This window comes from Pongo abelii, chromosome 2, assembly GCF_028885655.2.
Source record: "Pongo abelii isolate AG06213 chromosome 2, NHGRI_mPonAbe1-v2.0_pri, whole genome shotgun sequence".
Taxonomy (NCBI): domain Eukaryota; kingdom Metazoa; phylum Chordata; class Mammalia; order Primates; family Hominidae; genus Pongo; species Pongo abelii.
The window spans coordinates 193,694,119-193,915,976 of NC_085928.1; the positions used below are offsets into that span (position 1 = coordinate 193,694,119).

General features: G+C 44.8%; 4 protein-coding genes and 1 pseudogene across 18 annotated transcripts; 2 read left to right on the forward strand and 3 right to left on the reverse strand.

Annotated features, from left to right (window-relative positions):
• Window positions 1-5,322: 5,322 nt before the first annotated feature.
• YEATS2 (YEATS domain containing 2) lies at window positions 5,323-117,477 on the forward strand. Of its 13 annotated transcripts, none has more exons than XM_054553060.2 (32): window positions 5,323-5,453; window positions 12,553-12,672; window positions 22,283-22,401; window positions 24,786-24,883; window positions 25,640-25,732; window positions 29,030-29,275; window positions 31,548-31,660; window positions 35,836-35,997; window positions 44,762-44,873; window positions 53,642-53,686; window positions 57,727-57,907; window positions 59,752-59,994; window positions 62,165-62,326; window positions 64,519-64,622; window positions 67,161-67,268; window positions 67,754-67,936; window positions 77,988-78,246; window positions 79,303-79,464; window positions 81,585-81,784; window positions 83,208-83,366; window positions 91,399-91,575; window positions 96,057-96,240; window positions 103,151-103,279; window positions 104,072-104,170; window positions 105,330-105,432; window positions 106,317-106,390; window positions 108,227-108,306; window positions 108,900-109,101; window positions 111,774-112,000; window positions 112,910-112,984; window positions 113,970-114,043; window positions 115,331-117,477. In XM_054553060.2, the coding sequence occupies exons 3-32, from the start codon at window positions 22,302-22,304 to the stop codon at window positions 115,437-115,439; spliced, it is 4,263 nt and encodes a 1,420-aa protein (XP_054409035.1). In that variant the 5' UTR covers window positions 5,323-5,453; window positions 12,553-12,672; window positions 22,283-22,301; the 3' UTR covers window positions 115,440-117,477. The 13 variants fall into 13 exon arrangements, 12 of the variants coding, with proteins under 12 accessions (XP_054409035.1, XP_063578433.1, XP_009237865.2 ...); XM_063722363.1 differs by having other exon boundaries at window positions 59,755-59,994; XM_054553061.2 differs by lacking the exon at window positions 12,553-12,672 and adding an exon at window positions 18,523-18,738 and having other exon boundaries at window positions 5,376-5,453.
• A 3,223-nt stretch (window positions 117,478-120,700) lies between these two features.
• On the reverse strand, window positions 120,701-130,327 carry MAP6D1 (MAP6 domain containing 1). Of its 3 annotated transcripts, none has more exons than XM_003776372.5 (3): window positions 129,887-130,327; window positions 122,839-122,956; window positions 120,701-122,284 (listed from the first exon to the last, which is right to left on the reverse strand). In XM_003776372.5, exons 1-3 carry the CDS (start codon window positions 130,285-130,287, stop codon window positions 122,204-122,206), a joined length of 600 nt encoding a protein of 199 aa, XP_003776420.4. In that variant the 5' UTR covers window positions 130,288-130,327; the 3' UTR covers window positions 120,701-122,203. The 3 variants fall into 3 exon arrangements, with proteins under 3 accessions (XP_003776420.4, XP_054409040.2, XP_063578436.1); XM_054553065.2 differs by having other exon boundaries at window positions 120,701-122,233; window positions 129,887-130,322; XM_063722366.1 differs by having other exon boundaries at window positions 122,824-122,956; window positions 129,887-130,322.
• Window positions 130,328-134,126: 3,799 nt separating this feature from the next.
• PARL (presenilin associated rhomboid like) lies at window positions 134,127-194,171 on the reverse strand (the record flags this gene model as incomplete). The annotated part of the gene is given in 10 exon segments (NM_001133296.1): window positions 134,127-134,446; window positions 138,241-138,338; window positions 138,473-138,574; window positions 144,948-145,018; window positions 146,674-146,823; window positions 148,648-148,743; window positions 171,434-171,482; window positions 175,313-175,453; window positions 176,561-176,756; window positions 193,996-194,171. Coding segments are annotated over 10 exon segments (1,140 nt in total). The 3' UTR covers window positions 134,127-134,334.
• Window positions 194,172-194,988: 817 nt separating this feature from the next.
• Window positions 194,989-197,723, forward strand: LOC100438737 (small ribosomal subunit protein uS2-like; annotated as a pseudogene).
• A 4,783-nt stretch (window positions 197,724-202,506) lies between these two features.
• Window positions 202,507-212,390, reverse strand: LOC100442009 (cytochrome P450 2J5-like). Its single transcript, XM_054551172.2, is given in 6 exon segments — window positions 202,507-202,724; window positions 202,822-202,963; window positions 209,734-209,921; window positions 211,001-211,142; window positions 211,575-211,775; window positions 211,914-212,390. Coding segments are annotated over 6 exon segments (1,368 nt in total).
• Between the last annotated feature and the right edge of the window lie 9,468 nt (window positions 212,391-221,858).

Sequence of the window (221,858 nt, forward strand, 5' to 3'; positions counted from 1 at the left end):
CTCTAAGTAGGACTGCAGCTTTCCAGCTGCTTCCTGGTATGGCCGCTAAACTCTCAGGCCCTGGGGGGCAGACTGCCTGGGTCTACAACCCAGCTCCACTCTTAGCTGTCTGACACAGCTAAATTACTCAACCTTTTCATGCTTTATTTTTCTCTTATTTAAAGAAGGAATGATGGCCGGGCGCGGTGGCTCACACCTGTAATTTCAGCACTTTGGGAGGCCGAGGCCGAGGCAGGCGGATCACGAGGTCAAGAGATCAAGACCATCCTGGCCAACATGGTGAAACCCTGTCTCTATAAAAAATATATTTAAAGAATTAGCTGGGCGTGGTGGCATGCGCCTGTAGTCCCAGCTACTCGGGAGGCTGAGGCAGGAGAATCGCTTGAACCCAGGAGGCGGAGGTTGCAGTGAGCCGAGATCACGCCATTGCACTCCAGCCTGGGCGACAGAGCGAGACGCCGTCTCAAAAAATAAATAAATAAAATAAATAAAAAATAAAATAAAGTAGGAATGATAATAATAAAGTTGTTACAAAGATTAAATTTGTGAAGTGCTTGGAGCACTGCCTGGTAAGTAGTGTTATTAATAGCTAATATCCAATTATAACAATGTATGGGTTGGGAGCGGTGGCTCACACCTGTAATCTCAGCATTTTGGGAGGCCAAGGTGGGCAGATCACCTGAGGTCAGGAGTTCAAGACCAGCCTGGCCAACATGGCGAAACCCATCTCTACTAAAAATACAAAAATTAGCCAGATGTGGTGGCATGCACCTGTAATCCCAGCTACTCAAGAGGCAGAAGCAGGAGAATTGCTTGAACCTGGGAGACAGAGGTTGCGGTGAGCCGAGATCATGCCACTGCACTCCAGCCTAGGTTACAGAGCAAGACTTCGTCCCCCAAAAAATAACAATAAAATAAAAAATAACAGTGTATGGCCAGGTTACCACAGTTTCTGATTTTCCATAGAAGCAGAAACTCAGGGTATTATGTGAAATTTGTCAATGTTTGAAATGTTGGCTTGTTTAAAACCAAATGTGACATCTGTAGGCTGTGAATATGCAATCTCTCTGAAATGTACTCTTTCATGGCAACCTCACCAGTGTTCATTAACTACCTGTTGACAACAGTACGTTGACAGTGCCACCCATCAGGTCTCTTCTGAGCCCCAAAGCCTTATATACAGATTTAATATCTTCAGGGCCAGGTGCGGTGGCTCATGCCTGTAATCCCAGCACTTTGGGAGGCCAAGGCGGGTGGATCACCTGAGGTCAGGAGTTCGAGACCAGCCTGGCCAACATGGTAAAACCCCGTCTCTATTAAAAACATGAAAATTAGCCGGGTGTGGTAGTACACGCCTGTAATCCCAGATACTTGGGAGGCTGAGGCAGGAGAATCGCTTGAGCCCGGGAGGCAGAGGTCGCAGTGAGCAAAGATCGCACCACTGCACTCCAGCCTGGGCGACACAGCGAGACTCTGTCTCAAAAAAAAAAAAAAGTCTTCGAGTGGATGCCTCAAACTTAAAATGTCCCAAAGGGAATTCTTGATTCTCCCACCCCAACATTCAAATCTGTTCTTCCTTCAGTCTCCCTCCTTTCAGGAAATGACACCATCATCCACAATCAGCCACTGATGGAAACCTGTGAGCCAACCCCAGTTCTCCTTCCTAACGTTCTCCCTCCAGGTCCACCTCCACTGGCTGTGCAGGTGAGTGCTGCCTAAGGGAGCCTGGCTAGCCAGGAGCCCAAAACCAGCCTCTAAACACTTGCCAAGCTCCAGAGCAGAGCTGAGTCTGCCTGGAGGAAGGGGCAGTTTATCTAAGAGGACATTTTGACTTAGCAGAGGCCAGTCCCCTTCCCTTCTCTTCCCAGTCTCCTCCCAGTTCATCGTCGTCAAGTCTTCTGGTATTTTCTCCATAGTTCTTGTATCTATCCCCTTCCCACCATCTCCACTGCCAGGGTAAGCCACCCTCATTTTTTTTTTTTTTTTGAGACGGAGTTTCCCTTTTATTGCCCAGACTGGAGTGCAATGGCATGATCTTGGCTCACTGCAACCTCTGCCTCCTGGGCGCAAACGATTTTCCTGTCTCAGCCTCCCAAGTAACTGGGATTACAAGCCACCATGCCCAGCTAATTTTTTTGTATGTTTAGTAGAAACGGGATTTCACCATATTGGTCAAGCTGGTCTCGAATTCTTGACCTCAGGTGATCTGTCCATCTCCATCTCCCAAAGTGCTGGGATTACAGGTGTGAGCCACCATGACCAGCGCCACCCTCAATTTTTGCTTGCATGACTGAAATTGCTTTCCAACTGTCTCACTGCTTCTATGTTCACACACCTCTTCAGTCATTCCCCACCTACTCACTGGGGCAAATGATTTTTTTTTTTTTTTTTTTTTGAGACAGAGTCTCACTCTGTCACCTAGGCTGGAGAGCAGTGGCATGATCTCAGCTCACTGCAACCTCCACCTCCCAGGTTCAAGCCTCCGGAGTAGCTGGGATTACAGACATGTGTCACCACGCCCAGCTAATTTTTGTATTTTTTTTTTTAGTAGAGATGGTGTTTCACTGTGTTGGCCAGGCTGGTTTCGAACTCCCAACCTCAGGTGATCCACCCGCCTCGGCCTCCCAAAATGCTGGGATTACAGGCGTGAGCCACCGCGCTTGGCCGCAGGTGATGTTTTTAAAAGGGCAAATAGGCCAGGTGTGCTGTCTCACGCCTATAATCCCAGCACTTTGGGAGGCCGAGGCGGGCAGACTGCGAGATGAGGAGATTGAGACCATTCTGGCTAACATGGTGAAACCCCGTCTCTACTAAAAATACAAAAAATTAGCCGGGCATGGTGGCACGCGCCTGTAGTCCCAGCTACTTGGGAGGGTGAGGCAGGAGAATCACTTAAACCCAGGAGGCGGAGGTTGCAGTGAGCCAAGATCATACCACTGCACTCCAGCCTGGGTGATAGAGTGAGACTCAGTCTCAAAAGAAAAAAAAAAGTTTCATTTTGGTGAATATTTGGATAAACAGTTCAAAGTTGCAGTCTTATCAGAACTTTACCCTTCTTCCCCTTGACTTCCCAAGGTGGCCTATAGGACAAAGGGGAAGCCTCAAGGCAGCGGTGGGAGAGGAGATCTGTGTGCAGGATTGCGAGCTGTAGCCTGGGTTCTCACTGGCCTCTGCTGCTATGTCTCTGGTGACTTCTGGTCTCCACTGCCCTGCAGGCATCAGCTGCTGAGGTGGTTGGCTGGCAAGCTCATGACCTGTTGCTTTAGCAACTTCAGAGATTGATGTCTCATCTTTCATCCCCACTCCTCCATCCCCACTCCTCTCACCAGCTGACTTAGGGGTGCTTCAGCTCCACTGGTATCTTCAGCACTGCCCATCCTTGGGGTCTTAGCTACATTCTGTAGCCATTCCCTGGCCATCAGCCCACCACAAGGCCTCTGCTTTAGGAAACCTGCCCCCTGGCACAGTGCCTATTGGTCTGTCCATGGCTCTTAACCATGCTACTTTCTGCATGCCTGGCAGGGAGCAACAAGAGAAGTCTGGAATTCTGATATACCTAATGTGCAAGCTGCAGCGCTCCAGCAGCACTATTGCAGACTCCTCCCAACGCCATGGCCTGCTCCCGAGCCCTACTGTGTGAGCCTTCTCACAGACTTGGACAGCCTTCCAAGCTAGACCAAGGGAAGTCAACTTCTAGCTTCCTTGGCACTTATCTGGGTATTTCTATGCTTTCGACCTCACTGTTAAACCCTAAGAGTAGGGGAACATCAACACACTCATCCTGACCTCTGACTTCACCCCCTTCTCCATGAAATTTATGTTTATCTCCCCAGTTCCTATTATCTCTTGAGTCTTAGCTTAAGGTTCAAGGAAGCATTTCTTAATTTTTTTTTTTTTTTTGAGATGGAGTTTCACTTTTGTTGCCCATGCTGGAATGCAATGGCTCACTGCAACCTCCCCCTCCCGAGTTCAAGCAATTCTCCTGCCTCAGCTTCCCAAGTAGTTAGGATTACAGGCATGCCCAACCACGCCTGGCTAATTTTTGTATTTTTAGTAGAGATGGGGTTTCACCATGTTGGCCAGGTTGGTCTCGAACTCCTGACCTCAGGTGATCTGCCTGCCTCAGCCTCCCAAAGTGCTGGGATTACAGGCGTGAGCCACCGTGCCGGGAGGATCTCTCGAGCCCGGAAGTGTGAGACTAGCTGTGGTGATAGTGAGACCTGTCTAAAAAAAACAATATTAGGCTGGGGGCGGTGGCTCACGCCTATAATCCCAGCACTTTGGGAGGCTGAGGTGGGTGGATCACCTGAGGTCAGGAGTTTGAGAGCAGCCTGGCCAACACGGTGAAACCCTGTCTCTACTAAAAATACAAAAATAAGCCAGGCGTGGTGGCGTGCGCCTTGTAATCCCAGCTACTTGGGAGGCTGAGGCAGGAGAATCGCTTGAACCCGGGAGGCGGAGGCTGCAGTGAGCCAAGATCATGCCACTGCACTCCAGCCTGGCAACAGAGGGAGACTGTGTCTCAAAAAAAAAAAAAAAAAACCCACAAAAAACAAAACACCATTTACATTTATTATGTGTTGATAAAAACATTAAATACATAAAAATTTGGTAACATGTATGTAAAGTATAAAAAAAAAAAGTGAACTTCCTAAACCCACCACTCAGCTCCCGTAGTAAATCTTTATACAGTGAGAAGGGATTGAAGGGGAGCAGAAGATCCCCGAAGACCAGCTGGGAGGCTATTCATAGTCTTGGGCAGACAGATTACAGGGTCTTGGGTAGGGTGGTAGAGTTACAATGAAAGAGAATGTTGGCCTCAAGAGATATTTAGATGGAAAACTGGACTTGGATTGTCACTAGCTAGTGTGACTGAGATAAGTCTCACGCCTTCCCTGCCTCAGTTTCTTCATCTGTAAAATGGGCTAGCAATAACTATTGTTATTTGTATACCCAGCACTTAGCACATGGGTTGGCACAAAGATGGCACACACAAACATCATAGTTACTATTGTGATTAATAGGGAAGCTCATACATGCCGGCAGAATGAATATTCTGTCAAACTTGGGGTTGAAATTCGCCATCTTCTGGGGCAGGAAAATGATGGACGACGGTGCCTTTGCGAGAATCGACGCCCACACTGCCCAGGAAGTGGCCTCGCGGGCCGGGGTCGCAGCCTGGACCAGCCCCGCCCCGCCCCGCCCTCATCCCTGCGAGCTCCGCCCCGAGGCCGCGCGCGCCGCCGCGCGCGCCCCGACGCGCCCGGCTGCTGACGTGCGGTGCGGAACGGGCCGGGCAGGCTCCACCGCGCCGTGTGCTTCCGCAGGTTGCGGGGGTCGCTGGGGCCTCGTGGCGGGGCAGCTCCGCGGGGCTTCGCCCGCTCTCTCACCTCGCCTTGCTCTCCCGCGGCGGCCGGCGGGGCCCGCGCTGCAGCCGGAGACCCGGAGAAAGGGTGAGTGTTGGCGCGCGCAGGAAGGGACCGGCCGGGAGCGCGCCCCGCTCTCCGGGGCATTGTTTGGGCGGGGGCGGCGCGGGCACGTGCGCGCCCCTCCCCCATCGGCCGGCAGCGCGGCGGCGGGACCCGTTGAGGCCCCGGGGCCGAGGGGAGGCTCCCAGGTGCGGGCCGGGTAGCCGCAGAAGCGGGATTCTGGAATTGGAACGTGAGTTGGGGGCTTCCTCTTCAGCGGGGCGCTGCGCTGAGGGGATGCGGGTCCCCGAGCCACAGCGGCCGGAGCTTTTAGGATGTTAAGCTCTTGGCCTTGGAGGCAAGATTTGGCCCCAGCACCAGAAAGTCGTGGGTTTACCGAAAGGATCTTGGAATGCCCCTCCAACCTGTCGCCATCCCCACCGGCCCTCCCTGGGATAGAGGGGAGGGATCAGAGAGGCTTTGGGGGTCCAGGAATGGGGCCGGGGCCAACGCGCCGGAGCTGCGGGCAGTGCGGGGCGGAGTGGAAGCCTCGGAAAGTGAGGACTCCTGCAGGAAAGGCTGGCTTGAAGGGCTGTGGCCAGACTGCAGAAGACAATGAGGTTCTCTCCATCATGAATGTGATTATGTTAAGAAATAGAAACCAGAGGAAGAGAAATGCCATCAGCAATCTTACAGGCCTGACACATCATTTTTTTTAGTTTGATGTTCGCTAGTATTTTCATCTAAGCATTCAACAGTTACAGAGTTGACCCACGTTTTCTATTCGCTTTTCTCGCTCACATGTAAGAAATGCGATATAATATTACATAGTATTCAGCAATATCATTTCCCCTTTCTTAATGAGTAGAGGGTATTCAGCGTAGAAAAATTTAAAAATACAAGCAAAGCCAGAGAAAAATGCCCGCAGTTTTACGGTCTAGAGATACTACCCTTGGATGTATATTCCTGTTTGTGTATACTCTTGAAAAGATAGGGCAGGTGATGCCCTGATTAGGAGTTTAGTTTTCCCGGGAAGCCTTTGAAGGTTTTGAGAAGGCGAGTAGCATGATCCGACTGCTATGTAGAGGAAGAGGGCTGGGGAGGAACCTACGAGGTCAGTTACTGTGCTCTTTGCAGTAGCTTGGACTAGGCCCATGGCAGGGAGATGGGGAAGTATAAACAGATTTTTAAATGTTTTAAGGTAGAATGAACAAGACTTGGATTGGTGAGGGAATGGTGGGAATCTTTGCTTTTTTGATTTTTGTTTTGAGCAACTGAGTAGATGGTGGTGCTGTTTACTGAGATGAAGAATGGAAGAGAGAAATTTGAGGTGTGAAAAACGAATTCTATTTTAGATGTATTAAATTTTAGATGTATGTTAGTTATGAAGTCGGTGTGTTGAGACAGTTGGATGTAGAGGGCTGGAACTCAAGGAAGAGAGAGGCTAGAGCTAGAGATAAAAATCTGGGAGTGGCTGGGCGCGGTGCTCACACCTGAAATCCCAGCACTTTGGGAGGCCGAGGCGGGTCGCTTGAGCCCAGAAATTCTAGACCAGCCTTGGCTACAAGGCAGGAATGACCCCGTCTCTTAAAAGAAAAAAAAATTGGGAGCGATCAGTACGTAAATGATATTCAAAGGTATGGTGCTGTGTGAGATCACTGAGGGGAAAGAGTGTAGAGAAGTGAAAAGGGCTCAGACACTCAAATACCTCTAGGTCTGGTAGAGGAAGAAGGTTGAGGAAAGGACACAGGAAACAGCAAGTGAGGTAGGAGAAAAAGCTGGTATCATGGCAGCCAAAAGAGGTGTTTCTGGAAGATGTTGAATTGGTCCTTTTATCAGGGCTTCTGAGATGTTCATTAAGGTTGTCAATCGGATTTGGCAACACGGAGGTTATTGGTTTTGGTCATTGGTCTTCCTGTCCATAGTTCTGGAAGTGGGAGGTGGGAACCAGATTAGAATAGTTTAATGGGATGTGAGGAAATGAAACTAATGAGTGCAAATTAGAAAAAAAGTGCCCCATTTCCATCTGCCCCAAAACTAAACTTGATCGATGAAAAATGGTGTCTTGTGTTTTTTTTCATTTATCGATTACTAGTATGTTTGAACTTTTTTTCACATTTATTGGCTATTTGTGAATTTCTTTTCCTGTTCTCTGGCATCTTTTGTTATTTCCTAATTGATTGTCAAAAGTTCTTTAGATATTAGAAATAGGTAGCTTGACATACAGCATGCAGAGTTCTCCCCACATGTTTCTCAGTTTCAAATGCTTCATGTTCATTCAATGGATGCATGATAGTTTGCTGTGGGTTATTTTTAATTATAAAATCCATAGGAAGAGGAGAACTAACATTTAGGTTGTTGATCTCTGAGTGCAGCCCACATATGATGTACATTACCCTGTATTTTCTTAGGATAGATTCTCAGAAATAGTTGGTCCTGTCCTCTTCTCATCAACCACGGATTTTTATTTGAATGTTCATTGCCACGTTCTTGGATTGTTCCCCATCTCCCTGCCTTTGCTCCTGCTCTGCTTTCAGTCTGTTTTCTATCGTGATACCTAGTAGACGGTGGGAGTTGATGCAGTTTTCTCACAGAAAACAAGACTTATGAAGCAGATTTTTTCTTTTTTCTTTTTTTTTTTTTTTTTTTGAGACAGAATCACAGTCTGTTGCCCAGGCCTGTAATCCCAGCTACTCGTGAGGCTGAGGCAGGGGAATTGCTTGAACCCGGGAGGTGGAGGTTGCAGTGAGTGGAGATCGCACCACTGCACTCCAGCCTGGGCGACAGAGGGAGACTTCGTCTCAAAAAAAAAAAAAAAAAGGCAGATACAAAAAGCCACGGGCTGTATGATTTTATTTATACTAAATGTCCAGAAACAGGCAAGTTTATTCACACAAAAAGTAGTTGCCAGGGGGATGAAGGGAGAGGAGAATTGAGAGTGACAATTAAGAGGTAAGCGGTTGCTTTTTGGAGTGATGAAAACATTATGGAATTAGATAGTGGTGATTGTTGTGCAACTTTGTGAATATACTGAAATCCACTGAATTGCACACTTTTAACTGGTGTGTGTGTATGTGTGTGTGTGTGTGTGTATATATATATATATATTTTTTTTTTTTTTTTTTTTTTGAGAAGGAGTCTTGCTCTGTCATCCAGGCTGGAGTGCAGTGGTGCGATCTCAGCTCACTGCAAGCTCCGCCTCCCGGGTTCACGCCTTTTCCTGCCTCAGCCTCCTGGGTAGCTGGGACTACAGGCACCCACCACCACGCCTGGCTAATTTTTTTTGCTTTGTATTTTTTATTAGAGACGGGGTTTCACCATGTTAGCCAGGATGATCTCGATCTTCTGACCTCATGATCTGCCTGCGTTGGCCTCCCAAAGTGCTGGGATTACAGGCTTGAGCCACCGCGCCCGGCCGGTCAATATATATGTTTTTTGAGACAGGGTCTGTCTCTGTCGCCCAGGCTGGAGTGCAGTGATGCAACTATAGGTCATTGCAGCCTTGAACTCCTGGGCTCAAGCGATCCTCCCACCTCAGCCTACCAAGTAGTTGGGACTACAGGTACACACCACCATGCCCAGCTGATTTTTTTCTTTTTCTTTTTCAGTAGAGAGAAGGTCTCTGTATGTTTTCCAGGTCGGTCTTAAACTCCTGGGTTCAAGCAGTCCTCCTGCTTTGGCCTCCCAAAGTGCTGGGATTACAGGCACATGAGCCACCACGCCTGGCCTAAAACAGTACCTTTTAAGTTAAGTGAATTATATTTCAATTAAAAAAGTATATCCACACTCTCAAATAAATTAAAACTTAAAAACAAAATACATAACAGTCGCCAGTAGAAGCACTGCAGGTAAAGTTCAAGCCCCTCCCCACTGCATTCTCCTCACCCTCAGCTTTCATTACAACCACTTAACAGGTTCCCCCACAGCTCGCTCCTCAGACAAGCAGGATAAACAGCCCTTGCCTAGAACTAGTTCTACCTCTCCATGTCTGCAGTCATCAAAGTTTACATGCCTGAACATCTCACAGTTACTTTCCAGTGGGCTCATATTTCACCTCTACCTTCTCCGCTTACCGAAATGCTCTTCATCTTTCAAGAATCAAATTCCGACTCATCCATGAAGTGAATTCCAGCCTTTGAAAGCTTTTTTTCCCCCCTAACTACCACAAAACAGATGATATGGAAACAGTCTGCATCAGGCCAGGCGCGGTGGCTCATACCTGTTGTCCCAGCACTTTGGGAGGCCAGGGCGGGTGGATCATTTGAGGTCAAGCATTCGAGACCCGCCTGGCCAACACGGAGAAACCCCGTCTCTACTAAAAATACAAAAATGAGCCGGGTGTGGTGGTGCGTGCCTGTAACCCCAGCTACTTGGGAGGCTGAGGCTGGAGAATCGCTTGAACACGGGAGGCAGAGGTTGCAGTGAGCCAAGATTGTGCCATTGCACTCCAGCCTGGGTGACAGAGTGAGACACTGTCTCAAAAAATTAAAAAAAAAAAAAAAAAAGAATTTACCTTAAAAATCTCAAAACCCTTAAACATCCCCCATACCTCATTCTTCCAGAAAAAGTATGTTGAACTGGTGGGGTAAAGGAATGGTAAAAGTGGCCGGGCGCTGTGGCTCACGCCTATAATCTCAGCACTTTGGGAGGCCGAGGCGGGTGGATCACCTGAGGTCAGGAGTTCGAGACCAGACTGACCAATATGGTGAAACCCTGTCTCTACTAAAAATACAAAAAAATTAGTCAGACGTGGTGGCGTGTGCCTGTAGTCCCAGCTACTCGGAGGCTGAGACAGGAGAATTTCTTGAACCCGGGAGGCGGAGGTTGCAATGAGCCGAGATTGCGCCACTGCACTCCAGCCTGGCTGACAGCAAGACTCTCTCAAAAAAAAAAAAAAAGGGAATGATAAAAGTTACCTAAAGTCAGCTCTCCAGGTGCATTAATGGATAGAAGCAGTGGCATGGATAATTTAGAAGAGCTGTTTTATCCTACAGTCTTCTGTGTGCTAGTTTGCAAGGTTGTAGACAGAGTACTGGCCAGAATGGATTCTGGGGGCTGACCATATTAGCAAATTGTGTAGTCTTAAAGCCGTTTTATTTATAGGAAAGTTGGTGTTTTTGACCTGGAAATATATAAGACTGAAATAATGAGACAGTGTTTTTAGAGCTCAGCTGTCTTTTGCTCAGCTCTTTACATGTCGTTAGAAACGTCCCACATCACGTCAGTCCTAATTACCAGATCTCTCAGCTTCTTGCCATTCAGGTCCAGTATAAAATTGTGATTATTTTTACGTAAAAGACCTGTTTTTGTTTTGGATGCCAGATGAGTTAAAGAAAAAGTGATATGTTAGCCAACAAATGGGAACATATTCAAAAGGTTTTGTGTGTCAGACCTGACTTAGAATAATTAGCATAGCATTTTTTTGTCGGTACTAACTCTGGTGAAAATCGTAACAGAATCTTCTGTCTCCTAGAGTTCCCTTGGTCTGAGTCTTTCCTTTAATAGAGGTTGGTGCAAAAGTAGTTGTGGTTTTTACTTTTGCGCCAACCTAATAGATAACTTCTCGTTGCTTCTGTTATAAAATGAGCATAATTTTGGAAAGACGATCAGGTGTATTTTATTTTTTCAGTTCTTTGTATCAATGGGAGGTGACAGTGTTATAAGTAATGGTTAAATGGAGAAATTTTAATTGACATTGAAATATACATTTTGATTTCTTTGGTAGGGCTTCTGCATGCCTAATGATTTTCTCAGTATAATATTAAAATGGATATATATTCTTAGAGTGTACATTGAACAGTCTCTGCGAGGAGTGGATGTTGTTGGGGTGAAGCTGCTGCCGTATTTAGTTTTCAAAATAGAATTCAGGAAACGGATCATATGTATTTGGATTACTGAAAGTCAGTTTCATTAAAATGTTCCTAAAGGGGCCAGGCGTGGTGGCTCACGCTTGTAATCCCAGCACTTTGGGAGGCCGAGGCAGGCGGATCACCTGAGGTCAGGAGTTCAAGACCAGCCTGGCCAACATGGCAAAACCCTCTCTCTACTAAAAAAAAAAAAAAAAAAAAAAAAACCAAGCGTGGTGGTGGGTGCCTGTAGTCCCAGCTACTCAGGAGGCTGAGGCAGGAGAATCACTCGAACCTGGGAGGCAGAGGTTGCAGTGAGCCCATATTGCGCCACTGCAATCCAGCTTGGGCAACAGAGTGAGACTCCATCTCAAAAAAAAAAAAAGCTTCCTAAAGCTTCAACAGTAGACTTGTGTAGTACAAATCCCCTTCATTCTGGATCTCCCCACTTTGGTTTTAGGATTTAGCCTTTGTTCGTTCTGCTTGTTTCTTTTTCTGTTGCTGGCAATAAAACTTTCCAGTTATGATGCCTTATGCTTTTAATACCCTGCTGGATTGGATTTGTATGTGTATTTGCAATGAAAGCTTGTCTGCCATTTTCCTCTGATGGTGACTTTTGACCACATTTCCATAGGTTTGGAGATACTGTGTTCTCATTGTTGTTAGTTTTTAAATAGTCTGTTACTTTAGTTTTAATTTCTTCTTTGAGTCATGAGTTATTAGAAGAGTGTCTTATTTTCCGTATCATGGTGAGCTAATATTAATTTTTATGAAGATCAGAATGTGGCTGTAATATTTCTACATTTTGCAGTAATTGAGACTTTCTTCATATCTTATTATATGATTTACATTTTATGAGCTTTTTTTTTTTTGAGACAGAGTCTCACTGTGTTGCCCAGGCTGGAGTGCAGTGGCGTGATTTTGGCTCACTGCAACCTCCACCTCCTGGGTTCAAGCAGTTCTCCTGCCTCAGCCTCCCAAGTAGCTGGGATTACAGGTATCCACAACCATGCCCAGCTAATTTTTGTATTTTTAGTAGAGACGGGGTTTTACCACATTGGCCAGGCTGGTTTCAAACTCCTGTCCTCAAGTGATCCACCCGCCTCGGACTCCCAAAATGCTGGGATTACAGGCATGAGCCACTGCGTCCGACCTTAATGAACTTTTATAGATATTTTTAAAAGATTTTTTTCTGTTGGGTTCAGAGTTGTGTGTATTTGTTAAATCTGGCTTGTTAATTACCAGATATATATCTATATCATCTTTTTTGTTTGTTGTGTTTGTTTTGTTTGAGACAGGGTCTGGCTCTTGTCACCCAGGCTGGAGGTGCAACGGTGCGATCTCAGCTTACTGCAGGCTTCATCTCCTGGCCTCAAGCAATCCTCCTGCCTCAACTGCTCAAGTAGCTGGGAGTACAGGTGCTCACCACTACTCCTAACTAATTTTTGTATTGTTTGTAGAGATGGGGTTTCACTGTGTTGCCCAGGCTGGTCTTGAACTCCTGAGCTCAAGCGAGTCACCTGCCTCAACTTCCCAAAGTGCTGGGATTACAAGCGTGAGACACCACGCCTGGCCTATCATCTGTATTTTTATAAATTGTCTTAATCTTTTAAATTTTATATAGAGATGTGTGATTTCTTAAACTTTCCTTTTTCTGTTTGAGTGTGTGTATTTTGATATTATATTGTTGGATGTATAGTTTAAGATGTATTTTTGTGATTGTGCCTTTAAATAATAACATCATCTTTATCATGTTTTTTTGTCTTGAATTCTATTATTAATATTGCCTTGCTTACTGTCTTTTTGTTTGCATGTGTCTGTGTATAATAACTTTGTACATTCTTTTAAACATTTAGCTAGAGAGCCTTTGAAGATGTAGCAATATCAACAAATAGATTAATGATGAAAACTAATGTAAGGTAGTAGTTATGTTCCCTGTGGGCATTTATATTTTGGCAGATATTTTGGTTAATCCTTCATTTATGGCTGGGCGCGGTGGCTCACGCTTATAATCCCAGCACCTTGGGAGGCCGGGGCAGGTGTATCACAAGGTGAGGAGATCGAGACCAACCATCCTGGCTAACATGGTGGAACTCCATCTTTACTAAAAATACAAAAAAATTAGGCGGGCATGGTGGCGGGCGCCTGTAGTCCCAACTACTCGGGAGGCTGAGGCAGGAGAATGGCATGAACCTGGGAGGCGGAGCTTGCAGTGAGCCAAGATCGCGCCACTGCACTGTAGTCTGGGTGACAGAGCAAGACTGTTTCAAAAAAAAAAAAAAAATTCCTTCATTTATTTATCCAGATAGTAATATTGAGCGCTTCCAGGAACTTTGGAGGGAGAAGGTAGGGAGAGCTGTGTTGGATGGGGCACGGTCAAGGAAGGCCCCTGATAAGGTGGAGATTTCAGCTGGAATCTGATAAAGCTAACCTAAGGAAAGAGCATTCCAGGTAGAAGGAACCATAATTCCAAAAGCTCAAAGGAAAATTGGGAGTATATTTGAGGGATAGAAAACCAACCTGTCTGGATCTTAAAGATTAAGGATGGAGAGGGAAACGGTGCAGTTCACATCTCTTAGGTCATGTTAAGGAATGAAAATTTGTTCTAAATGTTATGAGAAGCTATTTGAAGGATTCAAGCAGGGGATGACATGATCAGAGAAATAGTCTTACAGTCCTTTTCTAAAGTGAGGTATAGTTTACAGACAGTGAAATACAGATTTTGCGTGTACAGTTGGGTGTTTTTGCAGTTGCGTATACATACCCATCTAACCTACACTCTCATTAAGATTAGTGGAGCAGTGTGGGAGGCCAAGACGGGCAGATCACCTGAGATCGGGAGTTCGAGACCAGCATGACCAACATGGAGAAACCCTGTTTCTACTAAAAATACAAAATTAGCCCGGCGTGGTGGCGCATACTTGTAATCCCAGCTACCTGGGAGGCTGAGGCAGGAGAATCGCTTGAACCCGGGAGGCGGAGGTTGCTGCAAGCCGAGATTGTGCCATTGCACTCCAGCCTGGACAGCAAGAGGGAAACTCTGTCTCAAAAAAAAAAAAAAAAAAGGTTAGGTGGAGCATCAGTAACGTCTTAAGCACCAACATGATGCCACAGTGGAAAATTTCACACCTGACCTTGTGACTGGTCACAGTTAAAACATAGTCAAAACTTTGTTATGTTTTGAATTATTTAAAATATTGTATAAAATTACCTTCAGGCTCTGTGTGTAAGATATTTATGAAGCATAAATGAATTTCATGTTTAGATTTGGGTTCCTTCCCAAAGATATCTTATTATATATATGCAAATATTCCAAAATCCAAAACAGTATGAAATCTGAAACAATTCTGGTCCCAGGCATTTTGGGTAAGGAATACTCAACCTGAATAAAATATTTCTAAGAAAAAGCCTTCATTCCTCTTCCCAGTCAGTCCCTAACACCAGCACCCCCAACTATGATTCTCATTTCTTTCACTATAGATTAATTTGCCTGTTCTAGAACTTAAGTGGGATAATTTAGCTTGTACTCTTGTGTTTGCCTTCTTTGGCTTGCCATAATCATTTTGAGGTTCATTTCTGTTGTTTCCTGCATCAAGAGTTCATTGAGTATACCACGATTTGTTCGTCTATTCTTCTGGTTTGGATTTTTGAGACATTTTTGAAATATCATTGGCTAATGGAAAATGGATTATAGAGTCTTATTCAGATATTTAATAAAGGAACACTGGTTGTCTTGTTTACAAAGGAGAATATATTTTGTTTTAAGACTGTAGAAAGGACAGGGCCAGGAACTATAAAATCATTATCAGCATCTTAGGAATGCCTGTCTGTATGGAAGCAGATAGAAAATGATTGTACTATTCCTCTTCCCCACCTTTTTTTTTTTTTTTTTTTTTTTTTACGAAGTCTCACTCTGTCACCCAGGGTGGAGTACAGTGGCGCAATCTCGGATCACTGCAACCTCCGCCTCCTGGGTTCAAGCAGTTCTCCTGCCCTGAGTAGCTGGGATTACAGGCGCATGCTACCATGCCCAGCTAATTTTTTGTATTTTTGGTAGAGACGGGGTTTCACCGTGTTGGTCAGGCCGGTCTCGAACTCCTGACCTCGTGATCCACCTGCCTTGGCCTCCCAAAGTGCTGAGATTATAGGCGTGAGCCACCATGCCCAGCCTTCCCCTCCCCACCTTTAAACCAGATGGGAAGTCTTGAGTGAGAGCCCAAAGTTCAGTGGTTCTGATACTCAAATGATGTGAGGCGCATAGAATTATTGAGATGATACCTCATATGATATATGGCAAATCTTTCGTGTCTAATTTATCAGATTTTACTCCTTTCTCCTCAAGAATTGGCCACTTTTTTTTTTTTTTTTTGAGACGGAGTCTTGCTCTGTCACCAGGCTGGAGTGCAGTGCACGATCTCTGCTCACTGCCACCTCTGCCTCCTGGGTTCAAGCAGTTCTCCTGACTCAGCCTCCCGAGTAGCTGGGACTACAGGCACGCGCCACCACGTCCAGTTAATTTTTGTATTTTTAGTAGAGAAGGGATTTCACCATGTTGTTGGCCACATCTTATATGTGTTTGCAAAACAGAATGGTAGAGTCCTGGGACAAGCTTCTAGGGTTGCACATCTTCCCTGACTCGAGAGCTAAGACTTCGAATTTCCAGTGACTGTACATTACATCATCTTTATGGTTTTTATTATACAATTTTCTTTTCAAAATTATTTTTCTCTTGGGGTTTATTTTAAAGTAGAAAACATTAAATGTTTTGTTTGGGGCCAGGGGTGGAGGCTTACAAATCTCAGCTCTTTGGAAGGCCAAGGCCAGAGGATCTCTTGAGGCCAGGAGTTCAAGACCACTCTGAGCAACAATTTGAGACCCCCCCCCCCCGTCTCTTCAAAAAATAAAAAGATTAGCAGGTATGGGCACACACCTGTAGTCCCAGCTACTCGGGAGGCTGAGGCAGGAGGATCACTTGAGCCCAGGATTCCAAGGTTGCAGTGAGCTATGCTTGTGCCACTGTACTCCAGTCTGGATGGCAGAGTAAGACTCTGTCTCTAAAAAAATTATTTTTGGCCGGGCGCAGTTGCTCACACCTGTAACCCCAGCACCCTGGGAGGCCGAGGTGGGCGGATCACAAGGTCAGAGATTGGAGACCAGCCTGGCCAACATAGTGAAATCCCGTCTCTTCTAAAAATAAAAAAATTAGCTGAGAGTGGTGGCACACACCAGTAATCCCAGCTACTCAGACAGTTGAGGCAGGAGAATAGCTTGAACCCAGGAGGCAGAGGTTGCAGTGAGCCAAGATCGTGCCATTGCAATCCAGCCTGGGTGACAAAAGTGAGACTGTGTCTCAAAAAAAAAAAAAAGTTTGGTTTTCTTTTTGGTTTCTAACCTTTGTCAAAAACTCAGACTTGGTTGTTATTTGAATGGAAATGATATGTTTTAATTGATAGCATTTACTTCTATAAAGCTTTGTTTTCTTGTGTTACTTATGGAAAAAATCATTTATTTTCTATATTTAAATTGACAGCATTTACTCTTTTTTTTTGAGATAAAGTTTCTGTCACCCAGGCTGGTGTGCAGTGGCGTGATCTTGACTCACTGCAACCTCTGCCTCCTCGCAGGTTCAGGAGATTCTCGTGCCTCAGCCTCCTGAGTAGCTGGGACTATAGGCATGCACTACCATGGCCAGCTAATTTTTGTGTTTTTAGTAGAGATGGGGTTTCACCATGTTGGCCAGGTGGGTTTCAAGCTCCTAACCTCAAGTGATCCACCCGCCTTGGCCTTCCAAAGTGCTGAGATTACAGGCCTGAGCCTCTGCATCTTGCCCACATTTACAGTTTATAATGAGGCTGTTTTAATGAGACAAAATTTTTTTTTTTTTTTTTGAGACAGAGTCTCGCTCTGTCGCCCAGGCTGGAGTGCAGTGGCGCGATCTCGGCCTCACTGTAAGCTCTGCCTCCTGGGTTCATGCCATTCTCCTGCCTCAGCCTCCTGAGTAGCTGGGACTACAGGTGCCCGCCACCACGCCAGGCTAATTTTTTGTATTTTTTTTTTTAGTAGAGACAGGGTTTCCCCATGTTAGCCAGGATGGTCTTGATCTTCTGACCTCGTGATCCGCCCGCCTCAGCCTCCCAAAGTGCTGGGATTACAGGCATGAGCCACCGCACCCGACCCGAGATAAAAAGTTTGAATTGGAGAAATGGATGACGGTAGTCTTATTTTAGTCGCAGCATTACATTTATTTCCATATTCAGTTTTTGTCTCAGAGTATAGAGAAAATTCTTTCTCACAGTCAAATTGTATATGGTAACAGATTTTTTTCCTAACAGTTCGTAGTACCATCTCAGTATTTTCAATTTCAGCTGATTCAGAAACTAAAGAGGATTAGCTGGACATTTTGTTTCAAAGTTGAATTGACCATATCTAACAACCGCTTATGTTTCTTTTCATAAAATCTACAAGTCAGACAAGAAGAGTCCAGAAGGTAATATTATCATTGGTCATTTGTTACACATTCTATTCACTTATTTGTTATATCACCATAAGAGCATGCCTCAGCAGATGTGCCTAGTCTTAGCTAGCTAGCATTTACTTGCATGTGACATGTACACATTACACATTATTATTCTTGTGAGACAGAAGCAGACCTGGATTATTTTTAAATGCCCAATACAGAGCTAAATCCTCTTAAAATGTGTTCATAAGAAGCTCAAATATATGCCCAAATGTGACAAGAAAAGCTTTATTCTAAAGGCTGCATAAAAAATGAATTATCTTGGCAGCACAAATGAAGTCATTGTTGGTTTCTTCCTTTCTGCCCACCCCCTCCCCAAATTCCTCTCTTTTCTCTTCCTAGTCTTCCAGTTTTACACCAAAAGTCAAAGAGAGGGTTTTTTTTAAGTCCCTCAAGTGAGGATAAAATAAAAATAACCTTTGTTCAAGGATCCCCAGCCGTTTTAGGGGGAGCCACCGTTATTCTTGAGATTACTTGGGAGGTAGGATAAGAATATACAGATTATGAAGTCTGTAGAATGGATAAGTGAAGATGTTGCTGGAGAGGGACTCATCTTTGTAGATAATCTCCTATGACTCTTGGCAAACTGTGGAAGACAGGTGCCTGCTGAGGAAGTAGTATGGTACAAGGACAAGTTTAGGTATCTGCTGGGCTGTATCCACCTCTGATTCTAGGTTTATGTGTAATTAGGTGTTTTTAGATTCCTATCTGCATTAAGGAAGAATAAATTAAGTTTATTTTTTTTTTTAAGGTTGTCTTTTTTATGTAACAGCCCAAGATGTTCTGAGGCTGTCTAAAATTAATTGCAGACCAAATGGAGAAGGCTGAAGAAAGAAGACCGTACTTTTACTTTTTAAAAGCTTTAAACAGCCGGGCACAGTGGCTCATGCCTGTAATCCCAGCACTTTGAGAGGCCAAGGCGGGTGGATCACGAGGTCAGAAGATTGAGACCATCCTGGCTAACACGGTGAAACTCTGTCTCTACTAAAAATACAAAAAAAAAAATTAGCCGGGTGTGGTGGAGGGCACCTGTAGTCCCAGCTACTCGGGAGGCTGATGCAGGAGAATGTCGTGAACCTGGGAGGTGGAGCTTGCGGTGAGCCGAGATCACGCCACTGCACTCTAGCCTGGGAGACAGAGCAAGACTCCGTCTCCAAAAAAAAAAAAAAAAAATGCTTTAAACATAGAACATAATAGTTGGGTTCTGGGCCTGTCCAAAAATAGTCATTTATATTCTGAATTATAGCAGGTAACAGATGAATATGAACAAACATTAAATGGCTTGATTCATGATGTTTATAAATGCTGGGGGGTTTTAGAATATTTTTAAGGTTAGTGATATAACAGCAGATAACAGCTGTAGGAAAAGTGTTCTCTCAGATGTGGGACTTCCATATGTAACATTACATAATGAGCCACTCTCCTAGCTGAATCAAGTGAGTCTGTTTTTGAGATGGGTGAAAGAACTGGACTAAGAGCTGAGGGACTTTTAAATTGTATTTTTTGTTTGTTTGTTTGTTTGTTTGCGATGGAGTCTTGCTTTGTCACCCAGGCTGGAGTGCAATGGCACGATCTCGGCTCACTGCAGCCTCCACTTCCCGGGTTCAAGTGATTCTCCTGCCTCAGCCTCCTGAGTAGCTGGGATTACAGGCTCACGTGGCCACGCCTGGCTAATTTTTGTATTTTTAGTAGAGACGGAGTTTCACCATGTTGGCTAGGCTGGTCTCGAACTCCTGACCTCATGATCCGTCTACCTTGCCCTCCCAAAGTGCTGAGATTACAGGCATGAGCCACTGTGCCCGGCCTAAATTGTTATTTTTGTTTTAACTTTGAGTGAATACAAAATGAGTATTTTTGAGTTAGCATTTTATGTTCTTTTATTTTTTATTTTATTTATTTTTTTATTTTTTGAGACAGAGTCTCACCCTGTCTCCCAGGCTGGAGTGCAGTGGTACAATCTCGGCTTACTGCAGCCTGCCTCCTGGGTTCAAGCGATTCTCATGCCTCAGCCTCTCGAGTAGCTGGGATTACCGGCATGAGCCACCATGCCCAGCTAATTTTTTTGTATTTTTAGTAGAGATGAGGTTTCACCATGTTGGCCAGCCTGGTCTCGAACTCCGGACCTCAGGTGATCCACCTGCCTGAGCCTTCTAGAGTGCTGGGATTACAGGCCTGAGTTACCGCACCCGGCCTAATTTTATTTTAAAACATATTGTTACCTCAGTAATTCTGCCTCTGGCTAGGGAATCTTCCTTAGTGGTAGAGCAGAGGTTTGGAAATCAGAGAGCTATTCTGGTCTCTTTCATAGATTAACACTGTAAGGGATAATCTAACCACCCTGGACCTGTTTCCTTATCTTAATCAATAGATCCAGGCTGCGAAGAAAGGGAGCCACCAGCCTCAAGTAGTCATTGAGCCTTAGGATTGTGGCTAATACTAATACAAATTTTTTTTTTTTTTTTTTTTTTTTTTGAGAGTTTCGCTCTTGTTGCCGAGGCTGGAGTGCAGTTGTGTGATCTTGGCTCACTGCAACCTCTGCCTCCTGGGTTCAAGCGATTCTTCTGCCTTAGCCTCACAAGTGGCTGGGATTACAGGAGCCCGCCACCACGCCCAGCTAATTTTTATATTTTTAGTGGAGACGGGGTTTCACCATGTTGGCCAGGCTGGTCTGGAACTCCTGACCTCAAATGATCTGTCTGCCTCAGCCTCCTAACGTGCTGTGATTACAGGCGTGAGCCACCATGCCCAGCCGCTAATACAAATTAAGATGTCCTGTAAGTGTAAAATACACACCAGATTTTAAAAACTTGGTAAAAATATAACGTAAAATCTAATTGCTGATTTATTTATATCAATTACATTGTTGAGGTGATAATATTTTAGATATATTGGTTAGGTAAAATATATTGTTAAAATTAGTTTCACCCATTTCACTTTCCTTTTTCAAATGTTGCTGCAGCTGGACACAGTGGCTCACACCTGTAATCCCAGAACTTTGGGAGGCCAAGGCAGGCGGATCATGAGGTCAGGAGTTTGAGACTAGCCTGGCCAACAAGGTGAAACCTTGTCTATACAGAAATTACAGAAATTAGCTGGGTGTGGTGGTGCATGCCTGTAATCTTAGCTACTCAGGAGGCTGAGGCAGGAGAATTGCTTGAACCCAGGAGGCGGAGGTTGCAGTGAGCCGAGATTGCGCCACTGCACTCCAGCCTGGGCAATAGAGTGAGACTCCGTCTCAATCAGTCAATCAATCAATCAGTAAGAAACCTGGCAGCTAGAAAATTTAAATTCTGTATGTGGCTCATGTTATATTTTTATTGGACAGCACTGGTTTGGATATTTCTGAAACTGACTCATGAAATATGTATCATTGCTTAATGAAGCACTTTGAAAGAGGAGCACTATCCAATAAACTCGTGCAGTGATGTGAATGTTTCGTATCTACACTGAGCAATGTAGTTGCTACTAGCCACGGTGGCTCTCGAGCACTAATTTTTTTGAGACGGAGTATTGCTCTGTTGCCCAGACTGGAGTGCAGTGGCACGATCTCGGCTCACTGCAACCGCTGCCTTCCGGGTTCAGGCAGTTCTCCTGCCTCAGCTTCTGAGTAGCTGGGACTACAGGTGCCCACCACTATGCCTGGCTAATTTTTGTAGTTTTAGTAGAGACGGGGTTTCACCATGCTGGCCAGGCTGGTCTCGAACTCCTGACCTCGTGGTCCATCCACCTCTGCTTCCCAAAGTGCTGGGATTACAGGCATGAGCGACCACGCCCAGCCCAGAATTTTAAATTTTTTTAAATTTTAATTTAAACAGCCACATAAGACTAGTGGCTAATGTACTGGGACAGTGAAGATCTGGAGGATTTATGGGATTTTTTTTTTAATGGGATTATTTTATTCAAAGACTTGTGTATGTGGGACTTGTTTACCGTATTGCAGACTTGTTAATTAGTTTAATATAAGTCTATAGATTGTGTTTATTGTAATAATGATCAGTAATAGTGATACCTGCTAAGTACCAGAGAAAGGATCTGTATAATCAATTATTTATTGAGCCTTTAACTATGTTGCTTATATTTTCTAATATGCTGAATGCTTAGTGCATTCTAAGACACTGTGTGGGCTAACCATGTTTTCATCAAAGTCTGGTTCCTTTTTTTCCCTTATGAGGGCTCTTCTGTGAAAGCCAGGCTCCTTTTGAAAAGTCTGAACAATGTGCTACTTTGTTCAAGGATTTTTCTCTTGAAAGGGAAACCCATGCTTGTTAACAGATGATTGTGATTTTTTTTTTTTCGTGGAAACTTTTAAACTTAGGCTTTTGACCTTAAAAGAAATATGTATATGTGTGTATGTACACATACACACAGACTTGCAAGTACCAGTATTATGTAATATTTATTTATTTTGTTTGTACACACACATTTGTAAGTACTGTTATGCAGTGTTACTTACTACAACCCAACTATTTAACTTAACAATTAAAAATTATTAATTTATCCTTGCTTCACAGTGAAGAACTGAATGTCATCATGTCTGGAATCAAGCGAACCGTCAAAGAAACCGACCCTGATTACGAGGATGTATCTGTGGCCCTTCCAAATAAGCGGCATAAAGCAATTGAGAATTCAGGTAGAAATCCTGCCTTAGGAAATTATTTCTTTATTGACATATGCCTCTGCTAGAAAACTTATAGGAACTAGAATGAAATGAATTTCCACTGTTGTGTATAATTTGAAGGGGTTTGTGAGAGAGATTAGCTAAGGGATCTCTTTAATAGTAATACACCATGTTTGCTGTAAAAAGTGGAAGAAGATCTGGCAGGAACATGATCAAGCAGACGGTGAAAGCGAGACAAACTGAGTTTTAGTGATCACTGTATGTTAGGTGTGATCATAAAGTCTATGATATGTATAAAGGTGTGCTATAATCGTGAGATGGTCATAGGTGGTACATGGATTAAGGTTTTTAATTTTAATAGGTAACATTTTAATGTGTATAGAAAAAAGAATGATCTCATCAAACTTGTAGTTTCATAGCTACAAGAATAAAGCTAAAATTATTTTTAAATGCTTAATTGTGTTAATTAAATGTGTCATATGGTTCTCAGATGTGGGTAGGTATCTTGAAGGCATATGAATGGTAGAAGATTAGGAAACATTGATCTAGTTCAACACCTGTACTTAGCTAATGGTAGGTAAATTAAGGTTCAGAGACATCAGATTACTTACCTAACATCGTATATGTAGTTGAAGAGCAAATCATCAACTGGTTGTCTATTGTTCCTCAGAATGTCTTAAGCAAGCTTAAAAAAATTGCTAAATTTACTTTTTTTTTTTTTTTTGGAAACGGAGTCTTGCTCTGTCCCCCAGGCTGGAGTGCAGTGGCGTGATCTCAGCTCACTGCGAGCTCTGCCTCCTGAGTTCACGCCATTCTCCTGCCTCAGCCTCCCAAGTAGCTGGGACTACAGGTGCCCGCCACCACGCCTGGCTAATATTTTGTATTTTTAGTAGAGACGGGGTTTCACCGTGTTAGCCGGGATGGTCTCGATCTCCTGACCTCGTGATCCGCCCGCCTCGACCTCCCAAAGTGCTGGGATTACAGTCGTGAGGCACCGCACCTGGCAACACTAGATTTACATTATTAAAACAAATTATTACCGAACTTCATTAATGTTTATTTAAATAATCTACGTAAGTTAATACTTTTAGCAGGGTAAAGAAGGCGTCAGTCATAGCTCAGATGTTGCAGTTCCGCATAGGATCTGTAGAATGAAAGTGGTGAAGAAAATCCCTGTTTCTGTAAGAGCAGTGAAGTCCTCCATATCCCCAGAAGATCTGTATGAAGGAAAATTGTTAAATCCAATCCCAAATAATGAAAACATTTCATTGCAACTTTCCCTCCTCATTCAGCTCTAATTTTAGAGGAAATACCATTTCCTTTCAGTAACAAGCCAAATAAATGTTAGAGTGTTATGTAACTTAATTCATTACCCAAGAGCTTCACGTGGCATAACTTTTTAAAATAATAACAAGAATAGGGAAAAGTGATTGTTTTAATAACACGGTAACTTCAGTTTAAATTGAATGTAAGTTCCAAAATACCCCCATTCAAGCAGGGGCAGTTTTTTGTCTGTTACTGAGTGACAATCTGCTATTCTTTTTCTTCGTGTCCATGCTCTACCTAATGCTAACCTTCCCCCCCCCCCAGAATTTTTCTCAAAGTAGATTTAGTGGGATGCTTCTCTTTGCATGTTACTTTGTTTTGTTTGTGTCTTTTTTTTTTTTCACTCTGTCACCCAGGCTGGAGTGCAGTGGCACGATCTCAGCTTACTGCCACCTCTGCCTCCCAAATTCAAGCGATTCTCCTGCCTCAGCCTCCCAAGTAGCTGGGATTACAGGTGCCCCCCCACTAAGCCCAGCTAATTTGTGTATTTTTGGTAAAGACGGGGTTTCACCATGTTGTCCAGGCTGGTCTCAAACTCCTGACCTCAGGTGATCCACCTATCTGGGCCTCCTAGAGTGCTGGGATTACGGGTGTGAGCCACCGTGCCCGGCCCCTAGTATTGTATTTTATAGCTATTTCCCTCCCCGCAGGATCCAGTCCAGGACATACAGGGCATTTAGCTGTCATATCTCTTTAGTCTCTCTCAGTCTCCTCAACCCTTTCCTTGTCTTTCTTTCTTGTCTTTAATATTTAAATAGCATAGGCCAATAATTTTATAGAATGTCTTTCAGTTTGAGTTCGTCTAATCTTTCCTTGTGAGTAGATTCAGCATTTTTGACAGGAATACCATAGAATGGTGTCTTTTTAGGGCATGGTACTAGAAAGTACACGAGATCACTTTACACCAATATTAGTGATTTCAGTTTTTAATCACTTGTTTAAGGTGATGTCCACTAGGTTTCTCCACTTTGGAGTTACTATTTCTTGGATTTCTTTTGTTGCTTGCTGACTTAAATAAAGACAGTCACTGATTAATTAGACCTTGGATGTATTTTATGTTCTTTGTACAGCTCGAGATGCTGCTGTGCAGAAGATTGAGACTATTATCAAAGAACAGTTTGCTCTTGAAATGAAGAATAAGGAACATGAAATTGAAGTCATTGACCAGGTATAATGATGATAAATTGAAATAAACACCAAAGCTGTTGAAAAAAATGTATACATGGTTGAAAAATAATCTATTGAGATGGAGTCACAGTTAGCTTTATCCTCCTCTTTGCTTTTTTTTTTTTTTTTTTTAATAGCTTTCTTGTTTTGGGGAGAGAAAAATGGTATTTTTTAAATAATGCAATTGCAGAAAGGATTGAAAAAATATTACCTGGAATTCCATTCAAAAAGATAATCTTCTGATAGCACAGCAGGGTGACTACAGTCAACAATAACTTATTGTACATTTAAAAATAATTAAAAGAGTAAAATTGGATTGTTTGTAACATAAAGAAAGGATAAATGCTTGAGGTAATGAGTATCCCATTTACCCTGATGTGATTATTATGCATTGTATGCCTCTATCAAAATATCTTACGTATCCCATAAACATGCACACACTGTACCCACAACAGTTAAAAATAAAAAGTGTTTTTAAAAAAGATAATCCCTCTTTGCTCTTGTGTTCAGTGTCTTTGTGGATTTTTCTCAGTGAATATACACATAAATGTACATATTCATTGCAACACTTTTGTCTTTCTCGTAAATCTTTGCGAATCTGATGGGTGGAAAAGGTCACTTTTATTTGTTTTTCTTTTGATTGTTAGAGAAGTTGAGCTTTTTTTTCAGTCATTCACGTTTCTTATTTTGTGAATTGTTTGTACATCTCTTTTATAATTGCCATTTTTTAAAGTAATGAGTTAACATTTGTTTTTAGCGACTGATTGAAGCAAGAAGGATGATGGATAAACTGCGTGCCTGCATTGTAGCAAACTACTATGCTTCTGCAGGTCTTCTAAAAGTTTCTGAGGTAAGCATTCCTCATACTCAGTCATTTTCCAGCCACTCATATTTGTTGTCTGAGGGGAAATTATGTCAATATGGAATCCCTTGCATCTGAAACATTTCTTTTTGTTTGTTTGTTTTTTGTTTTTTTTTTTGAGACGGAGTCTCGCTGTGTCACCCAAGCTGGAGTACAGTGGCACTTGGCTCACTGCAACCTCTGCCTCCCGAGTTCAGGTGATTTTCCTGCCTCAGCCTCCTGAGTAGCTGGGATTACAGGCGTGTGCCACCATGCCCAGCTCATTTTTGTATTTTTAGTAGAGACGAGGTTTCGCCATTTTGACCAGTCTGTTCTCGAACTCCTGACCTCAGGTGATCCACCCACCTTGGCCTCCCAAAGTGCTGGGATTACAAGCATGAGCCACCGTGCCTGGCCTGAAACACTTCTTACGTTGACCTTCAGAATCCAAGAAGCCTAGCCTACTTCCTGGGAATATACATAGACTATACATAGACTTATCAGTCATTGTGTTCAACCATAGTCCTTCAGTTGTGACTTTCCGCATTGTCAATAATCCTAAGTAATATTTTTTCCTTTTTTTTTTTTGTTTGTTTTTTTGAGACGGAGTTTCGCTCTTGTTGCCCAGGCTAGAGTGCAATGGCGTGATCTCGGCTCACCGCAACCTCTGCCTCCCAGGTTCAAGTGATTCTCCTGCCTCAGCCTCCCAAGTAGCTGGGATTACAGGCATGCGCCACCAAGCCTGGCTAATTTTTTTGTACTTTACTGGAGACAGGGTTTCTCCATGTTGGTCAGGCTGGTCTTGCACTCCCAACTTCACGTGATCCGCCTGCCTTGGCCTTCCAAAGTGCTGGGATTACAGGCGTGAGCCACCGGGCCCGGCCTTTCATTTTTACGTAATTCTTTTACTCCTAATTGTTAGCATTATGCTAGACTTTGCAGATACAAAGATGATTGAGACCTCATTGAACTGGCGCTAATGCCTCACTTGATTATGGCCCACTTTGGAGTAATTTATAAATTGATTGAGTTTTCTTTGACCTTTTAGTCTAGTGAATGGCAATGCCAATTTTTAGTTTCAGATTTACCCTGTTTAATGAGCCCTGAGTTCTCCTACTTTTTCTTTTCTTTCTTTGTTTTTTTAAAGAGACATGGTATGTGGCCAGGCTGGAGTGCAGTGGCTGTTCGCAAGCACGATCATAGCTTCACTGTAGCCTCCAACTCCTGGGCTCAAGCAGTCCCCCTGCCTCATCCTCCTGAGTAGCTAGGACTGCCGCTTTGTTTCTCTAGTTTTTTAAGATTTAAAATGGTCCTCCTGTCTTTTTCCCTCCATGATCTTGACTTTTCGAAGAAGCCAGGCCATTTACGAATAGCTCAGATTTTGGATTTATGTTTTCTTTGGATTACTTTTTCATCCTCTCTATTTTCTTGTAAACTGGAAGTCAAGTCTAAAGGCTTGGTTATTATATATATTATATATAGATTTGGGTTAAATATTTCTGGCAAGAATACTTCATAGTGATGCTGTGTATTTGATGTTCTAGCATATCAGCAGGCACCTAGTTCCAGGTTGTCCTGCTGGTGATACTAAGTTTGACCACTTGGTTAATGTGATCACCACTAGATTATTCCAATTATAAAGGAATGTTTTTTCCCAATTTAGTTTTTGACATGTAAATGAAAAATATCTGCTCTTTTATCCTAGTAATCTGTCTAAATTCAGGCATAGGGGTTAGGATTGACCTGAAATAGGAGTATTTCTTCCTATTTGATATTTTGATAGTTTCAGCATAATTTTCGTTTGTTTTTTTCTCTTTTTACTTTCTTTTTCCTAAGTGTTTTCAGCTGGAATTAGTCTCAGCTGAATCACCTCTGGAGCAGTGCTGGCTCACTGGGAACCAGGGAAGGGCTGGAGGGTAACAGTAAATGGTGCTTGTCATGTTTAGGCCTTCATGTTACCCTTCGTGCTCTAGAGACACCTGGTATTGGTGCTGTTCCTGATGCTGTCTTATAGAAACTAGAGCATTGTTTGAGTTGAATTTTAAACGGTAGACAGGTGCTTCTTTTAGTGTGGCACAGTTTCCCTGATGCATGTTAGAATCGTATTCATTTTCCTAGGGCTACCATAACAAATTACCTACCATAAGGTTCGTGATGTATAAGGACGGGTTTATTATCTCACTATTCTGAAGTCTAGAAGTCCAAAATCAAGGTGTCAACAGGGCAGTGCTCCCTCCGAAGGCTCCGGGGAAGAATCTTTCCTTGCCTCTTCCTAGCTTCTCGAGGTTGCTGCCAATCCTTAGTATTTCCCAGCTGTGATTTCTGCCTCTGTCATGATGTGGCTGTTTTCCCTGTGTGTGTGTCTTCTCTGTATGTCTCTGTCCATGTTTCCCTCTTCTTATAAGCGAGGAGGACTTCATTGACTTCACCTTAACTTGATTACATGAGTAATGATTCTATCTTTGAATTGTTAGCAGTTCTGATCTGTGCTATTTGATATTCTGGAAATATGCTGATTTTATCCTCTTATGTTTTGATTAGGATTTATTCAAGGATATTTAGGTATGCTTTTGTCTGGTGATCAACCATTTAATTATTTTTAGTTTTCAGTGGCAAAACATTTATAGCTCTGAAAAACCTTTATTATTGAAATTCAAGAACTTTGTTGCTTTGAAACACTAGCTTCTACCTCCTTTTTTCTCTCTAGAACCATTAGTTTAATAACACAGTTTTTAAAAGCTAGGCTTCCTAGGAACATAACTACAGTGTTATCACATAATAACAGAATACACTGTATTTTGTATGCAAGTAACTAAGACACAGAAAAATTCCACAGATGTCTGTACTGAACTGAAGGCAAACTTTATCATTCAAAAATATTCTCTATTACATTTTACTGCTCTGTGGGGACCATTTTATATATACAGCTTTTTATTTTTATTTTTATATTTCTTTCAGGGATATTTTATTTAGAGCAGTTGATATGTTTGTGTAAAGCAATGTGAGACTTTTAAAGTCAGATTTTATTTTCTGTGTTAACATGTATTATTTCTCATTTACCTCCGGAAGACCCTACATCTCTAGCTGTTAGTGTTAGAAACTTTACATAATTATTCATCATTCTAGTTTTTGTTTTGTTGGTTCAGGCTGTGCTAAGGGGTTGGGATATCATTTTATGGATGTGGGGAGATTTTGAAAGATTTTAAGCATGATCCTGTAATAGATAAGGTTTTGGAGAGATCAGATTTTTGCCTGCTTTTGATGGATTTGATTAAAAATTTATTTGCTTGCTTTCATTTTTTGTAGGGATCAAAGACATGTGATACAATGGTTTTTAATCATCCTGCTATCAAGAAATTTTTGGAATCACCATCTAGATCATCATCTCCTGCCAATCAGAGAGCAGAAACACCATCAGCCAATCATTCAGAAAGTGATTCTTTATCTCAGCACAATGACTTCTTATCTGACAAAGATAATAACAGCAATATGGATATAGAGGAAAGATTCTCAAACAACATGGAGCAGAGACCAAGCCGAAATACTGGAAGGGTATATAGATGGGTGGATGTGGGAGAGAGCCACAGGACAAGGGAACTAGTATTTACTAAAGTATGTGCTTGTTATCTCACTGAACTGTCACAGGAATCTTAGGAAATAGGTTTGTTTTCCTTTTATAATGGGGAAACCAAATTTTTTTTTTTTTGAGACAAGAGTTTCGCTCTGTTGCCCAGGCTGGAGTGCAGTGGCATGATCTCGGCTCACTGCAACCTCTGCCTCCCGGGTTCATGCCATTCTCCTGCTTCAGCCTCCTGAGTAGCTGGGACCACAGGCGCGTGCCACCACGCCCAGCTAATTTTTTTGTATTTTTAGTAGAGACGGGGTTTCACCGTGTTAGCCAGGATGGTCTCGATCTCCTGACCTCATGATCTTCCTGCCTCGGCCTCCCAAAGTGCTGGGATTACAGGCATGAGCCACTGTGCCCGGCAGGAAACCAAATCTTGATGTGGTTTTACTTGCCCAAAAGTGTCAGAACTGCGAATTAAACCTGAGTGTTTCTTTTTTTTTTCTGAGACGGAGTCTCGCTTTAAAACCCAGGCTGGAGTGCAGTGGCACAATCTCGGCTCACTGCCACCTCTGCCTCCCAGGTTCAAGCTGTTTTCCTGTCTCAACCTCCCAAGTAGCTGGGATTAGAGGCATGTGCTACCACGCCTGGCTAATTTTTTGTATTTTTAGTAGAAACGGGGTTTCACCATGTTGGCCAGACTGGTCTCGAACTCCTGACCTCGTGATCCGCCTGCCTCGGCCTCCCAAAGTGCTGGGATTACAGGCGTGAGCCACCACGCCCGACTTAAACCTGAGTGTTTCTGATTTTACAGCCTGGAGATTCTGCACAGCACAGCTCCTGGATGCTGTTTATGTAGGTGTGAAGGAAACCTTCCAGCTTGGCAGTTCTGTGGTCTTGCTCAAGGTCTTTCCACTCTGTCATGTTTATTCTCTCGAAAGCAGCCGCTCTTCAACGGTTTCCTCTGTGAGACTTTATATTCCAAGACGCTTTAGTACTTTAGTAGATGGAGGAAATTTGACAAATAAACAGAATTGAAAAACATTGCTCTTTGATCCTGCCAGTTTGTAATTTGAGCTCCCTTCTCAAGCTACTGTGAACTTCTTGAAAAATATGGCTATAGAGTCGTCATTGGATTAGAGCAGCGATTTTTCTCAGCCAGGTGTTCTGTGATACAGAAAATTTCCAAGTTACTTTCCACATACTTAGACGTCAAGGGTTTGATTTATTTTTGATAAAAATAAGTTTATATTTATTTTTCAGATTATAAATTCATATGTGTTTATTGTGTGAGAATTGTTAAATACAGAAAAGTAAAAAAGAATAGAAAAGTTCATTTGTGAGGCTGCCACCCCCAAAATCAGAACTCTTCACTGTTTGGATTTACCTTACCTTTCCAATATTATTCCTGAGCAAATATTACATGTGTTTTTCTTTTTTTTAGTTAAAAAGAATTTAGGAGGCTGGGCGCGGTGGCTCACGCCTGTAATCCCAGCACTTTGGGAGGCCAAGTGGGGGATCACCTGAGGTCAGGAGTTCGAGACCAGCTTGACTAACATGGTGAAACTCCGTTTCTACTAAAAATACAAAAATTACCCAGGCTCAGTGGCGGGTACCTGTAATCCCACCTACTCGAGAGGCTGAGGCAGGAGAATCGCTTGAACCCAGGAGGCGGAGGTTGCAATGAGCCGAGATCGCGCCATTGCATTCCAACCTGGTTGACAGAGCGAGACTCTTGTCTCAAAAAAAAAAAAAAAAAAAGAATTTAGGGCATAATGGTCATAGAAACTTAACATGTTTTATACAATACATGGTCATTTCTATATGTTTTTATATAGCAAACATTTAGCATTTACTATGTACCAGGCACTTATTTCTCATTGAACAGGTTTGAATACTACAAAAGGTTAAAAAGAGGGTAAATTCCATTGACCCCTTTCTCTCTTTCTATTCCCATTCCCAGAAGTAACCATTGTAATAGTTTTTTGTGTATCCTTCCAAATCCTATTTGGATATCCAAAGCAGATGTATATGACTATTAAAAACACACCGGGAGTTACAATATATAAACTTTGTATAAATTAAGGCAGCATTTATAGTAATTTTTTTAATGCTTTGAGAGGTGCTATGAAGCCAGAAAATTTTGTAATTTTTTAAAAAAACTTAGTTATTCCATTTATACTTTTTACGATTTTGTGGTTTCTGTCCTATTTAAAATTGTTCAAAATGAGAATGGATGTTGATTATGATTTTTTTCAGGATGCTTCTAGTGTTACTGGCTCCCATAAAACAGAACAGCGGAATGCTGATCTCACAGATGAGACTTCACGACTTTTTGTAAAGAAAACAATAGTAGTGGGCAATGTGTCCAAGTGAGTATCCAGTTGAATTTATTTTTATTTGTCCATTTATGTTAATATTTTGGCATTAATACTCTTATTATAGTATTACAGTAGGAAGCAGCCTCAGGGATTCTTTTTCCCAAGCCCTTAGTTATTTAAAAAGTAAACCACAGTCTAGAGACTTTATTAGGGTAATTTTGCTCCTTAGTGAGCAAAGTCAGAATTTGAATCTAGGTCTCCTGTTTTTCTTTTCCTTTTTTTGAGACAGAGTTTCGCTCTTGTTGTCCAGACCGGAGTGCAATGGCATGATCTTGGCTCACCGCAACCTCCCCCTCCCAGTTTCAAGCGATTCTCCACCCTTAGCCTCCCGAGTAGCTGGGATTACAGGCATATGCCACCACGCCTGGCTAATTTTGTATTTTTAGTAGAGACGGGGTTTCTCCATGTTGGTCAGGCTGGTCTCGAACTCCCGACCTCAGGTGATCCATCCGCCTTGGCCTCTCAAAGTGCTGGAATTACAGGTGTGAGCCACCGTGCCTGGCCTTTTTTTTTTTAAATCACTTTATTATTCTTTTTATACAAATAGCCACAGGGTCAGGGGACCTAGGTCTCCTATTTTTCATTTGGATATTATTTTCTCTGTACTGCCTCTATACTGTGCCATTCTGCCTTGCCTTGCACAATATCCACAAAGGATAAATAAGGGGGGAAGATGTTTGTTCCAAACTATTGCTAGAGAAGAGGCAGTATAATAACCCCTTCATTTGCTTGTGTAGTTTGTAGAATATGCTAATTGTTAGGTATTTGAAAGCCAGTAGAGAATGGTAAATCCTCAGATACTGTCCTCAGCTCGAATGTTCAAATCTTCATTTTGTCTCTCCATTTACATTCCTGCATTTGCCATTGTATTAGTCTGTTTTCACACTGCTAATAAAGACATACCTGAGACTGGATAATTTATAAAGGAAAGAGGTTTGATTGACTCATAGTGCCACATGGCTAGGGAGGCCTCACAATCACGGCGGAAGGCAAGGGAGAAGCAAAGCCATGTCTTAAGTGGAGGCAGGCAAGAGAGCTTGTGTAGGAGAACTACCCCTTATAAAACCATCAGATCTTGTGAGACTTACTTATTATCACGAGAACAGCATGGGAAAGACTCGCCCCCATGATTCAATTACCTCCCACTGGGTCCCTTCCAGGACGTGTGGGAATTCTGCAAGCTACAATTGAAGATGAGATTTGGGTAGGGACACAGCCAAACCAAATCGGCCATTTACTTGTGATTGGCACGTCCAAAGCTGAAACCAGATTCTTCTCCCTGGAAAACCTATTTCCTGTTCTTTTGTTTTGTTTTGAAATGGGAGGATGTAAGTGTGATGGGTTCCTTTGACTTTTTGTTGTTCTTCAAAATCTTACTTCAGGTCTTTTTTTGGGACTCTAAGGCAAACCAGAGAAGTTTGTATCTAACAAGTCATTGGGACATGAGAATAAAGTAGATAAGTCTTTTCGGTCACCCATTTATGTTAATATTTGGGCGTAATACTCTTATTATCCTGCTGTTACAGTAGGAAGAGGCCTCAGGGAATGTTTTTCCAAGCTCTTTGTTGCTTCAAAAGTGAACCAACGTCCAGAGATTGGAGTCTCTGCGTTAGTGTGTCTGTCAGTCTTTCCCTGAGAATAAAATAGGGCTTGGTAAAAATTTCTAAGACATGAGCTCTTACACAAATATATTTCACCAATTGTGTCAATGTGTGTAAGTTTGGAAGAACTTTTGACTACTCTGAACCAGTTCTGTCTTTAGGGGCCTTAGCGAATTCCTAAAAATGTTGATTTGGTTGCCCAAACTGAAATGTTTTTAGTTCGTAACAAAAGGTTGCTGAGCAGATCTTAAAGGCAGAATTCCTCCAAGCTCCAGAGCCACGTACTTGAACAGTATGATCTCAGGCTGTCTTGGAGCAGCTTCATCATTTTTGCCAAGTGTCTAGGGGTAGATTAGGATGTTATAAATCCTCTAAAAACATAAAAATGTTAAGTAAATATTTGGCCCAGATGTAAATAGGTGGAAGGGATTAAATTAATTTGATGGAGGAAAATTGATTACAGTGGCTAGGATTCTAACTGGTAGCATTTAAAACTAATTTTCTCATGAAGTTTTATTTGCTGATCCCCTCCCTCATTAGGCGTATTCCCTCTATGCTTTCTCTTTGTGATTTTTATCAAATTATATGGCCATTTTCTATTTTCATATATTTTTCTCAAATCAGACTAGAATCTCTTTAGGGTAGAAACTATGTCTTGTCTGGTTTTCTTTTGTTTTGTTTTTTTGAGACGGAGTTTCACTCTTGTTGCCCAGGTTGGAGTACAATGGCGCAATCTCAGCTCACTTTACCCTTCACCTCCAGGGTTCAAGCAATTCTCCTGCCTCAGCCTCCCAAGTAGTTGGGATTACAGGCATGCACCGCCACACCTGGATAATTTTGTATTCTTAGTAGAGATGGGGTTTCACTATGTTGATCAGGCTGGTCTTGAACTCATGAACTTGGGTGATCTACCCGCCTTGGCCTTCAAAAGTGCTGAGATTACAGGCATGAGCCACCACGCCTGGCCTTGTCTGGCTTTGTACCTTAACAGTATATATTTAGTAAGTATTTGATTGATGAATACATTGATATATGTATGAAAGGAAAAAATAAACATAACATACACAAACCTGGCGAAATTAATTTTAAAAATTACTCAAAAAGAGAAGGCACAAATAATATTAGAAATACAAAAGAAGATGTAACTACAGATGCTGTACTATTAAAGAGATAAGAAACTATTAACTTCTTTATGCCAATACATTTAAAAATTTAGATGAAATGATTGTTTAGCCCCAATTTTCTTGTGGCCTAGTGGGTCTGCCTGAACTTCCAGGCCTGGCTTTTTCTGGGCCGACCTGTCTTGTAAAGTTGTCATCTCTCCCCAAATTGATCTATAGGTATTCCTGTTAAAATCCCAACAGGGTTCATGACTTTCATAGGCTGGAAGAATAAAGGGCCAAGATTGGTCAAGAACACTCCTCAAGAGCTAGGCTGGGCAACTTGGCCCCCCCATATCACTAAGGATTAGCACTAGGCATAGATGAGCATATAGAAGGCCTGACCATATTTTCTACATGAATCTACATGAAGGGGGCCTCATACTGAAATAAAGACAGGACCCATAAAGGGGAGCGCTAAAGATGCTAATTTTACCATGATCAGAGGGCTTAAGGGAAATGGCACGTTTTGGCTTTCAGAGGGCAGGAAACTAGGTGCAGTCTTCTTGGCAACCATGAGAGTCACCGGAAAGGTGCAAAGCTCTAGCACCCTGAAACCTGAATGAAATCAACCCGAAGACTAGAGGTTCCCTAACCTAGGAATAAAAATATGTCAGTTTATTTCCACCTTACGTCTTTATCTGGCAGGAAAAACAAGTTTGCCTTTTTTTTTTAAATTGCACACCGAATAAGTAGAACAACACAAACTTTTAACAGAACGTCCCTTAAACCAAATTCATGTTTTATTTATTTTATTATTTTGTTTTAGTTCATTAATTTTATTTTAATTTTTTGAGGTAGGGTCTTGCTCTGTCACCTAGACTGAAGTGCAGTGATGTGATTGTAGCTCACTGCAGCCTCGAACTCCTGGGCTCAGGCAGTCCTCCCACCTCATCAGCCTCCCAGCAAGCTGGGACTACAGGTGTGGGCCACCATGTCCAGCTGAGTTTAAAATTTTAGGTGGGAGGATTGTAGTTGTAGTTCACTCTTTGAGATTACTGTCTCACTGAGCAGGCATTGTCTTCTTCTATCCAATTGTTACCACACTAATTATATTAGCTGATTTTGCTCCCCTCTGGAAATAGCTAAACATGGTGATGGGGTCTTGCTACGTTGCCCAGGCTGATCTCTAACTCCTGACCTCAAGCAGTCCTCCCATTTCAGCCTCCTGAAGTGCTGGCATTACAGTGTGAGCCAGCCACTGCATCCAGCCCCAACTATGTTTTAGAAAGAAAGAAAAACAAAATGGTTAACTTGCAAAGACTCATTTTGCTTGTTTAGGTGATGTAGTTGTTAAATATTGCAGGAATTTTAACCTTGTTTTTAAGTTTAAGTAGGACTTAATTATTTTGTTAGGTTTTTGAAGGACAAAAAGAATTCAGATTTCTTTTTTCTTCTTCTCTAGGTATATACCTCCGGATAAGAGGGAAGAAAATGACCAGTCAACTCATAAGTGGATGGTATATGTCCGAGGGTCCCGTAGAGAACCCAGCATTAATCATTTTGTCAAGAAGGTTTGGTTCTTCCTTCATCCCAGCTATAAACCAAATGACCTTGTGGAAGTTAGGTAAGCATGCTTGAGGTATTTAACCTAAATTGAAATACAGACTTATTTTTGAAGTGGAAGAAAAGTGATTTAACTTCAAAACATTTCCTGGAAATGCAATAGTAATTGAGAATTGGCTCTTAGTCAAAATGTAGTTGGAGGCCGGGTGGGGTGGCTCACGCCTATAATCCCAGCACTTTGGGAGGCCAAGGCGGGTGGATCATGAGGTCAGGAGATTGAGACCATCCTGGCTAACACGGTGAAACCCGGTCTCCACTAAAAATACAAAAAATTAGCTGGGCGTGGTGGCAGGCGCCTGTAGTCTCAGCCACTAGGGAGGCTGAGGCAGGAGAATGGCGTGAACCTGGGAGGCGGAGCTTGCAGTGAGCCGAGATCGCGCCACTGCACTCCGGCCTGGGCGACAGAGCGAGACTCTGTCTCAAAAAAAAAAAAAAAATGTAGTTCACTCTCTCAGATTACTGTCTGACTGAGCAGGCATTGTCTTCTATCCAATTGTTACCACACTAATTATATTAACTGGTTTTGCTCCCCTCTGGAAACAGCTAAACTTGTTTATATAGATATAGATGCATGTGAAAATGTTACTTCTTTTTATGAATATCAGAATGTAACAGAATTAAATATAGTATTCTAACGTGGTAGACTAATTAATGTTGAAAGTTTCCCATCCATGATCTCGCTCTCTTAGAAGCAACTCCCAATCATATTTGTTCTGTACATATTTAAATATAGTATAGTTGTTTCTTGTGATTATTTCACCAAGATGGAATGATTATATATATTGTTGTGAAATTTGCTTGTATCATTTAGGTGTGTTCTTTACATTTTTTTTTTTTGAGACGGAGTTTCACTCTTGTCATACAGGCTAGAGTGCAATGGTGCGCTCTTGGCTCACTGCAACCTCCGCTTCAGGTTCAAGCGATTCTTCTGCCTCAGCCTCACGAGCAGCTGGGATTACAGGTGCCCGCCACCATGCCCGGCTAATTTTTTTGTATTTTTAGTAGAGACGGGGTTTCACCGTGTTGGCCAGGCTGGTCTCGAACTCCTGACCTGACCTCAGGTGATCTGCCCGCCTTGGCCACCCAAAGTGCTGGGATTACAGGTAGGTGTGAGTTACCATGCCCGGCCTTATTCTTTACATCTTTATATGATGTTACACATATACATATTAATTGTGTGTTTTTTTGTTTGTTTGTTTGGTTTGTGTTTGTTTGTTTGTTTTTTTTTTTTTGGAGACACAGCTTGTTGTCCATGCTGGAGTGCAGTGGCATGATCTTGGCTCACTGCAACCTCCACCCTCCAGGTTCAAGCAGTTCTCATGCTTCAGCCTCCCAAGTAGCTGTGATTACAGGTGCACACCACCATGCCCAGCTAATTTTTGTATACTTTGTAGAGATGGGGTTTTGACATGTTGGCCAGGCTGGTCTTGAACTCGTGAGCTCAAGCACCCTGCCCGCCTTGGCCTCCCAAAGTGCTGAGATTATAGGCATGAGCCACCGTGCCTGGCCCATATTGATTGTATAAATGCACTGTGGAAGTGGTTGTTGGTTATTATCAGTGAAATCTCTATTCTCTGCTCTGTTCAGAGCCTTTCTTCACCCCTGACACTTAAACAAAACATGGCTGCCTCCTGAGAACTCTGCTTCTTGTTTAACCCTTTCAAGCGATTGTGGCTGTTTTTTTTTTCTGCCACACACCACTGGGCCTGAGGGTGGGGTGGATGTCTTCCTTGATCACATTTATGGCTTCCAGACCACCTTTCCCTGCCAAGGGTGACTGGAGAAATTAGTAGATAATTGCAACAGAGGACGAGCAGCAGCCTCAAAGGAGTTGAGGCTTTTTGGAAAAGGGGGAAAGTTTCAACACCTGTTTTACTGATTTTTCTCTCTACCATAACTCTTGCTGTCATTCTTAAGGACTTTGCATACATACAGACAATTCATCCAAAACCCTGGTCTCTTGGTTCTTTGATTTCTTCACTTTGATGCTTAGGTTATTGTAGTGATATATCATAGACTCCAAGCTGAGTAAGGAGAGAAGATACATATATAAGAGCAGTGATGGCTGGTGAAAAGTTTCGTGGGCAAGAAATAGAAGTCTCCGTGAAGTCAAAGAATAGTTGGATTGGGGTGAAACTAGAAAGATAAGGGTAGGTGGTCAGAAAGTGGAATAGGCTGGGCGCGGTGGTTCAGGCCTGTAATTCCAGTACTTTGGGAGGCTGAGGCGGGCGGATCACGAGGTCAGGAGATCGAGACCATCCTGGCCAACATGGTGAAACCCGTCTCTACTAAAAATACAAAAATTAGCTGGGCATGGTGGCTGGTGCCTGTAATCCCAGCTACTCAGGATGCTGAGGCAGGAGAATCGCTTGAACCAGGGAGTCAAAGGTTGCAGTGAGCCAAGATCGTGCCACTGCACTCCAGCCTGGAGGCAGAACGAGAGTCTGTCTCAAAAAAAAAAAAAAAAAAAAAAGTGGAATATTTGGAAATAAGATTTTTGTAGATAGGTACAGTATGTTTTTCTTCTTATGTATTAATTATATTTTTATTGATGATAGAAATCTAATATACCCAAAAGGATGGGATTAAAAACTAATTACATAAAATACTTAAAAATGCAACACAAGTGCCTGTTTTATTTCTCTGTTCTCATACCATAAATGAGAATTTGTAAAACACATTATTTCTTTTAAATTGCAAAGACTATAACCCTGCAGTAATTTATGAGATTTATTTGCTAAGAAGTCTTTATTAATCTGCGGGCAGAGGTATGGCAAGTCACTTATCAAGATGTATTGTAACAGTGAGAAAATCCAAAGAAAGAATTGTGCTGCAGCTCCTTATCCAGTTTCTCTTTCATCCTGGACATCTGGAGTGTTTTCTGCTAATAGTGAATGAACTTTGTTTCATTACGTGTATGAGGTTTGACATCATCGAAATAGCCTGTGTCTTGTTTTCAGCCTGATCTGTGCCACTCTGACAGTGTTGCAAAGATTGTCTGCTGAGCCACGCCTGAGCAGTTAGCTGTTCACAGCCTGGTGGCACACACCTTTACCACATACCTTTTCCCACAGCAAACCAAACTTTATTAACAACGTTAGGATTCGTAAATAGTATTTTAAAAGAGATTATTGCTTACGTGCTTCTGGTTTTTAAAACTCCTGGAGAAATCATATGCTGTGATCGACCATAGCTCTGTGTTTTTTTTAATAGCAGGTAATGTATATAAGTCTATTACTGCCCTTACTCATTTACATGTATGTCTCACCAGATTTAGAACTTCTCGATGTTTAGGACCTTATCTTGTCTTAATACCCCAGGGTCGGCCTGGCACGGTGGCTCATGCCTGTAATCCCAGCACTTTGGGAGGCTGAGGCAGGTGGATCACGAGGTCAGGAGTTCGAGACCAGCCTTGCCAACATGGTGAAACCTTGTCTCTACCAAAACTACAAAAAAAAATTAGCCAGGCCTGGTGGCGTGTGCCTGTAGTCCCAGCTACTCGAGAGGCCGAGGCAGGAGAGTTGCTTGAACCCGGGAGGCGCAGGTTGCAGTGAGCCAAGATCATGCCACTGCACTCCAGCCTAGGTGACAGAGTAAGACTCTGTCTCAAAATAAATAAATAAATAATAAATAAATAAATAAATAAATAAATAAATAAATATCCCCAGAGTCTAGCATAGTTCCTAGCATGTAGTAAATGCTCATTTTGTGGTTTTTAAAATTTTATTTTTTTATTTTTATTTTTATGTTTTTTGAGACAGAGTCTCACTCTGTTGCCCAGGCTGCAGTGCAGTGGCGCAGTCTTGGCTCACTGCAAGCTCCGCCTCCTGGGTTAACGCTGTTCTCCTGCCTCAGCCTCCTGAGTAGCTGGGATTACAGGTGCCTGCCACCACGCCCAGCTAATGTTTTTGTATTTTTAGTAGAGACGGGGTTTCACTTTATTAGCCAGGATGGTCTCAATCTCCTGACCTGATGATCTGCTCACCTCGGCCTCCCAAAGTGCTGGGATTACAGGCATGAACCACTGCACCTGGCCAATTTTGTTTATTTTTTTAGAGACAGAGTCTTGCTGTGGCACCTAGGTGGGAGAACAGTGCCATGATTATAGCTCACTGCAGCCTGGAACTCCCGGGCTCAAACTATCCTCCCACTTCAGCTCCTGAGTAGCTAGGACTATAGGTGTGTGCCACCTATGTCCAGCTAATTTTTTTACCCAGGCTGGTCTCAAACTCCTGGCCTAAAGCAGTCCTCCCGTCTTGGCTTCCTAAAGTGCTGGGATTACAGGTGTAAGCCATGTACCCAGCCTCATTTCATGTTTGATACTGAGTGAATTATTGAATTCATGAAATGGGCCATTCCATTTGGAGGTGGCTGGTTTTGTTTGGAAGTTTTTAATTATATTGAGCAGAGATCTAACTTCCTCTAACTTCTAAACAGTAAGCTTTTCATATGCTTTGTGTACCACTCGGAATCATCATAATCCCTTTTCCTTGTACAGTTGTTTAGATATTTGAAAGCAGTTATTGGGTCTCATCCATATTTGTTTCAGTTGTCACTCGTGTGACTCTGTTTTATGTTCCTTTGCCATTCAGGTTATATTCTTTGGCATACTCCAGCTTATCTATATTCCTTTTAAAATAACCTTTTTAGAACTGAACCTAAAACTCCAGATATGGTGTAACCAATATAAAGTAGGTGAGGACTATTAACATATGTCCTAGGTTTAATTATAACTCTTACATTCTTTGCAGGACTCTTAAGGTGTTTGTTGTGTTAGGTATCTAAAGTAATTTAACGAATAAGGGAGGATTTTTGCAGCTGCCTTGAAACTTGGGGCTAATCTTATTTCTGGATCAAAGCACAAATGTTTTTCTTACACACCCTGAATCTCTTCATCACAGCACATTACCTGACAAAGAGGTGGGTGGATTCTGCTCTTGTTGAAGCACTTTTTTCCACGTTTGTTCAGTTGTCAGGACGACCCTTAGCCAACTTCCTAAAAGCCGTGATTGTAAACTTTGCTTTTTTTTTTTTAGGTACAAGATAGTGACTATAGGTACAAGATAGTGACTAGATATGTGCTAGGCTCAGGGCTTGATACAGGGATTATAAAGATGAACACGGGGCCTTGCCTTTGGGAAACCCCCTGGAGTGTTCCTGCCCTTGGTGTGTGTGAAACTGGAGCAGGCCAGCTCCCCAGAGGAATCCTAGTGAGCCTCTTCCAAACCTTCGTATCTGTTTTATTTCACTCAAATGTAGGAACTCTCTAGAGCAGCACTGTCCAATAGAAATATACTGTGAGCCACATCTGTAATTTGAAATTTTTGAGTAGCCACATTAGAGAAGTAAGTACCCAGAAGAAGTGATGTAGGCATTCCATGCCCTGCACAGTCGGACAATGCCCAGTCATACTACTGTGCGCATTGGGGAGAGTGGTCTGGGAAGTGAGGTCTGTCACCTTGGGGACATGGATTAGCACACAGTGGCTAAAGCATGGCCCTGGAGCCTATTGCTTGAGTTTGAATTCTGGTTCCATTGCTTATTTGCTGTGTGACCTTGGCAAGTTAGTTATTCAGCCTCACTGTGTCTCAGAGGGGATATTTCATAGTGTGGTTATAAGGATTAGGTAAGTTAATAGTTCTAAAGGGCTTAGAACACTGGTTGGGTCATAGCAAACCAATTCCTGGGTGAAACGCAGGAATGCAGTGTTTGCTGCTGCTGCTGTTGCTGTTGTGAGGAACAGAGATGTTCATTCCGAAAAGACTTGAGGGAATGCTTTGGTTCTTTTAAAGGGCTTTCATGTGGAGGAAGAATTTACTCTTTGTGATTCCAAATGGCATATCTAGAATTAACATGCAGGAGGTAGAAGAAGTCATTTTGTAATAGTGCTGTTCAGAAATGTAACAGAGGGTCTCATGAAGTGGTGAGTTCAGGGTCACTCAGAGTGATGCTAAAAGAATGATTGGCCATATGAATAAACTAGTTGAGCAGGGAGCTGTACTCCATTCTGCGTTTCTAATAAAGCCATTTTTGTTTAATCCCCATAGTCTTACGGTTTTTCCCTCTTGGTGTCAATGATTTATTTCACCTTCTATGAGGAATCTAGAAATACTGAAGTTTGTTTGGGGGAGGCAGTCCTTTATTGTGTGAAGTAATGTCTTTTGAAGTATACCATTTCCATAAATAATGTTGTAGGTCTTAGATTCTTTTTTTGCTTCTAAATATATGGTTATGGAGGAATTTCCTGTTAAAAAGCATTGTTCATTTTTCCTAACTTTGTACTGTTTGTCTGTCTTCTCTGGCAGCACTCTTTCCTGTCTATTCACTAAAGGTTAGGCCATGTACATAAATTGAGAAACATACCTAATTTATCATATTCATTGTGAGAGAAGTTCTGCATTCAGTGTGATTGAGGCATATTGCAAATGAGTTTAGACTTACCATTTAGCTTTACTGGAATTTAAATGACCAAACTTCACATCAGTAGAATTTCCATTAATTGACTCAAGTCCACCATGCCTCTAGGCTCCACTGTATCTCTGGCTGTGGGTCCCGTTTCAGACTGTCTCAAGTCTGCCTTCTCCTTTGACCCCAAGCATGAATCTATACCAATGTCACAGCTGCTTCTCTTAGCTCCTTTGCAGCTGGTTTCTTCCATCCAGGGCACTCTAGTTTTCTTTGCTTTCTTTTCTCTTTGGTTTATAAGGTATTTATTAATTTCTCTGCTTTCTAGGCTCTCCTCATAACTCAGGGATTTTTCCTGTCCTGGGCTCCGTTGTTAGCTGCTGGCTCTGTGCTCGTTAATTCACATCTGTTACACTCTTCTCAGGTTGTGTTCTTGAACTCTGCACTCACTCAGTTCAGTTTTCCAAAAACACGATCTGTTGAGTTTCTTTCTCCTTGTCATTTTCTTTTTTCTTTTTTTTTTTTGAGATGGAGTCTTGCTCTGTCTCAGGCTGGAGTGCAGTGGTGTGATCTCAGCTCACTGTTGCCTCCGCTCCCCGGGTTCAAGCCATTGTCCTGGTCTCTCAAAGTGCTGGGATTACAGGCATGAGCCACCGCACCCAGCCTCCTTGTAATTTTGATCTTCTCTCATTACTAATTCTAAGCCAGTATTCATAACAAATGTTTTCATTTTAAAAGCATTCTCTCTCTTCCCTATGCACTTAAACCATATTGTTTTGAGTACTTAATGATATCTCAATTAAATTTCTAAATTTTTTTATTATGGAAAATTTCCGACATATATGGAAGTAAAGAATATGATGAACCCTCATGTGCCCATCACCAGTTATTAACAATTTGCTCTTTTCCATCAGTTCCCGCCCCCCCCTTTTTTCTTCCTTCACAAATTCCATTGTGCTGAGAATTCTGCAGTCCAGTTAGCATGCACACACATTCCTTCCTGCCCGCTCAAATCAGTCGTAGTCACTATTCAGGGCAGGACATTGTGCTGAGAATTCTGCAGTCCAGTTAGCATGCACACACATTCCTTCCTGCCCGCTCAAATCAGTCGTAGTCACTATTCAGGGCAGGACATTGTGCTGAGAATTCTCCAGTCCAGTTAGCATGCACACACATTCCTTCCTGCCCGCTCAAATCAGTCGTAGTCACTATTCAGGGCAGGACATTGTGCTGAGAATTCTGCAGTCCAGTTAGCATGCACACACATTCCTTCCTGCCCGCTCAAATCAGTCGTAGTCACTATTCAGGGCAGGACATTGTGCTGAGAATTCTCCAGTCCAGTTAGCATGCACACACATTCCTTCCTGCCCGCTCAAATCAGTCGTAGCCACTATTCAGGGCAGGACATTGTGCTGAGAATTCTGCAGTCCAGTTAGCATGCACACACATTCCTTCCTGCCCGCTCAAATCAGTCGTAGTCACTATTCAGGGCAGGACATTGTGCTGAGAATTCTCCAGTCCAGTTAGCATGCACACACATTCCTTCCTGCCCGCTCAAATCAGTCGTAGCCACTATTCAGGGCAGGACATTGTGCTGAGAATTCTGCAGTCCAGTTAGCATGCACACACATTCCTTCCTGCCCGCTCAAATCAGTCGTAGTCACTATTCAGGGCAGGACATTGTGCTGAGAATTCTGCAGTCCAGTTAGCATGCACACACATTCCTTCCTGCCCGCTCAAATCAGTCGTAGTCACTATTCAGGGCAGGACATTGTGCTGAGAATTCTCCAGTCCAGTTAGCATGCACACACATTCCTTCCTGCCCGCTCAAATCAGTCGTAGTCACTATTCAGGGCACGTCATATTGTGAACATACGATCTTTCTTTAAGTCTTCTTAGCAGAGAGTTTCAAATACATTGTCACTCTCAGTGGAGCATGTTCATGATTCATTTTGTTTCTGCCTCGGTGGAGGAATAAATACAAGGGTTTAGGGTAGGGAACATATACCTCATGGCCTGTATCTGTCAAATGCCAATTAAACATCCTGGCTCTCTAGTGACATTCATCAGATCAACCTAGTTCCCTCGTCTGTGAAAATGACATTGGATTATATGGTCTAAGTTTACTCTAGCTCTCAGCATTCAATAATTGAAAGTTTAATAGAGGTTTGAGTTGAATTTTTTCTTTTATAAGTTAGCATTTTAGTAAAATTTGGCATGTTGATATAGTTTTAAACGAGGAAACCTCAATGATTCTCAGAAGACAGTGAATTTCTGATTTATCCATTATCAGGAAACTTTTCCTGTGTAGGATGAGAGAGTGAACATGGATGAACGTGTTAATATCTGCTTTTCCATAGAGAGCCTCCTTTTCACCTGACCAGAAGAGGCTGGGGTGAGTTTCCCGTCAGAGTTCAAGTTCACTTTAAGGACAGCCAGAACAAGCGGATAGATATCATACATAATCTGAAGGTATTGTAACAAAACATCGCTCCCTAGTTTTGAAGTCTCTTTTTACCAGCTACAATTGATCCTTGAACAACATGGCGGTTAAGGGCCCCCTCGCATTAAAAAATTCACATACAACTTTCGACTCCCCCAAAACTTAACTATTAATAGCCTACTGTTGAGTGCAAGCCTTACTAATAATGTAAACAGTCAATTAACACATATTTTGTATCATATATATTATGGACTATATTCTTGCAATAAAGTAAGCTGGAGAAAACTGTTATTAAGAAAATTATAAGGAATAGAAAATATATTTACTATTCATTAAATGGAAGTGGATCATCTTAAAGATCTTTATCCTCGCCATCTTCACATTGAGTAGGCTGAGGAAGAGGAGGGATTGGTCTTGCTGCCTCGGGTGGCAGAGGTGGAAGAAAATCCATGTATAAGCAGATCTGTGCAGTTCAAACCCATGTTCAAGGGTCAACTGTATTCAAAGTGGGAGTGTTAGGTCTTCTGCAAGAAGTGGCTAAGAATAGTGGTGGGAAGAGATACTATTTCTGAGTATGTTTATGCTTACTGCTACAACACTACTTTGTCCTCTGATGCAACCATCAGAGAGAGAATCACTTTACAGGACAATGCATATCCTTTAAAAAGATGAACAAAGTGGTCAGATAATCAGAACACATGAATCTTTGATCAGACTTCACCATCAATGTGTTTCTTGGGGCTAAGTTACTGAAATCTTTTTAAAATCTATTTACTTTTCTATAAAGTGGGGCAAATAATAACGTTTGTCTGTAAAGACAGAAGTGAACGTGTTTTGGAAATGATAAAGTACTATACAAGATTATAATGCTTTTGTATTATAAGAAATCCTTTAACGATAAATGTAGCCATGTGGTTTATGGTGCAGCCATTGTAAATTATATCTTATGAAGTGTTGTCTTTCCATGGGGAGAACTGCCCTTATAAGAAGTGAAACACAGAGTACAGGCATACTTTGTTTCATTGCACTTTGCTTGTTGCTCTCAGTGGATACTTGATTTTTTTAAAAATTGAAGATTCGTGGCAACCCTATGTCAGACAACTCTGTGAGTACCATTTTTCTAACATCATGTGCTCATTTTTGTCTCTCTGTCACCTTTTGGTGATTCCTGAAATATTTCAAACTTTTTATTATTAAATCTGTTTTGATGATCCTGTGATCAGTGGTCTTTGATGTTACTATTATTTTGGGGCACGAGATGAATGTAATTGATCAGTGTTGTGTGGATTCTGACTGTTCCAGCAACCAGTCATTCCCCATCTCATTCCCTCTTTTGGGGCCTTCGTATCCTCTGAGAACAACAATATTGAAATTAGGCCAATTGATAACCTTATAATAGTTTCCAAGTGTTGAAGTAGAAGGAAGAGTCACACATCTCTCACTTTAAATTAAAAGCTAGAAAGGATTAACCTTAGTGAAAAAAGCATGTTGAAAGCCAAGATAGGCTAAAAGCAAGGCCTCTGTGCCAAACAGCCAAGTTGTAAATGCAGTGGAAAAGTTCTTAAAGGAAATTAAAAGTGCTACTCCATTGAACACACAAATGATAAGAAAGCAAAACAGCCTTCTTGCTGATTTGGAGAAAGTCTCAGTGATCTGTATAGAAGATCATACCAGCCATAACATTCCCTTAAGCCAAATGCTAATCTAGGGCAAGGCCCTAGCTCTTCAATTCTGTGAAGATTGAGAGGGGTGAGGAAGCTTCAGAGGAAAAGTTTGAAGCTAGCAGATGTTGGTTCGTGAGGTTTAAGGAAAGATGCCGTCTCCATAACATACAAGTGTAAGGTGAAGCAGCAAGTGCTGATGGAGAAGCTGCAGCAAGTTATCCAGAAGATCCAGCTAAGATCATTGATGAAGGTGGCCACACCAAACAACAGATTTTCACTGTAGGTGAAACAGGCTTCTGTTGGAAGAAGATGCCATCTAGGACTTTCATAGCTAGAGAGAAGTCAATGCCTGGCTTCAGAGCATAGGATTGACTTCTTGTTAGGGGCTGGTGACTTTATTTATTTTTATTTTTATTTTTTGAGATAGAGTCTTGGTCTGTGACTCACGCTGAAGTATAGTGGCGTGATCTCTGCTCACTGCAACCTTTGTCTCCTGGGTTCAAGCAATCCTCCCACCTCAGCCTCCCAAGTAGCTGGGATTACAGACGCCTGCCACCACGCCTGGATAATTTTTGTATTTTTAGTAAAAATAGGGTTTTACCATGTTGTCCTGGCTGGTCTCAAACTCCTGAACTCAAGTGATCCACCCACCTCAGCCTCCCAAAGTGCTGGGATTACAGGCATGAGCCACTGCGCTTGGCCACAGCTGGTAACTTTAAATTGAAACCAGCACTTATTTACCATCCAGTAAATCCTAGGGCCCTTAATAATGATGCTAAATCTACTCTGCCTGTGCTTTATAAATGGAACAAATAAACCTGGGTGACAACACATCTGTTTATAGCATGGTTTACTGAAAATTTTAAGCCCACTGTTGAGACCAACTGCTCAGAGAAAAAGATTCCTTTCAAAATATTATTGCTCATTGATAATTCACCTGGTCACTTAAGAGCTCTGATGGAGGCCAGGCACGGTGGCTTATGCCTGTAATCCCAGCACTTTGGGAGGCCGAGGTGAGTGGATCACTTGAGGCCAGGAGTTCGAGACCGGCCTGGCCAACGTGGCAAAATCTCGTCTCTACTAAAAATACAAAAAGTAACTGGGCATGGTTGGTCACACCTGTAGTCCCAGCTACTCGGGAGGCTGAGGCAGGAGAATTGCTTGAACCCAGGAGGCGAAGGTTGCAGTGAGCCGAGATCGCGCCACTGCACTCCAGCCTGGTAACAGAGTGAGACTCCATCTCAAAAAAAAAAAGAGCTTTGATGGAGATATACAGGGAGATTAATGTTGTATTCATGCCTGCTAACACAATATCCGTTCTGCATCCATGAGATCAAGGAGTAATTTCAACATTCAAGTCTTACTGTTTTAAGAAATATATTTTGTGGCCAGGCACAGTGGCTCATGCCTATAATCCCAGCCCTTTGGGAGGCCAAGGAGGAAGGATTGTGTGAGCCCAGGAGTTTGAGACCAGCCTGGGTAACATAATAAGACCTCATCTCTACAAAAAAAAAAAAAATTAGCTGGACATGGTGGCGCTTGCCTGTAGACCCAGCTACTTGGGAGGCTGAGGTAGGAGGATCAGCTTCGTGGTCCCAGGAGGTTGAGGCTGCTGTGAGCCACGATCAAGCCACTGCCCTCCAGCTTGTGTGAGAGAGGAAGCCCCATGTCAAAAAAAAAAAAAAAAAAAAAAAGGAAAAGAAAAAAATATATTTTGTAAGGCTATAGATGCCATAAACAGTGATTTCTCAGATGGATTTGGTCAAAGTAAATTGAAAACCTTCTGGAAAGGACTAACCATTCTAGATGTCATTGAGAACATTTGTGATTCATGAGAGGTGGTCAAAGTAGCAACATTAACAGGAGTTTGGAAGAAGTTGATTCCAACCTTTGTGGATGACTTAAGTTCAAGACTTCAGGGGAGGAATTAGCTGCAGGTATGGTGGATATAGCAAGCGTACAAGAATTAGAAGTAGGGCCTGACAGTGTGACTGAATTACTGCAATTTTATGATTAAACCTTAATGCATGAGGATTTGCTTCTTATGGATAAGCAAAGTAAGTGGCTTCTTGAGATGGAATCCACTCCTGGTGATGATGCTGTGAACACTGTTGAAATTGACAACAAAGGATTTAGAATATTACATAAACTTACTTGATAAAGCAGCTACAGGGTTTGAGAAGATTGACTCAAATTTTGAAAGAACTTCTCTTGTGGATAAAACACTGTCAAACAGCATTGCATGCTACAGAGAAATCTTTCATAAAAGGAAGTCAGTCGAGGCAGCAAAATTCATTGTTGTCTTGTTTTAAGTAATTGGCATAGCCACCCAAACCTTCAACAAACAGCCATCAACATCAAGGTAAGACCCTCCACCAACAAAGATATTACAGTTCACTCAAGGCTCAAGGTGATCATTAGCACTTTTTAGCAAGAAAGTATTTTTAAATTAAGGTATATATATTATTTTGTTAAACATAATGCTGTTACATACTTAATAGATGACAGCATAGTATAAACATAATTTTTATAAGCACTGGGAAACAGATTCATTGTGACTTGCTTTATTGCAGTATTCACTTTATTGCAGTAGTCTAGAATTGAATCTGCAATTATCTCTGAGGTATGTTTGTATAAAACTGTATGTACATGAAGTCAACCACGATCTTTGAAAGGTAGAAAAAAATCCAAAAGAAATATACCAAAATGTTGGAGCAACTAAAATAACGACATTATGAACTGTTTCTCATGCCCTGTTTTTGGTTGGTTTTCTCAAATATTTTTGGAATTTTATATAAATAAACGTTTATTTTTTATTTTTTTGAGACAGAGTCTCACTGTTGCTCAGGCTAGAGTGCAGTAGCATGATCACGGCTCACTGCATTCTTGACCTCCCCCGGCTCAGGTGGTCCTCTTATCTCAGCCTCCCAGGTAGCTGGACCACAAGCGCATGCCACTACACTCAGTTAATTTTTTTATTTTTTGTAGAGATGGAATTTTTTTCACTGTGTTGTCCAGGCTGGTCTCAAACTCCTGGGCTAAAACAATCTACCCTCCTCAGCCTCCCAAAGTGCTGGCATTAGAGGCGTGAACCACCTTGCCCGGCCCATATTTAATTTTTATAGTGGAAAGACCATTTCTTAGTGTTCCCTTAGACCCTTTTTATAGTATTATAGTTTCATGTACATTTTCTCTACATGTGACATAATACTGATACTGTACATCTCCAAAGCACCCTTCATGGTTTATCACATTGTTCCCACTAATGGCTCCCAAAACTGGGTAACTAAAGCTGAGTGTATCTGTAGAATTCCTTTTTCATTCCCTTTCTTCTGCAAATGCACCTCTTTCAAGCTTAAGGCATGCTGAAATTTCCCTTCCATTGGTGATAGGTGGGACTGCTTAACCTGCGGCTTAAGTTCTTTTCCAAAGATTAGCATAAGACTAGGTTGCCTTATGACCTCAGAGAAGCACTGAAACCAAATAAAAGGGCACACAGCCACTTTGTTAAGGGGCGGAGTACTGTCCTGTTACTTAGAGGAAAGTCTTAAAATAGTTTTGCTTTTTTTTTTTTTTTGAGACAGAATCTCAGTCTGTTGCCCAGGCTGGAGGGCAGTGGTGTAATGTCAGCTCACTGCAACCTCCGCCTCCCAGGTTCAAGCGATTCTTCTCCCTCAGCCTCCCAATTAGCTGAGATTACGGGTGCCCGCCACCACGCACGGCTAATTTTTTTTTTGTATTTTTAGTTGAGATGGGGTTTCATCATGTTGGCTAGGCTGGTCTCAAACTCCTGACCTCAGGTGATCCACCCACCTCGGCCTCCCAAAGTGCTGGGATTACAGGCGTGAGCCACTGCACCCGGCCAGTTTTACTTTCTTTTAATCTTATTTTTAACGCAGCACATACTACCTTATGTTGCACTGGGCTCAGACCTAGTCTCTAAACAAAAGGAATTCTTCACGTACTTTTCACATCTTATATTGTACATACCACTTAGAGCTCTTGGTGGAAGATTATTGGAGACAGTGTTTTAAAATGACAATAAAATGTTTCTTACCAGTTTTCTGGAAAACATCATTTTATTGTTTTGCTGTATATTGGCCTTGAGACCCTAAACACCTGTGTTGTAGCCTTGTGATCCTTATTTGTACTGTAGTATTATTTTTCCTGTTATTTTTTAGTTAACTCTTGGAGCCATCTTTGATTCTTCCCTCTTCTAAATATTTGTTTAGTTGCAGACCATTATTCTTTCTTCATAATCTCTTTTACATTCCATCCTCCGCCCTTCTCACTATTCTTTTTTTTTGTTTTTTGTTTTGAGACAGTCTCACTCTGTCACCCAGGCTGGAGTGCAGTGGCGCAATTTTGGCTCACTGCAACCTCTGCCTTCTGGGCTTAAGCAATTCTCCTGCCTCAGCCTCCCAAGTAGCTGGGACTACAGGTGCACGCCACCATGCCCAGCTGATTTTTGTGTTCTTAGTAAGAGACAGGGTTTCACCATGTTTGTCAGGCTGGTCTCAAACTCCTGGCCTCCAGTGATCCATCTGCCTTGGCCTCCCAAAGTGCTGGGATTACAGGCGTGAGCCACCGCGCCCTGGCCCCTGCCCACTATTCCTAGGCTGCTATTCTGCTGTCTCCTGATAGGCTTTTAAAAATCCATCTCCTTTCTTCATAGGGCATCCTACACAACAGTATCTGATCGGTCTGCTTAAAACCTCAGAACCCTTCTGCTATCCCTTTCAGAAAACTTGATTGAATTCTTGTTAAAGTGCGAACGCCCCCGCCTGCTCTCAGGGCTCATTTTGACTCGATTTACTTCCCCTATATTGTCTCGCACAAATCCCCTGATGAACATTCTCCTCTAGCCATGGCAGTCTATTCATGTCATAGAGATGCCTTGGGCTGTCTTTCCTTGGGTCTTTTTTAATGCTCTTCCCCTCCTCAGATGCTTGTCTGAATTCTTTGCATTCTTCCAGTTCTTATGTAGCTTTTCCTGGCTGTTAAAGCCTGAAGTGATCTTTGTACAGTAAATAATTATGTGTATTTGATTCTGTAAATACATTAAATATTAAATACTCTAAATATTAGAGTTACGTAAAATTTAAAGTTCCTAGAATGTGTGAAATTACTATATCCTGCATTTCTGACGGGTAGTCATTTACTCTCTCCTTACCCATCACCCTAGAGCACAGCACTTCCCAAGCCAACACATTGATCCATTTAGTAAAACCTTGACCCCATTTGCCCTTTTGTCCTAGTGTTTCTTTTTTCTGTTTTGTTTGTTTGTTTGTTTGTTTTGAGACAGGATCTTGCTTTGTCACCCATGCTGAAGTGCGGTGATGCGAACAAACACAGTTCACTGCAGTCTCAACTTCCTGGATTCAAGCAATCCTCCCGCATCATCCTCCTGAGTAGTTGGGACCACAGGCATGCGCCACCATGCCTGGCTAATTGTTTAATTATTTTTTGTAGAGTTGAGGTCTCACCATGTTGCCCAGGCTGGTTTTTTTGTTTGTTCGTTTGTTTTTTTTTTTGTAGATAGGATCTCCCTTTTTCACCCAGGCTGGTGTGCAGTGGGGCGATCATGGCTCACTGCAACCTCAACCTCCTGGGCTCAAGAGATCTTCCTGCCTCAGCCTCCTGAGTAGCTGAGACTACGGGAACATGCCACCACACCTGGTTAATTTTTGTATTTTTTGTAGAAACAGGCTTTCACCATGTTGTCCAGGCTGGTATTAAACTCCTGGACTCAAGCAATCAGCCCGCCTCAGTCTCCCAAAGTTCTGGGACTACAGAAGTGAGCCACCGAGCCTGGCCTCAGGCTGTTGATTTTTGAAATAATACAGAATAAGACTTTGTTTTTATAAGAACGCTAAAAATGTTTGATGATAGCCTTCATGTCTCCTGAAATCATTTCTACTCCAGGCAAAACCTGTTCCTGTTACATTTCTTGTATGCTTTGTTTTCCAATTCCTCTTGTTTTGATACTAGTTCTGTCCTATCCAATGTCGCTCTTAAAATTCGGTCCCAACAATGAAACATACACCCGTGCGGATTACAGAGAGACTATTATTTCTATGCTCTGGAGACTGTGAAAATGGATGTAACCTAAAATTGCCTTTTTTTTTTTTTTTTTTTTTTTAGCAATCATACTGTTGGCTAAGGTTTAAATATTAAAACTCCAGATTTCTTCCATGGAACCACTATTAATCCACCCTGTATTGCTTTTTATCTTGTGAACACTAAATCTCATAACTGACTGAGTTGTCCTCTCTGTGTTGGCTGCTAAGAAACTCAGCCAGACATGACACCTACCTCTCATAAGCCTTTAAAACCTTGTATTTACTAACCTACCCTGGCTTCATTTTTTCCCTCTCTTTTTTTTTCTACCCAATTTAATACTTTTCCCTGTTAATCTTACTGTATATTGTTATCACAAGTTCTTTTTTTAGTGGTGGAATATAAATTTACAAATAAGAACTTAACCTTTTTCTGTGTAATTGTAAACTCCTGTTTATATTATTAACATTCCCTCAGTTTGTATTCCTCTCTCAAAAAACAAATCATGATGCCAGTATATTTGAAGTCATTAGCATTGCCTCTACTGCCTATATTTTCGTTCTTTTTTTTAAGTGCATAGTAAATATACTCTGATTATATAATTGTGTCCAAGAATGTATGCATTTAAAATTTGTATAGCCTGTCATTTAAAATATCTGTACACAGGCTTTGTAAACCTCATCTATGTGGCTGCATGATATTTCAGAGATTGATGGTCCATGGTTTACTTACACATTCCTTTATTCTGGATTTTTATATTGTTTTTAGTTTGGTTATAGATAATGCTGCAGTAAACATCTTTTTGTGTAAAACTTCCTCCATTTTTACATTGTCCTTAGAATAGGTTTTTTAAAATGTATAATTTATATTAAAAATATAGTAACTATATGTCTGAGGTTTTTATTGATTTTACTCAATTTTTTATTGAAGTGATGAATTTATATTTTACATTATGAAAAAGTAGATCTTGTGGTATGAAGACTTGCAAAAGAGCTGTAGATAAGATTGTATCCTGTGATAATATGTAAGTAAGTGCAGTGAAATTTAACACTCTCCCTTTTGTCTTTCCATAGCTCGATAGAACTTATACTGGCTTGCAGACTCTTGGAGCAGAGACGGTAGGTTTTTTTTCCTACAGTATTATCTGGGAATGAGTAGGATGAAAATTGGTCTTCATTTTTTGTTTGTTTGTTTTGAGACGGTGTTTTCGCTGTGTCACCCAGGCTGGAGTGCAGTGGCATGATCTCGGCTCATTGCCACCTCTGCCTCCCAGGATCAAGTGATTCTCCTACCTCAGCCTCCCGAGTAGCTGGGATTACAGGCACGCACCACCATGCCTGGCTAATTTTTATATTTTTAGTAGAGACGGGGTTTCACAGGTGTGTGCCTCTGCACCTGGCCGATCTTCATTTTTAATTAGGGAAAAAATTAGTGTTTTTTTTTTTAAGTTTGTCTTTTTGTGTTAGTCCATTGTCACACTATTATAAATAACTACCGAAGACGGGTAATCTGTGAAGAGGTTTAATAGACTCACAGTTCCACAGGCTTACCAGGAAACGTGTGGCTCCTCTCTCCTTCTCTCCCCTCCCCTCCTCTCCCCTCCCCTCCTCTTCCCTTCCTCCTCCCTTCCCTTTCCCCTTCCCCTTCTCCCCTCCTCTCCCCCCCTCCCTTTTTTTTTTTTTTGAGAGGGACTGATGCTCTGTTGCCCAGGCTGGAGTGCAGTGGCGCGATCTCGGCTCACTGCAACCTCCTCTTCCTGGGTTCAAGCGATTCTCCTGCCTCAGCTTCCTAAGTAGCTGTGACTACAGGCACGTGCCACCACGCCCAGCTAATTTTTGTATTCATAGTAGAGACGGGGTTTCACCATGTTGGTCAGGCTGCTCTCGAGCTGCTGATTGCTCTCAAACTGCCTGACCTCAGGTGATCCACCTGCCTTGGCCTCCCAAAGTCCTGGGATTACAGGCGTGAGCCACCACACCAGGCTTTCTCCTTTTCTCTTCTCTTCTCCTCTTCTTTTTCTTTTGCTGTCTTCTCTTCTCTTTTTTTAATTGAGACAGGGTCTTACTCTGTCAGCCAGGCTGGAGTACAGTAACATCATGGCTCACTGCAACCTTGAATTCCTAGACTCCAGCCATTCTCCCCCCTCAGCCTCCAAAGTAGCTAGGACTGTACACCTGCACTAGCAAGCCCAGCTAATTTTTACATTTTTTATAGAGACAGTGTCTTACTGTGTTCACAGGCTGGTCTCGAATTCTTGGCCTTAAGCAATCCTCCCACCTTAGTATCCCAAAGCACTGGGATTACAGGCATGAACCACTGTGCCCAGCCTTGGTTCATATATTTTTAAAAAATTGTTAAAAAACACGTAACACAAAATTTACCGTCTTATCCATTTTTCAGTGTACGGTCTAGTGGCATTAAGTACATTCACATTATTGTGCAGCCATGATCATAGTCCATCTTTAGAACTATTTTCATCTTGCAGAGCTGAAACTCTGTACCCATTAAACAATGACCACCCACTCCTCCCGCCCCCCAGCACTGGCAACTGCTGCTCTGCTTTCTGTCTCTGTGAATTCGACTACTCTAGGGTACCTCATAAAAGTGGAATCATACCATATGTGTCTCTTTGGGGTTGCCTTATTTCACTTTGCATAATGTCCTCAGATTTCATCCATGTTGTAGCATATGTCAGAATTTCCTTCCTTTTTAAAAAAATTTATTTTTATTTATTTATTTTTGAGAAAGGGTCTTGCTCTCTCTCAACTAGCCTGAAGTGCAAGCACGGCTCACTGCAGCTTTGAACTCCTGGGCTCAAGTAATCTGTCCTTAGCCTGTCAGGTAGCTGGGACTGCAGGTGTGTGTCACCATGACCAGCTAATTTATTTACTTACTGGTTTATGTATTTATTTATTTTTTGAGATGGAGTCTCGCTCTGTTGCCCAGGCTGGAGTGCAGTGGTGCGGTCTCGGCTCACTGCAAGCTCCACCTCCCGGGTTCACGCCATTCTCCTGCCTCAGCCTCCCGAGTAGCTGGGACTATAGGCACCTGCCACCACGCCCGGCTAATTTTTTTTTTTTTTTTTTGTATTTTTAGTAGAGACGGGGTTTCACCGTGTTAGCCAGGATGGTCTTGATCTCCTGACTTCATGATCCGCCTGCCTCAGCCTCCCAAAGTGCTGGGATTACAGGCGTGAGCCACCGTGCCCGGCCTACTCGTTTATTTTTTGTAGAGACAGGGTCTCACTATGTTGTCCAGGCTTGTCTTCAACTCCTGGGCTCAAGCCATCCTCCTGCCTTGGCCCCTGAAAGTGTTGGGATTATAGGCATGAGCCATTGTGCCCTGCTCCCTTCCTGTTTTAGGCTGAATAATACTGCATTGTATGTATATATCACATTTTGTTTATCCATTCACCTGCTGATGGACACTTGCGTTGCTTCCACCTTTTGGCTGTTGTTAATAGTGCTGCTATGAACGTAGGTGTACAGCTATCTATTCAAATCCTTGCTTTCAGTTCTTTTGGGTATATACCCAGAAATGGAATTGGCTGGATCCTATGGTAATTCTATTTTTAGAGGAACCACTGCTGTATTTTTTTTCGTGGTAGCCGCACCATTTTACATTCTCAGCAACAGTGCACACGTATTCCAGTTTCTCCACATCTTCACCAGCATTTGTTAATTTTTTTTGTATTTTATAGTAGTTATTCTGTTGTTTGATGTGGTATCTTGTGGTTTTGATCTGTATTTCTCTAATCATTAGTGATGTTGAGGATCCCTTCATGTGTTTGGTGACCATGTGTTTATCTTCTTTGGAGAAATGTCTATTCAAAGACATTCAGAAAATGTCTTTGCCCATTTTTTAATTAGATGGTTTGGTTTTTGTTGTTGCTGAGTCACAGAAGTTATTCATATATTCTGGATAGTAACCCCTTACCAGATAGATGATTTGCAAATATTTACTTCCATTCTATGATAAATTTTTGCCTTTTCACTCTGTTGATTGTGTCCTTTGGTGCACAGAAGTTTTTAAGTTTGATGTTCCGTTTGTCTATTTTTTATTTTGTTGCCTGTGCTTCTGGTGTCATGTCCAAGAAACCATTACCAAATTCAGTGTCATGAAGCTTTTCCCTTATATTTTCTTCTAGGAGTTTTATTGTTTTAGCTTTTATGTTTCGTTCTTTGATCCTGAGTTAATTTTGGTATATAGTGTAAGGTAAGGGTCCAATTGCATTCTTTGGCATATGGATATCCAGTTTTCCTAGCACCATTTGCTGAAAATACTGTCTTTTCCCCCACTGAATGGTCTTGGGACCCTTGTCAAAGATCATTTGACCATATATGTGAGGATTTATTCTGTTCCATTGGTCTGTATGTCTGTCTTTATGCCAGCAGCATACTGTTTTGATTACTATAGCTTTGTAATAAATTTTGAAATCAGGAGTCTGAGACCTCCAACTTTGTTCTTCACCTTCTCCCCCTTTTTTTGTATTCATCATATAATATCAGCAATAGCCATTTAATCAGAGTTCACTAATTAAATCTTACTCTGTCTAGAGAAATCTGCTGTATTATATCAGAAGGTACTTATTGAGCACTGGTCCAGGTGCTGGGAATACAGAAATGAACACGGTAGCTTCTTCCTTCAAAGAGTCAAATTCTTACTGGCTTTGAAAATGGGGAGGGTAGACAGTAAACACAAAAGCAAATAAAATTACTTCAGTTACAAATAAGTGCTGTGAAGATAAGAGTAGCTGGGGGATAAGGAAGTAGCTTATTCTTGGGTGGTTAGGCATGGTCTCTCTGAGAAGGTGATACTTCATTGAGACCTGCTGGTGAGAAAGGCAGCCATGCAAAGATTTGGAGGAATAGTGTTGTAAGGAGTAGCAACAGCAAAATCAAGAGGCCCCAATTTTGTGAATCATTTCACTGAGATTTGTGTGTTAAACCAGATTAGATTTTCACTGAGGTATGTCTCTGTTAAGCCAGATTAGATTACCTTCTAGAATAAATCCTTTAGTTCTTCAGATTGAAATTGCCTTTGAAGTGTGATTAGAAGTTATCTCTCACATCCCTGAGATCACATTCTTGGACAGGACTTGAGCTTTCTGTGACATTGATGATGGACTCATGAGCCTGATTGTTGCCCAATTGTCTAGGTAGTGGATGTTGAACTCCATCGCCATTCTCTCGGAGAAGACTGTATCTATCCTCAGTCCTCGGAGTCTGACATCTCTGATGCTCCTCCATCTTTGCCTTTGACCATTCCAGCCCCAGTGAAAGCTTCTTCACCAATAAAGCAGTCACATGAGCCAGTACCCGATACCTCTGTGGAGAAAGGTAATACAGCAGTTTTCCTTGTATAGCATTGTTCTGAGGCATTCCTTTCCCATTTGCTGCTTTCAGAGACCTATAGTGTATGGAAAATAACTTTGCCATAAGTAGACATGCTGCCTCTACTGCACAGTTCTGTTATGAAAGCCAAATCTCCACTCTTGTCAAAAATATTTTTCCGGCTGGGCGCTGTGGTTCACACCTGTAATCCCAGCACTTTGGGAGGCCAAGGCGGGTGGATCATGAGGTCAGGAGATTAAGACCGTCCTGACTAACATGGTGAAACCCCATCTCTACTAAAAATACAAAAACTTAGCTGGGCGTGATGGTGGGCGCCTGTAGTCCCAGCTACTCGGGAGGCTGAGGCAGGAGAATGGCTTGAACCTGGGAGGTGGAGCTTGCAGTGAGCTGAGATGGCACCACTGCACTCCAGCCTGGGCGACAGAGCGAGACTCTATCTCAAAAAAAAAAATTTTTCCGTGAAATTCTACTGACATTTTATAAAATGTAAAAATTGCTAAAAAACTTTAGGTTTTTAAATTTATTTTATTTTATTTTATTTTGAGATGGAGTCTTGCTCTGTTGCCCAGGCTGGAGTGCAGTGGCGTGATGTTGCCTCACTGCAACCTCCACCTCCTGGGTTCAAGCAATTCTCCTGCCTCAGCCTCCCTAGTAGCTAGGATTACAGGCGTGCAAGGCTAATTTTTGTATTTTTAGTAGAGATGGGTTTTCACCATGTTGGCCAGGCTGGTCTCGAACTCATGACCTCAGGTGATCCCCACCTTGACCTCCCAAAGTGCTGGGATTGCAGGCATGACCCACCATGCCTGGCCTAAAACAGATTTTTATCACTTGATAATTCCTTATAATGTATTACAGGAAGACTTTATAGTTCAGCTTCTGATTGTGCGAGCAAGAAACTTGAATATTAAATACCTGATTTTACTTAAAAAAAGATTCATCACCAACAATGTATTTTGACCATGCCATTTTTAAATTTAACAAATATGTAAATGTATAAATACATATTTAAATGTTCCCATATATAAGCATGAAAGATATACAATTGATCTTAAATGTTTTATTTCTAAGCCTATATTTTAATGTGATGTTAGTATTATAGTTCTTTTATAAAATCTCAATTTTATTCCTCTTTAGATTTTTATAGGCATTTAATAAGATAGGAGAGGGGCCGGGAGCGGTGGCTCATGCCTGTAATTCCCAGCCTTTTGGGAGGCTGAGACCGTCAGATCACCTGAGGTCAGGAGTTCAAGACCAGCCTGGCCAACATGGCGAAACCCCCGTCTCTACTAAAAATACAAAAATTAGCCAGGCATGGTGGTGCATACCTGTAATCCCAGCTACTCCGGAGGCTGAGGCACGAGAATTGCTTGAACCCGGGAGGCGGAGGTAGCAGTGAGCTGAGATCACACCACTGCACTCTAGACTGGGCGACGAGTGAAACAATGTCTCAAAAATAAATAAATAAGATAGGAGGATATCATTAGATTTAGTGAATGCTTTCTTTTTAAGATTTTTTCTTCTCTAAACAGTTTTTCAGTTTATATATTAAAAAACGGAGGAACATAAGAATTTTCGTTCTTTTTATGTTATATATGGTTTATAGTTAATAATGTTTTCAAATTTCTTTAAAAAAGCACTTTAAACATTATTCTAAGCATATATATTTTTCACCAAAAATATGAAGGGATGATTGATTGAATTTATTTTGCTACCAGTACATGGTTTAAAATGGGTGTTAAAATAATGCATTTTTATTCTTTTTCCACAATGGTAAGGTTTTATTTCAAAGCGATTGATGACTTGCCATTTGCCTGTTTCATCTCAAGCAGGATTCCCGGCTAACACTGAAGCTGAACGGCACACTCCGTTTTATGCTTTGCCATCTTCATTGGAAAGAACACCCACCAAAATGACAACATCCCAGAAAGTTACCTTTTGTTCTCATGGCAATTCAGCTTTCCAGCCAATAGCATCAAGCTGCAAAATTGTGCCACAAAGTCAGGTTCCTAATCCTGAGTCACCTGGAAAATCCTTCCAGCCCATCACCATGAGCTGCAAGATTGTGTCAGGTATGCAGATGTGTTGAAGACAGTGTATATGGAGTTGACTGTATGTTAAAATTGTTGGAACAACAAAACAAAATACTGTGGCTTTTTTTCTCTTAAGTTCTTCTAAGCAGTGTTTGTTTAACAAAAGGAAGTTTATCACTTGATTGGCAAAGCTGTCACAAGGCAAAAACAAAGCTCATTCATATGGAAATGAATGGAGGAGATAAATGAAACTCAAATGGTCAAATTTTTGTCTCCTAGAATCAGCACAGGTAAAATGTTTGCTAGGATATATGGCTGAAACTAAGGTATAGGAATCATGTTTGGGGATTATATACATGGAAACCACAGTGACTAGTAATAGAACAAATTTAGAGGCCTTTGGCATGGAGTTAAATTTTAAGGGTTAGAGTTGGTTGGGAATTGAAATGCTTTGTTCTGTCTGTAACCACACCAGAAAATTATTCATTCCTATTGTCAGTAGGTAGTCCTGAGTCATCTTTTTCACTAAGGTTGGATTATCTTTTGCCTTGTGACAGTTTCGCATTATGTTACGTAAAATTTAGTAGGAATATATACTTTGTGGTTTTGACTATTCCACCTTAGAACAAAACATGTTTGTTAAAAGGCAATTGAAAATATCCAGGAAGTATGAGGACTTCTGTACAATACTTAAATGAAGGGGGGGAAAAAAGGAATGTTTGGTGTTATAAGTAGACAGCTAAGCAGAAATAGGATCCAAATCTTTGATGAGAGATAAATAGCTTCTAATTGGTAGGCAATTTTTTTTTTTTTTGAGACGGAGTTTCATTCTTGTCACCCAGGCTGGAGTGCAATGGCGCGATCTCGGCTCACTGCAGCCTCCACCTGTCTCAGGTTCAAGCGATTCCCCTGGCTCAGCCTCCCAAGTAGCTGGGACTACAAGCACGCGCCACCACTCCCAGCTAATTTTATATTTTTAGTAGAGACGGAGTTTCACCATATTGGCCAGGCTGGTCTTGAACTCCTGACCACAGGTGATCCACCCACCTCGGCCTCCCAAAGTGCTCGGGTTACAGGTGTGAGCCACTGTGCCCTGCCATTGGTAGGCAATTTTACCTACCAGGTAGAAAAATTTTGAAACTTGCTACTTCAGAGGTGGAATAGGCTGAACATGTAAATTGATTTGAAGTTTAGAGAAATTCATGGATGACAAGTTTGATCAATAAAAGACAGTAGAGGATGTTTAACTGTCAGTAATTTTTGAGAGTATTTTGCGGGAACACGAATCTTTCTGGGTTATGACTGTGACATAGTATTGACAGAGACTTTTGCTCTGGGTAGGTGAATTTCATATTTTCCTATTCAAAACAAGACACCAGGTTCTTAAATCTAGCTGTTTACTTACTGATTTTCTTCCTTTCTTTCTTTCTTTTTTTTTTTTTTTTGAGACAGAGTTTTGCTCTTGTTGCCCAGGCTGGAGTGCAATGGCACAATCTTGGCTCACTATAACCTCCGCCACCCGGGTTCAAGCAATTCTCCTGCCTCAGCCTCTCGAGGAGCTGGGATTACAGGCATGCGCCACCACACCCAGCTAATTTTGTATTTTTAGTAGAGACAGGGTTTCTCCATGTTGGTCAGGCTGGTCTCGAACTCACAACCTCAGGTGATCCGCCTGCCTCGGCCTCCCAAAGTGCTGGGATTACAAGCATGAGCCGCCGCGCCCGGTGTCTCATGCCCGGTGTCTAATTTTAATGTCTTCGAGTATAACCAGTACTATAAAAGCCTGCCTATGGTGTTAAAAGATTTATCATATCAAGATTCAGCAGTTACAAAAAAAGGTTCAGCAGTTTCACACTGCTGTGTAAAGCACTGCTTTCTGAACTATAAAGGTGCATACCAGGAGATCTTGTTGAAGTGAGATTTATGTTTAGTAGGTCAAGGATGGGACCATAAAATCTGTTTCTTACAATTTCCTCAATGATACTGATGCTGTTGGTCCATGGATAAGGATGCAGAGCATGAAACATACATCCTCTGCCTCCCCTGTACCTCTGTTGCTGCTCAGTACCGGGAGCACGCAGTTCCATTTTATTTTCCCAATTTGTTACCTTTGTCCTGGTGGCACTGACCTTCTTCCTTGTCCTCAACATCTTCTTACGTGAGTTGAATATGTGTATTTTGTTTGTATTCTCTCTTTTTAATTAATAAGGTTCCCCAATATCAACTCCAAGCCCATCACCATTGCCTCGAACTCCGACTTCCACTCCAGTCCACGTGAAGCAAGGCACTGCCGGCTCTGTTATTAATAATCCTTATGTTATCATGGACAAGCAGCCGGGGCAGGTGATTGGAGCCACCACTCCCAGTACAGGTGTGTATTAGATCCATATTTGTACCATCTAAAGGGTTTGATCTTTTATTAAAAATGTAATCCTGCCATGACTTGGTAGCCATATAATTGGAGAATGAAATCTCCCATAAACGAGAAGCGAGAATACGTAAAAGGAAAGCCAATACTGTTCCTCTGAGGGGAGATTTACTCTGTAAAAGTTGCATTTTTTAGAATTTACTTGAGTTTTCTTTTAATTTCTAAAAATTCAAAATAAGCCATAATGAATGTTCTTAAAAGAATAGTTGATTTTGTTTTCATTTGGAAGACTTACTCTTTGGGGACTGTAAGCAATGTGGTTACTACCTCTTCCAAAGAAGCTTTTGCTAACCTTGTGGGCCACATACAGTTCCCCCCAGTCAAATAAAAAAATGATATTATTTTCTTCAAGGAACACCCATTGTGCTTGTGGGAGAGGAAATTGAAACCTGCAGTTTTAAAGAGAACTCTAATAGGAAAAAGTCATCCTTGGGTTCACCGTGTTCCTCACTGTAATCCCATGCAACTATGTCATGCTTTTTAGGTTTTTTTGAAATGCTTTCTCTAACATTATTTTATTTATTCCCTTCAGTTAACCTGTATTTATTATTAATTAATTAATGTATTTATTGAGACAGAGTCTTTCTCTTTCACCCAAGCTGGAGTGCAGTGGCGTGATCTCGGCTCACTGCAACCTCCACCTACTGGGTTCAAGCAATTCTCCTGCCTCAGCCTCCCATGTAGCTGGAATTACAGGCATGCGCCACCACACTCAGCTAACTTTTGTGTTTTTAGTGGAGATGGGGTTTCACCATGTTGGCCATTCTGGTCTCAAACTCCAGTTCACCCGTCTCAGCCTCCCAAAGTGCTGGATTTACAGGCGTGAGCCACCACGCCTGGCCCATTCAACCTGTATTTAAACAGACGCTCCTAACTATAAACTTCCCTGAAGTTTTCACTTCTAATTAAGAGAAATAGAAGATAAATAAATGAAATAAAAGGGATGATTATAATATAATGAGACTGATTTTTTTGTTATTTGTTTAACCTATTGAATTTAACACATGAGTATATGTTGGGCTTTTCCAAGCAGTTTTTTTTTTTTTTTGGAAAGGCTAAATTTTAATAATGATTATAATTGTGGAATGCCCTTAAAAATTACTGTGTTCAAGGCTTACCCAGTACCTTTCGAACATACTTAGGGATGCCAAATAGGTGTTATTTCATGATATTTTGTTTTAGGAATCAGCCAGAAGTCTTTGGAGGCAAATTTGGTAAATGGAATAAATGATTAAATACTATTTGGGGTCTTGACTTGTTGACTATAGATACTATGACTAAATTTTTTTCAGACTCTAAAGGCAGTTGTACAAATGGAGTATAAAATGTTTAATGTTGGCCAGGCGTGGTGGCTCATGCCCATAATCCCAGCACTTTGGGAGGCCAAGGTGGGTGGATCACCTGAGGTCAGGAGTTCGAGATCAGCCTGGCCAACATGGCGAAACCCGTCTCCACTAAAAATACAAAAATTAGCCAGGTGTGGTGGCGCACGCCTGTAGTCCCAGCTACTGGGGAGGCTGAGGTGGGAGAATCACTTGAACCCGGTAGGTGGAGGTTGCAGTGAGCTGAGATCAGGCCACTGCACTCCACCCTGGGTGACAGAGTGAGACTCCGTCTCAGGAAAAAAAATAATAGTAATAATAATGTTGGCAGCATTTTGGAATAGGCGTAACTTTCTGGTGAAATTACTTTGAAGAAGCTAGCAGAATGCATATATTCTGGCACATTTGTTAAACAGTATCATTATGTTGTAGTGTCTTATTGTATGAGGAGCAGAACATACAAGTAGAATATGTTATAGTGTCTTTTATTGTATAAGGAGTAGAATATACAAGAATATGCTACTGTTTATTGTACACGGAGTAGTCTAAAACAAGTGACTTTACTACTTACTCTTCTGCATGTCCTTACCAGCTTCTTACCTTCTTCAGGTTGAGCATGATATCAGCTTCACAGGGATGGGTCCTTAAGGGTTTTTTTCCATACTAGTTTCAGCCTTAACAATGAGTTTTCAACCCTTAAACGTGAAAAATAAATAGTGGGAAAGAGGGGAGGATGGTGGAAATGCTTTACAATTACATTTTGTAAATTTTACTTTGTTTATATTTTACTTTTAATTGTGCCTTGCTTATCAGGAAGTCCTACAAACAAGATCTCCACGGCTTCTCAGGTCTCCCAAGGAACAGGTTCCCCTGTTCCTAAAATTCATGGAAGTAGTTTTGTAACATCTACTGTCAAGGTAACATTCTTACTACGTTATTACACTTTGCTAGCTTCTTTTTCTTTTCATTTTTAAAAAATAATTTTTCAAATGGAGATGGGGTCTCCCCATATTAACCAGGCTGTATTGAACTCCTGGCCTCAAGAGATCTCCCACCTCACCTACCAAGGTGCTGCGGTTACAGGCATGAGCTGCACCCAGCCACTTTGCCAGTTTCTGAACATAGTATGTTCACCCTCAGCAAGAATGTGTCAGTTGATGATGCAAATTTCATAAAATGGAATCTTCAAGCTGTTAAGTGTCTCTAGACTTTACTACCCCCAGACTTTACTAACTTACTTGGATCTACTGCAGACTTTACTACCTCACTTGGATCTTTTCATAGTGTCACAAATGCTTCACAACACTTGTGTCAAATAGTCACCCAGTATCAATTTAAAAACTTACTGTGGTAAGATTATTTATTTACTTATTTGAAAAGTTTGTTAAAAATATTTCCTTATAAAAATACTCATCTGACCTCTTCCCGTTTGGACACCTCTCTCTCTCTCGCAACAGAGAGCTGCTGTCCTCTCCCCTTTCTTTTGCTTATTAAACTTTCTGCTCCTTAACCCATAAAAAATAAAAATAAAAATTTAAAAATATAAAAACATTCATCTGACAGCACATTCCTATATTTGCACCACGAAGAAGTAAATATACAAATGGCTCCCAACTTACAGTGGTCCAACTTAACGATTTTTCGACTTTACCCTGGTGCAAAAGCAATATGCGTTTAGTGAGCCCTCAGCTTATGCTGGGGTTATATTCAGATAAACCCACCATACGGTGAAAATGTAGGAAGTCAAAAATGCACTTTTGGCCTATGATGTTTTCCCCTTACGAGTTTCTCAGACGTAACCCCATCCTAAGTCGGGGAGCATCAGTGTTTCCTTTTCCATGTGTTAACCGTTTAGTTATTTGAAAATAATGCTTACCTCCACAGAGTCTCTCCCCTGCTCCCCTTTTTCTGGGTAAGCAGTCCTTTAAAATTTACAACTCCAAATATGATCTGACCTGTTCCAGTCAAATGACTGGTGCCTGACACAGCATTTCTTTTATTTAGACACTAATGATGATATTGAATGACTTCCTGGTCCAAGGCGAGGCTGTTCTCTAAATTCTGTGCAGTGTGTTGGCACTGTTATATGAATGTCTGAATTATAGTAATCTTGAAAGTCTTAACTCTGCTGGTTTAATTTTTGTTGTTTGTTGGTGATCATTTTACTTTACAGCCTAGAAGTGTTCTTCATTTCCAGATTTTGACAGATTACCTCTGAGATTTGCATTTTGTGTTTGAGAATTAAAGAGAAACTACAGGAGTTTTTTTTTTTTTTTTTTTTTTTTTGAGACGGAGTTTCGCTCTCGTTGCCAAGGCTGGAGTGCAGTGGTGCAATGTTGGCTCACTGCAACCTCCTGCCTCCTGAGTTCAAGCCATTCTGCTGCCTCAGTCTCCCAAGTAGCTGGGATTACAGGCATGCGCCACCATGCCCGGCTAATTTTGTATTTTTAGTAGAGACGGGGTTTCTCCACGTTGGTCAGGCTGGTCTCGAACTCCCGACCTCAGGTAATCTGCCCGCCTCAGCCTCCCAAAGTGCTGGAATTACAGGCGTTGAGCCACTGCGCCCGGCCAGAACTACAGAAGTTTTGAATGTTGACTTTTGTTGTCTTTGCCTGTGCTAGATTATTCAAGTTTTTTGTTTTGTTTGTTTTTTAAGTTTTTATTGAAAAATTTTCCTTTGTATTCTAGGTGTTCATTGAGTAAATTTTGCAAATCAGTTGTGAGTACTTTTAAAAGAGAGTATATACTGAAACATTGCAGCTGCCCGTTTCTTTCATTTATTTATTTAGTGCCTAGGCTCCAGGGATATAAAATTAAATACAGTCCCTGTCCTTTAGTGGTTTACCAACTATCGGGGAAGACCAATAAAGTCAACCAAATGTTAGGGGTAGTAAGTTAGAAGTCTTTCCAGTGTACAGCAGGACACAGATGAGTGGATTCTTGCCAAGTTACAGCTTTTCTTTGCATTTGTTTTCTAAAACAATATTAAAATGCAGGTGTAGAGGCTTGGAAGACCCCAAGGAATTCTAGGTTTTTTTTCTTTCTTTCTTTTTTTTGTCGGAGTTTTGCTCTTGTCGCCCAGGCTGGAGTGCAGTGGCGTGATCTCGGCTCACTGCAACCTCTGCCTCCTGGTTCAAGTGATTCTACTGCCTCAGCCTCCCAAGTAGCTGGGATTACAGGCACCCGCCACCACCCCCGGCTAATTTTGTATTTTTAGTAGAGACAGGGTTTCTCCGTGTTGGTCAGGCTGGTCTTGAACTCCCGACCTCAGGCGATCCACCCACCTCTGCCTCCCAAAGTGCTGGGATTACAGGCGTGAGCCACCGCGCCCACCCAGTCTTTTTGTTTCTTTATATTGCTAGAGAATGTCACAGGTTTGTATTAAATATAAGTGACTAGATATCTGAAATCACCCATTTCTCCTGATTGTAAAATATGTATTTTTACACACACAGCAGGAGGATTCTTTGTTTGCATCTATGCCACCTCTTTGCCCAATTGGGAGTCACCCTAAGGTTCAAAGCCCCAAACCTATAACAGGAGGACTTGGAGCTTTCACAAAAGTGAGTATGTATTAGGGCATTGTCCCACAAGTCATAATACTTTTTGTGGCATGCTGGAGTTCATTGCCACTACCCCTACAACATGTTACTTTTTAGTGGGTCTCAACTCCTCATTCTGAGACGTGCTTCCATGTATTTAATGATGTCCTCAGGGCAGCGCTTGGAGTCCAGCAAGATGGGGATTCATGGAGCACAGCGTGTTTGTTTCTGTCTGCTGTCATTTGCCACAGTCTCTAAAACAAGTGACTGTGTTATTACAGGAGCACAGGATCAAGTTCAGATCCTACTTTTGGTCCCTTTAATAGCTGGTATGGACTGTATTTAAGCAGTATGTATATTTACCCTTCTGGTGGAGTCATTCTTTATGTATCAAGTTTCATCAATTCATTAATCCCTGCAAACGGAAAAGAGTCAGATATTAGCAGCTTTATAAAATGGGATGTTTATGGATGTTTATTCAGTGTCATTATCATTTTTGTCGCAAGGTGATCATCAAACAGGAACCTGGTGAAGCCCCTCACGTGCCCGCAACAGGAGCTGCTAGCCAGTCACCACTGCCGCAGTATGTGACTGTGAAAGGGGGTCACATGATAGCTGTGTCCCCTCAAAAACAGGTCATAACTACTGGAGAAGGGATTGCCCAGTCAACAAAGGTTCAGCCCTCCAAGGTTTGTGTTGGGTAGAGATGGGAAAGTTCACTTGTAAATGATGTTGTTTGCCTAAATAATTGACAAGTGCTGAAAAGATTCAGGGTGACAGGGTTGCTAATCCCATAAGAACCTGTGGGTGAAAGCCCAGTTGGAAAAACAAGGCTGTTGGTGTGAAAGTCTTCTACTCCTGTAGTAATCGTTGGCAAGAGCTGGGTTATGTATTACAAAGGATCCCGGAATGGTCCAAGAGGCAGGGGAACACTGCTGTCTCTGGCAGTGGAGGCAGAGCTGACTCATGGGCACAGCTTTCTACTTGATTCATCTCTAAAAGGTATCCGCTGTTGACTTGTTTATTTCTGGTAGGAGAATGCTGTAGTTTATACCTCTGATGTTTGGGCTGTTACCTATTTAATGATTCTTAGCTTTCTGTAGAGTTCTTTTTTTATAATTTGGAGGTACAGGGGAATTAATGTATTGAGAGAATGTTAAAATAGCACATAGAGGCCGGGCATGGTGGCTCACGCCTGTAATCCCAGCACTTTAGGAGGCTGAGGTGGGCAGATTACCTGAAGTTGGGAGTTCGAGACCAGCCTGACCAACATGGAGAAACCCCGTCTCTACTAAAAATACAAAATTAGCTGGGTGTGGTGGCACATGCCTGTAATTCCAGCTACTCGGGAGACTGAGGCAGGAGAATCGCTTGAACCCGGGAGGCAGAGGTTGCGGTGAGCTGAGATTACGCCACTGCACTCCAGCCTGGGTGACAGAGCAAGACTCCATCTCAAAAAAATAAAAATTTAAAAATTTAAAAAAAAATAGCACATAGAGCCATGTTTTCCTGAATCAATTGGAAATGTAGCCATGCATCACCTGATGATGGTACATTCTGAGACATGTGTCATTAGGTGATTTTGTTGTGTGAACATCACAGTGTACTTAAATCCAGATAGAACAGCTAACTACAGACTTAGGCTGTATGGTGTGGCCTACTGCTCCTAGGCTGTAAACCTGTTTGGCATGTTACTATTGAATACTATAGGAAGTTGTAATAGAACAATAAGTATTTGTGGATCTCAACATATTTAAACATAGAAAAGGTACTGTAAAAATACAGTGCTATAATCTTAGGGGACCACTGTTATATATGCAGTCTGTCATTGACTAAAACATCATTAATGTGGTAGATGACTGTGGTATCAATATTGAGTGCTTTTGTATATGCCATGCTTGTATTTATACATTATCTATAATCCACACACAACCCTGGAGGTTGGGGATTTTCATCCCTGTTTTACAAATGAGGAAACTGTGGCTCAGAGGTTAAACAGCTTCCTTGGGAGCATTACAGCTAATAAATGACAAAGTGTTTAAAGTCAGGCCTGCTAACTCCAAGCTCCCCATTCCAGAACTAATGAAAAGTGGTTGTCTCTAACCTCGGTATGCTTTCAGAACATTGGGGTTAAATTATCTCAACTTTTGGCAGGTATACTCTAAAGCTATTAAGAATATTATATGGGCTGGGCGCGGTGGCTCACACCTGTGAGCCACCTAACACTTTGGGAGTCCAAGGCAGACAGATCACTTCAGGAGTTTGAGACCAGCCTGTCCGACGTGGTGAAACCCCATCTCTACTAAAAATACAAAAACCGAGTGTGGTGGGTGGCATGCACCTGTAATCCCAGCTACTTGGGAGGGTGAGGCAGGAGAATCACTTGAACCCAGGAGGCAGAGGTTGCAGTGAGCCAAGATTGTGCCACTGCATTTCAGCCTGGGTGACAGAGGGAGACTATCAAAAACAAAAACAAAAAAGAATGGCCAGGCATGGTGGCTTACACCCGTAATCCCAGCACTTTGAGAGGCTGAGGCGTGCGTATCACCTGAGGTCAGATGTTGAAGACCAGCCTGGTCAACTTGGTGAAACTCTGTCTCTACCAAAAATACAAGAATTAGCTGGGCATGGTGTCGGGTTCCTGTAATCTCAGCTACTCAGGAGGCTGAGGCAGGAGAATGGCTTGAACACGGGAGGTAGAAGTTGCAGTGAGCCGAGATCGCACCATTGCACTCCAGCCTGGGCAACAAGAGTGAAACTCTGTCTCAAAAAAAAAAAAAAAAAAAAAAGATGTCATATAGATGTTTTTCAGCTTGAAACCCAGCCTACCTATCTAAGGAGAATGAATTGTTTTAAGAATAGCCCAAAATCTAAAAAGATTTTAGATGCCAGATAGAGATTAGGATCAAGTTAAAAATTCATAGTGAGGGCTGGTCGCAGTGGCTCACACCTATAATTCCAGCACTTTGGGAGGTCAAGGCAAGTGGATCGCCTGAGGTCAGGAGTTTGAGACCAGCCTGGCCAACATAGCGAAACCCCGTTTATACTAAAAATACAAAAAATTACTTGGGTGTGGTGGTGGGCGCCTGTAATCCCAGCTACTCGGGAGGCTGAGGCAGGAGAGTCGCTTGACCCCGGCAGGCAGAGGTTGCAGTGAGACGAGATCTTGCCATTGCACTCCAGCCTGGGCAAGAAGAGCAAAACTCCATCTCAAAAAAAAAAAAAAAATTCGTATTGTTGTCGGTGGTTCTAAAATCTGTGAGTTTATTAACTACTTCAGACTTACCTGGTTATAAGAAGCATCTGCTGATAGCTACCTAGGCCACCATCTCAAACTTACTGCATCGGAATCTTCTTGAGATCCCTGGGAATCTGGGTTTTTAATAAGTGTCCCTGCTGATTCATCTACTTAGGCAGCAGATTTAGGAATCATGGTGCTACAGCATCTCATTTGACTTTGAGGCATTCGTAGCCAGAATGACAAGACAGGCATCCCCAACTGCTTCCTAGTGCTCCCACTGTGGTTCTGGCCTCAGGGTTTGAATTCTGCCAAAATCCGTTAGTCAATCAGTTATTGTCATCTGAACTTCCTACTCAGGCTTGTCCTATATGTACCTCAAAATCTGTTTTGCTTCACATAGGGATATGTGGTGGTTTTGCCGATTTCTGCTTTGAATCAACTTAGCATTGCTGTTTATGTTAGAAGCTCTTGGATAAGTTACTTTCCGTTTTTTGCCGCTTTGCATATTGCCAATCTACTCCCTCCAGTGATGCTGAACAACTGTACTGACTTGTCACATGGCCACCTACTTAATGGTAAATGTAAGGTTGGAGGAGATAGGTGGGTCTGTGCCACAATGCCCTAAATATGGTTTAAGGGCATCTAAAAAGAAAAACCACAGCAAAGTGTGAAAGAACTGCAGAGAAGCAGTAGTGCATGAGATGACGCCACTGTTTATCCAGGAAATGGAATCCATGATTAGCAGTTGAGATAAGGAGCTGTCTGCGAGTACAGACTGTTCCTGGTTATTGCTGAAGTGCATTCCTAGAAACTATGCCAGAGAACAGGCTGGGTGTGTGGTTCATGCCTGTAATTCCAGCACTTCGGGAGGCCGAGGTGGGCAGATCACCTGAGGTCAGGAATTCGAGACCAGCCTAGCCAACATGGTGAAACCCTGTCTCTACTAAAAATACAAAAATTAGCCAGACATGGTGGTGTGCATCTGTAATCTCAGCTACTTGGGAGGCTGAGGCAGGAGAATTGTTTGAACTTGGGAGGTCAAGGTTGCAGTGAACCGAGATGATGCCACTGTACTCCAGCCTGGGAGATAGAGCAAGACTCTGTCTAAAAAAAAGAAAAAAAAAGGTATGCCAGGAAACAGGAGGGTGGCAAAAAATGGCACTGTTTTACCCTCCATACAACTTTGGGACAACAGAAACACAGCTGATCTTTTTCCTGAAAGTGGGGAGAGGTGCTGCCTTTGACATGAAAAGGGACAACTGAGGAATAAGTAGTTCCATATGGGAAGGAAGCAGTGTGTTAAAGTAAAAGGAGCATGAGCTTTGCAGTTAGAGCTTGTTGCAAATCTCAGATCTCAGCCACTCATTACTGGTGTAACCTGTGCAGGTTCTGAGACGTGGTCTTTCAGGGTGTAGAAGAATTAGAGATTGTATATGAAGGACCTACCTAGCACAGAGCAGGTGCTCAGTAAATAGTAACTAATGTGAATATCAGGCATATCCATGCCTAAGTACCATGGTAATGGTTATCAGTGAGCACTTAACTTGTAAACAGCCATATTTTTTAATATCTGGAGGGAAAAATCTCAGATACAGACTCTTCCCCTTCAGTTTGCTGAAGTAAATTCTGACTTGCCACAGGTATGTGTAGGAAACAGGGAGGGCAGAAATAGAAACATTTAATCAAAGCATGAATCGAAGTTAAGTGTATAACAAATACAAAACAATGGGCGTCTGCTTTCTCAAGCTAGTAGGAAATTAGCAACAGAGAGAGAATTATTGAATGGGAAGAGAATGAGGAAAGTCGGTAGGTGAGTTCAGGCTCTAGGCTGAAATATGTTGTGGTTTTTTGGTGGTTGTTGCTGTTGTGGGTTTTTTTGTTTTGTTTTGTTTTATGATCATAACTTACTGTAGTCTCAGCCTCCCTGGGCTCCAGCAATCCCACCTCAGTCTCCCAGGACTACAGGTGATGCCACCACACCCGATTAGGTTTTTTGTTTTGTTTTGTTTTCTGTATTTTGTGGAGACTGGTTTTCACTATGTTTCCCAGGCTGGTCTTGAACTCTGGGCTCAAGCAGTCTGCCTGCCTCAGCCTCCCAAAGTGTTGAGGTTATAAGCATGAGCCACTGTGCCTGGCCAAAGTATGTTGTTTTAAAAAATAAACTAATTTTGGGTAATACAGTCTTATTTAAGAGCCCTTATACCTTCTTAATGGTGTGCATAATCAGCTGCAGAGTTTTTCCCAACAGAATGCAGATTTCCTCATTCTCCTGTTTTCCAGAAGGAAGGTGGGGAGGTAGTGACGGTCATCTCCCAGGCGGTGTGCACAGGGTGGGTAAGCTCTGCTAGTAAAGACTGCCCTCCAGTGGCTGATTTAGGATACCAGGTTTTTGTTTCTGTTTTGAGACAGCGTCTAGCTCCATTGCCCAGGCTGGAGTGCAGTGGTGCAGTCTTGACTCACTGCAACCTCTTTCTCCTGGGTTCAAGCTATACTCCTACTTCAGCCTTAGCTGGGACCGCAGGCCCGCACCACCATGCCCAGCTAATTTTTTTTTTTTTGAGCTGGAGTCTCGCACTGTCACCCAGGCTGGAGAGCAGTGGCGCCATCTCGGCTCACTGCAACGTCCACCTCTTGGGTTCAAGCGATTCTCTTGACTCAGCCTCCCAAGTAGCTGGGATTACAGGCGCCCACCACCATGCCTAGCTAATTTTTTTGTATTTTTAGTAGAGACAGGGTTTCACTATGTTGGCCACGCTAGTCTCAAACTTCTGACCTTGTGATCCACCCGCCTCGGCCTCCTGAAGTGCTAAGATTACAGGAGTGAGCCATTGTGCCCGGCCATTTTTTTTAATTTTTTAATAGAGATGGGGTTTTACCATGTTCGTCACGCTAGTCTCAAACTCCTGACCTCTAATGATCCGCCCGCCTCGGCCTCCCAGAGTGCTGGGATTACAGGCATGAGCCACCACGCCCGGCGGGATACCAGGTTTTACCGGGTTCTTGGAGAAATTACATGTCATATCTTGAAAACTTTGAAGCACTTGGCACAAGAAAGGAAAAGCAAGTCAGGTGCATGTAATGTGGGGAAAGAAATTGAAGTAGGTCTAAAAATGTGTGTATTGTTTTCCCTAAGTTCTTTGCTTTCTTTGTTAGTTTAGGAACATGAAAGTAGATTCTGTGTAATTTAACTTGTGAAATAGGTTATTAAGTTGGATATGTTTGGGAGGTTTGAAGACTGCTATCTTAGTTAGAGAAAAGTTCAACTACTGCAACAGAGAAATCTGAACACCAGAACCTTAAGTAAGTTTATTTTTTGCACAGTCATCAAGAATCTAGATTCCTGCCTTTCTTTTTTTGCTCTGCCATTCTCAAAATGTGGCTTTCAGCTTGTGGACTAAGAAAACACTTCATCTCATACCTCCACGTTCACACTTCTTGCCAACAGGAAGGGAGCAGGGGGAGGGAGAGCTGAGGGCAGACACAGCCCAGAAGTCACACTCACTTCTGCACACATTCCGTTAAGCCAGAAACCAAATGGCCACGCCTAGGTCTGGGAGGGCTGGGAAATAGAGTTGTGATTCCATGTGGCCATTGCCCCAGCTGAAAACTGGGGGCTCTGTTACTATGAGAGGAGAAGGAAATAATAGATATTGGGGTTCAACTAGCAGTTTCTGCCACACCCACAAAAAGTTTTGCTACATTAAGAAGGGTTTTTTTTTCTTTTCGTAAATATACAGAAAAGTTCTTGATCAGTAAGAAGGGTTTCCGTATTTCCACATCACTGGGAGGATGACCCTGCCCTGCTCTGTGGCTACAGAAACTCTACAGGTCCCCTGCAGAATGAAGTTCATGCAGTTAGAACAGAGATGAAGGCCGGGTGTGGTTGCTCACGCCTGTAATCCCAGCACTTTGGGAGGCCAAGACAGGTAGATCGCCTGAGGTCGGGAGTTCAAGATCAGCCCGACCAGCATGGAGAAACTCCGTCTCTACTAAAAATACAAAATTAGCCAGGTGTGGTGGCGTGTGCCCGTAATCCCAGCTACTCAGGAGGCAAAGGCAGGAGAATCGCTTGAACCCGGGAGGCGGAGGTTGCGGTGAGCTGAGATCGCGCCACTGTGCTCCAGCCTGGGCAACAAGAGCAAAACTCCGTCTCAAAAAACAACAACAAAACAGAGATGTAGATGTGGGTAGTAAGGGGTGTTTCAACCAATCCAGTGGAGCTGGGGGTGATTTCTTGTCTTCATTCTAGGTTAACTTGCTTTTTTAAATTGGTTCTTTTATTCTTTTGTTTCTTCTTTTTTCTCTCCTTTCTTAAACATACAGAAAAGTAGGGAGAATAGTGTGATGAATCCCACGTGCCTGTTACCCAATTTTAACAATTACCAGCATTTTACTCATCTTTATTTATCTCCCTGGAATATTTTAAAGCAGCAGGCAGATGCCCATGTTGTATAATTCACTCAAGATTAATTTCTGTTTCACCTGCTGAATCCAGAGGTTAAGATCAAGGTCTCTGCCTTGGCCGAATGCGGAAGACAGCCACAAATGTCTGTCCTTTGCTGGTCTCCACATCACCTTGTGGATTATTATTCTTCAGTTGAAGTGTTGTGATGAGCAGCAACAGCTGTCATGTTAGCTAGGCATCCTATAAACTTGTTCTCATTTTGCTTCATGATTTGAAGGGTAAATGTTACCCATATTTTATAGATGAGGAGGCTGATGGTAAAACTCAGGTTAAATAACTTACCTAGCTGCTAACTAAAAATAACTAACCTGGGAAACCAGATCTGTCTGCTTACCGAAACCTACACTGTTTCCTCTTTTTGACGCTATAGTTTTTAATACTTGATTAAGGGACTGTTTTCTTTTCATTTTATTTATTTTTTTAGACAGAGTCTTGCTCTGTCGCCAGGCTGGAGTGCAGTAGCACGATCTCAGCTCACTGCAGCCTCCGACTCCCGGGTTCAAGCGATTCTCCTGCCTCAGCCTCCCAAGTAGCTGGGGTGCCCGCCACCACGCCCAGCTAATTCCCTGTAATTTTAGTAGAGATGAGATTTCGCCATGTTGACCAGGACAGTCTCAATCTCTTGACTTTGTGATCCACCCGCCTCGGCCTCCTAAAGTGCTGGAATTACAGGCGCGAGCCACCGTGCCCAGCCAAGGGACTGTTTTCTTTACATCAGCTATATTATCCAACTACATGGTAAATGTATTTTACTGTACTCACAGTCTTTGAACAGAAACCGTGTATGGTATAGTAATATTTTAATTTAAAACTTCCAACCGGGCTTGGTGGCTCACACCTGTAATCCCAGCACTTTGGGAGGCCGAGGCAGGTGGATCACAAGGTCAGGAGATCGAGACCATCCTGGCTAACACGGTGAAACCCCGTCTCTACTAAAAATACAAAAAATTAGCCGGGTGTGGTGGCAGGTGCCTGTAGTCCCAGCTACTTGGGAGGCTGAGGCAGGAGAATGGCGTGAACCCGGGAGGCGGAGCTTGCAGTGAGCCGAGATTGCGCCACTGCCTGGGCGACAGAGCGAGACTCCGTCTCAAAAACAAACAAACAAAAAAACAAAAACAAAAAAAAAACTTCCTATCAGTTGCATATGGTTTATCATTTCATTCTACCTTCTAAATAATCTTATTTTAAAATTTAGAAATACTCTAAAATTCCAGTAACATATTTAGAGAATTAAGTAATCAATACCCCCATATCCTCCACCCCAAATTTACATATTCATGTTTACTTCAGATCTTTTTTCTCCAAATAAAACATTTCTGATAAAGTTGAAGTCCACTTTGTTCTTCCCAGAGGCAGCAAGCACCGTCACGGCTTTGATGTGTAGCCTTCCACTCCATGCCCTTATTACATGAATACATAGTCATAGGAAATGTGATGTTGTTTGTGTTTTGAAGGTTTACGTAAAACATATTTCTACTTGCATTTTTCTGCAACTCCCTTTTCGCTTTCTTATTCTTCCAGTCTGTTTACACTAATATATCACTAATATATGTAATTCTAGTTCATTTATTTTTAGTATGACCTTTCATTGTCTGTTTTATGCTACAGTTTGTCCATTCCTCTATCTGTAGATGTTAAGAATGTTGTTGCATGCTGCAGACATTAAGGTTGCTAACAGTTTTTGGTAAAAATAGTGCTATGTTGAACATTGTTGTATATGTTCCCTTGAACACATGTCTGTTTCTCTAGGATATATTCCTAAAAACAATTCCTACTATATGGGGGTATGTGAATTTTCAGTTTTAGCAGATAGGCCAGTGCCTCTCTGGAATGGCTGTCCAAATTTATCTTCCTACCAACAGTGAGCACAAATTCCTATTTTCCCCACAGCCTCTAGTAACTTCTTGGTGTTATCAGACTTTTAAACTTTTATTTTTCCCCAATCTGATGGGTGAACAGCACTTCCTATTTTGTCTTTTTTGCCTTAAGAAGGTAGATCATTTGCATTTCTTCTAACCTTGTGGAAGTCTCTTCATCTGGTTTCTGGTGAGAAGTTCTTTTTATGAAATAAAGAGCTGGGGAGTGGGAAACACTGCTCCAATTTGCCATTCATTGTTTCCTTTAATTTAACATGCTACTGTTGACTTTGTTTTAAAAACAGTCCTGAGTATTTTCTTAAAAGAATTCATTTTACTTTCAGAACTAGATGCTTATAATTTTCATTATTTGGGTACTAGGGTCTTTTTTTTTTTTTTTTTTTTTTAATACAGTTCAATATTATTCTTGCTTTTTTTTTTTTTTTTTTTCTTAGACACGGTCTTGCTCTGTCAGCCAGGCTGGAGGGCAGTGGTATGATCATGGCTCACTGCAGCCTTGAACTCCTAGGCTCAAGGGATCCTCCCCTGCCTCAGCCTCCTGAATAGCTGAGACTACAGATGTGTGCCACTGTACTGGCTAATTTTTTTTTTTTTTTTTTTTTTTTAGAGTCTCACTCTGTCACCCAGGCTGGAGTGCAGTGGCATGATCTCAGCTCACTGCAACCTCCGCCTCCTAGGTTCAGGGGATTCTCCCACCTCAGCCTCCAGAGTAGCTGGGACTACAGGTGTGTGCCACCATGCCCAGCTAATTTTTGTATTTTTAGTAGAGACTGGATTTCCCCATGTTGGCCAGGCTGGTCTCGAACTCCTGACCTCAAATGATCCTCCTGCCTTGGCCTCCCAAAGTGCTGGGATTACAGGCATGAGCCACCACGCCTAGTCAAACTTTTTTCTTTATACTTCTGAATTTCCCAAATTTTCTATTAAAGTAAATTATAAAAAGTAGCTGAGGCAAGACAACAATTGTTAAGCTTCTATTGTAATACCCAAGTGTAAGAAATACGGTTGCCGTTCACACCTGTGTGGGTAGCTTTCCTGGATGCCTGAATTAGGCTGCATGTATTATGTGCAGGCCTTTATTTTGCTCTTTGCCAAAACAGTGACTGCTGTTCTAAGAGCTCTCGAAGCACCGTTGGACTCTGCTGTGTTTTGAACAGGTTGTCGGGGTACCGGTTGGGTCTGCTTTACCTTCAACAGTGAAGCAGGCTGTGGCGATCAGTGGTGGCCAGATCCTGGTAGCCAAGGCCAGCTCTTCTGTCTCCAAAGCAGTTGGGCCAAAGCAAGTTGTGACCCAAGGAGTTGCCAAAGCAATTGTGAGTGGAGGTGGAGGAACCATTGTTGCTCAGCCAGTGCAGACCTTAACCAAGGCCCAGGTTACTGCCGCTGGTCCTCAGAAGAGTGGATCCCAGGGTTCAGGTAAAATGGATCATCACTGGGAACCCTTTCAGCAGAAGCTCTGTCCAAAATTTCCTTTGCTAGTGATTTTATTTGCTATTTGATCTTGTCTAGGAAAGCCTAGTTAGGTTGATGATATAAGAAGTGTATTGAAATGTTTGTTCTTTTTTATGGGACATTTCACATAAAGGTCTGTGAGTATTTAGCTTTAAGTTTACACACACAGAGACACACACACACACATACACACACGAACAAATCATTTCTCAGTACTGTGGGGGATTGGTTCCAGGACCCCCTGCTGCAGATAGCAAAATCCACAGATGCTTGAGTCCCCTGTGTAAAATGCTGTACTGTTTACGTATAACCTATGTACATCCTCTGGTGTACATTATATCATCTCTAGGTTATTCTAATACCTAATAACAATGTAAATAACAATGTAATAACAATGTATATGCTATGTAAATAGTTGTTGCACTGTGTTGTTTAAGGAATAATGACAAGAAAAAAGTCTGTGCATGTTCAGTACAGATGTACTCATCCTTTTTTCTCCCAAATATATGGATATTTTTTATCTGAGGTAGGTTACATCCATGGATGTGAAATCCACAGATACAGAGGGCCAACGGTACTTGCCAGTTAGGAGCACAAATTTGCCCTAACTTTGACTTTAAACAAATGGGGGAAAATATGTAATCCTCCATAGATAGGGTGATTATTTCATTAATCGTCCAAACCACAGTACTTTGGAGAGTAAAAAGAGTCATTATTAATAATTACAGTGGGACAGGTGTAACCTAGAACTGTTCTAGGCAGAACCAGGACATATGATCACCCTATTAATATACAGATATAAAGAGCCTCTGGCAGGCTTTTCTGGTCTATAAATTATTTTTTAATTAGCAAGATATTTAAGAATATCAGTCTTTAAAGCATTGTGCATCTGGGAAACAAACTTTGAGTTTATTGCTTGTTAGTGTTCTAAAATAAGAATTTATTGCCTTGTATTTTAATTTTAGAGTGTTGCCCTTAGTTTCAATTTATCTTACAATTTTTTCTCCTTTACTATTTTAGTAATGGCAACGTTGCAACTACCAGCCACTAATTTGGCCAACTTGGCAAATTTGCCTCCTGGCACTAAACTCTACCTAACTACAAACAGCAAGAACCCTTCAGGAAAAGGAAAACTGCTGCTGATCCCTCAAGGAGCCATCCTGCGAGCTACGAACAATGCTAGTTAGTGAAACCATTGGGTTGAATCATTTGGTTCTTGGTTCTCTGTGTGTGTTCATCCTGTCCATCTGAGGGCAGTTCTTATCTGTTTCAGGAAGCATTTCTGTAACTCTATTGGGTGGTGTAATGGTAGCATTTGCCCAGATGGATTTAACACATACGATAATTTAACTAGAAGTGGGTTTGCTCCTCAGCGTTTGCGATCAGGGATGAATCACTGGAGAGAGATGGCTAGTGAGGCTGTTGGGAAAAAGCTGTCTACATGAACTATGAATGAAGTGGTGTCTGAAAATTATCTGGTGATACCTGAGGGAAGATCCATCTACTTATAGAAGCTGGAAGTCTGTTTTTGGGGATAAGTTGGCATAGGATTGGAATCGAGTGTGTCCGTTTGACTTCATTTAGATCAGGGGTCCCCAGCCCCTGGGCCACACAGCAGAAGGTGAGCATGGACGAAGAAGCATAACTGCCTGAGCTCTGCCTCCCATCAGATCAGCAGTGGCATTAGATTCTCACAGGAGCGCGAACCCTGTTGAGAACTGTGCATGCGAGGGATCTAGGTTGTGTGCTCCTTATGAGAATCTAATGCCTGAAGATCTGAGGTGGAACAATTTCATCCCAAAACCACCCCCCGCCTCCTGTCCCAATTCATGGAAAAATTGTCTTCCATGAAACTGGTCCCTGATGCCACAAAGCGTGGGGGCAGCTGGTTTGGATGTATTCCTTACTTCTGCTAGGTTTGGAGATGGAAAGAGAAATACAGACTCTACCTAGGTGTGTAAGTCTTAAAGCCCCGTGGAAGTGAGGCGGTTTATCTGCAGTTACAGAAACTTTTGCTTTGACATATAGAGAAAAACAGTTTGGGCAGTGTTGAAAAGGATAGGATAAAAGGAAATTATTTCCCTGTGAGTCAGAAGTAGAAGGGTACAGCATTCAGGGTCATTGGAAGTTAACCGCCCTTGCCAAAATGCAGTGTGTCAGCTCATCGTCCTTGGGTTCATTGACCATGATGGGTCAGTTCCACTCTCACTTGGTATTTTTTCCTCATACCTAAGCAGTGGTATGTCCAAAAGTTAAATATGTAAGAAAAGGACAATGTAAATATTTCAAAAGTCATCCAGGGAGCTACTTAGATTCTTGTGATATCCTTGGGGCAAAAATAAACCATTGGGAAGGAAGCTATTCCAATAATCACTGGAATGAAGGTGGAGAAGGAAATTGGAAGTTAGTATTTGTTGAGTGAATATTCATAGTCCAGGTAGTTCAAATGCATTATCTCACCAAAAGAGAAGTAAAAAGACTTCAAGGCTTTGAAGTGGGATTTGAAAGGCAAAAAAGAATGGGGTCCTGGAGTCATTGTAAATTAAGGAAAGTCTTCATTTTTCCCAAGACAGGGAGACAGCATCAAGCACTGTAAAGTTACACTAAATTCCAGCAATTCACTGACATTGAATCAGATGCCCAAAAGTTGGGAAGCACCTATCTGAGCACATTTAAGTGTTGATTAAAATACTTGGCTAGAGGCCGGGTGCAGTGTCTCACACCTGCAATCCCAGCACTTTGGAGGGCCAAGGCGGGCGGATCATGAGGTCAGGAGATCGAGACCATCCTGGCCAACATAGTGAAACCCCCTGTCTACTAAAAATACAAAATTAGCTGGGCATGGTGGCACGTGCCTGTAGTCCCAGCTACTTGGGAGGCTGAGGTAGGAGAATCGCTTGAACCCGGGAGGCAGAGGTTGCAGCGAGCCAAGATCTTGCCATTGCACTCCAGCCTGGCGACAGAGTGAGACTCCGTCTCAAAAATTAATACTTGGCTAGAAAATGTCAGTAGCAAGCCTTCTCTTGATCTCCTATGACCACGTCAAAGTATCTTCATTGTACTCAGAGCCGAAATACAGTCAGCTGTCATGCAGTTGAAAGGAAATAGATTTTGATCTAAAATCTAGGAAGTTCTTCTCACTCTTGTCACAGGATAGGTAGATTACAGAAAAGATGGAGGAAAATGGGAAAGGAGAAGGAATGGCACTAAAAGGGAAACATCTCTCTGGGCTCATTTGTTTTTTATGTTAAAGCTTTGCTCGATACTTTTTATGATGTTGCTGTCATTCATTGTATTTTTAGATCTCCAGTCTGGCTCAGCTGCCAGTGGTGGGAGTGGTGCCGGAGGAGGAGGAGGTGGTGGAGGCAGCGGCAGCGGTGGAGGCGGCAGCACAGGAGGAGGAGGAGGAACAGCAGGAGGAGGAACTCAAAGTACTGCTGGCCCTGGAGGGATATCTCAGCACCTGACTTACACATCTTACATCCTCAAGCAAACTCCCCAGGTCTGGTTCTCTGTAACTGATATTTTAAATCATTTAGCTATTGGATAACTATGCTTAATTATAATTGATTTACCTTTACAGCGCTGGGATCAGGGTTCAATACTAACACCTTAGCCATGTTATCTGTATCTATATTTTGGCCTGCTGTGGTAACTCACGCCTGTAATCCCAGCACTTTGGGAGGCCGAGGTGGGTGGATCGCTTGAGCCCAGGAGTTTGAGACCAACCTGGGCAACGTGGAGAAACCCCGTCTCTACTAAAAATACCAAAATTAGCTGGGCGTGGTGGTGCACGTCTACAGTCCCAGCTACTCCGAAGGTTGAGGTGGGAGGATTGCTTGAACCTGGGAGGTTGAGGCTGCAGTGAGCTGAGGTCGTACCACTGCACTCCACCCTGGCTGGGTGACAGAGTGAGACCCTGTCTCAAAAAAAAAAAAACTATATCTTTTTATCTTTGTATGCTTGCTTTGAGAGAAGAGGAAGTAGAGACTGAGAAAGATTTTAGTAACTTATCCAGGATCTTCCTGCGAAGCCAATGGTAGAATTTGGGTTTAAGCCAGGCACGGTGGCTCACGCCTGTAATCGCAGCATTTTGGGAGGCCGAGGCAGGCAGATCACCTGAGGTCAGGAGTTCAGGACCAGCCTAGTCTATGGTGAAACCCTGTCTCTATTAAAAATACAAAAATCAGTCGGGTGTGGTGGTGCACGCCTGTAATCCCAGCTACTTGGAAGGGTGAGGCAGGAGAATCACTTGAACCCGGGAGGCAGAGGTTGCGGTGAGCCAAGATCACTCCATGGTACTCCAGCCTGGGGGAAAAGAGTGAGACTCTGTCTCAAAAAAAAAAAAAAAAGGAAAAGAATTTGGGTTTAAACCCAGATCTTCCTGCCTTAAAGATTTCTACTATGCTAATTGCCTCCCAAATCCATGAGGTAATAAACAGTATTAATGTACAGTTGAAAAGTTGCTCATAGAAGGGAGTGATCAAAGAGATGGTATCAAGTTGTAATATTTAGAGTTAAGTTAGATTTGATTAGGAACAGGTTTCCTCCTCCTCTCCTCTTGTCACTGAAGTCTTGGCTCTTTTTGAAGGAAAGTAATAGAATTTTGGTTCCAGATGTTCTTATTGAGAAGATGGTATCAGTCTGAATGATTAAATCCAGCTTTGAGGACTAAATTGCAAAACATGAGTTTTCAACAGGCTGCTCTGTAACTACAGTGCAAAGTTTGAGAAGTGGGGATAACTAATGGAAGTAACACTTAGAGCACAAATATTCTTTTGAATTATTTTGCCTACATTGCAGAATTAAAGGGGAGAGCGTTGTAGCTTGTAACATGGGATGTTAACATGTGATTTAAGGGATCAGAATAGTCCATTTGAATTTAAGAAATTACCGATTAGTTCTTTATATTTTTTCTAACTTAGGGCACATTTTTAGTTGGCCAGCCATCACCCCAGACTTCTGGAAAACAACTCACCACTGGTTCAGTGGTCCAAGGAACACTGGGAGTCAGCACATCTTCTGCACAAGGACAACAAACGCTAAAAGTCATCTCTGGACAGAAAACCACGTTGTTTACACAGGTAAATATGCCCATGCACACACCCCAAATATGCGGTGATTATGGCATTTATTTACATATTTACATGTAGTTTCTCTCTTTTCACAAAGAAATTAAGGTTACATAAGAAAATGAACAATAAGGCCAGGAGTGGTCGCTCACGTCTGTAATCCTAGCACTTTGGGAAGCCAAGGTGGGTGGATTGCCTGAGGTCAGGAGTTGGAGACCAGCCTGGACAACATGGCCAACATAGTGAAACCCCGTCTCTACTTCAAGTACAATAACTAGCCAGGCACAGTGGTGTGCGCCTATAGTCCCAGCTACTCGGGAGGCTGAGGCAGGCGAATCGCTTGAACCCGGGAAGCGGAGGTTGCAGTGAGCCGAGATCGTGCCATTGCACTCCACCCTGGGTGACAGAGCAAGATTCTGTCTCAAAAAAAAAAAAGAGAAAGAAAGAAAATGAACAATAAAAAATATAGAAAAACAAAAATGAATCTTGAGGTTTGGGAAAATATAAGTAGAATGAGAAAATTAAGGCCCCAGGTGTTATTCTCATATGCAAACACTTAAGATATCTTGCACAATTAAAAAAAATCAAGGTATAAATGTGATAGCAAAGACAAAATGAGAAGCATGGTCAGTTTTAAAGTCACACTATTTGTGATAAAGAAAAAACGCATATTTCTTTAGAAGAAACAAAGCTTTCTTGACATTTTGTTGTAAAATTTCTCCAGAGGGGCTTCACGTAGAAGATCCAGAATGGGCCAGTTTCAGCTATAGTATCCAGACAGTGAGTGAGTAGCTGGGATTACAGGCATGCACCACCATGCCCAGCTAATTTTGTGTTTTTAGTAGAGACGGGGTTTCTCCATGTTGGTCAGGCTGGTCTCCAGCTCGTGACCTCAGGTGATCTGCCCACCTTGGCCTCCGAGAGTGCTGGGATTACAGGTGTGAGCCACGGTGCCTGGCCTTGTTTAGAATTTTTGCAAGGGATACTGGTCAGTAGTTTTCTTAGTAATTTCTGTCTGGTTTGGTATCAGGGTAATACCAGTCTCATAAAATGAAGTGGAAGCTTTTCCTTTCTTTTCTCTTTATTGGAAGAGTTTATATAGAATTGGTACTATTTCTTAACTGTTTAATTGAATATACCTGTAAAAGCCATATTAGCCTGGAGTTTTCCTAATTGAGAAGGTTTTTTATACTACTGTTTTAAACTACAGTTTCAGTTTATTTACTAGATACAGGACTGTTCAGGTTGTTTATTTCTTTTCTTTTTATATATATTTTTTGAGACAGAGTCTTGCTCTGTTGCCCAGGCTCCTGAGTTCAAGCAGTTCTCCTGCCTCATCCTCCCGAGTAGCTGCGATTACAGGAGTTCACCACCACGCCCGGCTAATTTTTGTATTTTTAATAGAGGCGGGGTTTCACCATGTTAGTCAGGCTGGTCTCAAACTCCTGACCTCGTGGTCTGCCCGCCTCGGCCTCCGAAAGTTCTGGGATTACAGGCACAAGCCACCACGCCCAGCCCGTTTTCATTCTTGCTTTTGGTAATTATGTGTCCTCTTTTTATTGATTAGTCTAGCTAGAGGTTTATCAGTTGTATTGATCTTTTCAGATTACCAGCATTTGGTGTCCTAATTTCATTTTTGTCGAATGTCCTTACCCATGTTAAACAGATACAAGGCCCTGCAGTTCACTGTAGGCAGTTCTTCTAAATCTTCCTCAGATTTCATACCTGCTTGTGTTGCAGCAGTGCACAGGTGAGACAGTTCCTGTTGCCCCTCCCTCCTTGCAGGGACTGGCTATCTTTAATCTTCAGATTACTTGGCTACTTTGAGATTGCAGCCCTCCAATATGTTTCAAAAAAATAAGATTTTGTTGTGTATTCAGCCTTTTCTTGTTAGGGTAGGAGCAACCGTGCTTTATAGCCCTCTGTTTCCTATGTGGAAGCAAAAGTCCCTGACCAACGGATTTTAACTTGACAGAGAAAACTTTATTTTTATTTATTTATTTATTTTTTTTATATATTTTTTTGAGACGGAGCCTTGCTCCATCGCCAGGCTGGAGTTCAGTGGCATGATCTTGGCTCACTGCAGCCTCCGCCTCCTGGGTTCAAGCAATTCTCCTGCCTCAGCCTCCCGAGTAGCTGGGATTACAGGCGCCCACCACCATGCCCAGCTAATTTTTGTATTTTTACTAGAGACAGGGTTTCACCATGTTGGTCAGGATGATCTCGATCTCTTGACCTCGTGGTCTGCCTGCCTCAGCCTCCCAAGGTACTGAGATTATAGGCGTGAGCCACCGCACCCGGCCTTTACTTTTTTTTTTTAAATTTTTTATCTTTCTGACTCAAGATCTAACAGAAAACTTTAAATTGCTGTGGTTTCAGATTGCATAATACAACTAAACTTGAAGAAACTTCCACTTGTTGAGCTTTAGTGTAGCATCAGAGAAGAGTAACAACAGTATTTGAAAGAGCTGTTAAAATACTCTTCCCTTTTCCAACTACATATGTGGATCTGTCTCAAACCAACACAGCAAGCACCACAGGCCACAGGAAGGAGGAAGCGGGGGGCTCAGGGCATGGAGAACGCTGGAAACTGAAAAGAACTGGCTGCTCTTGCCGCAGTACCCAACACGTCACCCTTCTGGTTGCCTCAAACTTCTGCTGTCTCCAGATGTGGAGCATATCTAGCGTGTTTCCACGCCTCTGTGGCAGATTCTACTGGTGTGTCCCACGTAAGGCTTTTATCACTTGGCGAGGCTTTCTTCTGCAGCCTCTTGTCTGTTTTTCATAGTTGCTTGTCCACTATTGGGCTCCTCAACTAGTTTTTGAACACAACCAGTAGAATATATTTATTTATTTTTGCCTTTTCTGGTTTTTTTGGACTTGGTGCTGAGAGTATTGCTGTCCACAATGAAGATAAAATGGCACAAATGTTTATGCAGTGAACTCTGTGGCAGCAAAATACATAAAGTGCAAAGACTATTAGGAATATGAGGATAATTTGATGAAACTACAGTCACAGAGAAGAATTTTAACATGTCTCTCAGCATTTAGCTAATCAAGTGGATAAATCTTTTTTATTATAAAAGATTTGTATTGGAATAACACTACTAACAGGCTTAATTCTGTATCATTGAGACACAGAATACACATTTTGCTTGTATGTCTATGGAACATTAACAAATTGATTATATACTTGGCCACAAAGAGAATCTCTTAGTATATTTCAAAAGTAGCATACAATGTGCTTCATTCTGTTACTCAATAAAGTCAAATCAATAACAACCAAAAAAACTTGGAAATTAAAATACTCTTCTAAATTCTTGGATTAAAAAAATCCAAATAAATTACGGATGATTTAGCTGTTAATACAAATGACAATTTCATTAGGTTTCTCCAGAGAAACAGAACAAATATAATATATATAGATATTAAGAGGAAATTTCTTATGAGAATTGGCTCCTGTGATTATGGAGACCAAGGAGTCCCACGACATGCTGTTAGCAGGCTGGAGACCAGGCAAGCTAGTGGTGTGATTCAGTCTGACTACAAAGGCCTGCAAACTGGTGGGCTGTGGGAGTGAGGGGCACACTGGCATTAAGTCCTGGAGTCTGAAGGCCTGAGAACCAGGAGCTGTGATGTCTAAGGGTAGGAGAAGATTGATGTCTCAGCTTAAGAAGAGAGAGAGAGAATTCGCCCATTGTCCGCCTTTTTGTTCTATTCAGGTCCTTGACAGATTGGATGATGTCTGCCCACGTTGGCGAGGGCGGATCTTCTTTACTCTGTCTGCTGATTCAAATGCTGGTCTCTTGCAGAAATAATATTTTACCAGGTATCTGGGCATCCCTCAGCCCACTCAAGTTGACATAAAATTAACCATCACAACAGTACTTCATATTAAAACCTATGGAAACTACCCAAACCAGGCTCAAGAAAATTCAAAGCTTTAAATGCTTTTTCCTTTTAGCCCCGCATCCTTAAAGATATAATAAAATAATGCATAGATCATAAGCGTAGATCTCCAGCCTGGCGACAGAATAAGACTCCGTCTCAAAAAAAAAAAAAGAAACTACCTGGGCCATGGTGGCACGTGCCTGTGGTCCCAGCCATTCAGGAGGCTGAAGTGGGAGGATGGCTTGAGAGTTTGAAGTTGAGGCTACAGTGAGCCGTGATGGTGCCACTGCTCTCCAGCCTGGGCGACAGAGCAACACCCTGTATTAAAAAAAAAAAAAATTTATTTTTCTATCACCGTTTTTCTGTTTCTTTCACCATAGATTAGCTTTTGTCTTTCTTGAACTTCATGTCAGTGGAATTATATAGTATGTAGTCTTTTATGTCTAGCTTCTGTTATTCAACGTAATGTTTCCAAGATTAATCTATATGTGTGTTAATCGTTTATTCTTTTTTATTCTTCAGTTAATTTTTTTATTTTTTTATTTTTTTGAGACGGAGTTTCGCTCTTGTTGCCCAGGCTGGAGTGCAGTGGCACGATCTCGGCTCACTGCAACCTCCGCTTCCCAGGTTCAAGCATTTCTCCTGCCTCAGCCTCCCGAGTAGCTGGGATTACAGGCAGTCGCCACCAAGCCTGGCTAATTTTGTATTTTTAGTAGTGACGAGGTTTCTCTATGTCGGTCAGGCTGGTCTCGAACTCCAGACCTCAGGTGATCCACCCGCCTCAGCCTCCCAAAGTGCTAGGATTACGGACATGAGCCACCGCGCCCGGCCAATTCTTGAGTTTTTTTATTTTTTTATTTTTTGAGATGAAGTCTCGCTTGTGTCCCCCAGGCTGGAGTACAATGACGTGATCTCGGGTCACTACAACCTCCGCCTCCTGGGTTCAAGTGATTCTCTTCCCTCAGCCTCCTGAGTAGCTGGGATTACAGGTGCCTGCCACCATGCCCAGCTAATTTTTGTATTTTTAGTAGAGACAGGGTTTCACCATGTTGGCCAGGCTGGTCTCGAACTCCTGACCTCAGGTGATCCACCTGCCTCAGCTTCCCAAAGTGCTGGGATTTCAGGCGTGAGCCACCGCACCCGGCCAGAGTTATTCTATTTTTGTTCCATGAGTCCACTTTCCTGTTGATGGACATTTGGATTATTTCCAGGTTTGGGTTTTTTTTTTTTTTTTTTTTTTTGCTGTCATGGATAAAACTGCTATAAATACTCTTATACAGATATTTTTCTGCGGAACAGCCTGATCATAGGGTACATATATGTTTATAAGAAGTTGACAAATGGTTTAGTAAAATGGTTGTACTGTTTGACTATCCCAGAGTAATAGGAAGTCTGATTTGCTCTACATCCTCACCAACACGGGGGATTGTCATTCTTTTTAATTTTAGCCATTGTTGTGAGTGCAAAGTCATATCTCATTGTGGTCTTTATTTGCATAAAGCTCCAATGCAAATTATGCCATGGCTGTTACTTGTGGAATCTAGTCATAACTTTTTCAGATACTGCTAGCTGTGTGACCCTGGTAAAGTCACGGAGCTTAAATTAATCTCTTCATCTCTAAGACAGGACTAAAACCTACCCTATACAGTTAGTGAAAATAATGACTTATGATGACATAAGGTATGTACAAGTGCTTTCTGTTCTTCCTGGCACATACTAAGATCTCAGAAACTGATAAATGGTGTCTGCTTGTGGAGTGCATTAATTTGGGACACTGAGCAGTCACTTAGACCAGATTTCAGCAAACTACAGCCAAGGCTTCCTGTTTGTGTTGTTGCTGCTGTTTTTTATAATTTCAACTTTTATTTTAGATTCAGGGGGTACACGTGCAGATTTGTTACCTGGGTATATTGCATGATGCTGAGGCTTGGGGCATGATTGATCTTGTCATCCAGGGTGTGAGCATTGTACCCAATAGTTTTTTAACCCTTCCCTCCCTGCCCTGTGTCATAGTCCTCAGTGTCTATTGTGGCCATCTTTGTGTCCACATTTACCCAATGATTAGCTCCCACTTGTAAGTGAGAACATGCAGCCTTTGGTTTTCTGTCCTGCATTCATTCACTTAGGATAATGGCCTCCAGCTGCATCTGTGTTGCTTGAAAAGAAATGATTTCTTGCCTTTCCATGGCGGTGTGGTATTTGATGGTGTACCCAGTCCACTACTGAAGGGTACCTGGTTTGATTTCATGTCTTTGCTATTGTGAATAGTGCAGTGATGGACATAGGGGTGCATGTGTCTTTTTAGTAGAATGATTTATTTTCTTTTGGATATATACACATGGATTGCTGAGTCAGATGGTAGTTCTAAGTTTTTTTGTTTTGTTTTTGAGACAGGGTCTCACAGTCACCCAGGCTGGAGTGCAGCACCCTCGACCTCCTGGGCTCAAGCAGTTCTCCCATCCCAACCTCCCAAGTAGTTAGGACTACAGTCCTGTGCCACCATGGCCAGCTAACTTTTTATTTTTGTAGTGACAGGGTCAAGGTTGCCCAGGCTGGTCTTGAACTCCTGGGCTGAAGTGGCCTTCCAAAGTGCTGGGATCACAGGCATGAGCCACTGCACCCAACCTTTGTTTTTCTGTTCTTTGAGAAATCTCCAAACTGCCTTCCACGGTGGCTGACCTAACTTACATTCCCACCCACAGTGTGTAGGGCTTTCCTTTTCTCTACAGCCTATATCTGGTGTGAGATGATATTGTGGTTTTGATTTGCATTTCTCTGGTGATTAGTGATATGGAGCATTTTTTCATGTTTGTTGGCTATTTGTATATCTTTTTTTGGAGAAATGTCTGTTCATGTCTTTTGCCCACTTTTTAATGAGGTTTATTTATAATGAGGTTTATTTGCTTGTTAAATTAGGTTCCTTATAGATTCTGGATATTAGACCTTTGTCGGATGCATGGTTTATGAATCTTTTCTCCCATTCTGTAGGTTGTCTCTACTCTGTTGATAGTTTCTTTTGCTGTGCAGAAGCTCTTTAGTTTAATTAGGTCCCGCTTGGTTTTCCTTTTTGTTGCAATTGTTGTTGATGCTTCCTGTTTTTTGTAAGTAACATTTTATTGGACCACAGCCACACTCATTTTATGCTGTAATCATGGAGCCGAGGAGTTGCAACAGAGGTCCTATGGCCTGAAAGCCAAAATTGCATACTCTTGCCATTAAAAAAAAAAAAAAAAAAGGCTGGGCGCGGTGGGTCACGCCTGTAATCCCAGCACTTTGGGAGGCTGAGACGGGCAGATCACCTGAGGTCAGGAGTTTGAGACCAGCCTGGCCAACATGGAGAAACCTTGTCTCTCCTAAAGGTACAAAATTAGCCAGGCGTGGTGGCACATGCCTGTAATCCCAGCTACTCGGGAGGCTGAGGCAGGAGAATCACTTGAACCCGGGAGGCGGAGGTTGCAGTAAGCCAAGATTTTGCCACTGCACTCCAGCCTGGGTGACAGAGTGAGACTCCGTCTCAAAAAAAAAAAAAAAAAAAAATTAACCAGGTGTAGCACATGCCTGTAATCCCAGCTACTCGAAAGGCTGGGGCTGGAGGATCACTTGAGCCCAGGATTTCGAGGCTGCAGTGAGCTGTGATTGTGCCACTACACTCCAGCCTAGGTGACAGAGCAAGACCCTGTCTCAAAAAATAAAATAAAATAAAAAATATGTAATTTGTAAATGGTTCTCCAGTACTAAAATGCTAATAAGCCTATATCTAATTTAGAAGACCATTAACCTTACCCATTTAAATCTGGCCCTGTCTAGGGTTGATTTTCATGTTTAAAGATTATACGTACATTTAAGAGCATGTTGTAATCAAGTATTTTGAAAACAAGTGACCTGTTATCTTTGAAGATACTGCTGCCAAATAGTAACTTGCAAATGCGTTTATTTACTTGTTCTATATTGGGGTAAAGGGATATTTATAGGTGAAAGGTCATAAAATTTGGAGCTTGTTAGAAAGGTGCGTGAACACCTCATGTAGGTTTGATTGGTAAGACTTTCTTGGATATTCTCCAAGTCTTGAGGCGTATCTCAACTGTCAGTAAGGAATGAGTTATGTCTATTATCCAAGGCAACATGGTTATTTCTGCCCATTTTGTTTCCGCAGGCAGCCCACGGAGGACAGGCATCTCTAATGAAAATATCCGATAGCACCTTGAAGACTGTGCCAACCACCTCACAGCTCTCAAAGCCTGGAACCACAATGCTGAGAGTAGCAGGAGGGGTTATCACAACTGCCACTTCTCCAGCTGTGGCCCTCTCAGCAAATGGTCCTGCACAACAGGTGAGAAATAGCATGTCAGTAGAGAATCCTAATGAGACATGAAAGTGGTGTAGATACAAGGAAGATGTCCAGCAGGCATACCAGTGGACCTTTTAAAAATACTCAACTATTGCTTTTTTTTTTTTTAAAGAAATATTCACATACCATAAAAGTCCCCATTTTGTATATACAGTTCAGTAGTGCTTGTCATTCACATGGTTGTGCAACTGTGATTACCATCATCTAATCCCAGAACATTTTATCATCCCAGAAAGAAGCCCAATACCCATCAGCAGTCACTCCCATTCCACCCTTCTGTAGTTCTAGGCGACCGCTGACCTACTTTCTTTGGATTTGCCTATTTTAGACATTTCATATAAAGGGAGTCATATAACATGTCCTTTTGGGTCTGCTTCTGATGCTTAGCATTACTTTGCAGAGTTCATCCACGTTGTGGCTTGCATCAGTACTCCTTTTCATGGCTGGATAATACTCAGTTTGATGGATATACCATATTTTGTTTATCCATTCATCAGTTCATGGGCACTTGGATTATTTTCTACTTTTTGACTGTTGTGAATAATGCTGCAGTGAATATTTGTGTACCGGTTTTTGTATAAACACGTTTTTATTTCTCTTGGCTGTATACCTAGGGATGGAATTGCTGGATTATATGGTAACTTTTTTTTTGTTTTTTGAGATGGAGTCTCGCTCTCTCGCCAGGCTGGAGTGCAGTGGCGAGATCTCAGCTCACTGCAACCTCCATCTCCGGGGTTCAAGCGATTCCCTTGCCTCAGCCTTCCAAGTAGCTGGGACTACAGGCACGCACCACCACGTCCGGCTAATTTTTTGTATTTTAGTAGAGATGGAGTTTCACCATGTTGGCCAGAATGGTCTCAATCTCCTGACCTCGTGATCCACCTGCCTCAGTCTCCCAAAGTGCTGGCGTTACAGGCATGAGCCACTGCGCCCGGCCTATGGTAACTCTTTTTAACATTGTGAGGAACTGCTAAACTGTTTTCCCAAGTGGCTACATCATTTTAGATTCCCACTAGCAATATACAAGGGTTCCAGTTTTTCCACAACTCACCCAAACTTGTTCTTGTCCTTTTTTTTTTATTATAGCTATTGTAGTGGGTATAAACTAGTATCTCAATGTGGTTTTGATTTGCAATTCCCTGATAGTTAATGATATTGAGCATCTTTTCATGTATTTATTGGCTATTTGTATATCTTTTATCCATTTACATCCTTTGCCCATTTTTTAGTTGGTTGTCTTTTAATCATTGAAGTGTAGGAGTACTTTATATATTCTAGATATGTCTCTTACCAGATTTGCAAAAATTTTCTCGCACTCTGAGCTGTCTTTTTACTTTCTTGATAGTATTGAACCACAAAAGTTTTAAATTTTGGTTTTCATTCCTTTTTAAAATTTTTAAATTAGGCTGGGCGCAGTGGCTCATGCCTGTAATCCCAGCACTTTGGGAGGCTGAGGAGGGTGGATCACGAGGTCAGGAGATCAAACCATCCTGGCTAACAAGGTGAAACCCCCGTCTCTACTAAAAATACAAAAAAAAAAATTAGCCGGGCATGGTGACGGGCGCCTGTAGTCCCAGCTACTCAGGAGGCTGAGGCAGGAGAATGGCATGAATCCAGGAGGCAGAGCTTGCAGTGAGCCGAGATTGCGCCACTCCACTCCAACCTGGACAGCAGAGCGAGATTCCATCTCAAAAAAAAAAAAATTAAATTATTATGGGTACATAATCAATGTGGATATTCACAGAGTACATGTGATGTTTTGATGCAGGCATACAATGCGTAATAACCGCATCAGGGTAATTGGGGTATCTGTCACCCTAAGCATTTATCTTTTTTTTAAACCAATTGTACTCTTTGTGACTATAAAATATATAAGAAATTATTGTGAATTTTTGATCACCCTGTTGTGCTATCAAATACTACATCTTACTCATCCCTTCTAACTATTTTTGTACCCATTAACCATCCCCACTCCCTCCCTCCCTGCTGCTGGCCTTCCCACCTTCTGGTAACCATCATTCTTCTCTCTGTCTTCATGGGTTCAGTTGTTTTAATTGTTAGCTCCCACATGAGTGAGAACGTGTGAAATGTGTCTTTCTGTGCCTGGCTTATTTCACTTAACATAATGTCCTCCGGTTCTATCCATGTTGCAAATGACAGGATTTCATTCTTTCTTATAACGGAATAATATTGTATTGTGTGTATGTACCACATTTTCTTTATCGTTCACCTGGTGATGGACACTTAGGTTGATTCCAAGTCTTGGCTATTGTGAATAGTGCTGTAATAAACATGGGAGTGCAGACGTCTCCTCGTATACTCATTTCCTTTGTTTTGGGTATATACCTAGCAGTGGGATGTGGAGCATATGGTAGTTCTATTTTCAGTTTTCTGAGGACCCTCTATACTGCTCTCCATCATGATTGTACTAACTTACATTCCCACCAGCAGTGTACGAGGGTTCCCTCTTCTCCACATCCTCGCCAGCCTTTTGGATGAGAGCCATTTTAACTGGGTGGGATGCTTTCTCATTGTAGTTTTGATTTGTGTTTCTCTGACAATTAATGACATTGGGCATTTTTTTTATATGCCCGTTGGGCCATTTATGTGTCTTCTTTTGAGAAATGTGTGTTCAGATCTTTTGCCCATTTTCAAATGAGATTGTTTGGCTTTTTTCTGTAGAGTTGTTTGAGCTTCTTCTATATTCTGATTATTAATCGCTTGTCAGATGTGTATGTAGTTTGCCAGTATTTCCTCCCATTCTGTGGGTTGTCTCTTTGTTGATTGTTTTCTTTGCTGTGCAGAAGCTTTTTAACTTGATGTGATCCCATTTATACATTTTTGTTTTGGTTGCCTGTGCTTTTGAGGTACTACTCAGGAAATCTTTGCCCAAACCAATGTCCTGGAGAGTTTCCCTGATGTTTTCTTGTAGTAGTTTCATAGTTTGATGTCTTAGATTTAACTCTTTAATCCATTTTGATTGCATGGTGAGAGTTAGGGGTCTAGTTTCATTCTTCTGCATAAAGATATCCAGTTTTCCCAGCACAAGTCTTTAATAAAGTCCCAACTTACCTATTTTTCTTTTATTGCTTTTTCTTTTGATGTCACATCTGAGAAACCATTGCCTAATCCAAAGCCACAAAATTCAAGCCTATGTTTTCTTCTAAGTTTTATGCATTTAGCTCTTATATTTAGGTTTCAGATTCATTCGAGTTAATTTTTTTTTTTTTTTTTTTTTTGAGACAGAGTCTCGCTCTGTCACCCAGGCTGGAGTGCAGTGGCGTGATCTTGGCTCACTGCAACCTCCACCTCCTGGATTCAAGCAATTCTCCTGCCTCAGCCTCCTGAGTAGCTGAGACTACAGGCACCCACCACCACGCCCAGCTAATTTTTTTTTTTTTTTTGTATTTTTAGTAGAGATGAGGTTTCACCATGTTAGCCATGATGGTCTTGCTCTCCTGACCTTGTGATCCACCCGCTTTGGCCTCCCAAAGTGCTGGGATTACAGGCATGAGCCACCACGCCTGGCCGCTCGAGTTAATTTTTGTACATGGTGTGAGGTAGACAGCAAACTTTATTCTTTTTTATGTAAATATCCAGTTGGCCTAGAAACATTTGTTGAAAAACCATCTCTCAATCGTCTTGGAAGCCCACAGACTTGAATGATGTAGCTTGACTTCTCAAGCTTCATCTCCTGCAGCTGCTGCTTCTCCTGTGCCTCTTCACGAGTGATACCACTCTGCTTTGCAGCTTCTTGAACATACAGTGTTCTTTCATGCCTCACCAACTTCCTACATACTCTGCCAAGAAACACTGTCATCTCTCCCTTTCTCTGTCTTAAATCTGGAAGATTCCTCTAAAGTGCCTAATGTTTTACCTGAAGCTTTTTCCTGTACCCTCCTGTTTCTATTCCTAGACAGAAGCAGTGCCTTTCTTCTTGGTTGTGTTGGTGACATTTGCCTGTGCTTGCCATAGCATCATCATACTTAGATGACTGTTTCCTTGGTTGCTTTTATCTCAGAGCCTGAGCACTTAACCATTATGCCGGCCATATAGTAGATGTTTGTTGAATGAAGTGACAGACTTTAAAACATTGTCATGTGTTCTTAATAAAGCTCATTTTTAGTCCATGTGTATATTCTGAGAATATGTCCTCCTAGTTTTTTGGTGATGAAGTTGCCTTTATAAAGGGATATAATAGGTGGTGAATTTTAAAAATATGATGACCCTATGATACTTCCTTGTCTTAAATTTTTTAAATTTTCTTGGTCTGTGAAATGTAAAAGTATAGGAACCACTGAACTAGAGAAGTAATCTTTTTTAAATGGTATGGCATTTACTAAGTAGTCACTGACACCTAATAGATGATATTTAGTGTGTGTGCTGTGTGGCCATCACCGCTCTCAGTCAGTCACTCTGCTTTCTTCCTGAACTGTGTTGTTTCTGGCCCCATGGGTGAGCAGTCTGAGGGAATGGCTTCCGTGTCTTCATCTACGGTCAGTTCTGTAACGAAAACTTCTGGGCAGCCACAAGTGTGTGTGAGCCAGGCCACCGTGGGAACCTGCAAGGCTGCCACCCCCACCGTTGTCAGCGCCACGTCCCTGGTGCCCACACCAAACCCCATCTCTGGGAAAGCCACGGTATCTGGTGAGTTGCATTGTGATATAATTTCTCTCTCTTTTCTCTCATAGGGCTAGAATATTTTTGGAGGATCTTTTTTGTTTGTTTGTTTGAGATAGCATCGCACTCTGTCACCCAAGCTAGAGTGCAATATCACAGTCTCGACTCACTGCAGCCTCTGCCTTCCAGGCTCAAGCCATCCTCCCACCTCAGCCTGTTGAGTATCTGGGACCACAGGCACATGTCACCACACCCAGCTAATTTTTTGTGTTTTTGGTAGAGATGGGGTTTCACCATGTTGCCCAGGCTGGTCTCGAACTCCTGAGCTCAAGCGATCCACCCACCTCAGCTTCCCAAAGTGCTGGGATTACAGGCGTGAGCCACTGTGCCCAGCTATTTTTTGGAGGGTCTTAAGCAATATTTTGTATGGTAAATTGTTAAAAGTAATTAACCCAGCAGCATTTTCTGAACAGCTGCTTTTTTAGATGAATTATTTTTGTTTAAAAATCTACATATCAGATTTTGTCTGAGACTTTAAATTATCATTTGAAAGTTACTATTTGAATTTTTGAATGATATAATAAACCCTTAGCCACACAGAACCCTACTGGGTATTTTAGCTTTTTTTATAACATAATTTTGTGGAGAGCCAAGAGTTTGCTTTCCTTAAAGTACTAATTTCTTTTTTCCTATAATCAGTGTTGAATAGAATTCACTGTAAAATGTATACCTTTTTTTGCTTTCATAAACAAAGTATATAAAATATATCTTAGCCTTGATGACTCCAAGTCATAATTTTTAACATTAATTATTATCTTGGCTAGTGTTAGAGTGATAGGCTGGAGATCCAGTAAGAGCTATGCTGTCTTTGTGCCTGCACTAGAGGGCCTCAGAAAAGTGTACCTTTTGTTTCTGAGTAACAGAGAGCACACATCCTGAAACCAGATTGCCTTAGTTGAAGTGATTTGCTTCAGTTTCTCAGCTGTAAATGAGATTGATAATAATACCTACTTAATAAGGTTGAGAGGTTTAAATGAGTTTGTAATATATCAGTGCTTAGAGTACTGTCTGGTGTGTAGTGGCCATTATATAAACAGTTGCCACTGCCATTATCATGTGTGATCATTTTTGTTGTTAGTCCATAATCCTTTATCTGCAATTCTAAAATCCCAAAAGCTGTGAAAACCAAAGATTTTATTATTTTTTTAAATTTTACTTTAAGTTCTGGGATACATGTGCAGAACGTCCAGGTTCGTTACCTAAGTATACATGTGCCATGGTGGTTTGCTGCACCTGTCAACCCATCATCTAGGTTTTAAGCCCCACATGCATTACGTATTTGTCCTAATGCTCTCCCTCCCCTTTCCCCCCATCCCGCAACAGGCCACGGTGTGTGATGTTCCCCTGTCTGTGTCCATGTGTTCTCATTGTTCAATTCCCACTTACGAGTGAGAACATGTGGTGTTTGGTTTTCTGTTCCTGTGTTCGTTTGCTGATGAGAATGATGGCTTCCAGCTTCATCCATATCCCTGCAAAGGACACGAACTCATTCTTTTCTATGGCTGCAAGATTATATTATATTGTATTATTATTATTTTTTTGACGGAGTCTTGCTCTGTCGCCCACGCTGGAGTGCAGTGGCATGATCTTGACTCATTGCAACCTCTGCCTCCCGGGTTCAAGCGATTCTCCTGCCTCAGCTTCCCGATTACAGGCACCCGCCATCGTGCCTGGCTAATTTTTGTAGAGACATAGTTTTACCATGTTGGCCAGGCTGGTCTTGAACTCCTGACCTCAGGTGATCTGCCTGCCTCGGCCTCCCAAAGTGCTGGGATTACAGGCATGAGCCACCACCATGCTTGGCCAGAGATTTTATTTTTTATAACTAATTTTAGGGCACAATTTGACCTCCATTGACAGCCTGTTTGTATTACTTAATGTGAATATTTGTGTGTTTTGCCATAGAATATTGATGTGTTTGATTACATCATACTGTCTCAGCTGCCAGGAAGCTAATATAATATATGGCTTTGCTTCTCAAACTTGAAAGATCAGTTTTGTTTTTGTTTTTCTATAATCTGGTATAGATACTTCTGTAAAATATAATAAAAATGTCGCAGCACTATCGAACTGTTAAAGTTTCTAAATACTGTATTATCTTGTTTCAGATTGATACCAACCAGCATATGGCTGGCACTGGTCTACCGGAAAAACTGAATATCACCGAGATACACACACACACGCATGCACACACGCGTGCAGACACACCCCTTACTACCTTTGGATAAGAGGCTGTGGATGTTGTTGTCATTACTATTATTGCTTCATTCATATGTAGCTCCACACCAAGCCCCTTGTGTCTTGTTGTTTGGATAGAGAACAAAAAATTAAGGCTGATTATATTTTTCTCTTGATTTCTACCTCCCTGTTAAAATTGGCCAACTTCTAGTATAGGGAGTGCTTGTTCTCTACTAACTGAGTGTTTTATTTGAGGCCATGTGTTGGATACTGGAGTAGAAATTGTAGAAATAAAAGGAATTATTATAATAATGAATACCCTTCCCTTGTCTCTTTTCTGATCATGTTTTTGGCGTGCAGTAGATGAAGTCTCCCTGCTGTAAGTTCTAGTTTCCTAAGATGCTGCTGATGGAACTTTCTGTATCACATTTTCTTTCTTTCTTTCTTTTTTTTTTTTTGAGATGGAATTTTGTTCTTGTCGCCCAGGCTGGAGTGCAGTGGAACAATCTTGGCTCACTGCGACCTCTGCCTCCCGAGTTCCAGCGATTCTCCTGCCTCAGCCTCTTAAGTAGCTGGGATTACAGGCATGTGCCACCACATCCCACTAATTTTTGTATTTTTAGTAGAGATGGGGTTTCACTATGTTGACCAGGCTGGTCTCGAACTCCCAACCTCAGGTGATCCGCCCGCCTCGGCCTCCCAAAGTGCTAGGATTACAGGCGTGAGCCACCACATCCAGCCCACATTTTCATAAAAGGATCAAACTATTTCCTACTTAAAACCAGCAGTTTTTCAATTAAGTTTTTTTTTGTGCATCGTAAACTGCATTAAACAAGGTCTCATTGGGACAGAAGCTGTGTGAGCGAGGGAGAGAGCTTAAGGAGATTCCATCAGAGCACGCAGGGCCTGTGTGGGGTGTTGGAACTTTGACTCTGGGGGAAGCCACTGGAGGGTTGTAAGCTAAGGTGGAATATGATCTGCCTTACCTTTTAAGAGGATCATTGGTGCAGTATTGACAGTACTTTCTGGGGCACAAGGTGGAAGCAGGGAATGGACGAGGAAGTAGACGCTAAGAAAGAAAATTTGATGATGTATCAGGGAACTCTGGCCAGACAAGGATTTTTCCCAGAAGTGCAGGGCATGAACTGCCAATTTCAAAAGGCACAGTGTAAAGAAATTGAAAATTTCAGAAATTACATTATCATTGAGCTTCTCAGTGGCAGTGCTAGAAGCTAGCATACTGCTGCTTTTCAAAATGCAAGAACATTATTTTCAGTCTAGAATTCTCTAGTCAAGGAGATCATTACAGAGTGAGGGTAGAACTATTTCTGACAAAGTTTGAAATGTATTTCCTGTGTACCTTCTCCAAAGACATTCCTAAAATATGGGATGGGGTTATGTCCCAGTCAGCTGTTGTAAGGTGAAAATGTTCTAAGTGGAAAAAATGCATGACCGGCCGGGGGCTGTGGCTTGCTGCCACTGCCCAGCATCACGAGAGAGGTACAGTTTCTACTGAGTGCCTGTCGCTTTCATACCGTGCCAAAGTCAAAAACTCCAGAGTCAACCATTGTAAGGGAACATCTGTATAGGGAAGAAAGGGTATATAAGTGCCTTAAAGGGGGCACTTTTTAAGGCATTTATACCTTTTCTGGGCCCTATCTAGGGGCTAGATTTGACTTTGACTTTGGGGGAAGCCACTGAAGACTCCACCTAGGGGTCGGGTGCGGTGGCTCACAACTGTAATCCCAGCAGTTTGGGAGGCCAAGGCAGGCAGATCACTTGAGCTTGGGAGTTTGAGACAAGCCTGGGCAATGTGGCAAGACCCCATTTCTTAAAAAAAAAAAATTAGCTGGGCATGGTAGTTGTGCCTGTAGACCCAGCTACTCGGGAGGCTGAGATGGGAGGATCACTTGACCCTGGGCGGTCGAGGTTGCAGTGAGCCATGATTGCTCGCATCACTGCACTCCAGCCTGGGTGAAAGAGCAAGACACTGTCTCAAAAAAAAAAAAAAAAACCATCTACCCTAATAGTAAATCAGTAGGTAAAATTGAAAATTGATGAATCAAGGCCTACAGTGTATACATTCCTTTTTAAATTATTTTTATTTTATTTTTAGAGCAGAGTCTTGCTCTGTTACCCAGGCTGGAGTGCAGGGGCGTGATCATAGCTCATTGTAGCCTTTGAACTCCTGGGCTCAGGCTGTCCTCCCGCCTCAGCCTCCCTAATGGCTGGTACTACAGGGGCATGCCACCACATGGGACTAATTTTTTTTTGTTTTTTTCTTAGAGACGGAGTCTTGCTTTGTTGCCAAGGCTGGTCTCAAACTCCTGGCCTCAACCAGTCCTCCCTTCTTGGCCTCCCAAAGTGCTGGGGTTACAGGTGTAAGCTGCTGCACCTGGCCCTACACATTCTTTTACATATACTGAGATAAACATTAATAAAAAGAACCGAAAGGGATTAAAGTGGATACCAGTAGGGAACTAGATGAAAATAGGGAGGTGGAATGGGGGTTGGCTATGTAGTTATAAGCCTTATAGTACTTTTTAACTTTTCAGCTGATGAGCATGCATAAAAATACAGGAACTTCAGATCATTGTTAAACTCCTCAAGATCATGTCTCAGGAAGTATTACTACCTGACTGATTTAACGCTCTTCTATTCCAAAGAAAGATTTTGTTTATTTAAGGCCTTGTTCTAGAAAGTAAAATTTAAGATTATTCCTTTCCTTAGCTCAGACCAGCTGCTTTCCGGTGCCTTAAAGTATCTTTAGCTCATGATGCTGGTGTTTTTTTTTTGAGATGGAGTTCCGCTCTTGTTGCCCAGGCTGGAGTGCAATGGCGTGATCTCGGCTCACTGAAACCTCCGCCTCCCGAGTTCAAGTGATTTTACTGCCTCAGCCTCCCAAGTAGCTTGAATAACAGGCACCTGCCACCATGCCCGGCTATTGTTTTTGTATTTTTAGTAGAGACAGGGTTTCACCATGTTGGCCAGGCTGGTCTCAAACTCCTGACCTCAGGTGATCCACCTGCCTCAGCCTCCCAAAGTGCTGGGATTACAGGCGTGGGCCACCGTGCCCGGCCACTGTTTTTAAGTAGTTCTTAAATCGTGTCTGTATTGTTTGTGCCTTGCATGCTCCTTCACAGTAAAGGCCCTTCGTGATTTTTTAAATGGCCCTCTGAATGCCTAGAACAGTTTTACGTGGAAATGGGAATATAGAAATCACCTTTAAGATAAAATGAGAGAAGGTGATCCTTTCTAAAACGATAGAGAACATCTGATGTTTGAAAAACGGGCTACTGCACAGAGCTAGGAAACGATGAGGTGTGGTGTGTAGACAGATGGACATACTAGATACGTAGGGACAGTGGGAAGGAGATGCGCATACATTGGGACCAGATTAAAATGGACCCTGAATGCTTGAAGCTAATTTTGGAAATATGTTTTAGGCAGTCAGGAGCCAGCATAGGTTTTTAAGTAGGAGAATGACAATGTTTCACATGAAAACATGGAATTTTATATCCAAAGCTATGTACAAAATCCAAAATTTTGTACACATAAGAGCTATGTGCAAAATAAATTGTCATAGAAAACAAACACGGAAGAGTACTGTCTGAAAACATTAGTATTGATTTTCTCTGTGGTAGGACTTTGGGTGACTTTTTATCCTTTTTACTAGCAAAAATGTGTTACTTCGTGGTTGTGGGACTAGGATACTTTCAATCATTATGGCCAGGCACAGTGGTTCACATCTATAATCCCAGTGCTGGCCAGGCGCGGTAGCTCACGCCTGTAATCCCAGCACTTTGGGAGGCCTAGGTGAGTGGATCACTTGAGGTTAGGAGTTCAAGACCAGCCTGGCCAACATGGCGAAACACTGTCTCTACTAAAAATACAAAAATTAGCTGGGCGTGGTGGCATGCGCCTGTAATCCCAGCGACTCGGGAGGCCTAGGCAGGAGAATCGCTTGAACCTGGGAGATGGAGGTTGCAGTGAGCCGAGATGGCGCCATTGCACTCCAGCCTGGGTGACAGAGCCAGATCCAACTCCAAAAAAGAAAGAATCCCAGTGCTTTGGGAGGCCATGGTGGGAGGATCGCTCGAGGCCAGGAGTTTCAAGACCAGCCTGGGCAACAAAGCAAGACCCCATCTCTACAAAAACAAATTAAAAATTAGCTGTGTGTCATGGTATGCCTGTATACAGTCCCAGCCACTCTGGAAGCTGAGACAGGAGGATCACTTGAGCCCAGGAGTCAAGGTTACAATGAGCTATGATCGTACCACTGCACTTTTCAACCTGGGCGACAGCCTGTCTCTAACAATATAAATAAATAAATAAATAAATAAATAAATAAATAGGGGCCGGGCACCGTGGCTCATGTCTGTAATCCCAGCACTTTGGGAGGCCGAGGCAGGAAAATCGCTTGAACCTGGGAGGCAGAGGTTGCAGTAAGCCGAGATCGCGTCAGCCTGGGCGACAGAGTGAAACTCCATCTAAAAAAGTAAATAAATAATTATTGTCATGCCGATGTTTTATTGTGAAATCTGCAGCATCTGTTGTCTCCTGCTTCTCGCTCTTTTTTACTAGAAGGTTAAATGTCCTGGGAACTTCCTCTGTGACAAAATATGGGTGGCACAGAGGATAAGAGACTTCCCCGAAGCACCTGACCTTCAGCTTGGCCTTATCTTCCAATTTGTTCTAGGACTGTTAAAGATTCACTCCAGTCAGTCCAGTCCCCAGCAGGCCGTCCTGACGATTCCCAGCCAGCTCAAACCACTCAGCGTAAACACATCTGGAGGGGTGCAGACAATCCTGATGCCTGTGAATAAAGGTGAGTCCCTTGCCCACGGGCTGTCTGTCCTGTGGCCACCTCCACGTCTCCCCGCATTTACCAGGTGGTGACTGCTCTGCCCGTGTACAGCCACCCTTCAACTGTCAGGGTATTCCCAGCGCCTTGAACGCTAGGGCACCAACGCCAGGACTCAAAACCCAAATGTTCGTTGGCTTCTAAATAGCTGCCCTTATCTAGAGTTGAGGGGGAACATTTTAAGTGTTTATAAGAATTTACATTAATTGGATTGTTGTTTTCCTTTCCTTTTCTTTTGAGACAGAGTTTTGCTCTGTCACCAAGGCTGGAGTGCAGTGGCAAGATCTCGGCTCACTGCAACCTCCGCCTCCTGGGTTCAAGCGATTCTCATGCCTGAGCCTCCCGAGTAGCTGGGACTACAGGCGCATGCCACCATGCCTGGCTAATTTTTGTATTTTTAGTAAAGATGGGGTTTCACCATGTTGCCCAGGCTGGTCTTGAACTTCTGACCTCAGGCGATCCACCCGCCTCGGCCCCCCAAAGTGCTGGGATTACAGGTGTGAGCCACTGCGCCTGGTCTGTTTTGTTTTTTTCTTAGTTTAGTGACAGGCTCCCGTTTCTACAGTTGAAGATACATCTCAGTTACCCTCATACCTAATAATCGCCCACTATTTAAAAGGGACTTTGCAATTCCTGTTGTCCTCAAGTTGCCTTTGTGCTGTTAGTCTAATGTGGGGTTGTCACCTGGAAGTAGATCACCTTCACTAAAAATAATTTTTGTATTTGTTATATCCCTCCCTCCTTTTTTTCCTTTAGTGGTTCAGTCATTTTCTACCAGCAAGCCACCTGCCATTCTGCCTGTAGCTGCCCCAACTCCAGTTGTCCCCAGCTCTGCTCCAGCAGCTGTTGCAAAAGGTACGTAGGATCTCACAGAGTTCTTGTCCAGAAGTTTTGTTATTTATCTTTTTTGTTGTCGTTCACGTTCTCTCCTGATGTCCAGAAGTTTTATAAAAGCAGGACATTACCATAATCTGAATCTTTTGAATTTTCAGCATTTGCGAATCAGTCACTTGGCAAATATATCCTAAATGCTCATATGGTAGACTTAACATTGAGGGAAACACAGAGATGTATAAAGGATCATTTCTGCCCTTCAGTAATTTATAATCAGGTTGAAAACAATTGCTGTAGACAGCAAACAATCATTGATAAACACAAGACATTTGGCCAGGGAAATGACTGCTGAAATATTGCAGCTTGGGATGTCTGATCAGGGTTGGCAGGGGGTGTGGAGAAGGGCAAGACTTTGTACTGAGTATGGATTATAACCTGGACTTTAAAAGAGTAGAGGTTTTTTAGCTGTGGGGAGTCAAGGGGTATGCCAGATTAAGGGTACAGGAGAGACAAACACTCAGCTTCCCCTATGGGGAAGTGGCCAGTTAGAGGGACTCATTTGGGGAGTATAGTTGTGGTAAAGGAGGTTTAGGTAGGGGCCAGACTTCGGCGAGCTGGCAGTGGGAGACATTCCTGCCCACAAGAGTAGATCAGGTTAGCACGGATTAGAGCAACACGTGTGACATTGATAACATCAGTGTCCAAGCACAGGGGATCTGATTTTTGCTTTCTGCCGTATGTCTCAGAACACTAAGATAATGCTGAAAGTTGATAAACTAGCTGGAGAGATGATATTGAAAAGGTCCCAGTATTAGAACTTAGAACAAACCAGCATTGTACTTCAGAGCAGCATTGTTAAATCACATGTGTGGGGAGGGGGGTGAGGAATCTTACATAGCAGTGTGGGTGGCCCTTTAAGAAATATCTCAGGAGCCATTTTATTGCCCCCACCCTGTCATGAGGCTGGAGTTGTCCCCCCTGAGACCCAGGCTAACAGTTCTTCCCTTGTCTGATGACCCTGAGATGATAGGAGCCATCTCAGTCCCCTGGCTGTGTCCCCACAACAGCTGGAGTGGCAGTTTCCTTGCTGAGCTTCACTGCAAGAGCTTTGTTTGTGCCTGCACGTGTCCTTCCACCGCTGACCCCTAACAGCTGCCTCTTTGTTGCTCTTCCCTTGTAGTGAAGACCGAACCAGAAACACCTGGGCCAAGCTGCCTCTCTCAGGAGGGTCAGACAGCAGTGAAAACAGAAGAAAGTTCTGAGCTGGGAAACTATGTCATTAAGTAATTCTTCCAATCTTTCCTAAAGGAATTCCGCTTCAGGTGTTTGTCACGCCTGTGACAGCTGAGTATGTGCAGAGTTGTATGTGTAGCTCTAAGCCCTTGACGGGAGGAACTGTCTGGCCCTGTGCAGTGGACAGGTGTTACCACTTGATGCACAGCTGAGGGTCATCATTTTATACAGTGATGTGACTGGAGGTGACACTTGATTTTTAGCCTTAGAAGCCTCAGATGGGATTAGACCTCCCTTCACTTGAGGTTGCCAACGTGGGCTTTCTCTGCTGAGCCCGTGGGCACAAAATTTCTCCTGTTGCCATCACTCAGGTGTGTATACACTTTGTGACTGGGTGTCCACACACCTGCCTCATCTTAGCTGCCTCTTCATGGGCTATATACACTCTTTGCTTCTTCTAAAAATGCTTCCTGAGGTTTCCTAATTTCTAAATCAGGAAGCCACTTCTGACCAGCTACTTTTAAGTATCTCAGACTGCTGGGGCAATAGAAACTTAGCCACTCTAACATGGTAGATGGAGGCGTGAACTGTAATAACCCTAAGACGGGTATACAGAATTTTTCTCCCCTAGTAGCAGTCACATTGCAAAAAGATTATATTGCTATTGAATTTTAAGGTGTAGATTAAATGTCTGTAATACGTGCATAATCTTCCATTCCTGGGATCTTAGTCTTGACATTTTCTTTTTAAGCATAGAACACCCTTCCTTTACAAAGAAGGTAATCTGTGGAAGGAAAGACATGCTAATATGATGGTTTTACATTATAATTCCCTCAGAACGGAATATATCCATTAAGTACATGGCATATATGTGGCTATAGAAACTGCTACATGTATTTAATTTATTGCCTTAATTTTTTTTTATCCCTCTCAGGATAGACCATTTAGAGACTATCCAGCAACTCCTAACCGCAGTAGTAAAGAAGATTCCATTAATCACTGCAAAAAGTAAGACAATTACACTGAATATAGGGGTGCATTTTTGAAAGCTGTGAACTTAAGGTATTGAGTCAACTGAAATCACTTGGGATTATAAATTAATATTGATATGGCAGTTACCTTATAAGGTTTCAGCTAGAGATACAGCTCATTTGCAAGGGTTTTAGAATTCACATCCAGTTAGTTTTTTATTCTTTTTACTGTGTTGATCTGTAGAAGGAATGTTTTACATTTTTCATATGTAAATCATAGATTGTTTTGTATGCAGTTAAAACTCTGCACTAGCATTTGGCGTTTATCAGTGAGGAAAGCATTTAGCGTTTGCCTGCAGTGTACCAGGTCCTGTGCAGGCTGGGTACGTTCACTGTCTCATATAATCCCAGCCTCCTGCGTGATAGCTGGTGTCATCTCCACTTAGAGATGAGGAGACTGAGGATAAGCAGGGTTGAATAACTTGCTCGAGATCACAGAGCCACGGGTCGTGAAACAGGATACAAACCTGGTTGTTTGACTCTAAGACCATTCATCTTTCCTCTGAAACTCAGTATTGCACACTATAAAAATGCAGTTTTTAAGACTTCCCAAAGTGGCGTGCTGTGTCACTGCCCATCGTTAGCTAGATTGAGTAAATTGCTGCTTAGCCCCAGTTGTTTTGACAGAATCAATAGCCCTTGCTGAGGGGCCAGCAGCCTGCGGACACAGGAGCATGCTCATGGGCAAGACCACCATGCACACTCAGAGGGAAGCCACAAGGCAACCTCCACGCCACTCAGATTTGTAGGGCTCTGAACACATAACGCCAGGTACAGACCACCTACTTATTTTTTCCAACTGTAATAGCAAAGCAGTAATCTCTTTCTCTAAGGTAAAGTTTGGGGGATCATTTTGATGTATCTCAGAGTAAACTTTTGGTAACAGTTTCCCAGCCTAACACAAGAAATTCAAACAAAAAAACTCTCTCATATATATGTGTGTGTGTGTGCGTGCGTGTATGTATATATGTGTATTATATACTTGTGTATATATGTATATACATATATATGTATATATATATACATATATGTGTATATATATATATACTTGTGTATATACACAAGTATATAATACACGTATATACATACACGCACGCACACACACACACATATTTTTCTCTCTCCTTAAAAAATACAGAATGTAAGAGCTGGAAGGTAGTTCAGAAACCATCTTCCCAGCTTTCTCAATTTATAGATGAGAAAACTGAGCTGGGCGTGGTGGTTCACGCCTGCAATCCCAGCACTGGGAGGTTGAGGCGGGCGGATCACCTGAGGTCAGGACTTTGAGACCAGCCTGGTCAACATGGTGAAACCCCATCTCTACTAAAAATACAAAAATAGCCAGGCATGATGGTGCGTGCCTGTAGTCCCAGCTCCTCCAGAGGCTGAGGCAGGAGAATCGCTTGAACCTGGGAGGCAGAGGTTGCAGTGAGCTGAGATCGCGCCACTTTCACTCCAGCCTGGGGGACAAAGTGAGACACCATCTACCACAGCCACCTTGTGAGTTAATGGCGGGTCCAGGGCTCCTAGTGGAGCACCAGTTCCACAGACTTTAATAGCCTGTGGCAGTGATTACCTTCTCTGCCAAAGAAGCAAAGTTCCCAAGAAGGTGTGTTGCTTTGAGTACACACGACAAGACGCCTTCTCTTCTGAGGAGACACCCTCCTGTGTTAGGCTGCATCTGAGCTTGCCCAGTAAGGGACATACATGCAATAAAGAGGTCTGAAGAAGTGACTGGCTTGCCTCCAGCAAATGACGTGTGGTTGGAATCGTAAGAGCTTTATTCAGGCTTTGCTGGGTATGTGCATTCTAGGTGAAGATGCCAGCTGCTTTTCTGCAAAGTCTGTGGAGCAGTACTATGGCTGGAACATTGGAAAAAGGAGAGCCGCTGAGGTAACCCACGTCTGCCTGTTTGACACACAGGCAGAAACGCCTGTCCATTCTGGCTGCCTCCAGAAACCTTGTCTTATGGAACAGGGATACAGATTGCAGCATATTTTGTTGAAATATTTGATGGCAGAATATTTTCCTCAGTTAAAAAAAAATCTCATTTTTCAAAGACCTATACCAGCTGACTTTCAGGCCTGCCTTCTTTTCCTGCACTGGTAGAAACATGCCTCACAGTTTCTAAATTTTTTTCCGAGTTTCAGAGTTGTGAATGAACTCGAGTATCGAGTCCTTAGAGTGGGAACGTGCTGTGGCCGGTTTAGGGGAAGTTGGGGTAGGAGGGAAAGTGGGAGATTGCAGGTGGAAACCAGGTGAAGATCCTTAAAGGCCAAACCTAGGAGTTGCTGTTTTATTGTATAAGCATTAGGGAGCCGGTAGAAGTTCTACTCTTTTTTAAGTGGGAAGTAACACAACCAGGTTTTTTTTCTTTAAAAAAAAATTCTAACAGTTTAAGTTAGGATGGTGATTTATGGTTGCATGATATGTAGTTAAGTGCAAGGATTTGATTATGGTTCCAAAAGAAAATTTTTTTTTTTAAGTGGCAAAGAGCAATGACAATGCGAAAAGTCTTACAAGAAATCCTGGAGAAGAATCCGAGATTTCACCACCTGACTCCCCTCAAAACCAAGCACATTGCTCACTGGTGCCGCTGTCATGGCTATACCCCACCGGACCCTGAGAGCCTGAGGAATGACGGGGACTCCATTGAGGACGTGCTGACCCAGATCGACAGCGAGCCCGGTAAGCCTTCAGTGGCACTGCCCAGAGCGCCTGGCAGCCTGGGGGCATTTGCTGAGGTAGAGAGAGGTGAGGACTTGGAAGAGGTGCTGTAGAGAACAAGAGCCTTTCCTACCTCCTGCCGTGTCCTTCGTGGGACCGTGCAGTCCCCGTGGAGCTGTTTGTAGCCAGGTATCTCAAGTGTTGTGCCCCAGCCACACACGTTCCGGCCCGTGCCATGCAGCAGGCACACACTGTTCACTCAGGAGTCCCTGCTCGGCATCATTTCTTCTTTGAAGACTCTTAATCCATCTCCTTTCCTGCAGATTGAAGCGGCTTCCCCATCTTTTGTGACCTTAGGGACCCCCCCCGCCATGTCCCAGTTAAGTTTGTGCTACTTCTGTGAAGATGAGGCCCGTGTCTCATCTGTTACTTTATCTCCAAACCCAGCTCGGAGGACACCACCCAGTGTGGGAGGCACTTGTGAAAACTAGTAATGTTGCAGGTGAAATGAATTGTTTTATGGTAAAAATACAGACCACTGGGCTGGGCGCGGTGGCTCACGCCTGTAATCCCAGCACTTTGGGAGGCCAGGGCGGGTGGATCACGAGGTCAGGAGTTCAAGACTATCCTGGCTAACACACTGAAACCCCATCTCTACTAAAAAAAACAAAAAAAATTAGCCGGGTGTGGTGGCCACACGCCTGTGGTTTCAGCTACTCAGGAGGCTGAGGCAGGAGAATTGCTTGAACCAGGGAGGCAGAGGTTGCAGTGAGCCGAGATCATGCCACTGCACTCCAGCCTGGGCAACAGAGCAAGACTCCGTCTCAAAAAAAAAAAAAAAAACACACACACAACAAAAACAGACCACTGCTGCAGGGCCATGGGGCGTAGGAGCAAGGGATTAAAGGTATATAGGTAGAAGAAGCATTTTGAGTTTCACCTCAAAGAATAAGAAAGGTTGGGCTGGGTGTAGTGGCTCATGCCTGTAATCCCAGCACTTTGGGCATCAAGGCAGGAGGATCACTTGAGCCCCGAGGAGTTTGAGACCAGCCAGGGCAACATAGGACCTTGTCGCTACAAAAAATGCAAAAATGACCCGGGTGTGGTAGCTCGCCTGTAGTCCCAGCTACTTGGGTGACTAAGGTGAGAGGGGTCACTTGAGCCCAGGAGGTTGAGGCTGCAGTGAGCCATGAGCACGCCACTGTACTCCAGCCTGGGCAACAGAGCCAGGCACTGTCTCAATAAAATAAAAAGCAAGGTTCTCTGCCCCCAGCCCCATTTATATAGAAAAACAGAAGCTCCACCTCCCTGTCCAAGGAAACCTGGAGCACAGAGGTGGGGTTCCTTTAAGACTCAGGGCCGGGCTCAGTGGCCTCCCACTTTGGGAGGCTGAGGCAGGATTGTTTGAGCCCAAGAGTTCAAGACCAGCCTGGACAACACGGTGAAACCTTGCCTCTACAAAAAATGCAAAAATTAGCCGGGCATGGTGGTGCATGCCTGTAGTCCCAGCTACTCGGGAAGCTGAGCAGGGAGGATTGCTTGAGCCCAAGAGGTTGAGGCTGCAGCGAGCTGTAATCATGCCACTCCTCTCCAGCTTGGGTGACAGCGCAAGACCCTGTCCAAAAAAAAAGGGGGCAAGTCCCGTTTTTGCCATTAAGCTTCTCGAGAGCCTAATGCAGGATGGCCTTTCCTTTCTCTCATCTCCTGCAGTGCTTAATATCAGCAGCATGAGGGCTTGTCTGACTTCGCTGTGTAAGCTACTCGGAGAGCAGAGACCATATTGATGATACGGTCTTCACTGACACTGTGTGGAAAGCACAGTACTTGCACGTACTAGGCTTCCTTTTAATCTGACTGATTAGAAACGGCCCCTAACCTACAGTGGTTTGACCTGTGATTTGATGTTGTGACTTTACAATGGTCTGAAAGCTGTAGGCATCAGCACATGCCTTGACTTATGATGGGATTGCATCCAGTTAAGGCCATTGTAAGTGGAAAATATCCTAAGTCAAAAATGATATTTTCAACTTATGATGGGTTTTTCAGGATATAGCCCCAGCCGTCATAACTTGAGGAGCAGCTGGAGCTTGTTGGAGCCCAGTCAGTAAAACAGACGTCCAGGAGCTGGGTGCCCTTAAATCTTGTACCTGGTGTGGACCTCACACACTCATCCAGAAAGTGGAAGGGCACTAGTGCCCTAAACCTGGCCTTAAGGTCCTCACACTCCTGATTAGGCTTTGTATAAATCACCTTATTAGAGACTGGACCCATAATATACATTGAAATGTTAACAGTCCTGCTCTCTGAGCAGTGAGAATAGGGGTGATTCTTTTTATTTTCTTCACTCTGCATTTCTAAATTTTCCAGATTTGAGGTGAGGAAAAGTCAGGTCAGTCCTTAATACTCAGAGGGAGGGGGATGGCCTGGTTTTTGGTGGCAGAAGTGAGAATTCGTACTCTTTCGTCTTAGATGGCAGTTACCTTACATAGATCACACACAAGATGCCTGTGTTTGTGCCTTTCTCCCTCATGAATTACTAGTTCTCATCATAGATCCATAGAATGTTAGAACTGGAAAGAAGGTCAGCTCCCCTGATGCTTATCCCCCTTCCTCAGACCATGGGTCTCTTGGAGACGGGAAGTCCTCTTCTGTTGGCCCCACAGCTGTCGTAACACTGCTTGCCTTTCATTCAGAGTGCCCATCATCATTCTCCTCTGCTGACAACCTCTGCCGCAAACTGGAGGACCTGCAACAGTTCCAGAAAAGGGAACCCGAGAATGAGGAGGAGGTGGACGTCCTCAGCCTCTCCGAGCCAGTGAAGATAAACATCAAGAAGGAGCAGGAAGAGAAACAAGAGGAAGTCAAGTTCTACCTGCCACCAACCCCAGGGTCTGAATTTATTGGGGATGTCACACAGAAGGTAGGGGTTGTGGTGGTAATAGTTCATGCAGCAGACCAGACTCAGAGCTAGATGTTCAGATGTTCAGCCTCACAGACACAGACTCAGACCCAGACTCTTCTGGTGGCGTAAATGCTTGACTTCCTTCTGCCTGGTTGACCAGGTGTGCTCTCAGGGCTCCCACGTTCCTGCATCAGAGCCCTTGGGCAGAAATGCTAATTACATGTGAAAAGGTTGCTTGTTGAGTGCAGACTTGAAGCAGAGCTGGCTAGATAGAAACGGTTGATTACTCTTCATCTCGTTTTTTCTCATCTGCCTCAGTAGAAGCACCTTTCCCTCATGAGGCATGTCGTACTCTTTCTGAGTTGCGCGTCAGTGCTTAATCCTCCCCTGATGTGTTGATAGCTCCTGAGTGCCCCGCCTGTGGTGCAGATGGTGTGCACCTACCTTACCATACAGAAGAGAGGTATTTATCCACCCTGCTGGAGCCTAACAGCTCTTCAGCATCTGCCAGTTGGTCAGGACCCGAGGTGAAAGACAGTGTGCTTTCATTGGATGCCATGAAGAATGGGCAAGATGCAGTTTCCAAGTGCAAACAGGACATTGGAGTCCGATTCCAGACCTTCCAGAGTGTTGATCGCTTATCAGAACTCATGGCAGATCCCAACCATGTTCTCCCACGAAGGAGATTTGAGAGATTTTAATAGGATTATAGTCATAGTTTAAAAATCAGCCAGAAATGTGGAAAAACAAGATAACATTCTTCTAGATGTCATATTCCGTGTTCCTTTCCCGTGAATTTTGCCCAGCATGTTTGCAGAATCCTTCTTCCAACCAGGCATCTGTGTGTGTCAGAGAGGCATGCTTGTTTGGAGGGAGGCTGTTTCTAAAGCAGTGATACGAACAAACGGCTTTCTTCTGCTTTTCCAGATTGGGATCGCCCTGCAGCCCGTGGCGCTCCACAGGAACGTGTATGCGTCCGTGGTGGAGGACATGATCCTGAAGGTGCGTGCCCACAGAGGACGCCAGCCAGGAAGGATGGTTGCATCCCAGGCGGTTTGGAGTAAGGGGCAAGGACAGAAAAGGAACAAAGATAACAGGCTTTAAAATTTCTCATCTTATTTGGGCTTAAGTTCTCTCTCTTTTTTTTTTTTTCTTTCTGATTTTTAAATGGACTAAGTTATGTTTCCTCTGACTCATGTGGTTTCAGGTGCTTCCTAAGATGTATTCTGGGGGTGGTGGTCAGTGCGCTCGTTGCTTTAGGAGGTGACAGAGACAAAGCCTATGGTTTTCTGTACATGTCACAGCAGCAAACAGCCCCAACTGTCCTGACCCTGGCAAGGGGACGAAAATTCCGCAGCCTCCTTCCCCAGCCTGATCCTAGCTCAGCAGTTCCTTTCCTCGTGGATCTTCTCCAAGAATAGGGATACCTCCGTAACAACTGCTTTCCTTAAATACAATGTCTAGGGCTGGGCCCGGTGTCTCATGCCTGTAATCTCAGCATTTTGGGAGGCCGAGGCAGGCGGATCACTTGGGATCAGGAGTTGGAGACCAGCCTAGCCAACATGGTGAAACCCCGTCTCTACTAAAAATAAAAAATTAGCTGGGCTTGGTGGCGCTCGGCTAGTAATCCCAGCTACCTGGGAGGCTGAGGCAGGAGAATCGCTTGAACCCGGAAGGTGGAGGTTGCACTGAGCCAAGATCGCGCCACTGCACTCCAGCCTGGGCGACAGAGTGAGACTCCATCTCAAAATAAATAAATAAATAGAATAATGTCTGATGAATGAAAATCACTCCAATTCATAATTTCTCAGAATCATGGCCTTTATCATTATGGTCTATTATTGAGACCTGTAATTTTTTCTTAAGGACTTTTTAATCCCTAGTTGCAATTGTTTCAAACATTTGGGGTAAGGGATGGGGTTAAATGCGTCCCTTCTTGCCAGCAAGCAGATGGCCATTTGAAGAATAACAGCATCTTCCGTTATAGGCTACAGAACAGCTGGTGAATGATATCCTGAGACAGGCTTTGGCAGTTGGATACCAGACAGCTTCTCACAACAGGTATTACTATCTCTGCAGTCTGTGGTGTGAGGCTTACACCTCTTTCCTAACAGTTGAATTGCCCATGAAGTTGTTTTATACTTACATCAATCCAGTAGGAGATGGAGTTAGTGCTTAGGACACTTTAGAGCCAGATGAGCTCAAGGATCTGCTCTGTCATTTTTAGAGAACCTCATGGTTGTGAAAGCTCACTTAGCTTTGCTCAGAGGTTTATATCCTCCTCATTACTTCACAGACAGCTAGGACTCTGTTTTATTACAGGGTTGAATAAATATTAGCTTTGCAATTAAAGATAACCGTGTCCATTACATGTCAGACATGAGGGCCAAGCGTTGCATATATTACCTAATTTTTCATTGCAGAACTGTGATTCCCTTTTTAAAAATCAGGAAACCGGGCTTTGAAAGGTAATCTTACCCAGCTTTCCCAGCAAATACAGTGTAGACCTGGACTTCCGACTCAGGTCTCATTGGCTCTGAGGCCCCCGGGCTCACCAGTGCTCTTTGCTGACTCTCATTTCTTTGATTGAGACACTGAGTTTCAGTCTTTTCCTAGGCCCTGAAAGGATGGTAGATAGGCCACATCTGCTTTTCTTTCAGACGAAAAGAATATTATTTTATTGCATTATGCTAAAGGCTGTCACAGATTTATAAAATTGTAGCGAAGTGCCTGAGGACATGAAGGGCCTAAATCAGAGGAATATTAGATGAAACTTCACAGGAATATATCAGACAACATAGACGTCTTTAGAGAAAAGGAAGGGGAACCAAGAGTTCCGGTCCTGCTGCCCACTGTCCTGCTTGGACCCACAGGTGAGCCAGGGGCTTCCTGTGGCCCCTGCTCACCTCTGTGCTCCCTGTTCTGGAGGGGTAGAGTGGCTTGGGTGCTTTTGATGGGACGATTAACATCACGCCTGGCCTGGCGTGGCTCCGTCTCCCATCTTTCCAGGAGATGGGAAATAAGGTCGCAGAGTTTTGTGGTGCTTTGACTCAGCTTTCGGTCTGCTGAGACTCACTCACAAATGTGTCATTCCATTCTGCCATCCGCTTTTCTCAGTTCTCAGAATCTTTTTTCCTAATCATTCAACCAACTTGTTGGCATGCTTCTCACGCCTGTGCCTAGGAAGGCAGCCCCCACCCCAGAGTGGCCCTAAGCTGTGTCTGTAGCTCAGGAGCCCCCTCCACAGGGCCTCTGCCTGGGATGGTCCCTGTAGTGAGTTAAGTGAATAAATGATGAGATACATGTGAGAGAATTTCACCTGGTAACACCCTTTGTTTTTTGGACCAGGATTCCCAAAGAAATTACAGTGAGTAATATTCACCAGGCCATTTGCAACATTCCTTTTCTGGACTTTCTCACAAACAAACACATGGGAATATTGAATGAAGACCAGTGAGCGGAGTGAGGTGCCCTGGAGAAGCAGGCTTTGAAGGCGCAGCGAAGCTGTAACTGAGGACCCTGCTTGCTCGGGAAGGAGGTGGTTTCCAGTGCGACTTGGGATGTCATGGCTACCCAACCTTTGCCGCTGCCTGTTCCCGCGTGTCACCAGCACGCTTCACTCCAGATGAAATCCTCCTAGGACAGGAGTTTGTTTCCTGAGTGTGGAGTGAGGCTGTCAGTGGATCCGTGCTTTGTCGACCAACGTTTCTGCAATCTTTGTAAAGGCCCCACGGGAGCGGGCCAGGCCGTGTGCCTCAGGCCCTTCTCCTCGGGTGTGCTCAAGGGGGCTCCTTGAGCCTGCCTCCCCAGGAGGTAGAAAATGAGTGGCAGGCTAGAGATTTCACCCATTTTGTGGACTGGAGTTACCAGTAGCTCCAGCAGTTACCCTGAAGAGAGAGATTGGGCTTCAGCCTTCAGCAGGTGGTTCTCTCCCCTGCCTGGCGTTGGTGTGGAGGGGCTGTACTCTGAGCCCAAGTGAGTCAGCTATAGGAAGAGGCCATACCTAGAACAAAGAACCATGAAGGCCTGAGAGACGGCAGACTGAGCAGAATTCCTTTTTTGAGCACAGGAGCATTACTAGAACCATTGTCAAAGCAGTGGCAAGGGACGGAGAGGTCCCAACGGGAGTCAGGAAGAGGTTTGATTATAACCAAGAAAACTCACTATGCTAGGAATAGACAGTGTGCACCAGTCCCAGACACTTGGCAGAAGTGTAGCAGCATTACATGTGTGTGCGAAGCAGATCGCAGGCTCCACGCCATCAGCATGGTCTGCAGGAGCTTCTGCTGCTGACCCCATGCTGAGTGGCCAGTGGGGAGCAGCGCCCGGCAGGCTCTTCTGGGGTCGTCTGTCCTATCCATGGATTGTGTATCCTCTTCTCTCTTAAGGAGTTTTTCCCAAGAAGAAAAGTATTTAAAAGAAATACCAGTGAGTGCCTTAAAGTTGGAGAAGTAACTGCCCATGCCCAGAAATAAGGATGCCAGTGCCCAGAAGCAGTGAGATTAGGCTGTGTCCACAAGCAGAGGCCCCCTCGATGGGAGGGAGCGGCAGGCAGGAGAAGGTGGCGCTGCCAGGTGCCCGGGTCCATTGGAGGCGCCCCATCTCAGACTTCCTAACACAGCCTGTGTGGAAGGCAGAACAAAGAATGCATGCCCGGTCAGAAATCTCTTCTATTCTGCTCCAGGAAAATCGGAAACCTGTGAGTCAGAGTCAGAGAAACTTACCCAAGCAACATAATTCCTGTTTTCCTGGGTCCTGTAGATGTTTGAGTCAGGAAGGTAAGGCGAGGAGTGACTGAATAAACTCTGCCTTTTAAATTGAGCATCTGGGCCGGGCATTGTGGCTCACACCTGTAATCCCAGCACTCTGGGAGGTCGAGGTGGGTGGGTCACCTAAGGTCGGGAGTTCGAGACCAGCCCGACCAACATGGTGAAACCCCGTCTCTACTAAAAATACAGAAAATCAGCCGGGCATGGTAGTGTGTGCCTGTAATTCCAGCTACTTGGGAGGCTGAGGCAGGAGAAACACTTGAACCCAGGAGGCAGAGGCTGCAGTGAGCCCAGATCATAACACTGCACTCCAGCCCTGGTGACAGAGGAGACCCTGTCTCAAAAATTGATTAATTCAGCATCTGAGGGCTGCAAGTGCAGAAGGAATCTATTCTCAGCAGGGCATAGGGCACGCACTGGCTTAACAGTTTAGTATATAAGGCTCGAATAGTCTATACGTGAACTGCTGTAAGCAAGATTGATAGGGAAGTGGATAGATTGCTTCAGCAAAGTGAACTGTGAGATCTCCAGGACAGAGGGAGAAAGATCTGATCCAAATGAGAACAGATTGGTTATTGCAGGTATGACAGCCTAAAGAAATTATCTTTTTGCAAAAGAAATATTAAATGATTTAGCAGTCTCCACGTGTGTTAATGTTTCAAACGTGTATCATAATGTGTATAATTGTGTAACAAAATTGTCTACAATAAATCTTTTGGTATTTGTGGTGGGTGTTTCTGAGTTTGAAGCATGGTACTCAGGCAGGGTTCTCCTTGCACTGGGATGAGGTGATGGTGTAGATTCTTATTGATATGTTTAAGTTAATTTCTTTACTTCTTGCCAAAAAAAAAAATGTTGCAACCATATAAGATAAAGGATTACAGTTACATAAAAGTCTAAAAAAAATTTGGAAATGGACATAATTATTCCTGACAGCTTGGGGCAGAAGAAAACTGCATAAATGAGCTCAGAGCTTCCTTAAAGCCAAGGCAAAGAGAGAATCAGCTCCTCGTGTCTAACAAAGAAACATACCGGGTTATCTGGCAGGGTAAAATTGGACTGTGTTGAGGACTGAAAGAAGTCGCTCCTGTGACATGGTCCTTATGCCGTGACCATCTGCTAGCATATGGCTCAGAAATAGTGAAAAATCCAGAAACATAAGAGCTGAAAGATTTTGAAAGCTTTGGTTCTTCAAAGGCATTATGATACAGTCCAAGTATGCAACTCTCTGGGGACCAGACTTTGCTGAGAGTCAGAATGGAGAGTCCAAGAGTCTGATGGCTGAGAGGGGTGTGCCTAGGCTTGCCTTCATAAATGTTCATTGTCTCAGCTAAGGTTTTGGCAGGAGCCAGAGCAGGCTCAGATCAGTGTCACAGGCAGTACCTAACGTGACTTGTAGCCCTGTGTGAACGGGGCCAACAGAGCTGGCATTGGGGCTTCATCTTGACCCTGTTCAAAGGGGAGGTTCTTCCAGTCTGGGGTGGGCTGCAGGGCCCAGCTTTTCTCAAAAGCTGCTTTTGGGAACGTGGCCTGAGTCCTGGAGTTCTGTGCCATGGAGCACAGAGAGGCGAGACCTTGTTTTAAATGCCTGCAAACCCCCTCGACTTGCGGAAGGACCTTTAGGACTTTCCACCTGCAGAGCATCATAGTGCAGCCCGTGGCTGCTTGAGGCAGCTCCCGCAGTGGCAGCTTGGGTTGTGAAATAATTAAAGTTAACATTTTCTTTTGTCTGGAATTTGCTAACAGGTTGAACTGCTTTTTATTTATTTAGAGACAGTCTGGGCCGGGCACGGTGGCTCACGCCTGTAATCCCAGCACTTTGGGAGGCCGAGGCAGGCAGATCACAAGGTCAAGAGATTGAGACCATCGTGGCCAACACAGTGAAACCCCGTCTATACTAAAAATATAAAAATTAGCCGGGCGTGGTAGCGGGTGCCTGTAATCCCAGCTACTCAGGAGGCTGAGGCAGGAGAATTGCTTGAACCTGGGAGACGGAGGTTGCAGTGAGCCGAGATCGTGCCATTGGCACTCCATCCAGCCTGGGTGACAAGAACAAGACTCCTTCTCAAAAAAAAAAAAACAGAGTCTGCTCTCTCACCCAGGCTGGAGTGCAGTGGCACAATCTCAGTTCACTGCAACCTCCGCCTCCTGGGTTCAAGCGAGCACATCTGGCTAATTTTTGTATTTTTAGTAGAGATGGGGTTTCACCATGTTGACCAGGCTGGTCTCAAACTCCTGACCTCAAGTGATCCACCTGCCTTGGCCTTCCAAAGGGCTGGGATTACAGGCGTGAGCCACCATGCCCGGCTTGCTTTTTATTTTTAAAAACTTTTTATTTACAGAATTATTACAAAAATGTTTATAGCAACTTCAGCAAGCATAGGAAATGTGTTTGAAAAACTACTCATAATTCCCCCTCTGAAAGAAAGACAGATAATCACTGCTAACATCTCTCAGTGCCTTTTAGTCTTATATGCGTATTATGTATGTGTGTGTGAGATAGCTATGAGTTGGGACCACATGGTTGAGACTTGTCTCAATTGCTTCTTGGGTCACTTGCTGAACATGTTAGGCCTGTATTTAGACCTAAGTGAGTGGGAAGGAGTTTCAGCAGAACCCACATCTCCTCATAGAGGCCAGGCTGGGTGCAGTGGCTCACACCTGAAATCCCAGTGTTTGTTTTGTGGAGGCTGAGGCAGGAGGATTGCTTGAGCCCAGGAGTTCAGGATCAGCCTGGGCAACCATAGGGAGACCCTGTTTCTACAAAATGTACAAAAATAAATAAAAAATGGCTGGGTGTGGTAGCTCAACGCCTATAATCCCAGCACTTTGGGAGGCTGAGATGGGCGGATCTGCGGTCAGGAGTTTGAGACCAGCCCAGCCAACATGATGAAGCCCCGTCTCTACAAAAATTAGCTGGGCATGGTGGTGGGCGCCTGTAAGCCCAGCTATTTGGGAGGCTGAGGTGGGAGAATATTGCTTGAACGTGGGAGGCAGAGGTTGCAGTGAGCCGAGATTGCGCCACTGCACTCCAGCCTGGGTGACAGCAAAAAAAAAAAAGCCAGGCATGGTGGCATGCCCCTGTGGTCCCAACTACTCGAGAGGCTGAGGTGGGAGGATCGCTTGAGCCCAGGAGGTTGAGGATGCAGTGAGCAGTGTTCACACCACTGGGTGACAAAACAAGACCCTGTCTCGATGATGATGATGATGATGCACCCTCAGAGCAACACTGGAGTTGGTGTTTGTGAAAAGCTGTCTGCTGCGCGTTGCAGAGGCTCCTGACCATTTGTTTGCCTTGCAGTCAGGCCTGTCTGGTGTGGTGAGGCCTCCACTGCAGCTGCCCCACCAGCACTGCCAGGAAGGGGCAGGCCCGGTTGGTCCTGGCTGAGGTGCAGCAGAGCTGACCAGCCCATTACAGGAAAAGAACAAACGCGCATCCGGGCGCTGTGCAGGGTGACATTGGCTGGGGGTGGTGAGGGGCTGTGAGCACACAGCATCAAGCTAGGGGAAGCTGGGAGCTGCAGATGATGGGAACACAGCTGGCTCCCAGGGAAAGTGAGGAGGGGGGACTAAGGCAGGGAAGAATAATCCTAACACCTGTGCCTCAGTTATTTCCCGTACTGAGCACCCCACCCATAAACACGGATGCTCTTGGCAAGCCACAAGGTGTAGCTGGTAGCGTCGTCACTTCTCAGGTGAAGAAACAGAACCCCAGTTGCTCACAGGTAGCGAGTGGAGAAGCTGGGATTAGAGCCTGAGGAGCTTCAGAGTCCCTTTACCCGAGGCGCCTGGGTGAGGGTAGGGCACGGGTAGGTTCTGTGGGCTGCACCTAACACATGTGCCCCGCGGCCCACAGCAAGAAGTGCTCAGGATCAACAGGCCTCTGAGGCGTGGCGGCAGCTGGGCCACACTGAAGTCCTTAGCACCAAGAGACCGGAGAAAGCAAGCATGAGAAGACTTGTGCTTATAATTTAAGAAACTGAAACTACATTTTTGCATTTTAGTAAAATCTGAGATTGTACAGTTTAATCTCATTTCCACAGACACCCAGCAGGCAGCCTCTTTTCTCTCAGAAAAATCAAACATGCAAGCCGTGAAGTCTGGAATAGCAGAACCCCTTGGATAAACACACGGTTTGGGCTTCTTCTTTAAAGCGAGCTTCTCATCAAGAGCATTTCCTTTGCTGGCATGAGGGGAGGGATGTGCCTGCCAGGGCTAGCACCTGGGAGGGACACTGCCGGGCAGCCGGAGCTGGAACCACTGTCCCACCTGCACGTCTGGTGGCTCTGAGACCTGAGTGCCACCACCTGCAGCTTAAATGCTCGTCTCACTAGAGCCACTTGTGGGCTGGAGAGGAAGAAAGATCCAAAGGGAAATCCACAAATTTCCTTACTGAAGACTGTCCCGAGCTTGTACCTCTAAGCTTTAAAAAGGGACACAGACCCTTCAAATGTGTGAAGGGCTGCTGTGCAAAGAAGGGACCGGGCGTGGCCCATGTCGCCATGCTGGCTGGAATTTACGGAGGAAGTCAGGAGAGGGCTTTGCAAAGAAAATGAACTGCCTCTTCAAAGGTGGTGAGTTCCCCGTCACTGTACATGTGCGCAGGGTAGACACAAGGGGAAGGGTTGGTGTAGAGGACATTTTAAGGTATTTCAGGGAATGAGACAAATGCCACCTTCTCAAAAACAGTTCCAGTTCTCAGCCAGTGTGTACGATAATGCCCTGCTCGTCATCCTTATGTTAGGGGGAAAATCATCATTAGTAACAAAATGTGGATTCGGTCTTTAGAACCTACCACAAGGTAAATATGATTCTTTCAATCCCAAGAAATGTTTTGTTAAAACATGAGGCTCATCTTGGCCGTAAGGAGGTCTGTGAAGTGGAAGCCCGTGACTGACGGTCTGTTTCTTCTGGAAATTTCCTCCTGGATACTCGGCATCGCCATGAGTCATGCAGGTGACGGCCCAAGATTCTGACAGCTTCAACTGCAGGGGCCATTTGTAGGAAGGGCCAAGGGTCTCACTATAGGTTATAAAATCAATCAAGTGCTCATGCATCCTGGGAAATCCACCAAAAGTGGACATAACTGGTTCTTTCAAGGGCCGGATGTGTCCACATTCCTCAGCTTCCATGGACCAATTCGGTTTCCAACTGACTTGATCCTCAGGCTCCTCAGATTTCAAAACTGAGAGATGGCCAGATGGCAGTTAACGAACGCGGGAGCCTTCCACAGGCTTCTCGAGGACACTTGAGGCTGAGCTGAGCTGGGTGTGCCAAGTCCATCGGTGCATCTGCCCCGCACCAGCACTTCGGCCCTGGCGACAGCTTTGAGAGGGGCTGTGCCCTCCCGCAGGGGCCCATGCCATGCTCTCGCCCAGCCCCGCGGCAGTGGGTCCTGAGGCCGCTCCCCGGCCCTCTCCTGTCAGCAGCCATGGTGTCACGGTGCAGGCAGTCACACGTTGAGAATCCGGGGAGCTGAGGCCTGAAAGATGGCAGAGGGGTTAGGAGTGAACTTCTTCCTCACCTCTGGGACCTGAAAAATGAAGTGTGGCCACATATCAGTGGGACTTTTCCTTAACTCCCTACCCTCCCCGCCCACCCAGCTCCAGGAAAAAATCCCCTCCCATCCTCTTCCTCCTCCAGGAGTTGAGACCTGAAGGGTCGGAGGGGACTTGCCCACCGTGAGTCACAGGCGCCACTGCATTAGCAGCTGAGTGGCACACGGACCTTGCATTCTGCTCCCTGAACACTTGGGAATCGGAGCTGAGGTGCCCCCACTCCCTTCCATCGTCTCTTTCCTCTTACACAAATGCTGTGGTATACAGGCCAGTCACTAGCGTTCAGTGGCCAAGGGTAAGATGGGGATTTAGGAGGCAGAGAGACCCTGCTCACCAGAGGCCAACACTAGAGGGCCACCCAGCTGGCTAATGATGAAGAAGTACCTTGGGTTTTTGTTCGGGACATCTGGTTGGCATTGCTGTCCCTGGTCATAATTCCATTTTGCACCATGAAAATCTGGCTCCTAATCCCTACCGGGGGAAAGAGGCCTCTATACCCACACCCCTGCCGCACCAGCTTCAGGCTGACCTGGAAGCCGGCCCCAGGGCTGCTGTCCCATCCCGAAGTGTGGGTTGTGATGACTCGGGCTGATTTTGTCTTTGTGGATCTTGAGGGCTTCACTCCAGTCCAAGCCTGGAATTCCTGTCTGGAACAGAGAACACGGTCACAACCTTGCACAGGGTCAGCCATCCCTTTCCCGACTCGCCAGGGGCTGCTGCTCTGCCCCATGCACGGCCCTGCCAATTGCTGAAACCCTCAGCTCCAGGCAGTCCTTATCATCTTCCCAAAGACAGAACTGGCAAGGCAAGCGCACTCCTGCGCAGGCCCAGCTCCAGGAGAAAGTAGGTGTGTGGCCGCCTGGCCCCTCACCTCAGCGATCCACTGGGAAATCTGGGCTCACCCCAGCCCCTAAGGAAGTAGGAGAGGAAGCTTATTCTCACACTGCAGGCGAGCGACAGGGTCAGGGCAGAGCTCAGTCAGCACCTGGGTCTCATTCAGAACGCGCCAGCACCTGGCACTGCTGGGTCTTGGAGATGTGCAGCCCCGGCGCTCTACCTGCACCCCCTACAATTCTCCCACACCTGCCCCTCCAGAGCCAGGCTGCTTCAAGAGACCCAGGTCATGGTGGCCACTTACGCCTGAAGAGCAAATGCCCTCAGCACCGGGCACAGCCCTGGCTCGCCAAACCCGCTTAAGACTGAAAAGAAAAATAAGGCTCAGAACTTCTAGTTTTTTATACTTTGTCTCATTAACACATGCAGAAGAATGGATCGCAGTGACCATCTCAAAAGACTCCAAGGTGGCCTGGCCTTTGCACAGCTCTGTGCATGCTGGAGGGAGTGGATCATGCGCTCTTGCTGAGCCGGTGGCTGGGAGGGTGGTGTGATGGGGGAAGGCGGGCCCTGGAGGGAGAGGATGAGGCTGGCACCGCTAGCTCCATGTCCCGGGAGCAGCTTTCTCCATGAAAAGACAGTGCTTCCATTTCTCTGAACAAAAGGGACCTCCTTTAATTCTACCCACTCCTCTGCAAGATGGGGAGCTCAGAAGGCAGAAGTCCCTGTGTCCCAGGAGCACCTGGCCAAGGTTGAAGTGTCCAGCTAGCCGGGCCTGGCACCCACATGTGCATGGGGTTGCTCCTGCCCAGGCTGGACACTGCCAGGGTTGGGCTTCAGGCCCTGAGGTCAACAAAGCTGCCTTTCTCCTTGGCAGCTGCACAGCTGGGGCACCACTGGGCAGGCTGCGTGGGCAGGGAACGGCTGTGTCCATGGCCAGCACTGGGGTGCCAGGAGGAGAGCCGGGCCGGGGCCCCATCAGGTAATTTTGACTCTCGAATCCGCGAGCTTCTAAAGACCAGCTGCCCAAACCATCTGCTGCTCTGTTCCTCCTGGGGAAGCAGGTCCTCCCCTGGGCGTGCCCTTCTGTCCCCAAAACACTTCGCGTGCCCACGCTGAGCCTTGGGCCTGGCATCCTGAGCCTGCTGCCCTGAGGTGGCTGCAGGGGATCTCAGAGCAGGAAGCGACCAGAGCCACAGACTACAGCAATCCTGGCAGCCGCCAGAGGAGGGACCCAGGGCTGGAGCCCAGATGGGAGAGGGGATCTTAAAGATGGAATTGGCAGGACCCAGTGACTGCCTGGAGAGAAAGAAAACAGACTAATGGTTCAGGCCAAGATTAGTAAGAAATACAGGCCTCCCTGCCTGCTGTGTCCCCCTTACAGTGCTCAAGCATGTTCCGGCATCGGCCCCAGATGGAGGATTGGGAGGCCTGGGTTCTCAGCCCAATATGGCTTCAGACAAATTGCTCAACTTCCCTGAGCCTCAGTTTCTTCTGAAAAGTGGGGCTGCTGACCCAAGTGCCTGAGGTCATTGTGAGTCTTCATTTCGGGCACTCAGTAAAGTGGGGCCGAGTCTTGCAGAACTCGAACGATCAGCCCGTTAACTGCCCCACCTAGGAAGGAAGGAGGGAAGCGACAGGGAGCAAGGACTGCCTTCCAGAAATGGGCGGGGCTAGCACCTGGGCCAAAGGTGCCAAACGGCCCAGAGAGAATTCAGAGGGGGCCTGTCAGGTGGAAGGAGCCAGGCTGGCTGTGGGTAGGACCTGCTGTGCCCATGTGGCCAGGCAGGCAAGGCAGATCAACTCACATGCAGACCAGAAGCCAGCAAGGCAAGCCCTGCAGGGGTGGAGAAGCTGAGGCCTGGGGGTCCTGGGTAGTCCCTTAAGACCCCTGAGTTAGGAGTGGCCTCACATCTTTGGGATTCCTGGCTCTGTTCGTTTCCTTGGCCTTCTGAATTTCTTAAAAGTTTGCTTAGATGATGTGCATCTGGCAAGACAAGGCTGGAGGGAGTGGCTTGTGCCAGGTCCCAGAGCTGGAAGGTGGGGGGTCCCAGAGGCCCGCTGGCATGTCACTGGGGGGGTCAAGTTCAGCAGTGATCCTGTGTTTCTGCTCGAATTGGGGGCAGGGGTCCAGGCAGCCAAACTCTTGCTATTCTTGCTTTTCCGATGAAGAAAGGGTCAGAGAGGCTGACCCGGCCAGGCGTGGTGGCTCACGCCTGTAATCCCAGCACTTTGGGAGGGCAAGGCGGGCAGATCATGAGGTCAAGAGAACGAGACCATCCTGGCCAACATGGTGAAACCCCGTCTCTAGTAAAAAAAAAATACATAAAAATTAGCCAGGCATGGTGGCGGGTGCCTGTAGTCCCAGCTACTTGGGAGGCTGAGGCAGGAGAATGGCGTGAACCCGGGAGGTGGAGGTTGCAGGGAGCCAAGGTCACGCCACTGCACTCCAGCCTGGGCAACAAAGCGAGACTCCATCTCAAATAAATAAATAAATAATAAAAAATAAAAATACAAAAATTAGCTGGGTGTGGTGGCGGGCGCCTGTAGTCCCAGCTACTCCGGAGGCTGAGGCAGGAGAATCGCTTGAACCCAGGAGGCGGAGTTTGCAGTGAGCCGAGATGGCGCCACTGCACTCCAGCCTGGTGACAGAGTGAGACTCCGTCTCAAAAAAAAAAAAAAGAAGAAAAAGCAAAAGAAAAAAAGAGGCTGACCCACCTGAATTTACACACCAGGAGGTAAGACCCCCAACAAGCCCCGACTCCTGTCTGTCAAGGCTTTTCCACAGCTGGCCTCAGGACACAGTTCAAGAAAGCAAGTGACTCCAAGGAGGCAGCTCTTAAGGGATGAAAACCCATGGGGGCTACAAATTTGATCTCTGGGGCAAGTCACACGGGTTCCACTCCCTTCTCTGCCATTCAGAGCTGTGCCAGCCACTCAGTTTCCTCGTCTGTAGAATGGGGACGGCAAGCACTACATGAAGGCCGCAGGGGGGCTAACCTCAGGGAGTGCTGAGCCCGGTGTGTGTTAAAGCAGAGAAGGTGACAGCTAGCACCTTTACCGTCACCAGAGCTGGGAGGACCCGGCAGGACATTCACTCACCATATGTTCCACACAGATGAGGGACTGCTTTTTTTTTTTTTTTTTTTTTTTGGGAGATGGAGTCTTGCTCTATTGCCCAGGCGGGAGTACAGTGGCTCTATCTCGGCTCACTGCGTCCTCCACCTCCCGGGTTCAATGGATTCTCCTGCTTCATGAAGCCTCCCGAGTAGCTGGGATTACAGGTGTGTGCCACCACGCCCAGCTAATTTTTAGTAGAGATGGGGCTTCACTGTGTTGGCCAGGCTGGTCTCGAACTTGGGATCTGCCCGCCTCATCCTCCCAAAGTGCTGGGATTATAGGGGTGAGCCACCATGCCCGGCCTAATTTTTATATTTTTAGTAGAGATGGGGTTTCACCATGTTGGCCAGGATGGTCTTGAACTGACCTCAGGAGATCCGTCCATCTCAGCCTCCCAAAATGCTGGAATTACAGGTATGAGCCACTGCGCCCGGCCTCTTTTTAACTTTAAAATAAAAAAAAAAAACTTCTGTGATAAGCATCCTTACAGCTAAATCTTTGTTCATATCATCATTTCTTTGGGATAAATTCCTACCTGTGGAATTAAAGAGCCAAAAGGTATGAACTTATCCCCCCAATTTTATTAGTTTTAAAAACCAAGCTGGGCACAGTGGCTGATGCTTTTAATTCCAGCACTTTGGGAGGCTGAGGCAGGAGGATCGCTTGAGCCCAGGAATTTGAGACCAGCCCGGGCAACATAGACCCCATCTCTAAAATACACATACACACCCACACACACACACACACACACAAACACACACACAAACCCACGTGCAGTGCCCGCCTGTGGTCTCCGCTACTCGGGAGGCTGAGGTGGGAAAACCACTTGAGCCTGGGAGGTTGAGGCTGCAGTGAACTGAGATCATGCCCCTGCGCTCCAGCCTGGGCAACAACAACAACAACAAAACAAACAACAACAAAAAAACCCCCAAAAACCCAACCGTATCAAGGCATTATTTCCAAACCATACAATTCATCCATTAAAAACGTACAGCTGGATGACTTTTGACAAATGTAACCACTTGGGTACCACCACCATTATCAAGACACAAAGAACATTCCCTGTCCCCAGGAGGAGGCTCCCTCATAGGTCCGCACTTTGTAAGGAACTCGCTGGGGGACAGTGGGTGCAGGGTGGGTCTTGCATTCACTGACACGTGCTCAAGCTGAGCTGCTAAAGCTGGAGTGGGCAACACTGAGCCGCAGTGCTCAGGCCCTAGACTAGCCAGCTGGAGGGACCTGAATAGCGGAGAGTCTGGAAGGCCAGGGGTCCTGAGCGTGCAGCGCATTCCAGCGGCTGAAGTTCTAGGCACCAGAGCAGGGCAAGGGGTGGAGCTTGCAAGGAGACAGCTTCAGCTCCGGGAAGGAAGCGCTTTCTGTCAGTTACAACAGTCTGCCCATGGAGCGAGCTGACTTGCATGGCGCTGGGCTCCTCTTTACTAGGGATGTTCTAGCAGAGGCTTAGCTTTTATTTATTTGAAACAAGGTCTTGCTCTGTTGCCTAGGTGGAGTGCAGTGGCACAAACACGGCTCACTGCAGCCTCAACCTCGCAGGCTTGAGGGATCCTCCCACCTCAGCCTCCCAAGTAGCTGGAACCACAGGCAGGCACCACCACGCCCAGCTAATTTTCTATTTTTTGTACAGGCAAGGTCTCACTATGTTGCCCAGGTTGGTCTTGAACTCCTGGGCTCAAGTGATCCTCCCACCTAAGCTTCCCAAAGTGCTGGGATTACAGGCGTGAGCCACCATGCCTGGCTGGCTTAGCTTTTAGAAGCAGTCCCTCAGCTGGGCACAGTGGCTCATGACTGTAATCCCAGCACTTTGGGAGGCCGAGGCAGGCGGATCACGAGATCAGGAGTTCAAGACCAGCCTGACCAACATGGTGAAACCCCGTCTCTACTAAAAATACAAAAAATTGGCCGGGCGTGATGGCACACACCTATAATCCAAGCTACTCAGGAAGCTGAGGCAGGAGAATTGCTTGAACCTGGGAGGCGGAGGTTACAGTGAGCCGAGATGGCACCACTGCACTCCAGCCTGGGCGACAGAGCGAGACTCTGTCTCAAAAAAGAAAAAAATAAAAAATAAAAATAAATAAAAATTAACTGGGCATGGTGGCACAAGCCTGTAATCCCAGCTACTCGGGAGGCTGAGGCAGGAGAATTGCTGGAACCAGGGAGGCAGACATTGCAGTGAGCCGAGATTGCACTACTGCACTCCAGCCTGGGTGACAGAGCGAGACTCCGTCTCCAAAAAAAAAAAAAAAAAAAAAAAGTTAAAAAGATAGGCAATACACGGACATGTTACAAAGGCAAAAAAAAGCAATCGTTCAAAAGAGCAGAGTGAAAAGCCTTCCACCCCTGGCAGTCCCCATCAAGTTCCTCTCCCTGACGGTACCATCTCCTCAGACATCCTTCAGGGCATCCTGTGCTTATTGGAGCATATGTGTGTATATTAATACCCCTTTTTAAAACGCAAATAGCCTACGTGCTGCTGGGCACCTTGCTTTTTTGGTATGCGTATATTTAAGATCCGCTCGGTTTCAGTACCCCATTTCGTGGCTGTGCTATAATGAACCAGTTCCCTGCATCAGCAGGACAAGGGGGTTGTTGTACAACGTCTCCACATATCTTACGCTCCTGAGCTCCCACCCTACCTTGCAGGATACCTGTAGGGAAAATTCCTAGTAGTGAAATAGCTGCATCAAAGGAAAAGTGGTGCTTTTCATAGTCCCACATTAGAAACACCCTAAATAGTCAATGGTAAGGAAGTAGATAAATAAAATTTGAAGATATAAAGGCATATCCATAGGATAAAATACTGCACGTTTATTAAAATTCATGTTGCAGAACATGTAGTAACACGGACAGACTTCTACAACTGGTGAAAAAAGTGTACAGTAAGAATCTAACCATGTAAAAATATATCAATGCATATGCACCAAATGCACATTACGGAGTAGAAAGAACTCGTCTGGGGAGGGATTAAGGAGATATTTATTTTGTTGTAATTTCTGTACTTTCCCATCTTTCTACAGTATGAATGACTTTTGTGGTAAGAGGAAAAAAGGGAGAAAGCCCTCGGTTGTCCAGGAGCAGAGTTGGGCTGGGAGGCGGGGAGGGCCCGCGGACCCGTTCTCCCTGAAAGCCCCTGTCACAGTGGGACTCCGAAGGGCTCACCCACACGGGACCCCGCGCTCGGTCCTCACCACCAACGCCCGCACAGAAGGCAGTGACTGGAGACAGCTGGGGGACATGGCCTGCGCGCACCCCTCGCACGGCTAGGCCCGGCGGTGGGAGTTAAAAGGGAGGCCGGTTCCAACTCAGCTGAAGGCAGGCCATTCTGACGGCTGCCCCCAGGAGGGCGGCTGCGAGCTCGGCGGTGCGCTCCCGGCACGGGGGTGCTCGAGCACTGAGTCCGGGCACGGAGGAGCGAAGGCGCCGCCTACAGTGCCCACGGACCAAACGGGGGTGACCTCTGAGGCCGCCGGCAGCTCCGAGGTCGCGTGGGATCCGGCTCCAGGCGCCTCCGCTCTCCCGCCCACCCCATCCCTCTGGCTCCGGGCCTCCGCGTCCTCCCACCACAGGGTGGGGACTCGTTGCGGTCCCTACCCCGCCCATACCTGTACGACGTGGTCGCTGCTGCAGCCGCGTCCGCGTCGCCGATGGGCAGCACGTAGACCCCGCGGGCGCCGGGCGCAGGTGGCGCGGAGGACTGCGCGGAGGATTTGCCCCTGCGGCCGCCCGCCCCCGGTCCGCGCCCCGGCAGCGGATCCTTGGGCCCGGCGGGCGCCGTCCACAAGCCGAAGTCCCGCTGGTACTGAGTGAGCGGCACGTCCCGGCCGGAATCCCGGGCGCCCGCGGGAGGCTGGCCCCTACGGGAGGCGGCGCCTCCCGGGCCCGGCTCCTCGCTGTCAAGGTCCGAGTAGCCGTGCAGGGTCAGCGGCACCGCCACGTCGGAGCGGTCCAGCTGGTTCCAGCGCCGCGCCAGGCAGCACAGGCGGCTGATACAGGGCCACGCCATGCCAGCGCCGGCGCCCGCCGCCCAGCTCCTGGCGCGCGGCGCTCCCAGCCGCGCCTCCTGCGCCCAGCGTCCCCGCCCCCGCGGCCCGCCCCGCGCCGCCGCAGCACCGCCCCCCGGCACGAGAGTGGGCGTCCCGGGGCGGGGGCGCACTCGGCGGCAGCCCCACTTGGCCGGGGCCGGCTGCGCACGGCTGGAGCCGGAGGGCGCGCGGACGGGGGAAAGCCTGCACCGTCGCCAGGGGGCACCAGAAACCGCCTGCAGTCATTTACAAGTGTCCATCTCGAAGAATGCCTCAGAATTGAATCCAAAGTTCCCTCAGTGTCATCTTATAAATGGCCCCGGCTTCGCAGAGGCCGAGGGCCGGATGGTCGCAGCCGGGCGCAGTCTGCCAGCCGGGAGGTTCTCCATGTGGCCTAGGGACGCCCGGCGACTGCTGCATTTGTGCCAGGCTGCACCGCAGGGACTCCGCGGGCACAGGGGCAGGTGCAGCAATGAGGGTGTCAGAGAAGACTCGGGGCCCTGCTTCCCGGAGAATACGTGTTTCAGTCAGCCTGTGAGTCGCCGCCTATTTGCCTTTAGGATGCTAGTCTACATTTGTGACAACCAATCCACTTTTCATTACAATTGGCATTAGCCACCACCAATCGACCTTTCCCTGGGTTCTGAAATTCCTAATTTTAAAGCATGGCCATTTGCAAAGGCTTTAGTTTGATAAAGCGGCCGCAGAACTGGCCACTAAGCTGTCAAGTTCCTTTCCTCCTGCGCATGCATGGCTGTTTTCAGGCAGAGCTGTTGAGGGATCCTCCAGCGTAAAGGCAGGTCTGTTCAATGCAGGACACGGTCTCAAACAACTCCCTGACGACTCACAAAAGCCTTTCGGAATATTTGACACATGCTCTCGGTATACACTGCAGACCAATTACTAATAACACTACTGAGACAGCATTAATTACCCAGAGTTCCATTTCAAGGTTGTACTTGGAAGGTATCCAGTCTGCGCCTGGGAGAGGACTGCAGCACATCCCTGGCCAGTCAGAAAACAGATTCATCTCCCAAAACATTGCCTGTCTTAGCTTGAAGTTGTAGCAAAGTGACATGACGGCTGCCCAGAAGTGGCAGCAGGTCAGCTGAGCAGGCCAGGCCGTGGCCCAGCAGGCAGCAGGCAAGGCGCCACGTGTAGGGGGAGACCCTGGAAAATGACACACAGGCGCCGGCTCAGAGTGAACTCTTTGTGGGCTGTGCGCCACGGCCCTGGGTTAGCCAGCCTGGCAGATGATGCTTGGGACTAAAATTCTCCATCTCGCAGGAAAAGAGAACAGCTCTCTTTTTATTACTTCATTGATTAAACAACAGTCAAAGAGCACTTGCTATGTGCTAGGAATAATTCCGGGTGCCTTCAGGAGGTTTAGTGTGGTAGCGACGGACGGAAGTAAGTGTAATTGAACTGGCAAAGCCAGGTCAGCATGAGAGGGAGGCGGGCTGGGGAAAGCTGGACTCGCCACCTGCTGTGAGGAAGGGTGGTTGGGCCGGGTGGGAATGTAGTTCACCGGGGAGGAGGGTTCAGCTGAGATAGCAGACCATGGAGGGTCTTGGTGGCTACACTAAGGAATTTTAGCTTTTCATATGGCCGGGTGCGGGTGGCTCATGCCTGGAATCCCAGCACTTTGGGAGGCTGAGGCAAGAGGACTGCTTGAGCCCAGGAGTTTGAGACCTGCCTGGGCAACATAGTAAGACCCTGTCTCTACAAAAAACTTTTAAAAATTAGCCAGGCGTGGTAGTGTGTGACTGTAGTACCAGCTACTTGGAGGCTGAGGCTTGAGCCCAGGACTTCAAGGCTACAGTGAGCTATGATTGCACCACTGAACTCCAGCCTGGACGAGAGAGAGAGACCCTGTCCCAAATAAATAAAAGCTTTTCACAGGTGACAACAAAGGAATGACAGACGTGTTTTTAGCACTCTGGCAGGCATATGGAGAAGCACAGGGTCCAGCTGGAAGAACAGGCTCAACAGTCCAGGGACTAAGAAGTGAGGACCACCACGGAGGCACAGGCACTGGGAGGGCTGAGGGGCTGGATTCTAGAAATGAGAGGCGAGAGAGGGAGATCTCGAATGGCTCCGGGTTTCAGACTTCACTGATTGCTCATGTCACTCCTTAAGCCGAGTGCTATTCAAGGGGCCTGTGCAGGGCGGGGGGTGGTCCCAGCACCTGGAACCATGTGTGTGTTGTAGTAGACACATTTACTAAGAGTACAGAGGGATTCTATGGGTCTGGAGCTCAGAATCCTCACAGATAACTGAGGCTTCAGGAAGTGCACCCACTCAAGAAGTGTATGGAATGAGGGAGACGGCTGCCATGACATGTTCCTGGGTACCCCACACTTCAGATGCCGGTGGAGGCGGCACAGCCCAAGAGGCCCACGGGCCAGGGAGTGCATGCCTTTGAAGGCAGTGATCACGGGTCCCCAGAGAAGCCAAGAGGAGAAAGTGAAGCACCCTCGTGGGCAATCAGGAGGGGGCTGTGGACAGCAAGGTTTCTCGGGCCACAGCCGGGCTCTGGCCTCCCCAGGCCACGCACAGAGGCTCCAGCATTGAGGGGTTTTATGGACCAGGAGGTGCTACAGGGACTTCTGACTTTTTCCCAGTCACAAAGGAGGGACAGAGAGATGTCTTCATTGCCTCTTTGCCTGGTCTGCCCAAAGCACGATGTGAATTAATGTTGGACTCTAGAGGGAATGTCCCTATGAACTCAGCCTCCTATCCCATCTCTGGAAAACGCATCTTGCCTCATCTATGTTGCAGAGTTGTTAACAGGTGTCAGAGCAAAGCACTGTGACCTTGAGCAGTGCCCCTACACCATGTGTGCCGTTTCCTAGCTGGCAAAATGATGGCTAAGATAACTCTCTCCCCTAGAAGTGATACGAGTTTAGAACAGAATCCTGTGCCTGGGAAGAATAACTGTAAATCATAGTAGAAACAAGTCCAGCCTTATGGAAGAAGGATATGAAGGACTGCCAAATACTGGACAATTTCTGTGCTGGGCGCATGCTGCCATGCAGTTCTCACCTACCTGGCGAGGTGGGCACCACTCCCACTCCTTTTCCAAAGCGGCCATTCCCATCGCCCCACAGCACACAAACTGAGTCGGATCGGCCACATGAGGCTGACATCAGGGCCTTCGATCCTCCCAGGACAAAGGTGCAAGACTTGGTATAACATTTTGAGGCCATCAAAAGACTAAAAATTCTCCTGTAAATCACTTCAAGAAGAACAAACTCTCAAACTGCGTTTCCTAGATGTCATTCTCAATCACGAGGGTAACATGAATTCCACAACAGTGAGGCTGTGACAACCACTATCTGCTATTTCAGTAAGACGCTTCAATTAGAACATACACTTTCGAACAGAAGATAAAATTCGGCTCAGATTCAAGTCTGAATTTACCCAAATCACTTCTTTCTACCTCTTAATTTATCTACAAATTGAACCTAGAAAGCAAAACCTGAAAATAGCTTTTTGTATATGCCACTCACTGCCAGAAAACACTACCTTTCCTGGGAAAATTGAGAAAATACTGCAGCTGTTATTTCAGATCATGCCAGAGAGGGGATACTCTTGACTTTTATGTGCAGCCAACCCAGGGAAGGGGTAGGTAAGGAAGAGTGAAGGCTAAGCAAAGGTGCTGGAGGGTCCAAAGACAGGCAACCAGCGCCTTCATGTTCTGATCAGGCCTTTCAGCGTGCACTCTCCCCAGGTCCTGGCTCAAATGATGTCAATGCAACAACCAAAGCAAAATGCCAGAGCCGTGTCGGCCCCTTAAAGAGAGAACACACACATCTGCTTACAAACTAGATAGAAACCTTTATTTCACAACTTTATCATCATTCACATTCTAAAAAGACACGGACTGGGGGACACAGCTGAAAACACTGGGAGGCCAGATGCCAGCATCTTCCAGACGGGAGCACAGCCATGGTCACTCTAGCCGATGTCTCCTGGGGCTCTCAGGCGGCACGGACCAGATGCACCACTACTGTCCAATCCCAGTTTTACTTAGAGCCACCTCCTTTTTTGGGGCCATTAGTCCTTATTTCATGCCAGATTTTCACTAGAGGCTCCCTGTTCTTCCAAATCAGTTCATGACCATAAGTAACATACCATCTGGAGAAAAACAAACAAACCAGGTCCGACATTCAAACAGTGTGACATACAAATGGTAAGCAGCATGGCGACACATCACAAGTTGACATTTTTAAAATCGAATGCCACTCACTATGTAGCCTATTAACACTGACTCACATCGAGAAATGATTTAGCTTTCATATTACAATATGTAAAAGGTAGAAGCAGGATGGGACAATGGCTGAGTGCTCTGCAGTGTGTAAGTACTTCACATATACTACTTTTGATTCACCACTATCTGCAAGTTAAGTATCAGTTTTCCCATCGCAGACATGAAGCAACCAGGTCTGAAAGAAAGTAGTTTGTCCAAGGTGCTAATAGTTTCTAAGTGGTCAATCGAAGCTCACTCGCAGGTCAGACCGACTCGATGTTCTGAAGTGTCAGAATTAGCACTGACTCAGGATGGCTATCCCAGCTTACATGCCTCCCGTCATCTTCCTCCTAACTATACGAAGGGTGGCCTGCTCATCCAAACTCTGCCCCGCTTTAAGATATAGTTCCCATCCCCACTCTCCTGTTCACACAGCCTAACTGCGGCCTGAAGCAATGAGCCTGGGAGGCTGACACACAGAGAGGTTTAGTAACTTCGCCAGCTCAGGTTCCACAACTAGGAATCAGCAGACTGAGACTAGAACCCGAGTCTGCTGCTGAAGCCTGTGCTGCAAGCACTGGACTTTTCTGCAGCGTGTAGGGAGCATCTCCTGTGAGCTGAGGAGCACACTAAGCTCTGGGAAGAGCCTGCCTTGGAGAAGCTCCTGAGGGCACTGGGGGTCTAGAAAGGCTTCCTGGAGGACGTGGGGTGGATTTCCAATGGCAGTTAGTGAGAGCTTCCTATTGTACCCTTTATTTTTGCTCTGGCTTCCCCAAACAGATTTCACGTTCCCTGAGGCTGAGACCAGATTTTGTTATCTTGCGTCGAGCTCCCAGACACCTGACTGAAAAAATTTTATTTGACTTGGAGTGGATCAGAAGAGCTGTTTAATGTTTTAATATTTTTAAAATGTTCTGAATGTGTATGTTTAATTATAAAGGGCTTGATTTGTACCTGAATCTTAATATTCACTAAATATAGTTAAAATCTGATTATATACATTAATTAATAGGCATGTAATAAAAATTCTCTGTGCTTAGTCTCTGGTGAATTTAGAACGAGAGAAAAAGGAGCACCCTAATATTCAAATGCAACTGTAAAAATTCTCCCCAAAAAAATCACTTTGTCAGGAACTCTTCATTAATAAAGTGTTTTCCCAAGTCTTTTTTGTTGTTGTTAGACAGAGTCTCGCTCTGTTGCCCAGGCTGGAGTGCAGTGGCGTGATCTCAGCTCACTGTAACCTCCGCCTCCTGGGTTCAAGCAATTCTCCTGCCTCAGCCTCCGAGTAGCTGGGATTACAGGCAAGCACCACCATGCCCGGCTAATTTTTGTATTTTTAGTAGAGACGAGGTTTCACCATGTTGGTCAGGCTGGTCTCAAACTCCTGACCTCAAGTGATCTACTTGCCTCAGCCTCCCAAAGTGCTGGGATTACAGGCGTGAGCCACTGCGCCCGGCCACCCCAATCTTTTTAACCTACTTATTTCAAGCAAAGAGTCAAATACTTTAATTTCACAGGTATACTGTCTGATTATACTCATAAATCCAAAAGGAATTTTTCATTTGGCTAAACTAAAATTGGGAAATGCAAGACGACTGATTTCTAGGGCACTCTTTTCTGCAGCGGCAGCGCAAGCCAGCCCTCCTCTGAAACTCAGCTCTGCAATTCTTACTTGTGTGACCTGGATAAGTTACTTTCTTTAAGCAGTTTCTTCTTCTGTAAAATAAAATACCTCACAGGATTTTAAGAGAATTAAATCCTTAGCTTAGGTACACAGCAAATATTCAGCATATTAATATGTTAGCTATTATTATTGCATCAGTACAATGTGAATACTGTAAGGTTTGGTCAGAGGCAAAGTCAGGGAAATGTATAAGTGGATACTAATGGAGTCTTTACCACCAACAAAATCAGGGCACTTTAATGAAAAAAAAATAAAATAAATACAAGATTTTAGGTTTCTAAATCTAGATTAAAGCTTTTAGAAAAGATGAATTCTGGACATGCCTGAGATCTAGTAGATGAAAAGGAGTTTAAATTAGAAACAGTAAAGAGAAAGGATTCCTCCGCCTTTCTGGCCCTGGACTTTAAAATGCATTTGATCCAATTATCTTCAGAATGGAAAAAGGCCACCTAGTTATAGTTCAGATGAATACAAATCTACTGGGGAGAAGAGACTTGAAGTATACATAGAAGATAAATTTAGAGCTCACAAAACAGAACCCCTTCATGTTTCTCATACTGTAATATCAGGTCAGTTTCTACTATTTATACTGCACTGCTGTTAGAGCTAGACCTTGCATATACTACATACTACTCCTCTTTAATCACTTAAAATTATAAATGGCATAATGGCATTTAGTTCTGCCACCTACTGGGAAAAACTGCTTCACTTAGAATAGATTTTTCTTTTTTTTTTGAGACGGAGTCTCACTTTGTCACCCAGGCTGGAGTGCAGTGGCGCGATCTCGGCTTACTGCAAGCTCTGCCTTCTGGGTTCACACCATTCTCCTGCCTCAGCCTCCCGAGTAGCTGGGACTACAGGCGCCCGCCACCACGCCTGGCTAAATTTTTTGTATTTTTAGTAGAGACGGGGTTTCACCGTGTTAGCCAGGATGGTCTCGATCTCGTGACCTCGTGATCCGCCCACCTTGGCCTCCCAAAGTGCTGGGATTACAGGCGTGAGCCACTGCACCTGGCCAGAATAGATTTTTCTTCTTAATAAAAAAAAATTAAGTTTTCCATTGTCGCGGAACAAAATAAAAACCAAGTAAGGGCAAAAGGCAACATTTATGTAAGAAAAGACAGGCCCCAAGGGGATCCAGCTCAACAGACTCATGCTGAAGGGTCTCCCACAGTCACATGGACGTCAAGAGTCCTGACGGTGTTTCCGTGATAGAGTTGCTACTAACTACTAGTCTAGGCAAAACCCCATTGTCTGAAGCACACGTGGAAAGTCTTGTCTTGTAGCCACAATGCCATTTGCTGTGACCCAAGGAAGCAGTTTAGCAACCAATTCCATATGGTGTGGTGGGGGTGGAAAGGGCTTACAGAGGTGGGTTTACAGCTCTGCTCTGCTATTGAAGAGCTGTTTGGCCTGGGGAAGATGATGTCTGAGCCTCAGTTTCCCATCAGTAAAATGGGAGTAGTAATAGTATAACATAAGGGAACTAGCTTGGTGCCTGCATACAGCAGGTACTAAGTGGTCCACATTGGTTCGCAGTCACCGGCCTCTACTCCAGTCATACAGAGTAATGGCTCCGCCAACTCAGCATGTCTGCGTAGCACTGGCGAGACAGAGGTCGGGGTAGCAGGGTGGGACACCAGGCAGGGGAGAGGAGGGCAGGAAAGTCTGAAGGGGAAAAAGGAGATGTCAGCACAGACTGGGGGCCAGGCTGCAGTCTTCTAAGAGGGGGCTGGGAATAACAGGCCAGGAGGTGGGGCAACTTAAGGTTAAGCATAGGGTAAAGGCACAGACTGTCTCTACAATAAGCCAGGTAGGCTGGGTAAGCCCAAAGCAAGCCATGTTGAGGTTTCCCCACCCTCCCAAGCCCACCTGCTTCTGCTTCCGTTGCATAGTTCAATGTCTCTGCTGTGGGGATGGGGGGTAGGGGTGAGGCTGGGGTAGGAGGAGGGCATGACCCAAGGAAGCAGTTTAGCAATCAATTACACTCAAACTTACATTCCAAAAAGAGCTCCCCCAAGATGTGCCGCATGATCAAAGAATTTCCATCCCAGGATCATTCCTGCTGTATCCATGGCGATAATGGCTTTCAGGGCCTGAAAGGCAGCAAGAAACAAGCGGCACAACTGTGATTCCTCCAGCACTGACATTTCTAACTTAAGGGCAAGAACCCACTCAACATAAAAACATCACCACTATCCCCAGAACTGCACTTCATCAAAATACTTACATTCCCTGCTGTGAACGTGAACATCGGAAGGAAAATAATGGCAAGCCTCCCTTCTGGGATCTTAGTGCAGACAGCTGCGAGGACTGTCATGATGGCGCCAGACTGCAAAGTAACACAGCAGGGAGAATGGGAAACTCAATATGCAACTGCTTAGTGGCTACAAGGTCTAAAGAGCAGCACATTTTCTAGAAAGTTTATATGCTGCACATTTCTAGGTGAGCACAAAGCTTAAAAGCTTTCAGTTACTTATATCCCCAATAACAGGTGAAGGAACTAAATGTCCTTCACACAGTAATCACTTGGAAAGACTGAATTTTTACTACGGGGCAGTAAGATGTATGTTCTTCATGAACCGCAAGGACAGCGCTAAGCGTGTCATGCGCATCTTTCACCTAAGGCCTAGGAAAGAACTGTTCACATTTCTCTGACAAAGCTCCAACCAGAGGGAGTGAGCACGAATATGCCCAAAGAAACCCGCATGCATGAAGCATGTTTCATCTTAAAAAATTCATGTGAAATCTTTATTCATCTTCATAAAGAAACAAAACATTGCCCAGCGTGGTGGCTCACACCTGTAATTCCAGCACATTGTGAGGCATGAGGATCCCTTGAGCCCAGGAGGTCAAGGTTACAGTGAGCTATGATTGCACCACTGCACTCCTGCCTGGGCAACAGAGTGAGACCCTGTCTCAAAAATAATAAAGGAATAAACGGATACACAGAACATGGATGAGTCTCAAAGTAATTATACACAGTAAATGAGGCCAGGACAACAAAAAGTAGCATATGCTGTATGGTTCCATTTGCAAACTAATTTTATCTTTACTGGAAGTAGACAAGTTGTCGCCGGGGTACAGGAGGGGCAGGAAGGAGTGACCACTAGGAAGCTTTTGGGATGAATATGTTCATGATCTTGAGTGCGGTGATGGTTTCATTGGTGTCTACACGTCAAAGCTTACCAAAGTTTAAATATGTGCACTTTTTTGCATGTTAACTAGTAAACCTGAGTTGCCTGCTTTTTAAAAAGACTACATGGGGCTGGGTGCAGTGGCTCACGCCTATAATCCCAGTACTTTTGGAGGCTGAGGCAGGCGGATCACCTAAGGTCAGGAGTTTGAGACCAGCCTGACAAACATGGTAAAACCCCGTCTCTACTAAAAATACAAAAAAAAAAAAAAAAAAAAAAAAAAAATTAGCTGGGCGTGGTGGTGGGTGCTTATAATCCCAGCTACTTAGGACACTAAGGCCCGAGAATTGCTTGAACCCAGGAGGCAGAGGTTGCAGTGAGCCGAGACTGTCCCACTGCACTCCAGCCTGGGTAAAAGAGCGAGACTCTGTCTCAAAACAAAACAAAACAAACAAACAAAAAGACTTTATGGGAGTCCTCTGTACTATTTCCTGCAACTTTCCATAAGTTTTTAATTATTTATGAATGAGATTAAAAAAAAAAAGACATCTAAGAGCAAAATAACTTTCAAAAGAAGCCCCTATCATTAAAAAGAAAGGTTCCTACCTTTTCATATTAAAAGGGTTGTTTCTGGAAAACAGCATCTACCTCTCTTAATCAATGTTTTCTTAATGTCTTCTATGTGACGGGTTGCTTCAGAATACAAGATTATCTTACATTTAGGGAATTACTAAAACTTTAAAGAAAATTATTATGAGTCCCAGAGATCTCAGATGTCCCCAGTCCCTCATATAACTGCCAAGTGGCCTCAACAGGGAAACAAGCTCAGGTTGCATTCTTAGAAGTCAGGGTAATTGCAAGATGGAAGGACAGCATGAACATCCTCAAAAGGAGAACCCAAGAAGACCTGAATTTTGACCAAGCTGGCTTCTGTGCAAGAGACTATAATTGTAGCCGGGCATGGTGGCTCACGCCTGTAATCCCAGCACTTTGAGAGGCTGAGGTGGGCGGATCACCTGAGGTCGGGAGTTCGAGACCAGCCTGACCAACATGAGGAAACCCAGTCTCTGCTAAAAATACAAAATTAGCTGGGTGTGTTGCATGCCTGTAATCCCAGCTACTTGGGAGGTTGAGGCAGGAGAATCGCTTGAACCCGGGAGGCAGAGGTTGTAGTGAGCCGAGATTGTGCCTTTGCACTCCAGCCTGGGCAACAAGAACGAAACTCCGTCTCAAAAAATTCTATGAAGTTCTTCTAAACTACTATTCCATAGATGATTATTCTTCATCTGTTAAAAAAAAATTTTCATTATCTGTACAATTCCATGCAACGCTGGTTTTTTTGTGACTATAACTTATTGTAATTATTACATACGCAGTTCCATCATCCTTCTAGAATTTTCTCAATGTGGCTTTTATATAAATTTAAATATTTATATGTCTGAATAAATCACAACTTGTTTTTTGACAAATATTTGGGCTTACTCCCATGCAGAGAGACTTTTTTCACTTTTTCGAGTCAGAAAGAAGTTAAGAATTTAATGAAAATGAACCCTTCTCTTCTCAGAAAACGCTCACACTCATACACAGTTTAAGTACAGTGAGTCATGAACCCTGATCCAACAGACCTAAGAGGTGTGGGTCCATGGGAAGAGGTGAAGGTCTTTTATTCTCCATCAATATTTTTATGTACTGGTTATATACCTGTAATCAATATGCACATCTGATTTTTTTTACTTATTTCATAAACATATATATATTTTTTGAGACAGAGTCTCGCTGTTGCTCAAACTGGAGTGTGGTGGCACGATCTCACTGCAACCTCCGCCTCCCAGGTTCAAGTTAATTCTCACACCTCAGCCTGCCGAGTAGCTGGGACTACAGGTACACACCACCATGCCCGGCTAATTTTTATATTTTTAATAGAGATGGGGTTTCACCATGTTGGCCAGGCTGGTTTCGAACTCCTGGCCTCAAGTGATCCACCCACCTCAGCCTCCCAAAGTGCTGGGATTACAGTTGTGAGCCACTGCACCTGGGCTCATAAACATTTTTCTGTATCTATATAATCTTCAAATCTATCATACTTATGTTTTTTAACTTTTTGGTTTTATAATTTAAGTGAATCTGCTCCCTCTGCTTACAAAAGCTAAGTAGAGCTAAAGACCCTGGGTGTTACATATGAAACAAATGTAAGAGGACTCTGAAAGGAAAAGAGAGGAAAGCAGACCAGCTAGGAAGCCTGAGATTCAATGAATGTTGTGGTGGTGAGTTCCCTGGGCTTTCTTTTGGCCTCATACCAATCATCCCTCAACATGTTCTCTCTAGTCAAGGACCAAAAATGATAGCCTAGCAAAACAGAGACCTTTTAGACAATATTTAGAGAAATGGGTGCCCAGCAAAGGCTGAGGAGAGCCTAGACTTCCACCCTTGCCACACTGTAATGAGGCATCCCAATATGCCCAACAGGCGGTGTCAGTGGAAAGAAGCACCCTTGCTCCTCCCTCACCACAGCGACACTAGCAGAGGCACACTAGGCAGCCTGCACGCCCTGAGCTCCCATCCCTGCCCTGCAGTGACAAGAGCCACTATCCCTCAGAAGGCAAAGGCAGCTGAGTGAGGAACCTGGACATCTACTCCTACCCAGCAGTAATGAGTCACGGCACCCCCTTCTCCTCATCAGAACAGTGTCAGAGGAAGTCTACTGAAACAGTAGATTTCAATAAGATCCAAAGTCTCATCATACCCAAAATGGTCAGGCTTCAACTGAAAAATCACTTATCATATGAAGAACCAGAAAAATCTCAACTTGAATAAGAAAAGACAATTGGCCGGGTGCAGTGGCTCACACCAGTAATCCCAACACTTTGGGAGGCCCAGGTGGGAGGATCACTTGAGCCCAGGAGTTTGAGACCAGCCTTGGCAACATAGGGAGACCCTGTCTCTAAAGAAAAGTTTAAAAATTATCCAGGATAGTACCAATATAGTAATTTACAAACATATTTTAACAGTCCCATTCAACATTTTTCTTTTTTTTTTGAGATGGGGTCTCGCTATGTTGTCCAGGTTGGAGCACAGTGGCATGCTCATGGCTCACAGCAGCCGCAACCTCCTGGGCTCAGGCATTCCTTCCACCCTCCCACCTCTCCTGAGTAGGCAGGATTACAGGTGCATGCCACCATGCCTGGCTTAATTTTGAAATTTTTTGTAGAGATGGGGTCTCACTATGTTGCCCAGGCTGGTCTCAAACCTCCTGGGCTCAAGTGATCTTCCTGCCTTGGCTCCCAAAATGTTGGGCCTACAGGCATGAGCCACTGTGCCTGGCTGTCCCCTGCATCTTATAACATCTCACTAAACCAAGAGGACTAACGCTTTACATTTTGTAACAACACAACTTTGCTAATGGTGTTTTTTTTTTCCAGATCTCTCATTAAAAATGCCATTATACCTGGTGATTTAATTTCCTTGAATCTTAATCACAGATTCATTAAGATATTTGGGGATAATTTTATCCTACCATGGCTCTATAGGATTTTGATGACTGAACAGGAACTACCACGTCCACATTTCTTACTATGTGCTTCTTACTGTACTAAGCACTCTAAACGTACGTGCTTTGCACCTCAGAAATAGATGGTGTTATCCCTATTTTATATAGGGAAACTGAAGTTCAGAGAAGTTCAGTAATATGTCCTAGAAATCACACGTAAGTAGCAGAACCAGGATATACCCCCACTCTAACTCCTAATACCTTACTGCCATACTTCATTAATTTTGCACTTCAGTTTATTATCTATACGATGAGGACAACAGCTGTCCAAGAGCACATCAAAATGCCCTTGCAGGTCCTTTCAGCTAATTAGAAAGGTCCCTTCACTCTTAGAGCCCCCAAAGTCCTCTAGAGAATCCTCATTCCTTTCAGCGTGTATTTGATGTATGTAGGTTTTCTCCCCAGCTAAATTCGAATTCTGAGTCTCTGACTGATCCTAGTGGTCTTCACTGCCTTCATATATTACGTGCTTAACTGTTGAATGAGGTAGAGAATATGATTCAAAATATATAAATTATACCAGAGCGAAATTTTATAAAGAAAATAAACATTCCACGAAGGAAAAAAAGGGGGCTTAAGAAAGCATGTAGTCACAGGACAGAATACAGGCCTCACTAGGAAAATTAAGTGTAAACAAATTTGGGGAACACACAAATTAGGGAATGGTTATTTTACATAAGAATTCTTTTCAAAATTGAACCTTTTTAGAGTTCCTTTAAATAGGAAATTCCCTATTTGAATGCATTTGAATGAATTAGTATTTAAATATGTACAAACTGAATGTGTAAGGAAATATTACATAAAGATTTCCATGTGCCCAGAAATCTGCCATTAAACTCAAAAGACACTTAAAAAATTTTTTTTTTCTTTGAGACAGGGTCTTGTTCTGCCACCCAGGCTGGAGTGCAGTGGTGCAATCTCAGCTCACTGCAACCTCTACCCGCTGGGTTCAAGTAATTCTCCTGCCTCAGCCTCCCGAGTAGCTGGGATTACAAGCGTGCACAACCACACCTGGCTAATCATTGTATTTTTAGTAGGGACGGGGTTTCACCATGTTGACCAGGCTGGTCTTGAACTCCTGACCTCAACTGAGCTGCCCACCTCAGCCTCCCAAAATGCTGGCATTACAGGTGTGAGCCACTGCACGCAGCCTCAAAACACACTTAAAAAAATTTTTTTTTTTTGAGACAGGGTCTTGCTATGTCACCCAGGCTGGAGTGCAGTGGTACAATCACAGCTCACCGCAGCCTCAACCTCCTGGCTCAAGCTATCCTCCTTCCTCAGCCTCCCAAGTAGCTGAGACTACAGGCATGAGCCACGACCCCCAGTTAATTTTTTAAATTTTTTTGTACAGATAGATCTTGGTATGTTACCCAGGCTGGTTTCGAATTCTTGGGCTCATCCTCTCGCCTTGGCCTCCCAAAGTGCTGGGATTACAGGTGTAAACCACTGCATCCAGCCTAAGAAAAATTTTTTTAAGCATCCAGAATATAAGAGCTCTGAGGGCAGGAGCCTCTTTTGTTGTTGTTGTTGTTGTTCCCAACTTTCTAAAACTAACACAAATAGTCGTGATCATCTTGCTCACTGGCTGTATCCCCCAGGCTCTAGCATAGCACCTAGTAGGCACTCCAATATTGACTAAATAGGAGGATAAAGTACCAGATTCAAATCTGTAGTTAGAATCTTCCAATACTGGATTAGGCTCTCTGGTTTATGAGGATTGCACACTTACTGTTCTGAGATATACTCTGCTCTGGTAAACATAGATATATGACCAATGGTTAAAAGCTACAGCCGGACATTTACAAAGCTTTACAAATGTATAAATTTTAAATTAGTCAACTGAAAATTAGTCGACTGTATTGTTTCAATGTTAATTTCTTGGTTTCGATGTTAGTTAACAGTAGGGTGAAGGGTATATGAGAACCTCTTATCAATTTTACAACATTCTTCTGAGTCTAAACTTATTTCAAAGTAAATTTAAAAATTAAATTAAAAAAATTTAAAATAGAAATACTTACTGCACCAAGTGATGGTCCATATCTTCCTGTGGCAACTTTACCCACGTAACTGACAAAATTGGAAATAACACCTGAAAAACAAGTCACATTACGATAATTTAAGTGAGGTATAAAAATGGTTTACTTTTTTTTTTCTTTTCTTTTTTTTTTTTTTTGAGACAGAGTTTCACTCTTTCGCCCCGGCTGCTGAAGTGCAGTGGTACAATTTTGGCTCACTGCAACCTCTGCCTACCGAGTTCAAGTTATTCTCGTCCCCCAGCCTCCTGAGTAGCTGGGATTACAGGCGTGTGGCACCACATCCAGCCATGAAAATGGTTTTCATTTCTGATTTCTACACAGATAAACAGTGTCGAGTTTCAATCTGGATCACTGTGAGGGTACAGGCATGAATACTTCTCCTATCATTTCAGCGACTTTACAGGGGATGAAAAGTCTGACCTGCTGCAGGATCTGCTGAGAGACAGAGTCATTCACTTTACTTCTTAGTTACCATTTTCCTCAACTATAACATGAAGACTCATTCCCAAGAGTATATTCTCTGGGCTGTACTCCAGACACACGAAATCAGAATATCTGGGGTGAGACAACAGACTGGATGATCCCGTAAGTCTCTTTGGCTTCAGTGCCATTTGAGTCAATGTGGCTCATTTTTTAAAACCTCCTATGGAGCAGGAATTAATGTATCTGAAACAGACCCTCTGTAACTAGAACATAACTAGCGCTTGGGAAAGAACTATACACTTATCTTACAAGCCAAAGACAATGCTCAGCTTCTTTTTTTGAAGGACTAGATACACATAAGTATTCGATGAACACAAATTAAGCATCTACTCTGGGCCTTGTGGCAGATGCTTTTATTTAGTCCTTTCTTTAACCCCTTGTCGTGAGGAGGTGAGTATCATGAGGTTTAGTCATTGTTGCAACATCACTCAGCTGGTAGTAGAAATAGGATCTGAACCTGGGTCTATCTCCAAGCTCAGTGTTTTTCACTACAGCACAGCACAACTGCCAGATATACTGTTTCTAAATGTAGAGATTTTAGAAATTAATTTTTATATTGTATTAAGTAAGTACATTTTACAAACAGAGAGGTAAGTAAAATTTGACCAATTGTCACGTTAGCAGCATCTAGGGACCTGGATTCATGCATGAGAATTTCCTAACTGAAATAAGAAACGATACCATCTTCAAGACCATGGCTAGGAAGTGGCTCCGTGCTACATTCTTGCAAAGAAGATAGAACAAACTCATTCTTGACAATCATATTGTACAGCTCTGATTTAAAGCTTTCTGTGAACTGAACACACTGGGGGAAATGAGCTTGCTTAAGGTTATTTAACAAAGACCCAGGAGATTGAGGCAGCCGGGAAGTCTGGGAACCACTATCTATAAAATGGCGGGCCTAAACCAAAGAAATCAAGGCCCAATGAGATTACAAAAATGATGTGCTTAAATTCTACACTAACCCTTACTTAACTCCTGTTTATCCTAATTTAAAATTAAACATACCCACATAATTCATATGTAAGAGGAAATCAGCAAAATGAGCAGAAAAGGCAACATCTCCACCAATCTGTGGCTCCTTTCTCTACATACACTGTGAGAAACAAATATGTTCTGGGCACTCACTACGTGTAGAATATGGCAGTAACCATTCCCTTTGTCCGTTCTGCAGATAGCTTAGAGTGCTTATACTCTCAAAGGCCCCGAGATTAAAGCATATTACCTGCAGATAGGTACACTGCCATGAACTGCTCTTGACCCAGAATGTTCACTATGCTGGAAGAGAAGCTCCACAAAACATACATATTTGCTGCCATGTGAAATAAGGAGAAATGACTGAATGTTGACAGCAACATTGGAGAACAAAGGACCTCTACAAGAGAAAGAGAAACATAGTCTGGTAATCATGGAACACATAGTCAATAAAAATTCTCTATTTTAAACTTTTAAAATTAGGCCGGACGCAGTGCCTCACGCCTGTAATCCCAGCACTTTGGGAGGCCAAGGCAGGCGGATCACTAAGTTGGGAGTTCAAGACCAGCCTGGCCAACATAGTCAAACCCCATCTCTATTAAAAATATAAAAATTAGCCAGGCGTGGTGGCGCACATCTGTAATTCCTGCTACTCGGGAGGCTGAGGCGGGAGAATCACTTGGACCCAGGAGGTGGAGGTTGCAGTGAGCCAAGATTGAGCCACTGCACTCCAGCCTGGGCCATAGAACGAGACTCTATCTTAAAAAAAAAAAAAAAAAAAAAAAAAAAATGTATGAAACAAATTAAACATGGAAAACAAAAACAGCTATTTTTAAGACTCTTTTTTTTTTTTTTTTTTTTTTTTTTGGAGAGAGAGTCTTGCTCTGTCGCCCCAGGCTGGAGTGCAGTGGAACGATCTTGGCTCACTGCAGCCTCAACTTCCTGGGCTCAAGTGATCCTCCCACCTCAGCCTCCTGAGTAGCTGGGACCACAGGTACATACCCCATGTCCAACTAATTTTTGTATTTTTAGTAGAGATGGGGTTTCACCATGTTTCCCAGGCTGGTCTCAAACTCCTGAGCTCAAGCAGTTCACCTGCCTCAGCCTCCCCAAGTGCTGGGATTATAGATGTGAGTCACTGTGCCCAGCTTAAGACATCATTTTTAAAAGTGACAAAAAGCTGTCTTAATAAATCTCTTTTCTACTTAGTAAGCAACCAATAAAAACTCTCAGTTCAATGAAAGCAACTTGTCCTTATGGAAAAAGTTGATTAGAAAAAAATAAGCAGTCTGGGCAACATGGCGAGACCTCATCTGCACTAAAAACAAAAAAAATTAGCTGGGCATGGTGGCATGCACCTGTAGTCCCAGCTCCTGGGGGCTGAGGTGGGAGGATCACTTGAGCCTGAGAAGCAGAGGTTGCAGTGAGCCAAGATCGTATCACTGCACTCTAGCCTGGGCAACAGAGCAAGACACTGTCTCAAAAAAAATAAAATAAAATAAAAAATAAAAAGTAAATTGGCCGGGCACAGTGGCTCATGCCTGTAATCCCAGCACTTTGGGAGGCTGAGGCGGGCGGATCACGAGGTCAGGAGATCCAGACCATCCTGGCTAACATGGTGAAACCCCGTCTCTACTAAAAATACAAAAAAATTAGCCAGGCGTGGTGGCGGACACCTGTAGTCCCAGCTACTCAGGAGGCTGAGGCAGGAGAATGGCATGAACTCGGGAGGTGGAGCTTGCAGTGAGCTGAGATTGCACCACTGCACTCCAGCCGAGCCAGGCAGATCACCTGAGGTCAGGTGTTCAAGAACAGCCTATCCAACATGGTGAAACCCTGTCTCTATTAAAAATACAAAAACTAGCTGGGTGTGGTGGCAGGCACCTGTAATCCCAGCTACTAGGGAGGCTGAGGCAGGAAAATCACTTGAACCTGGGAGGTGCAGCTTGCAGTGAGCCACAATTGCACCACTGCACTCCAGCCTGGGCAACAGAGCAAGACTCCGTCTCAACAAAGAAAAAGAAAAAGAGAGGTGAGGTCCCTGTCCTCAGTGAAGGAGCTTACAACCTATCCTCTGCAGCTGTAGGCTGTAGCTATTGATAGGTAACTCGTCTTGTAGCTATTGATAGGTAACTCGTCTTTTTTTACAGCACTTCCATTAACTAAAGCATATTTCTTTCATATTATTTCTACCTTAAAATAAATTCACACGAGTTAGACTTACTTGAGGCTGGATTCGATGTGAAATATCTGATCATTGTCCGCTGCAGAGAAGGTACTCTCCATAAACAGAATACAAGGACATTTGCAGCTATAATACCTACAAAATAAATATTTATAATTTAGGGAGGTTAAAAATGAAAGCAAGAAAGTCTGATCTACATTACCCCCTTGTAAGATTCTTCCACAATTACGTAAGAGTACTGTATACTTGCGGGATAGGGGGTGAGCTAAAAAAAAAGCAAGTGAAATCAATGCTTTTAAAGTACCAGCACTGCCTAGGGCTGGTAAAGTGACAGAATTCCTGGGAAATTGCAAATGCTCTGGGAGCTAACTTCCTCCTCCTAGATCCATATTTTACTTCTTCAGAACAGTTTACTTTTCTCAATTATAATCAGACCAATAATTTATTGTCTATAATAGCCAAACCAAAGACAGAAGTAATATATAGAATTAGGTTCTTTGGCCAAGAGTAGAAGAGCTAACATTACTTCTTTTTCCTCAGGGCATGGTATGCTTCTTAAACTTACTGCCGGCTTATGGAAACATATGTGAGTCATCTGTGTAGGTGAAGGTCAACATGTCTGAGAAAAATACTCATGTGATAGGAATTCAGGGATAATTTAGAAAACCTCTGCAACTGCTTCTAAAGTCTGTTTACATGTGGGAGTTGGGTGACTTTCCTTTTTCTGTAAGTGTTGATGTTGTTAGTACTACTATGAAATTGAGGTTTATTCGATAATATAATTAACTTGTTACATTTTAGATAAGAAATTAAGTTATTATTGAAAACTACAAACTTCAAAAAATATATTAATTTTATGAATTGCCACAACTCCTTCACATAGCAGGTATTCATCTACTTGTTGAATTAAAATAATTTAAACATTTGTCATTCCTCCAGTCTCTGCAGGCAACAGGCAAGTAGCACTTTCACCTTCTTCAATGCCAGTAAGGACTGATTTCAATAACATACTGGTAAGAGGATTTACTTTAGAAAATATTCTTTGTCTTGTCCCTGGCAGCTGCTACATCTCGGTGTTACCTGTGGCTTCCGCACTTGCTCATTCTGTAAGGTTCTCAGCTAGCCCCTGGCATTTCTAGTCCGTCCAGTTTTTGCTCTCCCACTTGAGAGGTGGGAAAGGAAGCTACATTTTTCACAGATCTTAAGACATTTTTCCCATTTTAATATCTGAAGTCAGGATGCATCTTATAACTGGTAGCATTTTTTCTTTCTCCATAGTACATTAAATAAAATTTTACTGCATTTTGTTGAACTGATTCCATCAGTTGTATCAGATGTCTCACTAGTGGGGACTGTGACAGCATTATACCACCTTTGGTAAATAATTACCCAGAACTCTTTTAAAGATGGTGAGAGGGACAGCATTTATGCAAAGATGAGAAAAGGGATCATACACAAGGCAATGAAGAGCGAAGAGCACTGTGTGCACCTCCCAATGTGGAGCCTGGAACCCTGGGAAGGGCAGGCGGGCAGAGCCTCCTCACAGGGACTGGAGTCTTGGGAGGTTTATCCTACAGGAAGAGAGCAGTGATTCGTGTTGCCCAGGATTCCTTAAGTTTCCTTTGGGAGAGTTAATCATCTTTACTACCCAGAGTGCACCCTTAGGACTAGGTTGTCGTACCCAGTGATTGATATCTTAGGGTAAAGAAGACCTGAGAATGGTCTGGCCATGATCATAAAGATCGGATTGCCATGATCATGATCAGTCAGGGCTTTGGTGTTTTACTCTAATTGTGGTTCAAGGCAAAGAGAGCAAGATGGTGTCCCTGATCCTGCCTACTAGGCTGAAAAATGGCAACGACTACTCTGCTTCCTCTGTCAGTTCCATGGGCAACTTTCTCAAACCACGGACACACAGCACACCCAGCTTCTGGAAACCACAGGCACCGCAGCACTGTCAAGACGAGGCTATGTCTCTGGATAAACTGATTACAATAAAGGAAAATACATGAAAAAAAATGAAAGATAAAGGCCGGGTGCGGTGGCTCACGCCTATAATCCCAGCAGTACTTTGGGAGGCTGAGGTGGACGGATCACCTGAGGTTGGGAGTTCGAGACCAGCCTGACCAACATGAAGAAACCTCGTCTCTACTAAAAACACAAAATTAGCTGGGCATGGTGGTGCCTGCCTGTAGTCTCTGTTACTCAGGAGGCTGAGGCAGGAGAATCACTTGAACCCAGGAGGCGGAGGTTGTGGTGAGCCGAGATCACGCCATTGCACTCCAGCCTGGGCAACAAGAGGGAAACTCTGTCTCAAAAAAAAAAAAATGGGGGAAAGATAACCGAAGACATCAAGGTTAACAGTAGACAAAGAGTTAACACTGCTAAGTTTTCAATCCAAATGCAAGAAGCTTTTCTGATAAATTATGAGTACTGGCACTGAAACAGACTGTAGCCAAAATCCCTTACTTCATAAGCCAGTGGTCATCAAACTGCTTTCATGGGGCACCCCATTAGTAAACACCATCCATTAGTAACAGACACATCCCATATATGTATACTTTATTAACAAATTATGTACGTGAACCACTATAAATTCATCATAAGACACACTTAACAAATTTAAAAGAAATAAGAAAAGTGAAATGCACATACTTTCTTCTTTGTAAACCCTATTCTGAAGGCCAATTATAGATGAGAAAAACAGGCTCTAAAAGGTACAAGTTGTCAGAGGGCCAAATTTAGTGGCCAAGCCAGAATTCCTAATCTAGTGCTCTTTCTACTATACATCAAGACATGGGTAGCCAGGAGGATTTATTTTGACCTTGGTCACTCTAGGACTTCAGACACCACATAAAAACGGCTTCCTTGCTGGGAAACAGCATATGCTGGTCCCCAGAAGCGGATGAGCATGAGAGGATGTGTGGCAATCCTAGGCCTACTGAGGCAGTACTGCATTTTGGCTAAAAGTATGGGTGGAGGAGTCCAGCAGAAGTGACTCCATCCTACTTACATTATAACCTGGGGAAGAGGCCTAACCTCTCAGCTTGTTTCCTCTTCTGTAAAATGAGGATAATAAAATCTACCTGAAAGGGTTGAACGGGCCGGGTGTGGTGGCTCACGCCTATAATCCTAGCACTTTGGGAGGTCCAGGCAGGAGGATCCATCCCTTGAGCCTAGAAATTTGAGACCAGCCTGGGCAACACAGTGAGACCTCCTCTTTACAAAAAAATGAACAAAATCAGCTGGGCACGGTGGCACATGCTTGGGTCCTAGCTATTTGGGAGGCTAAGGTGGGAGAGGATTGCTTGAGCCCAGGAGGTCAAGTCTGCAGTGAGCCAAAATTGCACCACTGTACTCCAGTCTGGGTAACAGAGGGAGACCCTGTCTCAAAAAAAATAAATAAATGAAAAGAAAAAAAAAGGTTTGAGTGATGATGAAATGAGAAAACATGATGAAATGTAGCAGTCACACAGCGACGAACCAACAAATGGAAAACATGGTGAAAAGAGAATGGCCTTTTCAGGTCTGAATCCTAAGTATGTCACTTAGCAGTTTTGTGGCCTGTGGCACTTTATTCCCTCATTTGTAAAATGAGGATAATACCTCCTACCTCATAAAGGTTGTAGTGAGGCTTAAATAAGATAGTACATGCACCTAGCATGCAAATGATCAAAGAATAATGGTCTCCTCCTCTCTCATTTTCCTTTGAGAAATAGAAGAGCTTAAGTTTTGTATATCTCCACTTAGGAGGGATGTCATCTGCTTCTTCGTGACTCAGTAACTCTTGGACAAGCTTGGCACTACTGATTCAGGAAGGCACTGCTGTCCTAGTGCCTACCCTCACACCTGTGTAACGCACTGGACTATGTCAGCGAAAAATAACAAAGTAAGGAGCTCTGAAAACTCTCCTTCATAAGAGCAATGAAAGAACTGGCAAAAAATGTCAGAATCAACTTTTTCAGAACTCTGGAAACTAATCAAAGGCTTATAGCAAACCAGGGTGTATTTACTTAAGAAAAACAGCTGAATCTCAAAACACCTAGCTTTGCAGCGTTTTTTGTTTGTTTATTTATTTTTTTCTTTTTTGAGACGGAGTCTCGCTGTCTCCCAGGCTGGAGTGCAGTGGCGCAATCTCCACTCACTGCAAGCTCCGCCTCCCGGGTTCACACCATTCTCCTGCCTCAGCCTCCCGAGTAGCTGGGACTACAGGCGCCTGCTACCACGCCTGGCTAATTTTTTGTATTTTTAGTAGAGACCGGGTTTCACCACGTCAGCCAGGATGGTCCCAATCTCCTGACGTCGTGATCCGCCCACGTCAGTCTCCCAAAGCTTTGCAGCATTTTAACTTGGCCTAGTTCAATCCCCCACTCTCTAGTTACAAGGTAGTCTTGAAAACCGAGGTAGCTGGTAGAATGGAGCTGGAGCTCTTTCAAAGCCTCATTCCCAAAGAATTGTCATTATTTGACCTGGCTGTTGATTCCATGCAAGATCCACTTTCAAGGCTGTCTGTTTAACCTGACTGGGAGCTCCCCAAGTACAAAACTTTTCACAGAGGGCATCTGTCAAAAACAATGACAGGTAAGTGTTTTAAGTTTGAGGCTGCCTGAGATGATGGATAACACTTGGGGGCAAATAAGAGACTAATCAAAAATCTTAAGAGGAAAAGCAGGGGAATAAGATTTCCATAGAAACTCTGAAAACCTCCAACATATTCTTGGACTCTAGAAGGCCACATGCATAGTAAGACAAAATAGACCTTAAGACAAAATTCATTGCTAGAGAAAAAGGAGGATATTATATAATGATGAAAAGGTCAATCCATCAAGAAATAACAATTAGAAACATATGTACCTAACAAAAGAATCTCAAAAATGAAGAAAAATGGACAGAACTAAAGGAATAAATAACTCAACAATAATAGCTGGAGACTTCAGAACTCTATTTACAATAATGGAGAGAATAATTAAATGATCAGCAAGGAAGCAGAAGACTTGAGCAACTCTATAAAACGACTAGACCTAACAGACATCTATAGAACACACCACCCAACAGAAACAGAATATACATTCTTCTCAAGTGCACATGCAGCATATTCCAGGATATATTCAGTCACAAAACAACTCTCAATAAACTTAAACACTAAAATTATACAAAGTATGTCCTCTGATCATGTGGAAATTACAAATCAATACAGAAATAAATTCAGAAAATTCACCAGTATATGGAAATTAACAAACTCCTAAATAACCAACGGTTCAAAGAAGAAATCACGAGGGCAACTAGGAAACTCAGATGAATGAAAACAAAAATACAATATACCAAAATTTATAGGAGGCAACAAAAGTGGTGCTATGAATGCCCACATTAAAAAAAGAGATCTCAGTTCAATAATCTAACTTTTCTCCTTAAGAAAGTGTAAAGAGGTCCCCTCTCCCCTCTCCCCTCTCCCCTCTCCCTCCCCTTTCTTCGGTCTCCCTCTCCTTCTTTTTTCGGTCTCCCGCTGTTATCGAAGCTGGATTGTACTGCCATGATCTCGGCGCGCTGCAACCTCCCTGCCTCGGGCTCCTGTGACTCTCCTGCCTTGGCCTGCCGAGTGCCTGGGATTGCAGGCGCGCGCCGCCACGCCTGAATGGTTTTTGTATTTTTGGTGGAGACGGGGTTTCACCGTGTTGACCGGGCTGGTCTCCAGCTCCTGGCCTTGAGTGATCTGCCTGCCTCGGCCTCCCGAGGTGCTGGGATTGCAGACGGAGTCTCGCTCACTCAATGCTCAATGGTGCTCAGGCTGGAGTGCAGTGGTGTGATCTCGGCTCGCTGCAACCTCCAGCTACCAGCCTCCTGCCTTGGCCTCTTAAAGTGCTAAGATTACAGCCTCTGCCCCGCCGCCACCCCGTCTAGAAAGTGAGGAGCATCTCTGCCCGGCCGCCCATCGTCTGGGATGTGAGGAGCCCCTCTGCCCGGCCGCCCTATCTGGGAAGTGAGGAGCGCCTCTGCCCGGCCGCCCATCGTCTGGGATGTGAGGAGCGTCTCTGCCCGGCTGCCACCCCGTCTGGGAGGAAGTGAGGAGCGCCTCTGCCCGGCTGCCCCGTCTGGGAGATGAGGAGCACCTCTGCCCGGCCGCCCCGTCTGGGAGGTGAGGAGCGCCTCTGCCTGGCCGCCACCCCGTCTGGGAGGAAGTGAGGAGCGCCTCTGCCCGGTTGCCCCATCTGGGAAGTGAGGAGCGCCTCTGCCTCGCCGCCACCCCGTCTGGGAAGTGAGGAGCGCCTCTGCCCGGCCGCCACCCCATATGGGAAGTGAGGAGCGCCTCTGCCCGGCCGCCACCCCATATGGGAAGTGAGGAGCGCCTCTGCCTCGCCGCCACCCCGTCTGGGAAGCGAGGAGCGCCTCTGCCTGGCCACCACCCCGTCTGGGAAGTGAGGAGCGCCTCTGCCCGGCTGCCACCCCATATGGGAAGTGAGGAGCGCCTCTGCCCAGCCGCCCCTTCTGGGAGGTGAGGAGCGCCTCTGCCCAGCCGCCCCGTCTGGGAGGTGAGGAGTGCCTCTGCCCGGCCGCCCCGTCGGGGAGGTGAGGAGCGCCTCTGCCTGGCCGCCACCCCGTCTGGGAGGAAGTGAGGAGCACCTCTGCCCAGCTGCCCCATCTGGGAAGTGAGGAGCGCCTCTACCCGGCTGCCACCCCGTATGGGAAGTGAGGAGCGCCTCTGCCCGGCCGCCCACTCTGGGAAGTGAGGAGCGCCTCTGCCTGGCCGCCCACTCTGGGAGGTGAGGAGCGCCTCTGCCTGGCCACTCCGTCTGGGAAGGGAGGAGCGCCTCTGCCCGGCCACCCCGTCTGGGAGGTGAGGAGCGCCTCTGCCCGGCCGCCACCCCGTCTGGGAGGAAGTGAGGAGCACCTCTGCCCGGCCGCCCCGTCTGGGAGGTGAGGAGCGCCTCTGCCCAGCCGCCACCCCGTCTGGGAGGAAGTGAGGAGCACCTCTGCCCGGCCGCCCCGTCTGGGAAGTGAGGAGCGCCTCTGCCCGGCCGCCACCCCGTCTGGGAGGAAGTGAGGAGCGCCTCTGCCTGGCTGCCCCGTCTGGGAAGTGAGGAGCGCCTCTGCCCGGCTGCCACCCCGTATGGGAAGTGAGGAGCGCCTCTGCCCGGCCGCCCCGTCTGGGAGGTGAGGAGTGCCTCTGCCCGGCCACCCCGTCTGGGAAGTGAGGAGCGCCTCTGCCCGGCCACCCCGTCTGGGAAGTGAGGAGCGCCTCTGCCCGGCCGCCCCGTCTGGGAGGTGAGAAGTGCCTCTGCCCGGCTGCCACCCCGTCTGGGAGGAAGTGAGGAGCACCTATGCCCGGCCGCCCCGTCTGGGAGGTGAGGAGTGCCTCTGCCTGGCCGCCACCCCGTCTGGGAGGAAGTGAGGAGCGCCTCTGCCCGGCTGCCCCATCTGGGAAGTGAGGAGCGCCTCTGCCCGGCCGCCACCCCATATGGGAAGTGAGGAGCGCCTCTGCCTGTCCACTCCGTCTGGGAGGTGAGGAGCGCCTCTGCCCGGCCGTCACCCCGTCTGGGAGGAAGTGAGGAGCACCTCTGCCCGGCTGCCCCGTCTGGGAGATGAGGAGCACCTCTGCCCGGCCGCCCCGTCTGGGAGGTGAGGAGCGCCTCTGCCTGGCCGCCACCCCGTCTGGGAGGAAGTGAGGAGCGCCTCTGCCCGGCTGCCCCATCTGGGAAGTGAGGAGCGCCTCTGCCCGGCCGCCACCCCATATGGGAAGTGAGGAGCGCCTCTGCCTGTCCACTCCGTCTGGGAGGTGAGGAGCGCCTCTGCCCGGCCGTCACCCCGTCTGGGAGGAAGTGAGGAGCACCTCTGCCCGGCTGCCCCGTCTGGGAGATGAGGAGCACCTCTGCCCGGCCGCCCCGTCTGGGAGGTGAGGAGCGCCTCTGCCTGGCCGCCACCCCGTCTGGGAGGAAGTGAGGAGCGCCTCTGCCCAGCTGCCCCATCTGGGAAGTGAGGAGCGCCTCTGCCTGGCCGCCACCCCATATGGGAAGTGAGGAGCGCCTCTGCCTGGCCACTCCGTCTGGGAGGTGAGGAGCGCCTCTGCCCGGCCGCCCCGTCTGGGAGGTGAGGAGTGCCTCTGCCCGGCCGCCACCCCGTCTGGGAGGAAGTGAGGAGCGCCTCTGCCCAGCTGCCCCATCTGGGAAGTGAGGAGCGCCTCTGCCCGGCCACCACCCCATATGGGAAGTGAGGAGCGCCTCTGCCTGGCCACTCCGTCTGGGAGGTGAGGAGCGCCTCTGCCCGGCCGCCCCGTCTGGGAGGTGAGGAGTGCCTCTGCCCGGCCGCCACCCCGTCTGGGAGGAAGTGAGGAGCACCTCTGCCCGGCCGCCCCCTCTGGGAAGTGAGGAGCGCCTCTGCCTGGCCGCCACCCCGTCTGGGAGGAAGTGAGGAGCGCCTCTGCCCGGCTGCCACCCGGTCTGGGAGGAAGTGAGGAGCGCCTCTGCCCGGGCGGCCACGTCTGGGAAGTGAGGAGCGCCTCTGCCTGGCCGCCACCCCGTCTGGGAGGAAGTGAGGAGCGCCTCTGCCTGGCTGCCCCATCTGGGAAGGGAGGAGCACCTCTGCCCAGCCGCCACACCGTCTGGGAAGTGAGGAGCGCCTCTGCCTGGCCACCCCGTCTAGGAGGTGAGGAGCGCCTCTGCCCGGCCGCCCAGTCTGGGAAGTGAAGAGCGCCTCTGCCCGGCCGCCCAGTCTGGGAAGTGAGGAGCGCCTCTGCCCGGCCGCCCTGTCTGGGAGGTGAGGAGCGCCTCTGCCTGGCCGCTACCCCATCTGGGAGGAAGTGAGGAGCGTCTCTGCCCGGCCGCCCCGTCTGGGAAGTGAGGAGCGCCTCTGCCCGGCCGCCCTGTCTGGGAAGTGAGGAGCGCCTCTGCCCGGCCGCCCCCTCTGGGAAGTGAGGAGCGCCTCTGCTCGGCCGCCCCGTCTGGGAAGTGAGGAGCGCCTCTGCCCGGCCGCCCCATCTGGGAGGTGAGGAGCGCCTCTGCCCGGCTGCCACCCGGTCTGGGAGGAAGTGAGGAGCGCCTCTGCCCGGGCGGCCACGTCTGGGAAGTGAGGAGTGCCTCTGCCCGGGCGGCCCCGTCTGGGAAGTGAGGAGCGCCTCTGCCCGGGCGGCCCCGTCTGGGAAGCGAGGAGCGCCTCTGCCCGGCCGCCCTGTCTGGGAGGTGAGGAGCGCCTCTGCCCGGCTGCCCTGTCTGGGAGGTGTACCCAACAGCTCCGAAGAGACAGCGACCATCGGGAGCGGGCCATGAGGACGATGGCGGTTTTGTTGAAAAGAAGAGGGGGGGAAGTGTGGGGATAGGAAGGAGAGATCAGATTGTTGCTGTGTCTGTGTAGAAAGAGGTGGGCATAGGAGACTCCATTTTGTTCTGACTAGGAGAAATTCTTCTGCCTTGGGATGCTGTTGATCTATGGCCTTTCCCCCAGCCCCATGCTCTCTGAAACATATGCTGTGTCAACTCAGGGTTAAATGGATTAAGGGCGGTGCAAGATGTGCTTTGTTAAACAGATGCTTGAAGGCAGCATGCTCTTTAAGAGTCATCACCACTCCCTAATCTCAAGTACCCAGGGGCACAAACACTGCAGAAGGCCGCAGGGTCCTCTGCCTAGGAAAACCAGAGACCTTTGTTCATGTGTTTATCTCCTGACCTTCTCTCCACTATTATCCTATGACCCTCCCATATCCCCCTCTCCAAGAAACACCCAAGAATCATCAATAAATAGTTCATAAATTTAAAAAAAAAAAAAAAAAAGAAAGTGTAAAGAGAAGAGCAAACTAAAACCAAAGCAAGCAGAAGGAAAGAATGAAGAACATAGGTAAATGAATAGAAAAATAACAGAAAAATTAATAAATCCAAAAGTTGGATTTGTTTGAAATGAACAAAATTGACAAACTTTTAGCTACAGTGACAAAGAAAAAAAGACTCAAATTACGAAAGTCATCTCATACAGGTCTGAGATTTGCTAAAAAATAAAAAGAAAAATAAAAACAAATTACTAAAATCAGGACTGAAAGCAGAATGTTACTACCAACCTTACAGAAATCAGAATTACTACAAAATACAATGAACAATTATATACCAACAAATGAGAATAACTTAGATGAAATTTAAAATTCCTAGAAAGACACAAACTACTAAAATTGACTCAAAGAAATAGAAAATCTGAACAGACCAAGAATAAGTAAAGAGACTGAATTAGTAATTTAAAAAACTTACCACAAAGAAAACCCCAGAGCCAGATTAGGTGTTAGGTGCCTATGTTTCTCATTGGCTTCACTAGTATTTGAGTTTCCTACAGCTGTTGTAACACAAACTCAGTGGCTTAAAACAAAAATCTATTCTCTTCCAGTTCTGGAAGCTAGAAGTCAGAAATCAAAGAGTAAAGTGTCAGCAGGGCCATGCTTCCTTTTGAAGGCTCTAGGGAAGTGTCCTTCCTCCCCTCTTCCTAGCTTCTGGTGGCTCTCGACAATTCTTGGCATTGTTTGGCTTCCAGGTGCATCACTCCAATCTCTGCCACCATCTCTTTGGTCTTGTTTTCTGTATCCAATCTCTGCCACCATCTCTTTGGTCTTGTTTTCTGTATCTTTCTTTGTCCTCTCCTCTTCTTATAAGGACATGAGTCAATGGATTTAAGGTACATCCTAATGTAATATGATCTCTCTGTAACTAACCAAATCTGCAAAGACCCTATTTCAAGTAAAGTAACATTCTGTGGTTCTACATGGACACAAATTTTGGGGAAGCACACTATTCAACTTACCACAACTGGGAAATTCTAGCAAATATAAAAGAGAATTAACACCAATCCTTCTCAAACTCTTTCAAAAAACACAAGAGGAAGGAACATTCTATGTAGCCACTATCACCTCCGTATCAAAACCAAAGACATCACAAAAAGCTATCAATATTCCTTTATGAAAACAGACGCAAAAATCCTCAAGAAAATATTGGCAAACCAAATCCAGCCATATATAAAAAGGATTATAAATCATGACCAAGTGGAATTTGTCACAGGAATGCCAGCTTGGTTCAACATATGAAAAATCAATGTAATATTTCATATTAACAAAGTTGGAAGACTCACAATTCATAGTTTCAGAATTTACAACACAAACCTACAGGAATAAAGACAATGTAGTACTAGAATAAGGTCAGATATATAGATCAATGGACAGAATTGACACTCCAGAAATACACCCATACGATTACGGTCACCTGATTTTTGACTAAGGTTCCAAAACAATTCAATAGGGGAAAGAATAGTCTTGCCAAAAAATGGTGCTCAGACAAGTGGATATCCATAAGCGAAGAATGAGTTTGGACCCCTATCTCAAACCAAATACAAACATTAACTCTGAATTAATCAAATGCCTAAATTTAAGAGCTAAAATTTTAAAGCTCTTAGAAGAAAAGAGAGGTACACATCTTTGTGACCTTGAATTAGCTCACAGTTTCCTTGACATGACACTTAAAAGTACAAGCAACAAAAGAAAAAAATAGATAAGATGAACTTCAGCAAAATTAGAATGTTCATGCTTCAGAAAACACTATGAAGAAAGTGATCAGACAACTCACAGAATGGGAAAAATATTTGTGAATCATATCTCTTAATAAGGGTCTAGTATCCAGAATATATAAATAACTTTTACAACTCAATAAAAAGACAAATAGCTATTTTTAAATGGGCAAAAGATTTGGAGAAACAGGCATTTCTCCAAAGAAGAATAAATATACAATAAGACATGAAAAGATGTTCATTAGTGATTAAGGAAAGGCAAATCAAAACCACAGTGATACACCCCTTCACACTCACCAGGATGGATATAATAAAGGCAACAAAATGGGAGAAAATGTGCAAATCATATCCAATAAGGGATTAATATCCAGAATATATAAAAAAAACCCAACAACCCAATGTAAAAATGGGAAAGGAAGTAAGTAGACAGTTCTCCAGAGAAGATATACAAATACTCAATAAGCACATGAAAAGATGCTCACCATTACTAGTCACTAGCAAAATGGAAATCAAAACTATACCCATTACGATGGCTATTATCACATTTAAAAAAAAGGAAAATAGGCCAGGCACGGTGGCTCACACCTGTAATCCTAGCACTTTGGGAGGCCAGGGCAGGAGGACTATTTGAGCCCAGGAGTTCAAAAGCAGCCTGGGCAACTTGGCAAGACCTCATCTCTACAGAAAATTAAAAAATTAGCCAGGTGTGATGGTGCGTGCCTGTAGTCCCAGCTACTCAAGAGGCTGTGGAAGGAGGGTTGTTTGAGACCAGGTTGAGGTTGTAGTGAGCCATGTTCATACCACTGCACTCCAGCCTGAGTGACAGAGTGAGACTCTGTCTCAAAAAAATTAAAAATAGTATTGCCAAGGATGTGGGGATGTCAGAACCTTTGTATATCACAGCATTAGTCACAATAACCAAGAGATGGAGACAACCCAAATGTCCATCAACAGATGAATGGATAACCAAAATGTGGTAAATACACAGAATGGAATATCTGAGCTTTACAAAGGAAATTTTCATCATGCTACAATATGGACGAACCATTAAAAAGCTATGCTACGCAAAAGAAGCTGGACCAAAAAGAAAAAAAATTATAGTTCCACTTATATGAAGGATCTAGAATAGGCAAACTCATAGAGACAGAAAGTAGAATGCGGTTACTAGTAGCTGAGGGGAGGGGGTAATAGGGGGCTATTGTTTAACAGGTTCGGTGTTTCTGTTTGGGATAATGAAAAAGCCCTGGAAATAGACAGTAGTGATGGTTATACAACACTGTCTGAAATTCCTGGCCTCAGCCAATCCTCCCACCTCCGCCTCCCAAAGTGCTGGGATTACAGGCATGAGCCACCACGCCCAACCTACAACACTGTGAATGTACTTAAAGCAACTAAAGTGTACACTAAAAAATGTCTATAATGGTAAATTTTATGTTATATATATATTTTACAATTAAAAAATACAAAAAAAAATTGTAGTTGCTGATAGAAAAGACAGGCAATAACAGATGGAATCCTCACACTACTTGAAGGAGTGGAAAATGGTGTAGCTACCTATGGAAAACAATTTGATAGTTCTTCAAAAAGAAAACAAAGGGAAAACTAGATACCCACATGCAAAAGAGAGCAGTTGGATCTTTATCTTATACCAATATACAAAAATTAACTCAAAATGGATTAAAGACCTGAATGTTAGACCCTCAACTATAAAACTCCTAGAAGAAAACAGAAGAAAAGCCTCATGACACTGGACTTGGTAATGATTTCTTGGCTATGACGCCAAAGGCACAGGCAACAAAAGAAAAAATAGACAACTGGGACTATATCAAACTTAAAAACTTTTGTGTATCAAAAGATACAATCAAAAGAGTAAAAAAGCAGAAATAAATCACAGAATGGAAGTATTTGCAAATAATGTATCTGAAAAGGGGGTGATATCAAGAACAAATAAAGAATGCTTATAACTCAGGCAGGTGCAGTGGCTCATGCCTGTAAACCCAGCACTTTGGGAGGCTGAGGTAGGTGGATCATTTGAAATCAGGGGTTCGAGACCAGCCTGGCCAACATGGCGAAACCCCATCTCTACTAAAAGTACAAAAATTAGCCAGGCGTGGTGGCACACACCTGTAATCCCAGCCGAGGTGGGAAGAGTGCTTGAACCCAGGAGATAGAGATTGCAGTGAGCCGAGATCGCTCCACTGCACTCTGGCCTGGGCGAAAGAGCAAGACTCTGTCTCAAAAAAACAAACAAATGAAAAAGAATGCTTATAACTCAACAACAACAAAAAATCAAATAACTCGAGTACTTGAAATACATTTTTCCAGAGATGATAAAACAAATGGCCAACGAGCATGTGAAAAGATGCTCAACATCACTAATCACCAGAAAAAGCAAATCAAAACCACAGTGAGGTATTATCTCACACTCATCAAGATGGCTACTGTCAAACACCTACACACTCACACAAAGAGAAAATAACAAATGTTGTCAAGAATGTGAGAAATTGGAAGACTTGAGCGCTGTTGGCGAGAATGTAAAATGGTACAACCACCATGGAAAACAGTATGAGAATTCCTCAAAAAAAATTAAAAATACAATAACCATGTGATCCACCAATCCTGTAACTGGATATACATCCAAAAGAATTGGCCGGGTGTGGTGGCTCATGCCTGTAATCCCAGCACTTTGGGAGGCCGAGGCGAGTGGATCACCTGAGGTCAGGAGTTCGAGATCAGCCTGACCAATATGGTGAAACCCTGTCTCTACTAAAAAAAAAAATACAAAAATTAGCCGGGCATGGTGGCGTCCACCTGAAGTCCCAGCTATTCGGTAGGCTGAGACAGGAGAATTGCTTGAACCTGGGAGGTAGAGCTTGCAGTGAGCTGAGATCACGCCACTGCACTCCAGCCTGCGCGACAGAGCAAGACTCCATCTCAAAAAATAAAAAAGAATTGAATGCATGGTCGGTCTCAAAGAGATATTTGCAAGCCCATTTTCATAGCAGCATTATTCACAATAACAAGAGGTAGAAATAACTCAAATGTCCATCAATAGGTGAATGGATAAACAAAATGTGATATACACACAAAATAAAGTATTATTCAGCCTTAAAAAAGGAAGTAAATACTGTCACATGCTCCAACATGGATAAACCTCGTGGACATTATGCTAAGTGAAATAAGCCAGTCCAAAACACCAAGTATTTTATGATTCTACTTGTATGAGGTATCTAAAGTAGTCAAATGCATAGAAAAAGGAAGTAGAATGGTGGTTATCAAGGGCTGAAGGGAGGAGAAAAAGGGGATGTATTGTTTAATGAGTAGAGCTTCAGATCTGCAAAATGAAAAAGTTCTAGAGATTGGTTTTACAAAAATGTGAATATACTGAACTCTATTGAACTATATGCTTAAAAATGATTAAGACGGTATATTTCATGTTATTTTTTTTTACAATTAAAAAAAAAAACAACAGTTATCATATGACCCAGCAATTCCATTCCTGGCTATATATACCGAGAAATGAAAACATATGTCCACAAAAAAATGTGCACATAGAGGTTCATAGCAGCATTATTAATAGCTGAAGAATGGAAACAACTCAAACGCCCATCAACTGATGAAGGAATAAACAAATGTAATATATCCATACACTGGAATATTATTTGGCCATAAAAAGAAACGGAAGTACTGATGATATATACTGCAACATGAGTGAACCTTAAAAACATTATGCTAAGTGAAAGAAACAGACACAAAAGGCCACATATTATGTGACTTGATGTGTATGAAATCTCCAGAAGAGGAAAGCCCCTAGAGAAAGCAGGTTGATGGCTGCCTAAGGCTGAGGGGAAGGAGGGAAGGAGGGAATGGGGGAGTGACTGCTAATGGGAATGGGGTTTCTTTTTGGGATAATGAAAAGGCCCTGGGATTAGATGACGATGATAGTCGCACAGCCTTTTAAATATAATAAAAACCACTGAATTTACTTTGGCTTTCTATTTTTATTTATTATTATTTTTAGAGAGATGTGGGGGGTCTCACTATGTTGCCCAGGCTGGTCTAGACTCAAGCAATCCTCTGACCTCGGCCTCCTAAGTGCCAGGCCTCCCAAGTGGTAGGATTACAAGTGTGGGCCACCACACTCAGCCAACTGTACATTTTAAATCAATGGTCTCCAACCTTTTTGGCACCAAGGACCAGTTTTGTGTCAGACAATTTTTCCATAGACCAGGAGTGGGGGGATGGTTTCAGGATGATTCAAGTGCATTACATTTATTCTGCACTTTATTTCTATTATATCATAATATATAATGAAATGATTACACAACTTCTCATAATGTAGAATCAGTGGGAACCCTGAGCTTGTTTTCCTGCAACCAGACAGTTCCGTCTGGGTATGATGGGAGACAGTGACAGACCATCAGGCATTAGATTCTCATAAGGAGTACGCAACCTAGATCCCAGCCTGGCCAACATGGCGAAACCCTGTCTCTACTAAAAATACAAAAGTTACCCAGGCATGGTGACAGGTGCCTGTAATCCCAGCTACTTGGGAGGCTAAGGCAGGAGAATCACTTGAATCCGGGATGCAGAGATTGCAGTGAGCCAAGATCACGCCACTACACTCTAGCCTGGGTGACAGAGCAAGACTCTGTCTCAAAAAAATAAACAAAAAAAAAAACCCACAAACGAAGTTTCACTTGTTCCCCTGCCGCTCACCTCCTGCTCTGCAGCCTGGTTCTGGTACCAGTCCCTTGCCCAGGGCTCGGAACCCCTGCTTTAAATGGTGAATTTTATATGTGAATTATATCTTAATTTTTAAAAAGGCAGATGCACTGATTTGGAAAGCACTACTTGGTTCAATGACCTCAGGTTATTTTCCTCCTCAGCCCGAGAAAGGTAGTAAAACCCTTTTTCTCATTTTCCTATAAAGGACTTACCATACCACTTGAGGTCTAATAGCTACTCACAGATCCCCTCTGTTTCTGGGTGGGCCAATTCACCCCTCCAAAGCTCCTTTATCTGAAGGGGCTACTATACCAACCCAGACCTGGCCAGTCCAGACACTGACAAGCATGTACATCCACAGCAGCCAAAGAACTAGGCTCAAGCCATCCTTACCTCAGGTTCTCTGGGAACCAGGCAGGTGCAAAGATCAACCTGTTGGCCTCACACAGTGGCTATCATTTCTTTTCCTAGGCAGTATCCACCAAACTAATTAAGGACTGGGTCCACAGCTACCTGGAATCAAGAAGAAACCCAGAGAGACTGTCCATCTTCCATCCTCCCACTGGGATAGAGACAGAAAGTTTGAAACTAATACGGATAAACAGAAAGGGCAAATTCACAATGAGGGAGGCAAAGGCCCTTATAATTGCTAACCACAAAAAAGGACTGTTATTTCTCTGTACTCTCCCTGCAGATGAGAATATCTAACCTCCCCTGTGGGCAACTTTTAGAAATCAATCTGATATATTTATACTCTGTACATTGTTGGAGGACATTTAAAATGGTACACAACTTCTTTTAAGACAACTTTGCAATACACAAAATTTGAAATGTACATATTCTTTGACCCAGCAATTCTATTTCCAGTAACTTATCCTAAAAATATACTTGTACAAGGCACAGAGATCTATATATAAGGCATTTCACTGCAGTAATATTTATAGAAGCAGAAGACTGAAAACAACCTAAATATCTATTAATAAAAGATTTGTTAAATAATACTCATTCACATGGAATACCATAATGCCATTAAAAAGAATATGCTGGCCAGGCACAGTGGTTCACACCTGTAATCCCAGCAATTTGGGAGGCCAAGGCAGGAGGATCACTTGAGCCCAGGAGTTCAAGACCAGCCTTGGGAGGTTGAGGCTGCAGTGAGCCGTGATCACACCACTGCACTCCAGCCTGAGTGACAAGTGAGACGCTGTCTCAAAACAAACCAAAGCAAACAAAAAAAGCCTGATGTGCTGGTAATTTCCATTTATCAATCCAGGTGCTGGTTACATGGATGTGCTTAGCTTGTGAAAATTAATTAGCTGAGTTGTACATTTGACATATTCACATTCTTCTACGTATATTATACCTCAATAAAATATTAAAAAGGATGTAACAGACCTACTCGTATTGATATAGAATGTTGTTTAAAATATTAAGTGAAAAAAATCATGGTGCAGAAGAGTATGTATTGCATGTTACTATTTTTGTGTTAAACCACAGATAGATATAAATGCCTATATATAAATAGATGCTTTGGAAGAACACACAAGTAACGAAACATGCAATGGTTATTATGGGAAAGGAAAAGTGCAGAACTGGAAGTTCAGAGTGAGAGAAAGACTTTTCACTTTATGTATCCTTTATTCCAATTTTCATCTGCTACCATGCATATTTATTCATTTTACAATGACAAAATCTAGTCTAGGCAGTCAAAAAGGGCTCCCTTTCCTCCCTGGGGGTAGGCTGCTACTTTGGAACAATTTGCTGCAATTTGTGCTGTGAATCAGCACCCAGATACTTGATAGGGGGAGGCAGTGTGGTTTATCAGAAAGTTAATTAATGGTGGTTTGCTATTCTAGAAAAGTGAAAGGACATAATAAAAAGCCTATTCTTTGATATATGAAGTGGATTTGATTCCCGAATCCACCCAGTTCTAGCTGTGTGATCGCAGTCATGTGGCCGTTCCTTGCCCCATCTGAGAAATGAGGATAACAGGGTTCTTATGATGATTAATAATAATATAAAGGCATGTAAAGCACATAGCATGATACTTGAAGTGTGGCTGGCACTCAAGGATTAATTTTGCTATTCTTCTACAAAAATAACTTGTTTGCAGACTGGGAAGTCAGGAGTTACAGAAAAACAGTGACTGATTAAAAGGTAAAGATGGGCTATAAGACCAAGGAAAACATTGCCTTACCAGCAACATCAGGAATAGGTAAGGAGGCCTTAGTCTGGGAAGACAGCTCAAAACCTTGAAAAGGTACAAGGAGAGAGAGAACTGAAATGAAAAAGAATAAGCCTGGTAGAAACAGAACAGCAAAGAAAAAAGAATAGACTTTAGAAGTTGGGGCAAGGGGTCAAAGACTGGAGAGTAGTAGTGACTAAACTTTGGAGCTAACAAAAAATACACTAGTAGAGGAACTAGGGCACAGTTTTCTTGAGATCTCTCTCCCTATCCTTTTCTGTCCTTGCTCCTTCTTGATCAAAAATAATAATTTAGCTGATTCTTTCCTGTGGCTTTACCTGAATCTCAATACAGTAAAGTCAGCATTCTCTTGAACTAACAGGAAAACCTGGCAAGTGCCTCAAAGACAACCCTGAAAGCTAGAAAGGGAGGAGAAAATATTCTCTCTGGGGGTTGCCTGGGGACCTGTAGGACAGACTTAAAAGGCTGACAGATCAGGGCAATAGAAAATTAGGTGAAATATAAAAGCACCAGGGATGACAAATTTAAGTTTGAAGAATGCCACGTTATACTCCCCGCTTGCCCCACAAATACCCAGTGGGCTTATAAACACTTTTTCAGAGCAATATGAAGCCTGGGGAGATTATTTCTGTGTAATAAAAATTAAGACCAAAAAAAAAATCCCCAAACAAACCAAAACAAAAGGATTAAAACAAGTTTCCTAGCATAGCTTTAAAAAGGGATTTGCACAGACAGATTGAGACAGAACAGTCAAAAACTACAGACTCGCCGGGCGCGGTGGCTCAAGCCTGTAATCCCAGCACTTTGGGAGGCCGAGGCGGGCGGATCACGAGGTCAGGAGATCGAGACCATCCTGGCTAACGCGGTGAAACCCCGTCTCTACTAAAAATACAAAAAATTAGCCGGGCGTGGTGGCAGGCGCTTGTAGTCCCAGCTACTCCAGAGGCTGAGGAAGGAGAATGGCGTGAACCCGGGAGGCGGAGCTTGCAGTGAGCCGAGATCATGCCACTGCACTCTAGCCTGGGCGACAGAGCAAGACTCCATCTCAAAAAAAAAAAAACTACAGACTCCAAACCTGGCATCAGCTGTAAGAAAGGGAGGTTTTTGTTGTTGTTGTTTTGAGACGGAGTCTCACTCTACTGCCCAGGCTGGAGTGAAATGGCATGATCTCGGCTCACTGCAATCTCTGCCTCCCAAGTTCAAGCGATTCTCCTGCCTCAGCCTCCCAAGTAGCTGGGATTACAGGCATGCACCATCATATCCAGCTAATTTTGTATTTTTAGTAGAGATGGGGTTTCACCATGTTGGCCAGGCTGGTCTCCAACTCCTGACCTCAGGTGATCCACCTCCCAAAAGTGCTCCCAAAGTGCTGGGATTACAGGCATGAGCCATTGCACCCAGCTAGAAAGGGGTTTTTTACCTCACCACCAGATGCCACCTTAACAATAAAATAAATTATGGGTATGCCTTACAATCTGACTGTTCTTATCTACACCTAGGAACCAGAGACATGGATAAATTTGAGATACCCCTCATTATCTGAAACTCAGAAACTATGTATATTTGGATTAACACTTTACTGTCTGAACTTACTGTATCCAAAATCTTTCCATCCAAATTCAAGAGCTCAACAGATTCAATAGCAAGGAATACTTACATGAAGTGTTTGGTGTAGCAGTGAGAAATCTTTAACCGACTAGAGCTTTCATGCTGCCATTGTCTAGGTATGAATACTACAAAGCAGAGAGGCACACTGGTCTCACAAAGCTTTAAAAACTCTCTAGGTCAAACTTGTCAAGTTCTTTCAAAATATAAAACGGAAAAAAAAAAAAAAAAAAACCATTCGGAAAACATCTCCAATCCAAAGAAAGAAAGTGGGACGGAGTAGACCTGTCACCCCATAAATCTATCATTGATTAAAACCAGGAGCTGAGCCAACTTCACTTTGCAGTCTACAAGAAGCAATCAGGAGTGCTCAGCAAGGAAAGCTGGACTAATTGACACCCCAGGAAGAAGACAAGACATACTAAACAAACAGTTTATTCTTGAGAATCTCATATATAGGTAATTGATTAAGCACCACTTACAGACATTGTAAAGCTAGAATCACTATTACTAGAATAATTATTTCCTACAAGAAAAGTCTGAGGTGACACAAAACAGTTCAAACGGCATTTCCTGAGGTTAAAGTCACTTGGATAATCTAACAATAAAGATTTAAGACCTGCAGCATGACCATTCACATTTATGTTGTTCAAAGCAGCTTACATTCAAGTTACAAGACAGATCACAAGCATCTCTCTCTACTGCTATGCTCTTCATGCCAAATGGCTGACTTGATTTCAAAAAAGAAAAAGACTAGGGGGAAAGAATTCTGATTTTTAATTACCTCCAGCTTCTTTGAAGAAAGTATTCACCAGCATGAGAAAAAGTCACCAGCCACCCTAAAGAAATCTTAATTTCGTTAATTTTTTTTTTTTTTTTTGAGACAGAATCTCGCTCTGTCGTCCAGGCTGGAGTGCAGTGGCTCAATCTTAGCTCACTGCAACCTCTGCCTTCCAGGTTCAAGCAATTCTCCTGCCTCAGCCTCCCTAGTAGCTGGGATTAACAGGCGTGCACCACCACGCCCAGCTAATTTTTTGTATTTTTAGTAGAGATGGGGTTTCACCGTGTTGGCTAGGCTGGTCTCTGACTCCTGACCTCAGGTGATCCGCCCGCCTTGGCCTCCCAAAGTGCCGGGATTACAGGCGTAAGCCACTGCACCCAGCCTCATTACTTTCATAAAAGAAGCAAGCAAACAAAATACATTAATCTAGTGGAAACAGATGTGCTACTAAAGAGCTATCTTTGAAGTAATCATTTTAAGATGTCACTGACCTATCAATTCTATGGTCTTAGTTATGGCAACATTGAAAAATCTCAATCCCTTGGTTAAGATTTCATTCAACATTCATTCACTCAACAGATTTTAACTGAGTGCCCTTACTGTGTACATGATATATGCTAGGTGCTATCACAAAATGAAAGATGTCATTGTTGTCCTCCAGTTGCTTACACTGCCCTCAAGGATGTTACACATACAATCACATAAGGCACACTGCATTATCAATGATAAAAACTGCAATGAGTTCAGAAAAAAAGAAAGCACTTCCTAAAGGAAGCAATGTCTGAACCATAAGCCTGAAAGCTGCATCAGGTTCCAAAAAAGTCAGAAAAATTAAGCCTTCCAGAGAGAATAAACAGTTTGAATAAAGAAAGATAAACATCCTTTCTCCACTTAAGTACAGAAAATTAAGAGTACAAAATAAGTCTACTCAAATTTGAGCAAAAGCAATATTTTGCAATTCTCTAGAAATAATTTTTTCTTTTCTATGCAATCGTTAAAAAACTTTAAAAAATTTTTTTTTTGTTTTTGAGAGTCTCATCTGTCACCCAGGTTGGAGTGTAATAGTACAACCACAGCTCACTGCAACCTCTGCCACCCAGGTTCAAGCAATTCTCCTGCTTCAGCCTCCCAAGTAGCTGGGACCCCAGGCACGCACCACCGCACCTGGCTAATTTTTTGTATCTTTGGTAGAGATGGGGTTTCGTCATGTTGCCTGAGCTGGCCTCAAACTCCTGAGCTCAAGGAATCCGCCCACCTTGGCTTCCCAAAGTTCTAGGATTACAGGCGTGAGCCACTCTTCCTGGCAAAAATCTATTTTCAAGTTTCTCAAATAACTAACTCCATGAAATACTGCAGAGGTGTTACCTTGAAGAGCCTAATCTGTCTTTCCATAACAATTTACAAAGAAAAAAGTTATCATGGTGACATGCATGTCATGCTTACATTTAAACAGGGTTTTATAAATAGCATGGGGGAGAAGAGCGAAAACTGGTTTTAGAATGGACAGATTTGGGTTTTGAAACTCAGCTCTATTGCTTACTAGCGGTTTGACTTTCAAAATTCCTTCTCTGAAAGCCGCTTTCCTTATCTGTAAAAAGGGAGACAACTACTCTGTAAACAACTCTAAGTAGGGACAGAATGTGTATTACAACATCCTGAATATAGAAGGTACTTAATGTTTCCATTAGTTTCTTTAATAAGGGAAGTAATAATTAATAAGCTATTCCACAAGCTGGAATTCTACAACAAAACTGATCAGTCAGTATCATACTAGATCAAAATTAGAAAGTAACTGACCCAGAGCATCATGTAAACCTTTATACCTCACCACTTTATATACTATTACATTAGCCTATCGGTACAGAGACTGTCTTCTAAACCACTGGTGGGCACGGTACAACAGCCATTGCTTGTGACATACTGTACCTTTTGGTTTGATTTCTCTTCCCTTGAATGGTTAAAACGTGTAAGCTAACACAAACCTGTCACAGTCCGCTGGCCATCACTTAGGTTATTCCACCACTTGTTAATCTAAAACAGACGGAAAATTGCATATCACCATATGTGAGAAATTTCAGGCTACAAAAACGAAAAACCAGAAGAAAATGCCTTGCACATAAAAGAGGAATTCCTCTTCTGTAAAAATCACTGGTGGCCACAGACATAATAAATGCGTGGTAGAGTGGAAAAGGCATGTGTTTTATAGTCAGGCAGCCCACATTCTCCACATAGAACCAACCACTGGATAGCTCTGGAACCTCAGACAATTATTTCTAAACTTCAGTTTCTTGACACACAAAATGGGACAATAATAGGTACCCAGCAGTGTTATCACAAGGAATAACAATAATGTAAAGCCCCTAGCACACTCGCAGATATAGACAGGTACCAAGGAAGTGATTATTCATACCAACATCTTATGTTTTAAAATTCTGAGAATATTGTCTACTAAATTGCACTTTTTTAAAGATATAGTAATGGTACTGGAGTTAATAAAAAGAGCAAGGTCCTAATTTTTCAGGGATACATGTTGAAAATTTTATGCATGAAATACGTCTAGAATTTGCTTTACAATAATACAAGGGTGGAAAGGGAAGGGAAAAAAAGGGAAATAGATGAAAAAAAAAATTGGCCCTGTCTTGGGGAACAATGAAGCTGGATGATAATGATTCATCATACTACTCTCTCTACATTAGTATCTGCTTGAAATTTTCCATGATTAAAGTTTTAAAATTAAAAATATATTCTAACTATGAAATTGAACCAGATTTTGTTATTAAAAAAAAAAATCCAAGGTAAAAGAAACTACAGATTAGTATGTATAATTCCATTTATTTTCTTTTTTTTTTCTTTTTAAGAGACGGGGTCCCCCTGTGTTGCCAAGGCTGGTCTTGAACTCCTGGGCTGAAGCAACCCTCCCACCTCAGCCTCCCAAGGTGCTGGGATTACAGGTGTGAGCTGCCGCACCCGGCCGATTCCATTTCTATAATTATAATTACACCGTGTATGAACTCCCAGATCTTACTTCATGTATAGTGGCATGAAAGGGGTTCCCACGACTTTCATGTTTCCATGTTAAATTTATATATTGTTTCAAACTTCTTTAATGGGCATAGGTTTTATACATTAAACCTATCATTTAATTATATTATAAACAAATCAATCTTTAAATGAAGATTATGTATATTGTTTGTATCATTTTTCACCATTCTCAAGAACCATTTGGGTACATTTGGATATCAAAACTTCATGTGCAGACATGTGCTGGAAACCTATAGCTTTGTAAGAGATCCAGGATAATGGAATAGGTCAGTTTTACTGTCTTCTCAAATACACTGTACTGAATAGATGCCTATGGCCAGTTATTATCATTTTCACCTGCAAATATTATCCACTGTTCTGGCATAAAGCCTCTCTAACACAGATAGGGCTCATGCTTCTTGAATGTGCCCATGGGAAAACAAGGAGGAATGAATCCCTTTCCCTACTTAGAGAAAACTCAAAACATCATTAGTAAAAAGAAAATGCAAGGCTTCCTTCTCAGGCTCTTGCTGGCCAGGATCACACTGTTCCAAGGAAGGGGAAAAGTAAAGAAGATATCAACCTCCTCTCCAGATTGGAAGGGCAATGTGTCATAAAAAAACAGAAGTGCTTGAAAATCAAATGGGCCTGAAACCACATATTAACTAAAATCTCAGTGTTCAATATGTATTGGTGAATAAAAGAAATAAAACACTGGCTGGGCTCGGTGGCTCATGCCTGTAATCCCAGCACTTTTGGAGGCCGAGGTGGGCAGATCACGAGGTCAGGAGATCGAGACCATCCTGGCTAACACGGTGAAACCCCGTCTCTACCAAAAATACAAAAAATTAGCCAGGCATGGTGGTGGGCACCTGTAGTCCCAGCTACTCGGGAGGCTGAGGCAGGAGAATGGCGTGAACCCGGGAGGCGGAGCTTGCAGTGAGCAGAGATCGCGCCACTGCACTCCAGCCTAGGCAACGAGTGAGACTCTGTCTCAAAAAGGAAAAAAATTTAAAAAAAAAAGGAAATAAAATACATGTTTTATCTAAAAGCAAACATTTTTAAGAAATCAGTTAAGAAGAAAGAGGGCCATCGAGTTGCATATAAATGAAAAGCTCTAAAAGCTCCATATTTCTTTTTTTTTTTTTTTCCGTATTTCATCTCAAGCACAGTTAGAGACACTCAACAGCAGGTATTTACCACAGGTGTGTAAATATCATGTCACTGAGAAACGTTTAAAACTCCTCTTGGGGCCAGGCACAGTGGCTCACACTTGTGAAATTCCAGCACTTTGGGAGGCCAAGGTAGGAGGATCACTTAAGGCCAGCAGTTTGAGACCAGCCTGGGCAACAAAGTGAGACTCCTGTCTCCACAAAAAATGAAATAATTGGCCCAGGATGGTGGCACATGCCTGTAGTCCCAGCTACTCAGGAGACTGAGGTGGGAGGACTGCTCAAGCCCAGGAGTTTGAGGCTTCAGTGAGCTATGATCCCATTACTGCACTGAAGCCTAGGTGATAGAGTGGGACGCTGTCTCTTAGGAAAAAAAAAAAAAAATCACTTGCTAGCTCTATCCCTAAGGCATGTATATTTTGAAAAATTCCCTGCAGTTCAAATACGTACTCTAAAGCCAGGGTCCCCAACACCCCGGCTGCTGACCACTAGTGGTCCATGGCCTGTTAGGAACTGGGCCACACAGCAGGAGGTGAGCAGTGGGAGAGCATTACCACCAGAGCTCTGCCTCCTGTCAGATCAGTGGCTGCATAAGACTCTCACATGCATGCAAACCCTACTGTGAGGTGCACATGTACGGGATCTAGGCTGCACGCTCCTTATGAGAATCTAATGCCTGATGATCTGAGGTGGAACAGTTTCATCCCATAACCATCTGCCCCTCTGCAACCCCGACCTGTGGAAAAACTGTCTTGCACGAAACCAGTCCCTGGTACCAAAAAGGTTAGGGACTGCTGCTCTAAAGCAATTCATCAAGGTGATCCAAGTAAGACAGTGGCCTTTAAACTTTAGTAGAGCTGAGATCCTTAAACTTTAGTAGAGCTAAGACATCCTCCACACAGAAACATTAACAACTATTAACATTAATTTCTTTTTTTTTTGAGACGAGGTCTCGCTCTGTCACCCAAGCTGGAGTGCAGTGGCACAATCTCATCTCACTGCAACGTCTGCCTCTTGGGTTAAGGCGATTCTCCTGCCTCAGCTTCCTGAGTAGCTGGGGCCACAGGCATGCACCACCACACCTGGCTAATTTTTGTATTTTCAGTAGAGATGGGATTTCACTATGTTGGCCAGGCTGGTCTCAAGCTCCTGACTGCCTTGGCCTCCCAAAGTGCTAGGATTATAGACTTGAGCCACTGTGCCCGGCCAACGTTAACATTTTTAACAACTATCCGTGGTGATTTTTGATGCATGCGGGTAGAGGGACAGAATTCTGGAACACTGTTAAGTACAACACCAGACATATAAAACAGTAATCAATACTTACTGTGAGGAATATTAAGTGCACTGACTTGACATTTATTAATCTGATGTTGCCATTAACTAAAAGCACTTCATAAATAACCAGGCTTCAAAACTTGGGATTACCAGTAGAGTAACTACAGTCAACTATAATCTATAGTATATTTCAAAATAGCTAATGGAGACGAATTCAAATATACCTAGCATAAAGATAAATGTTTAAGGTGATAGATATTCAATTACTCAGATTTAATTATTACACATTATGTGAATGCATCATGTACACTGAAAACATGTGCATCTATTAAGTATCAGTTTTTTTAAACTGTGATTAACTAGAAGAAAGAAAGCAGTGTTTATCTTTACCTCCTTTCTGAAGTCTCCTTCTTTTTGTGGTCTTATGCTATCCAACCAATCAGCTTTTATACCATCAAAATAACTCTGGACCCTGGATTTCAGTGATTCATATTGCCAAATAGCAGCTGATCCAAATGCACAGCCTGTAAACTATATAAAATTAGACATATTACAAAATAGATTTAAGAGGGAAATAGATCTATACATATTTCCAAGGACAATACTTCATTGTCATTGCTTTTTACAAACCAACAGAAGGGAATACCTGGCACAGTGAAACCTAATAAGTGAAAAGGGCTTTTTTTTTTTTTTTTTGAGATGGAGTTTCACTCTTGTCTCCCAGGCTAGGCTGCAATGGTGCAATGTGGGCTCACTGCAACCTCTGCCTGCCAGGTTCAAGTGATTCTCATGCCTCAGCCTCTGGAGTAGCTAGGATTACAGGTACCTGTCTCCACGCCCGGCTAATTTTTGTATTTTTAGTAGAGACGGGGTTTCGTCATGTTGGCCAGAGGGGTCTCGAACTCCTGACCTCAGGTGATCCACCCACCTTGGCCTCCAGTGCTGGGATTACAGGCGTGAGCCACTGTGCAGGCGAAAAGGACATTTTATTGTTTCCCATTGTACTAACTTCACAATACCCTGGGGCCTGTTTCCAGCTATAAATCCTCAAATAAAACTGAAAATACCAACTTAGCACCGCTTGAAATGCTGTACCAAACAAGGCCAATAAGTTTATTCTCTAGGGCTTACATAAGTAAGCCAGAATTTAATAATAAAAGCAATTTTTAAGTTCAGACTCTAGGCCGGGCGCAGTGGCTCACTCCTGTAATCCCAGAACTTTGGGAGGCCAAGGCGGGTGGATCACGAGGTCAGGAGATGAGACCATCCTGGCTACCACAGTGAAACCCCGTCTCTACTAAAAATATAAAAAATTAGCCAGGCGTGGTGACCGGCGCCTACAGTCCCAGCTACTCGGGAAGCTGAGGCAGGAAAATGGTGTGAACCCAGGAGGCGGAGCTTGCAGTGAGCCGAGATCGCGCCACTGCACTCCAACCTGGGGGAGGGAGTGAGACTCCGTCTCAAAAAAAAAAAAAAAAAAAAAAAAAAAATTCAGACTCTATAATTAGAATTCATGAGCCCAGCTCCTTTTGATCCCCCCTCCACCTGTCCTTACTTTAAGGGAGCCCAAACGGGACAAAGTACTTTAACACTGCATTTGTAGCAAGGTAGGTAACTCCTAGCAAAGTGAGCTCTTACCCCAACAGTAAAAAATAAAGGTTTTATGAGACTCCTTATAGGATAGGGAGAAGGATAAAAAACTGTTTCTTCCACAGGAGGAATCAAAGCACTTCTCTTGTATGCTTCACCACTTGTCCCTGTGTCTGATCTTCGAGGTTCAACCTTCCTGGGTGCTTTTCTGAATCCGCATTTTTGTTGAATAAAGAAGTTAAACCTATGGGGCAAAAATAACAGATGAGAAACACAGTGGCGTCTTGCAAACATCAACTTCTGTGAACCTCCACTCTCAGACAGAATTCGAAGTCACAAAATTCAACCTTTCTGGAAAAGGTGACACACAAACTACAGCAACTTCAGAGGATACTACTTTGGGCTATTACTTTCTATCAGTCAGCAAAATAATTTGTATCCATCCTCCACACAGAAAGAATCTGAAGACCTGGTAAAAAGCTAGAGAACTCTAAATTGTCAGTTTCTTTTTTTTTTTTTTTTTTCTTTTTGAGACAGGGTCTCCCTCCGTCGCCCAGCCTAGAGTACGATTACTCCCTCCCTCTGTCGCCCACTGGTATGATCATGGCTTACTGCAGCCTCCACGTCTCAGACTCAAGCAATCCTCCTGCCTCAGCCTCCCAAGTAGCTGGGACTACAAGCGTGGGCTACCACACTGTTAATTTTTGTACCTTTTGTAGAGACGGGGTTCTGCCATGTTGCCCAAGCTAGTCTCGAACTCTTGGGCTCACACAATCCTCCTGCCATGGCTTCCCAAGGTGCTAGGACTACAGGCATGAGCCATGGTGCCCCACCAGTTGTCAGTTTCAGTCAGAATGACTTCTGGGTTTTTGTTTCAAGTCTGGTCAATTTCTGGAACAAATATTTAAATGTATTGTCCTTGAAGCCACTCCAAATTCAATAATTATTTTCTTTTCTAAGTACTGACCATTATAAATTAAAACAGTCCTCTCACCTCTCCCCTTCTTTATTTCACTGTTTTGGGGACATCCACCAAATCATTTGTGAGCTGTTACTCCAACAGTAAAAAAAATTTTGTTGAGTCTTTACAGCTTGACCTCCTCAAAATATCTGACACTACTGATCATGCCTCCTAGTCCTAGCTTCTGTAACAGCATGTCCTACTCTTCAAATTCATCTTTAACTCCCGGTATCGTCCCTTTTTCCTCTACCCCATTCAAACTCAACCCATATAAATTCTTGAAACAGTCTTCTTTTTCTTTTGTAAAACTGTAACTTTCCCAGGTCACAAAGTAAAGATCCCTTCCTGTTTGTACCCTGAACATATTATCACTTATTATTATTTTGAGACAGAGTCTTATTCTGTCACCCAGGCTGGAGTACAATGACATAATCTTGGCTCATTGCAACCTCTGCCTCCCAGATGCAAGTGATTCTCCTGTCTCAGCCTCCCTAGTGGCTGGGATTATAGGCACCCACCACCACACCTGGCTAATTTTTGCATTTTTAGTAGACATGGGGTTTCACCATGTTGGTCAGGCTGGTCTCGAACTTCTGACCTCAGGTGATCCACCCGCGTTAGCCTCCCAAAGTGCTAGGATTACAGGCATGAGCCACTGTGCCTGGCTATCCCTTATTATTATAAGGGATAATAATGTATATTATTATTATTAAGGGATATTATAATATCCCTTCTGGAAGGGATAGTATGTTCAAAGATATTATATATATAATGAATAATATTCAGTGAGGAATATCATATTATCCCTTCTACTAGCCTCAAAGCTCCTCAAAAGCAGAGCTCGGGTAGGTCTTTTGTCTTCGTATCCCAGCCCCTAAAACAAGCTATTTGGTTGAATTTTTGTGACCTGAATGACTTCTAAGCACGTAAATGATTCAAATTTATTTTAGTCCTAACCTGAACTTTCTACTCCAGTATTTCCAACTCTATATTGAATAATGCTACTTGGATATGCTCCCCATTACTTTAATACCAATATATTCAAAATAGAATTAACTTATTCTCCTCTACAAACACCTCCATTTTCTGACGTACTCTTTCAATAAGACCAGAGTTCTCTCAGTTACTGAGGTTAAAAACCTAGGCTGGGGGCCGGGCACAGTGGCTCACGCCTGTAATCCCAGCACTTTGGGAGGCTGACGTAGGTGGATCACCAGGTCAGGAGTTTGAGACCAGCCTGGCCAATACGGTGAAACCTCGTCTCCACTAAAAATACAAAAATTAGCCGGGTGTGGTGGGGCAGACCTGTAGAGTCCCAGCTACTCGGGAGGCTGAGGCAGAAGAATCGCGTGAACCTGGGAGGCAGAGGTTGCAGTGAGCCGAGACTGTGCCACTGCACTCCAGCCTGGGAGACAAAGCGAGGCTCCATCTCAAAAAAAAAAAAAAAAAAAAAAAATCTAGGCTGGGCACAGCGACTCACACCTGTAATCCCAGCATTTTGGGAGGCCGAGGCAGGCAGATCACCTAAGGTCAGGAGTTCAAGACCAGTGTGGCCAACACTGGGAAACCCTGTCTCTACTAAGAATACAAAAATTAGCTGGGCGTGATGGTGTACACCTGTAATCTCAGCTACTCGTGAGGCTGAGGCACGAGAAGTGCTTGAACCCGGGAAGTGGAGGTTGCAGTGAGCCAAGATCACACCACTGCACTCCAGCGTAGGTGACAGAGTAAGACCCTGTCTCAAAAAAAAAAAAAAAAATCTAGAAGCCATTTTGGAGTTATCTTTCCTTTATTCTTATTCAATTAAAAGCCAACTCTTAACAAAAATACTTTTAAAATTCCTAGTCTAGTCCCTTATCTCATGCCTGGATCATGGCAACAGTTTCCTTAACTTCAAACACTTTAACCTGTTGCATGTTCTTCTGGCCTCACATTGCTTTTCCTCAACATTCTAGAGTTTCTCAAATGTCCTCTTAGAGGGCCAAAAATCTCTTCCTAATTCTAATGCAACTCCTTAGCGCATCCCTTCTGGCCTGGAATACGCCACCATTTCCTAGCAGATCTCCTTGCTTCCAGTACCGCCCCACTCCAAGTGCAACCTTCACATTGTATTAAGCACAAATGTAATGTTCCCCTGCTTTAAACCCTACAATAACTTTTCATCACCCCATCAAACTCAGCATACATCCCTTCAATCTGACCCCTTCCTCTCTCTTGTCACTTCTTCCCTCCGCCACCTCAAATCCTCTCTATACCTGTTATACTGACTTTCTTGCAGTTCCTATGATCTGCTTTGCTCTCTCAACTACGACAATGCTACTCGTATTTTGGTATATACTTCCCTTTAACTTTTTTGGGCCCTTCAGATTTCAGTTAATATATCTCCTCCTCCAGGAAGTCTTCCCTAGCTGCCCCAGGCTGGGTACTTCTCTCCTTTGCACTTCTAGAGTTCCAAAGCAGTTTTTTAATACTTATCTCCACTACTGCCCACGCCATTAGATTACAATTTTATATTCATTATACCTCTACCACCAAGTCTAGTCCCTAATAAAACGTCAATAATTATCTGTCAGAATAAAAAAGGGATCAAAAAATGATTAAGCTTTATTCTGAGTAACTCAAAGTAAGATGGTACTATACTCAAAGTAAGGTGATACTATACTCAAACTAAGGTAGTACTATACTAAAAGTAAGGTGGTACTATTCTCAAAGTAAGGTGGTACTATACTCAAAGTAAGGTGGTACTATACTCAAAGTAAGGTGGTACTATACTCAAAGTAAGGTGATACTATATTCAAAGTAAGGTGGTACTATTCAATAAGATAAGGAAAATTGGAAGCCTCAAAATAGGCAACTGGGAGATAAGAGATGAACAATTCCAGCTGGGGTACTGTTTAAAATGCTTGCAGTCATGGCAGCTTCATTCCTCTAGCTAAAAACTGAAACTTAAATTTCCACTAACAGGAGAAATTCTGTGGTATATTCATATAATGGAATATTACACTTGGCCAAAAAAAAAAAAAAAAGGCGGGGGGAGTGGGGGAAGAACTAATCATACATCATGGGTAACTCTCAAAAACACTTTTGGCAAAAGAAGTCAAATACAAAAGAGTACATGATATGTGATTCTGTGACTTCCGTTGCTAAGAAGTTGACAGACACACTAACCTGTAGTGATAAATATCAGATAAGCGATTGCCTGGAATGGGTGGGGCTTGACAGGAAAGGAGCAAGAGGAAACTTTCTGGGATGATGGCAATCTTTATCTTGATTTAGGTGATAGTCACACAGGTGTATACATTAATCAGAATGCACTGGCTGTACATTTAATACTTACACATTTTACTATATGTAAACTATATCTCAATAAAGTATTTTAAAGAATGCTCATAGGACATCCAAGTGGAGGTATCTTAATAGACATTTTGGAAATAAATGAAACTCAGAATAATGGTACAGCTGCTACTACTATTACTTGCCTAGAATGCATTTTTTTTTTTTTTTTTTGAGATGGAGTTTCGCTCTTGTTGCCCAGGCTGGCATGCAATGGCATGATCTCAGCTCACTGCAACCTCCACTTCCCAGGTATAAGCGATTCTCCTGTCTCAGCCTCCCAAGTAGCTCGGATTACAGGCATGCACCGCCACACCTGGCTAATTTTTTTGTATTTAGTAGACACGAGGTTTCACCATGTTAGTCAGGCTGGTCGCGAACTCCTGACCTCAGGTGATCCACCCGCCTCGGCCTCCCAAAGTGCTGGGATTACAGGCATGTGCCACCATGCCCGGCCTAAGAATGCCCTTTCTCTTCAACACTGAGTCCACTCCTCAATTCAACTCAGAAATCACAGTGAGGAAAGTGATTATAAAGTAATTTGACTTGAGATTTTAAATTCAGAATTTATACTTCCAAATAAGTGATATTCCTTTCAAAGAAATCTATTACAGAAAAAGCAGAAAAGATTTGAGTAAGTTCATCTATTTTGGAAAGTTATAAACTTACGCAACCAATGGTACTGTTGCTCTAAATGGCTCTTAACTCCCTTCAGAGCCTGTTACCAGTCTTATAATGAATATCCTTTAGCAAACCCTGTTGAATAGCTAATCCCAAATCTATTTCCAACCCTTTCCCCTTGCCTGCTTTTTCTGTAATAGGAAATATCTTCACTTTTGCAGGCTCCCCTAGAGCTAGTGGTAACCATATCACACAGGATTACAGCCAAATGAAACACAAGAATTTTTCGGGAGCCCCTTGGAAAGGTTTTGCTTACCTGATAAAAATGGACATGCCACTGATGCCAAGCACGCCCCCTTCTTTCTGCCTTAAATAAGAATATAATGCCTAGAGACGAGGCAGTCATCTCAAATGCCAAGAGAAAGGCCAAGGGATTCAGACGCTAACCTTGACATTTTTGAGCCACTGAGCAAAGACACTAGCCACTTACCTCCCATCATCCTATATTTGATAAATAACTCTCCTTCTTATTTAAACAACCACCAGTTTATTTACTGCCAAATGTATTCCTGGTATAATTTTTAAAGTGGCAGATGTTAACTTTTTGCAACTGGATTTGATTTAAAGATCCCAAAGTAACCTGGAGATAGGTCTAGTAAGTAAAGTTGCAATTAATTAATCAAAACAAGTAATGCCACTTTGGGCCAAAACAAAGGTGTATCATAAAGTAATAGGAATATATTTACCATAAAGCTGACAAGTTGACAGCCGGGCATGGTAGCTCACGCCTGTAATCCCAGCACTTTGGGAGGCTGGAGTGGGAGGATCACCTGAGGTCAGGAGTTCGAGACCAGCTTGGCCAACATGGTGAAACTCCATCTCTGCTAAAAATACAAAACTTAGCTGGGCGTGGTGGCGCACGCCTGTATTTTGATTACAGGCGTGGTGGCACATGCCTGTAATCCCAGCTACTCAGGAAGCTAAGGCAGGAGAATCTCTAGAAGCCAGGAGGCAGAGGTTGCAGTGAGGCAAGATCACGCCACTGCACTCCAATGTGAGAGCTGAATGTCAGAGCAAGACTCCGTCTCAAAAAAAAAAATTAATTAATTAATTAATTAAAGATGGCAAGTTGTAACCCAGTAATGTCAGTTCCTAGCATTTGTCATGTACTGGACCAAGAAATACAAAGGATAAGAAATACAAAGGATTTGTATTTCCAACAACTTAATACTACACAATCAATTCTAATAAAAAATTACTTCTACCTGTCACCAATTCACTTAAAATTTTGAAGCACAAGTTTTAAAAGGAACATAAACACCCTAGGTTGGGAACCTGGACTTGAAGCAAAGCCAGACCTTTTTGCCTAAAATATATATCTTGAGGATCTCACCAGAAGTGCGTGTCAAGCTGAGGACATTAAGAGTACATTACACAAGCTGGCCCCAGGGTTAAGTTCAGAACTTATCAGTATGTACACATACTGAATACATCACACACGGGCATAGCTCGATTTATTGTACTTCACAGATATCCCAAGTTTGTTACACAAATTGAAGGTTTGTGGCAACCATACATCTAGCATGTCTTTTGGCACCATTTTTCCAACAGCATGCACTCGCTTGGTGGCTCTGTGTCACATTTTGGTAATTCTCACAACACTTCAATTTTTTCATGTCTGTTATGGTGATTTGTGATCAGTGACCTTTGATGTTACCACTGAAATTGTTTTGGGTACCATGAACCATGAGACAATGAACTTAATAATGCTGTGTAGGTTCTGACTGCTCTACCAACCGGCCATTGCCCACCTTTCCCTCTCCTTGGACCTCCCTATTCCTTGGAACACAACAATATTGAAACTGGTCAATTAATAACCCTACAATCACCGCTAAGTGTTCAAGCTGAAAGGAACAGTCACATGTCTCTGGCTTGAAATCATTAGAAATAATTTTTTTTTTTTTTTGAGATGGAGTTTTGCTCTATCACCCGGGCTGCAGTGCAGTGGCGCGATCTCGACTCACTGCAACCTCCACCTCTTGGGTGCAAGCGATTCTCCTGCCTCAGCCTCCCAAGTAGCTGGGACTACAAGCACCCGCCACCACACCGATCTAATTTTTGTATTTTTAGTAGAGATGGGGTTTCGCCCTTTTGGCCAGGCTGGTCTCGAACTCGCAACCTCAGGTGATCCTCCCGCCTCAGCCTCCCAAAGTGCCCAGCCAATTAGAAACAATTAAGCTTAGTGAAGAAGGCATGTCAAAAGCTGAGATGGGCCAAAAGCTAAGCCTCTGGCACAAATAGCCAACTTGTAAATACAAAGAAACAATTCTTGCCGGACATGGTGGCTCACGGCTGTAACCCCAGCACTTTGGGAAGTTAAGGCAGGAAGATCACTTGAGTTCAGGAGTTTGAAACCAACCTGGGCACCATAGTGAGATCCTGTCTCTATAAAAAATTTAAAAATTAGCCAAGTGAGGTGACTTGCGCCTATAGTACTAGCTACTTGGGAGGCTGAGGCAAGAAGATCACTTGAGCCCAGGAGGTCAAGGTTGCAGTGAGCTACAAATGCGTTGCTGCACTCCAACCTGGATGACAGAACTAGACTCTGTATCAACAACAACAGCAAAACTACTGAAGGAAATTTTTAAGTGCTACTCCTGAGAAGAGAAAAATAGTAGGCTGGGTGCAGTGGCTCACACGTGTAATCCTAGAACTTTGGGAGGCCAAGATGGGAGGATCAACTGAGGTCAGGAGTTCGAGACCAGCCTGGCCAACAATGTGAAACCCCATGTCTACTAAAAATACAAAAACTAGCCGGGCGTGGTGGCAGGCGACTGTAATCCCAGCCACTGGGGAGGTTGAGGCAGGAGAATCGCTTGAACCTGGGAGGTGGAGGCTGCAGTGAGCTGAGATTGTGCCACTGCACTCCAGCCTGGGCGACAGAGCAAGACTCCGTCTCCAAAAAAAAAAAAAAATAGAGTAAGAAAGCAAAACAGCCTTATTGCCAACATGGAAAAAATTACAGTGGTCTGAATAGAAGATCAATGAGCCATAACATTCCCTTAAGCCACAGCCAATCTAGAGCAAGACTAACTCCTTCAATTCTATGAAGGCTGAGAGAATTGAGGAAGCTGCAGGAAAAAAGTCTGAAGCTAGCAGGGGTTGGTTCATGAGGTTTAAGGAAACAAGCTGTCTCTATAACATACAAGTAGAACTTGAAGCAGCAAGTGTGGATGTAGAAACTGCAGCAACTTATCAAGAAGATCCTAAGATGAAGGTGGCTAAACAGATTTGCAAAGCAGACAAAACAGCCTTCTATTGGAAGAAGATGCCATCTAAGACTTTCATAGCTACAGGTGAGGAGGCAATGCCTGGCTTCAAAACTTCAAAGGACAGGCTGAATTCATTAGGCACTAATGCCGTTGGTGACTAAGTTGAAGCCAATGCTCATTTACCATTTTGAGAATCCTAGAACCCTTAAGAATGATGGTAAACTACTCTGCCTGTACTCTATAAATCGAACAACAAAGCCTAGATTACAGCACACCTGTTTACAGCATCGTTTATGGAATATTTTTTATTTGTTTATTTTTACTTTTTGAAATGGAGTCTCACTCTGTCACCCAGGCTGGAAGTACAGTGGCTCTATCTCAGCTCACTACAACCTCCACCTCCCAGGTTCAAGCAATTCTCCTGCCTCAACCCTCCGAGCAGCTGGGATCACAGGCGCCTGCCATCACGTACAGCTAGTTTTTGTGTTTTTGGTAGAGATGGGGTTTCACCATGTTGGCCAGGCTGGTCTTCAACTCCTGATCTCAGGCGATCCACCTGCCTTGGCCTCCCACAGTGCTGGTATTACAGGCGTAAGCCACTGTGCCCAAACGGTTTACCAAATATTTTAAGCCCAATGTTGAGACCAAATGCTGAGAAAAAAAAGATTCCTTTCAAAATACTACTGTTCACTGACAATGTGTCTGGTCACCCAAGAGCTCAGATGCACAGGTACAAGAAGATGAATGTTGTTTTCATGCCTGCTAACACAATGTCCATTCTGCATCCACATACATCAAGGAGGAATTTCAACTTTTAAATCTTATTATTTAAGAAATACATTTTCTTTTTTTTTCCCCTAAGAAATACATTTTGTAAAAAAAAAAAAAAAGAAAGAAAGAAAGAAAAATACATTTTGTAAGGCAATAGCCACAGAGAGTGATTTTTCTGATGGATCTGGGCAAGGTAAACTGAAAAGCTTCTGGAAAGGATCTACCATTCTAGATGTCATCGGGAACATTCATGATTCATGAGAGGAGGTCAAAATATCAACATTAACAGGAGTTTAGAAGAAGTTGATTACAACACTCGAGTATGACTTTGAGGGGCTCAAGACTCGAGTGGAGGAAGTAACTGCAGATGCAGTAGAAATAGAAAGGGAACTAGAGGCTGGGTGCAGTGGCTCATGCCTGTAATCCCAGTACCCTGGGAGGCCAAGGCAGGCAGATCACCTGAGGTCAGGAGCTTGAGACCAGCCTGGCCAACATGGTGAAACCTCATCTCTATTAAAAATTCAAAAAAATTAACCAGGCATGGTGGTGGGTGCCTGTAATCCCAGCTACTCAGGAGGCTGAGGCAGGAGAATTGCTTGAACCCAGGAGGCAGAGGTTGCAGTGAGCCAAGATCGCGCCATTGCACTTCAGTCTGGGTGACAGGAGTTAAACTCCATCTCGAAAAAAAAGAAAGAGCAAGAGAACTAGAATTAGAAGTGGAGCCTGAAGATGTGATTGAATTGCTGCAATCTCATGATCAAACTTGAACAGATGAGAAGTTGCTTCTTATGGATGAGCAAAGGAAGTGGTTTCTTGAGATGGAATCTACTCCTGGTGAAGACACTGTGAACGCTGTTGAAATGACAACAAAGGATTTAGATTATTACATAAACCTAGCTGATAAAGCAGCGGCACAGTTTGAGAGGATTTACTCCTACTCTGAAAGAAGTTCTGTGGATAAAATGCTATCAGACAGCATCACATGCTACTGAGAAATCTTCTGTGAAAGGAGGAGTCAATCAAAGTGGCAAACTTCATGTTGTCTTATTTTAAGAAATTGCCACCGCTACCCCAACCTTCAGTAACCGCCACTCTGATCAGTCCACAGCCATCAACAGAGGCAAGACCCTCCACCAGCAAAAAGATTATGACTCACTGCAGGCTCAGATGATCATTAGAATTTTTTAATAATAAAGCATTTTAAAATTAAGGTATCTACATCTTAACAAACCACTCTAAAATGCACTGGCTTAAAACCATAATTTATTACTTTTTTTTTTTTTTTTTGAGACAGTGTCACCCAGGCTGGAGTGCAGTGGCATGATCTCGGCTCACTGCAACCTCCACCTCCCAGGTACAATTCTCCTGTCTCAGCCTCCTGAGTAGCTGGGACTACAGGCACACACCACCACACCTGGCTAATTTTTGTATTTTTAGTAGAGATGGGGTTTCATCATATTGGTCAGGCTGGTCTCGAACACCTGAGCTCAAGTGATCCACCTGCCTCAGTCTCCCAAAGTTCTGGGATTACAGGTGTGAGCCACTGCACCAAGAGATGGGGTCTTGCTATGATAACCAGGCTGGTCTCGAACTCCTGGCTTCAAGTGATCCTCCTGTCTTGGCCTCCCAAAGTGCTAGGATTATAGGCATGAGCCACCATGCCTGGCCTAAAACTGTAATTTATTATTTCTCATGATTCTCTAGGTTAGCTGCCCCCACCTGGGGACCAATTCCACTGGTCTCACCTGGATCACTCAACGCAACCAGTACTTTTTTTTTTTTTTTTTTTGAGACAGAGTCTCTCTCTGTTGCCCAGGCTAGAGTACAGTGGTGCTATCTCGGCTCCCTGCAAGCTCCACCTCCTGGGTTCACGCCATTCTCCTGCCTCAGCCTAGAGAGTAGCTGAGACTATAGGCACCCGCCACCACGCCTGGCTAATTTTTTTGTATTTTTAGTAGAGACGGGGTTTCACCGTGTTAGCCAGGATGGTTTCGATCTCCTAACCTCGTGATCTGCCCGCCTTGGCCTCCCAAAGTGCTGGAATTACAGGCGTGAGCCACTGCACCCGGCCCCAGCCAGTACTCTTGACTGCTTAATCAGAGCTGGAGAGTCTCAGATGGCCTCACTCGTACCTGGAGCCTTAGTGCTGGTTGTTGTCTGCTTGCTCTTTCACCGCCCAGTCCTTGGTGTTCAGTAGTCTAGCGGGGGCTTCTACCATGACAGAGGGAGTGTTCCAAGTGGGCAAAAGCTGCAAGGTCTTCTGAGGCCAACTCTGGACCTTGCACAATATTACTTCCACCGCATGCTACGGGTCAAACTAAGCCTCAAGTCCAACCCAGCTCCAAGGAATAGGGAAGTAGACTCTAACTTTGGATGAGAAGAACTACAAAATATTGTGGCCATGGTGTTTTATCTACCACACTAGATGTGGCAGAGGCAGTTATGCTTCCTAGTCTAGAGCAGTAATTCTCAATTCTGGCTATACATTAGAACTGCCTGGTGAGCTCTTAAAAGTCCTACACCATGGCTCTATCTCATAACAAATTAGAATCTCTAGGAGTGGGCCCAAGGCCTTAGTAGTTGTAAGACCTCCCCAGGTGATTCTCATGTGCCGCTAGAGTCGAGATCTATTCATACCACAGGTTTGGGGAAACTTCAGTCTATATACAAATCACCTGGAAATCTCATTAAAAACATTCTAATTTAGTAGGTCTGGGGCAAGGTGAGTCTGAGATTTTGCATATCTAAACAAGTGCCTAAATTAGGGGTTGTCAAACTATGGCCTATAGAGTGGATTTGAGCCTCCAACTAAGAATGGTTTTTACATGTTTAAAGAGTTGCTTAAAAAAGAGAAAGAATATGCGACAAAGACCACATGCGGCCATATTTTCTATCTGACCTTTTACAAACTAAGTTTGCCAAACCCCTGTCCTAGATGATGCCCAAACTGCTAGTTCATGAACCACTTGGAATAGCAAGGAGCTAGAACCTCATTCCTCACTCTTCCAACAATACTTGTACTTAAATTAGAATGGTTTGTTGTCCCACAGATTAATCCTATCTAGGTAACCAAACAAAGAATTCCAATACAAATGTTCACTAGGACTGACTCCCAGCATCCATGCCCTCTTCTCCTTTTCCAAACTATACCCTAGAATTTCCAGCCATTTCATTTGATGAGATACACCAAGCCCACGACTGGCTTAAGCCAACTTTCACATCCCATTCCCTGGCAACTTCAAGGGATTCAAGGATGGGCACCTGTCCCAAGTTAGGCCAATCTGGTCCAATGAAATTCAGTTTCAAGATTTTGTTTGTGATAACGGAGAAGACAACTTTTTTTCCTGCTAGATTTGCACCTAAAAATATATAGCCCCAAGAGCTGCTGGCAGCCATCTTACAACCACAAGGAGATAGCATGCTGAGAGAATAAAGCCAGCATTTAGGAAGCAGAGACAAGCCATGGAGAAAACGGTGTCTAGTGACAATTTGAGACACTGGACTTGTCTCACTAGAAGCCAGTCCTGCCTCTACACTTTTGAACTGCATAAACCAATAAATTCCCCTAATTGTTTAGGTCAGTTAGAGTTTGGTTTTCTATTGGAATAAGGATGCTTTTAGAGAAGTATGTTTATTACATATTATATAAGGTATATTTTCTCTTTTTAGTGAGCTTTCATTTTAAATTTCCTTTTTTTTGGTGGGGGGGGAGGTCCTCGCTCTGTCACCCAGGCTGGAGTGCAGTGGCACCGTCTCAACTCACTGCAACCTCCGCCTCTTGAGTTCAAGTGATTCCCCCACCTCAGCCTCCCAAGTAGCTGGGATTACAGATGCCTGCCACCAGGACCGACTTCTTTTTTTTTTTTTTTTTGTATTTTTAGTAGAGATGGGGTTTCGCCATATTGGCCAGGCTGGTCTTGAACTCCTGACCTCAGGTGATCCGCCTGCCTCGGCCTCCCAAAGTGCACCCAAAGGATTACAGGCGTGAGCCACTGCACCAGGCCTTAAATTTCTTAAAGTGTGAAACAAGGAAAAGCATGATAAATGTCCCCAATTGCAAATGTTTGCCATCTTATTCACAGGTTTAGGTTATTCACCTCTTCCCAATCAGATGGGTATATAAGATAGGGAAATAAACTATTTACCTGAATAAGTTGGAAAACAAAGTGAAGCGCCGCAATAAAATGGATGGGGATGGGAAAGAGGGTCCCTTCAGGCATATGACAACTCACAACAGCAGGCCTGCCTTGACTCTGTGGCTTTGGTCCTTCTGCCAGGAACTAGTGATTTGGGGAAGCAATCAAATGTGCTCAAAGTGGGAGGATGTCATGAATACTTAAGTTGCCACCAGCCACAGTTATGGTTCAGTTTTTTTTTCATTTTTGTTTTTAAGACAGTTTTGCTCCTGTTGCCCAGGTTGGAGTGCGATGCCGTGATCTCGGCTCATTGCAACCTCTGCCTCCTGGGTTCAGGCGATTCTCCTTCCTCAGCCTCCCAAGTAGCTGGGATTACAGGCGCCTGCCACCACACCTGCCTAATTTTTGTGTTTTTAGTAGAGAGACGGTTTCACCACGTTGGCCAGGCTGGTCTCGAACTCCTGACCTCAGGTGATCCACCCACCTCAGCCTCCCAAAGTGCTGGGATTACAGGCTTGAGCCACTGCACCCGGCCAGCTCAGATTTTTTTTTTAATACAATCCTATAACTTTTAGGTAGAAAAAGTTACACCAATATATGTGTTCACCTAATAGTGAGTGACAACACAGTCTCATAAATGTTTTGGTTTTTTATTTTTTGGGTCTTTTTTTGAGACAGGGTCTCACTCTGTCACTCAGGCTGGAGGACAGTGGTGCCCTCAGCGCTCACAGCAACCTTCACCTTCACCTTCTGGCCTCAAGCAATCCTCCTCCCTTAGCCTCCCACGCAGCTGGGACCAGAGGCAAGCACCACCATACCCACTAATTTTTTTTAATTTTTGTAGAGACAGGAGTCTCCCTATATTTCCTAGGCTGGTCTCAAACTCCTAGACTCAAGTGATCTTCCTGCCTCAGCCTCCCAAAGCACTGGGATTGCACACCTGTGCCACCGCCAGCCTTTGTGCATTTTTTTTTTTTTTTTGAGATGAAGTCTTGCTCTTGTCCCCCAGGCTGGAGTGCAGTGACGCAATCTCGGCTCACTGCAACCTCTGCGTCCTGGGTTCAAGCGATTCTCCTGCCTCAGCCCCCCGAGTAGCTGGGATTACAGGCCTCTGCCACCATGCCTGGCTAATTTTTGTATTTTTAGTAGAGACGAGTTTTCACCATGTCGGCCAGGCTGGTCTAGAACTCCTGACCTCAGGTGATCCATCCGCCTCGGCCTCCCAAAGTGCTGGGATTACAGGCATGAGCCACCACGCCTGGCCTGTGCATTGTTTTTAAGAGTGCAACGGTAAAGACAATACAACTTAAATACACAGGTCAGTGCTAATGTTTATGTTACTCAAGATTTGTATGAATAAATTAAGTAGAAATGGCCTAATGTTCAAATGGAGACAAAATGTGTCTAAGCATACACAATTGATTAGATTCATTCCACTTAAAACAAAATAAAGCCCGAGGCATGGTAGTGCGTACCTGTAGTCCTTGCTACTAGGGAGGCTGACGTGGGGGCGGATCCCTTGAACCCAGGAGTTTGAGGCTGCAGTGAGCTATGATAGTGCCACTGCACTTCAGCCTAGGTGACAGAACAACTCACCTCTTAAAAATACAAAAGATATGGATTCTACATAAACTCTGGCATAACAAAATTATTTTCTTGACCCCATCTTGAGTTAACAGATGGTCAGTTAAAACAAAATATAATATATACGATGGACTAATATGTCAAGTATCTTACTTAAAGATATTTTGAGGCTAGTCATGGTGACTCAAGCCTGTAATCCCAACACTGGGAGGCAGAGGCAGGCAGATCACTTGAGACCAGGAGTCCAAGACCAGCCTGGCCAACATAGCAAAACCCCGTCTCTACAAAAAACACAAAACTTAGCCAGGCATCATGGTGGTGCATGCCTGTAATCCCAGCTACTCGGGAGGTTGAGGCATGAGAATCGCTTGGACCCGGGAGGCGGAAGTTGCAGTGAGCTGAGATCGTGCCACTGCATTCCAGCCTGGGAAACAGAGCAAGACTCTGTCTCTTAAAAAAAATATACATATATATATATATACACGTGTATATATATACATATATATATATAGAGAGAGAGAGAGAGAGAGACTATCGTCTCAGTATAAACTTTCCATACAAACGGCAGGCTTTTTAAAAATATAAAATGTTAAGTGTTACAATTCAACTATTTTCTTCCCTTGGATAGTTTCATACAACTGGCAAATTAAACAGGTTTCCACTTTCAAGCCTCAAACCTTGGTAACAGTAAAGTTTACGAGGAGCCCAAATAAGACTTTTTTTCCCTTTTGTGTAAAAGGCCAGATAGAAGATATTTCGGTCTTTGTGGACTACTGAAATCTGTCACATATTACTATTTTTGTTTTACAATCCTTTAAAAATGTAAACCATTCTTGGCTGGTGGGCCGCCTTGGGCCTGCAGCAGTTTTCAGACCCTAGTATCACCACCTAGAGTGCTTGTAAAATGCAAATTCCTGGTCCCACTTCAGGCCTATTATTAATACATCAAATGACATGGATTGAGTCATTCTTCTGCAAGCTAATTTCAAAGCCATAAGAAGTCAACATACAGCTAATAAAGGTTATATATAAGGTAAACTGATACTCTCTATTAACTTTAAGAACTTATTTCCAGAGGCAAATGCTCTATTTCAGGCCTACATTCTCATGTATATTTTTTATGCAACCACGAAAATGTCATTTTCAAACTTTCTATACAAATGGCAAGCTTTTCAGACTAAATACTAATCTTCAACATTTCATGTGTTTCTGGTTCACTGTTTCAAACGGTCTTTATGCTCAATTTTTACTAGAGGCTCATTAGTTTTCTTTTGCTTCCCCTTCCTAAAACCAATACGGTGATGTGTACATAAATCTTAAATGTTTAACACACTTCCTGTTGCTTCCTAATACACGTACGGTATTTATTTTACATGGAGTCTCACTCTGTTGCTCAAGCTGGAGTGCAATGGCATGATCTCGGCTCACTGCAACCTCCGCCTCCCAGGTTCAAGCCATTCTCCTGCCTCAGCCTCCCGAGTAGTTGGGATTACAGGCGTCCGCCACCATGTCCCGCTAATTTCTTGTATTTTTAGTAGAGACGGGGTTTTGCAATGTTGGCCAGGCTGGTCTTGAACTCCTGACTTCAGGTGATCCACCTGCCTCAGCCTCCCAAAGTGCTAGGATTACAGGCGTGTGAGCCACCACGCCCGGCCAGTATTAATCTTTTCTTCCCCTCTTAAACCATGCAATCTCAAATGGGATTACCACCTCCATCTGTCCTCATTTTCCACCTCCCCAGGAGTTTAAGATTAGTGCCTGACAGATCTGCTAGTGTATGAAGATACAATGTATGTGAAGTTTTCACAAGTCCCTGATAAAATTCACCTGGAATGCTTGTAGGACATACAGGTTCTTCCACTCCACCCACCCCTCTCCTGATTGTGATTTGGGAAGACTGGGGTGAGGCCTGGAACATAAAAATCCATACAAACTCTCCAGGTGATCCTTGAGCTTAGGCAAGGGCTCCGCCACATTAGAGCCTCGATTATTTACCACTGACTATCCCACGTGTTGATAAACAATGGTTCTTATCAGCAATCAGGTGGATTCGAGGCACCCATCTAACCAAGTCAGAAATTGGAAGGAATGAAGTTTTGAACAAAAGAGGAGGAAAATTTTCAAAGCCAAATGCACATCAGATTCTTAAACACGTGAGGAATTTCTCTCTTCTCTCTCAAATTAGAAATGAATTACGGTGATGCAAAAATCAGCAATACTGATAAACCATACGCTTCACACTTCTACTCGGAAGGTTCGGCAGTCTTCTTTCCAAATCAACCGGAAACCAAATCTTCCACTGTCTCAATTCAACAATAAAGCCTCTCCTACGACTTTGACAGACACAAAGTGATACCTTCCATCAGACTTCGTCCTCCCTTAGATCACAACCTAAAGAAGGCGACTGGTTGTAATGGAACACAACCTTTATAATTAGATGGAAAAAGAATAAAAACAGCCATTCTGCCAGCTGTACTAACTGCCTCACTTCAGAAACTGGCTCAACAGTTTCCTGTCGCGATTATGAAGTGTGGCACGCAATGAACCAACCTTCAGCTTAGTTCCCCTTCCAGTCACGTCCTTCCCAGTGGGAAAGGACAAAGCGCAGGCTCGCGGGGGCTGGGCTGGGCAAGGGGAGCAAGAAGCGAGGACTGGACGGAGGCGGGAGAGGAGAGAGAAGGGGCAGGTAAGGTGAAGGGGGTGAGCTGGGGGCAGCACGAGAGGCCCAGACGGCCTCCGCCCCTGAGGATACACGGCCAGAGCTCAGGGACCAAGAGGCGAGAAGACCAGAGCGGCGGCTATTACCTGCGTCCGAGGAGCCGCGGCGGGGTTAGGGCCGCAGTGAGCTCCTCGCAGCTGCGGCCGCCCACCGACGCAGCCCACGCCTGGCCGCAGCCCCAGCCTCTCTGCGCCCAGCCTCGCCACGCCATCTTCCCAACCTCTGCCCCACCATGGCCCGACCTTACCAACCCCAGCTGCGCAACTACTTCCGGGGCGAAGGCAACACCATAGAGCACGAGGAGCAGTCTAGCGCGCCCCCGCGTGGCTGAGCGGCAGCCGAACCGCCACGGTGCCGGGACGACTGGCTGGCGCCCTTCTCTCCTACCGCTTCCCCTCCCACTGCTCAGCCGGCTCCCGGAGCGACCTGCGAGAATGGCCTGGCCTCCCCGCATTTGCAGATGAGGAGGATGGGGCCAGAGCGAAGAGGGACAACTGACATTTTTTTGAGTAACGGCACATACCAGGCGCTTTCCCTAAGATCGCATTTAATCGTCACAGCACTGCTAGAGGTAGATGTCATCACTGTTTCACTTTGCCTCAGGTCAGAGGGGATAGGACTTGCCCAGAGTTGCAGGGCTGGTCCCTAGAGGAACCAACGTGGCAAGCCAAGTTTTCTTAAATTACTACTTTTTTCTGCATCTCACCACTTCGTGTTATTCTGTATGCCTTTAACAAAGTCCAAGCCTATCGGGCGGGGTGGCTCACCCCTTTAATCCCAGCACTTTGGGAGGCTGACGCCGGCGGATCACCTGAAGTCAGGAGTTCGATACCAGCCCGGCCAACATGGTGAAACCCCGTCTCTACTAAAAATACAAAAATTTGCCGGGCAGGGTGGCACGTGCCTGTAATCCCAGCTACTCAGTTGGCTGAGGCAGGAGAATTGCTTGAACCTGGGAGGTGGAGGTTGCAGTGAGCCGAGATTGCACCACTGCACTCCAGCCTGAGTGACAGAGCGAGATCCGTCCCAAAAAAATTACCAATACAAATACAAAAATTAGCTGGGCGTGGTGGCGCAAACCTGTAATCCCAGCTACTCAAGAGGCTGAGGTGGGAGAATCACTTGAACTCGGGAGGTTGCAGTGAGCCGAGATCGTGCCAGCCTGGGCAACAGAGTGAGACCCTTTCTCATAAAGAAATAAGTAAATAAACACAAAATCCAAGCCTGAAATGAAAAGCGGGCTTTCACTTTTTCATAATCCATCCCTCACCTGCCTGTCAGTTAGCTTGATTCCCTGCCATTCCATTCCCCCCGACCCTAGCTGCAGCCATACTGTCATTGGCCATTACTCAAAGGCACCATCCGCGTTCCCACCGCTGAGCATTCACGCTACCGTTCTCACCACTTGAAACACCTAACCGACTTGTCCTTCAGGTCAGCCTCAAGTGTCACCTCTTCCAGGAGGCTTTTCCCAGACCTCCACTCCAATTTAGATTCCCTTCCTTTGTACTCACATACCGCTTTATGCATATCTCTACAATAGCGCTTCATTCGTTCCATAAGCACTTATTAAGCACCTACAGTGTGTCAGGTGATGTGTTAAACCTGGGGATACAGTTGAGAAGACACTATATCTGACCTCACAAAGATTCTATTGTACTGGGGGAGAAGGCTCTGTAGGAGTCTAGAGAGGGGGGATATAGCCCAATTGAAGGAAGGGGCATGGGAGGCTCGGGGAGGCGGCTTCCCAGAGGAGCTGATAGAGGTCACCAAGAGAAGAGGATTGAAGTGTTCCTCCGAGAGAATAGCATTTGTGATGTCTCCCAGCGCACGACTTGTTTGAAAAACTGAAATAAATTCACGCCTTTTCCACACAACCCAGAGAGGGGCCCATACGGCATTGTTCTAGATTCTCTGTGGGCGGCAAGCCGTCCAGGTGCCGAGGCAAGAGACCAAGGGCACGAGCTGTTCCAGTATAATAAAATATAGAAAACAACAAGAGTTATACTAGATCTAGATCATAGACATGATTATATATGAATATCATTAATCATCAGTTTGTAGCAATTACTCTTTATCCCTATATTATAATAATCCTCGCTCTATAATCATAACCTAGGAAAAACCGGGCCATACAGAGGCAGGAGCTGAGGGGACATAGTGAGGAGTGACCAAAAGACAAGAGTGCGAGCCTTCTGTTATGCCCAGACAGGGCCACCAGAGGGCTCCTTGGTCTAGCGGTAATGCCAGCGTCTGGGAAGATGCCCGTTACCAAGCAGACTGTGGTCTAGCAGTAGCGTGTCAAGGAAAAACACCCGCTACTTAGTAGTCCCCAGGGGAGTTTAGAGAAGACTCTACTCCTCCACCTCTTGTGGAGGGCCTGACATTAGTCAGGCTCGCCCGCAGTTATGCGGAGGCCTAACCGTTTTTCCCTGTGATGCTGTGCTTCAGTGGTCACGCTCCTAGTCCGCCTTCGTGTTCCATCCTGTACACCTGGCTCTGCCTTCTTGATAGCAGTAGCAAATTAGTGAAAGTACTAAAAGTCTCTAATAATGGTGTAAGTTGTTTCTCTCTTTGTCTCCTCTCTCTCTCTGCTTCGGCTGCCAGGCAGGGAACGGCCCCCGTCCAGTGGACACGTGACCCATGTGGCTTACCTATCATTGGAGATGACTCACTCTCCTTATCCTGCCCCTTTGTCTTGTATCCAATAAATATCAGTGCAGCCTGGCATTTGGGGCCACTACTGGTCTCCGCGTCTTGGTGGTAGTAGTCCCCCGGGCCCAGCTGTCTTTTCTTTTATCTCTTTGTCTTGTGTCTTTATTTCTACGGTCTCTCGTCTCTGCACGTGGGGAGAGACCCACCGACCCTGTGGGGCTGGTCCCTTCAATTCTCATTGTAACTTAAAGGGAAACTTTCACAATATCTAGAGCCCTTGATGTCCTGCAAATGAAGGAGGAGGATGTCCTTAAGTTCCTTGCAGCAGGAACCCACTTAGGTGGTACCAACCTTGACTTCCAAATGGAGTAGCACATCTGTAAGAAGAAAAGTGATGGCGTCTACATCCTACATCTGAAGAGGACCTGGGAGAAGCAAGAAGTTTCTGCTGGCAGCTCGTGCCATCGCTGCCTTTAAAAACCCTGCTGATGTCAGTGTCATGTCCTCTAGGAATACTGGCCAGAGGGCTGTGCTGAAGTTTGCTGCCGCCACTGGAGCCACTCCAATTGTTGGCCGCTTCACTCCTGGAAACTTCACTAGCCAGATCCAGGCAGCCTTCAGGGAGCCACGGCTTCTAGTGGTTACTGATCCCAGGGCTGACCACCAGCCTCTCACAGAGACATCTTATGTTAACCTACCTACCATTGCGCTGTGTAACACAGATTCTCCTCTGCGCTATGTGGACATTGCCATCACATGCAACAACAAGGGAGCTCCCTCAATGGGTCTGAGCTGGTGGATGCTGGCCCCGGAAGTTCTGCGCGTGTGTGGCACCATTTCCCTTGAACACCCATGGGAGGTCATGCCTGATCTCTACTTCTACAGAGATCCTGAAGAGATTGGAAAAGAGGAGAAGGCTGCTGCTGAAAAGACTGTGACCAAGGAGGAATTTCAGGGCAAATGGACTGCTCCAGCTCCTGAGTTCACCGCTACTCAGCCTGAGGTTGGAGACTGGTCTGATGGTGTGCAGGTGCCCTCTGTGCCTACTCATCAGGTCCCTACTGAAGACTGGAGTGCCCAGCCTGCCACAGAAGACTGGTCTGCAGCTTCCACTGCTCAGACCACTGAATGGGTTGAAACAACCACTGAATGGTCTTAAGCTGTTCTTGCACAGGCTCTTAAGCAATTACAGCCACAAACAAGAGATTGGAGCATAAGGGAAAAATGAGTTTAGAGCACTTATTCTTCCCAGTCCCTCCCTCCTTAAGCCACATGCATTGGCTTCTGTGTTCTCTGTTCTGAAACTCTCCTCATTGCTCCATTTGAGTGAGTGAGGGTGCCCTTTCTGATCAGAACCTGGCACAGGAAACAAGCACCCTCCATTCAGAGGCTGCAGGAGCATCCTCAGGGGACAGCCAGGGCTCAGTCAGCTGACAGAGGGAAGGACTGGGTAAGGTGTGCTGACCAGGAACCAGGCGAAGGAATATTTATCGATTATTGTTAGTAGTTGCAATTTATTAGGCACTTAGCATGTACCAGGGACTGTGCTAGGTATTCTTCATGCATTATTATATTTTTAAATTTATTTATTTTTATTTATTTTTTTGAGATAGTCTCGCTATATTGCCCAGGCTAGAGTGCAGTGGTGCCATCTCTGCTCACGGCATCCTCTGCCTCCTAGATTCAAGCAATTCTCGTGCCTCAGCCTCCCGAGTAGCTGGAATTACAGGTGCCCGCCACTAAGCCCGGCTAATTTTTGTATTTTTAGTAGAGACAAGGTTTCACCATATTTGGCCAGGCTAGTCTCGAACTCGTGACCTCAAGTGATCCACCCGCATTGGCCTCCCAAAGTACTGGGATTATAGGCATGAGCCACCACACCCAGCTGCATTATTATACATATATACATACATATATATATATATTTTTTTTTTTTTTTGAGACGGAGTCTTGTTCTGTCACCCAGGCTAGAGTGCAGTGGCGTGATCTCAGCTCACTGCAACCTCCACCTCCCAGGTTCAAGCAATTCTCCTGCCTCAGCCTCTCGAGTAACTGAAACTACAGGCATGTGCCACCACACCCAGCTAATTTTTGTATTTTTAGTAGAGACAGGGCTTCACCATGTTAGCCAGGCTGGTCTCGAACTCCTAACCTCAGGCAATCCGCCCGCCTCGGCCTCCCAAAGTGCTGGGATTACAGGCGTGAGCCACTGCGCCTGGCCGCATTATTATATTTAATGTTAATATCAATCAAATGAGTTAGCATTATTATCTCCACTTTGCAGATGAGGGAACTGAGGCTTATTGATATTCTGACACTTTCTAACTAATTCACCCGTGAGCTCCTGACTTTCATTCCTATAAATTCAGGCTGGCCCGGTGGCTCACACCTGTGATCCCAGCACTCTGGGAGGTCAAGGTGGGCAGATCACCTGAGGTCAAGAGTTCCAAACCAGCCTGGCCAACATGGTGAAACCCTGTCTCTACTAAAAATACAAAAATTAACCAGGTGTGGTGGTGCACACCTATAATCCCAGCTACTTGGGAGGCTGAGGCAGGAGAATTGCTTGAACCCGGGAGGCGGGAGTTGCAGTGAGCCAAGATCACTGAACTCCAGCCTGGGCGACAGAGTGAGACTCCATCTCAAAAATTAATTAATTAATTCAGATAATTGTATCTACCTTGTCACTTTGGTATTTAAATGGCTTCGTCTATGTTAGGTGCCCAGTGCACTTCCTAGCACACGGTTGGCAATCAACACATGGCAGCTATTGTCATATCGTCATGAAGATATGGAAGCTGAAAGGGAAGCCTATCCACAGGGGAAGGGCTCCCTGCAGCGTCATCATTTTAGAGCTAAAAACAAAGGTGCGAGTGCTTTCGGATGCTGTCTGGGGGAAGGAGAGCCCTGCCAACGTAAACAGAGCATTCATCACCCACCAGGCCCTGTGCTGGGCGTTGTCACTCCCGACAATCCTAAAGGAAGCCTCCATTTGTCATATGAGGAGACCGAAGCACACAAGGACTGGGTTATTGAGAGCAAAACTGGGATTTCAACCAAGGCCAAAGCCCAAGTGAGGGAAAGCTTCCTGGAGGAGTTGGCCTTTGAATGGAATAACATGCAGAGGGCTGGACAGGATCAAAGACAGGAGGCTGGATGGTGGAGAGGATGGGTGTTAGAAGGGGCTGCAAGCTCCAGACAGGGGCTCTAACAGAGAAAGGGTTAGGAAAGTGAGGTAGGAAGCAGGTGAATTAGAACCTGGCTTTGTTTTCTCCGCCCCAGATCCTGCCTGGATCACAGACAGCTGCCAGCTCAGGGTGGGACCTCCCAGGCCCGAGAACCCCAGGCTGTCTCCTCCTCTCTGGGACCCCACTTGCCTGGTGCTTCCCAGTCTGGACTCCCGAGGCCCTGGATATGGCACCACACAGAAAATAAGATATCTATGAGAAAGCTCCAGGATTTCACAAAGCCTGAAGAAAGGCCAGAGGCTAATTCATACATCATGGTTTTTGTTTTTTGTTTTGTTTTGTTTTGAGACAGGGTCTTACTCTGTCAGCCAGGCTGGAGTGCAGTGGCACAATCTCTGCTCACTGCAACCTCCGCCTCCTGGGTTCAAGCGATTCTCCTGCCTCAGTCACCCAAGTAGCTAAGACTATGGTGTGTACCACCACGCCCGGCTAATTTTTGTATTTTTAGTAGAGACGGGGTTTAACCATGTTGCCCAGGCTGGTCTTGAACTCCTGGCCTCAAGTGATCCACCCACCTCAGCCTTCCAAAGTGCTGGGATTACAGGCGCTAGCCATTGAGCCTGGCCAATACGTCATGTTTTATTTCTGGCTAGACTCCTTTCAGCCTGGTGTAGCAGTAATGATTGATCTCCTACTAATTAGAAACATTGGTTCATTCATATGTATGTCCTTTAAATAACACAAAAGAGAGAGGTAAGGCATTTCCTTTTTCTTTTTTTTTGAGACGGAGTCTCATTCTGTCTCCCAGGCTGGAGTGCAGTGGTGCAATCTCTGCTCACTACAACCTCCGCCTCCCAGGTTCAAGTGATCCTCCTGCCTCAGCCTCCTGAATAACTGGGATTACAGGCATGTGCCACCACACCCAGCTAACTTTTTTGTATTTTTGGTAGACAGGGCTTCACCATGTTTGCCAGGCTGGTCTTGAACTCCTGACCTCAGGTGATCCACCCGCCTTGGCCTCTCAAAGTGCTAGGATTACTGGCGTGAGCCACCGTGTCTGGCCCGAGGCATTTCCTTTTTAAAGCTCAGATTTATTGAGGCATGGTTTATATACAATAACACTCATTTAAGTGTACAGTTGTATGAGTTTTGACGAACACATACAGTTGTGTAACCATCACCACAATCAAGATACAGAACATTTCTATTACCCCAGAAAGTCTCCTCATGTCTTTTTACAGTCAACCCATAACCCTACTCCCAAATCCTGGCAGCCACTTAACTACCGAATATTTTCTGTCCCTGTAGGTTTGCCTTTTTAAGAATATCACAGAAATGGAATCATATAATATGCATTTGTGTGAACATATATTTTCATTTCTTTTGGGTAATACCTAAGATTGGGACTGCTGGGTTGTGTGGTGTAATGTTTAATTTTACAAGAAATTGCCAAACTGTTTTCCAATGTAGTTGTACCTTTTTACATTTCCACCTGCAGGGTATGAGAATTCCATTTGCTTCGCATCTTTTCCAGTACTTGGAATTGTCAGGGTTTTCTTTTTAGCAGTTCTAATAGGTATGTAATGGTATTTCATTTGATTTTAGTTTGCATTTCCTTAATGCAAATCAGTCTTTTTTTTTTTCTGAGACAGAGTCTCGCTCTGTCACCCAGGTTGGACTGTAGTGGTACAATCTCCACCCACTGCAACCTCTGCCACCTGGAACTCACAAGTCATTCTTTGCTTTTGCTGTTGTTTGTTTTTGTTTTTGTTTTTTTGTTTTGAGACAGTTTCACTCTTGGATCCCAGGCTGGAGTGCAGCGGTGCGATCTTGGCTCACTGCAACCTCCGCTTTCTGGGTTCAAGCGATTCTCCTGCCTCAGCCTCCCGAGTAGCTGGGATTACAGGCGCCCGCCACCATGCCCAGGTAATTTTTGTATTTTTAGTAGAGACGGGGTTTCACCATGTTGGCCAGGCTGGTCTTGAACTCCTGACCTCAAGTGATCCACCTGCCTCGGCCTCCCAAAGTGCTGGGATTACAGGCGTGAGCCACCATGCCCAGCCACAAGTCATTCTTTTTTGATAAACAAGGCTTGTCTGGACACGCAAGGATTCAAAATTTAGGGACCCTTGTGTGGAAACTAAAGTGGGTCTTCAGTGAAGAATTTGCTGGAAACAGTTATATGTCTGCTGGCTTTGCTGGATTGAGATGGTGAGATCTTTCTCTGCCCTAGGTCTGCAGAGAACTGCAGTTCTTCCTTCTGGTCAGGAGAGGGCAGGAGAGGGCAGAAAATAAGCTGCCCCGATTCACTTTTTTTTTTTTTTTTTTTTTTTTGGCTTACCAGTCCCCAGCATCCAGAGTATTTGCATTTGCATGCATTATTATATTCATAGTTTTGCTCGAAAGTTTGCCTTTTCCTCTGAACCTAGTTAGTTAGCTGCTGACTTGTGAGGCTTGATTCCCCAAAATTAACTTTGTGGACTGATTTAATGCCAAACTTAACCAACCTTAGAAAATCTTTGCCTGCCAAAGCATAGCTAACCTAATTTAAGAATTGAACTACCCAAACTGAGCTACCTCTGTAGAATCCTTACTAAGTCTATTCTCCAGTGTCACCCCACAGAGCTTGCGTTAGGGGCAACCATGAGCAGCTGAGCTGCATGAACCCCTGGTCCTCCTCTTCTCTAACTTTGCAGGAACCAAAAGAGACTGAGGAAGGACTTCATGGGGGACAGGCCTCCAGACCCCCCGTGGCTAAAGGCCATCCTCCCTAGGACCAGGGCTGTGGCTGCTCAGGTGGGGCACTGCGCAGATCTCCTGGGGCTGGGGTTGTAAAGTGCCCCCAAAGATGTACTCCAGCTTGAGCCCCGGGCTCCCTTCTGGCAGTTGGAACCGAAAGGTCCTGAGGAGGGTGACAAACATCAGGAAGAGCTCCATTCAAGCCAGCTGGTCCGCTGGGTACACACGATGCCCTGGAAACAGAAAGAAAAGTCAGAAGTGGCAGCTGTCCCTGTGTCTGTCCTACCTCAGCCCCACCCACCACCCAGGATCCAGCTCCGTGCCTAGTACCTGCAGAGAATGGCAGGAAGGCCTCACTGGCCACAGAGTTTCCATCCTTGTCCGAGAAGTGGCCAGGGTTGAACTGTCGAGGAGTCTCCCGGCACTCAGGGTCATAGAGCACAGAGGCCAGGTTGGGTAAGATGACGGTGCCCTGCAGAGAGATGCTGGTGTGGCTCAGAGAGCCTCAGATGGTACCCAGTACCCAGCCCTGACACTGAGCCACAGTGAGCTTGGAGAATACCCAGTGTGCTGGTGGGAGCAGTCCAGGGCCTCGAGGAGACTCAGCAGCCGGCCCTCAGGCTGCCCTTCCTCCAGGCTCACATCAGTGAAGGAGCCGAGCAGGACACCCTCCTGGCTAAGGACTGCCCAGCTTTATCCTGAAGACTTCCAGCCACATCTAGGGACATGAAGCTGTTGCCTCCTACAGAGAAGGCCAACAGCTGGGGCCATGTCTGGAAGGGGCCAAGGACAGCCCAGGACAACACACACTGGGGCAGGGGGTGTGTGCACACGTGGGTGTTCGAGGAAGAGACAGAACGAGGAGAAATGGAATGGCAAACAGGCAGAGAAAGAGGAACTGAGTGATGGAAAGACAGAGAGGAGACAGAAAGCTTCACTCTTTAGGGTTGGGGAGACGAAAACATGAACCATAATCCCAACTCTAACCTTCAGCCTAACCCCAACCCTCACCTTCCCCCAAACCCAAACCCAAATCTTCCCTCTCACCCTCACCCCAGCCCTCACTCTATCTCAAAGGAGTCACAGTGAGTGATTAGAAAGAGAATCAGACCAAGCAGATGGGAGCAGGGTAACATCTGCTCCTTACCATGTGGGCCCTGGGCTGACCGGAAACAGCATAAGGAGGCCAAAGTGGAGCCAGGATGGGGTCGGTTATGGTCCCCGACCCTAGAACACTCAGCTCTGGGATTCCGGGGAAGACCTCATACCCCAGGGCTCATTTACCAAATACCACAAAATTAAACCAGCTACTCTTGTAGAGACCAGAGGGCTGACTACAGAATTCTTGATTCTGACCAAAAAAAAAAGCTTGAAATTAAAAAAAAAAAAAAAAAAAAAAAAAAAAAGCTTAGCGAGTTTGAAGCCTGCATTCTAACAGAAACCAATAAAGAATGCAAAAATGGAGCAGATGCTGGCTGGTCGCAGTGGCTCACGCCTGTAATCCCAGCACTTTGGGAGGCCAATGAGGGCAGATCGCTTGAGGTCAGGAGTTTGAGACCAGCCTGGCCAACATGGCGAAACCCCATCTGTACTAAAAATACAAAAATTAATCGGGCGTGGTGGCATGTGCCTGTAATCCCAGCTATTTGGGAGGCTGAGGCAGGCAGAGGTTGTAGTGAGCCAAGATCACGCCTCTGCACTCCAGCCTGGGCAACAGAGCAAGATTCCATCTAAAAAAAAAAAAAAACCAGAATGCAGAAATTGTTTTCAGGGGAAATTGTTCTTTTTTGCCATTGGTGCAGTACAGTAGGCTTAGGCAAGGTGCCTCATCCTAGCCACGTGTACCAATAGGGCACCCAGACTTGCTCACTCTGTAGCTTTAAGCAGAGGTGTTGGGGAGGCCTGTGTTCTTGCTGCTGCCTGAGTGAGCTATAGATTTCCCAATTCCCATTTTCTCTACCTGGGATTAAGTAACCCTCTGCATTGCAACAGTTCTTACTAATCACCTTCAGAGGAGGAGGCTCCTAGCAAGATGCTCTTTTCCCTCCAGAATTATTTGTGTCCTTTTTTGGGTGATGTTCTGGCCTCCTTGCAAAGGAGGATCTCAGCTCATGGAACAGGTTCAGAGCACAGCCTATCCAGTATGCAAAAAGGACAGCCCCCCCCCCCCACCAACCGCCCTCCACTTCCCCAGACTGTAGAACCATCTACCTGCTGGGTACCTCCTGGGGTCGCTGTGCCAGCTTCTGCCCAGTAAATGGCAGTTTGGAATTCACAATCAAATAGAACGTCTGAGAAGAGAGACAGGCTGGAAGTGCAACCATCGTATCAGGGACTGTTGCTGTTGTCACGATCACTTAACTGATGAAATGGTTAGGAACAGTTTAGGAATATCTGTAACATTTAATGGTCTGCTGTCAAGCTTTGATTCCACTTTCAGCAGACATCTCTCGCCCAAGTTGTAAAAGCTCAATATTGATTTCAGCTCGTTAATGGGCCCCTGGAGCCTTTATCACAGAACAACTCCTAGAATCAAATTGGCAGGAATGAGCTCTTAATAAGGAAATTTCTAATCCCAAACGGCATAACACAGAGCAGTACCCTGGCCCCCTCTTTTTAACTTAAGTTGGCACAGCTTCTAGACAACCTGGGCCTGGGTCCTCCTGCCATGCCAGCAGCAAGATGATCTGATGCCCTGGTCCTATCCACTTCCCCAGAGACTCTTGACAAACCTGTAAACTTGCTGGCCAATTTCTGCCAAGGACAGAATGACAGTGTAAAACATCTCCATTGTCATCTCCAATGACAGTGTAAAACATCACATTGGTTCACTTACCTAGAGTGGCTTTTTCGTATAAATACAAACAGCAGGGCATATGGTAGGAAAAGAAAACACTTTAGAGTCAGAGGGACATGCATTTGAAACTCAGCTAAGTCACTTACTAGCTGTGTTTGGGTGGTTTCTTAAGCGCTCTATGCTGAAGTTTCTCTATCTGTGGAAAAGAAACAGCAACAAAGCGTCCGAAGGATAGGGCTGCTGTGAAGAAAAAAATGTGTGGAGGAGGGAACCTCAAGTCTGGGCAAATTAATAATAAGTTAATAATGGGGCCGGGCATGGTGGCTCATGCCTGTAATTCCAGCACTTTGAGAGGCAGAGGCAGGCGGATTACTTGAGGTCAGGAGTTCAAGACCAGCCTGGCCAAACTGGCGAAACCCCGTCTTTACTAAAAATAAAAAAATAAATTAAAAATAATAAAAATTAGCTGGACATGGTGGCACGTGCCTGTAATACCAGCTACTTGGGAGGACGAGGTGGGAGAATTGCTTGAGCCCCGGAGGTGGAGGCTACAGTGAGCTGAGATCACACCACTGTACTCCAGGGCAGTACTCAGGGCAGAGCCAAAGCTCCTTTCTGAGGAAAGTCTCAGGGCTCCCGCCACCACCTCTATGTACAGAGGCATCACCCTGCACCAGGGCACCAAGATGAGTCACTCTGTTTCATTTTCATTAAAATGGCAACCTCACACCTACACATGTTGGTATGTTACCCCAATGAGCCTTGACTCCCAGGATACACACCTTTGTGTAATCCCCTCCCCTTGAGGATAGGATGGATTCAGTAACTCACTTCTAACAAATAGGAAATGGGCCAGATGCAGTGGCTCATGCCTGGAATCCCAGCACTCTGGAAGGCCAAGGTGGGAGGATCACTTGAGCCCAGGAATTTGAGACCAACCTAGGCAACATGGTGAAACCCCATCTCTACCAAAAATTTAAAAATTAGCCCATTGTGGTGGCACAATGTGGTGCCTGTAGTTCCAGCTACTCAGGCGGCTGAGGTGGGAGGATCACCCAAGCCTGGGAAGTCGAGGCTGCAGTAAGCCATTATTGTGTCCCTTCACTCCAACCCAGGGAACAGAGGGAGACACTGTCTCAAACAGTAACAACAACAACAACAACAAAGCCAACAAATAGAATATGGCAAAAGCGGCCGGGTGCGGTGGCTCACACCTGTAATCCCAGCACTTTGAGAGGCTGAGGCAGGCTGATCACTTGAGGTCAGGAGTTCAAGACCAGCCTGGCCAACATGGCAAAACCCCATCTCTACTAAAATATACAAAAATTAGCCAGGCATGGTGGCACATGCCTGTAATCCCAGCCACTCGGGCGGCTGAGGCAGGAGAATTGCTTGAGCCCAGGAGGTGGAGGTTGCACTGAGCTGAGATTGCACCACTGCACTCCAGCCTGGGGTGACAGAGCGAGATTCTGTCAAAAAAAAAAAAGAATATGGCAAAAGCAATGGGATATCACATCTAAGATTAGGTTACAAAAAGACTGTTGCTTCTGTTTTGGGTGCTCTCTTGCTTGCTCTCTCTGATGGGGGTCAGCTGCCATGTTTTGAGCTACCCTATGCAGAGGCCCATGTGTCAAGGAACTGAAGGTCTCCAGCCAATAGTTCATGAGCAACCGGGTCCTGAAGACCTCTGTGTAAGTGAGCTTGAAGTGGAGCCTCCCCTAGGGGAGTCTTCAGGTGACACTGTAGCCCCAACAACTTGATGGTAACCTCATGAGAGACCTTGAATCAGAGACATCCAGCTGAGCCGCACCCATTTTCCTAACCCTCAGAAACTGTGAAATGATAAATGCTGTTGTTCTAAGCCACTAAATTTTGGGGTAATTTGTTACACAGTAAGATAGGTAAGTAATTCAACATCCATCATCTAGGATCTGCATGGCTCTGTCAACAGTACAGAGCACCATTGTACCGAATGACGCCGTGGGCACAAAGCCCTCAGCACACAGCAAGCCTGGGCAAAGAGCAAGTGTCATCATGTTATTGTCCAGCTCACGTCAAAAATCTGCTCGGAAAGCTGTCTCAAGCTGGATCACCAGAGAGCTATCATCTTCAAATGTGCTCGAGACCAACCTGGCCAACATGGTGAAACTGCATCGCTACAAAAACAAAAAAACAACAACAAAAATTATGAAAATTAGCCAGGCATGGGGGCTCATGCTGTAGTCCTAGCTACTCGGGAGGGTGAGGTGGGAAGATCGATTGAGCTGGGAGGTAGAGGCTGTGGTGAGCCATGATCATGCCACTGCACTCCAGCCTGGGCGACAGAGCAAGACTCTGTCTCAAAAATAAATAAATATTGGCCAGACGCGGTGGCTCACGCCTGTAATCCCAGCACTTTGGGAGGCTGAGGCAGGCAGATCACTTGAGGTCAGGAGTTCTAGACAAGCCTGGCCAACATGGTGAAACCCTATCTCTACTAAAAAATACAAAAATTAGCCGGGCGTGGTGGCACGCACCTGTCATCCCAGCTACTCAGGCGCTTGAACCTGGGAGGCGGAGGCTGCAGTGAGCCGAGATTGAGCCACTGCACTCCAGCCTGGGTGACAGAGCAAGACTCTGTCTCAAAAAAAAAAAAAAAAAAAGAATAGAGGTTAAAAATAAATGATTATTTATATAAACTTCAAATGTGTTATTTTGGCTACCTGTAGGAATGAAAGGAATTTTATCTCTTAAAAGGAATTGAGATAAGAAACAACTGCCATCTTGAAGAATATTTCTGCATCTTTTAAAAACTCCTGCTTGAAGCACTGCCCACTACACGGTCCACTGGCCCACAAAAGAATATTGTGAATGATGATCCTTGTCATAACTTACAGGCATGTGATAAGCCAAAGCTTTCCCGATACAGGCATGCTTCCTTTTATCACATAATAACTCATAATTAATCGAGATTTCCTTTTTTCCCTTCACTCCAATGAAATTCAGACTTGAGTTTTATGTACATAGGAGGCAACTGTTCTTGATTTGACTTATTTTTATAACTTTCTTCCTCTCTCCTTATTTGGCACTTGTTCTCTTAACCTTGCTATAAAATGAAAGAAGCAAGAAAGGCATTTCTGCTGGAAACCAGTTTTAAGGAGATAATACAAAATGTAGACCAAACCTAAGGCACATAAATTGCAAATGGCATAAATGTTCACCGACAAGGGTTAAAATTGCAAAACATCCATTTGGTGGAACATCATGCAGCCATTAAGAATGATGTAGATGCCCAGCGTGGTGGCTCACACCTGCAATCCCAGCACTTTGGGAGGCCTAGGCAGGCGATCACCCAAGGTCAGGAGTTCAAGACCAGCCTGGCCAACGTGGTGAAACCCCGTCTTTACTAAAAATACAAAAAAAAAAAAATTAGCCAGGCGTGGTGGCACACCTGTAGTCCCAGCTATGTGGGAGGCTGAGGCAGGAGAATTGCTTGAACCTGGGAGACGGAGGTTGCGGTGAGCTGAGATCACACCACTGCACTCCAGCCTGGGAGACAGAACAAGACTCTGTTTCAAAAAAACAACAACAAAAACAAAACAAAACAACAAAAAACAGAATGATGTAGAGCAGCGGTTTTCAAAGCGTGGTCCCTGGACCCACAGCATCAGCACCACCTGGGAGCTTGTTAGAAAGGCAAATTCTCAGCCCCCCCCTAGACAGATAATGTCCAGAGGAAGAGTCCAGCAGTGTCTGCTTTCACAAGCCCTCCAGGTGATTCTGATGTACCTGGAAGTTTGAGAACCACTGCTATGAAGAATCTGAATATTAAGTGCAATGAAGGATTCAGAATGATATATTCAGCAGAACTGCAACTATGTAAACTATATGTGTGCAAAAAAAAGATTGGAGAGTGGTGGATTATCATGTCTGCAAGGGTTATCTCTGAACAACGGAGAACTTTAAAAATTATCCCTCAGTGAGTACATTCTTTATATTATACATTTTTTTTTGAGACAGAGTCTCACTCTGTCACTCAGGACAGAGTGTGGTGGTGCAATTATGGCTCACTGCAGCCTCAATCTCCCGGGCTCAAGCGATCCTCCTGCCTTAACCTCCCAAGTATCTGGGACTACAGGTGTGCGCCACCATGCCTGGCTAATTTTTTTTTACGTTGTATAGAGACGGGGTCTCGCCATGTTGCCCAGGCTGATCTTGAACTCCTAGGCTCAAGCAATCCTCCCACCTCAGCCTCTCCAAGTGCTGGGATTGTAGGCATAAGCCATGGCACCCGGCTACATTCTTTTATAATCATAACCCCCATCCCAGATGCCACAGAGAGAGAGAGAGATTAAGTGACTGATAGCTGGCAGGTTGGCAGAAGCTATAGCAGATGGCTGTGCTAGGCAGGAAGGATGCTTTCTGCAGGCACTGGGTTGGGTGTAGGGCCGTGTAGGGCCACCTACCTTGCTCATGGGATAGCTGCACACACGTGTGGAGGTCACACACTGGCGCACGGCACCCACGGCCACGACACTGCTGAGGCGCTTCACCTCATGGAGGACAGCACGGGTGTAAGGCAGTCACTTGTGGTCTTCATAGCAGACAACCGGGGCAGCACCCAGGACCTCTTCCAGCTCCAGCTGCACCCTCTCTGCAGGTGGCTCAGTGTGGGTCTGGGGAGGGTGCCTGTGCCCTGGCCTCCCCATCCTCCCTCACTGCCTCCGTCCCCACCCAGGACACTGCTGCCGAGGCTTGCGGCCCTTAGGTCACCCCAAACCACCCTGCCACTCCTGGTCTCACAGGAGCAGACCCTTTTCTGAGGCAGAGCTTGCTTCTTATGAACAAGGTTTTTCAGGGTTTACTCCTCCAGGGGGCACTGGAAGGAAGAGAAAGCACCCAGATTTGAGAACCTGCTATGGGTCAGGTGCTCTATATAAAGAGCATTATGGCCGGGGGCAGTGGCTCACACCTGTAATCCCAACTCTTTGGGAGGCCAAGGCAGGTGGATCACCTGAGGTCAGAAGTTCGAGACCAGCCTGGCCAACATGGTGAAACCCCATCTCTACTAAAAATACAAAAAAATTAGCTGCTTGTGGTGGTGCGCCTGTAATTCCAGCTACTCAGGAGGCTGAGGCAGGAGAATCACTTGAACCCAGGAGGCAGAGGTTGCAGTGAGCCAAGATTGCACCACTGCCCTCCAGCCTGGGTGACAGAGTGAGATACCGTCTTAAAAAAAGCATTATTATGGAGGAGGGACTGTTGTCTCCATTTTACAGATGGAGAAACTGAGGCTCTAACAGGACAGGTACTTTTGCCCAAGGTCACGAAACTTGTGGCACCAGATTTGAATTCAGGTCATAGTCAGTTTGTCCTTGAGAGAAATCCAGCTACATTTTCCCCTCCACAGGTGTGATCTGGAGGTGGACATCAGCACAGGGCCTGGCACTTAGTGGGTGCTGAATCATTACGGAATGAGTGGAATAGTGTTATCCATTGTACATTGGGTCTGAGAGGTGGAATGACTTGCCCAGCATTACGCAGTAAGCAGCAGGGTGGGAACTGAAGCCCCTCCTGTCTGACTCGAAGCCATGAACACTTCCTGTACCACAGCGGCAAGAGCAGGACCCACCCTTGGGGCCACAGAGCAAGGAGAGTGATGGAGGCAATGCCCGTGGCCCAGGTGCCCCACGCATGAGGCAGTCAGCCAGAGTGTGACCAAGGGCCCCTCACCCTGGACAGCTCTGTGCTGGATCATGTGGATGAGTGCCCAGCGCAGGGTGGTGGCCGTGATGTCAGTGCCTCCCAGAAGCAGGTCGATCACCACCTGGACCAGGTTCTCCTGGTTGAATGTGGAGACGGGGTCAACCATGGCCTGGCGAGTGGGGGGTGGGTGAGTGGGGGGCGCAGCTCTGGGTCTAAAGTTCTCTCCTGACAGAGCCCTGGGGTTTCCTTGAAGCCTGATCTGAGACCTGTGCGGCCAGAGCTTGAGGTTCCAACCCCTCAAGAGGGCCTGATTCTCAGGACTGCATTGATGTTGATGGGGGGCTGCCCTGGCGTTCTGGCCCTGACATCAGCCAGGTCTTCTGCTTCCTACCCTACCCATGTCTGCAGAAGCCAGCCCTGCCCTGGGAAAAGGTAGGGAAGAAAACCCTGTTTTAACTCAAACTTTCAGGGTGCTTTGGAAGCTTGTAGATAGAGTCAAAGATGAGAAACTGAGACGATGGCTTAGAAATGAGGTGCTCAGAAACGAGGTGCAGCCCAAAAAGATGGCCCCTCCTTTCCTGAGCAGCCGTTCCAGGCTCACCTTGGAGATCTGGGCCAGGTAGCAGCTGATGAAGTCCTTGGAGGCCTCCGGTGCCCTGAGTTTGTGCCTGGTGATCTCCTGGCAGATGAAGCTCCGCACGACCTCTTGGTACCTAAATATCTCCTGGTGGGGTCCTGGGAGGTGACGGAGGGCCCAGGGAAATACGTCGTACAGCTGTGGAGAGAGAGGCCCACCCAGGGCCTACTCAGGAGCCAGCCTCTGAGTGGGCACTCTCAGGTATTTTGGCCACTTAATCCCCTCCCCACATTCTCAGGATATAGAGCCATCATCATCCCCATCTACACAGGAGCCCACTGAGGGGCAGAGAGTGAGGCTGACTTGTCCAGGGTCCCAGAGCTGGCCAGGGCTTGGGTTGAGACTTGAATCCAGGTCTTTCAACCGCCAGAGCTGGTTCCTTGTCATACCACCCCCACCCCTCACACAGGTCCTGGCAGTCCCCTCTCTGTTAACAGCTCTGAGCCAGCCCCGACTCCCTGAGTGTAGTGACCATCTAGCCGCCTCCCCCTCCACAGCAGGAGGGGCAGCCCTGCCTCGTTCTCCAAACAGGTCCTGGAAGAGCGGGGTGAGGGACCTGCCAGAGAATTGCTCCGAGTCGGAGACCAGCGCTGCCTTCACTGCCCGGAAGCAACTAAGCACCACAATGGGGATCAGGCTCACCCACACGGTGAACACACTGCCGTGGGTCTGTGCCAGCTGTGGAGAGGTGGGATGACACTTACTGCAGGAGCACCTTCTCAGAGTGCCTCCAGCCCCGTTCCTCAGGCAAGCCAAGCCCTGGGTCACAGGTCCCCCCATGCACTTGGAATAGTCAGGGCCCAGCACTTTCACCCCATTAATCCTGGGAGGTGGGAATGTTCTACCCATTTTACAGATGATATTAAATAACCAGTTTCTCAAGGGCTTGGTGTCCCATGTGGACTTTACATATGTTACTTGAGTCCACCCTCAGTAGAAGTGTGCAGGTAGGCTCTTTATCTCCATTTTATGAGTTAAAAAACAGAGGCCAGGCCGGGTGCAGTGGCTCACGCCTGTAATCCCAGCACTTGGGAGGCCAAGGCGGGTGGATCACCTGAGGTCAGGAGTTTGAGACCAGCCTGGCCAACATGGTGAAACCCCGTCTCTACTAAAAGTACAAAAATTAGCAGGGCGTGGTGGTACACGTCTGTAATCCCAGCTACTCGGGAGGCTGAGGCAGGAGAATCGCTTGAACCCGGGAGGCGGAGTTTGCAGTGAGCTGAGATTGTGCCATTGTACTTCAGCCTGGGCAACAGAGCAAGACTCCGTTTCAAAACAAAACAACAAACAAACAAAACCCAAAAAAAACAGGCCAAAAAAGGCAGTAAAAGATGAGGACCTTGAACCCAGGTCTCCTGACTCCCAGTACAATGCTCTTTCCACTGCGTGGGAAGCCTGAGGATCATAGTTGTCTGATAGCGCCAACCAGATATTTTTTAAAAATTTGTTGAGTGTGATTAAGAAGAGGGCTGAGCACGGCCTTAGGAAAGACAGTGTCCTGCCTGCCACCATTCTCAGCAGCACCCCAGCCCCACCCACTCAATCCAACAGCGTCCTTCAGCTGAGGCTCCAGCTACCCTGGCGGTGGCTTTGTGCAGAGATTCCTTGAGTAATGTCACTTGAATGTGCCCTTGTGGGGGTCCCATTCCCCCCAACTCCCATCTCAAGTGGCTTTTCAGAAAACTTCTTCCAGCCACACACAGTGCTCTCCTGGAGTCGAGTTCTGTTCAGTGATTTTCGCCATCCTGTTCCATTGGCAGTGGACTTCTCCTGCACTCAGATTTCTTAGATTAGACTTCTTAGATTCTGCACAAAGTCCACAATTTTTGCAATCTCCCTATCACCCTGCATTTGACAGGCGAGGAAACTGAGGCTCAAAGCCTCCCAGCTAATAAATGGTAAGACCAGGATTCACCCCACACGTGTCTGACCTCTGTTCCTTCTTTCTGTCTCCGGTGCCGCTGGTCTGAGACAGAGGAGGGGTTCATCTGTCCACCCCTTTAGGGCCTCCAGCTTGAGCACAGGCTTCCTACCTGGAGCAGTGTCTCTGGGTGCAGCTGAAAGCATAGCTGCCACAGGTTTCCAAGGATGGGGAAGGAGAGTGGGCCAGGAGGAAGACAGCTCCTGTCCCAGCAGAAGGTGCCAAGTTTCAGGAGCAGGAAGAAGACGGCCGTCAAAGCCAGCCCACTGAGCAGGGAGAGCATCTCCTTGGTCCTGTGTCTCCTCTCCTCACTTTTGCTTCTTGGTCCCGAGGCTCTGACACACTCTGGCCACCACTCTCTCCCCGCTGTCCCAGGTGCCTGGCCTTGCTTTTATGCTGGTGCTCCCAGGCAGCGTCGTGGAGGGAGGCAAACCCAGGAGCCCTTCCCCAGTGGAGTAAATCCATTTGGTCACACCAGTCACGCCCGGGCCATGCCACTCACCAGGGTGGCAGCTGTGGCCTGGGACAGGTTGGGACACCTTCACTCCTGTATCAGTATCATCTTCACCTCTGGACCTCAGAGCTCATCCCTGGTGAGGCTCCTCTCAGCCTCTTCATGGCAGGGTCAGCTGACTGCATGGCTCAGCTCAGGGAGGGACAAGGGGCAGGCAGCCACTAGCAGTGGCAGTGTCTCCCATCAGGACATGCTCTTCCATCTCAACACGCCTGAGGCTGGGCTCCTACTCCTGCTCTCCTCCGCCCAGATGCGCAGCAGCCTTTCTGAGGTCTCTTCAGCTTGTGCTGAATCCCCATGTTTCTCTGTAGCCTTCTCTCTGTCTCTCTCTCCCCTCGCCCCCCCTGACCTCTCTCTCTCTCTCTCTCTCTCTCTCTCCTCTCTCTCTCTCTTTCTCGGTTCTTTCTCCTGCCTCAGCCTCCCGAGTACCAAGTGCTGGGATTACTGGCACCCACCACCACGCCCACCTAATTTTTGTAGTTTTAATAGACATGGAATTTCACCATGTTGGCCAGGCTGGTTTTGAACTCCTGATCCGCCCACCGCAGCCTCCCAAAGTGCTGGGATTACAGGTGTGAGCCACCGTGACTGGCCTCTTTCTTTCTCCTTTGTTTTCTTTCTTTCTCCTTTGTTTTCTTTCTCTCCTTCTCTCTTCCTCTCTCCTTCTCTCTTTCTCTCTTTCTTTCTTTCTCTCTCTCCCGTTCGTCTTTTTTCTCCTTTTTTCTTTCTTTCTTTCTTTCTTCTTTCTTTCCTTCTTTCTTTTCCTTTCTTTCTTTCTTTCTCTTTCTTTCCTTCTTTCTTTTCCTTTCTTTCTTTCTTTCTTTTTCTTTCCTCTTTCCTTCTTTCTCTTTTCTCTTTTTCTTTCTCCGTCTCTGTCTCTGTCTCTCTCTCTCTCTCTCTCATTCTTTCTCACTTTCTTTCTTTCAACAGTGTCTCACTGTGTCACCCAGGCTGCAGTGCAGTGGCATGATCATAGCTCACTGTAACCTCAAATTCCTGGGCTCAACCAATCCTCCTGCCACAGCCTCCTGAGTCTCTGGGACTACAGCGGCACCACCGTATTCAACTATGTGGCTTTCTCTTAGGTTTCAACTATCTTGGAACCAGGCTGCTGGACTTTAAATCCCAGTTCTACCTCTTACTGGTTTTGTGACCTTGGGCAATTATTTAGCTTCCTCCTGCCTCAGCTTCTTATTTGTACAATGGAGACAAGATCATTTTAGCCAATTGCCTCATAGAGCTACTGTACCAGTGCCCAGCAAGAGAAAGATGTCACAGTCCAGTTGGGTACATTGAGGATAGCTTAATTAAAAGACTGCAGGCCTGGCGCAGTGACCACGCCTGTAATCTCAGCACTTTAGGAGGTGGAGGTGGGCAGATCATGAGGTCGGGTGATCGAGACCAGCCTGGCCAACATGGTGAAACCCCGTCTCTACTAAAAATACAAAAAATTAGCCAGGTGTGGTGGTGTGTGCCTGTAATCCCAGCTACTCAGGAGGCTGAAGCAGGAGAATCTCTTAAACCCGGGAGGCAGAGGTTGCAGTGAGCTGAGATCACGCCACTGCACTCCCGCCTGGGTGACAGAGTGAGACTCCATCTCAAAAAAAAAAAAAAAAAAGACTGTTTGCAAAGGTGTGTGAGGGAATCCATAGGCATAATGTCAGTCATGATGGAGACCCATTTCCACTTGAGGCTTAGAGAGTCAAGGGACAGTGTTCAGTGGGTACAGAGTTTCAGTTTGGAAAGATGAAAAAGTGTTCTGGAGATGGATGGTCGTGATGATAGTACAATGATGTGAATGTACTTAATCCCACTGAACTGTTCATTTAAAAATGGTTAAAATGGTAAAATTTATGTTGCATCTATTTTACTAAATTTTTAAAAAGTCAAGGGACAGAGATATCAGAGGCCTGGAGCCCCTACCTGTTTGGAGAGGTTGTTAACAGGCGTCTGCAGTTCCTTCTGCTCAGAGCACCTCACCCCTGCATCTCCATCTCTAGAATTTCTACATACCTTATCTCAGGTTGATGTGATGATAACAATGCTTACCCTACAGGGCTGTTGGGGGATAAGCTGAGCTGGTGTGGTGTGAAAGTGCTATGGATTGTGCTTTGGAAGTGCTATTTGTACTCTGCTTATGCGGATAGTAATACTGCTGCAATTTCCACAAACCCCTGCCTTCTGTTTCCAACAAATCACGTTCCTCCCTCCTCAAAATATTGCTGAAGAGACTGCAGGCCTCTGAAAGCTTCACTAGCTACTCCACCAATCTCTACTACCTCCAAACACACCAACCATCTCCCACAGTGGTCCTTGCTTTGTTCTGGGCTGAGACTTGCTCTGTTATTACTGCGTTCGCCCCACCTTCATTACACGGCATGAACAGTTCAAGGGCAGGCGCCAGTTCTCACTTTCTTTGGGTTTACAGGCATGAGCCACCGCGCCCGGCCTGTAGCTGTTTCTTAAAGTTTATCATCCCAAAAGGAGATTTGCCTGCTCAACATGTCCAAGTCTGTTGAACTTTGACAAACTTCGTACCCTACCTCCGTGCCCAAGGGGGACAGCATGCTGGCAGCTAAGGCTGGGACATGGTACTGGGAACAGAGACTACCCAGCACAATGGGCCAGGCTGCGATCAGATTCTAGGGTGGCAGGTCACAGGAACACAGATTTGGAGCAGAGGCCCTGGGTGACCGGCCCCTCCATCGCCCAGCCAAGGCCCTCCGTGTCTGATTGTGCGCTGTGGCCTCCTCAGTGAGCAGGTGGAGGTGGGCCACACGGTCCCTCTTACAGGAGTCCCCATGCAGAGTGGCTGACCCTGTGGCAGCCCCTGTCCAAGTTGCACCTTCCCCCTCAGTGGTATCCCTATGATTCCAGCCATCCCTGCCCCGCAGACCATGGGCCTCTCTGTTTCCTTGTTTGAATTCTAGGCCAAGAATGGACAACACTCAGCCTCTGCTCCTCTGTTCCTCTAAGAACAACTCAGGCCGGGCGCAGTGGCTCACACCTGTAATCCCAACACTTTGGGAGGCTGAGGTGGGTGGATCACCTGAGATCAGGAGTTCGAGACCAGCCCGGCCAACATGGTGAAACCCCATCTCTACTGAAAACACAAAAATTAGCTGGGTGCGATGGGCGCCTATAATCCCAGCCACTCGGGAGGCTGAGGCAGGAGAATCGCTTGAACCTGGTAGGCGGAGGTTGCAGTGAGCCGAGATCACGCCGCTGCACTCCAACCTGGGTGACAGAGTGAGACTTCGTCTCAAAACAAAACAAAACAAAACAAAAACAATTCAACTAAGATGACAGATGACGCGGCTGCGCCCCTTGCCTGTATGAGGTATTTCCACACCAAATTTCGAAATCTGTCGCCTCTACAACACGGTGAAGGCTGTTATGTGAAGGCTTCATCCCCTCGCAGATGAAGGCGAGGCTCAGCGGGCGGAGTCATTTGTTCAAGGAAGTGAGAGGGCAGGCCTTCAGTCTCCAAGTTCAGTGTTCTCTTTCCACAGCTGCCTCCCAGCTGCGACAGGCTGCCATTCTCACAAGGAAGGTTCCTACAGGCTAAGAGAACACACACACGAGGAACCAGAGCTAGTCACACTTCCAGAGGTTCCGGCCTGGCCTCAGAGGCCTCCGTGTGGCTCAGGCTGCCCCCAGGCCTGGCGTGTGCTTCCCGCCTGAGGCTGCCCCCAGGGCCGCAGAGCGGGTGTACTCTTTCTTCTCCTCCCTTGTCTGTCTGCAGATCCCGTCCAGGGGAGAGCCCCTTCCATGGTCCTTGGAGAAACAGCGGTTAAGGAATGCTGGATCGACAGCTTTAGCCACGGGCCTGTGCCCAGGCAGGGGCCGTTTCCCATAGCCGACTGACCCTCACTGTAGATCCCGCAACACCCCCTCCTGTGGATACATCTCAGAACAAAAGGACACCCCTTTCCCCTTCTAGAGCGACCCAAACCCAGTACCCACTCCACGCTCAGTGCCTGGAAGTTGCTCCACCCCACACCCCCACTCCAGCAAGGTAGGCCCACCCCCTACTTCTCCCTGACTAGGAAAGGGAGGAGATAAAAATAAGGAGCTACAGAGACCACTACAGATGGAAGGAATGAGAACTAGGCAGAAGAGACCCCCCCAGTTACCTCCATACACCTGAACACAGAAGGAGAACTCCATTTCTCGCGGTTGTGTTTAACTTGTCCAATATGCCCCAGTGCCCATGGGAGTGAATGGGAACAAATACAGGGGGCCTGCCTGCCTCTAGACATTATGTGAAGTCCCCAAAGGACAGGAGCTATTTCTGGGGAGGGCTGGGAGACCCGGGAATCCTCTAACTGAAGGAGGAGCAGACTCAGGGACCACATCCAGGCAAGCCAGGGCACGGGCCAGTGCTAGAGGACATAGCCCTGCTTTGCATATTTTATTATCAATAGTTCCTTCTTTCACTCTTGGTGTGACTCTATGACCGGTGGTTCTGCACATCCCCAGGTTTTGTAGATGAAGAAAGGATGACTTGATGCCTGACAGCTTGCAGTGAACTCAGCATCTAGAATTTTGCGGAGTGTTCCAGTGGAGTTCCCACGGGGAGCTGCTTTCCTTCAAGCCCAGCTTTGAGTAAGGGGAACAGGGCAGTGGGACTCACCACTGCCATGCTGTGCTCCGGCCAGGATGATCTCAGGGCACAGGGAGAGGCTTCGTGTCCGAAGAGTGTGGCAAAGGGCAGCCAACGTCCTCTCCCTCCCTGTCCCCAACACACACACCCACATCCGCACCCCATCAAGGGCAGTAGAATTAGCCATCCAACCAGAATGATGTCTTTATTGTTCCCAGGATATTCATCTTATCCGAGAATGATTCATGGCAGCTATTATTTAAAATATTAAAAATATTCAAGGCTGGGCATGGTGACTCATGCCTGTAATACCAGCACTTTGGGAGGCCGAGGCAGGTGGATCACCTGAGGTCAGGAGTTCGAGACCAGCCTGGCCAACATGGCGAAATCCCATCTCTACTGAAAATACAGAAATTAGCCAGGCATGGTGGCACACGCCTGTAATCCCAGCTACATGGGAAGTTGAGGCAGAATTGCTTGAACCCGGGAGGCGGAGGTTGCAGTGAGCTGAGATCGTGCCACTGCACTCCAGCCTGGGTGACAGAGCGAGACTCCATTTCAATAAATAAATAATATTCAAGACGGTCAAAAGGAAAGATCAAAATGTTATGAAGGATGAGGGAAACAAGCTGAGATAAACATACAGGGCCCTGAGCTTCCTGTCGGCTAAAATAAGAAGGAGGAAACAATGTGTTCCAGAATCCTCACCGAGAAGCAGAGAATTTTCCCGAGATCAGATTCTGAAAGGGATTTCTTGTGTGGACACAACTGCCAACAGAGATTTTTTTTTTTTTTGAGACAGAGTTTCACTCTGTTCACTGTTGCAGTGCGCAATCGGCTCACTGCAACCTCTATTTTCCGGTTTCAAGTGATTCTCCTGCCTCAGCCTCCCAAGTAGCTGGGATTACAGGCGCCTGCCACCACGCCTGGCCAATTTTTGTATTTTCAGTACAGACAGGGTTTCACCATGTTGGCCAGGCTGGTCTCGAACTCCTGACCTCATGATCTGCCCGCCTTGGCTTCCCAAAGTGCTGTGTTACAGGTGTGAGCCACTGCGCCTGGCCTGCCAACAGAGATTTTATGGAAGATGAAGTAGCAGCTTTCTTCATGTGCCCATTTCCGAGAGTGACTCCAGGACTCGCCAAGGGTATTGAAACTGAAGGAGTGGTAGTCTTTCTCCGAGTACAATATGGCTCGGCTGGGGATTGAAGGGTAGAACCTGATCATACGTAGGCATGGCGGGATGGCATGTATGTTCCCAAGGTGTCACTTCTCTTAGCCAAACATTGTTTTGCTTATTATCTAAGTATGAATGCCAGCGATTATATCAAATGGTAGGTGGCTGGGATGCAGCCCCTGTATTTTGGTCAGCTGTCAGGATCCCAGAGAAAACATACATAGAGGCTGCTCTAGCAAAACCCTTCTGTTGATGACTTCACGCTTTTGGCACTGTGAGGCAGCATGGTGGGCTAGTCCGGAAAGTCTGGTGCCTGAGGACTCCTGTGGCTGGAGGAGTTGCCCAGGGCCCAGAAACTACCAGCCCCAGGCCCATATCCTTATTACAATGGACCTTTAGATCTAACCACATCCTAGGAAAGGAAGGGAGATCGGAGGTAGGGAATACCAAGGACAAGAGAGAAAGGGTGTCTCTGAATGACCCAGGGCAGGACTGGCCAGGTGCCATCCCTGGACTCCTAGGTCATGACCGAGAAGCTCAGAGGAGGAGAAAGGGTGAGAAAAAGTGAGCAAGTTACTTAAAGTTTCTCTTCTCCTTTGGACTATAATCTCCCTGTGTCTGTTTCTGGTCTCCTGTGCCCAGCAGAAGGTATGGGACCTAGTGAATGTTCAATAAATAGTTTTTGGGAAAAGAGCCCGAGGGGGCTGGAGTCCATGTATTGGGAGGCTGAGGGAAGAGGCAGTTGGATCAGTAAGTCTGGAAGAAGTGGAGAGCTAAAGTTCCCGGAGGGCAGGCCACTCTCAGAGGCCCATGGGAATGACATCAGGTGGAGACTCCCAGAGTGGGCCTCATGGCACCTTTTTTCTCACCAGTGGTCAGAATGGCCCCAGGACTGCAGCCCACCAGATTCTTTGTCAAGGACACAAAAAATGAGTCAGAGAAGTCTCCCCCAGCCCCTAGCCCTGTGAACCAACCATTCCAGGGAATGTCAGTGTCTCTGCCCCAACAGGTGTGTGCCCACGGTCCTAACTGCCCGGCGCTGGCCCGTCCTAGTGGGTATGGAGCTCCCCTTTGAGAACAGGGCTGTGCCAGGTCTGCGGGAGACCAAGCACTAGCTCTGATGGTTCTCACTTGGACAGCAGCCAGCTTAGTCCTCCTAAGCTGAGTCCACCTGAGCGGGTAGAAGGGAGCTTGCCTGAGCCAAGGAAGAACGCTGAATTCAGGCCACGGGCAGAAAGAAACAGGACACAGAAAAGATTCCAGGAAAAGAGGAAATCCGCTCCCAAGTACACACCACCTCCCTAGTGGAAACAAAGAGGAAGAGGCAGAGTTCTAGAGCCGTGTCCCAAATGAGGTGAGCGGGATCCAGGTTTTTCAGGTCCTAGTTATGGACTCACACTAGTCACGGAGTGAGAGCTGGAAGAAATCTTAGAGGTCATCTGATCTAGCACATGCATTTGATGAAATTGAATTTGCTGATGAAATTGAAGCTCAGGTCACGAGATGAGGAACAGCTTGAACTCTGGGAGCAGGCTGTTTGGGTTTGAATTCTGTGTGATTCACTTCATACTGGATATTGGCTTGAGACAAGTTAAATCTTCATGAGCCTTTCCTCATCAGCAAAATGTGCTTAATTATAGCTACCTTGTAAAGTGGTTGAGAAAATCAAGCAAGGCCATGCTAAAAGTACCTAGTACAGTGCTTAGCCTACAGGTGCCCCTGAGTTCTAGCCAAGAAAATGAGCACAGAAGCAATGTCTACTGTTTTCACATCTGGTTCATAACACCTTCTGCTCAACATGGATCCAGCAGAGAAGCTCAAACCTAGAGGTTTGCAGGGTGACCAGGAGGGAGGGAGCCTGGGTTCCTGAACACACGGGCAGAACCTTCATTCCACCCCTCCACAGACCATGCTGCTTTGCTACAGGAGTTTTGTTACTGTGGTAAACTGCTGAAAGTTTGGGCTTGTTTCTTACAGTTGTTAGCCTACTCTATCTACTTGGCAACAGAGAATTATGAGCTGGGAAAGCA

Excerpts from the sequence above, each read along its gene's own strand:
- YEATS2 (XM_054553059.2), top strand. Across the intron at positions 35,998-44,761 it reads AATGACCTTGTGGAAGTTAG|AGAGCCTCCTTTTCACCTGA; the intron begins GTAAGCATGCTT and ends GCTTTTCCATAG. Across the intron at positions 109,102-111,773 it reads CCAGATCGACAGCGAGCCCG|AGTGCCCATCATCATTCTCC; the intron begins GTAAGCCTTCAG and ends CCTTTCATTCAG.
- MAP6D1 (XM_063722366.1), bottom strand. The coding sequence starts at position 130,287 with ATGGCGTGGCCCTGTATCAGCCGCCTGTGCTGCCTGGCGCGGCGCTGG. Across the intron at positions 122,957-129,886 it reads GCAGCGACCACGTCGTACAG|ACAGGAATTCCAGGCTTGGA; the intron begins GTATGGGCGGGG and ends TCTCTGTTCCAG. Across the intron at positions 122,285-122,823 it reads TCCAGGTCAGCCTGAAGCTG|GTCCCAGAGGTGAGGAAGAA; the intron begins GTGCGGCAGGGG and ends TTCATTTTTCAG.